Genomic DNA, 212,382 nt, shown 5'->3' on the forward strand with positions numbered 1-212,382 from the left:
ATATTTTCACACTCTTTCATCTGTGAATGTATTTTATACCAAACAAATATTTCAGACAAGAAACGGGACATCGAACGGCAACAACTAATTAAATCGGGTGGACCGAAAACCAAACCTCCAATGGATTCAAGAGTGGGTCGGGTTATGAAAAACATTAGTAATTATAGTTGCAAAGTCTGCCTCAAAAAAGTTGACAACAGACCTGAATTGCCTTCAAAACGAAGCAACATGTCTGCTAAATTGCCAAAAGACGACGGTGTGGTGTTATTGCCTAAGGCCCATGCCTAGCCTTGCACGGATACATAACAAAGCAGTTTTTTCGATTTTGGATTGACTGCCTGACTTCTTCCTTGCAACTGGAATCACTGGCAACACCAAATTAACACAGCTACCTTTGCTAGTTGCTCCCCTTGTCCCTTGCTGGATATGGATGGAATTGCCTTTTTCTTCTTTTTTTTTTTTTTTAAATGAATTTGTTGCTCATTTTCTTTCTCTTGAGAATGATCATTGGGCCAACCTACCATTCATTCATAAGAACAAATCAGGTTCTGAATTATGCAAAGGTCCGGAAGATTCGGCCTAGAAGAAGTGTCCCAATAAGGCTAAACCTTTAAGAAATGGGCCTCCCTTTCCCTGCCTCCAGTTTCAGTCTCATTTTTTAAAGCCCAATTCCACGTTTATAACTCTCCTATTAAAAAAAAAAAGCACATTTATAATTCATATTTCTTGAATTTTTTTTGTTTAAATAAAAATGTTCATAAACAAGAACCATAACATGTTTAAATTTCATTATATACTATTTTTTTCCTCTCAAAATAATGGGTTATATTAAATGATTCGAAATTAGAAGAGAGGAGACAAAAATAAAGATAAGATTTGTAAATAATACAAAATATTTTATACGTCTTGTTCACACTGTTTGGACTAAACTAATTAGTTATGAACTGCATGAAAAGCATTATAATTTGGAGTGATTATAATTCCAACCTAGAGCCTCTAAATAGACAACTTTTGTCTCAAAAAGTATTACCAGGTGTCGTAACATGCGAGTCCAAAAACCCGACCACTAGATGCGATGCGAAAATTCTAAAAATTAAAAAAAAACTAAGAGTCGCCATCAATCTTTTTTACTAGATGCGATTGGCCACCTATTGATTCGATTCTAATCGATGAAGCCTTAAATTAATTTTAAGCCCACCAAAAAGAATCATAAACTGGTCTACGTTTTTCTAGATCTAAGTTCGGGAGTACGGTTACGCTAGGGGAAGGATTAGCACCCCGAAACGCCCGTTTCATAAATAGTACCATTTTAGATTATCCTATTAAGCTTTAATTTTTAATTTCACTATATTTTTTTAGTTATTATTCTCTTATTTTATCTCCTATTCAACCTAAAATGGAATGCAAATATGAGGCAAAATGAAATGCATGGTATGAGATGAAAAATGTCAGACGAATAACCTTTTATTGAGGACGTTCTCTTGGATCCGCCCATCATAGTGGTCGGATCCGGAGCGTTCTCTCACTAAAGGAATTATCCGAGAAATTCACTTTCTCAAATTCGACGAATAAATCTCATCATCGGGGTTATCGTACGTTTTTCTTTAAAAAATAATGTTTTCGTGAATAATGAACCTAATACGAGTGAAAGCCTTTTATTAAAGATGTTTCTCGAGCCCTTCCATCATACTAGTGGGATCCGGGGACACCTTTTCACCTAGGGAACTTTTCGAGGAATACCAGCCTTCGCAAGATTCTCAGAAGATCCCATCATCGGAGCTTAAACTCGAAAACAGAAATATTTATATGCACTGATATGCATGATGCAATATATATATGCTATGCTAATGCAATTATCTATTTTTTCATTTATTATTATGTAATTATTATTTTATTTTACTTTATATATTTTTTATTCTTCTATATTTTTTATTTTATATTTTTTTTATTTTTTCCTAACTCATTTTTTATTCTTATTTTACTTATATAAATTCACTTAATTATGTATTTTATGATTATGTCTAACATTTTAATTCTTCCTACATTTCACATTCTTTCTTAACCATATTCTAAGTCTAACTATATACTCCCTTTTCTATGTGTATATTAAATAAATCCATTCATATCACTAAATGCTTACTTTTCCATGTACAATGTCCCTCTAAACCTATTTACTATATTATTATTTTTTAATTAAATGTTCATTTATTTTCCTACATATTTTTATTCTTGGATCTATTTTTATAACTAAATAATCTTTCTACCTAATTTTGCTATTTTCATACAATTGCACATATATTTTATATATTTTCTTATCTATTCCAATCTCTCTCTTTTCTTCACATTTTTACATTTTTAAACATCTCTATTATTATTATTATTATTATTTTTACTTACATATTTTTTTTAAAAATTTTTTAATGATTTTCTTCCCTAATATATTTTAAAATTCATTCTACAACATTAATATACCTTATTTATATTATTTTACTATCCTAAACATAAAGCTACATTAAAAATTTTCTAACTTAAACAATCAACACAAATACTACAATCATAACCCAATAAAACAATGATCCAAAACTTACCCCAAAGCTTTAGCCCAACCCGGCTCAAGATGGATCGGACTGATCCAAAAAGCTTGTAAGCCTGCTTCAAGAATTTAGCCTCCTAGTGCCCAAAACGATGCCGTTTCACATGCCCCAGCTCTTAACTATTTAAGCTTCATTTTCTTCCTTTCTTCCCATTTTCTCCTTTTTGTCTCTCTCTCTAGAACCCAAACTCTCTCCTTTCTCTCTACCAAGTCGCCGGCCAACCCCAAAACAGGACTCTCCTTGCCGCTCGACGTCGCCGACGTGACTCACCTTCCAAACCCAAGCTCTAACACTCCCCAAAACTGACGGTAGCTAGCCCCAAGCCTGTAGCGTCGTCGGTACCCCCTTTTTCTCTTTCTTGTGCTGGTAGATCCCAGATCGGTTGCCCCAAATGACCGACCTTCTTTCTATGACCGACAGGCAGCAACCCAAGCTCACCCAAGCTCTCAACTCCTCTCAGCTTCATGCCGACGTCGCTCCCCAAAGGTCGGCTTTCCCCAACCGACGGGGTCGCCCAAATCGGCTTCCTCTTCTCCTAATCCGGCAACAAATAACCCACCATCGACGATACAAAGAGGTCCCCCTTACCTCCGATTTGAACCACCCAAAGCTCAAATCCAACTTTCACAGCTAGCGGCACCAAAACAAAGCCTTCATTTTCTTCTTTTCTCTTTGTGAACCTTTTTTAGTACTTTTTTTTTGGTATATTTTTTGATTTATGGATTGTGGTTGTTTTTGGCTGTTAGAAGAGTAGAGAAAAAATTTTGTTGTGGTATTCGGCTGCTAGGGACTAGGGTTTTTTTTTTTATTGCTTATTTTTTGGCTTGCAGGTTGTGACTCCCTGGGGTGAGTGCTACAGTGCCCCTTTTATACTGGGTTGAAGGGCGCACGCTCCCACTACCCTGCCAGACGCGAATTTTTTGCTTCTGGCAGAGTGAGGGTGGTGGCTGGCAGGGTGCGTCCGCACCCTGCTAGTCGCACCTCTCTCTCCTTTTTTCCTCTTTTTTTTTTTTAAAATTAATACAATTTTTTTCTTTTTTTACAGTGTCTACACTAGGTTCAAAAGGTTACCTCAAAAACTTCAAAAGCTAATTAGTAACATGATTATACAGTTCAACCAGATGGAAAATTACAAAAACTCTTCATGACAAGGGTCCTTTACAATACTTTTTCCACACATTAGATGCAATTAATCATCATTGTACGTATAAAAGAATCATAGATGATAGAAAAGTAAAGTACAAAAATGATAAAACTTCATTAAACGTGGATATTAAGTAGTTATCAAGTTAAAAAATAATTATAAAAAACGTAGTATTAATATTTCCTTAATAGTAGTTATACTTCAAATTCAAACATTTTTTTGCATAATTATATAAAGAGGCAACCAAGCAAATTCATTATTTGGCACCAACTACATGCAATAGTTCTCTATGGGGGAACAAATTCATGAGTGGCTAAGAAAAAAAGGAAATAAGGTACGTTAATGGTGAGCCAACAATGAAAGGCCAATGGGACTTGTGCTTTGTAATTTTTTTCTTTTTTTTTCAATCTTTTGAGTGCACATGCAGCCATGTGAGCAGATCCTTTGTGGGCCTATACCAATTCCTTTATTTAATATTCAAATCGATCAATATTTTTTTGCAAGGCATAATCTTGTGGACCTTATGTTAACAGCCAATTATATCCAATATGAACAAGAAGGAAATACTGACATAATTGATTCCATGTATATGTACATATAAAACATACACATGCAGACACGAACATGATTCTTTTTGGCTGTAATTGATTCCATTGCTCGCATGCGTACATGCAGAAAGAGCTTTGAGAGAGAAAGAAATAATCAGATGATTGGGGAATGTCATTATTTTTTTTAGCTTAATTTGTTGTTTTTCTTAGTTTCCTTTTTGTTGTTGGGGAATTCATGGCCATTGACCTGATGATTATATATATAGATTAAGTAAATGGGTTTGATAAGACTGTTGTTTCTATGATTTATTTGATGAGAAAACTTTTGTCCTATGGTATGCCGAATAAAAAAGAGAAACTTATCCAAAATGTTGGGTTGCTGAAAATTTCAGCAAAATTTCCATGATTTCGCACGAACTGTTTGAAGAATTATAATGTGCAGTGTAAACCCTTGAATCTAGGCTCCTCAAGCATGTGCATATGTGTATGAGTATGACACTTTCCTCCGCCTTTTTGGCTAAGATCCAGTTCATTTTTGCACAATGTTGTCCCTAATCAATTTTCCGTGTCATATATTCTTAAGTCTAGTCCTTCATTTCAGTATGTTTGGATTATATTATATGATTATGTGGCTATCAACGAGTGGCTAAATTTTGGAATATATCAACATTTTACGCTAAAAGATTGCGAAAGAGTCTAAGTTGTTGATGAGACATGTTCGTTGATGGACAAAACCATGTAGGGAGGAGGCATCTAGACCATACTTTAAGGACAAGATTACTGCTGAAATACACATAGAAAGGGGCTGATTATTTTCTTACTTCACAGGTAGAGGCAGGTAGAAAATAAAGGACTACAAGGCTAATTAATAATTTGCATATTTTACTACTTTCAAACATAACCTAAAGCTGAAATTCTGTACTGTGTCACTGCAATTTCACAGCAATTTCAGAGAAGGTTCAAAGCAGAAGAACATAAAATGTACAAGGTTGTCTTTGAAGAACACTTCTGATTTCCTATGTACTTACCATAAGAATAAAAAATACACGAGAGAAAACTATATCTACCACATGTTTGCCATGTGCAGTTTTTAACTATTTATTGCAAGAATTTTTGTGAATTGATTTGGAATCTGTTGACTTTGTGGAGAATTTTTGCACTACCGAGATGTCTAGATTTCAAACTAGGAACATTAATTGTAACTATGTTATCTCTTCTGTTATAGATGGTTTAATTAGAGTTGGCAATCATATTATGTAGATGCCAAAGGGCTTAATCAATGACATGAATGTACCAGGGATGTATATCAGGATCCGATCATATGCGTATCAAATTTTCAATGACAGAATAAAGTTATCCAATGCAAGTGGCTGGTAACATGGGGTGTCAGGACTGGCAGAAATCTCTGATCATTTGACCCAATTTTGCGTATCAAAATTTGCAATCCAGTCTTGGCACCTGTTGTTTTGTACTTTTGGTTTCTAATCATAAGCAGATTCCAATAAGATATGCCCTGGAGATGCTACCAGATATGTCTATATAACTAGAATTTTGTTACTAACTGCAAATCTTTATTGCTTTGTTTGGACTTGTTTTTTGGGGGGTGGGGTTCTGTAATTGATGGGATGTGGATCATTTTGTTTATTGACCCATTAAAAAAAAAACTGAGGATATTTGGGTGGAAATTAAAAAAAATGAAGTTGACTCTGAGGTGCATGATGAATTCAATGATTATTACCTGTAAGGAAGTCTTCAAGGTGATAAATATTTGTGTCTTGTTTTTTTTTGTTGACAAATTTAGATTATTATAAAATGACAAAATATTCATAATCCAATGGGAGAATTGTAACTACACTTTCAAGAGAAAGGCTTGATTTTAATTTGCTTCACTTCAACCTCCAATTTTGATCAGGGTTTCCATGCATTGTTTCTTCTCCAATTTACAAGCTTTAATTAGGTTCAATAAACATCAAAAATTGGAAGTCTATACTTAGAAAAGATCTTAAAACTTTTGACATTTGAAAGATAATTTTTCCAAATAGATTGGGAGAACTTGATGAGAATAAATTGTCTAATATCAATTCATACATATCTCAGACTGCAAAATCTGTTTATTTGTTGATGGAAAAACATTGAAATTAAAGAAAGATTATCATCTTAAAATAGCCATTTAAAATTCCAAATTAAGTTTTGGAATGAGTTTTCCATTTAAAAGGTTGGTTTGGTAAATGAAATAAATCAATGATTATTTTGCCATATATAATTAACAAAGCTTTGGTCTGATGGTTGCATCATTAGCTTGAGGGCTTTTTTTTTTCCACCTTGGGTAGAAAGAGCTAGTGGGATTGGATATGGTATAGTACCATATTGTGAAATTTGCGGTTGTAAATTGATTTATATATTTATCTTTGAGCTCCAACCCCAAATATCAAATGCTTTCATTTTCATTGACGTATAACTTTTCTTTTTTTGTTCTCTTTTGCTCACAAAAGTTTCAAGATCCAATCAATAATTTACCTTGATACTGCTTATTTCATCTCATATATATTGGGAATTATTTGCTCAGAGAAATTAGGAAGTACTGGAAAGAAGAAAGAACCAATGTATTAGCCTCCCAATTCAGGCCAAACTTTTGGCTGTCTAGCACTGCTCAATTCAAAATCTTCTCAACAGTAATCAAGGTCCCTAACCATGTAGTCAAGCAAGTACATACCCTTCCCTACAACCACAAATTAAATATAAATAAATGAATTAAAAAAAATAAAAGAAGCCGGACGTTCCTCACAAAAAGTGAGACACAGACAGTGCAAATGGATTTATTACATTGGAAGGCTTTATTACAGTGAAAGTTAAAGGAAGATCAGAGGCTTTATTTGGGTTAAAACCAAATAATGACATGGTTGACGGTGAACAAAAAGCAAATCCCAGGTGGCCATTTCTTTTTCTTACCTTTTTTTAAGTTTTTTAAATAATCAAATTTTCTAAATCATATATGGAGTACTTAAAGATAACACATTAGACTTTAAATTACAGAAAAGTGCAAAAGTAGAATGTGGCATATCACTACTACTGGATAGTAAGCATATGTTCAATAATTATAACCAATGATTTATAGTTTAGTCACCTGTCTAAGCTTTTGGAGCCCCCTTTCTTTATTTTGTTGATTGATTGATTCTTTACCTGTAATGCTGTCTTGCTGCATTGTGCATCAGGTTACATGATAAGAGATACCTTTATCCACTTTATTTGGATGTCTAAATTTGAATTTGATACTTGAACATTTTTTTCTTATTTTTAAGGAATCACCTTATTACAAAGGCATTGAAAAGTTTTCTTTTTATTTATTTTTTTAATGAGAAGAGGCTGAAATTATTGCTTAAATCTAAAACTGTTATCCAAATCAGAATGGGATTTAGAGTAAGCCATGATCCCCTCTTTCTTTTCTTTTGATTATATATGGTTGGTGGAAACAAAAGATGAAGTATTACCAGAATCTTGGGTTGATAGAGAAAGGGGATTTAGACCCATGTGAGTGTGGGGTTAATTACAATGGAATTATATTAGGGCGGACAAATCACCAGTTGGATAGCAAAATCAATCAATCTTGAAATATATATATGCATGTCAAATTCAGTCCAGCTGGTTTGGGGAATAATTGCGGCTTTTGGCATATCAAAACTGGTTAGGAAGATATTAAGCTGCAGAGCTGGACCTATGATCCTCTCTGCTTAGCCTTTAATTCTTTGTAACAATTTGGGTCACATTCAACCTCATCATCACCAGTTTTCTTTCCTTTTTTTATTACTATTCTTCTCAATTTCCAAGCTAGGTAATAAGAAGGGCTTGAGTTAGAAGGTTGTAATCATAATCTCGCTTGCATAAAAGTCCATGACATAAAGCAATTGAACTGGATCCAGACCATGAGTCTTAAATTTCACATTTTCTTTTCCTTTTTTCCAATTCCCCCCAAGGCTTTTGCAAATAAATAAATATATAAATATATAAGGGGACAAATTATGAAAATTTTGTTGAGGTTTTATTACTTGAATAATGAAAAGCGATTGATGGTGTTAGTTTGTATGAAGCAACCCCAACTATCAAATCGGCCAATATATCTTTAACAAAAAGAGATAAGACCATTCCAACTATTTCTTTCCATTTTCTAAGCAAACAATCAAACTGTTTGATCAGCCAATAAAATGTTTGAAACAAAAGCTGACTATTGGGTCTCTTCATTCTTCTTCAAGGTACCAATGAATAACAACCAACTAAATAGGATTAACGCCAGAAGCTGGGAACTAGTTAATGAATTTGGAGTTCATACAAAGACATCTATATTAGTTCAATGTCCTTTTTTAAAGGACAAGAAATCGTTAATGGGTAAAAACTTAGCCTCCAAAGTTTAAGATGCCATTACCACACTACAGTCCATTATTTGGTATTGCTATGAAAGAAGCGTTTGATCACAAATCACAAAAAAAAATTGACACCTAATGAGTCTTAATTGCGATGATTTTGATCTTAATAGCAAACACAAGTTTCTTATAAGATCATAATATCTTATCGCAGTTGTAACTAAGTTGTTTACTTGCTCATTGCTCCAAATAGGTGCAATAGTTTTAAAATAAAATCAAATAGACAACTTATTGAATGATGATGTGATATGTTGATAAAATTTGATAATATGATTATGTAATATTTTCACTAAGCACATTAACGTCATGTCGTAGTATATAATTATAAAATGATAAGTGATATTTTGATTAATGACAATTGATTAATGCTGATCATAAAAACCTATTTAACCTAAACTAAAAATATATAGACATAATTGAACGTAATAAAAAAATAAAAATTTAATTATTTTTTTTAATAATTCAAAATTTTTTTAAATATTGTAATGCCAATACTATTTGAATCTAAACTGCCTGTAACTGTAACTGAACTGCTTATACCTTTAAAACAAATACATTATATTCTGATATATTCTTTTATGCAAAATGCTTTGTTGATTAATTTAATGGGTGGGGTACTCTTAATGCCTTAATGTGTGCCTGTAAATCACACAAAAGATTGGTCCTCCCCCTTTACCTCCTTAATCATAGACATTAAAAGGAATCCTCAACCCCCACCTTCTAACAAAAAATAATAATAATTATTTGTAAAAAGAATGACATAAACAAAACCCTTTTTTGCTCTCTTGTTTTTGTGGATAAGACATGACATCTTTTGTTCTAGAGAGACAAGATTCTTCCGTTAGATTGTTGCAACAACCTGGCCGTACAGCTACTTTGGGCATGCAATGTCACATGCTCTACCCCTTTATCCAACATTTTCAAACAAAATATATATATATGTTATTAATTCTTAAACAATAAATAATTCTTTTAAAAAAATAAGGGGTGTGCCTCCGCCAATCACTCCGCAAGCAAAGATTAAAAAATAAAAGAAGATGAGAAGTTAAAAAAATATAATATAAAATAAGAATAAGAATAAAGAGGAAAAGGAGAAGGTAGAAGAATCATAGAAAAAGATGGGGAAAGTTGTAAACCAATGGAAATTGGAAAAGTGAGAACATTTGTTGTTTCTACGCGTAGTTGTTGGTGAGTTCCTTGATGAGCGGGGAGTGGAAGGAAGAGCATGTTAGCTAAGCTAGCCCTGTTGCACGGCCAGGGGTGGGTGGTCGGTGATTGTGGTTGGTGACGGATGATTGGTCCATATATACATATACGGGTCCCATGTTTGAGCTGGCTTTATTTACTCCTGCCCTTCTCTTTGGTTGCGGGCTTAGTTGGTCCATTTTGGACCACCTTTAACATGCAGATTTTGTGAGAATAGGATTGTGGATTAATTTGTGGGAGTATGTGAATGATAGGAAGCTACAAATATATTTATTTGAAACGTTGAATTTAGATCATCAATATGCTTTGATTCATTAGTTCTTTTTTTTTTTTTTCAAAATATTTGTACTTGGTACATACATTCATTCGATGTATACTAATTTAGATGTCCAACTATTTAAATATAACGAAAAACTTGAAAAATAATTAAGCACATTCATGTTGAACATATTATCATATAAGCACTTATTTTGAATCTGAATAATATAGTGATATAATCAGATAAGATTATATGATTTGAAGTCTCACTCTAATTTAACTCTTTAATTACTATTAAACAAAAAAAAATTCATGTAGGGTGAGGGTTTATAAGCTTTTATCTGGTGCTATATGTAGGGTTATATGTAGGTAGAAATCTTTGTTTTCTAGGTAATGTTTCCACGTTATCCTTGATCTGTGAGTTCTTGCACCCATAAACACGCATTAATATTGTTAGAATGGGTAGATTAAAAGAAAATCTTGTGTTGGGAAGACAAAATGCAAGCTTCAATAATAATACACTAAAGTTCTTATTTGGAAAAAAAAATTCAGCTTGAGTACTTTGGAAACCAACAATTAATGGATTCATAAAGAGCTAAACCCATCTCTATTTAGATACATGCATGCATCTCACTGTTACAAATTAGATTAGAAGAGTTTCTCTAGAGTTTTGTTGACAATTAACGCATGCAGCTTAGAATTCAAGAACTGATGGTTTGTATGTTGGTTAGGTCAAGAGTGTAACAAGGTGAATAATTCAGTCTAACTAAGCAAGCATTACTTAATGAAGATGACGATGTCTTAACTAATGAAACTACTCTTAGCATAAACGTGGCTTCAACTCTTTTCAAGTCAAAGAAAACTTCATCCATATTCCATCAAATAACCTCAGAATTCATGACAGGCATTTCCAATCAATTAGGTCGTCAGGTTAACTGATTTCTAACTTCTTATCCATATGAAGTAAATTGTCAATGCAACCATCTCGATGGAGTTGGTGAATTGAATTCATAGCCAATCCTTCATTTTTTTTTTCTTTTCTTCTTTCAATATCTAAATAATTCTTAGCACTTACTAGTTGTTATAAAAAGAATGATTTCATATCCGATCAAAAACTCCAACAGTTAATATCTGATATTACAATTTTGAGATTTTAAGCGCAATCCAAAGTCATTTGTACCAAAAAAGAAAAGGATTGATGTCAATCAATAAAAACATTACAATAAATTGAAACTCTAAACCCTAAATTAAGAATTCAGAGGGAATTTGAAAGAGGGTTTACTTTTATGATGATAAATTTTTTATAGACAAATTTTGGATGCATGCACCCTCTAGAAAAACCCAAATACTACTAAAGGTTAAGGGGGAGAGACTTTTTTTTTTTTTTAATATTAGTGATCAAACATTCTGTTCATTCTTTTTATTAATTGATAAAACAAAGAACATAAAACGAATGACAACCATATATAGTTGACTTTCATTCCAAATTCTATGAATAATTGCATTATAAATAAAATATAGAGAAGTTTATGCACCCTTAGCCATGTGTAAAAGTTGCTACATTCCTATAAGTTATCCACATTGTTGAGACAGGTTCAAAGGCTGCAGATTTGATGTGATTAACAACCAAAACTCTAATCATTTTGGTATGCAATTAGTTGAAATACATCAATTTCAGTCCTTTGAAAATTTTGGCGTCATGACAAGTGTACTCATTTAGGTCATGGAAAATGTTGATCAATCTACCGTTTACCCACAAATATAAATTAATAGGATGGGTTAATTAAGTTAAACTTTGAAATTATTCTTGTTAAACAATGTTGTATGGGTCCAATCTAGTTGTCTAGTCATTCATTGAATTCATATTTAACTTATCCATTTATGTAAAGAAAATTTTATTATTTGAATAAAAATGGTGGAATTTATGACAAAAATAACAAAAAATAGGTTAAATTAAAATGGGTACATGAAATTAATTTGTTAAAAAAATTATATAAAAAGACAAAAGTTTTAAATCATGTCAAATTGATTTGGTTTTAAAGGAAAATTTAAATTAACTCACGTCATATCGTTTTATTTAATAGTTATATAGAAATAAATTTTGAATAAAACAAATCCATTAATAGTATATTTTTTTCATATGCTTTTGATTTACTTATTAGGTTGATGTATGTAATAAAATAAAATAAACATTTATTTGGAATACACATTAAAAAGAATCTTTGCCATAATGTTACTACCGTGACATAAAGTTTTCATGTGTATCATCTTTCGGGTGACTATGACCTTTGTGTAACTTTGAGGAAACACTGCTTAAACTTGAAAGAAAAAGAACCCCATTCTCTTTGAACGACTTCATCTACTACCAGCGGTAAGGTGGGGGGTCCAAAATTGACAACTTGCACGTATCACACATGTTGGAAATGTCTGAGTAAAAGAAAATGCTACCTCATTTCTGTCCATTTCTTATCATAAAAATAATAATCCAAAATGGACCTAACAATTTCTTATTAAGTAAAGATTTAATGTTCCATCTCTTCTCCATTCTTATATATTATATGCACAAAAATATTCTTTTATGATAAATATGTTTAAGATTTCCGATTCGAGTTTCGACATTAAATCAAACTATTATTATAAAAAAGATAGAGATCATGAACGATCTGTTTTTGCTTTCTCTAATTAAATGTTCATTACTTGAAACACTTTAAGTTCCAATTCAGGAGGAATCTATGAATGACCATATGTATGAAAAAAAAAAGTAATCTTTGCCTTATGTTACTATCATAACATAAACTTTTCACATATTTTCCACATCGTGACTATGACATTTTCTCTAACTATGAGGAAATACTTTTTGACTACCACACCATTTAGCAATCCAAAAAAAGTCTTTGGATGAATTCATGAACTAGTAGCAATTTGTGGTCCATTCAAAATCATTCATGTGGCAAAATTTTTACAATGTTGTTGTAAACAAAAATACTGCTACAATGACATATATAGTACCTTTTACCATCATAAGTATATAGGCATTAATGTATAGAATGGATTTACACGCATTTACTATAATATAAAATAAGTCTCGTCTGGAATTTTGATTGGCTAACCAAATACAAAATATCTATAGCTTGATAAATTGATTAATTCATAATCACACATTTGATGGTCTAAATTATTGAAGTGTAAGTACTAGAAAGAAAAAAAAAATATAGAAGAAGGTTATAATTCAGAAATTAATTGTAATTAATTTAGAAAATCCAATATAAGTTAAGTAATTTAATTTTATAAATAATTCAAATTAGTAAAGTATAGAATGATGAATAATTAATGAAACACCGCCATATATTAATTACACTTCTTCAGTATTAATTTGATTTAAGTATAGAAATACACACATGCATGTATATTAATTATTAATTGTTTGTATTGATTTGAGGTACTTGTTATAGGGTTCAGCTGTAGTTTGTGCTCCCTTTTGCATTTATTTCCTTTACTTATCTGCATTTATTATATGTGCATTGCACATGACTGTGCCTTTAAAAAAAAAAAAAGAAATTTTTATTAGCCTCAAAAGTCAGCCATTAATTATATTAAAAATGCAGATGTTTCTAAAATGTAAAGTTAATTGTCTATAACTTAAAAATAATTATAATTGAAAGCCAACTTATATATAAAAATAAAAAAATAATGTTTTAAATATACAATAAAACTTTTTTTTGGTCTTACAAAAGAAAGATTTGCACCTACTCTTTAAGTAAAAAAATCATATATCAACCAATGAGCTAAATGCTCATATACAATTTTATATTATCTTACAAATAAAATAAATAAATAAAATAAAAAAGAACTGTTATAGAGAAAAGAAAAATCAAACAATTTAACTCCGTTTGGTTTGATTTTTCTAATTTTCTTCATTGTATTAAACACCCAAATCTTTGCCTTTTTGTTACTATCGAAACATAAAGCTTTCATTTTTTTTTTTTTTGCATCATCTGATGATTATGACCTTTTGTGTGACTGTGTGGAAACATGGGTGAGACTATTGGGCACCTTCTTGCAAGCTCTCATTTTCGAATTTTAAGCAACAATCCAAAATCTCTTTGGATGAATTGTCAAATTAACTACTAGCAATTAGTGGGGTCCACTTGACAACAAACATATGACGTCTCATTGTCTTGCAATGTCTTTGGTAAACAAAATTGCTTCCTTGATGTAGCACTGTTACTATCATATCACAACATTAGGATAATGGAGTTATTCCTTGACCTTTCAATGGTTCATAAGAGGAAATACGTGTACATATGGCTATAGCTAATACGAAAATGGATACCTCTTTTTATAAAAAATGTTTAAGTTTTGAACAAATTTAAATATTGTAACGGAATCGTAAGATCTATTAAAGAAAATTTTAAATTTTAAATTTGAACTTTGACATTGTATCGAAATAGATAAGTAGGTTGAAGAAAATGATTGTTATATCTTACGGAGAAACTGTAGCTTAGAAGAGTAGAGTGTATAAACAAGAGGAATTTTTCAAGGGTTGTATAAAGGAGAGATGATGTTGATAAGTGGTACCCGATGGTTCCACCATGCACATGGAGCCACACATGCTTGGTCTATGTCACTATCCAACCAAATGAACTTTTGAGGACGATCTGATCCTAATCTACATGCATCAACCAATAAGAAACACAGAGATATGGGACTCGAACAGTGTGAGCTTGAGGCAATTTGTAGTAGGGGAGAGGTTATGCTCAAAATTTCATGGCTCAAATTGATGCTCATGGCCAAATGAGTATGGTTGGGGAACATTATGGGTCAAGTGATAGTTTCCCATGTTCATAATTTATCAAGCACATGCCTAATTGAATTAATACAGATACCGACTTGGTTCATCTTTCAGCTTTGTATATACATCATTGATCTTTTTTTTCCCCTTTTTTGGCTGCTTAATCCTACTTGCCCTATGACTATTGATATGCTTTATCTAGCTGTTGATACGGTGAAAAGAACCCAAAAAAATTGAATCAATGAAGGTGTAGGACAACTCCTTCACTAGATAGTTGGGCGAATCTAACTATGGATTCATGGGCTCATATTCCCCATCAATTTTGGCCAAGATTCGTAAATTAGTCGGCACTTCCCATGGAAGAGTTTGAGCATTCAATTTGATTCAATTCAATACCTTTCTTTTGCACTTCATTGGCTTTAATCTTTCCTAGTATATTAGAATTTAAACTCACAACCAATGTATAGGATAATAATTTAAAAAGAAAAAAGAAACATAATGCTACACGAGAAAGACTTCAGCTCTACTCCATCCAAATATTATTTAGCCGTGGCTCAAAGACTCCCTGCTATCAAATTAAAACCTCCTACTTCTCAACCTTTCATTTTATATCCCTCCTTGATTGAACTCTCTTTCATCCAACCTGGCAAACCCTAACTCAGTACACATTAATTTACTTTCTTTAAAAGAGGGGAAGATTTATATATGCATATAAATATATATATATATATATATATATAAGAAAATTGTAAAAACCAAAAATAAGTTGAGAAATTTTCAGTTCATGCAAAAGTAAATTGATGATTAATTTTCATCCCACCAAGCCTTCTCTATTAATTTTCTTAATTAGTTTAGAAGACTAATTAATTAATAATCCCCACAAGCTTTGTGTGAAACTAAGAAGTAATTAAGACCTTGGGTTTGAATAAAAATTCAGTGCTTTGCATGCTGTACCCAACCTTGTCTATGGAGGCAGCCACCCTATAAGTAAAGTTCGGTGCAAATTTCAGCAAGTGGCATCAATATTAAGATTACTTTGTTCTATTTTTTACATAATTAGCAGGCTGATAGCAACTTACTATTAAATCAAAACAACTTAAAAAGTCAAATTGATCATGAGCCAAAACCAAATGACTTTTGCCTCAGTTAGAGCCCGGGAGTTTTGGTCAATCCAAATGGGAAGAAGGGGAAAGTTGGTCAAGACTCTCTCCCCCTGACTCTCGGCTGCAACCTACTTTGGTTAAAGTTAGAAAGAAAGAAAGAAAGAAAAATAAAGCAAATGAAGTTAGACCCTGGGGGCCATATTTCTGGTTAACAAACCTTGGCCTACAAAATCTAGCTTTTCCTTTTCAATTATGGAAAAGGTTTCAATTCAATTAAATAAAAAGAGTGACAAAAACTCATTGACACAATCCTTTCTCTTCCTTTCTTGCGTGTGTGTTAAGGGTGGAAATTGGTTTGTATTTGATGAGTTTTTTGTGGGCCTCCTTCTATAATTTTACCCATCAATCAAAACATTTTAAATGGATTTCAATTAGTGCTAGGTTTTTTTTTCCCAAAGAACAATCTTATAATATTTTTCCGTATTCAAAAATTATATAATTTCATATTAAATTTTAACTGTTCGATTATTTAGTACGAAGATCAGTAATCAAACTGAACTATTTGTTTCATGGTTCTCTTAGTCATATAATCTGATGCATAGATCAAGGGTTTATTAGGACCCTTGGTATACAATGGATGGCTCTGTTGATCATCATTTTGTTCCTGAACTTTCATAATTATTTTAACTTCCGAACTCACGAAAGTCAAGACCAAAATAACAAACCCATGAGAGATTGGTTGGTCCACGCAATCAATGGTGCAAATTCTAGCAATTTCATCATGATGAAGTGTTTTCACCTTTTTGGGCATATGACAAATAAAGGGTAAAGCTGCAAATAGAAGAAGGGGGGGATCACAAAGCGTGGAGGAGTTGCCATGATGGGAGCCACTTGGCTGTTGCATGGGAACATAATCGTGCCCCCAAAAAGGCGATAGTGAAAATTTGGCTCGAAATTTTAAGCAAATAGTTAATTTCCGGTTTACACTTTGTTTTTTTGGTAAGAAATTATATTACAAAACACTTAATCTTCTTGGGTTTAACATTGCCATGGCAAAGATTTAAAAGTTCCTTTTGTTCCCGCCTTGTTCTTCAATTGGACAGCAAATGGCATGGAAGGGTAGGGAAGATTTTTGGGTCTAACTCTTTCACATTACTTTGGAATAATCTAATATTTATTTACTAGTTTTATCTCTTAAAAAATATATGTCGTTTAACTTCAAAGGAAAAAGAAAGATGGAATTTTGAAATAATCCAACAAGTTTTAATTTTCAAGAATCATGTGGTGTCTCTTAATTTATTTATTTATTTATTGACTAAATGCTCATTTGTAGAATTCAACATTCACTAAATTCTTCATTTTAAGATATAACATTTTATTTCTTTTAAATTAAGATACAATTTTTTTGATCTTATATATTAAAAAAATTGATGAAAATAAGTCGTAATTATTATTAATGAGATTAACAGTTGTCGTGTGAAAGCCACTAACTCTTAACAAATAAAAATTTGCATACGTTCATTATTAACGTTGATTACTAATTATTTCAAAATTAATGAAAATGTTGCAGTCAATTTTGAAAAAAATGATAAAAGATTGAATTGTTAAAATGAAAATTTTGATAAACGTTATTCTTTTTATTAGATGAGTTTTCAAGACCCAAAATTTAAAATGGTTGTTACTTTTCACAAAATAATAATTTAGCAATTGGATTGTGTGTGAGTGGGTATATTTTCTTTTTGAATTTTCTTTTCATTATAAAAATGGTAGAACAAGAGTGAATTGGAAAAAAAAATTATTTTCGTTATGAAAAATGTTTTACTTGAAGAAGACATATCCCATAAATCAATATTATGAAACAGTTTTTTGCTATTTGATTGATCCACAAAATTTGGCCAGAGTTTGAAATATTTCACGAGATTGGATTATCCATTTGACTCAATTTTTGGATATAATTAAACCAATAAAAGGATTAATATTAAAAATAATCACATGATTCTATAGAAAAAGAAAAATTACATCAAATTAGACAATTAATATTATGTCTTCATCGTATACAAAAAAGATTGGCTTAAATAACTGACTAATTTCACGCATTAGTATTGAGTACTTGTGATAGATTCATATTGTTTTTGATGAATTTTGTACTTGTCAACATATTTAATTAATTAATTTATTTATTGTTAATATTTAGTTATACCATCAAAATCAGTTAGTCCGGTGGACTTGACTAGCTAGTTGATCGAATTTGGACCAAAATTAAACCTGGATTTATCACTTAATTCAAACCCGATATCAAATCAAATGATGAAATTAAGTAATGACCATTTAATCAATAATTAATAACTTCTAGCCTCAGACGCACGTATTTATAGCAGAAATTCAGGTCAAGAAATCCACTCCCAGCTCAACATTGTCGAACCTTCTCCCTTGACACACAAGCACCTAAGACATTAAAATCTTTACTCTCATTTGACCAAAATCTACTCTATTTTCAAGTTCATATTCATCGATTTCGATAATGGTGGTTAAATTGTTTCAGATGATAATTAACAATTCTATTAGAAATGCTCAATTGCTATGAGTTTCCTTTCCTTGAATCATGCATATTCTTGGCATTATCAGGCTTTCATGCTCATGATTTCCTCAAGTTCACATGTGCATTAGCTCTCTCTCTCTATATATATATAGCTAATGTATACAGTCTTTTTTTTTTCTTCCTTATTATACAGTCAAATGTAGTTCAGACAATTCGAAGTCTCCATTTCTGTTCCAGTCCAAAAGTTGACTGCCCTGACTTTTTGACTCGAACAAAACCAGATACTTCCTTTGCATATAGGGCAATTCAAATTTAACAAATAAAGGAAGAGGAAGAAGGAATTATTTCCTGGGAAACACATGACGCTGTGAACAACAATTTGGACTCTTGTAATTGAATACCAAAACGGAAATCCCCTCCGAGATTTTGGTTTTTTTTTTTTGGAATATATATTTCTGTACACAATTTTCTCGAGGAAATAGACATGTCAATAAGACATCCATGTGTTTATTGTGTTCTCCATGGACTATCAAATATAATTTTCATGGTTAATAAACTTTACCATAAAATTCTATTGTTCCAATTGCATTACTAATTTTAGTTATTGATTTGGGTTCCTATTTCAACGCTAACCGAACACAGTCATAAATATGACTTAAAAAACAAACATAACTCATTATTATATCTAACAACAGCATGTGAGAGAGAAAAGGAATGAATTCCATTTCGTACCCCTTTTCGTTGAACCTTGTTTGGTGTCAAATTTTCTCTCTTTGCTAAGGCCGTGATTGGCGCACACGTAATATTCATACCACCAATATTCCAATTGATTTCTTTATTAAAAGAAATAAAAAAATAAATAAAATTCACCATATTTATTATGCTTAAAAACACTTTATTCAATACCGCTAATTCAGCAGGAAACTGTGACATCTGCTCCCCCGTACGCCCGTAATATCTGACGTGGCATAATCCTCGGTTAAAATAATAAAATTGAACTTTTTAAAACCGGGGTAAAATGGCACGTGAGAACCGACGATGTGCTCGTGAGAGAGGGAGGCAGAGCCGAGAGGGGACGGTTAGTGGCGGTTAGGTAACTTAGGTTTATTGGTTAAAGTAAACCTAACCAAGAAACGCTACCGTTGGGTTGGGTAACTCACGGCGTCGTCTTTGTCTTTTCTTTTTTTCTAATTTTCATTTTTTTTTTGGGTTTTTGCTCGTGGCTCTATAAAAAGGCCGTTTCCTTGGAGCTTGTACTCTGACTCTCCCTGCTTCTTCTTCTTCTTCTCCTCCTTTTTCTTTTCTTGGCTCTCTCTTGGTCTCTTTCCTCTCTCTTAGCTTTTCCTGTTTATTTTTTTTGGGCTGTCTGTTTGGATAGAGAGAAAACGAGAGAAAAGCTTTTAACTACCGAAGAAGCAGAGAAAGTTGCAATGGCGGTTTCCAAGAAATGGGTTTTCGCTTGTTCAGCTGTTCTCTTTCTGTTTCTTGTTGGAGCAATGGCCGCTGTACGGACCGACAACACTTCGAGGTTTCTCTCTCTCTAGCTCTCTCTTCAGCTTCAGTTTTCAAGTTTTCTCTTCCTACATTTTCTCTGTTTTAGTTTAGTGAAAGAAACAGAGAATCCTCTGCTATGTTTGTTTTTCTTTTGGGGGGTTTTTCGCTTGCAAAATTTTAATCTGCATTATCATTTTCTTTTTTTAAAGAGAATTATTATCCAAATTATGTAGAATTTTCATCGTGCTAGATCTTGAAAATATTCTTGGAAAATTAAGCTACATTATTCTTTGCTCATTGCCTTTAAGTCATAGAAACAAAGTGGAGTTCTGTATAAAAGGCCTCCGTTATTATCCACCTTCAGAACCTTCATTTAACACGTAGAAAATGAAATTTCACTGCCGTTTCTTAATGCAAACTGAAAAGTGAAATGACCCCTTACTCACTACAAAAATATTATAAAATATCATCCTTCATTTATTACTATGTATTTTCTCAATTTATTTTTTTTCTATGTTTTTTTACAGCAATGTTGAGACAGAGAAGTTGCAGAGCTCAAACAATTCAACAATGGCAGCAAGGTAATGCAGAGCTCAAAACAATGGCGTTTTGCCCTTCTTTTTTTTTTTTTCTCTTTTGGAGCATTTACATTTTTGTTAAAAAGTGATCTTAGCCGTTAGTTTTGTCTCCTTCCGTTCATGCTTGGACCGTTGGATGTTGGGAACAGGTACTATTTTATCCAGTCTAACCATAAAATAACGATCCCAGCCGTTGAGATCCAGATCCTTAGATCTCAACCGTTTATTCCGTTATTCAGATTCCTCCTTTCTTTCGTTAGTTAACCAGAATTACCATCGTACTACAAATGCCGCCCCTTCAATTTTCCATAAAGTAAAAAGGCTGTGTAATGTAGAAGGGCATTTTAGTCCTTTTAGTAATTCCCGCCGACGAGTCGCCTCGCGGTTTCTCTCTCTCTCTCTCTCTCTCCCTCTCCTCCCTCGCTACGCTTTTGTTAACGGTTTTGGGAGTTTTAGTGGACAGTGCCCTTTGAGCAGTGCACTTGCTGTCGTCTACATCTATTTTTGCACTCGCTTTGGCAAACGGACACGTGTCCTTACATTGAGAAAATTGATATTATTTTGGGTGGTTTTTTTAAAGTAGCGAGTTTGGTTGGGTTTTTCAGGTCAGAAGAGGCTGAGCCATTGAATGAGCATGCGGTGCCTGACCCAGGGGCTGTGGCAGCCGAGGTTGAGACCATGATTGACATGTGGGTCTCTCTGTTTCACTCTTTTGCTTTTCCTTGCATGCATTGCTTTTATCTATTACTGTCATTTAAGTAGGAGTTAGGGGAGAGAAGTTGGTGCGAAGGAGGAGAGTAGTTCACGAAAATTAATGATGGTAGTAGGCATACTTTTACTATTAGTTTGTTGGATGTTACCAAACGACCCCATTTTCATTAAAAGACCCATGCTTGGCCAAATTTTGATATAGTAACGAATTTATTTAAAAAAAAAAAACACAATTTTGATGAAAAGCGCATCCGAGGGAATCAAAATCTTCACGTTACAAATATCTGTTGCATTCTTGATGATGACATATTTTTCTCCTGCTGTGTTTTTAACTGCATATCCTCCCACCACCATTATGCTCAGATCCGTGTCTCACGGCCTTTCTATTTCTTTACTGTCTTTTTCTTTCTATCAATTTTACACGTACTCGAGGGTACACATATATATTTTTTCAAATAAATTGTCCAAATCAACCGTTTTAACTAAGAGTAATAAAGTTTCATTACATCATATGACTGTAGATGCACGTTTGATTGTCTAGTCATGCAAATTTTGGCAACATCATTCTCCCCAATAATCATGACATAATTGACACCCCACCCTTTTACCCTTTTTTTTTTATTATTGTAAATGGAAATGGAAATGGAAACAAAACAAAGCCAAGTCATTTTCTCAATTTATGGTTGGAGGAAAACAACAATTTGGTAAGGGACTGTCTGTGTTAGTAATTAAAACTGCAGATTTTTTGTTTCTTCCTTTCCTTCCCTTTTTTATACTGTTCTGCATATAACAGCTTTTACGGTTTTGGTGCCAAAGGACAAGCTACGAACGTACAAACACCCTCTTTTCCTTCTTTTCGTTAAAATGAAACCAAACGGCATTCCTAGCCGTTACATCTGCAAAGACCCATTTGTCCTCATGAATTGACAAAACATCCACTATGCCCTTTGTCAGTTTATGGCTTTATGCACTTTCCTGTTCGGATCTCATTACGGTCCTTAGGAGGAGCAACCATGGACAGTGTGGTTAAGTATAGCCCTCCACCGACAATAATTTACTAACCCTTTTCATAGTAAAATCAGAAATGTTAATAATTTTGTAGTACCCTGAAATCCTTAGACCTTGAAAAATTAATATTTTAACGCATATGTTGCTGTTAATAGTAACACTAATAGTAATGCTAATGTTTGAATGTACATTTGATATGGCAGGAATATTCGCAATGTGACCGAAAGGAGGAAGTTGGGGTTCTTCTCATGTGGAACTGGCAACCCCATTGATGATTGCTGGCGCTGTGACCCCAACTGGCAAAAGAACAGGAAGAGACTTGCTGACTGTGGCATTGGTTTTGGAAGGAATGCAATTGGTGGCCGTGATGGACGCTTCTACGTTGTCACTGACCCTGGTGATGATGACCCTGTTAACCCCAGACCTGGGACCCTGCGTCATGCTGTGATCCAGGACCAGCCCCTTTGGATTGTGTTCAAGAGGGACATGGTTATTCAATTGAAGCAGGAGTTGATCATGAACAGCTTCAAGACCATTGATGGTCGTGGAGTGAATGTCCATATTGCTAACGGGGCATGTATCACGATCCAGTTTGTTACCAATGTGATTATTCATGGTCTTCATATTCATGACTGTAAGCCTACTGGCAATGCCATGGTGAGAAGCTCACCTTCTCACTTTGGGTGGAGGACAATGGCTGATGGTGATGGAATTTCCATCTTTGGTTCAAGCCACATCTGGGTTGATCACAATTCTCTCTCTAACTGTGCTGATGGTCTTGTTGATGCTGTCATGGGCTCAACTGCCATTACCATCTCCAACAACCACCTCACCCATCACAATGAGGTAATTTTTCTGCATACTTCTCTTGTAGCTCAATAGCTTACTGTAGCATCCTTGTTAATGGTAAAGCTAACTGTATTGCAACTGTGATTAAATGTAGGTAATGTTGCTGGGACACAGTGACTCTTACACAAGGGACAAGCAGATGCAAGTGACCATTGCCTACAACCACTTTGGAGAGGGACTTATCCAGAGAATGCCAAGGTAGTGCAATCTATTCAACCTTTCACATTTAAAGCCTTTTGTTATCCTTTTTCTCCTGTTAATTTCAATGGAAGTAAAAAAGTTTGATCTGAGAATTGATCTAGAATTTGAACAATTAATGTGCAGGTGTAGGCATGGGTACTTCCATGTGGTGAACAATGACTACACTCACTGGGAAATGTATGCTATTGGTGGAAGTGCAAATCCTACCATCAACAGCCAGGGTAACAGATATGCAGCTCCAACAAACCCATTTGCAAAGGAGGTATTGTCTCAATCTCTCATTCTTTTAGTCTCCAGGTGAGATTCACATCCTGAATATGTTGATCATTTTATGATTGATTGGCTCGAGCAGGTCACCAAGAGAGTGGACACCGGTGAAAGCCAGTGGAAGAGCTGGAACTGGCGTTCAGAAGGAGACCTGCTGCTTAATGGTGCCTACTTCACTCCATCTGGTGCTGGAGCCTCAGCAAGCTATGCAAGGGCCTCAAGCTTGGGAGCCAAGTCCTCTTCCATGGTTGGAGCCATGACTTCCAATGCTGGTGCTCTTCCCTGCCGCAGAGGCAGGCAATGCTAGTATACCCCCTCAATCAAATTATTAAATTGGCTGAACAAACGGCCATTTACGATCTGTTTGATTTTTCCTTCTGCCATTATTCTAAAAATCTAAATCACTACCTACCAAATATCCATATTCTATCCATTGTTTCGTTACCCATCTACCTGCATCATCACATATTTTGACAAGTGTACATTTTTTACACATTGTCATTATATTGTCCTACCCACTCCACTCATTCTGGTTGTCAATCTGTTAATTTTCTCAACCTCGGCCTGTTTCAACTCAAGTAAAAAAATCTGTCTAGGAGCAGGTGCGGAAGCGTTGTCCATTTTTCTTATCTCCTTCTAAAGTTTTCCGGTCTTCCTCAGCTTCACCCAATTTCCCTCTTTAACCACCATTTGGTCCATCCTTCTGTTCCCCCAGCGTCGATCTTGGTCTCTACATACTCCTTTGTCTTTTGGGTTTATAGGTCTGAATGATTTGGTGATTTTTTTCTTCTTTCTTTTTTTATTTTTATCTTTATTTTCAATTGTCTAGTCATACAAGCAACAGTATGAATGTCAAACTTCCGAGTTATTGAAAGACTTTGTTACAGATGATGCATAGTCAACAGCAGTGATGTTTCTTTTTACCTTTTACTTTTCTCTGCTTTTTCTTTCTCAATGGAAACAAACTTTCTTCTTTTTTTTTTTTTGTCACTTTTTGGTTCTGCAATTGTGGCTATCACCGATATCGGAATGCTCCTCTGTTCATGTTCTTACCTCTGCCAGCATTAGTGATTCTTTCATGTGCGCACCCGGCATCCCCACATGACCCAAAAAAGTCAATAATTACTTGTATCATGACTTTCTTTAGCTTTTGGTCTTACCCAAATGATGCATCACCCATTTGCTTTAAGTGGGAATTAGTTTAAAGGCTTCAACCGCCTTCTTGTTGCTGATGACCGAATAATCTACCAGCATCTCTTCCTCCGTATGAAAAGCTTCAAAATGATACCACCGGTAATTCTAGGGCAGATATACCAATCAGGCAATGCAATGTAATCCATATTGTGCAATTAATGGTTAAATGGAAATCCCAAATACTCGATTGTTATACAGGCACGTAAGCTTAAACACAACTTTGATAATGGAACTGAAGAGGATTGATTGGGAAAGTAGTAGACGGGCCGGCAACCAAATTCCAAGAAGTTTGCAATACCCACAAGAGGGTTCACTCAATTTCCATGTGAAATGCTAATGCACTGCCACTTGGTTTAAGGGCAAGGAGTAAATGAGGATCATGCCTTGTCCCAAACAATTCGATTGAGCTTGAACAACGAAGTGGCTAAAACATACTAAACGGATGCCTGTGAGGCAGATAGGGGAAAGGGTGAACCCCCAAACTCACGTGGACCATGAAGGACTCACCAAATGCTCTGCATGTGGTGTTAGGGGCCCATTCGGCATGTGACAAGTTCTTTGGCTGCTGCAAAAGGCATTGGATGGGGATGGGACCATTCTCTCTTTCTATCCCCCTACTTGCACATGTATATGCATGCTACAACACGTGAAAAATCCACTGCTACTGTCATTTCAACTACGCCCCTCCACCCTCATGCATTAACCCAAACGTCTCTATTGTTTTCTTCACTAAATGCTCAAAGCTGAACCTTAAATTCTTATCTCGTGTAGTCTGCCAATATGCCAGTATGGTGTGGTCACGAAATGTTAATAAATTGTTCAAAGAAGGGATGCTGCAGCACCTGCACAGTAGAGACAATAGTTCGCTGTGCACTGTGAGTGACATAATCCAGAAAATCAGGACCACGATTACTTATCGCGGGGCTGTGTTTGGCATGATCTCATTCAGAATCCTAGCTTCTTCCAAATGCACAATCTATAAGGGTGACAGGATAAAACCAAATTAGCTGACCAGCAGCATCTCTTACCTCAATAAAGTTTAACATCGTGAGCTCAGTTTTTAACATGCAAATGGAGTGGGTGAACTGATGGGAGACCAGCTATGTAAAATTGTATAGCCATCTAATACCTTCTGTTGGAGGGGGGGAAATCGACATATTTGACATATTTAAAGCATTTTTGACAAGAGTTATAGTGGATTGAGCTAGAATACTACTTGAATGATAGATAAATATCTCGAATAATTGAACTCCAAGTTGTTGAGCTTCAAAATATCAACATCGGCAATGCCCTGAAAAGAGAGATTTTCTTCCTCTACATTCTCCTAATATCTTTTGCAAATTGCCAAAAAAGATAAATGCTCGAGAATATGTGCTTTCTATGAAAGTCGGTGAAATATAGAAGCCTACGAAAATAGTGCCCCAACAGGCCTAGATGTATGCCCAATCCAGAGTAATAAACAAGGAGAGCTTGTCAGAAATATCATGCTCATCTCCCCTTCAACCATAGTAAGCTGCTTGTATAGTTATGACACATTTCTTATGGACCACTTTTCTCCTTGCTGGTCACATGAAACATCCATTCAATCCCATTTCCCACTGACCTTAATTCATTAAGCAGTCCTAAAAATAAATTAAAGGCTATACTCTCTCTGGTTGGCCTGCAACAAATTTTTGACACCAACCTTTTTGAAGGCTACTTTTAGGAGGCTGCATGGATTTGAACCCAATATCTGGTGTCTACCACCAATGGAAGATGTGGTTGGCTTTAAAAACCAATCTTCATCTGTCCGTCTCGAAGCTCACAAAAACTGAAGATCCTAACATAAAGCAGTCACTTGTCTGCAAATTAAGACTCATCAAATATTAAAATGTACTTATGAGACAAATTAAATAGGTAGTGTCCACATATCTAGTTCAGTAATTGCTGTGTAATCATATAGCATGCCTTACATTACAGGACACCGATTGATATATATCAAATAAGAAACATCCTTTAAGTTGAAAGCACGGTTCTCAATGATTTTTAGTAAGGGAGATTTTTCCCCACTAAGCACTAGGCAAACATATTTGTATAAAATTGCAACATTTATTGTTGTCCCTGTTAAAACAAAGTAAGTACCATACAAGCCTTGTTCCACGCTCTGCTGCTTTTTACCACAGACCGTTTACAGGAATCAGGAGAAGTGAAAACGCTGGAGAAAGCTTGCAACTGTCTGACAATCTACCATGCAATGGCAACAATGAAGATCTTTAGCTCACTCTTTAGATGGAGTACTAAAACTGTATCCAGCTTCAGCAAAGTGGGATTTCACCATAGCAAGAGCCCTATAACGGTGAGAAATCTTGTTCTTCTCTTCCTTCGGCATCTCTGCATATCTATAGGAATCAAGACATAATTCTATCAACAAAAGGCCTACTGTTATTTAGTTTAATTGACTGGATTATAATGGATCATAATACAGAATGCAGAAGTTAAAAATGAAAGCCTTACGTTTGGTCATAGCCATCAGGTTGAAAAATAGGATCCCATCCAAAGTCATTGGGTCCCCTAGCAGGAACTATTTTTCCCTAACATGTCAGCCAAAAAATAAAAACAAAGATATGTCAGCAAGTATATTTCATTTCATTCTGCAATCACAGTCATATTTTAAATCAGTGATAATTCTTGGACATAATATGAATGTACTGTCAAGAATTATTTAGTGTTCCTAGTCACTCTCAAATTTATCTCACAAATCCCTCCGCCTACTCCTTTTTAATTAATTGTTAATTTACAGACAAATCCAGGCAACTTCTTCCTGGAAAACTTGGCCAAATGCTAGTGATATTACTGAAGAAAATCCTCAAAGATGTTAGGTCTTTAACCTTATCAATGATATACAAATCTTTCTGCACATGAGAGCGTAGAACCAAACACTCTTAGTCATTGTTCGATCTTTTCTCTTTCATTTTCCAAAAAAATATGTTTCTCTGCTAGGAAATGCTTAACTTCAAAAGTACTTGCAGCTTACAGTATTACTGTGTAAGATTCTAATTCATCTCGTTCTTGGCAGAAATATAGCACATACTAAACAAAAGTCATTGCGTCTAACAGGCTGAACATTTGAACCCAGAAGCAACCCAGACAGAAGTGTTCTTAATAAATGATTTCTTGCAAGATCTGTGCAAATTTTAGAGTTAAATATTAATAGGACCATATTACATGAAAATTATCATCTTAGATCATCTTCTGTGGCTTCGATGCTCTTTTCATGCATAACACATTTTTCTTTATTGTTTGTGTGACCTCCCAACTCAATTTCTTCCATATGGGTGGTCAAGCAGCTGAACTAGGCGTCTGGTATGAGGCTCAGTATATAATAAACTTTTTTGAGGGAAAGAGAAGTGGAACTAACAATTCAGTTACTTGAACATCTCATCAACTGCCCAGTAAATTAGGGCAGGAAATCATGGTCCAGGTTTAAAATCTCTTTGCCAAAAATACAGACATGCAGACGCAGTTTAAACTCAGAAACATAACAATGAAAATAATAAGTTGATGATAGAGCAGGATACTCCTCATGTGGTTTTTAGCTTTTCATGGACCAAGAAACCATCAACATAAATCCAGCACTATGATCAGATCATTAAGAACAATACATTGCTTTAATATTAGAAATGAGAAAATTCATAGTAACTAATATCAATTCATGCCTTGAAGTTTCAGGAACACCTTCTCCCCGCCCCCACAACCATTTTCTCTCTCCTTGTCTTCTTTCTTTTCCATTCTTGTCAAAAACATATTTAAATTAAATAACATCATACACAAACAAGCACATTCGGATTAGTATAACACTTTTGGTCTTATTCACTAAACAAGGTAAATTTGTACAGTCCAAAACCAAATTGCTTTGTCCTTTGTTATGGTCATATTTGACACCATTTCTTGGCCATAATTAAAGTTGAGATGATAAGAGAGTAAAGGGAAGAAAGCAGAATAACAATTTATGGAAACATACCGGAGTTTTCCCTAGAAAGGTAATAGGTTCAACATCAGGTCCAAGGGCAAAAGAAAATGCACATAATGCGTAAGCTGACTTATCCTCATATGCCATCAACAAGTTGTTTAAACCTAGAAAGAGTCACAGATCAGAGGAAAGTATTGGAAGCAGCCTAAAATTTTGATGAATGTAAACAAAATAAAAGGATATGAAAGAGCGCATGATGAGAATAAAACCTTCATGGCCAATCTTCTGCAGAAACCACTTGCTGCAGAACACATTAGATAAGACAAGAATGTGAACATACCATTGAAAAAGAATGATGATTATGAGAGACATATATTATTTGCAATATCATCTAATTTAATATTGTTCATATCATAACATAACAAAGATTAGGCATCAAATTTGAGAAAATGAAGAGGGAATGGGAACAACAGGAACAGAAGATATCAAAAAATCCTTCTAAAATAGATGGACTATTGCAAGTGAGAGCAGTTACCATTCCCTCCTTTCAGCAGGGAATTATACTAACACAATGAACCTCCACTGTGGAAACAATGATCTTTTGTGTGCTAGTATATAACACATAATGCATAAAGGGCATTTGAGAATTTAAATGGACTTGATTAGAATCAAACCCTCAAAAACAATAACTCAAAGGAATCAATAGATGGTTTGAAAGCTGGTAGCAGAAGCTGGCTGAAACGTGGCCTAACTATTCTTCGTAGAATAATCATAAATTGACCAGGTTCAGTTCTCCAATATCAAAACAACAGCAGCACAAATATAAAACTGTTATGCATTTCAATTCTGTCCATTTTAATCAATTCTCTCCAATTACAATTCATCAAACTGAAGTGAGAATAAAGCTTATACCTTTTGAATTTAGCAAGAATGAATTAGAACTTACATGTATGGCCCTGCAAATAGTTTAACAATAAAAATGATTAACTAAACCCCAAAAAGAAAAGAAACAAATAAAAATATAGAAGATGATAAACACCTGGAAGACCCTTTAGAGCATTGAAACAAAGACATGTATCTTCCACCAACACCGGTCCATTCACCTTCCCATCCAATAGAAATATAACTTCTTAAACATAATATTCATGCCTTTTGGAAAAAAATATCTGGGTATTTTACAAATGATAAAGCATATGAATATGGGTATATAAACCTGGACAGCAGCCAAACGAGCCTTTTCTTTGGATATTTCTTCCGGTTCGCCTTGCAGTTCAGGCACTAAAGAATTAAAATGTAAAAATATATATATATTTAAATAGTTGAAAACTAAAAAAGAGTGAAAATTTTGGGGGGGAGAAAAAGGGAGTACGGTCAAGCTTGAGGGACTGAAAGGGAATCGATTGGCCCAAGATGGCCTTGACTTCCTCCAACTTCTTGGCATTTCCAGTTACGAACGTCACCGGCCGTGACACCAACACTGCTCTCCCCGCCGCCTCCATTTTCCCGCCCTTTTCCTTCCTTTTTCTCGCTCACGCAGAGAAAGCGGAACGGAGACCTTACACTAGCCAGCGCTCAGCAGAGCAGACACTTGAAATCCAAGAAGGACGAGCTCTTTTTTTCACTCCCATAATTGCTTCATGACAGAGCTTCCAAAATCGGGCCACATTTGACGACTGGTCGAGCTAGGCTTCAAAGACCCAACAACAAATTGGACTTGCTGTCTGTCTGGTCTGAGGGGCCAAAGGCCTACCCAAAATTGGGTAAGGTTGGACCAGAGTGAAGCCCATTAAAATTTCATTGGGTTTCCAAGCCCATGTTGATTAGAGATTGAAAGGCTATGCAAAAATTGGAAATATATAGAGATAGAAATTATCAAATTCATATTTTAATAATACAGTAGCCCCTTAGTCCCTTCAAGCATGGGCCCAAAGATTAATCTTTTTTTTTTCGGTTCTTGCCCAAGTAATACATTTGAAAAATGAGATAGATTTCAAATCACATTGACCAGTCATTGTTTAATTATAATTTAAATTATACTAATTGGTAGAGTCCAGACAGCATGGGCCTAGGAGCTGTTAAAACAAAAACAACTAGTCACTAAACTCCACCATTTACAGGCGTATAAAAACATGAACTGCATATTGTCCTTAACCAAGATGAGAGTCAAAAGAGCTTATTATGCTTTTCTCTTTGTTTTCTTACTCTAGTGAAAAAGTCATGTCTATTTGCACATGACAATTCATTAATTTGTCATTCTTGTCACCCCATTAGGTCACTTTCACCTTCATGTTCTCATAAATTATGTATTTATGTTATGTACACGCAATAGATAAATGAAACGATGTACCTTGAGCTCTCGAAACTGACCCTTGGATTGAATTATGAAGATTCCTCTCGGATCGGTATTCAAACCCTAAATCATAAAATTCTGACTTTAATATTATACTTTTTTTTTACATATGATTTTTAAGTTATATAATAAGATATATGTAATCATTTTTCTTTCATATTCGAGCTCGAAACTTTTAAAATAAAATCTCTAATTCCAAGTATAGTGATCTTTCTTTAGAGACAATTGTAAAACTTTATATATACTTGCATTAATGGTATTAGGTTTAGATAATAGACCTAATATAGTGTGAGGTTGCCCTCCTCAAAAGTCTTTCCCTCCTAAGAATATTTATTTGTATGTTGCATTACCTCCTTTGTTAAAAGGCAAAAGGTGGGGTGTGAGTGAATAGGGTTTGTTTTGAATAAACTTGTGAGATTGTGACAGAAACAAAACGTGTATAGATTCCAGTGGGGAAACTCCCAAGGCCACGACCCTTAAAATAGGGGGGGCAGAGAGGCAGCAGCGCCGTTTGGCTCCATATGGTCCTAAAGTAGTAGTTTAAGGGGAAAGCTTAGGTCTTACATGATAATTTAAATAATAAAACCTTACTTTATTCAAGATTATATTATTACAATAACGTTTTGCTCATAATATTTTATATTAGGTTTTTTCGGTTTGGTTAGGTGTATGAGTGGAGGCAAAAATTTGGATTCCCATCCTCACGTGATATGGCCTCAAAATCAGGGATGTGTTGGTGCTTTGCTAAAGCTACTCTTCCATTTCCACTTCCTTCCAAAAGTCCATAATCTTAATTATTTTTTCTCATGCCTTGTTTTGTTTTCTCTTTTCTCTTTTCATTCTTTTGATGATTATGGAATGTTAGATTGACCCACTTGGGAGAGTTTCCTCTGCCACATGATTGGTCACCCTTTGTTAGCTTAGTTATGATCATAGGCAATGTTAAATACTACCCATCAACACTCTAAGTTGTTGGGTTAGTACCTAGTAGGATGCTTTAAACTTTTAACATAGTTTGTTTCTACTATGCTATTCTTGACTCATTGACTTCTTTCACATTTATGGCTCAATCTGCTTTAGGAGGTGCTTGTGAGTTGTGAACCTTTGTTTTTTTTTCCTTGTGAAATATGTGCTCATAATCAATTTTATTGAGTTAAATTATGGTTACCCCAAGTGCTAACTATCTTATACATTTTTTTTCTTTTTATTAATGGAAGAAATTCATAATCTCAATTTATGAGTATTTTGCTAGTTTGCTTCTTAATATTAATAGACATTGAGATTCAAATATATCAATTATTCTGAATTTTTTGCTAGAATGACATTTATATATGTTGATCATTTGATCAAAATTCTGAGTGGACCAAATTAAATTGAATGTTGTTGGTGAATCCCATAACATATAATATATACTTTTGCTCTACATTACTGTATTGAAAATGCCAGTGCAGGCCTTACTCTTAGGTCAAGTATTAAATTAAGTGATTCCCCCCCTAAAGTCTTAATTCTTCTGACTAATATTAATAAAATTATACCTATGGTTGAGAAATTTGAAGCTTGCTTTGCTATGTATTAAATTAAAAACACACACAAATGCCATTGGATCTACCGGTGATCTGCTGTAATCCCATTTTTCGAAGGATGCTCATCTATATGTTTGTCAGCCCAAAATTATCTAAGCAACTTAAATTGCTAATCATACCGGCTTAATAAGCGCGTGTTAAGTACAATATTAGATTAAATTAAACTGAATTTGCTTAATTTAATTAAGATTAAGGAACCATGCTTAGGGCGCATGTTGATACCTTGTGCAAGCTTGCGGAATTAGCAATCTATCATCATCTTGAACACAAACTTTGTTTCTTTGAATACAAGTATCTCAATGCTATCTCAATTAGTGATCCTAGTAATGAAGGTTATTTCAATTAATGATTTTAATTTACCGTGATTGATATAATGAAGACCATTTCAATTGATATGATTTGGTTGACTTGACTATTTTAATTGACTTAGTGATTTTAGTTGTAATTTTCCTTAATTATAAGCTTGGTCATATAACGTTAGCTTGATGTAGAAAATTTCTCTTTATTGCATAGATTATTTTTCCTTTTGTATTGACAATGAAACTTGTATATAAACACCTAATGGCTTCTTAATAAAATCATCCAAAGAGTATTCAAAATCTTCAAAAAGATAAGGTGATAATTTGATTTTTGTGAAAAAAGGTCAGGAGATGTCACAAATCCTCCCAGCAGGCTTCTAATTGTTTGCAATAACTTGACGTTATGCTTATTTGTGAAGAAATAAAAGTCGATGGAGATGATAAATTATTCAATGTTATAGGGCTGCAACAAGTCAGAAATGGTCTTATAACTAGTAGACCGTTGGTATTTTATGTGGCTGGCATGCATAATTAGAGCAGGGCATGGTATTTCATTTCTAAGTTAAATGATAATATAATTAAATTAGTCTTCCCCCATGCTTGCTCTTGGATTCATCGGATTTTGGGTTAGGGTTCATTTTCTATTTCCAAAAGGGAAATCAAACAAAACATTGGAACCCACATTTTACCAAATTAATTTGAGTTTTAAGACCATTTTATTTGGATGAAATAATGATTAGTCCATTTAGCACGAGTGACCTTTTTCATTAAGGCTATCTATCCTAAAATTGCAATGTATCTTGGCAAGGGGCCAGAACTTATCTGGCTTTGGAATTTTATTCAAAAAAGGGAGGAAAAAAGTCTTTCATCCTGAATTCCTGATTATCTTCAGAATATATTTATGCTTTAATGTAAAGAGCTTGGTCAGATATATTGAGGATACACTTTTCATTAGAGGTTTTAATATATTTAGACAACCTTTTTGGCTTTGGACTGTGACCTTCAATAATTGTTTGAAATTTATTTCAAGGGAAGAGATCAAATTCAAGTGGCAATATATGCAATTCTGCTGAAATGGCATTGGGAAACAAAGGTTTTCATTATGCTGCTTCTTGAGCCCACTGTGTCTCCCAAACTTTGCACACACAAAACAAAAAACCAACATCAAAGGAGGGTCAGGACCATATCCAATTGTGACATTCTGTGCTGAACTTTTAGAATTATGGTATACTTTCTTGGCTTTAAGAACAATGTATATTGAGGTGGCCTTATATATAATATTTGTTAAATATCAATTATTTGAGTGATTTCAAAAGCAGTGATTATCATGAACTGGATGTTCCTAAGACTTAATTGGAATAAAAATAAAAGAGAAACCATCTTCTATTACCCAATGAAAACATAGGCCATAAACAATTGGTAATGATCACAACTAGTGAGCGCCAATCTGATATAAACAATTGAAAATCTTTGTTTTTTAGTTTTATGAAAAATTGGAAAACAATATGAAAGTATATAGTTCTCCGATTTGTTTTAACAAAATTAGAAAGCAAATGTCTTCAAACTTAACTAGTTAGTTACACCCAAATATTTAACTCATTAATTGGTGCATAACTCTCTGCCTAAAGAGTAAGGTCCAAATCTCTCTTCCCCCAATTAAAAAAAAAAACTTAATTATTTAGTTTCCTTATCACTAGAGGTAGAGCATAATGGAAATATTACTCCCTCAAAATTTTTAAAATTTTTTTATTTTTTATATTTTTTCTTTTAATAGTTTCTATAGATTTTCTTTTTTAAATTTCTACGAATCAATTATGTTTTTTTTCTTTCTTTTTTGTTATGTAGATTCTATCTTTTACTTGTCATATTTTTTTATTATGTGAATTTTATTTCTTATGATTTTAATCTTTAAAAATTAAAAAAATTATTATATAATTTTCAAATATAAGTTATAGTGTTGCATTGCTTAAAATTTCATCAATGTATTATTTTTTTATTAATCTTAATTGATAGATTAATTCATCTTATTCTGACTTTTCCGATTTCTATCACAACTATAGGGAGAATCATTTCAACAATGAAAATTATAAAAATAAGATTTCTAAATAAAATAGATAATAAGTTTTTTGTAGATAATTTAGTTGTTTATATTGAAAAATACTGTTAACCTTTTCAATATAATTTTTTTTAATATAGTATTGAGTTAATAGTTGATGAATTAGAATTTAGGAAATATAGTCGAATACAACTTTTCCTAAAAGATTATTATAAATCTTTTCTTTTTTATTTCTTTTGATTTACTTATTGTATAAAATTATTATTTATTATAAATCTTTTAATGGTTAATTAAGTTTAAAATATTAGTTTTAAAAATTTTTAACTTTTTTTTTCCTTTGACCATCTCAACAAAATTTGGCTAGTTTCGCCCCAGCTTATTACTATTTCTTTTAACACATAAAAAGCAAAAATGGTTTTATGACCAAAAATAAATTTTGTAATGCAAATAATATGTGTATTTTTAACCCATAAAGGTTTATTTGTCTGATTGTCTCTCCTTGTATAGTTATAGAAGATAACTTCATTGCTTAATAAAGTATAATGTTTGAATTAGATCAAATAAAGTAAAAAAGGAATTTTTTTTTTCTTTTGGGCAAAAGAGAATGCTGATATAATTAGTAGGAAAACATACCATTTATAATAACTTCCAAACGTCTGCTCTTATTTAAGGCAAAAAGTTGACTTGCCAAAACTAATTCAACAACAATATTAATCTTTAAATAACCATTACCAATCTGAAGTCTGAGACCAAAGTTTCCTACCCAAAATTTGGTAGTAATAATTACTAATAAGAAAAGTCATAACTCTTTCAAGAACATATGAATTCCCACTTAATTTAACCCAAATATTGCAAAAAATTAGATAACATGCCATGTTGGAATGGTGAATGCACCAGAAGGCTCAAGGGGGTTCAGGGGTCAGGGAGGTGGCACCAGGTAAATGGGTGCTTGAGATGAGCCGACACAGTTTTGTAACTGAACCCAGAAAAGCTTCCAGGGACCAGAATGGGAAAGAGTGAGCCCAATGTCCTTTTCTGGTTTAATAAAAGTAATAATAAAAAGCAACAGCGAATGGGGAAGACAGAAACACTAGTGGGTACTTGAAGTTGGAGCTAACTGCCACACTTTTCTCTCATATATAGTGTAGTGTAATAGAGTCAAAAACTGATGCAGTACTATAACTATATATGAAACAAAATCTTCAATACATATAATATAGTATAACTTCTTTTCCTTGCTCTTTTTTCTTTTTTTTTCAATTTTTTCTCCCTGGGGAGAAACCAGATTAAACTATTGAGAGATACAGAAAGATATGAAGTCATGGGCACAGGTGCTGTCTCTCTCCTTGCTGCGCGTGAGACCAGCTAGCACCTCCCCTCCCTTATTAAAATCTCGTGTTTATATGTCGTTTATAGGGAGAGAGAGAGAAGCATCCTAGGAGTAGGAGAGTGGGGTGGTGAAGGAGGTGGTTGTGCTTGCGCAGTTTGTTGATCTCTAGGCTTTGCTTTTGTTCATTTCTTTATCTTTTTTAGTATTTGTTTAGTTTTAAGTGTTGTAATATAGAAAATTAAGCCAGTCCCAAATAGAGCTTGTTCTTTTGAGTTTGAGTTCAAAGCAAGAAAGAAATATAGTGTGTGTGTGTGTGTGTGTGTGTGTGAGAGAGAGAGAGAGAGAGAGAGAGAGAGAGATAGAGAGAGAAAGAAGCAAGCACAGAGAAAGAGAAGAAGCAAAACCCAATGATGCAAACCCGAGAAGAAAGGTTTGGAAATTGAGGCAAATGTCGATGCCCAGCTCGAGGCAATCCTCCTCCTCCTTCTTCTTCTTCTACAACCTCTCTTTTTCATCATTCTTCATTTCATTTCTCTTCTTCTTCCTCACTACTGCAACTTTTGCAGCTCCAAACAAAGAAGCTTCCATTCTATTCTCATGGATACAGTCTTCTCCAACTCCACATTCCTCTTTTTCTAACTGGAATAATCTTGACCCCAACCCATGCAACTGGACCTACATAACATGCTCTCCTCAAGGTTTTGTCACTGACATCAATATACAGTCCGTCCCTCTTGAGCTTCCTTCACCAACCAATCTCTCTTCTTTTCACTCTCTCAAAAGACTAGTCATCTATGATGCAAATCTCACTGGCACTATCCCGGTTGACATTGGTTATTGTACAGAACTTACTATCATTAAACTTAGCTCAAACAGTCTGGTTGGCTCCATTCCTGCAGGCATTGGTAGGCTCCAAAATCTTGAGGACTTGATTCTGAACTCTAATCAGCTAACCGGGAAAATCCCAGTTGAGTTAGGTAACTGCAAAAGCCTCAAGAATATTTGGCTTTATGATAACCTTCTTGGCGGAGCTATCCCAGCTGAGCTAGGAAAATTGTCCAGTCTTGAAGTTCTTCGAGCTGGAGGGAACAAAGATATTGTTGGGAGAATTCCTGATGAGATAGGAGACTGCAGCAACTTGACTGTTTTGGGGCTAGCTGATACAAGAGTTTCAGGTTCATTACCACCCTCACTTGGGAAGCTAAGCAAGCTTCAAACATTGTCTATATATACTACAATGCTCTCCGGTGAGATCCCTCCTGAAATAGGTAACTGCTCTGAGCTTGTAGACTTATATCTTTATGAAAATAGTCTATCAGGATCGATCCCGCCACAGATTGGTAAACTTAAAAAGCTTGAACAACTGTTCTTGTGGCAAAATAGTCTTGTTGGGAGTATCCCAGAAGAGATTGGCAATTGTAGTAAATTGATAAATATTGATCTTTCTTTGAATTCTTTATCTGGAACCATACCTTTGTCTTTGGGGGGTCTTTTGGAGCTTCAAGAGTTTATGATTAGCAATAACAATGTGTCTGGTTCAATACCTTCAAATCTCTCCAATGCTAGTAATCTTCTGCAGTTGCAACTTGATACAAACCAGATTTCAGGTTTGATCCCACCAGAGCTTGGAATGTTGTCAAAGCTTACTGTTTTCTTTGCCTGGCAAAACCAGCTTGAAGGAAGCATTCCTTCAAGTTTGTCTAGCTGTACTGATCTCCAAGCATTAGATTTGTCACATAATTCTCTCACTGGTAGCATTCCTCCTGGCCTGTTTCAACTTCGGAACCTGACAAAGCTTCTGCTGATTTCGAATGATATTTCTGGTTCTATACCCCCAGAGATTGGAAATTGCAGCTCTCTTGTGCGTTTAAGGCTTGGTAACAACAGGATCACTGGTGTCATTCCTAGCGAAATTGGGAGTCTTAAGCGCTTAAATTTTCTTGATTTGTCTAGCAACCGACTTTCTGGCCCAATTCCATATGAGATTGGGGGTTGCACAGAGTTGCAAATGATAGACCTCAGCAACAACATTCTACAGGGTCCCCTGCCTAACTCATTGTCATCTCTATCTGACCTCCAGGTGTTGGATGTCTCCATCAATCGATTTGATGGTCAAATACCAGCAAGCTTGGGCCGTCTTGTGTCATTGAACAAGCTAATTTTAAGCAAGAATTCATTGTCTGGATCAATACCTTCTGCTCTTGGCCTCTGTTCAAGTCTCCAGTTGCTTGACCTTAGCAGCAATGAGCTCACTGGAGGCATCCCAACAGAACTTGGTCGAATAGAAGCCCTTGAGATTGCTCTTAACTTGAGTTGCAATGGACTCACAGGGCCAATCCCTTCTCAAATGTCAGCACTTAGCAAGCTTTCCATACTGGACCTTTCCCACAACAAGCTTGAGGGGGACCTGGCTCCACTTGCAGCGCTTGATAATCTCGTTTCTCTGAACATCTCCTACAATAACTTCGAAGGTTATCTGCCTGACAACAAGCTTTTTAGGCAGTTACCACCAGCAGACCTGGCTGGAAATCAAGGCCTATGTCCTACAAACCGGGACTCGTGCTTCTTGGGCAGTGATGGCAGGGCAGGATTATCAAGAACTGAAAATGAGATAAGGCGATCGCGGAGGCTTAAACTAGCAATTGCATTGTTGATCACCCTAACAGTGGCAATGGTTATTATGGGGACAATTGCAATGATTAGGGCTCGAAAAACCATTAGAGATGATGACGATTCTGAGTTGGGTGACTCATGGCCATGGCAATTCACTCCCTTCCAGAAGCTAAATTTCTCAGTAGAGCAAGTTTTGAAATGCCTGGTGGATGCTAATGTGATTGGAAAAGGGTGTTCGGGGGTTGTTTATCGTGCTGATATGGACAATGGTGAAGTCATTGCAGTGAAGAAGCTTTGGCCAACAACAATGGCGGCATCTGATGGATGTAATGATGACAAATGCGGGGTTCGTGATTCTTTCTCAGCGGAGGTGAAAACGCTTGGTTCAATCCGTCACAAGAACATTGTTAGGTTTTTGGGCTGTTGCTGGAATCGAAATACAAGATTACTCATGTATGATTATATGCCTAATGGGAGCTTGGGGAGTCTCCTCCATGAGAGAACAGGGAATGCTTTGGAATGGGAGCTCAGGTACCAAATTTTGTTGGGGGCAGCACAAGGCGTTGCTTACTTGCACCATGATTGTGTCCCTCCAATTGTTCATAGGGACATCAAGGCAAATAATATCCTAATTGGCCTTGAGTTTGAACCTTACATTGCTGATTTTGGCCTTGCCAAGCTTGTAGATGATGGTGATTTTGCTCGTTCCTCCAACACTGTTGCAGGCTCTTATGGATATATTGCTCCTGGTAAGATTTCTTCCATTTAACTAAATGCAATGTTTTCCAAGTCTGTTATAGTAAAGTATTTATTTAATTTTCATGTGTGCTGCTTTGTTATGTTAATTGCTATGTTTTCCTTGACAAAATTCATGCTTAAGCATTTACTCTTAAACATTTACAATGTGGCTTCTTTATCTAGAAAAGTCAAATTCATTGTTGCAGTGCTTGGCTAATTAATGATTCAAGGTCATTTTATAGCAATCTTGAGCTAATTATTTACCGTTTCTTGGCAGAATATGGTTACATGATGAAGATTACAGAGAAGAGTGATGTTTATAGCTATGGTGTAGTTGTGTTGGAAGTCTTGACAGGGAAGCAACCAATTGATCCAACAATACCAGATGGATTACATGTCGTTGATTGGGTTAGACAAAAGAGGGGAGGAATCGAAGTACTTGATCCTAGCCTACTGTCTCGACCAGAGTCAGAAATTGAGGAAATGATGCAAGCATTAGGTATAGCTTTATTGTGTGTAAATTCATGCCCTGATGAAAGACCAAACATGAAAGATGTGGCAGCAATGCTCAAGGAGATTAAACATGAAAGAGAGGAGTATGCAAAGGTTGATGTGCTACTCAAGGGATCACCAGCAATTGATACAAAGGAAAGTAAGAATTCAAGCACAGTTCCAGCAACATCATCATCAAAACCAGCAATGCAAAGCTTGTATCCAAAAAGCAATAACTCCAGCTTCTCTGCATCCTCTCTACTTTACTCATCTTCGCCGAATCCCAGAGTGGGGTTAAAGTGATAAAGCCAAAAATGGTTATAGGTAAGCAGAAGGAAGTTTGTTTTCTTGTCTGTTTCTTCAGTTTCAAAACTTTTTTGTTTTGTATGTAAAGAAGAAAAGCTTGATATTTGTTATAACTAAATTCTGGAAAAAAAAAAAAAAAAAGAGGGCCAAGAGTTGCAGGTTTGGCTCTTGGAGCACTGTGTTAACAGCTAAATACAAGCAAAACAACTATTATCTCACAGTTTTCCACCAGGCCATGCCATTGTTACTATTACTATTTAGGTCGCAGGGGTTCCTTTTCCTTTCCAGGGAAAAAGGAGTGCTTGACTGGCTTTAAGTCACAGAGCATATGAAAAGAATCTAAGAATCTAGTAAAAAGTTCATAAAAAGTTTCTCACCAGGTGATTTCAGACTGAAAGATCAAGTCATTGATTTGACCTCTAAATTCTGTTGGATGGGAACCATGATAAGTTGGGGGCCTTACCTTTGAGTCCTTGCATGTGTGACTGTATAACGTAGCTTGGTGTGTCAGTTTTCTCATTCCCTAGTTAGTAATCAGTAGGAAAGAATTGATTCCTAATATTGCCTTCCAAGGATCTTAGATTGCTGTGCTGCTTTAACCAGGGCAAAGCTTTCTGTGGAAAAGGACTACTGCACTTTCGGCTCTAAAGTTCACATTGGCTGTCTGTACAGCTGTGTCAAAATATATTGTCCCAGTGACACTGCTGTTACCTTATGAAGCAGTAAATTTTATTTACGTTATCTTTACTAGATTTTTACGGCAATTGACTTTCTTGTTGATCAAGTAAAAAGGAAGTAGGAAGTATGATTTATTACTAAGAAATGTGGTAGAGAGCCATAGATGGTTTAATGAAGAGAGAGGTATTGATTTAAGTCTTACAATAGTCATTAAGGTATAAGAATTTACAGGCCAAGTCGAACTTAAGAATCTTGTGATTTTCCCTTTCCACTGCTACGCAAGGGACATCGCCTAAAGAAGTGAATCATCCATATCAATCTTCCCTTGTTCATGAAGGATTTTTCTATGGTACTCATTGCAAAGGACATTTTCCAGCTTTGATTGTGCCTATCGGAGTGTGATAATGCAAGCACAAGTACCCAAAGTACCATATTTCCATATTCAGGTGCCGCAGTTTTGCATGAAAATCAAGGAAAGAATAAGGGAAAAACAGTGGCTGCTATGATACATCTAAGCCAGAAGCAAAAACAGCTTGCCAAGAGTATAGACTAAGCAAAAGCTGCTTAAATAATTCATATTTATTACTCAAACGATTGCATAATTGTTTCAAGTGTTGTACACAGAAATTAGTGCACATAGCTTGACTTCTATATAGCAGTGAATTCTGTTGCAATCTTAAAATTTATATGTTTACTGAATTTATATGTTTTATTGCAAAGTTTATCTGGAGCTTAGCTCAATGCAAATCATGTCCCACACTCAAGAAAGGAAATCTTAAATGTCTTTATTATTAAAGGGCATTTTTATTTATTTTGTGGGGTGATACTGGTTTCACTGATGTCTTTCCAGTATGTTTGGCATGTTAGTATTTTTTTTTTCTTGAAAAGCTAGTACACTTCACTTCAAACCAAGCATATATCATGTAATACCCCACATCTCATATCAAATGTAAATGTGATTGTTAAGGTTTATATAACAATACAAGTCTATCACTACTAGTAAATGTGATTGTTAAGACTTATATAACAATACAAGCCTATCATTAGTAGCAACTTAACTTTTAATAAAAATACCTAATTGTTAGGTACAACAAAGGTTTATTCTATTACTATGCTAATAAACAAATTTTCTATAAATGAAACTGATCCTTCCTAACCCTAACTAGGAATTGAGAATGTAAGGAAGCCTTCATCTGAAATTTACCAAGCGTGGACTCTCCTTGACCATAAGAAGCCAGAGGCTTTATGCTGGTAAACCTCCAAATGTGAGTATTGGAGATTTTGGTGATTGGAACCCAACTCTTTTAAGTAATGAGCTGGAAGATGTGCCCAACTGCCCAAGAAGTAACATTTGGAGTCCAACATACTACCCTACTCTTTAAATAAGGAAAACAATTTAATAAAAAAAAAACTCTACATGCCTCAAATTATTGGAGTCAAGCATTCATCTGATAAATCCCTGGGTTATTGGCAGTTAGCTTTTCCTGATGTTTTCAATTGCTTCCCAAAAGAGTAAGAATTATTCTATCTCAGTATATTCTTTTTTTCCTGGTTTGCCCGAGGGCATCTCCAAATTGTTGAAGCTTCAGATTTCACACTTTGTAGACCTTAAAATATGATTACTAATTGTTGCCTGATATTTATGCCATCTTCAACGTCAAAATTATGGAAAGAACAAATGATTATTGGTGAGAATTTTGCTGTCCTCAGCTATGTAGAGAATATGGACAAATGAAAACAGTATAAAGAACTTGGCATGTTATCCATAGAGCATGAGCAAGGGGAAAGAAGCATTCCTGCCCTAATTTACTGTATTTCTAGAGTTGATTTATCTGATCAGTTCGACACAATTTAAGTAATTCAATATTTACCATGTGCATAGTCTGACTCTAAGTAATGTCATGATCTTTTCAACATGACATTTCTATGTCAGGTCCAAAAAGGCCACAACCATCTGCTCCGCAGTCTGCTCAGCGGCCAATAGAGCAGCCACAATGATGCCAACATTAAATTGCTTTTCTGAAGAATCGAAAAAAGGAAAAAAGATTAGTAAACTTTTTTTCTGGGACAGCTTATAGGTCTGCACAAATCTCTTGAGAGTGTCACATATAGTTTCTGATTCTTTGCTGTTCATCCAGGCCAAGCCAGTCATTCTGAGGCCAGAACTGAGATAAAGTAGTAAAGGGAAATTCATGAAACTGGTACTTTCATGTATTTGACTCTTTGGGAACTCAGAACTCTCAAGAGCATGGGCAAAAATAGTAGCTGGCAACGGCACTAATTCAACTTGACCTTCTTTGTTGGTCTGGAGCAGTTTGACATACTATATTCACGAGGCATCGAACTATTGGTAATAGGAGTGAATCATCATGATGTTTGCTCTATCTCGGTGTGCTTCCCTTTCTCTGTTGTCAAAACTCAAAATGCTAATCATAAAACAGAATGAGGAAATTGTGCTGTGAGACTATATCCTTAGAGAAAACTAGTTTGTGCTAGAGGAGCAAGTCCATATTCTTCATGTTACAGTTGCTTTTAGAACACCTAGAAATCCAAATTCCTTCCAAGTTAGAATTTTCATTTTGTTGTATTCTCTGCAACATTGTCTCAAATAGAAAACCACAGCTTCTCCCGAATGCATGCTTTCTGAGGTGTTGAAGTCAAATCGATAATTAACAAATTATTGTGGATATAAATTCTCTGCTCTTCTCATTTCTCAGTTTCACTTGCGTTTATGCATCAATAATTAGCATTTGACAGATATTTCCAAGCGCCAAATACTTGAGACCCAAAGCATCAATTTTGTTTTCTTGGCCCACTGCAAATTAAACTCTTTTGTAAATAAGATTGAAGGATAACCCACAGGCTCCTCTAGGAAATGTCAAAACAAAATATCGACTAGTAAAGTAATACCACTTGGACTAATTAATGGGAAAAAAATCGAAAGTGAACTATATATAGAAACTCTTCAAATTTTGGTCTTGAAAATCGGAAGAGACCACCGTGCTTCTGGTTCTGCTTCTGCTATTTCAGCTCTCCATATACTGGGGAAGTTGGAAGCAGACACTATATACTTCTTTCTCCTAGACAAGCAGCATTATAGATCGAGGACAAAAGTGAAGAAGCAGCAGTAAAAAGCTCAGTGACCAAAATTATGGCTACTATGAAGCGTAAGTGAAGGTCAGAGAGTAGGATTGCCATGGAAGAGAAGTTGTTCTTTCTGGGGATGGGTATTATAGGAGTAAGAAGTTACGTATTTGATAAATCAATAAGAAATTTGTTGGAGCATATATTTGAATATTTAATTTTAAAATTAATTGACAGTAGATGAAGACTTCTTTCTTATATTTATATACTTTTGATACTCTCAATTAAATAAACAAGATATTTCTTTATCATCACTTTAATACTCTTCCTCACGTGTAGAGATAACAAATTTAATACTCTTTTTCACATGTAAAAATAACGGATTTATCATGTGTTATGAATCATGAAAAAACCAACTAATGGAGATAGCACGTGTTTTGTTATCATGTTAAACTTTTAAGACAAGCATCCAATCAAAACCAATTGACAATAAATCAAAAGACAATTATTTTATTTATATGTACTATTACGATTTTTCACAAAATTTCCAATTTAAAAATTAGAGGTATACTATAATGAATCTTCATAAATTTCTGATATAAAAATTAAAGGCTCACATTGTTTGACCTGATCCCAAGTTATTAGGGTTTGATTACCTTTTAAATTGTTTGAATATTGAAGCTTTTTTAAAAATAAATTGTTTGAATAATGAAATTGTTACTCTTGGTATGGGTGGCAATCAAAGACGTTGAAGGCAAATCATGAGATTATATTGATTTAACTAGAACGTAGTAGTTGTCCACATCTCAACAAAAGTGTACTAAGAGAAGCATACAAAGAACAGTAAAGCCATTACAAACATATACATTGTTCTCAATATTTCATATATTGACGTGTCACTAACAACTTTAGGCTTAACTTAGTCTTGTTATTTCTTGCAATTAAAATGGTCAAAATCTGAGGAAATTAAGGAAATGCAGCAATTCTAGGTTGGCTTCATTTTTTGTTCTTGTTGCCTTCTTTTTTCATCTCATTTTTTTTCTTGACAAACTCTGTGGCAATTTTGGCTGCTCCCAATGAGAACAATTCTGCTGCTTTCTCTTTGACGACATCAGCTGTTTCACTCACTTTATCAGACATTGTTTTCACCTGGAATTCCCATAAAATGTGTCAATATAAACCACTCAACAAGATCTAATTTAGGCTGTCCTGTTCATGTTTATGACGAATTAAAAGGTTAAATGGGTCGAAAGGATTGTTAAGGTGGAATTAGTTGCACTTGCCTTGTACAGGCTATTTGCCACCTTTGAAGAAGAGGAACTTAGACCCTTACTCTTTGAATAAAGAGATACATACACTTATATCATTGAATCAAATGCTTAGGTACATTAATTATTATAGATTGCATCTTACACTTTTAGAAATAGATTCAGCCGCATCTTTAACTGACTCTGCAGCTTCTTTCACGCTGTCAGCACTCTCTTCGGACTTCTTGCACTGTGATTCTCATGAAAACCTTGTTAGAACTTAATTTGCAAACTACACTAGTATATACCACATTATTCAAACCAATTACAATTATTACAAAGTTTTATCCAAGCTGCTATATATATATTGCAGCAATCAGGGGTAAAACAAACACGCATATTAGTGAATAGAATGAATCAGAACCAACATTTTTATTGTAATTGGAGGAAACCCAAACTAAATTAGTTCATATTTCTGCAACAATGGTGTTGCATATCCTAAATAACCGATTAATTAACCTTTTCTTTCTCTAAAGCGACGAACTCCACTTGCATGGTAAAGGTTATACTTAAATTACCAAATGTCAAACTTGGGAAAAATATCTATTTATGTATTTAACAGGTACATGCAAGTAACACGTGAAAGAAATTACAAATTTCCGAAAAGAGAAAACAAAAAATTAACTTGCCTGAAGGGGTCTTGCAGCCGTGACAAACGCTCTAGTGCTCGAACCACCCATTGCACCGGCAGGGAGGAATTTAGACAACTTTGCAGCGAGTTTCCGGGTTGACATTTTTTTCTTCAGTCTGTAATTTCTTGAGATGGGAACTCTTGTACTTTTCTGGCCAAATTGCAGTCAATTTTTTTATTTTTGTTTTCAGGGATCTTTCTTGATCTTGGTTTGGTTATATAGAGATGGAAGTGGAGGAGGAAACAAACAAAACTGCCATATGTCACTTGTTGAACATTTTTCTGCTTAGTGTGGCTCTGTTAACTGCCTTATGCAGGTGCATGTATTCCGGATCTATTCCTAGTTTTTCATGTTTTTTATTTTAATTTTCACAATATGCTTGGTTCATTAGAAAAAATAGAATGAAAATACAATAGTCATTACAAGATAATAAAATAGAAAAAAAATAACTATTATGTAGATTGGTTCATGAGAATGTAATAGGATAAAAACTATGATTATTATTATTATTTATTTTATTGTTTGATTGGTAAGAATAATTTTAAGAATAGTTAAAGAATAATAGATAAATGATAAAAATATATTTTATTAAAATTTAATAATTTTTTAATTAAAAAACAAAAATCTTATGATGAGAAAAAAATACTCTTAATTAAAATTTAAGAATTTATTTTGTTAAAAGATAAAAATATTCTAAGTAATAAAATCAAAATAACTTTTATTATAATTAAATAATATTTTTACCAAAATACAAATATATTTTTATTATAATTTAATAATATTTTATATCAGAAGATAATTAAAACTTTTATTATAATAAAATAATATTTAATATTAAAAGACAAAATATATTCTTCATTAAATTTAAATAATTCTAAATAATATTACTTATTATATTTATTATATTCAAATAATAATATTAAATAATATTCTTCATAATATTTATTATAGTTAAATAATATTAATATATTAAATAATATTTAAATATATTCATTTCGTTTTTTTAAAAAAATGAAGTAAAACATTTTATACCTTCTGTGCTTTAAAGAGAGAAGGAGTGAGGAAGAGAGAGAAAAAAATAGGTTTATTATCTTTTTATAAGTTAATTTTTTAAATTGTAAAAGGATATATTTGTCTAATCAATTTTTTTTCTTATTCTCAATAATTTGGAATAGCTATTACCAAGAGATTTTAGTAACGGCTATTCAAGCTTCTCTTGAAATGGTTATTCCGAAGAATAGCCACTTTATTTAATCAAATGCAATTTTATCTAAAAATGAGAATAAAAGAAAAATGACTATTCCATTTCTCCAACCAAACATGCCCTTAATGTTTTTATCTTTGGAAATTAATTCAAGAGAAAGAGAGCAGTGACATTGGACAAAGCAATATGCAGTCTACTCGGAACTTCTGATGATCAGAAACATCAGGATAAACCATGCAATTATTTTTATTGATCATAATTCATAAGGGGAATATATATGTATATCACTGGTTGCAACAACAAAATTGATAAAACGGAGGCTGACATGCGCCCCCTTTGAAGCCTATTCTACGGCAGAAGCCATCACAATCAGGAATATCTTCACATTTTCCTTGGCAAATTGGCGCTGCCTCCGCTGCATTTTTCAAACCACAACCACACCAATAGTCATCAATTTGTAAGTAGAAAATTGTAAGAAAATCTTAAAGATTACTAGAGATATGGAAACTGAAGTGAATTAAACTTTTTCCCTTTTTTTAAATCCTACATACCAATAAGTGAAAAGAAGAGAATGATAGCTGTTAGCATAATCAAAACTCTGGCAAGGCATGAGAGGCGGCGAGGACCCATTTTCCTTTTAAGTCTTGAATATTGAATGCTTTTTTTTTCTATGAAATTGTTGCAAAGGGTTTAGCCTAAAGTAGATGAATTTATAGCAATCTGTAAAGTGAAAAAGTAAAAACAACAAAATGAACGTTTATTGCTTTGAATTTAATATCAGGGTACTTTATTGCCATTTAGCTTAGAAAATCTTTAATTACTTCCTGTTGTAAACGTTTCTTTTTGGGGTATAATGTTTATTTATTTGGAAAATTAATAAATACGATAATCTTTCCATATATGGAATATTGGAATATTGTCCAGCTTATTTTTTGAAGGCAATTATATATTTTTATCTTCTCAAAATAATAGTGTTGCTTTCGATTGTCTTTAAAGGGTTGTAAATGTTTTGATTAATTGGTAAAATTTATAATGAAGCATATGATCAAATTCTTATGTTTAGAAATTAATATGATGACATTAATATTGTAGTTCACGAGCAAATGACGTAAGTATTAAATACAAATCCAAAGCAAAATCTCTCAATTACTATGTAAACAGATTAGTTATTTTATGATTAAATATTAATATTCTTTATCATTGGACTTCATCAATTGGCATTTAGAGTGAATTAGAGGGTAAATAGAAAACATTACCATCATGTTGCTAATGCTAATTAATTGGATAATTAAATTAATTTTTTTTTTTACATTTGAAAAAAAAGATTCAAATTTTATTTCTTTTAAAAAGAGATATAATATATTAATCAATAAATTAAATGCTCGAATGTTAATTAAATTGATCTTGCTTCTAGTAATGTAATTATTCTCAGTTCATCAAACAGCACCTAAACTCCAAAGAAAATGTAATTTTTTTTTTCAAGAACCTTAAACTAGTAGTAAGACTCTTGGAGTCACTTGTTTTTTTTTTTTTTTTTTAAGTGATTTTATGGAGCATTAAGCTTCTATGCCATCTAAAGTCTTCAACAATTGTTAGAGATTTTTACTGGCACAGCGTTGAAAGCAATTCTTTTTCACACTAGATAAAAAACAAAAATAAGTAACTCTCTACCAATACAATCAAACTCAAATGCCCAAAAGGAAGCTGGGCATATCCACAAGAATTCACAAAAGCCCTTTTCAGAAAGGGAGCAGAACCCAAAATGATAAAGAGCTATCCACCACAGAATCACATCAGGAAACCGTCTCAACGCAATGCTCCAGAGGAACAAACCCGAACTCAAGAGAGGGTGCAAAGAGAGCGATGCTGCAGAAAAACGAAAACAGAACCGCATCAAGCCCATCACGATCCAGGAGGAAACGGAAGGCTTGAATTCATGGAAAAGGCGTCTCCTTCCAGCCTAGGTTGACAGATCAGCAAACACTTCAAGGAGAAAGATCACTCAGCATCTAGAAAAACTCCCATGATCCAAGGCAGAGATCCTTTGACAATAGTGTCCTACAATAATATTGGATATTAAAATAATTAGCACTAACTCAGATTATTAATTAGAAAAATTAAAAGGTTAATGATTATAATTTATCAGTTTAGATTTTCATTGAATAACCAGTTCTTCAAACAACAAAAGGGGTAAATTACCTCCAAGTATTTGCATCATCAGTTTCCTGGGAGTCTGCCGACAGTTCCAGAAAAGCAACCTGCAAGGAAAGCAGGTTAAGTTAGCTTTCAGAAGAGTACTGCCCAAAAAAAACATTGGCCATCAAAAAATGTTGTTGTGTGTGCACGTCTAAGCATTTAAGCCTTCGCCTATGAGATGGTTTCAAGATGTCAACATTTTGAAGGAAAATTAAAACAGCATCGATAACCCAAAACCCTCCCTGCAACAAGTCAGATCATCGATCAGCAGTCAAGCCCCAAGTTCGCAGCAGGAGTACTGATATACTAGTTAAAATAAAAGAGGTGATTAGCCCAGCTCTCAGCAAAGCTAGTCAAAAGTAAATGGAATAATCAATGGATGGAGCCAGCACAGTTCTCACAATTAAAGATGAGAGATCAATTCAAACCAATTGCTGGGAAAAAAGAAAATCAAGGACTGTTATATTTTGGACATTTTGCCGATTACCACAATTGCCATAGAATTTCCACTGTCTTCTGGTGCATGTTTAGGAATTGTTGGTTTGATTAATTATATAATTGATGATTGGTGAAATATATACTTTATCAATAATTTTTCCGGATTCTGTTATCCGTGCCGATCAATGGCTCACCAAAAATTTCATGCAAAGAGAGTTTGTGTTTACGTAAGTTATACTCTGGTCATAACGCAAACGAATCTGGGAACTCTCCCGTATGACACAACACATGACTTTCTTAAATTTTCTCTTCTTTTCATCCACCTAACTCTCTGATGCCTAATTCAAAAAATTTCCCTTCTCGAGATTGTGAGAGCAAAGTCTCAATTTCATTTACTACATCCCCTTTATTACCCTCAACTGTCCCTTACCTTTCAATTCTCTATATAAAGGTAAATTCCATGCAAAGCTAGCTAACTCGAGGTGGAGGCCAGTTGACCAGGAAAGAGAGAGATGGGTAAGTTGTGGGCATTTTTCGTGCTTCTTATGGTAGCTGTGCATGCAAGTCAGGCACGTAATGTGCCTGGCGATGTAGGCCTCAATAGCCAACAAACAACGATGCCTGACAGCTCAAAGGAGCAAACATTGCAAGCCAACGCACCAAAGGCAGACTCACCAAAGGGTAAGGGCATTGATGACAAGAAGAATTTTATTTACGGTGGAGTTGGTGGCTTCGCTGGGTTGGGCGGCTATGCTGGCGTGGTTGGTGGTCTGCCTTTGGTTGGTGGCCTTGGTGGGATTGGGAAATTCGGTGGAATTGGTGGTGCCGCTGGAATAGGTGGTTACCATGGCATTGGTGGCCTAGGCGGTCTAGGTGAGGCTGGAGGTTTAGGCGGTGGAGCTGGTGGAGTTGGAGGTCTCGGAGGTGGTGCAGGTGGTGCTGCTGGAGGTGGACTTGGTGGTGCAACTGGCAGTAGCGTTTTACCACATCCTTAATTAATGTTGTAGTGATTGGGTTCTGTAACTTAACTAGCTTGGTAGAATGTTTTTCTGATGTCTAAATTTCTCAAATGTTTCTTATTGCTTTATGTTCCTTAATTAGGCATTTGGATGGTCTTGTTGTTAGATGTTAATGTGCCTTTGGAAATAAATGGTTGTTACTCGTACCAGTTGCTGTGTTTGTTTTTCCTAGTTTCTAATGTTGTTTCGTCAATCCATTGAGGTACTTGTATTTCTCTCATTCTCGTCAATTTTGGAATTGCTGATGACCTCCAGCCTGTACATTTTCTGCTTGGATTCTGCTATTTCTAAGTTTTTTCTTAACCTTTCTTAGCAACCAATATCTTCATTTGTTTTAACGTAAAATATTTTTTAAAAAATATTTTTAAGATTTATACTTATTTATAAAATAAAAAAAATTATTTTAAATGTAAAACATTTTACTGATCCATAAGAAAAACAACCATTAATCATAGAAAATGTCTTATCCCTCTAAGGGCGTAAAACATTTTTCAAAAAAAACTATTATATTAAATTTTAAAATATAGATTTAATAAATATTAATATTTAATTTAAAATATTAAAAAAATAAAAGTATATTAATATTTAATTTAAAAGTTTTTAATTTAAAATATTAATATTTAAATTATTCAATACTATTAAAATTAAAAAACATATTTTAATTAAATCATTCAATGCAATTAAATTTTTTTTATAAATTGAATAAATCTTGCTACTAATTATAATAAAAAATATTTTAGTTATTGTCATTTGATAAATACATAAAATTATAGGTTTTGGATATATTATATAATTAATAAATATTAATATTTTTATAGTGAATACATTTAAATATAGGTTTTGAATGTCTTATATAATTGATAAACATTAATATTTTTATAGTGAATACACATAAATAAAAGTTTTGAATTTTTTACGCAATTGATAAATATTTATATTTTTATAGTGTTATGATAAAAAAAGATAAGATAGAATTTTTTTTAAAAATTACAACCTACTTTAATTATAAACTAGCACAGTAAGTATCATATGAATGATTATGTTGCATTAATTATTAAATAAAATATTTGGATACGAGCATGCTTAACTAGTATCTATAAATACCCATTAATTGGATCCAAACCTGTTAACTGAATCCAAACAACTTAATTGCTATACACTATTTTTCATCCAAAGTAAGTTAATTTACTCTAGGAAAGTATTAGGGTTCTAAACAGAGCAGATGATCAAAGTACTACCGGCAATAGGGGAGAGTGTGATGTAGTTAGCAGGATTTACTACCAAGTTGACAGGCCGTGCATCCATCCAGCTTTCACTATTTCAATCTTATGGGTTAATAACAATGGATAACGCATACCTCAAAGTTTATAACCTAACAAATATTGATTCATAAGTTAGAAAAGTTGGGCTATAGTATCGTTTAAAACTTTATGGCTGAAGATATGGTCACGAAATTGATAGAGAAATTCCTAAATCTAAGTGGCATAGAAGAACTAATAAAGGGTGATCATATTAAGAAATAGAAGAATTCAAAAATGAAAAAAAAAAAGCTTTGGAGATCTCAAGTCCACACATTTAGGGCAGAAGTCCAAAAAGACCAAACCTACGCCTAGAAGCTTCCAAACTCAACTAACCCACATGTCAATCAACTAGAGTTCCACATGGCATAAAACTATCAGTCATAGTTGAAAATATTTCGACAAGATAATCCAAATGATAGAAAATATTTTCCATAGTTTGTCAAAACAAAAGAAAACATTAAATTTTCCTATAACATATTTTATATTGAATTTTTTTTATTTTTCAGTTACCAAACGAATCCTATTTATAGTAATTTGAAACATTTCCTTTATTTTTTTTAAAAATGTAATTTGAAGCTTTGTAGCTGCAATATATATGTATTTTTATAACATAATACTTGAAAAAGTTTATAAATTATTTAAAAAAATTCAAATAAGATTTTATTCTTTTATGTATAGTCAATTAAGTTTTTATATTTTTATTTTGAATTAAATAAGTTTTTATAATTAATAGTTTACTAATTTTTATTAACTAAAATATCACTTATCATTTTATACTCACATGACTTTGACATGTAATATAAAAATGTCATATGACTAAGTCATTATATTATATTAACTTACTACATCATCTTTCATTTTTTTTAAAAGGCAAAATGAAAATTCATTGATCATGGGAATGAAAATCTCCCTAAATCAGAATAGTATTAGGACCGGGACCCAAGCACAGAATATTGATAAGCATACCCCTCTTAGCTCGGTATACCCTCCAATTACCTTCGAAGGACCGAGCACAAAAATCAGCCATCCAAGAGGGAAATCAAAAAAACCTATCAAGCAAAATAGATGGCCTTGCTTGTGCTAAAATTTTGCACGATAGGAAACAGACCTGTATACCAAAATTATAAAACAGCTTATACAAAAAGGATCTAAATATCAAATAAACATATCAACATTTTTAAATTAGATGTTATCATTCATTATAACATGTTAATATATCATATTTAAATAAATATAAAATAATAAGTAATATTTTAAATAATAATAATTAATTAATTATTAATTATAAAAATTTATTCAATTTAAAATAAAAATATAAAAAAATAATTTTTTTAAATAATTAAAAAATTTTATAAGAATTATACCTATTTTTGCTTGAAGCCCTGTATTGTAAGTTATAGTACTTAAAGCAGATCAAGTCTTACTGTTCTAAACCGAACCCCTGCAGACCTGCAAGAATTTCAGACATGTGATCGCAAGTTTTCTGACGTGCCCGTTGATAAACCAGACTGGCGAAACTGAACTGCCGCTTTGCATGTGTTCCAGCTGTACGGCCTTTGGCTGCCACGAAATTACTGCTACTATTAAACTTGGTTTTGATGCCTGACAACTATGTAACTCAACCTTAATGAGACACAGAAAAACATGACGGAAATAAATCCAGAACAGAGAACTGCGTTCGTTATTTAACATGTTGTCTAATCAATGATATGCCTGCTAAAGCTTTTGTGTACTTATTATTCTTTTCTCTCTTTATTTTTTTAATTTAAAATATTGAAACATGTATCATCTTTGTTGAACTCTCAAAACTCAGAAGTCAAATCCTATTTTTAAAGAAAATCATGACAAGAGGTTGTTGAGCTTATTAAAACATTGGCTAGCAAAATCAACAACAATTTTATTGTAAAATTGCATTTATATTCAACAACAATGCACTTAGGACAAGTTAAATTACATTGCCCATCACTCTAAACTGGTTCTATTAACGCCCATGATCACCTCCCCAACCGAATCCTCCTCCACCACCGCCGCCACCTCCTCCTCCATTGTCCCTCCCACCTCCATAGCCAAAACCTCCACCATATCCACCTCCGCTGCCGCCACCACCACCGCCGCCTCCTCCTCCACCTCTGCTTCCTACCCCTTTTGAACCACGCCTAAAACCATTCCTTGCTCCACTATCCCCACCATCATCACAATTGTCATCACCTCCATCACCAGGTTCGCCTCGATAATCATTATCCTTTCCTCCAGATCCCGCAGCACCTCCTCTTGAGCCAGTACCAAAATTTGACCCACCACCTCCACCCATATCTCCACCATTACCCTCTCCCTGCTCACAACAATCTTTTTTCTCGTTCAAACTATTAGGATTGACAGACATTGAGCCAATAATTTTTGAAAGCAATAAAATGTTGAAGAGGACAAAAACCATGCTATTGAATAGCTTCATTTTTGCTGCTATAGAATTAATGCTTGTAAACTGACTTGTAGATGAAATATGTTTATATAGAAGAGAAATAAACTAAGGAGGACGTTGGGATCATTGTTTTTTGAATCAAAATGCATGCATGCATGGACATGTGAATCTGAAAAGAAATATCTGTAACATCTCGTGAAAAAACAGAGGTCTCTGTTTGCGTTTATAGCTGTAAGAATCTGAAACAGGTACAGTAATCTATGAAAAACATAATATAAAGACTTTGTTATGGTTCCAAGGTAAGTCATGAATCCACATTTTTACCTCGTTTTCAACTTCAACTTGAAAGGGCGGGTCCAGTTTTCAAGGCCAATAGGGGTGAATGAAACAAGCCAGAGTGGTTCTGTCTCCAGTGAATAAATGGTCAAAATGATTAATCTCAAAAGAGAAAAACACCTTGGAAATTTTGTTATTAATATTTCCCATATGGGTATGGCTATGGAGATGGGATTTTTTTTTTAAATTGAAGAAAGGGAAATTCGAATTCTATTTTTAAGTAATGGATCATACACTAACCAATGAGTCATAGAAATAAAATTAATAAAACAGTTTTTATATTAATACAACAACCAGGAAAACATCAAAATTGCAATAAGATAACTAATTTAGAATTAGCTGCAATTCTTTTATTCCAAAACACAGAAAGATACTTAAACAGTTGAAAATGGTGGATTTGACTCCCGTAATTGAATAAGGTGAAGAAGGGACAGAGTTTAAATCTTTGACGGATCTTGACCCTCTTTTTGGATAACCGTAAAATAATTGAACTTTCTAATATATCCCAGTAATTTGACCTACACGATTCTTTTCTGTTTTTAACTAATTGGCCTAAATGATCTTTAGTTGATAAACCTGAAGTGAAAATACTACAGCAACTACACCCAATTAAAAGTTATGGTCGTTCGGGTTTCAGTGGCAATTAACTTATTTCATGATTCCTATTTACTTTTATTCTATTGTCAATGCCTGTCCTGTCTCCTTTGAAGATGATGAAGATTGAAGAGGAGATCCCAACAATCTACTAAAGAGAAACTCAATGCCGATGCTAAAACTTTTTAATCCTGGCTCATAGAAAACATAATCTGGTAGGATTTGGACCCATCTTGAATCATTTAGATTTTGTTATTTCATTCGTGTTAGACAGGGCACACGTATAGGAGCAAATAAAGGGATACAAAAAGGATGAAAGACAATCAGATCTTGCAAGGCTCTGAAGATTCTTTTCTGAATTTGGTCAACATTCAAAACCTTAAAGCTCTCCTTAGGAACGTTCTTTATCAAGAAAAAAGCAAGTATCAGTTCGGTGTAACTTATGGCTGGCGACCCTGAAGCCTGATATTTGTGGACTGGTAATGCAGCTGAGCTGCAGCAGCTGTACAAGGAAACATACATGTGTTACGTAAATCATGGCTCCCCATCTTTCTCGCCTGTATAAATAGCTAGCTCAGTTCTTGATGAGTACTGCATTCCGAATTTTTCTGTGGGGTAGTCTTGAGATGACTCGTTTGCTTCTTGCACGCCTTTTCTTACTTTCCCTATGCTTCGCTCTTTGCGTCCAGTCAGCAAGTCTTCAACCATTGTAGGTGGGGTCCCCCTCTCCTTCAGCTTCCACTGGTGGTGGAGGTAGTGGTTGTACTGGCGGTGGCGGAGAAGGTGGTGAGAGTGGTTCATCAGGTGGCTCTGGGTATGGATCAGGAAGTGGCTCTGGTGGGACTAGTGGTGGTGGAGGAGGTGGAGGCGGTGGAGGTAGCAGCGGTACTGAGAGTGGTAGCAGTGGCAGTGGCTTTGGCTTTGGAAGTGGAAGTGGTGGTGGTGGTGGTGGTGGTGGTGGTAGTGATAACAGCAGCTTGCCTAGGAAAGTTGGGAAAAGCAATTAACCAGGCTCTTCCTAATTCCTATTATGTGATCAAAAGTCCATGTGGCACTCGTGTCTGCAATTTAGCTGTTTATGTTTAAATGTGTTATGTGTTGGTAGTAACTCGTGAAGTGTTGCTGCAGTTGTTGTAGCTTGTCTATGCACAAGCATGTCCTGTTTTAGCAATAGATCAATACGGGATTAGTTTAAGTATAAATATAGTAAATAGTATAATATTTTTTACTAAGTAATTAAATATTGAAATTCCTTGCTTTTAATTTAATAAAAACCAAAATAATATATGAAATAAATTATTTTTTCTAGAAAAATTGGTGGATTTTTCTCCTTAAATTTTAGTAGTTTGATAATACAAAAAAGAGATTACAACTTTACAACAATTGCAATCTCACCTTCTTTCTTTACATTTTTAATCTTTTAATTATTTCAAATGATAAAATTGTAAAGATACATAAACTATGAGCCAATTATGCAAATGCAAAAATTTTGAAGGAGTGAAATCTAAATTCCTAATTGCCCCTCCAAGGGCGGGAAACTGGAAAAAGCAAACACGCAAAAATAGAAGAGGGAAAAATCGAAAATCCAAACAGTCCTCAACGAAATTAAAAAAAAAAAAAAAAAGACAGAAAGAGAGATAGAGATGGAGAAATCGAGCTCGAGCAGCGAGCTGCAGAAGCTTGTAGAAGCCATAAAAATTTCAGAGGTAAGCCTTTTCTTTTTCCCTAAATCTACCATCCATTTCATTACCTTTCTTTTTAAGTAAAAAGTTTTTGATTACTAATTCATGAAATTAACTAAGGTTAAATAGGTGAGAGAAAACACTTGCTACCCTTCGGATCGTTCTCCATCTCTCTTGCACTCACGGAAATAGTAATGTTCTGTTTGGTTGTCGAGAAAATGTTGGATGAATTTTTTTTTCTCATAATGTACATTGCAGGTGGTTGAAGGTCGAGCTGAGCTGATTGCTAAATTGGCAGATTTACATTTATCAGAGCAATCTGATCTGAATTGTCTTGTTGAATCCCTAATTGTATCCACTCTTTGTTGCTTTTTTGTTTTTATGAAATATTCTTCCTTTTTCCAAAATTTTTGGTATATAATTTTGTTTTTCTATTTTAATTATGCAAAAATTTCCCCTAATATTTGCTTCTAGAAATGAAGAATGCTGCGAAAGATTTTAAGTTTACACGATTTAGGTAGAGTTGTTCTTGAATAAGATTTGACTGTCCCCTTTGCTTGGCATGTTAATTTAATTTCCTTGACAAGAGAATGGGCATTTTGGGAAGATTATACTTGCTTGGATGTGTCACAGTGCATGTTAAACAAGACTATTTTACATGTGGCTGCAAAATATCTTGATTCAGATATTTCTGGGTGTTTATTACAGTTTCTTCTACTTGGAACAAAGGTATGTTTATTTCTATTGGCCTTATATGTTAGAATTCTGTTGGTCCTTGCTTGAATGCGAAGCAGTAGCAGCTTCTTAAGCATGTTGACTTATGTGTGTTTTAGGCAAGCACATGGTGTGGGAAGCATCTTAAAATGACTGTCATGTCAACTCAGGAATCTCCAGAAGAAGAACATCACGACTTGTTTTACCAGGTAGATGTGCTTGACAGTTTGAAGCATCATTCTTTTCTGAAGTAAAGTTGTTAGTTGTCACTGCATTTTTTCTTTTGTTCTAGATCAAATGATGAAGTAACATCTTTGCAAACTATAGCCAAGTATGAATGCTGTTATTTTTTTTTATCCCCTATCTTCTACCTAGAACTTATAATTTTTAGTTTGGTTAGTCTTAAAAGATTCCTTGCATGGGGTGTCCTGGATTTCTATGATTGTTGCCAACTTCCTAAATTCAAATCAATCATGCTACATTGTTATTATTTTATGTTGAAGGCAGACTTGGTAATTTATTAGTATCCAACATGAAATTCAGCATAGGTTCTGCAGCTATTGTACAATTAACTGTGCATTGCATGCCTGAATCTGATGGCCTAATAATGTCAAACCACAGTGAAGGTAGCCCTTCTATTTGTTTGCTTGCTACAAGGCAGTCAACCCGAGGTAGAGTGTGAACATAATATTTATGCATTAAACACTACTTTGAGGTATGTAAGGGTTACTCCTGATTGAGCATGCATATCATATTAAGCTACTTCATTTACATTTCTTGATCAATTTCTCCATTGCTTGAGAGCTAAAGATTTCTCTCTATCCACAACAAATATCATCTCCTTTCAGAGGAAAAATTTAAGAGCTTTTCCTTTGGTGTTGACTGTTGAAAAACTTGTGTTGGTCTTCTAATATGAAATGCTTTCATTTTCATAGATTCTACAACTCCATAGACATCTGTCCTGGGTATGATAGTCTCTTTGCTTCAATGATGCCTCATATTATCTTAGAGATATTCTTAATTTTGCAGTTCCTGCTAGATTTTTTGAGCTTCTCTGCCGCTAGCTTTACAACTACGACAAGGTACTCTGTTTTGGTTGATGAAGCATCAATGGTGGTTGTTGAAAAATTCATTCTAGAACAGTTGAATCTAGCAAAAGATGCAATATCTGAAATTAAGGTACCTAATTCTTGCATTTTCTTTGTCAAAATCTTCATGCAATATCATCTTAAACCTTTGTTTTATCCATATTTTCTTTTTTGGATTTCTCATGGAGATAAATTATCGTGAAGAAACAATAATTGTGAATTTTTCCCTTCTTGGAAGGTAGTTTCAACGTGATATTGTTTTGGTGTAATGTTAGTACTGCAGGAGATTAGCATTGCAGAATATAGGGCAAACTGGGTGTCAATTGCACAACCTTCAGTTTAGAGTAAAAAAATTGTGGAATGCAAAATGTCAGGCTTTTTGAAAAGAATCACAATCAATTATCAGACGAGTCAACTTTGAGATTCAACTTTATGCTTTAGCATTCCTGTTCTCAATCAGTGAAGTCTAACTGTGGTTGATGTGGATCACTTGGTGAATGTAGGGAGATTTATAGAAATAAAACTAGTGGCTTGTTTAACTGCATGTCATCTTTTTCTAATTTGCTTATAAATTTTACAAAGAATAGTCCAATCTTATCTATGATTTCTATTTTTTTTCTTTAATAAAGGTTCTAACATACAGTTAGTGAATCATGCTCAAGATGAGGTGGAATTGTTGTTTAAGATGTCTTTTACATTTTCAACTTAACCTGAACTTTGATCTCTTTACTAGTCAATTAGTTAAGCATTAACACTTCCTCACTTTGTCGTTACCCTTTATTCACTTTGGGATGGCAACTTCAACAATTGTAGTTTCTCCTTTCGATATTGTTGTCTCTCAATATGGATCATATGTTTTTTGTCTAAATTTGTGAGTCATAATTCATACAATTAAAATGTCATAACACCTAGCATTGAACTATTTCATGTCTGAAAGTGTTTTTTTATCAAGAAATTGAATTTGCTTCCTGTCGGTGCTTTCTGTTATAAATCTGAAGAATCTAGTTGGCATCACCTGCTGATGAAGTTTGGACATTTTCTCAAACAGAATATGGATTCAATCAGTGCAGAGGTTTTAAAGGCTGCCCAAGCGGTCATTGATGCTGTCATAAGACTCTGCAAGGAGTATTTACAAGTAATATATTGGGAGTTTTCTGCTGCAGAACCTGAAAATGATGAGCATGATATGAACTGTGAACAGGCATGTGTTACGAATCATATTATGAACATAACAACAGTTACAATAGAAAAGCTATTTGAATTAGGCATTTTGGCTGCAAATGGTGGTGGAAGTCTTGTAACCATTCTTAATGTGTCATGGAAAGGTGTGGTTACCTTACTTCAGCTAGCCAAGGGCAAATTGACAGTAAATGTGAAGGTAGCAGATATCATTGTGACTTTAATTTCACTTGTCAATGATTCCCTGAAATGTGCAGCTGAGGCTTGGTCTTCTCCTCTGAAGGATACTGTTTCTGTAACTGAAGCTAGAAGGATATTTGTTCCAATAAAGTTTTACCTGATCAATGCAGTAAAAATATCTTCCTTATATCCATGCCAGGCATATATGGTATATAGAGACTTAACACTCTGTGTCTTGATACTCTCAACCTTTAAATTATCATTGAGCCATGAAAAACTTATGAAAAATGTCAGTGAAGTGATGGCTGAACTTTTGGAGAAAACATCCTTGGATTTGCTTATTTCTTTGCTTAATTCAGCTGATGTGAAGCAGGAACTCAAATATGAACTTCTAGACTGGTTATTCTATGACGACTGCTGGTCAAATGATGTTAATGAAGATCCTGTTAGTAAATGTAGGACGACTTCAATGGATGAGATCTTTTCAGTGAGTTGTGAAGCTATGCCTAGGTCAAGAGTATTGTTGCTTGGTCGAATAGCACTTTATTCCAGTTTTCTGAGATACTCCTTTGATCTTGAGGAAGATGTAAAACTTGTGATTGCCAGAAAGCTTGGTTGGTTTATGAACATAATAATTGATGAAGAGGTTTACTCTTTCATTCTTGTTTCACAGATTCCGGTCTTGTATGTTTCTGGAAAAACTGTGGAATTAACTTGGGAACTCACATATTCAGCTCTCTTGCATGCCTTAAAAACCTTCGTGGTAGTGGTATCTTCAACTTTAGCCTGGGAGGAGTTGGGGTCTTTCATGGTTAAAAATTTCTTGCACCCTCATTTTCTTTGCTCAGAAATCATAATGGAACTTTGGTGCTTTTTGGTTCGGCATGCTGCAATAGAGTTGGTGAATGATATCATTGATGAACTATGTGCATTAATGAAATTAGTAGCATCTCCTGAATCAGTTTTTGTTCCAGATTCCAGTCTCAGAAAGATGGCCCGATCAGTCTGCATGCTTCTCACATTTAGCACCCCATCAGTGGTGGATCGTGTTTACAGTTCTGTGGCAGGTGATGATAGATCGCAGTTATCACCAGTTTTATATGCAGTCTTGCTTTTGGAAGGCTTTCCACTAACCTTGCTATCACAGAACATGAGAAGTATCACTAAAGACAAAATCATTACTGATTATTTTGGTTTCATCGATAGTCTTGATGACAAATCGTTGACTGTCTCCAGTTCTGAATTTGGGATTCCAGTTTTTGCTCTATCTGCTTTCTTGCAGTCACTGTAAGTGCTTGCAATGTGTTTATTCATTAATGAACCGGTATCTGTTTTAGTCAATTGGAAACAGAAGTAGCAATGTCTTTGTAGAAGTTCCTAATTCTTTTCCTGCAAATCAAATGAAAACTAACATATTTCACTGTAGACAAATCATCCCCTAGGTTGACATAATTTGCTTGCATGCTAATGTAGCCGAAGATCTGTGCAAAAATTTTCTTCTAAGAACTTTTTGATTCTATTTCTGACATATGAAATTGATTTTAGAGTCTCAATATTAAATGAAATTATTATTTCATGCAGCCAGGTCACTGTATCTGACACTGACATGAAGACCTTGAAGTTCCTAGTTGCTATTGCTTGTGGTTGTAGGAATTCTGTGGACAAATTAAACAAGGAAGTCTATTGTTTGCTTTTGAGTCAAACATTAGTGATTATCTCAAATTTGAGTCACCTGTATGCATCTGATGAAATGGAGGAGGTCATCTTGGAGCTTCACAATCTGTTTGTTTCAGGGCCAGGAGCTTCAGATACTCTGCTGTATCAATGCAAACCGGGACTGGCACTTTTCATGGCTGGACTTAGTAACATGGGAATGTCGGAAAGTGATAATTGTGCTAAAAGCTCTGCTGTCTGGGAGTTGTATCACATGCTTTTGAGAGAGCGACACTGGGCAATTATTCATCTTAGCATTGCAGCATTTGGATATTTTGCTGCTCGTACTAATTGCAATCAGCTATGGAAATTTGTGCCACAAGATGCAGCTCTTTCGTATGACCTAGTGTCAGGAAATGATGCGAATGAAGAAAGATTTATGTCTGAGTTTAAGGCTTTTCTTGAAAAAGAAATGGCTCTTCCTGCAGTTACACCCAGCTCTGAGCAACAGGGGCTACTTCTTGAGGAAGGTCTAGTTCTAAAAGAAAAGGTTCGCAAGATCTCAAATATCAAAGCAGAAGCTTCAGGATGTGATAGCATGGAGATTGATGATGAAAACCAATCAAACAAGAGAAGGAAACTTCCTGATGGAATTAACAAGGGAGTGGAATTGCTGCAAAATGGCTTGAAGGTTATTAGTGACTGTCTTACCCAGTGGCAACCGAGTCATGTGGAGTCTGCTGAACTTCATGACAAGTTCTTGACTCACTTTTCTAGCCTTGAAAATGTGATTGCTCGCTTGGTGGGTCTTACGAGTTAAGTGATCATAGAAACCCTCTGCATGGAAATTTCTCAAGGTGCTTGACAAGTTGCTTGGGTTGCTGAATTCAAATTGTATAGGAAGTATAGAAGGGATTGGATATGACTCAAATAGTTCTAAGCAGGTAAAAGTGTTACATTCATTCTTGTCATTGGCTTTGGCAATTTTAATCTTGCCAGGACATGGTTCCATTTCTCACATGTTATAGGACATGTATGTACAGAGTTTGTTCTCTAACCTAATTTTAAACATAATTGTTTTAGTACCAATGTAAATTTGTGGTCAAATGATATAATATTTCCATTTCTTTATGCTGAGTTTTGCAGTCTTCTGCAGGAGTTCATTTTCATTTACTTATTTATATTTTCATGCTGGTGCTTGAGTTGTGTATTGTGTTTCTCAAATTCAATAATTGTTGGTAGCTTAACTCATAAAGTATTTTGGTGGTGGGTAGTATTAAGGGTTTGAGGATGTTTATCCCCGCAAAGAAAAGATTTGAGAATGAATTTTGCCTTTTGAAAAGTTTATGGGAATGGACAGATACGTTTAGTCCAGCTTATGGGGGAAAACCTGATTCTCGTATCATTGTATTGGTTAGAAGCAAGACCTTGAAAGTTGAAAACCTTTGGTTTGTTTTTTCTTTCTTTTTAATGTTCAACATAATGGACTTGCCATCAGTGTAACCTTGAAACAAAGTTCTTAGTGGGACAGTCTTGATTGAACTTATTGTTGAGTGGTAATTTTCCCTCTCCAAATTAACTGTTGAACAACATGATCTGAACTGTACTTGCGTCTAAATCATCAATCTCTGGTCTATGATTTCATCTGCATAGCATTATCCGCTCTTGTAATTCTGTCCTTAAATATGGTAACATAGACATGTAGCAGAGAGGCTGATTTCAGGCGCCTGTGTTCCCCTGTTTTATCTCTCCCTGATTGAGAGTCTGTCCAGATTCAATGGTCAGTATTTCTCTGTGGGCTTGAATGTGTTTAATGTTGGAGTCGATACATAACAGTGTGATTAAGTTCAACATTTTTCGTGGTAATCTCACATAATCAACTGCGGGTCCAATGTTTATTACGCTGAAAGGCAATTACTAACAAGGTGGTTAATCCGACAATTCATTCCTAATCTTAAAGTTAAGCCCTTCACTGGCACATTATCTTACTGTGTTTCACAGGGACAAACCAAGTTGAGGTTGGAAGTTGGAACAATAGAAAACGATAGAAAGTTGATGTTTTGCTTTTTTCTTTTTTTTTTGTGGAGCAAAGATATCTAGAAAGTTTATGTTGCTGCGTCGTTGGCAATGCTAATGATGATAACTTAAAAGTTCCATAGAAGAGTTAATATTAAAAGATCAAGCATAAGATACGCGGATTATTTCTCAATGTTGTTTGTCTTCTAAGTTCTCTTACATCCCAGTTGGAATGCACCCACGACAAGCACATGTATCTGTATTAAGAATTGCAAATTGCAAGAGTGGTAAGCTTGATTTGGCATGTCCATTCTGAGAACCACTTGCCATAATTTAATACAACCTTTTTGGGCCCCAGTTATTACCCTTAATTTGCTGTCATGTGATCATGGAAGAATGTTACTTAATTAGCATAATATACTTCTATAAATGTCTTTCAATTATGATTTTGTCATTCTTGCAAATGCATCGCGTTTTATGAATCATTACAATGGCTTCTGTGATTTTTGGAAGCGACCCTTACTTATGCTCCAGAAAGTGGAGAAAATAGTACTGTTATAGACCAGATGCAGAATGGACATAAGGACAAGAATAGAAGGGAAAAAGAATAAAGGAAATTTCTTTTGTGCAAAGCTTTCGGAGACAGTACCAAAAGAAAATCTAGAACATTAATAAAGGTCATGTAATATGGTGTGGTCCTCCTCGGTGATATTCTGATATGACAACTGCTCACTTGGCTTTTTGTGTTGACAATTTTTTGTTGTGTTTTGCCTTTTTTTCCCCTGCCAGGGTTGTAGTAAAAAGCGATAAATCCAAGATTACCTGATTCTGTGCTGGCATAACTTATACGTTATATATATATCTTTATGACTTGCCATAGAAAGGCCATATTAGTTTGGTGAAGGACTAAAAGTGCCTATATTAGCTTGCTATATAGTTATGAGGATTCCTACTACTGCTCTTATTGTTTTAGAATTTAGGTTGTGGTGGAAGAAGAGGCTGCATCATTATCTGCCAAACATGAAGATTGCCACAAGAGTTCTGATAATGTTTTGTGTGGCTGTAGGCATCATCTTCATGTCTGTGTATCAACCAGAACACTTTTTCGGCATGGAGTATGAAGTTCGTGTGATCAATGGCTTCTCCAACAACTCATCGCTGCCTCTAGTCATCTGGTGCATATCGCAGCAGGACGGGGATATGGGAGGGCGTGCCCTCCAGGAGGGTGACGATTTCGGATGGAGGCTCAAGACCAATATCTGGGGCAATTCCCATTACTTGTGTACCCTGAAATGGGATGCCAAGAGGAGGAGTTTCGATGCGTTTAAGGTTCCTAGAGACAGTCAGCGGTGTGCTCCTCTGAAGAAATGTTCATGGCTGGTGAAAGAGGATGGGTTCTACTTCAGCAGTGATGAAGTCAACTGGAAGAAAGACTTCTCCTGGTACTGATTTGCATGGCACCCTATCCTTTCTGTGCAGCCAGAGGTTCAAACGTTTATCGGGTAACCATAAACCACATGTTTTCTGTCAATGTAATTGCTTTTGCTTTTGCTATATGAGCAGAACAGTTTTGTCCATTGAAATCTTAATGGTAAGCTTGGCCTTGAAAGCAAAAAAAAAAAAAAAAAATTCCATCCTCAGGCATACATATACCTAATGAAATTATACTCCATGTACATATTTTTTATTTTTGGTTATTTAAAGTCATTGAAAGCCCAAAACACAAGATCATCTCCTCGGAATCTTTGTAGTGATATATTGTACTTTAGTTGTACTAACTTTATAATTGGTTTTCGTTTGGGGAATGGAACTCCACAGCACATTAAAATAAAAGTGTGGAACAAAAGGTTAAGGAAGAAAAAAAAAAGAATATAGACTTGGTCCGTCCATGGTGAATAGCAACTTGCCTTAGCAGCTGTTAAGTGGAAAGAAAGTAGTATTATAAGGCAAAATCATGGCCATAAGAATGATTATGAATCTTATCTTTGAATACATGCCAGTGTATCAATCATAAGTGGGATGCAATAAAATAATACACGAGTAATGAAGATTAGGGGCAAAAGATAAAGTGTCAGAATTAAACTGCCTTGATGACCAATGAGATGTTTGCTGAAGCAGGTTTGAGCGCTTCGACAAAGCACCTAGTTTATTGAGGGGAATCATGAAAGAGAAATCCTGGAAGTGCCCAAGATCATAAAGGAAGGGATTACATATTATATTGCAAAGCAACTTTTTTTTGATAGCAGAAACTTTTTATCTCCAACTTTTGGTTTTGGTTTAACATGCTTTTTATCGCTTCACTGTCTCACCAGTACTTCTCGTGGGTCTCTACACTCTACTCCCCTGATTCGATAAAGATTCTGGTTCCACTCATTGAACAAATGCACTAAATCATTGCATCAACAGTTTACAGCAACGATGGTTTCTTCTCACAGTTTAAAATGCAAAGTTTTCTTTTCTTGATTGAGCAGAGCATCAAATTGGAGTGTTGAGTTAGTTCTGGCAATGAATTGTGGATGTAGCAGGACAATTCTTAACAAGAACGCAACCACAGAGCATATGGAATAGAGTGTAGATATGACATTATTCTTATCAAAAACCTACATATAGACATATCAGACAAGCCGAAAAGGCAGCCAAAGTGACCGCTTACACTTCATAGTTGCACTAATGTTTGGTAGTTGGTGCAATAGCCTGCCTAAATATGGGGATGGAACTAAAGAAAATGCGAGATTCGAATCAATGAATAAGCAATTGATAAAATTATATTATTATTTTAAGGACAGACAACGTTACACGCAGCCGCAAAGTTGATACTTCATGTTTAGCCTGGCATTGTTGGTTGCCACTCCAAAACCTGTAACAGTGAATTATGAGTCTTTTGATAATACCCTAAAAAGAAAAATATGCGGCAACTTGTCCAAAATGAAGTTGTCTTTTCCACTTGATTCATCACGCGGAATTGTTTCATTTCGAAGTATCAACTTTCTCTTTTTTCTCCTAAATAGGAAATGAATGTTTCTTGTCTTAAGTTTATGACTAAGTAAACCTTGTTTTTCATTGCTTTTATGTCTAGCATGCCCTGGTCCTTCTATAATTCATGAGTGGTTATGATCTCAACCCTCGAAAAAACTTAGGTTAGTAACTCTTTTTATAGATAAGGAAAGCTATTGACTTGAAACGATTATATTGAAAATTTGATTTTTTATCTTGCGGATATATAATGTTGGTAGAGTTTTTGACTTTACAAATAAATTTATGTTAAGTCATTTAATAAGTATGTTAATTTATTAATTTTTTAATTATAATCTTATGACTATGTGACGATTTTATATACTTTCTTGTAAAATTTAAAAAGACTTGAAGTTATTTCATTTTGTAGTTCAAACTTAAAAATTTTAGGATATATACAGAAAAAACTCATTAAATGCATTAAAACTTGAGAATTGAGTTTGAGATGACTTCCTAACGATAGAGGCAGAGAAAGCTCAAGTTGAGTAGTGGCAGTCAATTGATTTAAGTCACCATATCAAGTAGCATGATGATGATTGATCATACAATGTCACCCATTTCTTGCTTTTCTGGATTGCATCCATTTCTTGCTTTTCTGGATTGCATCCAATCTTTAAAGAAGCAAAAGCAATATCCAAAAGGGAAATCTCTTCACACCCTCATCTCATCAACTCAATTCACATCAAAGAAAAAGCAAGTCAATGAGGAAACAATGTAGAAAGATAGATAAATAGATAGAAAGATATACCCTTCAAAAGATAGAGACAAACCAAACACAGCACGATGGCAGCAGTCTCTTTCTGTTTCCATAAACCAAAATGGCGTATAATAATATTTCCTTGTCTTTTTTCCCCCTGCTGTTCTCTATAATTTTAGGGGCAAAGAAATCTTTTTTTTTTTTTTAATTTTTGCTGAATGAATATGCGAACACTTTTTCAGTTACAGGGTTTTTCCAACTTACATGGATCTTCTTTCTCTAGTAAGTATAGAGTGTCTCTCTTTGTGCTTTCAATCAACAAAACACTAATAGAAAAAACCCTATATTTTTTATTTGCAAATTCTGTACTACCTTTCATAAGCTAATGTCGATGCAGGTACGTTGAGAAGATGTCATCATATATCTAGTAGTTGTTTCGTCACTTGCATAATTTTCTAGTGTTTTCTGACACTTGATATGGTATTCAAGGTGCTAGCTAGAAGGCGCACAATGTGTTGCACATGAAACTTTTGATGACCTCTGAATCAAGTACTCTCCAGTGTTCATATAATATTTTCCCATAGATTCAAGGTACTCAAAATCTTCTCGAAAAGGATGTTTCCTCTGCAAATATCCTCTTCAATCAAAATTCCGTACGCTCAACAGTTCCACAAATTTGCAGTTGCAGGGCAATCTGGCTTCCAGATAAAGCAACAAATTCCATGGCGGATATATAGTGCATGAATATTACCCAAAAAATACCAAGAATTTAAAAATTAAAGACCCCTTCTCATTGCCATTGACCAAAAAAATAAAAACCATTCCAATATAATTGAATAAGCTTGAAAAAGAAAAAAATATTGAATCTTCAATCTTAATTGTTCATTGCAAAATGTAAAACTTTTAACTTAAATCTAATGGGCGATTGATTAAAAATCATGAGTCTTTCTGATTTGCTTTCTTTTACTATATTTTTAATTAAATAATATAACTTTTTATTCCTTAATGCTAAAATTAAGTTGTGAAAACAATAAAAAGTAGTAGCAAGTTGAAGTGGTGCATCAAAGGGAAATGGTGCCCAAAAAACCATCTCCTTCAACTTCAAGAGTGATGCCTTAATTAATTGTGGAAGCAGTCTTTCTCTGTTTTGTGTAGTGAAGCAGGTGGTTCTTGCTGCTTATAATGAATGGAAATTTTCATATTTAACACCAAAAAACAGTAGCACCAAAAAGGGAGTTTCCAAGTGCTGGGTGACATGGTAGCAAAGCGTGGGGGCGCTTGTCAAACTACTATTGCGCCTTCCAACTTGTTATACATTCACAATCATGCACGCTTGCTTGGCCCAGCCTCCAAATTTTGTCGACCCATATATTATTGTTTTGTATGACTTAATCTTTACCTATTGCTCACATATACAATAAGGTATCAACTTGATTCCAAGTAAACATTGACTCAGTAAAGATTCCATTAATTTTATTTTAAAATTATTTATTCATTTTTGGGCCAATAGCAGGGTAAATTTCGAGGCCCCAAGAAAGCCCTCCCACCAAAGAAGTGTAGCTTACCCGTTAGGTCGTTGACTAGAAGGAAATTACTTCTTCTTATATGATCCAGCCTATAAATTAAATGGAATAAAAAAAAAAAAAACCTCCAATTCATTAAAATTATAAATAACAGTCTAATAAAAGTGTAACCTGCTTAGCTATTAATGTTTATCTAGTCAAAAGCTTTAAAACTCGAAAATTCAAGTGCCACCAAACTCAGTTTTTTTTTTCTTTTACTCTCCATGTAAGGTTTAAAAGTGCGAACAGTATATACTATATTCCCTCTCCATATTATATGTGTCTTTTTATTTTTGGGAAAATGTGTTTAAATTTACCTATATGCATTCATCTATGTAAGGGTGCTGAAGACTAGTTTTTGAATAAAACCTAAAATATGATACGCCCAAGAAAAAGGCAAAAGGGCCACGACCCATGATGACACCGAAAATGGAAATGGGATGTTACTACAAATTGGCAAATTCAATTTAGAGAACTTATTCTCTGGGTTTAAGTTTTAAGGTTCTTCGTTAAAATTAATTGAATAAAAATTAAAATTTTAAATGAAATTGATAAATTGAAAAAATTTAATGAAAATAATATCTATGTGTGAAATGTGAGTGATATTTATTGGACGGTAAAAATTTTGTCAGAATTTTCAATAAAAATATCAAAATATATACACAGGATCATAGCTTTTACATAGCTTTAGCAGTATAAAATTTTTACATAGCTTTAGCAGTATAAAACCCTAATAGCCTAAAGATCAGGGTCATTATTCACAGGATTAAACATCAATCTTCTCTTAAGAAAAGAAAATGGCTGGTTCTGTCAAGATTTTGCCTCTCTTTTTCCTTGCATTTTGTTGCATCTACCCATAGCAGTAGCCAAAGAGGCCATAACGGTTACTATTCACATTATAATTGAGTTGCCTCCAAGTTCTGGAATTACCACAGCTGATTGCATTGGGAGGAGTGCAAGCTGAATTGAATCACACGGTGGCCAAATAAGCAGTACATATGCAAAGCTGCGAATGGTAGCAAGAAGGGCTCTTGGCTTGCTTTTGCCCTCTTAGAAATGTGCTTCATAGGGATTTCTTCTGGTCAGTGAGAAAGGATGCGTTGTGTTTTAGCTATGATCAGTCTAATTGGATTGAAATCAATGACGGGGAACATTAGTGTGTCTTATGGCTATCTTCCTCTATTGAGCATGACTAATGCAAACAATAAAAAAAAAAGTGAACATGAAATGCCGCAAAGAATAAAAAAATAATAATAAAATGGTTTAGTATACTTATAATTCATTTTTAATTTAGAGTAATTAATTTTTTTGTTCCGAATCGAATTATTAACCTGATCCATTGATCTGATTCATAACATTATATGATTATTTTTTGTCCATTCTCATACAAAATTCTGAATTCATCATTGAATATAAGTGAGTTTTTTAATAGTGTTGTCACAGTAGGGATAACATCATCTCTCTCCATAGGATCATATTCCTCAATCTGTGAATATTCCAGGGATTAGAGTTGTTCAACCTCAATTGGTTCTTAAACTTTTGGTTCACCGTTCGTTTTTTTGATGGATGTTTCTTTTTTTTTTTTTTTTCATATTTCGTTAATGTATTGGTGAAATGGAAAGAGAGAAAAAGCAGGAGTTAATTTTTAAAATTTTTTTTCCTCTATTTTCTCCTTATTCTTTCCATTTCTCTCGTTCTCTACTTGTGGTATTGAAAAGCATAATAGTTATTTTTTTTTATGTATAATTTCTTAAAAGCTTTTTTAGGTTTTTCAATTGCAATTTGTGCGAGATGAGATGAACTGAAACCTCATAGGTGAAAAATGTGTGACATAACAACCCAACTTCTATAAAGAAAAATAAATTAGAAGGATATGATATTTTTGTGAGTAAAGGTACTTATATGGTTGGATGAATCACCAACGTGGAGTAAAAGGAAAGGCGGCTGGATTAGAGAGACATGCGGAGAAAAGGAAATAGTCTATGGTTCCAAAGGGTGGCTTTTATTAACTTTGTAAAACGACACCGTGTGGCAGGAGAAAGAAGCATTAAGAAGGAGACGATGTCATTTCAATCATTACAGGGGTTAAATAACAAACGATGTGATTTGGTGTGTTGGGATTATTTACAAATTAAAATAATAATAAATTAATAGTTTAAAATATGATGGAATAATAAATAAAAAATATATTGAATATAAAAATTCATATTTATTTAAAAATAAATCTTTTTAAAAAAATTTTAAAAGAATGTTACAAGCAGTGATTTCTTTAAATTTTTTAGAGTGAGAATGCATTTTATCTTTATTACTTTAACCAAAATTCAATTGAGTGTTGCAATTATAATTGACGCTTGTAATAAGAAATTATGATTGAAAATAATTATAATCAAAGGTATTTATTGATTTTACTATTAAGAACGAATTCATTATAATTAAAATTGTATTTTTTTTGACATTGTATTTACTATTAAAATTAATGATTACGATCAAATACAAATCAATTGTAATACTAATCGAACTTAAAACACCAAGTATAATGTCATAACAAATGATGCTGATTCAAACCTAACCCATTTTTGATTGTAAGAATTAGCTTATTAATAGATAGTAAAAAAACAAATATAAAAATTAAAAATGAATTAACAAGGGTGACGACAAATACAAGTATTGCCAGGAATAGTGATGGCGTAGCAAAATCCATGAGCGTCTTGCCCATATTTCATCCTGCAACCGTTGAAGCATTCGTCTATTGCGCAACCTCCCCCATGGCCGAGTATATCACAACTGCCAATAGCATTTGCCATCATTGACTCATTTCTTTTGCCAAATATTTTATCTATATATATTTTTGGTGAAATTTATATATAAATTTAAAATTTTCAAAAACCTATTTTTCATTGTTGAGAGAAGACATTGTCTAGAAAAGATACAAATATGCTTTAAAAGTTAAGCACATTATAGGGTTTTTCTGTAATTTTCATAGTGTATGCATTTTCTGATATAAAGAAGAGATATATTGTCAATCATCGATAACCATAAAATATCAATATCAATGTCCAAAGAGCATGGGAAAGATAAGAAAAATGGGACAAACAGACAGATCATTACATACCTCACCCTAATTAGATCTTAAATTCTCTAGGCACTGGCGGTGAGAATTAATATGTTCTAGATCACTTGGGCACAAATAAATATCCCATTTCAAGTGAATAACCGCATAAAGCAGATAAATAATAACAACAATAAATCACTGTTAGAGGGATCTTCACATATGCTCTTGACGGATGGTAATAGTAATTAGCGGCGAAACAACAAGACCAAAGACATAACCTACCGGAGCAATGTAGCCATATGATCCAGCGACTGCTGACATGGACTTAGATTGGGGCATGTCATTCACTCTCGCCAAACTAAAATCACCAAAATGGGCTTCAAAATTTTCATCAAGTAAGATATTACTGGACGGTGAACGATCCTAGGTTTGCAGCCATGATCTAAATAATAAGCAAGACCTTCAGCGAGTAGGCCATTCTAAGCTACAGGAGGCCCCATGAAGTACTTCACCAAGCTATCTTTTGACCCTGTATTCATAAAGAAGCAGATTGGAACCTTGGTGATAGCAAAAACCATAGCGCTTTACAATGTTTGGATGCCTAATATTTCCTAGTGTTAGAATTTCAGCCCGAAAACTATCCTCAATGTTGATTCCCTCTGCATTTGATGCGCGCCTTTTAACTTCGTAACCACCCATATATTTTTATTTTCTGTTATTTAATCTTTACATATTACTCACATATATAATATATAATGCATCAACTTGATTCCAAGTAGCATTGACTCAGTAATTTTTTTTATATTTTTATTATGTATTCCTTCATAATTTCATTAATTTTCAAAAGCTCTCTCAAAATTTTAAGGTTTTTTTTTTCATTTTTGGGCCAATATCCCCACCAAAGAAATGTACCCTACCCATTAGGTAGTTGACATAGGCCTAAAGTTTCATTCTTATACTATAAGGAAATTACTTCATCTTCCAGCCTATAAATTAAATGGACTAAAAAAAAGTCTTCACTTCATTAAAATATAAATAACAGTCTAATAAAGGTGTAACCTGCTTAGCTATTAACGTTAATCAAGTCAACTTGAAAATTCAAGTGTCACCAAACTCAGCTAATTTTTTTTTTTTTTAACTCTCCATGCATGTAAGGTTACACTATATTCCCTCTCCATATTATGTCTTTTTTTTTTTTGGAAAATATGTTTATATTTACCTATATGCATTCATGTATGTAAGAGTGCTCAAGACTAGTTTTAGAACAAACCCAAAAATATGACAGGCCCAAGAAAAGGCAAAAGGGCCACAACCCATGATGAATCTGAAATTGGAAATGGGGTGTAGTACAAATTTGCAAATTTTAATGGAAAGAACTTATTTTTTGGATTTAAGTTTTAAAGTCTTCGTTAAAATTGATTGAATAAAAAAATTAAAATGTTAAATGAGATTAATAGATTGATAAAATTTAATGAAAAAATTAATAATATAAAATTTTTTATTTAATATAACATCTACGCAAAAATTTGAGTGATGTTTATTGGATAGTAAAAATTTTGTCGGAATTTTTAATAAAATGTCTATTTCAATAAAATATCAAAATATATAGAAATTATTTGAGATTTTGTTTACTCCATCTTCAATTTAATTTTTAATAATAGACTTCAGGAAATTGATTATTGAAACATTATTTAAGTCTTGCTAATTCGGTAATTCCAGTGCCCCGACTCCAAATTAAAGGACAATTAAAGCATTGCAGTAACTGAAGAATCAATGCACAATTTTTGAGAAATATTAATTGGCACAGTCTGGATGCCTGACTTATAACGCCTAAACAGCAAAGCACTGCGCAATATGAAAATTATTCTATTAATTGTTAATTTACTTTTTCACCCTCATTTCATTGCTTTAGGCGTATATTAATACAGCCATGAAGATCAGTGTCCTTATTCACAGAATTAAACATTGATCTTCTCACCAAAAAGAAAAAAATGGCTGATTCGGTTAAGATTTTGCCTCTCCTTTTACTTGCATTTTGTTGCATCTACCCCATAGCAGTAGCCATAGAGGCCATAACTGTTACTATTCACATTATAATTGAGTTGCCTCCAAGTTCAGGAATTACCAGGACTGATTGCATTGGGGAGGAGTGGAAGCTAAAGCCAGGGGAAAACTTTCGATTTACGCGGTGGCCAGATAGGCAGTACATATGCAAAGCTGAGAACGGTAGCAAGAAGGGCTCTTGGCTTGCCTTTGACCCTTTTAGAGACTTGCTTCGTAGAGATGTCTACTGGTCAGTGAGAGAGGATGGGTTCTATTTTACGTATGATCAGTATAATTGGATAAAAATCAATGGCTGGGAAGATTAGCAATAATAGCATTGTTACTTGTTATTTTCTTAGTTCACCATGAATAAATGATTAGAACATCGATATTGACTTTCTCATGAGCTATCTTTCTCTATTGACCATTGATATATGGTATGGTAGATCCAATTGTTAATTTATCTCTTCTATGTAAAGCTTAGAAAACTCTTAAAAACCCATTAAAGCACTTAAGTTTCTTCAAAAAGTACTTTAAAATCGACAAAATCATGCATCAAAAGGATCAAAGCATGAGTTAGGAGCTGATATCATTTGTAGATTGTGCAAAGTAGAATGGGAATAAAGTAAGAATCACAAGGGCTTGCCCAGCTACCGACTGACGCTGTAGAATCCACTATCTAAATGCACAATCTAAAATCTTATCCATTCATTTGAGGGGTAAGCGATGAAACAACAGATAAGAGAGACATTTACAAATTGTATGATTGACAGTTTTGGATATCTTGCAGACATGATGCTGATGGATCTTTCTGGTGGTAGATGCCAGATCCCATGCATCTGCGTCCCCTTTCATTTTTGTTGACTGATTTAATTGCTACTTGGATTTGTCGTAACGTGTCGGGTATGAGAACCCGACTGCTAGACGTTGACGAAAATAAAATACTTAAAAGTCGTCATTAATTTTTTTTATCTAGATGCGATTGATCACTTATTAATCAAATTATAATCTACTAAGTCCTAAATTAATTTTAAATTCGTCGAAAGAACGAGAACTGATTTACGTTTTTTAAAAATGGATTCAGAAGTGTGATTACGCACGAAGAAGGGATAGCACTTCCGAGGCGCCCGTTTCACTAACGACACCATTTAATCTTAAGTTATCCTATTGTAATCTACCCTTGATTTTATTCCTATATTTCCTTAATCCTTGTTTATTAACTAATTCTTTATTAAATTAGCTGATTGAGTCTTTTTTTTTAGTTTCACGAATGCACATGATACAATTGTAAAATGATGTTATGATTTGTTCAATTTTAAGTGATGAGGTCGACAATTTTTTATTGAAAAATCGTTCTTAGACCATCTTAATGCTTTGGTGAAGTATCAAAATTTTCTTCATTTAGAGATATCTCGGAAAATCTCGAGAAGGACTCGTCTCTACGAGCTCTTCGAGGAAAGCCCATCATCGAAATTCTCGCCCCATTAACAAGATAAATGTAGCATGTTATGACAAAAATAAAATGATGATATTTATATGAACACATTTATTAATTTAGTTTGTTCGTTATTCATTTAATAATATAAGGTGCTTTATTACCTTGTTCATATACTTATTATTATTTGTTATTATTTTTTTATAGTTTTCTATTTAAACCTATATTCTTTAATTAACATTGTTGATTAATATTTTACTTAATTATATAGTTTATCAAACAAACAATTAATTTATTTTTTATGGTTAAATTAATTTTATTTAGTGATGTTTATTTAAGTTAATTAACTAACTATATTAATTTAAATTTAAATGCAACATTACGTAAAATTATTTTTCTTCTAATGTATATTTTAAACAACGATTATTGAGTTAATAAATATTAGAGTATGGAGTTCGGATTTATCTCGATGCTTCAATGAAAATTCATCTCAAACTCCGTACCTAAGAAATCCATTCGAAAAAAGCAATTCTTTACCTCTTTTTAGGTGAAATTCTATCCTCAAATCACTCAAAATAATCATTTTATTTTTTTATAATTTTTATATTTATAATCATGTATTTAGTTATTTATTATATATATTCTTTTCTTAACTAAATATATCCTCACAAGATATTTTGTTTATAGATTTACTTTTTATTTATATATACTCTATTTAGCAAAAACTATCCTATTTATAATTTTTTTCAACTTTCAATATTTCTCAACTCAATATTGGGCCAGTCGATATTTCCATGTAAACAATAAGGGAAAGGATTTTACCTTGTTTGGGGTTGGACAGTAACCCAAAATAATTGATTTGTTTGGAAGCACCCAAACCCGTGTCCTCAACCCACCATGCTTCGCAAAACACTCCAATCTGGAGCTTCGGCAACAGCCTTTCCCAGGTACTCAAGAACGGCATCGTTTAGAGGCCCTCCCAAGCTGACTTTTTATTTTCTTTTTTCTCTTCTTCCTCTTTCTCTTCTACCGCTTACCTCTTTCTCTCTAACTCTTTTTCTCTGCACTTTCACCGGCTCTCTTTCCTCACTCTAAACCTCCCTCCTTTACCTTTCTAACCAACCGACGGTAACCCCCTCTGTCCTTTCCTACCGGCGACGCACCCAAGCCCAAAAACTCTCCTTATCCAACGCCCAAATCTTCCTCCCTCTTTCCCTTCTATCGATGTCGCACAACTCTCTCTCTTTTTCTCCCCTACACCGGAGGCGCACAACCCAAAATCGAGCCTCCCTTTTTTTGTTGTCGGTTGTCCCAAAAAAAAAGACCTCTCCCTCCTTTGATTCGCTGGCCACCCAAGCCAAAATCCCTCCCTAAAATCAAAGTTTACCCTCCAAACAAGAAAACCAAATAAAAAAAAACTCTCTTAAAAAAAAAGCCTTGCTTCACTCATTATTCAATGGCATATTTTTTTATTTTTTTTTTCTGATTTTTTATTTTTTTTGAATTTTTTTATTGTGGCTAGGGTAGAGGTTTGCTAGAAAACTAGGGATTTCTCTCTCTGGGGTTTTTCTCTGGTTTTTTGGTTTTGGAAAGATTGGGTTTTTTTGAATTGTTTCTTGTCCTTCCAAAATCTCCCTTTGAACCAGAGTTTTAGGGTTCTTATAGAATCCAGTTGTCCAAGGCAATCATGCCCTTTTCAGCATGAATTCCGGATGGGCTACCTTCAAGTCAAAAACAAATCCACCGGAAATAACTCCAAATCCCAGCTGTCTAAGGAGCATTCAATGTTCTGTATTTTGTTGACAATGGAGGCCAAGCACGCTTCTAGCCTCTTTTTCTTTTTTTTTTTTTTAAAATTTTGGTTTAATTAATTAATTTTATTTTATTTATTAAGAAAGTGTTTACAGGATTGTTCTGGAATGTACTAAAAACAAAACAATATATGCATGCACATGATTACAAAAGATGCTAATAAAGTGATAAAAAAAAATTCAAGGTTATATATAAAGTGATAAGAGAAACCTTTAGATCCGTTAAGCAAGACCTTCACAAAATTGAAATTAAGTCTTTGTTATGCTTGGCTTATAAGATCACTAGCTAGTCATACGTCCCCAAATTTTATCTTTTCATTGATCTTAAACGTCAAGAAATAACTCGTGGTCCTGAAAATCGGTGATATTGTCTAAATATATAGCTATTAATTAAGTTTGGTCAAAATTACTAATTCAAGCTACCCCCTTCCTTTTACAAGTGATTGCTGGTAGTCTGCAGTGATTGTAGGCGATGGTCTGCTCAATCATGGATCATGCAATTAAGAAATTATTCCCAACTTTAAAAGGACTATTTGATTTTCATCAAGGATAATACAAAATTTAAAAAGCTAATCCATGAACTGGGGACAGTTCTAAAATGATTGTTTTAAGGAAAAGCAGTACCAATAATTTTGAGGTTTTGTGCTAATTCGCAAAGTCATTGACCACCTACTTTTAGTTGCTCTATTTTGACTTCCATAGCTATATCTCTCCACTATAATCGAAAAGCTGTCCATCCCATCCTCGTGCATGTATTTTCTGTCACTTATAAAAGGGAGAGAAGAAGGGAAAAGAAATCGTTGACAACAAACATTTCTAGCTGACATGGGTGTTCGGACCCATTTTGTTCTGTTTCTTGTTTCGGTATTCATTTTGAGTGTAGCAGGGCTTGGACAACATGACAAGGATCTGGCAACGGTTCATGTAATCAATGCCATGCCAAGGGACTCAGAGCCGATGCAAATCCGCTGCAGTTCCAAGTCTACAGATCATGGGATGCAGGAGCTTCATGTAGGGGATGATTATCAATGTGGTGTCAGAGAAAAAGCCTTGTATTACTGTGAAGCCATTTCGGGAAGGCAAATAGCATCCTGGCATGCGTTTCAGCCTCGCAGAGATAAGAATCACAAGGCAGTTTTCTGGCTGGTGAAGGAGGACGGGTTCTATCTTAGTTGGGATAACTCTAGCTGGGTCAGAAAATCTGGATGGTACACTGAGTGAAATTTAGCATGTATTTCATTTCTTTTCTGCTCTTTGTTTGTTCAGAATTATTGTAACTCTGAGCCAAATAAGAATTGTTTCAGTTATTGCTTCTGATGAATTCTGGATTAAAATAAATCTTCCATGTAAAAAGGATTTCTTAAAATCTTCTATTAATGGTCACATGTTTACATCAAAATGATTCTTTAAATTTGCAGATATCTGAGCAGATTTTTTATTTTTGAAAGTCATCTGAGCCGATTTGATGGCCATGAAAGTGATTCCCGTGCACATTAATTCTTTCTTTATTATGTTTAACAAGATTGACATATATATATATATATGGGTTTTGTTAAGGTGTGAGTTTAGAATACTCTATTTATAATAATATTTTTGTATGAAATAGAATAGTTAGCCGTTAATGTAATGATTTTCAATGTATTGGAAAAAAATTTATATAGTAATTATAGTGTGCCTAGTCATTAAGAAAACCTCAAATTTATCTAAAACCATTGACTTCAATTAACTATAGTTGCACGAGGCATGTGAAGTTCTCACCCAATTCCAGTTGGGCGGCATGTCATGCATGTGAAGCTTGTAAATTCCCTTTGATAAACTGATATCCTTTCTTGGAAAACATTTAAATTCTTCCCACCATGGCTTTATTAGGTGACAAAAGAACGTGGAAATAAAGAATAGATCTGGCAAAGTTCTTCAGAAAGTTTTGGTAATGCGGGGAAGTGGTTTGGCAAAACAAACATGATGGTTTTCCAGGCCTTAACAGTGAAGGGAAGGCCCTTTCTGGGGGCTGAATGGTCTGTCTTTCTTGAGCAGCAGGCCTTCGATTCAAAAGAACCTTTTTCTCATAATTAAGCAGCATTAATTGTGCATTTGTGTTAAATGCTCATAATTTTAATAATATTTATTTTAATTTTTTTAAAAATTTGACCTTTATATACATTTTATGGTTCATTGATGTATAAATAGTATACGCTTACAATATATTAAATATAAATTCATTTTAATTAATTCTGTTTCCTTCTTCGAATTTGAACATTTTAGTGCAACCCATTTGGGAATAAATTTTTAATTGAATTTAGATCTTTTAAAATTTCCATTATTTGTACACATAATAGCATTGTTTCTTTTTTTTTTCTTTTTGTGTAATATTCCAGTCATTTTGCATATCCTATTTGGAAAGAATGTTTTATTTAAATTACGTACCTTATAAAGACCTTCCTAAATAGAGAAAATATTAATAAGAATTAATCTTAATTAAATTTGACAACTGTCATATACATAATTTTTCCTGACTTAGATAAACAGGAAAATTAATGAATTTATTGCATAAGTACTTTTATATAGAAAGTCTCAGTGTTTTAACTATAAATGCAAAAGTGGATTATTATGTACCAAAAAAAGAGTGGCCTTAGTTATATAAGCTTCAAAATCATATAAAAATCAACAATCACATTGTCACACCATGGCTAACCTCAAAGAATTGCTCTTGCCTATGCTGGCGCTTTGCATTTTGTACCCATTGGCATTTGCAGTCAATGAAGATCTATTGTTTATCAAATACCATATTCACATAACCAACGATATGCCTCCGGATTTCCCTCCCTATATACCTGCTTTATCCCTCCATTGCAAGTCCAAAGACGAGGACCTTGGTGAGAAGGAACTGTCGGAGCATCAGGATTATACTTGGAATTCCAGTATAAACGATTTCAGAACCACCCTTTATTTCTGCAATGCTAGATGGGAAAAGAAGCAGAGGTATTTTGTGGCTTTCAAGGCCACGAGAGATGAACACCGCTGCCGAGTGTATCATAACTCTTGCTTGTGGTCAGTGAGGGGTGACGGAATTTATTTTAGCAACAATAATTCTACCTGGACTAATGAGTATCCATGGTAGTGAAAGAGATTGTAAAATGATTTTCAGCTTTTCCCTGTGAGGATAATTTGGAATTAATAAATGCTAATCCTTTTTTAATTGAATCACTTTTGTTTTCTATGCGTAGCTTCATGTCATCATTATGCCTATTTATTTCGAGTGATGTTTGATCATTATTATAATCAGATGATAGGATAAGTTCATATGAGTGTGGTGTTTTTTGGTAAATTGGTTTGAAAAAAATGCTCCTCCCCTTCTGGTGTTTTGTTTTTTAAGTTGAAGGTTTTTATAATCAGATGACGAAGCTTGAAAAAATTTTTCAGATTGACTTTGAACTTTTGGGAAGCTTGTTGCAGATGACAACATTGTTTGCAAATCAATCATGGGAAATTAATCAAATTTAAAGGGTAATTTTATTTGGAGATAAATAAGAGAAAAAAAATAAGATAAAATTTTCAATCGGGTTTTGAATTCCATAATAAGATCATCAAAATTGACCTTACCATAAGGTTAATAAATTAAGATCATTAGATATTTAATTATAAATATTAACCATTGTTTAAATTTAAATTTGTAATTTGTAAACTTAAATATTCAATAATTACTTTATAAATTGATTAAAAAATTAATTTTGACTTTATAGCAAGATCTATTCTGATAATCTTATTATAGAATTCAGAAATCAATTGAATATTTTATCTTAGTTTTTTTCCTTATTTATCTCTAAATAAAAATTATGTTTTAATTTCATAGTTCATTTTTATTAGAAGTTTGTACATTTTGAAACAAGAGGAGTTAAAATATACTTTAAAAGTGAATTGAGCAGTTTTGTATTTATATTTTTTAATAAATACAATTGTCTGTTTTCAATAAACATAACACAACTGTTTGTTGGAACATGTGCATGTTAGAAATAATATTTGCTTAAATTACCTTATAAAGGCTTTCCTAAGAAGAGAAATATTAAGAAGAATTAATGTTAAAAAAATTTGACAACTCTCATATACATAATTTTTCCCAGCATAGACAAACAAGAAAAGTAATATCATTACTGCAAAGGACAAATCCTGGTACTTTCATATAGAAAGTCTCACTGTTCAATCCATTAATGGAAAAGTGGCTTAGTTTGTACGAAAAAAAAGTGGCTTTAGTTATATAAGCGTCAAACTTATATAGAAATCAACAACGACCCACATTTTCAGACCAACATCATGGCTAACCTCAAGGAATTGTTCTTGCCTATTCTGGCACTTTGCATTATGTACCCATTTGCATTTGCAATCGATGAAGATCTTTTGGTTATCGAATACCATATTCACATAATCAACGATTTGCCTCCCAATATCCCTGCGCTATCTCTCCATTGCAAGTCCAAAGACAAGGACCTTGGTGAGAAGAACATGTTGGAGCATCAGGATTACACTTGGGATTCCAGAATAAACCTTTTCAGAACCACCCTTTATTTCTGCAATGCTAGATGGGAAGGGAAGCAGAGGTATTTTGAGGCTTTTAAGGCTACGAGAGACGAACACCGCTGCCGAGTGCATCATAACTCTTGCTTGTGGTCAGTGAGGGATGATGGGATTTATTTTAGCAACGATAATTCTACTTGGACTAATGAGTATCCATGGTAGCAAAAGAGATTGTAAAATGAATTTCAGCTTTTCCCTGTGAGGATAAGTTGGAATTAATAAATGCTAATCCTTTTTTAATTGAATCCTTTTGCTTTCTATGCATTGCTTCATGGCTTTTAGCTTTTGAGATCATTATGCCTATTTATTTCAAGTGATGGTTGATCAGAGTGAGGTGTTTTTTGGTAAATTGTTTTCAAAAAAATGCTCCTCCCCTTCTCGTGTTTTGTTTTTTTGGTCGAAGGTTTTTATAACCAGAGGATGAAGCTTGAAAAAAATTTTCAGATTGACTTTGAAATTTTGGGAAGCTTGCTGTAGATGACTATTTTTTGGGTTTGGTAGCTTGCTGCCAATCCTAGAGGTTTTCAATTTTACGGAATTTAGGCTGAAGGTGAAAAGAGTCAGATTTTGAAGAAAAAATTAAGTCTTAGTTGAAAATGGTGAAATCACTTAAAAAATTAAATAAAATATTCTATTTAAATTATGTATAATTTTTAAAATGTGTTTTTTTATTTTCTCTTTATTCTTTCCATTTTTCTTGTTCTTTTCTCGACGGTATTGAAAAGCATAATAGTTTTTTTTTTCTTCTCCTTCTTTTTCTATCTCTCTCCTTCGATTTCCACACACCACCATTTCTATAATAAAAGATCATTATCACCAAGACACCAATGGCACATAGTGAATTTTCAATGACTACAAAATTTTAATAAATTTAAGAGGGATGATGGTATTTATTTTAGCAACGATAATTCTACCAGGACTAATGAGTATCCATGGTAGTAAAAGAGATTGTAAATATATTTTCAGTTTTTCGTGGGAAGATAATTTGGAATTAGTAAATGCTAATCCTATTTTAATTGAATCCCTTTGTTTTCTATGCGTAATTTCATGTCTTACAGCTTTTGGTCAAGCTTTCACTACTAGTATTAGTATTTGGAGTTGCTTTTATATACGTTTTATCCTTTTTGTAGGAACCATTTTAATTTGTTGCAGCGCGGTGCAATATATCAAAGAGTTGAGAGAGGAAGTATGAGTATTTTTCAAATGTTCCCTATTTTAAGTTTAGATAAAAGGGGATTCAAATTTAAGTTTTTAAATATGAGATACATATACTTAAAACATATATCAATTTTTCTTTTTCCTTTTTTTTCCTTACATGATTAAGAAATGTAAAATATTGAGTTTGGGCACAAATGCAAATTTTGTCAAGGTACGTACATGGTATAGAGTATGATAAGGAAACTTTTAGAGAACTATTTTAAAAAATTTTTGCCATCAGACGTATTGTTGATTAAAGATGGTAAAATTTTCAAGATATTTCAGGGAACTAAGTTAATAGGGGTGTTTCTAATGCTTGGGTTCTTGATAAGGGGATATTTGTTTGAACTCCTTTTTGTTTAGCCTGTATTGTTGTTAATTTCTCTTTGTTATCTTGGAATGAATAAATTTTTTTATTAAAAAAATAGTATTTTAAAAAATTTAAAATTATTTAAGAAAATTCAAATAAATCTTTATTTTTTTATTACATTCAAATAAGCTCATGTATTTTTATTTTGAATCAAATATATTATTATGATTACCAATTGATTAATTACTATTAGTCAAAATGTCACTTTATCATTTTATAATTTTTTTGGAAAGATAGTTTAGTTGTATTAATTTTCAAGATATGTACTTATCATTTGATACTTACATATAAAGTGAAAAATAACATACCACGTGGCATAAAAAATAATAAATGATGTATTGACTAATAATAATTAACTAACCATTAATTATAAAAGTTTAGAAACTAAATTAAATGTAATAAAAGAATAAAAATGTATTTGAATTTTTTAAAATAATTTAAAATTTTTTTTAAGTATTATAAAAAAAATTTCATACACAAGATTCTTGAATAAAACATTTTTGGACCACGTTAGATGTTTCATTGATTTGATTTATTTACCCTTTCCTGAATTTCTCTTCTCTCTCTCTCTCCATTTCTCCCTTCCCCTCATGGTTTCAAATTTCATGTTAAACATAGTTTATTCGTCACCAAAGTTTGGCCATCCTCTAAAATTGAACTAAAATGTGCAAATGCGAAATGGTAGTACTGATAATTAACACATCCGTCAATGTGATAATGTCGATATCAGTGAGACTCGTAGATCATTGTTGATTCCATGGATTAACTTTTCCTTCATCCATAGATTAATAGTTCTAGCCGTGACCCACCATTGCTAAGATCATGATATACGTAATCTAGCTGTGACCTACCATTGCCAAGCTCATGATATACATAAGCTAGCTGTGACCCATCATTGCCAAGATCATGATATACATGACCAGCTGTGACTTAAGTTAACCCTACGATTTAAGCAATTCCATTTTTTTTCCTTATTTGTATAAGTGAAGCTCCTATATATGCTTCTCTCTTAACTTATACAGACATATATAGATTGAATAGCACAACTTTTGACATATAATTATAGGAGGAATAATTCATTGCCCTACCAAACTTAAGCAAATGCTAATTTCAATTTTTTCTTTTACAAGAACATGACAGCTTATGTTATAAAGACATTCTCTCAAAATGGCAAGTCTAACTGATACTAAGATCAATCTGTTCATTCCAAATGATCCATCCTCTATAAAGCAAGAAAGGTATCATACAAACTCTCCACCCATAAAAAAAAAGAAGAAAGAAACTAGATTATTAGGTCATGGATTGTTTTATCAGACTTTTCTCGTCGCTGATCTTGCTTCTGCTCCTACTGACATGGTGTGACGCAGGTCTTCTTCAACACAAAGTCCATGTCCAAATCACTAACGATATAGCCAAAAGCTCGGACCTTACGGTACATTGCAAATCGAAAAACGACGATCTCGGAAATCAGGTTATTTCCTATCAAGGCACCTGGGAATTTCATTTCCGACCCAATGTTTGGGGCACGACGCAGTTCTACTGCAGCATGGCGTGGGAAGATCAATTCCATTGGTTCGACATATTCGTGGCCAACAGAGATTATTCGTATTGCCATGTTTGTCAATGGAGTATAAACCCAGATGGTCCATGTAGGTTCAATTATGGTACTAATAAGTTTGATAATTGTTTTAAGTGGAACGATAATTAATGTTGCTGCACTTAATAATAGCCACATGTTTTTCATTGCAAGAAGTAAAGTCATATTTTTGTGCTGTTTTGATTTGGTTATATGCGTGTCGACCAGGCTCAGTACCCGTGCATCGAACTGTTGATTCGTATTACTTTTCAATAATTCATTAAAAAGAAATAATTATATATTTTTTATTGCATGTGATAGCCAGAACATTCTTTGCTTGCTTGAAGCAAGAAAAGTTTAGTCATTTTTTTTCTATGGAAAAATCTAATAATTTTAGAAAACACGATAACATTACACTTAAATTCAGATATGAATAACACGGATAAAATGATAGAAGAGAATACATATTAACATTCAATCATAATAAATTAAAATAAAATGAAAGTTTTTTAATTTAATTTGGGAAAGGGGATATATGTACCAATAACCTAATCTCACTAAATAAATTTTTTCTTTTTTAAAAAGCAAAATTAAAGAGTTTAGATCTTGTGTTGTTGAGCAATCAACCTCTGACGGGCTTCATGTCCCGTAGATAAGAAGAAGCCGATCCACAAATGTTTCATTTACTATAGCATTTAGTCAGGAACAGTAGATGCTACAGAGCATTATAAAAGTCCTAGCAGTTTCAGTCATAATAGCTGAGCCAAAACAAAAAAAAAAATTCAGTCATAATAGAAATTTAGAGTTCTGTTCTCAAAATTCCAAGCAAGGAAAGGGAAGTTTGAAATTATTGTAGCAGAGCTACACTTACAAGTTGATAACATACACTAAAATAAAGTTGCTAGCTAGGAGAGATTGTCTACCAAAAAGTAGTAGCAAGGGTTTATTATGCTTTTTTCTATGTAATAAAACCAAGTGTGTCTCCAATAAGGATTTATGTATAAAACTAGAGCAAAACTCAGCAGAATGATTATGTAAGTCACAACGAAACTCGCTCTGAAGCTCTTCATGTCAATTGAAGTTTCTGGTTTCAACACTAATGGTCCTCGAACAACTGAGCAAGTTTTTGGCAACGGCATTTCATAAAGAAAAGGATTACCCTTATAGGATGGATTTCCAATAAAGCTGCAGGAATTCATTTTCTTAAACAGAGGTATGGCAGGTAAAGGTCCGGTTAAGTTATTGTATGAGAAGTTTAATTCCACCAAGCTTAACAGGCCTTCAAATGTCGTCGGGATCTTACCACTCAAATGGTTGTTATTCAGTATGAGGACTTCAAGCAAAGCAAGTTTCCCAAGCTCCGATGGTATACTGCCAGTGAGATTGTTAAAACTGAGGTTCATTGCAATCTGCAAGCTCGAAAGAAAACCCAACTCTGGAGGTATCTCGCCAGAAAATACATTGCCACCCATCTGCAGCTCAATCAAACGAGAAAGGCTTCCTAAAGATGCAGGTATATTTCCAGAGAATTTATTGTCTGATAGTGTTAAAAGCTCAAGCTGGGAAAGGGTTCCAAGCTCATTTGGCAAGGAATCTACAAAACTGTTGTGGCTGAGATCAAGTCGTTCAAGCATCTTGCAGTTAACAATCTCTGATGGAATCTGTCCTGTCAGCAAATTAGACGAGACATTTAAAAGCATGAGTTGAGATAGTTTACCAATTTCCTTTGGCAACTTAGAAGTGAAGTGATTGCCAGCAATTTGAAGCCTTTGAAGCTCTCTGCAATTTCCAATCTCTGGAGGAATTGACCCAGTGAAATTGTTGTCGTCCAATCTGATAGAGTAAAGATTCACCAGATTGCCTACTTCTGAAGGTAAAGTACCTGAGAGCCTGTTCCCATTTAGATTAAATCTTTTTAATCTCTCGCAGTTCTTGATCCCATTTGGGATATTTCCGTGCAGCTTATTAGCCCCAAGGCTTAAAAAAACAAGGTTAGCATGCCGACAAAGGAAAGGAGGTATTTTTCCTGTCAGATGGTTGTTTGTAAAATCAACCTCCATAAATGGGCTGTATACTCCAAGCTGCTGAGGAATGGTACCGCTCAGAGAATTGTCAAAAAGCAGCAACTGATGCATTTCAGTCAAATATTGGAAACCATAAGGAATGGGACCTGTGAGATAATTGGTTGCAAGGTCAAGCATTGTCAAGTTCCTCAAGCTACTAAGCTCGTTTGGTATGACTCCTGTAAGCTGGTTGTGGAATAGGTTCAATAAGTATAGACCCTTAATCTTGCTGAACTCAGTTGGGATCTCACCAGTCAAATAATTCTCTGAGAAATCAATTTCTGTTGCAAGAGATAGATTCCCTATCTCCCTTGGAATGCTTCCATTCAATTCATTCGTGTAGAGGTACAACACCCTAAGAAACTTGCTGAACTCAGTTGGGATCTCACCTGTCAAATAATTCTCTGAGAAATCAATTTCTGTTGCAAGAGATAGATTCCCTATCTCCCTTGGAATGCTTCCATTCAATTCATTCGCGCAGAGGTACAACGTCCTAAGAAACTTGAGGTCTCCTATTTCCACGGGTATCGGCCCCGTAAGAGCATTTCCACCCAAGTCAAGGCTCTCAAGGTTTGAACAATTTCCAAGCTCTTTTGGAATAAACCCTGATAACTGATTCTCCCATATCCATAAAGCTGTCAAGTTTCCAAGCATTCCAATCTCTTCTGGAATTTCCCCTCCAATGCGGTTGTGGGCGAGACCAAGAAATTGCAAGCTCTGACATCTACATATCTCTGCAGGAATGTTGCCAGACATTGCGTTCTCCCCGACTCGAAATATCCTCAACTTTTGGAGATTGCCAATAGAACGAGGCAATGTGCCAGTCAAATCGTTGGTGTATGCCACAAACTCTTCAAGTGAAGACAAATTTCCAAGCTCCTCTGGAATTGGACCGCTGAACTGATTTGCTCTCAAATAAAGGATGGTCAGAAGCGAACAATTTCCAATCTCCTTGGGTATGTCTCCCTTGAACTCATTGTAAGATAGATCAAGAAAAGTCAAGTGGATCAGACCACCAATACTAGGACTCAATATTCCGGAGAGATTCATTGAATTCAAATCAAGAGACCAGACAAATGGGTCGTGATCCGAAGTGCAATTGACTCCTATCCATCCGCATGGTGTCTGATCAGTGGACTTCCAGTTTCCAAGAAAATTGAATTCATCTTGGAGCCCATTCTTGATTTCCATCAGGTATTGGCCTTCAGAATTTAGCCCCTCTGAATCACTGACCAGTAGTACTGTGGCAACAGCAAGTAACAACTCCACCAACCTCCCTTCGAAGAGTCTGCTCTGTTCGAACTTTCTCAACATTTTGGTACTACTGAAGAACAAAGTCTATGCAGATTTTGTGATTCAGTGAATCTATACTTAAAAAGGAAAAGAAAAATGTTGGCTGCAAAACCGTTGATTTATAAAACAATATTGTATCATATAATTGCTGTTAATAATTGAAAAGATTCATGCATTCACATTTGGCTCCTAAAGGACGCATTAGCAATTTTTAATGAATCAATGATGAGAAATTCAAATTCATTCTTAAAGATAATCCAACGCAATCATTTTTTCCACACGGCATTGTGGAATCATTTTAACATGAATTTTTAATGTAAAGTGTGGTGAAAGAATAAAGAAATAAATTTCAGGAGGTAAGTCTAAAAGTTAGTGTCTGTATGACTGGTTAAGTGGTTTAATTATCAACAAAGAAGAAATGTATATATATTCCTCCTTTATCAAGTTGGAATGCACTTTATTGACCGAAACAAACAAAAATGCAATAAACATCAAAAAGATGAAAAATGGTAGTTTTAATTGCCTTTGGTAGGAGGGAAAGCGATCGTGGAAAGAAATTTCTTCTTTCATTAGGAGGAAAATACGAGGACAAAAGAAAATTAGGGTGGATTTGCACCTTTTCTTTCCCTACAAATTCTTATTTTTAAGCCAATCTTTTTTGCAAATTCTTTCTTTCCCCACTCTCCTTTTGTTCCTCCTTTATGTACCAAAAATATCAACAAAGACGCTGCACTGGTTATTACGCTACAATAGTCTCCCATTTTTGTTGCTAGAATTTTTTTTTTTTACGTGATCGTGTGATTGAAGGTATATATATGGCTACTCTTATTTTCCCCAAACCAAATCCTTAGATTAAAGATATAAAGAAAGAAGTTAACTGGACAAATGTTTGTTTATTTTGATGAACGTCCCAAGTTTGAATATTGAGATAGATGGAATGAGATTCATGCTGCTTTTCAATTATTTATCACAAACAAATTAATAGGGTATAGTTTTGATTGAATATTATACCTATAGGCTTAGGAATATTTATTTCTTGCTGCGGATTAGTTTTGTAGTTGTTGGTAAAAATTTATTTTCTTGTATCATGTTAGGAATCATCTTTTTTCTAATCAAAATAAAAAAATATATAATAATTTCAATAAAAAAACTTCTATGCATAAAAAACATCATAATAATTTTAACAAAGCCATAATTTACACTACAGTTTTCACATTTATAGGAGTAGCGCAAATTTAGAGACAAGACAAAATTACATCTTAATTTTAATATTAAGGTAAAATATCTTAACACCTTTTTAGCTTTACTCATAATTTCATATGAGTTCATTAGTTTTCGAAATGTACAATTCACCCAAAAAAATATCTTCCATTCTGCATGAGTTCATAGTCTCTGAAATATAAAATTCACTCTAAAAAAAATCATTCGTAAGACAATTAATGTTTCTACTAGTTTAATAACGTGGTAATATTTTTTGAATAATTTTACTTTTTATTAATTTTGAAAATTAACACACTATATAAACTATAATTTTTTATTTTTAAGTTTTTTCTCCTATTCAAAAAAAAAAATTCTCTCTCCTACCTCTTCCCAGAGCACCAGATTCGGTTTTGAATAGGTAGCACCAAATCTGGCTCCAACTTGATCTCCTTCCCCCCGCGCTCCACAGGGGACTTGAACCCCTTACCCCGCACAACCCGAGGGAGCACAAATCGCCCAAAGAGGGGGGGGGGGGGCTCCCCTTGGGAGTGTCGATCCCTCGAGAATGTGCTAGATCTAGCCAGATCTGGCCATAGATGGTGAGATCCAGTCATTGTTTGAGAGAAAAAAAATAAAAGTATTTTAGTCTTTTCATATTTTTCGTTAATAGTGTTTGCACTTTTGGATTTCGTTGTTCATTTCGAAAATTAATGGATTTATATGAAATTGTGCTAAAAAATTAGGAGATATGGATATTTTACCCTTAATGTTAATAATTAACTAGATTTTTTTTTTAAAAAAAAGAGTTTTAATTTTTAAAATTATTTTGAGTTATACGTAAAAGGGGGAACTGAATTGAGATAAGTTCAAAATTAAATGAACATTATACTGACTAAAGAATCACCTCCTGCCAGCCAAAATAATAGCTGCTTTAAATTGCCAATCAGATTCCCCCATATGATTCCAAGAACAGACTGCTTTCTTCAAAGCATTTCATCTCTATTTTCTACCACATTAAATGACTACTTTAATTGGATACTCTATATGGCTAACACCCCTGAATATGACTCTGTCAAGGTTCTCATATATCAGATGAAAGCCCATTTTACTGCCATATAATTTTGCCATTCTGCTAACCAACAGAAAGCAGTTCACCAGCAAACATAAATCCTTCAACTACAAACTCCTTGCTGATCATGAGGTTGCTACACTTACATGTTGATAACATAAACTACAATAAAGTTGCTAGCTAGGAGAGATGTAGAGTTTTATAACACTTGAGAGTTATACAGAGAGAGTTGTTAGACAAGAGAGAGAAACGAAACAGAGGTGAACACCGCCAGTTTTCATTGTCCATTTTCATATAGATTACAATTTGGGTCTTACATACATAGAACAAAAGATGTAACAACACTTATTTTCAGTCAATCACAGCTCCTAAACTTGAAAAGATTCATGCATTCACATTTGATTCCTAAAGGACGCATTAGCAATTTTTAATGAATTAATGATGAGAAATTCAAGTTCACTCTTAAAGATAATCCAAAGCAATCATTTTTTCCACACGGCATTGTGGAATCATTTTGACATGAAATTTTTAATGCAAAGGTTGGTGAAAGAATAAAGAAATAAATTTCAGGAGGTAAGTCTAAAAGTTAGTGTCTGCATGACTGGTTAAGTGATTTAATTATCAACAAAGAAGAAATGTATATATATTCCTCCTTTATCAAGTTGGAATGCTTTATTGACCGAAACAAACAAAAATGAAATAAACATCAAAAACATGAAAAAAGGTAGTTTTAATTGCGTTTGGTAGGCGGGAAAGCGATCATGGAAAGAAATTTCTTCTTTCATTAGGAGGAAAATACGAGGACGAAAGAAACATAGGGTGAAATTGCACTTTTTCTTTCCTTACAAATTCCCTTCTCTTAGCCAATCCTTAGATTAAAGATATAAAGAAAGAAGTTAACTTGACAAATGTTTGTTTATTTTGATGGACGTCCCAAGTTTGAATACTGAGATAGATGGAATGAGATTCATGCTGCTTTTCAATTATTTATCAAAAACAAATTAATAAGGTATAGTTTTGATTGAATATTATACCTATAGGCTTAGGAATATTTATTTCTTGCTGAGGTTTAATTTTGTAGTTGTTGGTAAAAATTTATTTTCTTGTATCATGTTTTGGTACATGACCATTTGAAAAAATGATAAATGTATGTATTTTCCTACTTAAAACAGTCAAGGTTGAATCAGCTTCTTTCTAAATAAAAAAATACAATAATTTAAATAAAAAACTTTTATGCATAAAAAAACATCATAATAAATTTAGCAAAACAATAATTTACACTACAGTTTTCACATTTATAGGAGTAGTGCAAATTCAGAGACTTAAGAGAATTACACCTTAATTTTATTATTAGGATAAAATATCTTAACACCTTTTAATTTTATTCATAATTTCACACTGGTTCATTAGTTTCAAAATGTACTGAAAAGAATATCTTTCGTTCCACATGACTCCATTAGTTTCCGAAATATACAATCTACCTTAAAACAATATCTTTCATTTGTTTTTGAAATATACAATCTATCCTAAAAGAATATTTTTCGTTGGACAATTAATGTTTATATTAATTTGATGACGTGATAATATTTTTTAAATAATTTTATCTTTCATTAATTTTAAAAATTATTATACTATATAAATTATAATTTTTTATTTTTTATTTTTTTCTCCTATTCAAAAAAAATTCTCTCTCTTACCTCTTCCTACGACCGGAGCACCAGATCCGGCTTTAAACAGGTAGGCCAAATCCAGCTCCGGCTACATCTCCTTCCCCTGCGCTCCATAGAGGAGCTGAACCCCGCACACTGCGCTTCCTAGGGGAGCACAAATCGCCCAAGGGGGGGCTCCCTTAAGGAGTGTCTATCCTTGGGAGCGTGCTAGAATCTAGTCAGATATGGCCATGGATGGTGAGATCCAGTCGTGGGGTGGTCAGCCAACCACATTGTTTGAGAAGAAAAATATAAGAGAAAAAATAAAAAGTATTTTAGTCTTTTCATATTTATTTGTTAGTGGTGTATAAACTTTTGAGTCTCATTGTTTATTTTGAAAATTAATGGACTTACTTGAAATTATATTTGAAAGTTATGAGATTTAGATATTTTACCCTTAATATTAATATTGAACCAGATTTTTTTTAAAAAAATTATTTTTTAAAATTACTTTGAGTTATACGTAAAAGAGGGAACTGAATTGAGATAAGTTCCAAATTAAATGAATATTATATTGACTCAAGAATCACCTCATGTCAGCCAAAATAATAGCTGCTTCAACTTGCCAATCAGATTCCCTCATATGATTCCAAGAACAGACTGCTTTCTTCAAAGCATTTCATCTTTATTTTCTACCACATTAATGGCTACTTTAATTGGATACTCTATTTGGCTAACACCCCTGAATATGACTCTGTCAAGGTTCTCATATATCAGATGAAAGCCCATTTTACTGCCATATAATTTTGCCATTCTGCTAACCAACAGAAAGCAGTTCGCCAGCAAACATGAATCCTTCAACTACAAACTTCTTGCTGATCATGAGGTTGCTGCACTTACATGTTGATAACATAAACTAAAACAAAGTTGCTAGCTAGGAGAGATTGTCTACCAAAAAGTAGTAGCAAGGGTTGATTATACTTATTTCTATGTAATAAAACCAAACCTGTCTCCAATAAGGATTTATGTATAAAACTAGAGCAAAACAGCAGAATGATTATGTGAGTCACAACGAAACTCGCTTTGAAGCTCTTCATATTAATTGAACTTTCTGGTTTCAACACTAATGGTCCTTGAGCAACTGAGCAAGTTTTTGGCAACGGTATTTCTTAAAGAAAAGGATTACCCTTTTTTTTTTTGAAAGGCAAGAAAAGGATTACCCTTATAGGATGGATTTCCAATAAAGCTGCAGGAATTCATTTTCTTAAACAGAGGTATGGCAGGAATTCATAATCTCACCCCTTTCCCCTACTAACTATTTTTTTTTGCACGTCTCAAACAATTTTTTTAAATTGGTGGGAAAAGGCGATAGAATTCAATTTTGGATTGAAGAATGGATTGAAGGAATCATCCTGCAACATGAGTTCTTGAGAATATACGCTTTAGCTCTTAACAAAGTAGGGAGAATCAATGAGTACGGGAACTGGCAAAACAAAGAATGGAAATGGGAGGTCCAATTGAGAAGAAGAATTTTTGGGTGGGAGGTGGACCAATGGAGTAATTTCAATAATCTATTGGAAGAAATACAACTCAGTGCTGATATGCCAGACATCATAGTATGGAAAGGCACCCCTTCAGGAGAGTGTTCTGTCAAAAATTTCTGCTATCAATATCTGAAAGATGACAACAACAAAAATAACTTGTGGAAGAATGTGTGGGTCAATTTAGCTCCCTTCAAAACAGAGATCTTTGTGTGGCAGGTTCTTCAAGGGAGGGTGGCTGTCAAAGAAGAGCTTGTGAGACGTGGTTTGATGAATAGGAGTGCTGCTTTCTGCCCTTTGTGTAATGAGGCTAACGAGACTGTTTCACACCTTTTTATTCATTGTAAAAAATCCTGGATGATTTGGTCAAGCTGGTGCAACAAATGGGATATTGCTTGGGTCATGCCGAATGACACCGCTACTCTTTTTAATTCGTGGAACGCGGTTGCTATTAAAGAATGTGAAATCTCGATATGGAAAATGGCTTTCTACGCTGTGGTCTGGTCGTTGTGGCTATTTAGGAACGATCGTTTTTAACGGGAAACATTGGGATCAGGACCAAGTTTTTGAGCTTATCAAACTCCGAGTAGCTACATGGGCCAAGGCTAAATGGCCATTTTTGCAAAATAGTGTTCTGGACATCTATAGAACACCAAAGGCAGGAGTAGATATCAAAAAGATTAAAAAAGAGAGACCCGAGGTGCGATGGAAAGTGCCAAAGGAGGGGAAAATGAAGTTTAATGTTGACGGCGCTGCGAATGGGTGTCCGGAAGAGGCAGGAATAGGCGGGATTTTAAGGGATGATAATGGGACTACAAAAATGATCTTTTCTAAATCCATAGGAAGAGGTGATTCAAATTTAGTTGAAGTGTTGGCAATAAGAGAAGCTTTTTTACTTTTTTCAGCATCAAGATGGAGAAACACACATATAATGGTGGTTGAAAGTGACTCCAAGAATGCTGTTCAGTGGATTAACGAACCTGAAAAAGCCCCATGGAGGATGAGAAGGTGGATCCTTCACATTGAAATGTTAAAAAGAAAAGTGGTTCAATGGGAAGTTCAGCATGTCTTCAGGGAAGCCAACCAGCAAGCTGACAACTTAGCAAAAACAGGGATAGGAAGAGTTCAAGATCTGCTTAACGTTTGGGGGGAGGCTTCTAATATCAACGATTGAGTCTGTTGAGAGTCTACTTTTGTCTCATCTTCTCTTGCAGGTGTTGAGGCAGAGGATTTACCTTTAAGGGTGGTGAACTTTTTCTTTTTTGGTTGAAAGCATTAAATAGATTTGTTGGCTTAACAGGGGAACGTCTCCTTATTCTTACAAGCCTTTGAACCCTGTGTTGATGATTGGGTTTTGCTGTGTTTTTCTTTTTGTTCATTTAAGGTTGGTGTACAGGGTCTTTTTGCAGGTGTGGTTTTTGATCACCTGGGTGTTGGAAATGATTTTGTAGGAGTACACCACCTTTATTTTGTACGGGGCATAATAGGTAAAATTTCTGTAAAGAGATGAACTTTTGTTCCCATTTCTTTTGAATACTATGGAAATTTCAAAAAAAAAAAAGGTAAAGGTCCGGTTAAGTTATTGTATGAGAAGTTTAATTCCACCAAACTTAACAGGCTTTCAAATGTTGTCGGGATCTTACCACTCAAATGATTGTTATTCAGTAGGACTTCAAGCAAAGCAAGTTTCCCAAGCTCCGATGGTATACTGCCTGTGAGATTGTTAAAACTGAGGTTCATTGCAATCTGCAAGCTCGAAAGAAAACCCAACTCTGTAGGTATCTCACCAGAAAATACATTGCCACCCATCTGCCGCTCAATCAAACGAGAAAGGCTTCCTAAAGATGCAGATATATTTCCAGAGAATTTATTTTCTGATAGTTTTAAAAGCTCAAGCTGGGAAAGGGTTCCAAGCTCATTTGGCAGGGAATCTACAAAACCATTGTGGCTGAGATCAAGTCGTTCAAGCATCTTGCAGTTAACAATCTCTGATGGAATCTGTCCTATCAGCAAATTAGACGAGACACTTAAAAGCACGAGTTGAGATAGTTACCGATTTCCTTTGGCAACTTAGAAGTGAAGTGATTGCCAGCAATTTGAAGCCTTTGAAGCTTTCTGCAATTTCCAATCTCTGCAGGAATTGGCCCAGTGAAATTGTTGTCATCCAATCTGATAGAGTAAAGATTCACCAGATTGCCTACTTCTGAAGGTAAGGTACCTGAGAGCCTGTTTCCAATTAGATTAAGTCTTTCTAATCTCTCGCAGTTCTTGATCCCAGTTGGGATATTTTCATACAGCTTATTAGCCCCAAGGTTTAAGAAAACAAGGTTAGCATACCGAGAAAGATGAGGAGGTATTTTTCCTGTCAGATGGTTGTCTGAAATTTCAAGCAGCGAAAGAGGACTGTATACTCCAAGCTGCTGAGGAATGCTACCACTCAGAGAATTTTCAAAAAGCCGCAACACAAGCATTTCAGTCAAATATTGAAAACCATAAGGAATGGGACCTGTGAGATAATTGGTTGCAAGGTCAAGCATTGTCAAGTTCCTCAAGCTACTAAGCTCGTTTGGTATGACTCCTCTAAGCTGGTTGTGGAATAGGTTCAATGAGTATAGACCCTTAATCTTGCTGAACTCAGTTGGGATCTCACCAGTCAAATAATTCTCTGAGAAATCAATTTCTGTTGCAAGAGATAGATTCCCTATCTCCCTTGGAATGCTTCCATTTAATTCATTCATGTAGATGTACAACTTCTTCAGCAACTTGAGTTTTCCAATCTCCATGGGTATCTGCCCCACAAGGCCATTTGCTATCAAAACAAGGGTCTGCAGGTTCGAACAATTTCCAAGTTCCTTTGGAATAAGCCCTGTTAGCTGATTATTCCATAACCATATATCAGTCTAGTTTTCCAGCATTCCGATTTCCTTGGGCAGTTCCCCTCCAATATGGTTTAGGGCACGGCCAAGAAATTGTAAGCTCTGACATCCCCTTATTTCTGCAGGAATTTTACCAGAAATTGCGTTGTCACCTGCTCTGACAATTCTCAATTTCCGGAGATTCCCAATAGAACGAGGCAATTGTCCAGTCAAATTATTGGTGTATGCCACAAACTCATCAAGTGAAAACAAATCCCCAAGCTCCACCGGAAGAGAACCAGAGAGTTTGTTATTGCATATATTCAAACTTCTCAAATAAGAAAGCGTACCTAATTCACCAGGGATTGGACCACTGAACTGATTATTTTTCAAATGAAGGAACTCAAGAAGTGAACAATTTCCAATTTCCTTTGGAATATGTCCCAGGAGCTCATTATAAGACAGATCAAGATATGATTGGTGGGTCAGGCCACCAATAGTAGGACTCAGGGTTCCAGAAAGATTCATTGAATTCAAATCAACAGAGCATACCCGTGGCTCGTAGGCTGAAGTGCAATTGACGCCTATCCACCTGCATGGGGTCTCATCAGTGGGCTTCCAGTTTCCAAGATGGTTGAATTCATCGAGAATACTATTCTTCAACTCTAACAGGTATGTGCCCTCAGAATTCAGCGTCTCTGAAACACTAAAGACTAGTGTCGCAACGAGTAACAACTGCACCAACCTACTCCAAAGAGACTCCTTGGTTCGAAATTGCTCAACATTTTGATGTACGTACTAAAGAAGAAAACAAATGCAGATTTTGTGATTCTTGATTCAATGATCTATACGTAAAAGGAAAAGAAAAACGTTTGTTCAAAATCCATTGATCATTTGAATATATATTTTCTTTAATTTATTGACTTGACAGAATCTATTCTGTCAACCTCCCTTATTAGATAGAATCGTATGGTAGAGGACCCCAATTCTACTAAGACCATCGTATTTCATCAGTGCTGTTAATCATCGAAGCTCTGCATTGGAATTTCGCACCAACCAGGCGCATTAGTAATTAATCAATGAATTAATGATGAGGAATTAAAGTTCATTCATAATGATAAATCAAAGTATTCACATGTTCCACACGGTGTTGCAGAATATAACCAAAATATTCATCATTTTAACATGGAATTATTTTGAAAAGAATGCACCCACAGAGCATTCTCTAAAAGAAGAAAAAGACACTCATGAGTCTCCAAGAATATTGATGTTGAAAGGTTCCCTGGTCCAAAAGATATGATTTTAATAATTAGAACACGATTAACGACTAAGGATATTCAAGATTATTTTAACGAGACCTTGTTCTTGGTCCAGTGTTTGAGATTAAAATCTTCTTCTTTTGCTAGATTTACATTTCTTTGCTAGATTTTCCTGTCGGGAACTAAATAGCGTGTGACTGAAGGCTATTACTATTATTTGTCCCAAACCAAATTCACAACTCCTAGTAGCACCACCATGTAAGGACAAAAGAAAAAGCACAACGATAAAGAAAGATGTTGACTGGGCGACCATAAAAGTCAGGGCTTCCAAGGTCTCGAGGAGTTTTCAGAGTTAATGTGGAAGATTTAATTGGTGGGATATTGAATATATACTTAAGAGGCCCTGGGCATTGCTGCTGTGAGATGGTTAGCTTCTTGCCAAATATTATGGTTATGACACAAATGTGGAGATTGAAGTTGATGCGAAAGCTGTAATAAAATGTGATAAAGAATTAGTAGTACCCAATTCACCAGGAATTGGACCACTGAACTGATAATCATTCCAAAATTAAAATAGAGAAAAAAATTTAACATAACAATAAATTACACTACGATTTTCACATTTATGAGTAGCACAAATTTGGAGACGGGGGAGAATTACGTCTCATAATTATAGATTAACATGGAACCAGAAAATTGGAGGCAAAAAGAGTTTTATTGTTAAAAAATGACTTTGAGTTTTTTTTTTTTGGAAAATAAAATTACTTTGAGTTATACATTAGAGAGGGAACCGGGCTTCTCATATTGTCTTTGATTTACCCACATGTTTTATGACTGTTTCTCATATTCTCTTGCATTAAAATGGGTTTCTCGGCTAAGCCATATTTGTACTAGGATTGTGTTTCTCTTTGCTATATTTTATGTAGTGGCATTTTAGTTTCAGGTGTTTGAATCATGGTGGGTAACACTCAGCTCTACTCTTACACTGTAAATTTCAGTGAAATATATATATTAAATAAATCTTACTTTCGGCAGAGGAAAAATATAAAATAAAAGAGGGAACTGAATAGATAGAAGTTCAAAATTAAATGAACATTATACTGACTAAAGAATCACTAAATGTGACACCGAACATTTGGTTCATTGGTTGATATATTATTTTTTTGCCAAAAGAGCAGGGTTTGAGTCTTCCCTCCCCTAATTATAAAAAAAAAAAAATTTAAAATCACCAAATGTGAGTCAAAATAATAGCCGCATTAAATTGCCAATCAGATTCCCTCGTATGATTCCAAGAACAGACTGCTTCCTTTAAAGCATTTTCATCTTTATTTGCTACCACATTAAATGACTAGTTTAATTGGATGCTATATATGGCTAATAACCCTGAATCTGACTCTGTCAAGGTCTCATATATCAAATGAAAGCCCATTTTACTGCCATATAATTTAGCCATTTCTGCTAGCCAACATAAAGCCGTTTACTCGCAAACATGAATTCTTCAACTACAAACTTCTTCCTGATCATGAGGTTGCTGCCTCTAACATTGATTTTCATCGCGAGCGAAGCGCGTTTCAAGGTACCTAAAGCAGATGTAATAATCTCTAATGATTTGAACGCAGGCTTAGACCTCACCATCTATTGCAAATCCAAGAACTCTGACCTCGGCGTGCTACTTCTTCCTTACCACAACGACTTCAAGTTCAAGTTCCAGCCGAATTTCTGGGGCACGATGCAGTATGACTGCAGCATGCAATGGAAAGGAGCCTTCCGTTGGGTCGATATTTACATACAAAACAGGGATAGCCCCCTTTGTGATCGTTGCTTGTGGAATGTAAGGGCCAAATGGTGCCTGTATGTTTAATTATAAAACATCCAAATACGATATCTGCTACCCGTGGAACATAGATCCTTAATCACATCAATATTCGCAATAAAGATTTACCTCATGAAATAAAGGCGCAAATCATGTTGATTGTGTGATCTGAAATTTCTTGCTGATCATGTTTATAATAATTTATTGATTTTTTTTTTTTGAAAATCGTAGGGCTAATGTCAATTATCTGTCTATATGCCTTATAGAAAATTTAAGTTATCGAGTTTGCTTGGTACAGATGTGCAGAAAAAATTAACTATTATAAGCAAAAATGCATGGATTTTTCAACCGATGACCTTCCAATATAAGTAGTAGCATCCTGCTTTAAAGGCAGGTGTTATCGATTTGCTACTTCCTATAAGTTATTACCTGAAACAGAAGTTAGCCTAAAAGGTTCTACAAAATGTTTCCTGTCCCTTAATATGCATTGCACCACTTGTGAAGCTATTGATTTGATTTTCAAGCCCCTTTGTATGGAAAAAGCATATAATTCTACTCCAAAAAAAGGTTTAAAAAAAGTATAAATTGGGGAAGAAGAAGAAGAAGAAATTTGCTCTGTATTATGGAAAATTTCTCAAGAAAAAATCTAGATTCTAACATAATACAACGTTTAAGTGAATCATAATCTTAGTAGATCAGGCCTCCTCTAAATTCCAAACAACAAAGGAAACTCTGAATTTATTCAATAAGGGCAGCATAATATGATCGTTACGTATTTTTTTTTTAAAAGTAATATTTTTTTTGAAAGATAATTTTATTTGTTTCCACAATTGATAAATTTCATTAAAAATCTAAAATTGTAATGATTGTTACATATTATAAACCAAAGTTGTTAGGATACAAATGATTCAAGAAAAATATGTACTTTTAGATGGTGGGTTATGCTTTATGATAACTCTCATCAGTTATAAAATTCTTTTGCCTCTTAAAAAAAAAAAATTGTCTACCAGGAAATAGTAGCAATAGTTGATACCTATTTCTCTGTAATAAAACCAAGCCTGTCTCCAGTAAGGATTTATGTACAAAACTGCAGGAAAAGCCAAAAGAATGATTATGTAAGGGACAACGAAACTCACTTCGAAGGTCTTCATGTCAATTGAAGTTTCTGGAGCCAACACCCAGGGGCGGAGCCTCTTTATGGCCCTCTCCAAAACTTTTAAAATTTTTTTCATAAAATATAAGAAGTTTTTAAATTTTTTTATATATTCTATTACTAGCTCTCTTAAAATAATGTTTTATTTAATAATTATTATAAATAAAAAATAATAAAATAATTTCACTTATCTCATTCAATTATAATTTTTTTAATTTATATTGTTATTTTTATTTGTTCATATGTTATAAGTTTCTATAAATATTCTTTCTTAAATTTCTACAAACTATTAATCATATTCTTTTTTTTTTCTTTTTTTGTTATGTAATATATGGTATCTACCTTCTACTTGTTATATTCTTTTTTTTTATGTTACACAAATTTTATTTTCTATGACTTTAATCTTTAAAAATTAATAAATTATTATATAGTTCTCAAATATAAATTGTAGTATTACATTGTTACTTAAAATTTCATCAACGTATCATTTTTTTATTAATCCTAATTATGTAAAAAGAAATTAACTTGAGTATATTTTCTTTATATGCTTTACATTATATGTTTAGTTAAAATGAAACTCTCTTGAATATATAGTATTTAAATAATTCTGATTATATAAGAAAATATTATTAATTTTATATATCGTTTTTAACTATTTTTATTTTACAAATTATAGTTTTGTATTTAGTTTCATATTTTTATTATTGATTGAATTTAACATATTAATTTTTTAAAATTTTTAACTCTTACTCAATTATGTTTGACCCCCAATAAAATTTGGCTAGCTCCGCTCTTGCCAAAACCGGTTGTCCTCCAACAGCAGAGCAAGCTTTTGTCGGTGGCATTGGATAAAGAAAGAGGATTTCCCTTATATGGTGGATTTGCGAAAATGCTGCAGGAATTCATGTTCTTAAACATCGGTATGGCGGGTAAAGGCCCGCTTAAGTTCTTGTATGAGAAGTTGAGTTCCTCTAAACTCAATAGGTCTTGAAATGTTGTAGGAATCTCACCACTCAAATGGTTGTTATTGAGCAGGAGGACTTCAAGCGAAGAAAGTTTCCCGAGCTCCGATGGTATATTGTCGGTGAGATTGTTGTAGCTGAGGTTCATCGCAATTTGCAAGCTTGAAAGAAAACCCAACTCTCGATCTATCTCTCCAGAAAATAGATTACCGCCCATCTGCAGCTCAATTAAATGAGAAAGGCTTCCTAAAGATGCAGGAATATGTCCCGAATATTTATTTTTTGAAAGTTTCAGAAGCTCAAGCTGCGAAAGGTGTTGAGTTTTAGGTTGACTAGAATTCTAGATCTTATTTGATTAGGATTTTTATTTGTATACAATATTAAGTAGTTGTATGGTTTTAAACTTCTTATTCCACATCGAATCCTAATCACATTCTACTTTAGACTTTTATACTATAAAAGTGAATTTTTAGGCTTTAGAATTGAAAGTAGTGCTTTGAGAGCTCTAGAGAGGGAACATCTTGTAACTCTATCTTTTGCTCTAGGTGGAGCTAGAGTGGTTTGAGTGAATGTTCTTGGGAGGTTATTGAGGAAGAATGTGCAAGAGATCTTGGGTTGTTTTGGAAAACCATAAAGGTCAATTTATTGTACTTTAAATTCTCAATAATAGAAGAACAGTTTCACTCCGTGGACGTAGGCAAGAGGCCGAACTACGTAAATTCTTGTGTTTTTTTGTTTGCTTATTTTCTCTGGATTTTATCTTTGTTGATTCTTGGGCAATTTTCACAACAAACTGGTATCAGAGCTTCAGGTTCGGTAAATTCAAAATTCAACAAGGATGTCGAAAGTTACTAGTTCTACGAATTTTTCAATTGAGAAGTTTGATGGGAAGAATAGTTTCACGCAGTAGTAGAGAAGAATGAAAGATCTCCTTGTACAGCAAGGTTTAATGCGTCCCTTGCTAGGAAAGGAGGAAGGGCAACCAGATGACATGAAGGATGTTGAATGGGTAGAGTTGGAGCAAAGGTATGTGAGCACTATTCAGCTTTGCATTGGAGATAATGTGTTTAATCATGTTATTGATGAGGATTCTGCTTTAAGATTATGGGCAAAGTTAGAGAAAATTTACTTGGCGAAAAGTCTTTCTAACAAGTTGCAGCTTAGGCGAAAGTTGTATCGCTTAAAAATGGAAGAAAATGGAGACCTCATGAAGCATATGAATGAATTCGATGGAATCATTGATCAGTTGAAAAAGGTTGATGTCAAGGTGGAGGAAGAAGAAAAGGCACTATTGTTCTTGGCTTCGCTTCCAGACTCCTATGAGGTATTTGTGGAATCTCTTATATGTGGGATGGATACAATAACGTTAGAACAAGCATAAGCAACGTTAATGTCTCGTGAAGCCCGAAAGAAAAGTAAAGAAGGGGATAGAGATCCAAATGGCTTGGCATTAGTAATTGAGGCTAATAGGAGAAAGTCAACTAGTAAGGGATCTAAGGGTGGCAAGTCTAGATCCAACAATGTTCAATGCTTTAAATACAAAGGGTATGGGCATATTAAAAGGGATTGTCCTACAAAAGGAGATGAAAGTAACGAGAACAAAGGTGAGTGTGCTTTCGTTGCTGAAGGTGATGATTGTGATGTCCTTACAATTTCAGAAAATATGGATGCAAATTCTGATTGGTATTTAGATTCTGCTTCTGCTACTCACATATGTTATCAAAAGGATTGTTTTGATTTACTTCAAGAAGGGGTGGCTGGGAATTTGACTTTGGGTAACAAGTCAATAGTGAAGGTCATGGGTATTGGAGTGGTGAAAATCAAAATGTTTGATAGGGTTGTGCGCTCTTTGGGTGGTGTGGCCTATGTCCCAAAGATGCGTAAGAATCTAATATCATTGAGCCTGTTAGACTCCAAAGAGTATGGATATTCTGCTTGTGATGGAGTAGTAAAAGTCACACAAGGCGACGTGGTCCTGATGAGGGGGAATTTGCATAATGGCTTGTATCGTCTAGAATGTGAGGCCTCGAAAGGATGGGAACAGTGCACAAGGGATGGTAGCTACCAAAGTGAGATTTCGTTTGTCGATGAGGTGATGAAAGGTTCCCATGGTGTAGACGATGGTGAAAGGACGAAAAATCTTGCCAGTAGTGAATTGGAAGGGTCGTCGAGGTCCCTTTCCGAAGTCAATTAGTGCCATTGACTTGACGGCTACACAGGTGCATTGGCCGTTTTGTGGAATCAAGTGTTGGACCATGCTTGATTCGGTATGTGTAGTCATAGTAATTATAAAGGCTAATGATTTAGAAAGTCTTGTGCTTGGAGAGTTGTTCAAGGTGTTGGAAAGTAGGTGGAGTTAGGAAGTTGCAATTAGGTGTGACTAGTGGAAGAGGTTTAAAGAGTTTGAATTCAAGTCAAAGGTGGAGATTTGTTGAGTTTTAGGTTGACTAGAATTCTAGATCTTATTTGATTAGGATTTTTGTTTGTATACAATATTAAGTAGTTGTATGGTTTTAAACTTCTTATTCCACATCGAATCCTAATCACATTCTACTTTTGACTTTTATACTATAAAAGTAGATTTTTAGGCTTTAGAATTGAAAGTAGTGCTTTGAGAGCTCTATAGTGGGAACATCTTGTAACTCTATCTTTTGCTTTAGGTGGAGCTAGAGTGGTTTGAGTGAATGTTCTTGAGAGGTTATTGAGGAAGAATGTGCAAGGGATCTTGGGTTGTTTTGGAGAACCATAAAGGTTAATTTATTGTACTTTAAATTCTCAATAATAGAAGAACGGTTTCACTCCGTGGACGTAGGCAAGAGGGCGAACCACGTAAATTTTTGTGTTTTTCTGTTTACTTATTTTCTCTGAATTTTATCTTTGTTGATTTTTGGACAATTTCCACAACAAAAGGGTTCCAAGCTCATTTGTCAAAGTACCTGAAAATCCGTTATGACTGAGATCCAGTCGTTGAAGCGTATTGCAATGAACAATCCCGAGTGGAATCTGTCCTTTGAGCGAATTGGACGAGACATTAAAAATTACCAGTTGAGACAATTTGCCTATTTCCTTAGGCAGCTCGGATGTGAAGCGATTGTCTGCAATTTGGAGCCGTTGAAGCGTTGTACAATTGCCTATCTCTACAGGAACTGGTCCTGTAAAATTGTTCCGGTCCAAATCAATAGTAGAAAGCTGCACCAGATTGCACAAGTCCGAGGGAAAGCTACCGGTAAGCTTGTTCCCAGCCAGACGAAGTGCCCATAAATTTGCACAGTTCTTGACCCCAACGGGGATATTTCCGTAGAGCTTATTAGACTCAAGGTTTAACCAATAAAGTTTAGTATGACGACTACGATGAGGAGGTATTTTTCCTGTCAAATGGTTCTCTGAAAGTTCAACAAACTCAAGTGAGCTGTAGAGTCCTAGCTGTTGAGGAATGGTACCTCTTAAAAAATTGTTAGAAAGATACAAAGCAGACATTGCAGGAAAATATTGAAATCCATAAGGAATTGGACCTGTGAGATAATTGAATGAAAGATGAAGCACTGTCAAGTCCTCAAGCTACAAAGCTCATTTGGTATGACACCAGTAAGTTGGTTCTCGAAGAGGCTCAACATGCGTAGACCATTTATCCTGCTGAACTCAGTTGGGATCTCACCTGTCAGATAATTTCTTGAGAAAGCGATTTCTGTTGCAAGAGGTAGATTCCCTATCTCCCTTGGAATGCTTCCATTCAATTTATTGGCAAAGAGATGAAAATTCTCCGAAAACTTGAGGTTCTGGCACAACTCAGTTGGAATGCCACCCGTCAAATAATCGTTAGAGAAATCAATCTCTGTTGCAAGAGATAAATTCCCAATTTCCTCTGGAATGTTTCCTTTCAATTCATTATTGTAGAGAAACAAGCTCTTCAGCAGCTTTAGTTTGCCGATCTCCATTGGTATCTGCCCCACAAGACCATTTGCACACAAAGCAAGGGTCAGAAGTTTCGAACAATTTCCAACTTCCTTTGGAATAAACCCTGTTAACTGATTATTGCATAACCATACATCGGTCAAGTTTTTCAGCATTCCTATTTCCTTGGGCAGTTCCCCTCCAATATGGTTTAGGGAAAGGGCAAGCATTTGTAAGCTCTGACATCCACTTATTTCTGCAGGAATTTTATCAGAAATTGCGTTGTCACCTGCTCTGACTATTCTCAATTTCCGGAGGTTCCCAATAGAACGAGGCAATGGTCCAGTCAAATTATTGGTGTCTATCACAAACTCATCAAGTGAAGACAAATTTCCAAGCTCCTCCGGAAGAGGTCCAGAGAGTTTGTTATTGCATATATTCAAACTTCTCAAATAAGAGAGCTTACCCAATTCATTAGGGATTGGACCACTGAACTGATTATTTTTCAAATGAAGGAACTCAAGAAGTGAACAATTTCCAATTTCCTTTGGAATAGGTCCCAGGAGCTCATTATAAGACAGATCCAGATATGATAAGTGGGTCAGGCCGCCGATACTAGGACTCAGGGTTCCAGAAAGATTCATTGAAATCAAATCGACACACCACACCCGTGGCTCGTAGTCGGAAGTGCAATTGAAGCCTATCCACCTGCATGGGGTCTCGTCAGTGGGTTTCCAGTTTCCAAGTTGGTTGAATTCATCGTGAATACTCTTCTTCAACTCTAACAGATATTTTCCCTTAGAATTCAGCGCCTCTGAAACACTAAGCACTAATGTCGCAACAAGTAACAACTCCATCAACCTACCTCCAAAGAGTCTCCTTGGTTCGAAATTGCTCAACATTTTCATGTACGTACTAAAGAAGAAAACATATGCAGATTTTGTGATTCTTGATTTAATGATCTATATGTAGACCGTTTGCTCCAAATCCATTGATCATTTGAATATATTTTTTCTTTAATTTATTGACTTGACAGAATCTATTTTGTCAACCTTCCTTAGATACAGCAGTAGATGGTAGAGGACCCAAATTCACTATCATATTTCATCAGTGCTGTTAATCATGGAATCTCTGCATTAGCATTTCGCACCCACAGGCGCATTAGTAATTAACCAATGAATTAATGATGAGGAATTCAAGGTCATTCATAATGATAATCCACAGAATTCACGTATTCCACACGGTATTGCAGAATGAAACCAAAATATTCATCATTTTAACATGGAATTATTTTGAAATGAATGCACGAACATAACTTTTTCAAAAAGAAGAAAAAGGCATTCATGAACCTCCAGGAATACTGATGTTGAAAAGTTCCCTGGAATAAAAGATGTGATTTTAATATTTAGAACACGATTAACGACGTCCAAGGATATTCAAGATTATTTTGACAAAGATGGTTTGCTTCTTCCCAAATATAAGGGTTATAACGCAATGTGCAGTTTGAAGTTGATACTAAAGTTTTAATACATATGATAAAGAATTAGTAGTACCCAATTCCCCAGGAATTGGACCACTTAACTGATTATCATTCAATTCAAATAAAGAAAGACCAGAAACCATCTAATTCCAATTTCAAATCTCGAGAGCAATGGACACCTACCCACCCACATGGTGTCTGATCAGTTGATTTCCAGTTAATTTCCAGGATTCTTCACTTCGTCGTGAAAACTGTTCTTGAGCTCAACCAGGATTGGATTGGCCATCCCCGGCCCTCCAAACTACATTTTATATGTTCTAAGAACATGCCAACAGTCTGACCAAAGGAGGGCAGTACAATTTATTATTCAAATTTATTGTGGTGCATTACAAGAAACAAAAAAAGCTAACTATACGTGTCAATTTAAGGAAGAAGAAGAAAAACTCAAAATGCCCTTAAACATTTAAGGGTAAGGTTAATTTAAAGGATAACCTTTGGAAAGTGAATCTCCAATAGCAAAATGTACTATCATATAGAAGATTATTTTATAAGGTTACATATTACGAGTAGAAATTACAATTTCAATCAAGTAATTTTTAATATACATATCAAATAGTATATCCGTTGAAAAAATCAATAGACAATTAAACAAACGACTAAATCAAATAAAATTAACATAAAATTAGATTCAATCCACATATGATGAGATTTGAATTTGAAATGTAAAAATAAAGATACAATTAAAGTCATCTAAATTAAAAGAGAAGGAAAAAATCCGGTAAACTTGTGAATGAGTTATCTCCCTCATTTAAGAAATTTAATAGTAATAGACTAATAGGTAGGGTTTGGATTAAAGGACTCAGGTTTTATTTTTTTCGAAATATAACTCAGGCTATTAAATTCTAAGCCCAAGAACATGTATAAGAATGTAGGACGCGGTGGAACGGTAACTAAGTCCAAAAGCTTCAATTCGTCGGCTTTGTTTCCAAGCTTTGAGCTTAGCTTGGACCAAGTTGTCTATAACCACTTCTCGTCATGTACAAATCGATGGGCTTTTCAAATAGATCCTAGCTATCTACTGCCTTCAAGAATATCAATCACTATTGGGCTGACAACCCAGACGTTTACATTTCTGGTTAGTTCCTCCCCATTGATCCACTGAACCCAATAAAAGCAGAATGATAAGTTAATTGGAATTAATAAAACTACGACTTTGAAGCATTTGTCTTTGTAAAGTATTCTAAATACAATCTGATACTTCAAAAGTATGAAAATCAACGTCCAACTTTAAAGTTGTACTGTGTTTTATAATTTCACAACATAAATAAGAAAAGAAACTCTGAATTTATTCAAAAAAAGATACATAATATATTGATTACATATTTTAAAACAAAGTTACTAGAAGAGTTTATTTTATTTAAAATAAAAATATAAAAAATTTGATTGAATATAATAGAAACATCAAAACTTATTTAAATGATTTAAAATTTTTTTAAAATATTATTTTTTATTAAAATATATATATATATATTGCTCTTTTGGACAAAGCCAGGCTGTCCCAAGTCTCTGGTTGAGCTGGCGGGTTGTTACGTGATGCTTCTCTTGCCCTTTGTCGTTGGTGCGTATCTTCGGCTGATGCTCGGAGTATTGCTCTCACTTAACTCTGCTGGCCAGTCTGTTACGATTTGAGAAACTTCATCTTCGAGTCTTGATTCTGAGGATGCTTGTGTTTACCGCTTTTCGAGGGAGTAGCTTGCTGCCTTGGTCTTTTCTGCGTGCTTTTTGGGTGTCCTTTTCCTTCTGGCCGGCTCGCTTTGGTTGCTTCCCTCTTGAAGTCTTTTGTTTCTGATTAGTGGCAGAGCTGTTTTTGTGTAGGCTGCCAATTGCTTTTGATTATGAGCAAAATGCTCTGTATTGAGTAACTTTTAGAGTGTTTAGGTTCTTTATCTTGTAATGCTACCATTCCTCTCAAGTATAATGGCACAGCTTGAGGAGTCTTTTGCGGTTAAGTTTAAGACTCAAAATGGCATGTTGATGTTGTGACTTGTGATCAATAAAAATCACTTTTCAAAAAAAAAAAAAACAGTTTATTAATATTGGAAAATCTATTATCCATAATAGAATTTCTTTACCCTTAAATATATGTCATATTTTAGAGGTTGTTGGTTTTGCAATGTAAAATAAAAAAGCTAATAATATATTTGATGACAAAGTAAAAGAAAAATGAATTCTAGAATTTGAAGGCCCTTGATATAGACCTCCGATTGCCGATTATGTTGATATGATATGTACAAATGGGTCTTGTTTTCAAAGGATGGATGACAAATGGATCATTTAATCATATGAAGGCTACATAATGCGGAACAATATGTGTACACGAGAAAAGTAGGAAGAAATAACTTGGACACTCTACATTTGTTTCGTTCAAATCGACAACAGTGAGAAATGAGCGTGAGCGTCCAGGATGAAGAAAAATTTATATCAAATTTCCATGAGGGTACCTTTGATGCTACTGATTTCTTCTTGTGAACAGTGTCCTGCTGTAGCAGCCGGTTGCTCTTATTACTGGGGAGATATCAAGGGCACTGGAATCTTCTCCTTATAACTCTACTCGAGAAAATTTTACCTATATTAAGAAATGTTAGATGAATTTCAATAAACGATAATAAAGGGTGACACATGTCATGGCAACTTGTACATAAAGAATATGTTACGGTTACATGTAGACAAGAAAGTTTGAATTAATTTGAATGGTAAATCATAGCAAAGAAATTTTTATATTTTCTTTTCATCATAGCAAACATTATAATTTGAATTTAGAATTTATACTCAAAATGCATTTTATCTTTTATTACTTGAATCAAAATTCAATTTGGTGTTAAGATTCTAATTGGCACTTGCAATAAGAAATTATGATTGAAAATAATTATAATCAAAGTATTTATTATTTTTACTATTAAGAACCAATTCATTATAATCAAAATTGTATTTTTTTTTTTGACATATATAGGTCAATGGTAATACTAATCAACTCTAAACACCAATTATGTTGATTCAAATCCAAAGCATTTTGGATTGTAAACATCAGTTTATTTATAAATAATAAAAAGATGCAGATAATAATACTAACAGAAGCGATGACAGATGTAAGTATCATCGGGAGTGGTAATGGTATAGCAAAATCCAGGAGCATCTTGCCCGTATTTAATGCTGCAACCATTGAAGCATTCGTCTATTGCGCAACCTCCGTGGGCGACTACATCACAACTGCCAATAGCATTTGCCATCATTGACTCAGTTTGCCTGTGCCCAAATAATTTATATATTTATATATTATATATGTGGTGAAATTTATATATAAATTTAAAAACCCTATTTTTCACTATTGAGAGAAGATACAAATATACTTTAAAATATACTCTAAACATCTAAGATGAAAGGCTTTTCATGACTATGTGCTAGGAATATTATGAATGAGGATGGTTTGATGGTATGCTGGAGTGGAGAATTTACAGGCAATATCTCGAGAGAAGGAATTTCTGTGTAACCTTCTTCGGTATTGGATATTTTTACCTATTTTTAATTCTTGTGAAACTATTTCCGCAAGGGATGGAAATTAAGGAAAGAATTTCCTCGAGATTTTCTTGACCAATGTAAAATCTGCTCAAGTTGCTAACAATATATATAGTCAATTGAGGCTTTGGCAAGTAATATTGCAAGTGACAAGATGCCTTTAACCAAAAGCTTCAATTCGTTGGCTTGGACCAAGTTGGTCACGTGCAAATTGATCCTGTCTACAAGGAAAATCAATCACTAGGCAACTCCCAGGGGTTCAATTGCACAAACAGATAAGTGGCCTAAAACTGTTGTATAATTGAAAGAGCTGCACCATTTTCAGAAAATCTAATTTCATATCAGAATGTTTGAGATACACTTGTATCTGTACACTGGTGTTACTACATTGTATTGACTGGTGAATCAACTAGAGAATTTTGGGGACATCAGTTACTCCCATTAGCTATCAACAGATGCTTTCAGTCTAACATTTTCTTTAATGCTATTATAATCTTGCGGGGTAAAATGATTGCGGAAGAATCAGCAGAAAAAACCATCTCTGTCAATGGAAACTGGGAGTAGTCACGCACTTTCATGAGCATTATCCATCAGAGGAAGCTCATAAGTTGGAGACATTACCAAGTTGTGTTCTTGCTCTTTAGATTCTATAAGCATCATCACAACTTCCCGCATGGATGGCCGATCAAAAGGAGACATGCTAGTGCATATTAAAGCAATTTTTAAGACAGTAATCATGTGATTGACAATACTTTTATTTTCAAGATTTAAGCGATCATCCAATATGCCAGCAGTCAATGAGTGGTCACGAACATAATGTCTCACATGTGTGACAAGATCACCTCCTTGATCCAATGGCTGTACAGGAGTCTTTCCAGTTAACAACTCCAGCAGAACAACCCCATAGCTATAGATGTCACATTTTTCTGTAACCTTCATAGTGTATGCATATTCTGTCATAAAGAAGAGATACAATGTCAATCATCTAAAACAATAAAATATCAATATAAATGTCCACAGAGCATGGGAAAGATAAGAAAAATGGGACAAACAGACCGATCATTACATGCCTCACCCTAATTAGATCTTAAATTCTCTATTCACTAGCACTGAAAATTAATATGTTCTAGATCACTTGGACACAACTAAATATCCCATTTCAAGTGAATGACCGCATAAAGCAGATAAATAATAAAAATCTATAGAGAAAGACAAAGACAAAGAAAGAAATTCTTTAATGCATTAGATAGCAACAATATCACTGTTAGTGGTATCTTTACATATGGTCTTGACTGATGGTAATAATAATTAGTCATAAAACTACAAAACCAAAGACATAACTTACCGGGGGCAATGTAGCCATATGAACCAGCGACTGCTGACATGGACTTAGATTGGGGCATGTCAATCACCTTCGCCAAACCAAAATCACCAACATGGGCTTCAAAATTTTCATCAAGTAAGATATTATTGGACTTGATATCACGGTGAACGATCCTTGGTTTGCAGTCATGATGTAAATAAACAAGACCTTCAGCAGCTCCTAGGGCAATCAAGAACCGAGTGGGCCATTCTAAGCTACAAGAGGCCCCATGAAGCACTTCGCCCAAGCTACCTTTCTCCATGTATTCATAAAGAAGCAGATTGGAACCTTGGTGATAGCAAAAACCATAAAGCTTCACAATATTTCGATGCCTAATATTCCCTAGTGTTAGAATTTCGGCCCGAAAACTATTCTCAATGTTGTTTCCCTCTGCATTTGATGCAAGCCTTTTAACAGCAATGATTTGTCCAGAATGCATAACTGCTTTATAAACTGTTCCACATGCTCCCCTTCCAACAATATAACTCTCATGAAAATTATTTGTAGCCTCAATTAGATCTTGAAAAGTAAAGCCGTCCTTTGGATGAAAGTAAATATCTGAAGCTGGAGATGATATTTCCTTTTCTTGCAAGGATGCAACAATTTCAGGTGGACGTCTCATTTGATATATAAGAATTACAATGAGGATTATAGAGACCCCACCTACAACACCTGCAACTACCGTTACAATTTTTCCTCGAGTACCCTTCTTCACAGGTAGCATAGAAGGAGAAGATGGATCTCCAATGCAACCTTCAAGAGGCCTACCACAAAGCCCTTCATTTTCAATAAAGCTACTTGCAGGCATGTTCTGAAACAATGGGATGGCAGGTAAAGGTCCAGTCAAGTTATTGTATGAGAAGTTGCATCCCAATAAACTTGACAGGTTCTCCAATGTGCTGGGAATTACACCACTCAAATGATTATTATTGAGCAGGAGAAATTCCAGCATTTTAAGATGCCCAAGCTCTGGTGGTATACTTCCAGTGAGGTTGTTATTGCTGAGGTTCATTGCAATCTGCAAGCTTAAAAGAGAACCCAACTCTTGGGGTATCTGACCAGAAAACAGGTTGCCACCCATCTGCAGCTCAGTCAAACGTGAGAGGTTTCCTAAAGCTGCAGGTATGTTTCCAGAGAACTTATTTTCTGAAAGTTTCAGAATCTCAAGCTGTGAAAGGGTTCCAATCTCATTTGGTAAAGTATCAACAAAGCTGTTATGGCTGATATCAAGTCGCTGAAGCATCTTGCAGTTAACTATCTCATGTGGAATCCGTCCAGAAAGTAAATTAGATGAGACATTAAAAGTCACAAGTTGAGATAGATTACCTATTTCCTTAGGCAGCTCAAAAGTAAACTGATTGTCTGCAATATGAAGCCTTTGAAGCTTTCGGCAATTTCCAATCTCTGAAGGAACAGGTCCAGTAAAGTTGTTCTGGTCTAATTCAATAGCAGAAAGATTCACCAGTTTGCATAATTCTGAAGGAAAGCTCCCCGAAAGCTTGTTTCCAACCAGACGAAGTTGCACTAATGTCTCGCAGCTCTTGATCCCAGTTGGGATATTTCCATACAGCTTATTAGCCCCAAGGTTTAACAAAATAAGGTTAGCATGCTGACAAAGATAAGGAGGTATTTTTCCTGCCAGATGGTTGTTTGAAAAATCAACCACCCAAAGTGGGCTGTATACTCCAAGCTGCTCAGGAATGGTACCGCTCAGAGAATTGTCAAAAAGCTGCAACTGAAGCATTTCAGTCAAATATTGGAAACCATAAGGGATGGGACCTGTGAGATAATTGATTGAAAGATCAAGCTTTGTCAAGTTCCTCAAGCTACTAAGCTCATTTGGTATGACACCTGTAAGCTGGTTCTGGAATAGGTACAATAAGTGTAGACCCTTTATCTTGCTGAACTCAGTTGGGATCTCACCTATCAAATAATTCTCTGAGAAATCAATTTCTGTTGCAAGAGATAGATTCCCTATCTCCCTAGGAATGCTTCCATTTAATTGATTCCTGTAGAGATACAACTTCTTCAAAAACTTAAGGTTCCCAATCTCCATGGGTATCTGCCCCACAAGACCATTTGCATACAATGCAAGGGTCTCAAGGCTTGTACAGTTTTCAAGCTCCTTTGGAATAAGCCCTGATAACTGATTCTCCCATAAAATCAGATCAGTCATGCTTCCGAGCATTCCAATTTCCTTCGGCAGTTCACCTCCAATACGGTTCTGGGCAAGACCAAGCATTTGTAAGCTTTGACATCCACTTATTTCGGCAGGAATGTTACCAGAAATTGCATTCTGCCCTGCTCGAAATATTCTTAACTTCTGGAGTTTCCCAATAGAACGGGGCAATGGGCCAGTCAAGTTATTGGTGTATGCCACAAACTCATCAAGTGAGGACAAATTTCCAAGCTCCTCTGGAAGAGAACCAGAGATTTTGTTATTGCATATATTCAATTTTCTCAAATAAGAGAGCTTACCCAATTCGCCAGGAATTGGACTGCTCAAGAGATTGTTATTCAAATAAAGGAAGACCAGAAGCGAACAATTTCCAATCTCCTTGGGTATATTTCCACTGAACCCATTATAAGACAGATCAAGAAATGTCAAGTGGGTCAGACCACCAATACTAGGGCTCAGGGTTCCAGAAAGATTCATTGAACTCAAATCAACAGACCAGACCACTGGCTCATAATCTGAAGTACAATTGACACCTATCCACCCACATGGTGTCTCATCACTGGGCTTCCAGTTCCCAAGGTAGTTGTATTCATCATGAAGGCTATTTTTAAGCTCTAGCAGCAATTGGCCCTCAGAATTTAGTCCGTCTGCTATGGTAATTAGAAGAGCTGCAAGCAGCAAAAACCTCCAAAATCCTACTTCCAAAAGTATTCTTGATTCAAAATTCCTCAACATTTTACTAAATGCAATAATCTGTATCCTGCACAAGAACAATTGCTGCTATTACAACCCCACAGAACCACATACACACCATAGTATACATCAAAACACATAAAATTTCGTAATTATAGTGAATGTAGTATTTTTATAATTTTGATCACATTCACAAGGACCTCAGGACCAGTCATCAACACATCATTTCCGCTTCCCAGAACACAAGATGCAAGAACCAACATAATATTAAGTAACAACCCAAATATAGTATTCAATTATTCAACACCCCCAATGAAAACTGCATAAAAGATTCCATAATTCATCATTTTAACAGAGAAATATTTTAGAAGAATACATTGAGACACATTAAGCGAGAAGAGAAAAGAAACAATTCAAAATCCAGACATTCATTTGTAACATTTCATTAAAAGGGGCCAACAACTATAAATTTAGAAACCCAATTACTCTAATATAACATGAATTCACAAATTCAACCATCTATTCAAAATATCAATTTAACAGACAACAGTGAAAAACCAATCATAAACAACTCAACACTTTCAAACACAATTGAAAAGGGGGACAAATAAAAAATCAAACATAAAAAACATACCTTTTCAGCCAATCCCACGGTCACCGGTTCATCAAACCAAGAGACAATAGAAGCAACAACTCCACCATTTCACTGCAACTCCCTGACAACCACAAAGAGAAGACTACTGAGTTTAGGAATAAATCAGAAAAAACCAATGCAACGTTGTTTCACAAATGATGAGGATCTTCAAATCTACCACCTTATATATCAATCTTAAAGCGCAATGAACAAAAGAGAGAAATCGATGTTAATGTTGACAGAATTAAAAATACTAAGCTCTAAGTAAAAGGCAAGAAACTGTTTTACATAAACCAATCAATTCCTCATCCTTACCTATTTTCTTCCAAATCTGATTGACTTGCAATCTTCAAGCACGCGTTCCAGGCATGTAACCTATCATAAGCACATAAAAAACACCACACAGGTAACCTTATAGAGTGACAGAGCCAAAAGATATAAATAAGTAGAAAAACAATGAATTATACTGTAGAGAGATGACTCTGGGGTAATATGTTTTTTACCATCCTATTGAGATTCATGACCCAGCAAAAACACCAAACATGCAAGATTAAACAGAGCACTGCAATTACTGACAATTAATTTTTTGGCACATAAAACTTTAAAATTCAATTCTCTAACTTTCTTCATCAGTCAGAAGGAGAATTTTGCTTGGAGTAGTATAGCGTGTAGGATAAAAATGTACAAAATCCATCCAAAGGCGGGATAGTATATTCCCCGCCTCCAATACATGAAAACCGTTTAAACTAAACCCCACATACACCTTTTCTCCGTCAAAGAATATACAAGAAGACCAAGCAAACTTTGAAAGAAAAGAGAAAAACTTTTAACTGAAATCTGAGTTTTCCTTAGACAACAACAACCAATCTCAAAATATTATTCTAGTACCAAAAAACGATAAAAATAGAATACTGTGCAAAGCAGGCAGCAAAAGAGAAAACATTTTTTGGATTGGATTTGTTTTCTGAAGAACATCAACTCCAAGCTTTAACACCCACCAAAATGCCAACAAACAAAAAACCCATAAATCAAAACCAAAAGTTAGTGACTGCAAAACTATTGGTGAGATTGAGACCCATTAAAGGTTTTAACAAAAGAAAGAAAAATGTTAAAGTTTTTAGAACTTACCTTATCTCTATAGAAGAACAAAGCTAACCCTTTTCCTTCCACTTCTATGGCATCCAAATTTGGCAGCAATGTTTGATCCATAAAGGAACAAAAAGAAGATTTAAAAAAAAAAAAAAGACTTGGGAGTTAACAAAGCATTAAAAAAGAAAACTGGGAGTAGCGAAAATAGGTGGGAACTTTGGACAATAAGGATCAGCTCAGTTCTTCTTCTTTTTTGTTGAACTGGGGAAGGTTCTTCCAGCAAGCACCAAAAACCAGGCTACTGTGTCAACCTTTTTTCTGTAGGGAAAGGAAGCAAACTTTCTCAAGAAATTGGGGATTCTTATAGGATTTGATTGTGACAGCTTTGGTGTTTCAAGGTAGGCACTGCAAAAACAAAAACAAAAAAAAAATGGCAGCTTATTCACAGGCAGATCAAAAAATATTCAGTCCAAGGTAGAAAATTTTCTGTGGTAATTTGATCAGCTTGGTAAGTCAATATTTGGGAGTTTATATTAATGTCTAAATTATTATTATTATTATTATTATTATTATTACTACTACTGTTTTGTAAATTTTTGGGTTATTAAATGAATTTTATTTCCTCCTCTTTTAACTCCATAAATTGAGTCATGTGGATTTGTGAAAAGAATCTAATTGATTATTATCTACCTTTAGGTTAGTGGGCTTTTAATTGAACTTTTTAGATGATGACGTGGTATTATACTTAAACCTCCATCAATCAACTTAATTGCAACGTGCAGTTAACGGTGTCGTTTCGCTTTTTATTGCTTGACACTTTTTTTTTTTTTGCTTTATTATAATTTTAAAACAGAATTGGTTATCCAATTCATCCGTACGTCTGAATTAAATAAATTATATTACTGAACTCATACAAAAACTAATTAATATTTATAAAAAAATAAATTCTTTTAATAAATAAAAATAAATTGAAAAGGGGAGCATAAGATGATGGGATTAAGAAGTGGGACCTACACATTTAGGCTTTGGAAAAGAAGAAGACAAAAGGGACCTACCAATCTCAAGATTTGGACCCACAAAATGGGAGTGGGATAGCTACTTAAGCTGTCTAACCACTTGCTTTATGTCCACATCTTTGTTTCCCGACTCTAGTCTCGGGGCTAATCATGCAATCTTGAAAGGTGAATTTGGCTTTGTCCCCTTCTCTCCTAATTCTTTAAAGCAGTTCATGTTTTAATTATGAAATTTATTTTATTTTTCTTATTATTTTTCATTTTGGGGTTGGCTCATCTCCACTAAATAATCTCTATTCAATCTTAGTACGTAATATTTGACCTTACTTGTCCTTTTGCTGCATTAGAGGGAAAACTCTCATTCTTGGGATTTACACGTTTTACTTATAAATTTATATATTTTAAATTTTATAAATATATTAATAAAAAAAATTAAAAATTAAAATACGTTAATCACTACCTTCACTTCACCATTGATTCAGTCGATTGCTGTAATTAAGAAATTATACTTTTTCTTTTCTATAAGAACTGATTGTAAAGTCGACAAATTGCAAAAGCATCTATGCATTGTAAATTGAGAAAACCATCATTTCAAACTAAAGTCAATTCCATAAAATAGCATAGTTTTTCACTAATAATATATGTATGCAATGAACTTTTTCGCACATTAGATATTCCGTAACCTTTTTGCATATAGTATGAAGAACATGTTATCACACTAATAGAGGTCATAAGGTCCTAGATGTAGATGGGTCCAGATTCCTTTCTTTCAGAGGTAGATTTTTTAGGGATTACTTGTCTCTAAAATGGGACCATGTCCTACAATTTTATTATACTACTCGACTTTGAGCTTTAAGGGGAAAAAAAAAGGGGAAATCTTATGAGCTTTTGCATGCCAACTTTCCAATTTATAAAATAAAAAAAGTAAATATAATATATAGTTTAAGATTAAACTCATCTTAGTTACTATTTTGTAAATTTATATATAACATGTAAATATAATATATTTTGTTAAACTATTTACTATTTTTTTTTAATCTCCTTTCTCTTCTTTGGTGCAAGAAAATTTATTTATAGTAGGATCGGATCTGTCGACCTTGACCTCTAGTCAACACGCCTAAATTTTCTTAAATCTTTACAAACATTTTTTTTATTTCCCACCTCAGTCTCTCAATTCAGAGTTGGCACAGGGTAATGCATTATTCCCTTTGGTGTCAACTACACTCCACGAAGACGAGTGGAGAAGCTGACAAGTCCAAAATAGTTAAATAGCTTAAATTCATAGGTAGGTTATATGATGGAAAATGTTCACGAGTTTGTGGTGTGTCTAAGTTGTGAACATGGGCAACCTTCAGCTCTCTTTAATGGCAAAGAAAAACGAAAGTATTGACCTTTTCATCAGCCCCCATAGCGAAAGTCAGCAATGGCCCATACAGCTAGATATTTGGATGGCTGCCATCAACCCTATGCTCCAAATTACTACCTACTACTGTACACTTTTTCGTTGGTATATGGGATTAGCTTACATGTGCACTTGCATCCCAGATGGTACATATGGAAGATGGTAGGCAAGAAGTTTGAAGTGAAGATGAAGAAGATAAGAGATGATGGAGTTTGAAAAGTAATGAGAGATGATTGAAGAGGTGAGCAAGGTGCATGCTGGTTGACAAACCATGCATGATCAGCAAATCTTATGGCAACATTGACTAAAATTAGGCAGAGTTGGACTTACCCAATTCCGGTACAACTCTTCCATTAATTAATTAAACCAGCAAACTAATATTGACTATTGACTCCCCAGGTAATGTTAACGAGGCATTGCTACATTTTAAGTTGAATCTTGGGGTTTTTACACTGGCTAGTTCTAATACAAAAGTTGCATTATTATTTCCTATCAATATAAAAAAAGTTTTGATTTCTTATGGAATAATTGATCATCCAGTTATTTCTTTACGCATGAAACTAAAACCCTGACTATATTTCACCCTAATTTCATGAATTTTGTGGTCCAATATTATATATATATATATCTTACTACTAAAGTCTTTGCTCTTTAATTATATCTTTCATGCGCTTTCTCCTACATTTAACACTAATCACCTAATTTTAGGAGAGAAAGTTGATTTTCCTTTTTTTTCTTTTATGAATTTCAAACTTTTGGGACAATTAGCCACTCAAAACAACCCTAGATCATTTTGTCATTGGTATCTAGTCAAATTAATTATTTGGCCCACTTATTGTAGTAATGTGACATTTGCAAACTTAGTCATAAAATCATAATAATGGAACATCAAAGAAAATGTAATTTTGAATGATTTGAATTTACATGAGCTTTGAATATATCTTCCCCCAAAAAGTTTACCACTATTTGGAGTACAACTTGATCAGTGGGTTTAGAAGAATTTTGGTTTCATTCAATTTGAATGAAAATAAAGATGAGTTAAGAGTGAGATTTGAGTTGTATCCCTTTTGCACATTATTAAAAAGGCATGCCATGCCGCCAATAATGAAGGCCCAAAAAAGAGAAGGTGTGATTACAGCTGCAAAAGTAGCCTCTTCCACTCCTCCACCCATACATCAAATTGGGGCTTGTAAGTGGCAGGAAAGTGCTTGTGAAAAACACTTCCATCACAAGCAATCTGCCTCGACTGTACTCTAGCTCTAGTCATAATCTCTCTACAGTATGTCCAGCAAATGCATGAAACCAACTCTTGTCAAAAGTATGATAGCTATTCAACCAAATTTATAAAGGTAGTGTTTTTGTATTTTAAATGGAAACAAATTCAGAGGGAGGAAATATCTATCTACTTGAGAATGGAAAGACCTCAAAGACACAACCCAAGTTGTATGGTTGGATGGTAATACCTTACTGGGTAACATTTGCTGTGCCTAGAACCTGTCCCCGGTGCTTTCTTTGTGGGTAGGGGCCTGGGGCTGCTTTCTTCCCGTAATGCATACAGGGAAAAGTGGGAGCATCTACTGTTTTGATTGCATACACCCACTCCATCCAAAAGGCAATTCACTTTTTATTTTTTCATTTTATCTGTCCCAGTTGGAAGGAAAGGAGGGGAGCGTGAGTCACCTTACAGAATCAGCCAAACAAATTTGCTGTTTTCTAGGATTAGGTTGATGACCTGATTGGCTTGTTGGATGCAAAAGATTCCCCTTGCTGCCAATGTATGCCAAGATAAGGTGGCTTGGCTATGCCTATGATATGCTAATCTGTAAAGAGGAGAGAGCATTTAAGCCCAATCAATGAAAATTTCTCTCTGCTTTTACTCACCCACACAAATGCTTGGCAAGTTGTCTATTTGGGACTATCTCTTCATGGGAAATCTGTGAAAGAAGTAAACGATCTTCAAGTTTGGTTTGATCAGATTACTTTGCTTCTTTTGTCAAGTTCATTCCATTAAGATTTTATTTTTCAATTTTCATTCTGAAATTTGAGTGGAAAAAGAAAGACCGACACCCTTACCTTCCTTCTTGCATGGACCATGGTGAGCTGGGACTGAGCCCACTCTCCACCTAATGGCAAAGGCCACAGGCGCGAGCTGACTCTCAACTGTGGCCCTAACCATCTCATCCGAGTCCGCTTCTTGAAAACAATGCAAACCCAGAACCCACTAACAAGGTCACCAATAATCCATTATTGGTATTTCCCTGCAAAAATAGATGAGGGCACACACTTCGTTTTTCCTCTCATTAATCTAGATATCTATTTAGATGCCAAACATATCATTATGGTTCGCCTTTAATCTTAGATTCCTTTCATTAATTTGGTATTCAATTCAATAATCCCTTCTTGAATTCAATAAATAAACAATTGGGTTTCCAAAACTTAGTACTTAAATTGTTTATCCAATTAACAACACTTCATGATGAAAGGTTCAGGAAATCTGTACTCTTGGATTCTTTTTGGGTCTCATTTCGGTTGGGAGCTTTGTGATTTTTATGGTTCCTCGTTTCTACTTTCTTCCTTTGGGGGTTCCTTTCGTGTTCTGTTTTCTAAGCAGATCTCCTGTGTATGTTTCTGCAGATTTTATGGTTTTTAGGTTGTTCTTTGAAAGATCATTTTCCCATGTCCTGGCTTTGTGATGATTCCTTGCTGGTGGTTTTTTGTGCTGTGAATTTGTATTTGTACAGTGATATTTCTCACACCAGGATTTCTAGGCCACTAAAGTCTTCTGTCAATCAGACTAAAGACTTGTCATGACATGAATTGGTGATGAAGGAATAAAATATGCTTTAAAAAAAAAACACTTCAGGATGAAATACTTGAAATTCCATACTTCTAATACTTAAGGTAAATTTTGGAACTTTAAATATCCTAGGTGTATATCATCACTAGCAATAATCTAAACGAATATTCTTGAATGCTTCTGCTAGGACTGATCCTAAATATAATAGCAACAGTCCTTCAGCAAAGCTATATCAGATAAAACATGGGCTGCCTTACATGGTTTCGACCTTAATTAAGTAAAGAATTCTTAATCTCATGCAACTTTGCTAATGTTTCTCTCATTGATAAACGATCTTTTGCTGATGGAGCTGCACATGACAATCCAACTCTAATTATAGCTGATAAACACTCTTCATATTTGCCAGGCCAATAACTGTCATTCTTGGTGCTGCTGCTTCTGTCAATAGAATAAGTATTGAATGAGCTCTTCTTTGAACTTCAAAAATCCTTGAAAAGCCTCGGATCAGCAATCTCAAAAGCTTGATCACTATCCACCGCTGATTCAAATTGATTGAGGCTCAATCCTTCTTTGAACATTCCATCAGTTGGCCTCTTTGCTATGAACATTTCTAGCAGAGGGATTCCAAAACTGTAGACATCTCCACTGGTTGAAGATTTGCCACCTAGACCATACTCTACAGAAAAGTACAGCAGAACATAAGACTTTAAGAATTATCAGAATGCATAACACTAGTGTTTGACTTCAGTAAGCAAACGCATTCACAGTTGTGCCCTTTTTTGATCAATAAAAGCTAAGTAAAAAAAAAAAAAAAACAGCTATAGTTAAAAGAGTGGTTCACTGACCTGGAGCAATGTAACCAATTGAGCCCTTGACTCCTATTGTGCTGCTCTCCTCTTGTGAAGGGTGTTGAGGAAGGAATCTTGCCAATCCAAAATCCCCTACATGAGCCGCCATATTTTCATCCAAAAGTACATTCGCAGGTTTCAAATCGCAGTGCACAATTGGCGGTTCGCAGTCATTGTGCAAGTACTCCATAGCAGAAGCTACATCGATGGCGATATTGAGTCTTTGCAACGAGGATAATGATAACCCAGATTCCATATCCTCAGGATATAACCACCTATCTAGGTTGCCACTGGGCATGAACTCCATAAGCAAGGCCTTGAATTGATCTCCTTTATGATCAATACTAAAGCATGAGGTGATGATCTTCATGAGATTTCGATGCCTAATATTCCTCAAGGTCTCACATTCAGCAAAAAAACTTTGAAGGGCTTTGCTTTGTTGCAAGTCAAGAGCCTTCACAGCAAGGGTAATGTTACTGGTGTTGGCTCCATTGTCACTAGTGATGAATGAACCTTTATAAACAGAGCCAAAACCACCCTTTCCAATCAGATTTTCAGCTGCAAAATTGCTTGTAGCAAGCCGGATATCTGAGTAAGATATCATTGGAAGCAACCCCTTCAATGAAGGTGAAGGTTCACCGTCTTTGTCCACCTTGTTTTTCTTCTTTCCAGGTCTCAAAGCCCATAAAAAGCAGAAAATTAAACATAAGAATAAAGTGACTCCCGCTGCTGAAACTAGAATCTTAAGCAGATGATACCTTTTTATTGCTCTTGTTTTACACTGAGGGAGTTCCAAATACCTTGCAATTTCTTGATCACCACTGCAGAGCCCATTGTTTCCCTGAACAGAGGTCAGGCTAAGATTCAAGAAGACTTTTCCTTTTGGAACTTCTCCTTCCAAATGATTGAAAGACAAATTTAACTTCTTCAGATACTGAAGATTTTCCAAGTCTCGGGGAATTGGTCCAGAAAATTTATTAAAGGAGAGATCCAAAACCTCCAGGGAGGTTAGCTTTCCTACTGAACCAGGAATTCCACCGCTGATATTATTTTTGGACAAGTTGAGCAATTGCAAAGTAACACAGCCACCAATTGATGCAGCCAAATTCCCAGACAACTGATTATCAGAAACATCCACCACTTGAAGCTGCTTTAAGTTACCAACTTCACTGGGGAGAGGACCCCAAAGTTTGTTGTGTGACAGATTCAAGTTGGTTAAACTTGAAACTCTGAAAATCTCATTTGGAATGCTTCCATTGAGCCTATTCGAAGTCAGGTTCAATGTCTCTATTTGCTGGCAGAATCCCAAGCTATTGGGAATTTTTCCGGATAACTTGTTATTGTCCATTTGATCGTCGGAAGGTTGTGTAAGATTACCAAAGATATCTGGAATTTCTCCTGATAACATGTTCTGGAACACACTAAAACTCTGTAACTTTTTAAGTTTTGCTATGTTCTTTGGTATCTCACCTGTAAAAGCATTTTGCTCTATTGAAAGAGAAATGAGGTTGTGAAACTTATCAAACCCCTGGGGGAAGCTGCCAGTCAACAAATTGTTAGCAATGCAAAAGTGTTGGAGATTGCTTGACAGATTGGCAACTGAGGAGGGAAATTCACCAACAAGCTGGTTGGAAAAAAAGCATGAAAATTTCTAGCTGCTTACAGCTTGTGAGATAATCAATCAGCTGAAAATTCAGGGCTGTAGTTGAAGAGAGAAAATTTGAACCAAGATTCAACCAGATAAGTTTCTTCATGTTGCCAAACAGAGGAACCGGCCCATGAAATCTGTTCATTGAGAGGTCAAGATATTCAATGCCTGAAGCATTAGAGATAGAACCAGGTACAATTCCTTCAAAACTGTTCTGCGCCAAATAGAGTTGCCTGAGATTTGGAGGAGCTTGAACAATATCATTTGGTAATTTTCCTCCAAGGTTATTTTGGGTCACAGATAAGAAGAATAGAGATGAAACGTTGTAAACAGAAGAAGGGATTTCGCCAGTGAGATGGTTCCCAGAGAGCTGAAAATATTGAAGGTTGCGAAGGCAACCCAACTCACTTGGAATTTCCGCAAGACTCTGGTTTCTTGCAAGATTAAGTGACGTTAAAGAGGAAAGATTTCCAAATGTACGAGGGATTGAACCAGTGAGATTATTGATAGAGACAGAGAGAGTTTTGAGTTTTTGCAGACTGCCCAACTCAGGTGGAAGCTTACCACTAAATCTGTTTTCTTCTAGTCGAAGTGTTTCAAGGTTATGGCAAGTAGAAAGAATAGCTGGAATAGTTCCATTAATGAAATTATTCTTCAGGTCAATTTGCTGCAGAAGTTGAAGCCTACTAAACTCCAACTGAATTTGGCCGTGAAATAGGTTGTGGGAAAGGTTAAGTGTGTGGAGGAAAGTGAAGTTTGAGAGCTGAGGGCCTAAGGTGCCGCCAAGGCCAAGCCAACTAAGGTGGAGGGATTGTACTCGGGATCCTTTACTGCTGCAAGAAACACCATACCAAGTACAGTGAGAGGAATTTCTCGTCCACCCTGAGAGTGCATTTTGAGGGACAGTGACTTGGAATTTGAAAGATAGCAAGGCTTCTTTGTCTGCTCTGGCGCCTTCCAGACATCCCATCTTGCTCATACCCAAGTAAAGACGAGTCTGGAATATGGTAAAAACCAGTAGCAGGAAGTGCAGATGTTCCATGGTAATATGGCTACACTCTTTGCCTTGCTAGAGATAGATAAGATTTGAACTTGTGGGTAACTACATAAATTCCTCTAGTCTAGTATTTATAGGCCTTCGATGGAGCTGTAGAATCCTTGTAGGCTTTAGTATAGGCTTTTGCCTATGCGAACTTTTTTGTCAATCAAGTGTTTAATTATCTTCTTACCAAATCTTTTGTTAGCATTGTGTTCGTTTGGGGTTAATTTGAGTGTAAATTACGCTATGTTCGATTGATACTCTAGAGTGACACTGACAGAGTGACAGGGAAATGATCATCTTTTGGAGAAAATTCTGTGTTGACTCCTTCTTGCTGAGAAAATTCGTTGCCTTCAATACTAAGTCTGATACTTTTTTCAGTACTTTTGGGAAGATACTATACGTACTATCTCAATATCAGTAACAGTGAGACTTAGCTGCTTCCTTAAAGATTGCAAGCACTTCCCAAGTACTTGTGTCCATCTTTTAAAGCACGTGTTCCTTAATCTATGCACGTATTCTAGGTACTAGGTTACTTACTGGGAGTTATTTTAATTATAATTCTGTTATGCTATAAAAAAATGCCCAAAAAAATATTCCAAAGATTTTAACACAACTGAATAATAAAAGTCAGGTGATGACCTTTTCAACTTTGGAGTCTGATGCTGGTTAGCTCGATTCACCCCCAAATTTGTGCAGCCATACCAATTAACACGTCTTAGCACGTAAGCTTAGTACTGGTTTAATTAGTGATCTATCACTTGGAACTTGGAAGTAATGCTTCTTGTTCGTCTATAAATACCAAGCTTCAACCAGCATTCTGCCTCATCCCTCTAGGCTCTAGCTAGCTTTAATTAATTATTTCTCTCTTTCTCTTGTCACTTATTGCTCGCATATCTAAGTTATTATCAATTAAGGTGGCAAATGGCTTTCATACCTAAGTCCTCCCAAGCAAAGATGATGATGGTTTTCGTAGCCATCATTTTTCTCATTTCTTTTGCAGCTGCTGTTGTCCCTCAGGCTGCCATTCCCAATCCTAATATCGGGCAGTATCAATGCACTATGCTCATTTAGTCTTTTATTAATTAACTAACTAGAAAATCACTCAAAATAATAATAATAACATAGAAATATGAAGCTATATATATATATATATACATTTATATGTTTTTAAAGAGATATTTCTGTTATTAGAATTTGAGATTCCGTATTGAAAAATATTGAGTTGGGTAAAATGACATTTATGAAATAGAAAAAAAATTATTTTTCATCATGTATGAAATAATATATAATACTATTATATTTTTCTTTATATTTTAAAGACATTTTATTTTCTTATTGCTGCAGCTCCGAAGCTTGTTGACAAGCATCAAGGCAGAAAATATGAAGGGTATGGGGTAGGATTCTCAGGGGGATCCTCCACATGCTGTCCTCCTTAGGAAGCCGCAAGCACCTAATTATGCATGAAAAAAGGGCCCAAAGAAAAACATGCATGTTTCTATCACTTTTTTCTTCTTCTTAATTTCTCAATAGTATCCAATATGCATACTTTCTTATCATTAATATATGGTTACAGTAAACCATATCTTTTCTTATTACTTAATTTTACGAACGTCATCTGTATCAAGTAGGTTGAAGCCGAGTATGTAAACGAAGATGATGGGAATGCGAATATATAGAGTTGCAGTATCTGAAATTTTAATGCATGTTTTCCTTTGCACTTTATGTAGTAGCTAAAATTATAAATGAACACTGATATATATTATTAATCTTATTCTATACCTTTGTCTTTATAGTACAAGGAAGATCTTGATAAGACAAGTTTACATGTTTATATACAAACGAATTAATATAAATAAAATTTAACATTTGAATTCAATTTTGCTCAGAAAATTGTTCAAGAAAAAACAGAGATAAAATTTTAAAAAAATCAAACAAATAAAAAGACTCAAAAATTTATGTAATTCTATTATTTGCGTTTACATAATGAAATAAATTAATTAATTATTTTTTAAATTGGAACTTTGTTACTCAATAATTCCTCATAGTTTACATGATAATATTTACAAACGAAAGCATTTATCTGCTCCCATATATCAAAACACTAAAAAATATTAGCACACTCATGGGGTAAGAGGCTGATGGGCTGACTCATGATAACTTCAGTAAAATTTTCTTAATGTCATGCAACTTTGTCAAGGTTTCTCTCATGGATAAACGATCTTTGGCTGATTGAGCTGCACAACATAATGCGATTCTTATCACTGCTGCTAAACATTCTTCATATTTGCGAGGCCAATCACTTTCACTGTTGCTGCTGCTGCTACTTTCACTAGAATAAGTCTTGAATGCGCTTTGCAGTAAACTTCCTTGATACTTAAAAAGCCTCGGATCGGCAGTCTCAAAAATTTGATTGCGTTCCATTGCTAATGCAAATTTATTGAGGCTTAATCCTTCTATCAACATTCCATCAGTTGGCTTCTTTGCTATGAACATTTCAAGCAGAAGAATTCCAAAACTATACACATCTCCACTGATAGAAGCTTTGCCACCTAGACCATACTCTACAGAAAAATTCAGCAAAATTAGACTAACAACTACGATCATCACATAAAATTTGCCTTTTTAAGTTAAATTTTTGCTCAAAAAAAAAAAGTTAATAAGAGTAGTTTACTGACCTGGCGCAATGTAACCAATTGAGCCTTTCACTGCCATTGTGCTACTCTCCCCTTGTGATGGATTTTGAGACAGAAACCTTGCCAATCCAAAATCCCCTACATGAGCAGCCATATCTTCATCCAAAAGGACATTTGCAGGCTTCAGATCACAGTGCACAACGGTTGGTTCACAGTCATTGTGCAAATAATCTATGGCAGAAGCTACATCGATGGCAATATTAAGTCTTTGCAGAAAGGTCAAACATAATCCAGATTCCTCATCTTCTGGATACAACCACTTCTCCAGGTTGCCATTGGGCATGAACTCCATAACCAAGGCCTTGAATTCATCTCCTTTATGATCAACGCTTGAGCATGAGGTGATAATCTTCACAAGGTTTCGATGCCTAACATTCCTCAAGGCCTCACATTCAGCAAGAAAACTTTGAATGGCTTTGCTTTGTTGCAAGTCAAGAACCTTCACAGCAAGGGTAGTATTGTTGGTGTTCGCTCCGTTTTCATTAGTGCTGAATGAACCTTTATAAACCGATCCGAAACCCCCCTTTCCAATCAGATTTTCAGTTGCGAAATTGCTTGTAGCAAGCCGGATACCAGAGTAAGATATCATGGGAGGCAGCCCCTTCAATGAAAGTGAAGATTTACTGCCTTTCTCCCTCTTTTTCTTCTTTCTGGACATCAATGCCCATACAAAGCAGAAAATCAAACATATAAATGAAGCAGCTCCAGCAGCTGAAACTAAAATTTTGAGCAGGTGATTTCTCTTACTTTTCCTTGTATTACATTGAGGGAGCTCCAAATTTTTGGCAATTTCTTGATCACTGCTGCATAGCGCGTCGTTTCCCTCGATAGAAAACGTGCTGACGTTCAAGAAGACTTTTCCTGTTGGAACTTCTCCTTCCAAATGATTGAAAGACAAATTTAACATCTTGAGAAACTGAAGATTTTCCAAGTCTTGTGGAATTGGTCCAGAAAGATTGTTTGAAGAGAGATCCAAAACCTCTAGTGATACTAACTTTCCTAACGAATCCGGAATTTCACCACTGATATTATTTCTCGACATGTTGAGATATAGTAAACTTGAACAGCCACTAATTGACGAAGTTAAATTTCCAAACAGCTTGTTTTCAGAAACATCCAACACTTGAAGTTGCTTTAAGTTACCAACTTCACTAGGGAGAGGACCCCCAAGCACGTTATGTACCAGAATCAAGTAGTTTAAACCCGAAAGCATGAAAACCTCTTCCGGTATGCTTCCATTGAGCCTATTCCAAGACAGGTCTAATGTCTGTAGTTGCTGGCAGTTTCCAAGGCTGGTAGGAATTTTACCAGAGAACTGGTTATTGCCCATTAGGATTTCAGAAACTTGAGTAAAATTAGCGAAGCTTTCTGGAATTTCTCCAGAGAACATATTCTGGAACACCAAAAAGCTCTGTAAATTTTTAAGTGTAGCTATACTCCTTGGAATCTCACCTGTAAAAGAGTTCTGCTCAATAGAAAGGGATATGAGATCTTGAAACTTCTCAATCCCCTGAGGGAAGCTACCAGTCAACAAATTGTCAGAAATGCAAAAATGCTGGATATTGCTTGACAGATTTGCGACTGAGGGAAATTCACCAGAAAGTCTGTTGGAATTAATCATCAGATATTCCAGCTGCGTACAGTTTGTAAGAGAATCAATAAACTGAAAATTCTGAGCTGTAGTAGAAGAGAGAGAATTTGCACCAAGGTCCAGCTTGATAAGTTTCTTCATGTTGCCAAGCAGAGGAATTGGCCCACGAAATCTATTTCTAGACAGGTCAAGGAATTCAATGTTTGAAGCATTAGTTAGAGAACCAGGTATAATTCCTTCAAACCTGTTTAGTGCCAAAAACAGTCGCTTGAGATTTGGAAGAACTTGACCTATATCAGTTGGTAGATTTCCTGAAAGGTTATTTTGCGTTACAGATAAGAAAACTAAAGAAGTGATGTTGAAAATAGAATAAGGGATTTGGCCGGTCAGATGATTTTCAGAAAGCTGTATCTGTTGAAGGTTTCTAAGCCGACCAAGCTCACTTGGAATCTCACCAACTAACTTGTTTCTTGCAAAAGCAAGAAAAGTTAAAGAGGAAAGGTTTCCAAATGTAGGAGGAAGTGAACCAGTGAGGTTATTGACAGAGATATCCAGGATTCTGAGTCTTTGGAGATTGCCTAGTTCAGGTGGAAGGTTACCACTAAAACTGTTCCCTTGTAATCTAAGTGTTTCAAGATTATGGCAATCAGAAAGAATAGCAGGAACAGTTCCATTAATGGAATTGTTTCTAAGGTCAATGTGCTGAAGAAGTGAGAGCCTACTAAACTCCAGCTGAAATTGGCCATGAAATAAGTTGTGGGAAAGGTTAAGTGTGTGGAGGAAAGTAAGATTTGAGAGGGAAGGGACTAAAGTGCCTGCAAGGCCAAGACTACCAAGTTGGAGGGATTCTACTCGGGATCCATTGCTGCTGCAAGAAACACCATACCAGTTGCAATGAGAAGAATTCTGTGTCCACTCTGAGAGTGCATTTTGAGGATCACTGACATGGAGTTTGAAAGATAGCAAGGCTTCTTTGTCAGTTCTGGAATCCAAATCTCCCATCTGGCACATAACCGAGTAAAATTGGGTCTGGAATAAGGAGAAAAGCAGCAGCAGAAACTGCAGGTATTCCATGGTTTAGAAATATGGTTGAACTTGCCCTCCTTACCGTATGGTTTTAGAATTTGAATCTCTGTACATATAATTACCCATGGATATTGAGTTGTGGACTTTTTGGAGAAGATTCAACCCCGAAGACCAAAAGGCTGCTTGAAAAAGTCTTAACACTGTAGTCTGTCCCAATCTTCAGGTAAGTCATCCTAAATTAGTTTTAGTGGGGTTACCTAATTTATATTATAAAAATTATCGAAAAGATCCTCTAGAACTCCATGCCAAATTTATTCCGTTGCAATCATTATGGAAGTCAAAGAAGAACAGAAGGCTACTAGAAGGATTAAGGAGAATGGCGGGTGGGGAAGCAGTCAAAGGGCATCTTAATAGACTAGCAACACTGCCCTGCCAAAACATGTTTTGCAACATGTAGCTTTTTAAGCCTTGGGTAGAAGATTCTTCCGATTATCTTCCGAGAATGTACATTACAAGATGGCCTGATTCATGGTTAAAACATTGTTTTTACCGTTTCAATAATAAGATAAAACCCAGTATTTTATTCAATTGTCCTTTTGAAATTGATCTTGAGCAATATTTTTTAGTTATCATATGGACAAATCAATTTAAAATTACCATAATTTTCTTGTCACTATTTCCTATCATAAATCCCTTTTTTTTTTTTTTCTCACTTTTAACTGCTTAGTCAAATATACTCTGTCCTTATGCTCCTCTGGTATAGTCCAAGAAGTCGGTGACAGTTATACAAAACTAAAGAAATCAATGAACAGAGAAATCATGTGCTATCAGACTATTTAGGCGTTGAAAGGGTCGAATGAGTTTGCAAATCTTGGACTGATGCTCCCCTTATAAAGTCAACATTATTTTGTTTGTATTTTTAGCTACCTCTTGCAAATTCAAGCTCGTGTCTGAGAAAATTTGTTTATCTTCTTTTTTGAAAGAGTCGGATGAAACTTTTCATTACTCGCCTTTCTGTCCTACTCAATCTTTCCAACTATAGCTTTTGATTGGTACCATGCTATATTTAACTCCAATCTTTGCTTTGTCGGTCAAATGCAATTTCTTGACAGTTAATTGGTAGGTGCATGCATGACACTTTGTATCTCTCTGTCTCAAAAGCAAAACAAATAACAATGTTTCAACGTCAAAAATGACTTTTCAGTTGTTTGTCGCAAGGAAGACTTCATTAGTCAATACCTATTCATCATTCATTTAAATGCAGAGAGTCTTGTATTGAATATTCATGCAAGTTGTATGTCCTTCCAATTTTCTTCGACTTCTTTCCAATTCAAAGATATACCTATCTTTCCCAATGTCCTTACCCAACAAACTAATTCACCATTAAAAAAAAATATCATTTAAGTGAACATGTTGAATTCAAAATTCAATAATTACATTGATAATGATTGTTAAAATATAAATTTTCTTGTTAAGTATGCATATTGAATGCATATAAATGCAAGCTTTAACCTCTTCCAATTCAAACATGTACTGATTTTTTCGTGATATCCTGAGTGAATTAACCAATTTACCATGACTTGGATTTCATGAATCAATATTATCATCATTTGTATTGATTGTTTTAGTTTAAAGTTACCTCTCAAATACGGTATAGTATTAAATATATAGAAATGGCAGTTATCTGCCCTTCAGATTTTTCAACCTTTTTCCCAATTCAAACATGTACCAATCTTCAATTCAATGCCTAACCAACCAACCATGAGACCTAGTCGTTCATTGAATATTCTTTACTCTTGAGATCAGTGTAGACTGACTTAAAATTTCAGATTGTGGAATACAGTAATCTGATGATTAGTCATGATTTTCTGTCTATAAATACTAAGCTTCAACTGACATTGTCCATCACCCCTTGCCTTCTCCTGCTCTATTTCCAAGCTAAGTCCCCTAACTTCTTTGCAGATTCAATTACGTTGGCAAATGGCTTTAACTCAGTCCTCTCAAGTGAAGATGTTGGTGGTTGTCTTAGCCATCATAGTTCTCATGTCATCTGCTAGTGCCGCTGTTATCCCCCAGGATTTGATCCTGAAACCTATTAATCTGGGTAAGTTGTTTCTCTGCTACAGCACAGGTTCCAAATTATAGACTAAGTGTAGGCTTTTAATTAACCACATTTGATGATGCTGGTGCAGGACGGAAGCTTCTTGCTAATTATTATAACCCTCCCAACGCATATCCTGGTATACCAAGTGGATCAGGAGGCTATCCATGCTGCAAATAAGAAGCTATAAACTCTGCAAAAGAGTTGAGAAGAAAAAGAATGACAAGAACAAGGGCAAAGACATTACTGTATTTGTTTTTAAGTGAATTGAGTGTATGGTTAGGAAAAATATATAAGAGAATAAAATGAATGGCACAAACCGTATTAGTATCTGTGACTCCATATTCGTTCAGTCTAGATTGCTGTCAAAGTGTTAAACCAGATAGCTCCTTCTTCTTTGCTCTGTTTTTTTTTTTTTTTGACCATATTGTATTGATTAAATGCTTTCATTAGTAAATGTCTCAAGGCTTAATTGTTTTGAGAAACTTTAAATTGTTGAGTTTGATAGTAATATGCTAAATGCTATATGCAATTGAGATGATAAATGTTGGATGGATTAATTCCAATTAGGCAATGCCACTTAAAAATTAAGACAAAGGATAATCCCTCCTCCTAAATGACCTCAAGTTTTTATTGTCAAAATACCTGTTGTAACAGTTGTTGACTTTAGCCAATCTCACTTAAGTTAAATCCAGAGAAATTGAACTATAAAATAAACCAAATTAAAAAAAAAAGGGAATAATGTCATTTTATTCCATCCAATAATTCGATTATTCTTTGAACATAATATATATATATATATATATAATATCATTGATTGAGACGTTGGAGTGCATAAATAATAGGAACATAATATATATTAAGAAATTTATGAATATATGTATATTTTATGAGTACTTTAGGACATTTTACTTATTTTTAATTAAAAATTAACCATAGCCTTAATCATTACTTTCAGTTTTTACTGCATGAGAAGATGCAAAGTCAGGGCACTAAAAGGTGCTAAGCAGAAGACCGCCGTTTGAAAGTTTCACTACAAAGCTTCCAAAATTTTATCTAACACATAACACACGTGGCAGCCAACGAAAGCTTACAGAATCAAAGTGCCACGCCCGAACACTTTTGAGCTGTCTTTTCAATTCAATCTCAAACTTTAACTCCTCGTCTCTTCAGATTCTTCAAACCACACAAAAAAAAAAAAAAAAAAAAACGCATAAACACAAGTTTGTCTCATTCTGTTCTTGGAATTGAAGCAAAGAAGTGAACCTGTAAAAACGGGAAGTTTTTCTATTGAATTTGTAGCTGTTGAAAATGCCGAAACTGATTCTACATAATGATAAAGCATTCTTGTAACAGGGAGAGAGACAGTATTCTAAATAAGTAAAAGATGTGTTGGAGATGGTGTAGAGGAAGATTGAAACAATATCTTAAATGCTAAATGTTGTGATAGGTGAAAGAGAATGGATAAGCTGTAGAGTAAGGTTAAAGAATAAGTAAAAATTTAAGTGAATGGTGGAGTAAGGGTAAGTATAGGTAGCGAACAAGTGAGTAACGGAGTGAGGTTGAGCATAGGGCAGACAAGGACTCAAAAAAGAGAATTTGACAGAGAATATTTCTAGAGAGGGAGATAAGATTGAAAACGTGTCTGCCCTAGCTTCATAAATTTTATTATGTCCAAAATGAATTATCAAAACTCTATATAAACAATTAATCGAGAACAAGTTTTAATGCACATATTAAGTAACAACTTTTTAAAGTAATTTTATTGACACTAAACCATTATGTCATGAGAAGTCTCTAACTTTTAGCTAAAGACTACTATTGACATAAGATTTCTAACTTGTGCTAAAACGATACATACAGTTACGGAAAGCTTGCCTCACGAAATCCAAATCGCATTCCTTCCCTGTCCTAAACTAAAAGAGCGGAAGATGGCTCTCACTCTTTTCCTAGAAACCTGCTCTAAACAAGAGAAACTCGAAAGAGAAGCAAGCTCATCACTCCACCTCTAAATCCAGAATAAACGTTTCTGTCAACCGCTAGAAGCCGCCCAAAATAAAAAAAAGTCAGACCACGAGCAAAGATGACACCCTAATGGACGTCCTACAGAGTCCTAGAACGACCATTGCATCCATCTAGGCTCCACCATTCGTAAGAGCAAGACCAACAAACAGGGGAAGTCCTCTGTTCCTCCTGACAGACATAACAAGTCAGCGAACATCCATAAGTCAGACCGAATCCTAGCAGGTCAGCCACTCAAGCACCGGCATCGCGAGCATTTCCACAAGAGAGACCATCGTCCGCAACCAGAAAGCAATTTCCACGACGAAAAGTTTTAATATACACAATGAATAATAGTTACTGAAACTCATCATAACATTGAAGTAGTAATGAATAATAATTAGAAACTCATTATGTCACTATTAAAGTAATTGGTGTTTTATAGTTATTAATAATGTAATATGAATGCTCTTAAGTACAGGGTAAGAGGGAAAATGTATAAGATAACAAGTTAAGAGAGAAAATATGATAGGAGAAAGTAGTTAAAGAAAAGATTAAGAGGAAGATCTCTTAACTATTATCATATTTGAGTCTCCAAGTTAAATTCTTTAAAACATCTCAAGTTGAAAACAACTTATGAAACCAGTCACTTGTTCCAATTACTTTCGCGATCATTCACGTAATGTAGCTCTTTTCCTCATTTTATATGTTTTCATCACTTTTTGTGTAATATTAATTATAATATAATTTTTTAAAAAATAATAAATTAGTAACCAACATAAAAATATTTACAAGTACACATAATTAGAAAGAAAAAGAGTAAAAAAAATGAATTTGCTAATCATGAATGATAATGACGAAGTTTTGTCTTAATTAAGGTCACCTCTCTGTCAAAGTTCAACTGATATCTTGAGTTTTGCTCAAGCTTAAGCATTAAATATCTGGTACTATTAGTAAATTGTACCCCTCAAATTTATTTTATTTTTTTTTAGAAGGTAGTAAGTTATTCGGTATATAAAAGTATAAAGCAACGATGGATCAAATATTAATTTAATATTGGTTATAAGTTGAACCTTTATTACTTAAAAATTGATCATAATTTACGCAATAGTAATGCAATTAAAAACATTCATCGGCTTCAATACATTAGAACCAACTCCAATTAAAACTATTAGCACACTCATGGAGTAAGAGGGTGATGGGTGCCTCATAACTTGAGTAAAATTTTCTTAATATCATGCAACTTTGTCAAGGTTTCTCTGGTGGATAAACGATCTTTGGCTGATTGAGCTGCACAACATAATGCAACTCTTATCACTGCTGCTGAACATTCTTCATATTTGCTGGGCCAATTACTGCCACTGTTGTTGCTGCTATTGCTGCTGCTGCTGCTTTCACTAGAGTAAGTATTGATTGAGCTTTGCAATAAACCTCCTTGATTCTTAAAAAGCCTCGGGTCGGCAGTCTCAAAAATTTGCTTACGATCCACTGCTGATGCAAATTTGTTAAGGCTTAAACCTTCTTTGAACATTTCATCAGTTGGCTTCTTTGCTGTGAACATTTCAAGCAGAAGAATACCAAAACTGTACACATCTCCACAGGTAGAAGCTTTGCTACCTAGACCATACTCTACAGAAAAATTCAGCAGAAATTAGACTAACAATTATGACCATCACATAAAAATTTACCTTTAAAGAAAACTTTTTACTCGGAAAAAAAAAAGTTAACAAGAGTAATTTACTGACCTGGAGCAATGTAACCAATTGAGCCTTTCACCGCCGTTGTGCTACTCTCCCCTTGTGGGGGATTTTGAGACAGAAACCTTGCCAATCCAAAATCCCCTACATGAGCAGCCATATCTTCATCCAAAAGCACATTTGCAGGTTTCAGATCACAGTGCACAACGGTTGGTTCACAGTCATTGTGCAAATAATCTATGGCAGAAGCTACATCGATGGCAATATTAAGTCTTTGCAGAAAGGTCAACCATAACCCAGATTCCTCATCTTCTGGATACAACCACTTCTCTAGGTTGCCATTAGGCATGAACTCCATAACCAAGGCCTTGAATTCATCTCCTTTATGATCAACGCTTGAGCATGAGGTGATAATCTTCACAAGGTTTCGATGCCTAACATTCCTCAAGGCCTCACATTCAGCAAGAAAACTTTGAATGGCTTTGCTTTGTTGCAAGTCAAGAACTTTCACAGCAAGGGTAGTATTGTTGGTGTTCGCTCCGTTTTCATTAGTGCTGAATGCACCTTTATAAACAGATCCGAAACCTCCCTTTCCAATCAGATTTTCAGTTGCGAAATTGCCGGTAGCAAGCCGGATATCAGAGTAAGATATCATGGGAGGCAACCCCTTCAATGAAAGTGAAGATTTACTGCCTTTCTCCCTCTTTTTCTTCTTTCTGGATATCAATGCCCATACAAAGCACAAAATCAAGCATATAAATGAAGCAGCTCCAGCTGCTGAAACTAAAATTTTGAGCAGGTGATTTTTCTTTCTTTTCCTTGCATTACATTGAGGGAGCTCCAAATTTCTGGCAATTTCTTGATCACTGCTGCATAGCGCGTCGTTTCCCTGGATAGAAAACGTGCTAACGTTCAAGAAGACTTTTCCTGTTGGAACTTCTCCTTCCAAATGATTGAAAGACAAATTTAACATCTTAAACTGAACATTTTCCAAGTCTTGTGAAATTGGTCCAGAAAGATAGTTAGAAGAGAGGTCCAAAAATTCTAGTGCTACTAACTTTCCTAATGAATCCGGGATTTCACCACTGATATTATTTCTTGACATGTTGAGATATAGTAAACTTGAACAGCCACGAATTGATGAAGGTAAATTTCCAAACAACTTATTTTCAGAAACATCCAACTCTTGAAGTTGCTTTAAGTTACCAACTTCACCGGGGAGAGGACCCCAAAGCACGTTATGTACCAGAATCAAATAGTTTAAACCAGAAAGCAGGAAAACCTCTTCTGGTATGCTTCCATTGAGCCAATTCCAAGAAAGGTCCAATGTTTGTAGTTGCTGGCAGTATACAAGGCTGGTAGGAAATTTACCAGTGAATTGGTTGTTGCCTAATTGGATTACAGAAACTTGTGTAAAATTGGCAAAGATTTCTGGAATTTCTCCGGATGACATATTTTGGAACCCCAGAAAGCTCTGTAAATTTCCAAGTTTGGCTATACTCTTTGGAATCTCACCTGTAAAAGAGTTCTGCTCGATAGAAAGGGATATGAGATTTTGAAACTTCTCAATCCCCTGAGGGAAGCTACCAGCCAACAAATTGTCAGAAATGCAAAAATGCTGGATATTGCTTGACAGATTTGCGACTGAGGGAAATTCACCAGAAAGTCTGTTGGAATTAATCATCAGATATTCCAGCTGCGTACAGTTTGTAAGAGAATCAATAAACTGAAAATTCTGAGCTGTAGTAGAAGAGAGAGAATTTGAACCAAGTTCCAGCTTGATAAGTTTCTTCATGTTGCCAAGCAGAGGAATTGGCCCATGAAATCTATTTCTAGACAGGTCAAGAAATTCAATGTTTGAAGCATTAGATAGAGAAGCAGGTATAATTCCTTGAAACCTGTTTAGTGCCAAAAACAGTTGATTGAGATTTGGAAGAGCTTGACCTATATCATTTGGTAGATTTCCTGAAAGGTTATTTTTTGTTACGGATAAGAAAACTAAAGAAGTAATGTTGAAAATAGAATAAGGGATTTGGCCTGTTAGATGATTTTCAGAAAGCTGAATCTGTTGAAGGTTTCTAAGCTGACCAAGCTCACTTGGAATTTCACCAACTAACTTGTTTCTTGCAATAGCAAGAGAAGTTATAGAGGAAAGGTTTCCAAATGTAGCAGGAAGTGATCCAGTGAGGTTATTGACAGAGATATCCAGGACTCTGAGTCTTTGGAGATTGCCTAGTTCAGGTGGAAGGATACCACTAAAATTGTTCCCTTGTAATCTAAGTGTTTCAAGATTATGGAAATCAGAAAGAAAGGGGGGAACAGTTCCATTAATGGAATTGTTTCTTAGGTCAATGTGCTGAAGAAGTGAGAGCCTACTAAACTCCAGCTGTAATTGGCCATGAAATAAGTTATGGGAAAGGTTAAGTGTGTGGAGGAAGGTAAGATTTGAGAGGGAAGGGGCTAAGGTGCCTACAAGGCCAAGTCTACCAAGTTGGAGGGATTCTACTAGGAATCCATTGCTGCTGCAAGAAACACCATACCAGTTGCAATGAGAAGAATTCTGTGTCCACCCTGAGAGTGCATTTTGAGGATCACTGACATGGAGTTTGAAAGATAGCAAGGCTTCTTTTTCAGTTCTGGAATCCAAATCTCCCATCTGGCACATAACCGAGTAAAATCGGGTCTGCAATAAGGAAAAAAGCAGCAGCGGAAACTGCAGGTATTCCATGTTTTAGAAATATGGTTGAACTTGCCCTCCTTACCATATAGTTTTAGAATTTGAATCTCCATATATATAACAGATAAAAAAAAATTAAATACCGATATATTTATTAAGTTCTGGAAGGCGTTTTGGAGAAGATTCAGCGCCGAAGACCAAAGGGCTGGTTGAGAAGTCTCAACTCTGTCCTTGTCTTCACGAAATTTTTGATTAAATTATATAATTAGCCCGTGTGTTCTATAAAAAATGTAGATTTAATTTTTGTATAATAATTTATATAAATTAAATTTTTGTAATTTTTTAATTTAAATTGAAAACTAACTTTATTAAAGTAATAAATTGAAAAAATACAAAAGCTTAATTGTGTAAATACACAATTAATAAATTGTGTATTTTTAGCCACCGCTTGCAAATTCAAGCTCGTGTCTTAGAAAATTTGTTTATGTTCTTTTTGAAGGAGTCCGATGAAACTATATTTTTCAACGTGACATATAACAATTAAATTTTCAACATAGCATATAACAACTAAATCTTTAATATGGTATGTAACAATTACATTTTTCAATATGACGTGTAATAACTAAATTTCAATATGCTGTGTAATAACTACATTTTTCAATATGACGTATAATAACTAAGTTTTCAACATAACATGTAACAATTAAATTTTTAACATGACGTATAACAATTATATTTTTCAATATAACATGTAATAACGAAATTATCAGCGTGATGTGTAATAATTACATTCTTCAATATAACATGGAACAACTAAATTTTTAACATAACATGTAATAATTACATTTCTCAACATGACGTGTAACAATTAAATTTTCAACATAACATGTAACAATAAAATCTTTAACATGGTAGATAATAATTATATTTTTTAACATGACATGTAACGACTAAATTTTCAACATGAAATGTAACAACTACATTTTTCAAAATGACATATAATAACTAAATTTCTATCATGACGTGTAATAACTAAATTTTTCAACATGACATGTAACAACTAAATTTTCAATATAGCATGTAACAAACTAAATTTTCAACATGACATATAACAATTATATTTTTCAACATGACATGTAACAACTAAATTTTTCACATGACATGTAATAATTATATTTTTTAACATGACTTGTAACAACTGAATTTCAATATAGCATGTAATAACTACATTTACAATGCGATTTTTTGTCGCGTGTGATATACGCTCTATTTACTTATCAACATAACCCTTAATTATAAAAAATAGAAAACGTTTAGTTCTTAATTGTTACAACTGAAACGTTTAGCCCTTAATTGAAAAAGTACCCAAACATTTAGCCTCCATTTGAGCGTTTAATTTTTTTAAAAAAAAATCATTTAAGTGAACATGTTGAATTCAAAATTCAATAATTACATTGATAATGATTGTTAAAATATAAAATTTCTTGTAAAGTAAGCATATATATATATGTATATATAAGTTTTAACCTTCTTCCAATTTAAACATGTTCTCATTTTTTCATGATTTTCAATTTGTTTTTAAAGAAAGTGTTTTTATCCAATCTTAATATATTTTGGAATGTCATTTCAAATCTCTCACTTAATAGGTCAAAAACGATATTAGAAACCTGGCATGGGAAAGAAAATATGTACAATTACATGGAAAGCACCATCCAAGGTAAAAAACCAAAATCACGAAAAGCCCCGAAGTAGAAAAAAGGCGATACGAAAGCCACTAAACAAAAATAATAATAATAAAACTAGATCTTAATCGATGTGCATTTGTCATCAGCTTTGAATTGTAAATAAATAAAAAGATAAAATACCCTACACTTTTAAATTTTAATCGAAATTTTTAAATGAGTCCATTAATTTTCGAAATAGACATTTCACCTTAAAAGTTTAAACACCGTTACTAAAGATTATGAAAAAGCTAAAATATGTTTTTTTTTTCTTTATGAATTTAAAAAATTATTATTATATTTTTTAAAAAAAGGAAGCGTCGATCTCCCTAAGAAAGGGGAGCACCAACCGATGCTCCTTAAGGGAAGGAGCACCAAATCTTGGTGCTCCCCTATTTTTTTTAAATAAATTAAAAAATTAATAAAAATTATATAACATTAATTTTTAAAATTAATAAAAGGTAAAATTATTATTTCAATATTAACATATCATCAAACTAACAAAAACACTAATGATTAGCTAACGGCTAGATCTATGTGTCTAGTCGAAGATATTTTTTTAGATAGATTGTTTATTTTAAAAATTAATGAACCCCGTTTAAAATTTCAATTAAAACTTAAGAATATGAAGTATTTTACTGTAAATGAAAAGATAAAACTTCACCACAAAGTTTGAAATTCCTTTGCAACATTAAGTCAGATGGGAGACACCAGCCGCATGCTACTCACTTGTTGACACCAACTTCAAAGATGATGAAGGCATAAACAGCTCAAACCCCAACCTTACACTGCTCCCAGAACCTTACGAGTTCACTGAAGCAAAGGCACTCCTTCCCTAACAAACCTCAAAAGACAAAACCAGAGCGACAAAGTGGAATTGCTCAGCAAAAACAAAAGTTGAGAAGATCATGATTACCCAATCCTAGCAAAAACCGAACACCGTCGTTTGAAAGTTTTGACTGTCAAAGGATATTGGTTCCGTCACATGTTATCGTAACAGTTGTTGACTTTAGCCAATGTCACTTAAGTTAAATTCAAAGAAATTGAATAAAAAATAAACCAAATTAATAAATCGAATAGTGTCATTTTATGTCATCAAATAATTTGATTATTTTCTTAACATAATATATATGATATTTATTAAGACATTCACGTGTGTAAGAACGAGACTCGTAATAGAATATCAGATAATTTTTTTAAAAATTTATTAATCACTCTTATTGAAAAAGAAATCATTCAAAGCTTTGACTTTTTTTTTAAAAAAAATAAAATTTTATTGCTGCATTTTGTCTCAAAAAGAGACTTACAGAAGTAGAGTCAATCAAAAGTGTCCCTTTGAGGTGGACAGGCAAGCATCAGATTAAAGGAATTTGATGTGCCATTGCCAAAAAATGAAAAGACAAGCATTTCAATTCAAGCCTATAGCTAAAAGCTACTCTTGTCTCTAATGCATTACATAAGAAATACAAACTGAATTCGAAATCGTAGAGACTAGCTAGGAGTAATTGAGTCTTGGAGTGTTCCCCATGTCGAAGTAAGCTTTGAAGTTACAAGCTCGCAAAACCCCAATTTTTGTCAAACCATCTGCTACTAAATTGGCTTGCCACAAAATATGAATAAAGGAAATCCCCACATTGTTGCGCAAATAAGACTCAATAGCGTTTGAAATAAATTTCATACGCCATGGTACCTTGTTATGGTCTCTAGTCCAATTGATGGCATTGAAAGAATCGCATTCAACTTCAAAATGGTGTGTTGCAGCCTAAGGGGAGGAGAGAAAAAAATTGATGCCCTCCTGAACAAATTTAAATTTAGCATAATTAGATTCCTCCATTCCAATGTGCATAGAGATGATGCCTTTTATATATCATAGATGGTCCTTTTGAATTCCTATGCCTATAGGGTCAGGTTTGCCTTTTGCTGCTCCATCGATATTTAGTTTGAGAGACCCTGGCAATGGGGGTGACCAGCTTCCACTTACCCTTGTTTTGGCCTATTGGCGCTATTAGAAAGAAGTGTGAGGTTAGGTATACATAAGTTGGTAGGAAGATGTCCCATTTGCCACTTTTCTTTGCACAACAATGAGAGTCGAAGGAGGGTAATGTCAACAATTTGTTCGACTTCAAACTTCTTACCTCTAAATATAGTCTCATTTCTACATAACTATAATGTCCATAAGTTGGCAAAAAACAACATTTTCCAAACATGCTTGACTTTGGGAGAAATGGGATGGATTTGGCACATTGCTTCTTCAGCAGTCATAAGCCCTCTTTCCATTATGATGGATTTGGCACCCATCTTACCTTTCAAGACTTGCCAATAGAATGTTTTCACTTTTGGTGGTGCATTTCCAGTCCAAACATTGCTCCAGAAACTATCAAAGGATTGAGGAACGTCGTGAAAAGCCTTGCAGAAGGAGGATGAGGAGTAAGAACCGCTTGTGGTTGTTTTCCAAATCACTGCATCATAATCAGTTGGGTGAGGTTAAATGTTGCTTATAAGAGCTCTAAATTCTTCCCACTGATCTATCTCGTAATTGAATGGTTGTCTTCTCATGTTAATACCCCAAGTCCATTTGTGATTGACCCATTTCCTAATTTGACAATGGTGGCCTTTTTGTCGATTGCTAAAGCATAGATGCGAAGAAAAGTCGATGAGAGAAGGGCACCACTTAGCCAAAAATCATTCCAAAATGAGATAGTGTTCCCTTTTCCAAGAAGATGACCAAATTTGGAAGTGACCAATTCATGGTATCTATTGGAGGGTCGAAGAGGTTTAGAAATGTGCTTCCGAAGGAAAGACGGTTTGTGGGAGAGTAGCATACAGCTTGGATCAAGTCTGTTTTTAGCTGAGATGACTTTGTGCCATAAACTATCGAGTTCATTTACGTATATCCACAACCACTTGTTTAAGAGAGCTCGATTTTTAAGCTCGAGGTTCATAATCCCTAAACCCCCTTGGCTTTTAAACTTGCAAATAAAAGGCCAATAAATGTAGTGTAACCTTTTCTTATCAAAATTTCCTGACCATGAAAAATCCTTCTAGATGGCATCAAGTTTTTGCTTAACTGAAGCAAGCATCTGGAAAAAAGAGAGGAAATAAAAAGGAAGGTCGAAGAGAACTGAATTGATAAATGTTAGCCGTCCTCCCATTGGGAGAAATTTACCCTTCCACCCTGCAAGCTTAAATTGAAATTTTTCAACAATTGGCTGCCAGGTGAGCAAGGAGCAAGGGTTAATTTCCAATGGCATGCCGAGATAGCTAGTAGGGAAAGTTTTCACTTTGCAACTAATCTTGTTTGCCCAGAACTAAATAAGATTAGTATCAGTGATAGATATTTTTAATTTTATAAAAGACTGTCGAATTTAATTAAAAATACCTAATCTTAGCATGCAATAATTGTTAAAAATATTTCTATTTTGTACTTAACAAGTAGTTGGAGTTATTTGTGTAATTTTTAATTAATTTTTTTCATTTAAATTATTTTATGTTTTTATCAAACATTCAACTTCTAGTATGAGTTTTTATAAACATTGTTTTCGTCCCAAATGCAAAACTCTAGCTCTCAACTGATTATATCTATTTTGTATTCATCATTTTTATTGATTGTTCTAGTTTAAAATTACCTCTCAAATACGGTAAAGTATTAAATATATAGAAATGACAGTCATCTGCCCTTCAGATTTTTCAACCCTTTTCCCAATTCAAACATGTACCAATCTTTAATGCTTAGCCAACTAACCATAAGACCTAGTCGTTCATTGAATATTCTCGTCAGCAATTCTGTGGAGATCAGTGTAGACTGACTTAAAATTTCAGATTGTGGAATACAGTGATCCGACAATTAGTCTTTGATTAATCTTCATTTACGGAAAAGGTCATGATTTTCTGTCTACAAATAGTAAGCTTCAATTGACATTGCCGATCACACCTTGCCTTCTCCTGCTCTATTTCCAAGCTAAGTCCACTAACTTCTTTGCCGATTTAATTAGGTTGCAAATGGCTTTAACTCAGTCCTCTCAAGTGAAGATGTTGGTGGTTTTCCTAGCCATCATAGTTCTCATGTCCTCTGCTGCTGCTGCTGCAGCTGTTATCCCCCAGAATTTGATCCTGAAACCTATTGAATATCTAGGTAAGTTCTTTCTCTGTCATAGCACAGCTCCCAAGTTATAGAGTAATCGCAGTGTTTTAATTAATCACATTTGATTTTGATCACGATGTTGGTGCAGGACGGAAGCTTCTTTCTGCTCCTAACCCTCCCCCTCTCCCATCCTATGCTACAGTAGCAAGTGGATCAGGAGGCTATGTATGCTGTCCTTAAAAAGCTATAACTCTGCGAAAGAGTTGAGAAGAAAAAGAATGACAAGAACGAGGACAAACAGACATTACTGTATTTGTTTTTAAGTGAAGAGTATATGGTTTGGAAAAATATATAAGAGAATAAAATGAATGGCAGAGACCATATTAGTGTTTGTAACTCCATATTCATTCAGTCTAGAACTCTAGATTGGTGCCAGAGTGTTAAACCAGATAGCTTCTTATCCTTTTCTTTTCTTTTTTTTGTGTGACCATGTTGTATTGATTAAATGCTTTCATTAGTAAAAATTAATGTAGTATATACTTCAATGCTTAATTGATTTGTTGTGTTTAATAGTAATATGTTCTATGCATTTAAGATGACAAATGTTTACATTTGAGTATTTGGTTCATTGATTAATGTATAATCTCTTTGTCTAAAAAGTAAGATTCAAATCTCTCTTCCCTAATTATAGAAAAAAAATGATAAATGTTTGTTGAAAAAAGGAAATTTGGGAATTAATGCAAATTAGGAAATACCAATTTAAAATTTCTTCTTATAAGTGAAAAAATAAATCAAATTAAATTCAAATTACAGCAAAATCTTTATAAATTAATAATCTCGATTAAATAATTTTTGATCAATCTCGACTTGAGATCAACGTGGTAAGTTAATAATTTTCTAAATTTATAAGATAATACATTTACAAAAAAACACATCAATCCTCCTTCTTATGTAAATTAAAAATTTTTTTATGCATCAAAATTATATATGTATATATATACATTACTCAACTAAGAAGTCTTTACAAAATACGACTCAAATATTACTTGTTTCTTCTTGAAATTGATATCTCATTAGATCTCATTTTTAACTTTTCTTAGTACATTAAAAAGCTCAGTATAGTGTTTTCGTATTGTAAAAGAAAATTATGCAATGTGATTATTACTTAACTCACTTGCAAGTTAAACTTTTCTGATACTCACTATTGCAATTACTTTTAAGTGCAATTTAGATTTTCTATGTTCTAATCACACATTACTTTACGCATTTCATCCATCATTATTGATTTCTTTATTCTTTGAAAATAAGAAGTCGTTGTGTTTAATTTAACTGTTTATTATATTATATATTCTTTTTATAAATATTTTTACTTGACTTAATATTCATGAAATATATTAATTAAGTATATATCGAATGTAATTTTAATTTGTTATAAAAATAAATAGATTCGTGACTTATATTTAATAAGATTAATTACATTCATAGATTTATTTTGGTTAAATAAATATATAAAATAATAATAATTTGTAATTCAATAATTAGGTAATATGTGTATAATCATAATAATTTTTTATTAAATAATATATAAATTAATAAATTATTAATTTATGAAGTAAATAATATCTTAATTAATTAATAAATTTTCATAATACAAGAGTATTTATTTATAAAGATTATATTATATAATGTGATTTTGTCTCGTCAAGTAATTGGGTTAGTCTTTGAACCTTAAATATATAAAGTTATCATTAATTGAGATGTTTAGGTGTACCAACATAATAAATACTTTCGGACATTTTATTATTATTTTAATTAAAAAATTGACTTTTAACCTTAATCGTAACTTTCAGTTTTCTGTATGTCGCGCACTAAAAGATGCTCAGGTAAAGCGTCGCCGTTTTCAAAGTTGCATTACAAAGCTGCCCATTTTATCCAACACATAACACACGTGGCGGCTAACGAAAGGTTACAGAACCAAAGTGCCATGGCTGAACACTTTTAACTGTTTTTTCCAATTCAATCTCAAACTTCAACTCTTCTTCTCTTCATATTCTTAAAACCACAAAGAAAAAAAAAAATAAAGAGGCCCGTAAAGGCAAGTTTGCCTCATTCTGTTTCCGGAATTGAAACAGAGAAATGAAGTTGTAAAAACAGGTTTTTTTTTTTGAATTTTTAACTATCGAAAATGCAGAAATTGATTCTTCATAGACCACCAGTCATTTCAAGAGGGAAACTTCCCTTGTTAGTTCTTGCGGATTCAATGCCATCTGCTGGTAGCATTTCACGAATACCCAATTCTCCTTCATGTAAGTTTTCCTCTCTTATCTTCTTTGTTTTTATTCTCTCCTCTCTCTTTTTTTTTTTTAGTGGGGTTCATGGAAGGACTTAATTTCTTTCAGTAAGAGCATTGCGTGTGGCTTTTATAAATTGACTCTATATGAATTAAGTTGAATTTTGTCCATTTGTGTCGGAATGGATTAAATTGAGCAAGAATGATGTTATAACCGTCAGAATAAAGCAGCGTATGAGCTGATGTTTTAAAAGTTTTGTTTACTTAATTTGGATGAATTTTGGAGGTAACTGAGGGTAAGTAAAAATCAGGTTTTAAGTTACGCATAATTAGAGTTTGAAGTTTGCGTGGTTTGTGACCTGTTTTTTGGGGATAGAGATGAATTGAGGTCATGTGCAAAGGTGTCATAAAAAGGAAACGAGTTTCAAACAATGTTAATTTTCTAGTATTTTATGAATTGATGTAAAGGAATTCGGCATTACTTTTGCTTTGTAGTCACAGTGAATTGCATTGCATGTGCTAATCAGGAGTCTGAAGACTGTTCCCCTACCGTATAGGCTGTTGCTTGGTTAAATTGAATTCGTCATGCCCTTGTTTGAGGATGATATAAACTGAGTTTAAATTTTGAGGATAACAGATTTTAGGGCTCTTAACAATTGCATGTGTTTTAGATGTCTGCTCATAAAGTCAAATAAACTGAATAGCCAGAAGCGGTTGGAGTTCAAAGGGCTTCCACTCTTTCCTTATTCTTCTTAATATTACTTCAGCTGAACCTTATCCTGTTTATTCAGCTTGCTTTGTATGGTTTGAATTGCTGTTCAGTATAATTACACAGCTTAAAAATGTTTCTTTGCTACTTTTTATGACGTGTTGAATGGCTGTACTCATGGTAAACTGTTCGAATTTATGGTCATACACATTATTGATTTTATTCCTTTTTTTGTTAGACACAGCATCATAATTAACTTGTCACTTAACCTTTTTATAGTACGATGTAGACAAATATCAAGGTTGAGTTCAACGTGCAGCACATTCAGAGCACAAGCATCCAATGTAGGTATTGGATCTGGGGGCTATGAGGGCAGGGAGGAAAAGGAAGACCATAAAAGTTTTGTGAAGGCTCCATCCAGTGACGGTTCATCAGAAGCGTAAGTGATGTCAAATTAACAAAATCTTTGATGCTAGTTTTTATAATTAGCATTCAGTTATTTGAACAATTTTAACTGTTAAAGGTAATATTGTCATGTAGAGTTTTTTGCCTTCATATACATTCATTGAGTTTAAGTCATCATGTGGTTAAAACAAGAACTAGCTAAAACTTGATGATTGCAAGCAATAAAAGGATTTGGTAGTCTTCTCTTAAAGATCAACTGTATAACAGCTTGTTTCCCGGTCAGGAGACTACTGGAGCCATAGAAAAAGTGAAATAGAGACTACTAATCCTTCTAGTATTGGATTTCTTATCTACTTAATTGCAATAGTAGTTAAATTGATCAAATTTTTTATAGCTTTCTAGTATGGTGGATGTTCTTCCTTCCATGGATGTAAATAGATGCACGTCATTGATGAAAATATAAATTAGATAAGCTCAGGCTTCTACTTTTCACTCTTATGCTAGAATTACTTTGTTTTGAAAAGAACATACTTCATAGTGGTTGTAAGTTTATTCAGATGAAGTCAACATCTAGTTTGATGGTCTTTTGTATAATCTAATTCTATGCTTTTCGATTTTGATATGAAATGCCACTGTGTTTCGGTCTTTGTCGATGTACATAATTTTTATTTTTGCAGTGTGCAGCCTCCCAGTCAAATTCCTTACCCTCTCTCCATTGCTATTGTGCTATTGGGATGTGCTTTAGTGTTTTCACTGATTGCCTTTGCAAAAGGTGGACCTTCATCACTCTTAGCACCATTCGCAAAGTCAGGCTTGACTGCTGCTTTCACATTAATATTTGTTTCTGAAATTGGAGATAAGGTAACTAATTTATCATTAAAAACTTCATGGATTCTTGATCTTTTCTCTCCGTAATTTAAGCTATTAAACTATAGTTCAAATTGTGATTTGCCAAGTACGCATGTTTCTTCATCTACTTCTTTTAATAAATTCTTACCTTTTTTTTTTTTTTTTGTGTAATTGATAAGTTCTTCTTTTGGTAAGCTTCAACCAATAACATCTGTCTCACTTGGAATTAGTTTGGTTCTAATTTAAGGCTTGGATAACCCGACTAAGAGGAAAGGGATTAGCTGTCAATATCTAGATAGAGCATTTACCGACAGAAAGATTTATAATTTCTGGCAGTCCGTCATATATCATGCACTTTGGCATCCACATTAAATTAGATCCATTAAATTCCTTATTAGCTAAGCTCACCAGTTAATTATCCAAAATATTTTGTCATTTAAAGCATTAATTAATCACAACTCACTAGTGCTATGTTTAGGGCCCATTTTTTTGAAACTGGGAACAAAAGAAGCTCCTATCATTAATCCTTTTAAACTAAACATCTGACCCAAATTGAGTACAATGATGACCTTAACCAATGATGGATTGATGAGGAAAGTTCATGTTGCAGAAGCCAAGAAGGTTGAATAAGGCTTATAATTATTTTAAGAATCAATATTAGTTGTCTAGTCTATCTCTTTTTTATTTTCAGGGCCTATTGCTCCATTTAATTGCTATGTTTGATTGAATGGATCTGACTCTTCTAGAACTGATACTATTGAATATAGGAATTTTTCATTAATTTCTTAAGTTCATTATATATAGTGCAAACCTTACCAGAGATTAAGTTATATTTTTCATCTCTTGACCAGACATTTTTTATTGCTGCACTCTTGGCCATGCAATACAAGAAAGGACTGGTATGTTCTCTCCTAATTACTCCTCTGTGTGTGGGTCTTTTGCATTAGGTTCTCACTCTATTCTAGATTTTGTTGTTTTGGATTAATTTTTTTAATGAATATAAATTGGGTATTTAATTTTTGACTTTCTCTTTTGGAAATAAAAAAAAATAGTCATTTGTGTTGTACAAAAACTTGAAGGTGAGCTTCCACTTCTGTAACATTTTGTTATATTTTTTGTCACATTTAATCATTTTGATACATATAGAAAGAATCTATTGATGATATGAGAAATTACAGCACAGTCACCATCATATTAAAATGCTATAGCTTCTTGCCTACCTGGGCAATGTGGATTGCAATGGTAAAACACTCCTAATCAGTGTTATGACGAACGTTCATCCTTAAAACAACTTAATTAATTAATGTTCATATTATCATGCTTCAACTTCTAACCTATTTTAATGGGGTTGCTTCCATGAAACACATTTGTGTTAAGGATCTTCACGGACCCATTAATGTACCATAATACTGTATTATCCTTGAAAAAGGTTTTTTCCTTTGTTATTTGGAGTATAAATTGCAGATTTTATTGCATTTTGTCTGGTTCTTTGATGATAAATGTTTATTAAATCATTGGGAAGGTACTGTTGGGGTCAATGGGTGCACTTTCTCTTATGACAATCTTGTCCGTGATAATCGGACGTGTCTTCCAATCTGTTCCTGCTCAATTCCAGACAAGTAAGTTCTTACTCCTGGCATCTACCATCTGTTACAATTCTTTGATGATTTAAACATTGCAATAATACAGGCACCCTGGCTACTACATAGTAACACTAACACTGCAATCATATGCTGATTTGCTGTGTAATCTTTTGACATATATAAACATGCCATTGAATTTGATTTAATTCAACCAACAGCTTCAACATGTGCATATAGCTATATACATTTCCCATTTTGCTATGCTAAATACTCCATGCAGCCTTAACCAATATTAGTTCCACCGGTCTGAGATATTCATGATATATAATCCCTTAAGCTGAGATATTCATGATATATAATCCCTCAAGCTAAGTATATTGACAAGTTCATTAACTCTGGAATCTTATATTTTTCAAAATGAATTACAGATTATCAGTTATTATTATTTTTTTTTCAATTTTAACATTTCTGATGATTCCATTGTTCTTTGATTTATTCTGCAGCCTTGCCAATTGGAGAATATGCAGCAATAGCTCTTCTTGTGTTCTTTGGCCTGAAATCTATAAAAGATGCATGGGACCTTCCACCAACTGTACCAAAGAAAAGTGGTGAGAGAGGTCCTGAACTAGATGAATTTGTCGAAGCCGAGGAACTTGTGAAAGAAAAGGTAATCATCTTTCTTCTGTGAAAGGAAATGAGTGGGCTGTTTCACATGCCTACTATTATTAAAAGAAAAGCAAAATTAATAGAGAATTCTATTTTTTAATGTATTCAGGTCTCAAAACCGCTCTCTAATCCACTTGAAGTTGTCTGGAAGTCATTCAGCCTTGTATTCTTTGCTGTAAGCGTCTCTGAAATCCTTTTTTAAAACAACATTTTATCTCCCAAAGAAAAGTCTTCTCTTTTGGTTAATTTGGATAACTCTCCATGAATTTGCACATTGCTCATAGATGTCAACTGAAACAAGAAAAATAAAAAGAAAAAGAAAATGGCTTGTCTGTCAGCAGACTAGATATATTGCCAGAGCACTTTGTGTTTGTATAATGATGTGGAACTAAAACTGTAGAATAAATATATATGGAGAATTTAGCTTTGTATGCCTCCATGTGCCATCGGCAATTATTTTTTGAAATTATATTTTCATATGTTGTTTATTTCTTCCAATAAGTGTTATTTAGACATAAAATATTCCAATTGCTCCCAGGAATGGGGAGACCGTTCAATGCTTGCAACAATTGCACTCAGTGCTGCACAGGTGCAACTTTGCTAATTTTAGTTCTCATGGTTTCTTTTTATTTTTCTATCCTGTAATTCACAATTGTTCAATGAATGCCTCTACAGTCAGCATGGGGTGTGGCAAGTGGAGCCATTGCTGGACACCTACTTGCAACGTCAATTGCAATTGTGGGAGGAGCATTTCTTGCCAACTATATTTCTGAGAAGCTGGTAAGACCGGAAATTTTTCCTTTGCTAGTATGATATTCAAAGACTTGCCGTTTGACCTCCATGCAATTGTCTTATCTTCAATCAGGTTGGTTATTTGGGTGGAGCACTTTTTCTAATTTTTGCTGCAGCCACATTTTTTGGAGTTTTCTGATAGAGTATATGGAGCCTAGAGAGAAAACAGAGGCTAGTTTCCGGTGCAATTGTTGTGATACAATGCCATCTGTGGGCAGAGAATTTGTTGTTAGAGAAAATGATGAGAGAAAAAGGAGCCCTAGATCTTCCTATGGGGCTCTTAAGAGAAGTGTTAGTTCTTAGAAGCCTCATTGGAAAATTTGCCCATTAAATGTTATTCCGTACTGCAATCTGGAACAATTGGAAAAAGGGATTAATGTTAGAAATATTAGCCTACTTTGATGAATTTTGTGTACTTTAGCTCTTTGGGCCATAATTGATATATTTTTAAGGATTGTTGATGCAACTTTCTCATTTATGTATCTCTGCTTTGACATGAAAGACTTGGAAAGTTTTGATGAATGTTTGGGAGTCCTGTAGTTGCTTGGTTCTGGGTGACTGAGACTGGAAAACAGACAACTATAGATTGGGTTCAAATACTTCTGTTCCTTTTCATCTTTTCTACAAAAGCAGAGGATATATGGTTATTGGTGTTTCAATATGGCTCAAATTCGATCTATTTGGTCTGTCATTCACATAGCCGTTCTTCTAATGATTAGCAACCTCTTCCAGATTTAACAATATGTTTCCTCACCTTATTGCTTTATTTCGTTTTATTTATGTCATGTGCATCCTGCACGCTACTCAATTTAGTTAACAAGGAACACTAGTCTAAGAGGCAATTAAATGTTAATCATATGCTACATTGCTAATGCTTTTGTCTGCCTTTTTATCAAAAGCAAAGTAATGGCAATAACAAACAAGCAAAACCTAAGGTTCTACTTAGATTTTTTTTTTTTTTGTTTTAATTTTGGAATTTAGAAAATAAATATTAAAAAAAGGAGAGAGAGAGAAGGGGGAAAAAAAGTACTTGTCAATTCTTGCTAAGTGAACGGTCCAGAAATGGCCACGGTACCAAATCCTCATTCCATTTTCCGACGAGGAAGTTCACCAAAAACACCGGAGAAACCAAGGGCTCTCAAACAGAAACAAGAAAAAAAGCTCATGTCAATGAATCTGCTGGTTTGCCACTATTACATACCCAAAACAATGATAGCATCATCATCACCAACAGTGGCTGTCACTTCTCCTGGTGGCCGAATCTCCAGTAGGGTATACAGACCAAGAACCAGGCCAGCAAAGGTGATGTTACAGCAACAAAAAAAAAGACCAGCAGCGAGAATTATACACATTGTTGGTTGGAGATCACCGTCAGAATCATTTTGGGCAGTAAAAGCAGCAGCATCAGGGGGAGTCCCACTTCCACCATTGGACTTGACTGAGGAAAACATTGAACTTGTCTTAGCTGATGCTCGCGTTGAGGCAAGTATCTTTTGCCATCAATCTCTCTTGTATATATTTTATTCATCTCAATTACTAATCTTGTTAAATTTATCTTACCTTTGCAATATTTTATGTATGAAATCGGTGTCTGTTTTGGCAGCTTGCTCAGCTTTTCGACACTTCGGTTGGCATAACAGGTGACTCCTCTTAAGGTACATTATGACTTTTATTTTCTACAGCTATAAACTCGTTTAATACATTTTTTAAAGTTTGGAACTGGAAATACGTTTAGGACAAGTTGAACTAGCAGAATTGGATGGACCCTTTGTGAAGATTAGTCTCAAAGGTCGATTTTGGCATAAACGTTCCACAGTTGTATCCAGGGTTGGAAATTATTTGAAGCAGAGAATCCCGGTAAGTCAAAAATTTGTTCATTACTGTTAGCGTAAGCTTCAAAGCCTGTATGATCATGCCAATTTATGTTGAGAAAGTGTTTATCCTTCGCTCAGGAAATCTTGGAGGTTGATATAGAAGATGAGAAACAATTGGATGACAGCCCTGAAAACTTTTGAGATGCTCAATGCCCAGGCTGTTATAGAAGATGAGAAACAATTAGATAACAGCCCGTAAAAAGTTTTACGATGCTCAATGCCCTAGCAGTAGGGTGTTCAGTTTAAGTGTTGTGTTTTTACAGTTCAGTGGATGCAAATCTGAATTACGAAGTGAAAGAATGGCTGCAATTTGTTCAGAAATTAGAAGGGTAGAGATTTGATGAAACTTCTGTCTTATGATTAATAAATTCTGTGACCGCCTTTTCATTTTAAAAAGTTTTTCTTCCTTGCATTTTAGCTGCTTTAGCCTTTCTTAAGGTAAAGGGAACATGCCTGGCCTTAAAATAATTACTTGCAAAATTTCTAATCCTGGCTGAATTTTCTTTAGATTAATTAGTTGATTTCCACATGAAAACTTTCTGAAGGAATATCAGTACTTACAAGGGACCCTTCATACATATTAACATAAACATCCAATACAAGTTACAAGGGAACCTTCTCTATGTTTCAGTCAAAGGAAAAACAAAAGTAAAAAAGGCTCGAAAGCTTTTAGTAATACTCGGAGAAGAGCGATATACATTGAAAGTTTTAATAATTCCAAGAATGGGCATAGCACACAGCGTCACACCATATAATAGGATGGAAATTGCATTTCTTCTGCTACTAAACAAATGTCGAGTACAATAACAAATGAATCGTTGCTATTCAAAAATTTATAGCAAAACTGGGTGCTTGATCAATATTTGGTGCTCCTAAAAAATTGACAAGGCCGCGGTTAACTCTGTAGGAAGTATTGGATTGAGGGAAAGAGAACTCTATCACTAGTTGCTTCTTTCTTCTCCCATTTCATATGATCCCCTTTCATGGTAATTGATTCAGATCATTCTTCTTGACATTGCTGGGATTGAAACCTACCGTCTGAAAGTGATTCAACAATACGTTTTTCAAGTCTTCTTGCCCCTGGACCAGGTCTCAAGATATCAGCATCCCCCCAAACTGAACATGTGCCATTGTCAGGCTCACCTAAGCACCATCCACCTGGTACAGCTTTGCCAGGGCTGCGTTTCAAAATTTCTTGGTCGATACGGTCAAGTACTGGATCATCAAACCGGAACTGTGTCGCAAAGGCAGCTCCGCTCTGAATCATCGCATCAAAATCTGCAGAATTCATTTGGGGAGGCTTCTTCGTAGAGGATTTGTTGAAGGCTATATACTGTAGGTTATGGTTTATCACAGTTCTCTTGAATTGATCAGAGTTACAAAGGACAGTAGGGAAATAATTCGTGAATGAATATGGCGTGTTTGCAAAATACATCAGCAAAGTCCTTGGAAGATTGTCTGTACCCAGGATGCAGAACTCCATAAAACTACGAGTTAACATTGTAAAAGATGAACCTGCAAAAGACCAGATCTTTAGTTTTACTCTCACAAGTTTCTTTTGCATTGTTTGGCCATGCCGGCAGAAAAACTTCTCCGCCAACAAAATGGCTAATATTATTTTGTATGACTAGAACAGTTACGTATAAACAACAAAGGAAGTGATCAAGTGAGAGCTTATTGGTTGTTTCAAAGGCCATAAAAAAGTAATAGATTGGACATCTAAACTTGGTAGAGGATGGAAACAAAATAGCTCTTGTTGTCTACAATAATGATCCTTGCAGATATGTTCTACATGGGCATTTCACCCATATTAACACTTTCCCAAGGGAAGGGAGGATCCTTAACCTACTTATCATACCTTTAATGCCGTACAAATATGCATGAAACCACATGTAATCTCCTACAACAGTCACATAACATTTTTCAATATACTGCAATGGATAGTTTTATCAGTTGTGTTACATGGCAAGATGGTATCAAGGGTTTCTTTTAGAGCTGAAAAGATTGCTCACATGTGTACATAAGCCTAATAAATGCATGGAAAGTTTCTTTCTTCTTCTTTTTTTTCCTCCCCCTTTTTTCTTTTTCAGCCAAGGAAATTGCAGTTGAGTATTGAAATTAACAAACCTGAAAATGTATGATGGAATTAGTAGGTAAATAGCACATTGAGCCATTTACCAGTGGATCCATCCTCACAGTTTTGCCAACAAAACTGCCTTACTTTATGCACCTAGCTCAGGCCCTGCTACATAAATGTAAAGAGGCCTATGATTTAAGTGCAATTTACATGCATAGAAGAATCTTTTCAATTTATAAACAAGAATGTTGCTAGCGATGTACTTGAGCAGTCCATAATACATTCAACAGCTTCACCAAGCAAATAATGAAATTTAAAAAATGGCAAGGAGGATGTCTCTGAGCTCATAATTATTCACATTCCCTTTATTATTGCTTTGCCTTCTCGCCCCCTCACACTTTAATTCTACAAAATTTCCTGTCCCTATAAAATAGGCTGTAGAACACAAGCATTCTTCAGTGGACTAAACTTGCTTCCTGCTGTAGCTCTTCCTATTCCTTCCCCCCTTTTCTCCAAACTGTATCCCTTTATGAACCTGGATTGAAATTGATGCATTCTGTATGGAGACTCTAGCTCCTGCAAGCATCCTCAACACCACAAGGAAACCACCATTAACTACCAGGTGGGATCCATAGTCTAACTTGATTTTCTGAATTCAAACCCTCTCTCTAGTTCACCAGATTGCTCTTCACTCAAAAACTGCAGTCCCAAATGCAGCTAATATTTGATTTAGTTGATGTTCTTTACATCTCCTCCAAGACAGTAATTAGATCAACAATTATAAGACCAGGTGAGGATTAAAAGTTGGTTTCAAGCTGATAGGTCCTTGAGGATTACACTCCAGAAATGACATCCTTCTAGCAACTATAGTAGGTGATCTAAAGATTATGAACCAATGTAGTATCATGTGCTTAGTGTATGAACCAATATAATATCATGTGCTTAGAGCCTCTAAGTTCATCAAGAAATAGCAAGATGATTACCGCATTCACCATATCTATGCAATTTTATGATCTCACACAAATGTATAAAACTATATATTCAAATCACATTCTTAATCACCTCTGTATTTGCAGGTCCACCCACTCTAAATCAAAGCTATCTTTGTTCATTATCTATTAACATCAGCTACTCCACTAATTACGAATGTACACAATACACATGCATTTCACATTTGCTCCAATATTTACCAAATCAGTTTTTCTTGGTCACCATTAAAAATGAAGAGCAGGAAGTGCCCAAAAACAAAACAAAAAGAAGTCAGATGTAAACACATACCTGAAAACAACCTGAAAGCATTAGGCAATTCCCGCTTCTGAGAAGCATAAAATATCTCATGCTTTTCCAAAAGATAAAGCCCTGTATCAACAATTATCGGTTTCAATCTCTTGGACCTACAATAAGAAACACCCCAACACATAAGACTAATATTAATCAACATTCATCAACTTAGCACCTGTTCTAACAAATATACTACTTCGTTTTTGTATCCGAATGTGCATGTTGCAAAAGTAGCATAAGTTGAAATGAAGTTAACATACTCTTTCCAGCCAATATAACCGGTGTGATTCACAAAGTTGAGATCTTTTGGCAAGTATGACAAAATGTGAAGAAGATCTGCACATTCCACAAATACCCAGAAAAGAAAATCCATCAAAAAAACAAAACCAAACACTTAATCCCAAAAAAAAATCCCAAAAGAAATTTTTTCGCTTACCATCTTGAGTAACAAGCGGGTAATCGCCGGCATTGAGAGAGATAAACCAATCCCAATTCGAAGCCAACCGTAGCAAAACGGAGGCACCATGAAGAGTAGAAGAGATTGTGGAGGACCCTCTGGGGTAAGCATAATCAGCTTTCCCTATAACATCGACATTCTGGGCAGCTTTAAAAATGGGCACTGATTGGACTGTAACGGCCAATCGGTCACGTTCAGTCTGCGGAGCAGACAGGTCAAGGTGAAGTAGGTAATGGTTTCTCGGGTGATAGGAAGCGAAAAGGAGGCGGAGGATCCGAGCCGAGTCGCCGGCAGATCCGGATATGAGGTAAGCAATGGAGGGAGGGGCGGGTCCGGAGGGGAGCTCGGTTGGGGAGATGGGTCGATCGGGGAAAAGGACCGGGTCGGGTCGGATTTTGATAAACGATTGGGAGGAGGTGGATGATGAGGGGGAAGGGATGGAGATAATGAAGAGAAGGGAAAAGAAAGAGGTGGCTAGAATTATGTAAAGAGTGATTCTTGTGTGGTCTTTCGGGAGGTTAGTTGTTGCGGAGGCGTTAGGGGCAAATGGTGGTGGCAGCGTCGGTTGTTGGTGGTGGTGCATTATGGTGGTGAAGGTTTTGGGCCTGGCTTTGGCAGTTGTGTTGTGCCGGAGCTGTTGATTTGAGGCAGTTGGCTGGATGGCTCAGTATGTTTTTCACATTTAGTAACAAGGCCCTGTTTGGCAGGCCAATATGGTGGTTAATTAAAGGAGTCCTAGTCGAATTTAAGTGTTAAAATAAATATTAATATTATTTTATATCCATATAGTGTACATCATTAAAATTATTAGAAATTATTTAATTATTCATCAAAGAGAGTTGGAATAGATGGTCACTAATTTTAAATTATTATGTATGCGTAAATAAAAGCAATTGTGAATCAGTGGGTGAAAGTGAGGGTACTAACAAACAGGGAATATTGTGTATTGATTGGTTTCACTATTTTTGTGCTTGGTTAATAAATAAATAAATAAAAGGCTCCTTTGGCGAATGAATCTTGTTTACGTGTTGGTTATGGCTTTTTCTCTTTTTGGTGCCTTGTCATCGGTGCTACAAAGTGCCCGATATGACTTCTTTGAATACATGGAACATAATCTTTTATTCCACATTCCTAACCAGAAAGAAATTCAAAGAATATATTCAGTGCAGAGGACTGTCAAGGTCTTTGCTTTAATAAATAAATCAATCTCAAATTAAAATATGTCCACGTATGAAAATGATGCTAATTTTACGTAAATTGGTCAATGTTCACATTTGTTACTATAAAATGACACAAAACCTTATTGGCTCTCTTTTTAATTTTTTTTCAAACAAATTCTTAGAAATTATTTTATCAACCTTATACAATGATAACTTATTTTTTTCTTTTTTTTTTAAAATTACTGAGTAGAATATAGATTGAAATCACCTTTTTATATTTATTTTACAAGACATTAAAGTAGAATAGTATAAGAACAAAAAAAAAAGAATAATCAATCATAAATGTTGTTCATTGATTGAACGGTAGGAAAAAATTAACAAAAAGGGAATCAGGGAAGCCACTCTTTATCAGAGCCAGGTTTCGATCCTGGGACCTGTGGGTTATGGGCCCACCACGCTTCCGCTGCGCCACTCTGATTGTTGATATAATAGCTCAAACTATATTTACTAGTCTTTGAATCCGAGAGTTTAAAAAATTTCAAAAATAGACTTAAGAGTCAGAGTTAGGAGTCATTACAACAAGAAAATGCCCGGAAGAGCTCGAGAGAGAAGACAGAAATGGAAGCCGAAAAGCAAAGGGAGTGGGGTCCAAAAGCATGGGCTCACCTCAGCTCGGTCCGCAACCAATCACCGTTAATCCAGTGCATCACCAACTTCGTCTCCATGGATCTGACGGCCAACACTCTCTTATCCGCGGGTGCATCACCCGCCATGCTGCACTCTCCTAACGAAACCCCAGACTTCACCCCTCAAGTCCACGCGCTTTACATCAACGTAGGAACACTCTCCGACAACTGGCTACCGGCCATGAAGCTTGCCGCTGAGATAGCTTCCAAGTTTAAAAAACCCTGGGTCCTAGACCCTGTCGCCACCGGTGCTTCCGGTTTTCGGTTACAGGCGTGTTTGGATCTTATCTCCCTTAAACCCACCGTTATCAGAGGCAACGCCTCCGAAATCATCGCCTTGGCTAACGCTTCCGTGGGGTTCACCAAAGGCGTAGATAGCTCTCACGACTCAACTGACGCCGTCGAAGCGGCGAAATCCTTGGCTAATTCCAGTGGTGCCGTCGTGGCGGTATCAGGGGCCGTCGATTTCGTCACCGACGGGAATCGAGTCGTCGGAGCTCGAAACGGCGTGCCGATGATGCAGAAAATCACGGCCACGGGATGCGCTGTCACCGCGTTGATCGCCGCTTTCGTTGCGATTGATCCGTTGCAGGCTTTGGAAGCAACGGCTTCCGCGTTGGCCGTGTTCGGCGTCGCCGGTGAGATAGGGATGGAGATGGCGAGAGGTCCGGCCTCGTTGCGGATGCACTTGATTGATTCTCTCCACGGACTTGATCAAACGACCGTGATTTCTAGGGTTAAAATCACCACCTCGTAAAAAAAAACACATTTTTACTTGTATCTCCTCTTTTTCTAGTTCAAGAGTTAACAAGAGCAAATTTCAGATATTATAATGTAATTACAATATATGTTTTTGTTTATTAAAAACATTTAAAGTTAAATAATCCACGTTTAAAATGTGATATATGATTTTTCATTTTAGTATATTAAGAATAATATAAATATTTAACAATTGGGCATTTGTATATTGAAATGGAAGGAGAAATATTTTGAACATTGTAATTGTTACATTGAAAGATTGAAGCTGGAAAGGCAGACCATGTTCCATGTTTTCACACCATCAAACTCATAATTTTCAACACAGCAGGGACAATATTTAGTATTTGAGATGGACAGTGATCCTCAGCAATGTCTCAGCACCATCGGTGACATGTTGGCCTGGTGGGATAAGTGGTCGAACCTCGGCAAGTCCGCAAGCATTCTTGAACTTGCCTGTTCCACCAGTCACCGATACATGCGACATGGTGCTTCCGATCTTGTACACTCCGTAGAAGTTGAGGTTGTCGTTGTATTCACCTCCTTCGATCATGGCTGTGAATGCCATCATTTGGGTTGTTCCATCCGCAGAGCTAGCAACGTAAACTCCTTGAGCCTTCCCTATTGCCTGTGACCCCAAATCAGGGCTGGCGGTGAGTATGTCATCGATGACGGTGATGGTTCCGAAGCCTAGTCCCAAGCCATCTGGTCCTAGAGGAATTTGGGGGTTACCGTTTTGGTTTTGATCGCCGGCGAATGCTGTACCAGCTAACCCAGTTCCTAATGGCAGGCCGTTGACGCCATTAACAGTTGGAATAGCACCATTGGCATTGGGGATTGCAACTCCACCTTGTGGAGGGAGGAATCCCACCGGTTTAGCAAAAGGTACTTGGCCACTGTAGATGTTTCCTAGTAATCCAGTTATTGGCCTAGCCGTGGGACTACTTCCCCCGAGGATATCATGCATGTAGAACTCAAGAATGGGTTCTTCTGCTGTAGCTGCTGCCGGGTTGACAGCTGCCAAACACGTCACCATGTACACTGTAGCAATTAGCAATGCAATGCAAAGTGAAGATTGTAGCTTGAACATTGTTGTAATGTTTGCCTGAGGGTCTTTGGTTCTCTAATGAACTGCTGGAGTAAGGCTTTTGAAATTGTATGCCAGACATTATGAAGCTTGCTCCTTAAATAGAGAGGATAACAGCGGATTATGGAGTTGTTTGAAGTGGTGAAGTGGTTGGTGTTACAATAGTTATCAGGAGCTAGTCAGTCTGCTCTTCTGTTCTTGGTGTATTAGTTAACATTTCCATTACAAAAAGTTTGGCAGTACCAATTTTAGAATGGGATGCAACTATTCCTGATTGTTTATACTGATACTGAAAGTTGAATTTTAGAAGTTTAGATGGGTGCAAATCTTTTATTAGTAGTACTTCCAGTTAAGCATCAGTATGGCCTTTATTCTTGGCCACTTCTCCTTTATTTTTCTGGCACACGAGCTTCATGCTAGTTCCTTTCTTGTTAAATGCACATAACAATATCATTCTAACTATGATTTTGCATCTATTATGGTTATCTGAACAGATTATGACTCGACCCTTTTAACCAGTGCCAATTTTTCTTGTTCACAGAAAAATGCAGCATCATGCTTGACATGGATTTTTTTCAACGTACTGTTTTTCAGTTGAAAGAAACTTTTTGGTGTTTTATCAGCACTGCTCATTGGTAAAACTTATTGTGGTGGCTATCAGCAGCAATCTCTTCGAGTTTTTGACATCTGAACTTCAAATTTTGGTATTAGTGTCAATCATGTATGTCGTTCAATCTTGAAGCTTTGCTACTAGGATAAGTTAGCTAATTTGTGATCATGTTTTGGCCAAAGGCACCTTGACCTTGAGTCATGCCAACTTTCTGGTTGTTTCCTTCTGGCAATTCCTAGCCTTTTACAGTCAACTCAGGAACAATGCACGCATGAAGAATCATGGTAACAGGTTGTCTGAAATCCAACTGCATATAATTTAATTGTGGATTGCAGGTTTTTAGCCTGCATCATCTTTCATCTCATGGATTGGGTGGAAAAAGGTCCTACAATACTGTGGAGTGGTTGGCTGTAGCTGATCAAGTGCAGAAGAGGATAAGTACACCAGACTTCTTAAGTTGGACCCTGTCTGACTTGGTTGTTGCAGGATGTGCTTAGACTTAAGCTGGTCGTAAACTCTTATTTATCATAATTAGTGCACTAAGAAGTAAACTTTCAACCTTTGGCAGTTAAGAAGAAGCCAACTCGTACTTGTCTGAAGTTTGTAATTGCGGGTATGGCGGATGCATCGGATTTTTGTATTCCTTTTAGTGGTCATCTGATTCCTCATATTCCATAGATGAAGCAGTGGGTAACGAACAGCAAAAATATTATATCCATTGTAGTTTTCCAGCAACATGTATTATATTTTGGGTGAAAAAGGTTGTAGATTTTGTGACTGGAAATATCTTCTTAGATAAAAGAAACTACAGACTATATATGCCAGCAAGCATTTGACAGAAAGAATATTAACTCTTTAGTCCGGAAACACTCTCTGTAGCTTATATGGACTAGAGTTCTCAGCAATGTCTCTGCACCGTCAATGACATGCTGACCGGGTGCGATAAGTGCCCTTACTTCAGCTAAGCCACGTACATTCTTGAACTTACCAGTTCCACCAGTCACTGACAAACGCGACATGGTGCCACCGATCTTGTATATACCATAGAAGTTAAGACTATCCCCGTATTCCCCTCCTTCAATCAATGCTGTAAATGCCATCATTTGTGTTGTTCCATCTGCTGAGCTTGCTGCATATACTCCTCGAGCTTTGCCTACAGCCTGTGATCCCAACTCAGTACTGGAGGTCAGTATATCATCAATAACAGTTATTGTTCCAAATCCTAGTCCTAAGCCATCTGGTCCTAACAGATGAGGATTTACGTTTTGATTATTTAGTTTTCCAGCAAAAGCTGTACCTCCCTGGCCTGTCCTTAATGGAATACCATTTATGCCATTAACAGGTGGAAGGGCACCATTAGCTTTGGGGATTGCTACCCCGCCTGCTGGGGGGAGGAATCCTAATTGCTTAGCAAAAGGTACTTGGCCACACCCTATACGTTCCTTAGCAAGGCTGTAACAGGCCTGGGTGTTGGGCTGCTCCCGCCAAGAATGTCATGCATATATAACTCAAGAATCGATTCTTTCCCAGTTGCTGTTGCAGGGCCAATTGCAGCCGTGATTTTTGCTGCTTGCATAAGAGAAATTAGCATTGCAAAGGAAACAGAAGTCAATAATCCATTGAACATCTTTACAACCAAGGATGAAATTCTGGAATTAGTCTGCTAATAGACTGCAGGCTTGGATCCTAATATAGAACTAGTAGATTGGGTGGAGTTGTTATATTTTGAAATGCAGTGAAGCTGTTGAGTTACACTGATCATGGAAATGCAGACCATTCTGCTCTAACCATTGCTCTTCTGCATTAATATCTTTATTTTTGATCACAAAGTACAAAACGTATGCATTGAAGAGTGGGTGGGATGCATGTATCTGATGGTTTCATCAAATAGCCCAATCTCCAAATTTGGCAAATTGTCATTATTATGTCAAATTGTGGTTACAACTCAACCGATTTCATTTGACAAGCAATAAAAAGGGCCCACTGGGTTACGAACATAGACCAAGGATACATACTAGAGAGCAATTCTATCATTCACAGTTGAGGTGAGAAGGCTAGTAATCATTAATCAATTCAAAGAATTCATTCATTATAAAACCATGATAGATTTCTGAATTCTTGCTTGTTTTATACATAAGCTTGAAGCTCAAATTGGACAAGTAGAACCAGCCAAAAAACAAATGAGGGAAAGAATGAAGAAATACAACAATGGAGAAGTACAATCTTAGTTGCCAAACAAAATCACGGCAAGGTTGAATCATTTATCTGCTGCACAGACTCCTCATGGTTGATGACCCTGGGTTGCTTCACAACGGGGGCTATCAACTTCCACACTGTATAAAAGAAAAGAAAGAAAGGATAAGTATTAGTCTTTTTCTCCATAGTCGTGGCTCACAACCTGGCTCAGGTTCATATCTTTAACTTGATATGCTTTCACTCCGAAAATTTCATGTGAAAAACTTTTAAAAGTAAATTTTTATTACAATATTGGCTGTAGGTCAGACTTAGTTGGCCTAAAATGATTCCATCAAAGTGCTTGTTTATTAGCCAAATTTTGCACTAGAAATAATCTATAGAATTGGCAAAGAATGTAATTAAAATAGGGGATGAAGGGAGTATCTTTGATGCTGCTATAGTTTTGTTTGGTTACTTCCAGTTGACTCTATAATCACATAATCTCAGGCAGATAACTTTTAAAAAAACTGAAGGCAACTAGGGAAGTAAACATCATCTAGTTGCAAAAAGGCAGAAGTGATCTGAAGGGGAAGTAAACCTCATCTAGTTCACTTACTGTATATCGTGGCTGCAAACCACTCATTGATGATTTTCACCCATGTACTTGTCCAGCCAACATCAATGCTCCATCTGATTGTTGTAAAGTGAGTATATGCATATAAACTTGAAAAGTATTCTCAGAAAATTTTTGTAAGTAATATACTACTTACTTCCTTGCTGAATTTTCCAGGTTCCAACTGATGAATAACATTGCAAAATACATGGCCCCCAAGGAGAATATCATGTGGAAAAATCCATAGTTATAACGGATATCATCCTCTAGTTTTACCTCATCTTTGCGAAACTGGAAAAGCATAAGAGCTGCTCACTATTTCTTATCAAAACTGATAACTACCAAAAATAATGGTTAAACTTTAGCTCTATATGGTTGCCTTTTGTAGATCATCTCAACTAAGACACACTAAATAGCTGTGTAGCATACATCAGTAGATGCTCTTCAAATCAATGCAATTGTAAACACCGATGTTCTGAAATTAAATTTTGCAACCTTCACTCTCAGCATGCAGCAGAAGTTTGCATGAACAGTTTATTTTTCCTTCTGAACTGCCTGAGAAATTTGTCTTCATTTACAACGTCTAAATCTATGCTACCAACAAAAATGCAATTAAGCCTGGACAGAGGAGTATTTTACCTGAAATGATTTTGAATCAATCCCTGTTGAAAAGGTTGCCATGACAATGGCACCTATTGCAATCAGGAACCCCTGAAAATGAGGAAAAAACAGAAGACAACACTCAGAGAAATATACAGCGGAAAGGAGGCTGAGAGATGAATTCAAAATTTTCATCAATTCTGGGAGACAAAGTTTGCTTGCAACTGTGCTATGGTTTGAGATAACAAGTAGAATATACAAGCTTATAATTGCAGAAAATATCTAACAGTCAAAACTGGGAAAAAGAATTTCCAACTCTTACAAGTATGGCGGTCCAATCACCATGTCCATCCTTTGGCTTTTCTAGTTTGCATTTTTCATCAGCTGGTTCACTGGAAAGCCATGTGGTCAAACCAGATGTCAGTTTTTTCTTTTGTTAATTTCTTAATGCAACTCTTAAAAATTACAAAATATGAGGCTAATAATAGAAATGCAGGAAATCACATCAATTAAAAGCATGCATGAATTAGAGTCGTTTGACCAGAGAAACAATCAAGAATCAATGAAGAAAACGTTTGACCAGAGAAACAATCAAGAATCAATGAAGAAAACAACATTAACTTTAGACCCTGGAATGTCTTCCAACATATTGCAAGTTGGGAATTGATTTGAATTTGATATTGTTAGAAATTAACCTAAATTTTGTTTAATAAAAAAACTAGAGATGGATATTATAGTAGTTCAAACCTAAAATGTCAGCATTTGGAAAGAAAAACTAGAAGCAACATTGGCAAATCTGAACGAGATAATGCTGCTAAGGTACTAAAGTGACAGTTGAAATTGAGCCATTATGACACCAGTAGTGACCCTCAAACAATGAAAGTGAGTGACTCACTCCTTTAATCTTCAACAATAACATTAATTGGACTGTAAGTATGAAAAAAGGATCATAACATATATAGTAGAAGATGAGGAGAAAACTTAGACTTCCTTTAAAGTGACATTTTCAGGAGAAGCACTACATTTATAATATACTCTACTGGCTGAGATATATGCAGTTAAACCAAATTTCAAATATTGCAGTTAAGTTTAGCCTTCATAGTGGCATTATGATCAAGCACATACTAAGCAATTACTCTTCTTCCTGCTACCTTTCAAGCCCTTGATCTTAAAGGCAAACACTTATCTATCTAACTATTAAAACACAAGGAGGGCAATATTAGAGCATTGCTATGTTGATCCACAATAGGCACTGAAATAACGTCATCGATATATCAATAGATTGTTTTTATTTAGCACTATTAATGGCACAATAATAAATTTTGAAGCAAGAAATACAAGGTGGCTCATATTGGGTGACCTTCAACTCGAACTATTGCAGCAGGTTAGAATATGGGATGAAGTCCTAACCTTCTAATAGCAGACCAACAGAGGAAAACAACATAAGAAGCCATAATTCCTGAAGACAAAAGACCTCTATTAACCTGCATCAAGTATAAAATGGTAATACTCTTTATATCAAATCATTTAGATGAAGAGAATTTTTAGCATAGAAAAGTCAGTTATTAATTGAAGTTATGACACAACATCACAGCAGAAAAAAAAAATAACACATAAAAGTTCCATAGAAATCATATTTTAGTAGAGTTGCATGTTTCATATTGTCACAGGTAGTAGATGATGTTCCACACTGTAAAATGCAAAAAGTTCATCATAGTGATAACATAACCACATCCTGAAAATGCATATATATGCCTGCAAATCTTTAATGCTAGCCCCTTCCCAAAGTTATATTATCTGCATCATTGGAAAAAGTGCTGAAAAGTCCTCAGAGTTGGCAATAAATGATATTCCAAAGAAACTGATTCCTTGAAAAGCATACCTTTGAATGCAAGGACATAGCCATCATCACTATGAGCAGAATGGAAGTCCATGTAATAAAGAATATGTTGAGAGAACATGCTGGTCTTGGGGCATAAAAATAGTACATAGACACAATTCCACAGATTGAAGCAACATAAAAAACTGTTGAGGTAAATAATGCAAAGAAGCAGCTGCAGACGGACAAGAAGATGGTTATACATTAGCAACTACTTATTCAATTTCAAGAAAATGAAAAAGGCCTAAAATGTTATCTTATCCATAAATTATATTGCAATCATTTTAATTACTTGATAAGATTATGCTTTTAATGCCGCATGACCTCAATCCGTGGTTGACTCCAATTCTATAATTTTAATGATATAAAGCCTTTGTTAGAAGGTAAAAAATACCTTTGTTTCCTTTGCTCATCAGGTGCCCAGTTGTTATTCCACCATCCAATAAACTCAATCACGCTTATAAGTTGCAGAAGGAGAAAAACCCTATATCACATGAGCAAAAAACTACATATTTACTCTTACACTCAAAAGCTAATATACAAGTAAAAACAAAATTCATTTTCATTGTTGTCAATTTCTTTCAGGAGTTTGAAAATGAGACAATAAATTCTTTTGAGTGCTGATTGAAGCCCTCTCCATGTCCTAATAGTTTATTTTGTTATTCTGCTCCAATATAGTGAATCAAAACTTTCTATTTCTTCATGCAAGTAATAAGTCCATTCTGGTTTGCCTTGAAACTTACTTTGATTCTGATTCATATATCATTTTGCTGCTGAAAATGAATGATTCAGTATCTATGTGACATGTGAGGCATGCTTTAAGTAATTAGGAGAAGAAAGCATGAAATTATACCAAGTATAGCAGATAGATAGCTTTATATTGTCTTTTCAGATTAATATCGAATCAGAAAGGCAGGTTGCTTTAGGACACTTTAAATGGTCGTAATATTAGATTACAATTTGCACCATGATGTCAATAAGATTATAGTTGATCATGATTTCATAAAATGAAGAGCTGTTAATTAAAGGTTGGAAGTATAAAGAATACCCTGCACCAATGCGAGCAACTTCTCCTGCAAGAAGAGAAAATAAGCTCCTTAGTTCATGGTAGAAAGCCCTTTTCTGTAGTTTGTAGATGATAGCTCCTCATGATCTAAATGTTTAAGTTAAGGTTAAATTTTCAAGTTCATAGATTTGGCTTTCAAAGCAAACATACCATATATGTGAATAAAATCTGGAGGGAGGAAGAATGGAACCACAATTGATACAACCAATAGGACAAACTTCAACGCCCACCATCCTGAGTGCCATTTACTGCAAGTTTCAAATAATTTTCTTGTACTAAATGTGGTAAGAAACATGAGAAAGAAAAATATCTGAACTCTATGTCAAGGAACCTGATTTTCAATGATCGGAAAGTAAGAATCTAATTATATGAGTAACAGAACAAGGATAAAACAGTTTCCTAAAACTAAACAGCGTTGGTAAGCTCTGGCATTTTGTAAGAAGACTAAGACTCCGGCAGGACTTTTTCGGATGTTACGACTGTTTATTGGGTTCGGACATTTTCTGGACACAGGAAAGTAGCATTATATCCCAAAACCCAGTATAATACTTCAAGGAAGAAAGAACAGGAAAGATTGGATTTTTTCCTTTTTCCTAAAGGAGAAAGCAGCATATTATAGGAGTATAATAATTATGGACAGATGATAAATAAAAGGTCCACAGAGTGAGATTCCAGCTTCCAGTTTCTCAATCCTGAATATAATCACAGAAAGTTGAGAATTTCTTGTGGAAGGATGGAGAAAACTTGAAACAATGTTGAATGAAAGATACAAAACATCCTAAGCTCACACGGAGAACTCCCATTGTGTGAAAACAATCACTTCCACTGACTCCACAAGCTTTTCTATCTGTAAAAAAAATATTTTCCATATATAAATATGCAAGCAAAAATAAATAAAGCATGTAAATAATATTTTGTAACCATGTTCATAAGAGGTGTCTTCAACAACTGCACATGTCAGTAGCAGATTATGACATTCTAAGGGTACAACAAGGAGTATATGCCCAATAGGACCCACAATTTGAGATTAAAATATATGAATCCTCAAATTGAGGTTGATCTTGGTGAAGAGAGTCATGGCTCTAGAGGTTGTGCTTGTTTGTGCAATTTCTTTACAAAGGGTAGAAACCAAATGCTAATTTATGAGAACATTCTAATAAACTTTTTGGAGTTCAGAAAGGAAAATTGACTTACAGTACAGTCGGGGTAAGACACTTTGTCCATAATCGCGAATGAACCAGGCAGTAAGATTAATTATGAAGAAGATCAAGCCATAAAAGTATCTGGCTCGGAGTGACTTCTTCCTTTCTGCAGAACAATCCACATTCGTTGCCTCCATTGATGCCTTTACCCGCTGAACAAGCTGAGAGTTGCTTGAACTTATATGTAACACGCTAGCTTCAACTGCTGCAGCAGACCCACTCATTCTGCCATTTCAAGCATTAAAATGTTGTTAACTGAATAGCTCAGTACTTCAATTCTAGACTGTGGTCTGTAATATTTCATACACTATAGTAGAATACTACAAGAATTTTTTCTATGAGGAAAAAAAGAAAGGAGGAGCTACTGAATTGGGTAAACCAGAATGCATATATCTTGTGATGTTGAAAGCTTTCTAAATTGATTTCAAACAACAAAAATATGTACTTTTGGAGTTTGGTAGAGAATTGCATTATCCAGAAGTGTATACAGCAGATTTGCAGCTTCTTCCGAGATTCAAGAATGTATTGAATCAGATAAATATTTAGGAAATGTTGAAATCTCTTAAAGTAAATTTCATTTTTCCATATCACCACTGTAAATAATGCTTTTCTCTGAAAAACAATGTGAGGCTTAACTTTACATTGGCAATGGTTAGAAAACCAGCATTTTCTCACAAAGAACAAAATTCTGAAAGCCATTGTTCTAGCATCTAACTGTGGACATAGAAGAACACTCAAAACCATGAAAGAAGCTCTCTTGGACGGCCATGATAACAAGGGAATCCAGATGATAATAAATGTAATACAAAAGAAAGAAAATATACAGTAAGAAAACGAAAAAGGTTGAAACTTCAAACCTTTTGCTTCTGGGGCCTGATCCCTGGACTGCAAATCGAGGCTTGACAGTCCCCAAGGAGATAAATATAAATGAATCTCCTAGAGCACGCGTTAAAGTAACTAATAAGAAGAGCACCAAACAACCATGAAGAAGCAGTTTAAAAAAAAAAAAAAGCATTAAATAGCAGCCTACTGAGTACTGAGTACATACTGCATAGCCGTTGCTTCTTTTCTGCCCTTTTTGCATGTTCACTTTTTTTATAATGTAATGATGATATTCTAATCAAACAATATTAACCCAAAGTTTGAAACATAAGCTTCATTGCTTTTCTTTACTGTCATGCTTTGCTTTTTCTTTGTCCATTTTTTACTATTATATGCAATCTACCATTGTACATACAGCTCATTATCTTGAAGCCTGTAAGTTTCTTTCATTTTCTAACACCTTCTACACAGCAAACATAATAAGATTAGTCATGACAACAAGAAATAGTAGTAAACGTGTAAGGGAACAATTGAGGAAGCATCTTCACTAACATATTTGCCCCATAAAAAACCTTTTTTATTATTTTCACACATGATAGATATGTTTTTGGTTTTCACATTATGAACTAGCTAAGTAACTTCCATATTTATCCGAAAAGGGAAGAAGGATTCATTTGGCATATAAATTTCTCTTCTCACTGTTAGTAAACATAAACTTATTTTCATCCTTACCTTAGGATACTATTATTAATTAACTTATTGATATATGCATTCGAATATTTAACCTTAATGAGTAGGGTTAAAATTTTTCTACTCTCAAATATATATAAAAAAAGCTTATTTATATAGGATTGACATTACCCAAAAATGTTACAAAATCCTTTCTTATTAGGTTAGGAATGGCTTTAAAAATTAAAACAAATTGAAAAAGGTGTAAATAAAGTAAGAATGAAAACATTCTTAAATAAATGTGGGAAAGGGACAGGAGAAATTAAGCTGGTGGGGCAGGAGTCTTCTGACTAATTAAACACCCAAGTATAGCATGGATTATATATTATATTATAACATATTAATAATGATAAAGGGGAGGTGTGGATGATTATGATTAAGATTAATGATTGTTTGATTATGAAGAGAGAAAAAAGTAAGTATTATGGTTAAGGACTAAAAATGTCGTGACAAAACTCATCATGTCCTTAATTTTCCTCCTCCTGATTTTGAGAGAGCGTGTGGGGACCACCCGCACAGCACCATCACGCGGCGCTCCCATCACCACCATTCACTCCTTTCTAATTTGTAAACCAAAGGGCTTTGGCGCGTTACTCAATTCCTATTTAAATTTCTGTACTTGTCGACATGACTTCTCTTCTGCTACTATCTATTCTAGTTTCTATTGCACCCAAATGTTTTGTTGGATTTGGGCAGGAAAGAATTCAATCCAAAACCAGCAAGTTAACTAATAACAGCAGTTTCTGGTCAGACCTAAACTTGACTTAATCATGTTATCAAGTTTAACTCTCATCACTGTTGTACATTACCCTTTTCCTGTTTTAGCTTTTATCTTGGTAATCATCTTTTCCTTGTGACAATTTTATGGAGAGTTGGCCATTCACTAAGAGACACTGTTTCCTAGAACCCATGAAGTCTTTCTAGGCGTTAATAATAATTGGGTTTAGGTTTGTCTTTGGTAATAGTTGAGTGGGGAATACATATGATCAAGTCCTAAAAAGGGATAGGATTAGGAATGACATTGGGTTTGGTATAGATTGGCAAGAATGCTAAGGGAGGGTATTAATTATGTTATATTAACTTAAGATGTTGAGTAAGAGTGAGTATGTTATGCTTTTATAATTTTTTACATTAATTTTTATTTACAATAAATAAAACAACTGGAAAAAAAAAATATATATATATATATAAACTTATTCTGTAAGGAAAATATATTTATTATTTCAATTCTACATTAATTTTATTTTTTAAAAATACATAAAACGAAATTTCAAGGCTCAATTCAAACATTTTCAACTTCAACCATTGTGGAACGCCGACGTTTCGACTCGCATCAAAGAGGTTGGTCCCATCTTCGTAATTATCTGAAGACGGTAAGGCTAAATATGTCATTCGGTGGATGGAAAAATAACCCGATTTCAGCTTCTAGGGCTTCAAGTTCGTTACGCCGGTGGCGGGACGAAAATCTGGGACATTTCCCATCGAAATTCAACTGCCAAATTCTAAAACCCTAAATCCCTAAAATGTCCTTCATCGATGAATTTCAAGCCGGTAACTTCTCCCTTTTCCAATTCTCTCCCTTTTTTTCTAATTTAATTTCTTTTGGTTCTTTTTTTTACCTCCTATGTTCTAAAATTTTTTTCAAAAAAACCTAATTTAAAATTCCTGCTATGAGATGCTAATTAATTTAATTTTAAAATTATTTTTATTGAAATTTTACAGATTTGGAAGCATTGCCCAATATTCTTCAGAAAAAGTATGCGTTGATGCGTGATCTTGACAAAAGTTTACAAGGTATTCCTTTACTAGTTAATTTTTAACTCTTTTGGAATTCATTTGAAATTTGTAATTTTTCTTTGTTAACAATCCAACAAAAAGAAATAACTTCAAACATATTAAATTCAAAATCAATCTTTGATATGAAATCCCATATTAATTCAGTTCGAAATACTACCTTTTGTTGTTTTTGTGAACAGAAATTGTGAGGCAAAATGAACAACGCTGTGAACAAGAAATAGAGGATATAAGACGAGGCGTCAGGGCTGGAAACATTACACCAGATACTTCACTTCTTAGATTTTCAGACGAGGCACTTGACGAACAAAAGCATAGCATTAGGATTGCGGATGAAAAGGTTGCCTTGGCAATTCAGGCATATGATTTAGTGTGTGGTTTTTCCTCAGAACTCCGATATTTGATTCAGTGCATGTATTTATCTGATGCATATGCCATAACTATGATTCAGAATTCCGATTGCTTTTTGATTCTTGGCTTGCATTTTTGCTGTTCTATGGCAGTGCTCTAGTGGAGAAAAGTGTAAGTATTCAATGCTGTTAGATTCTTTTCGCATTGGCTACCTTAGGAGATAGAGGTGGGGTTTCTACCATCATTTAATTGGGTGCATGTTTTTGAGGTTAACACTTCAAAAGTCTGTAGGATATGGTGTTTTCTGTGTGGTCTTACTCTGTCACATGGATCAGTGACCAAAGAGTTACAAATAAAAAGTCATATCAATAACATCGTTGATGGTTCTCTTTCTCATGAAGTAAATATTTGTATTATTCCGTTGTGGAAAGAATTCAAAGTTGATTGGTTTCGTTTTTAATATGATTGCCAAATTGATATTAGCTTTAAGGTGACTATATTTGTATGAAATCCTCCCTCTTGTAACAGAAAGCATATTAAGATTTCAATGCTGGATGGAACTAGCTTTGCATCCTTATCACTTAAACCTGTTTATGATGTAATCATGTTTTAGGTTGATTCACATATACAGCAACTTGATCAATATTTGAAAAAGTCTGATGAAGAGCTACGGCGTGGTATGTTGCTTAATTTCCACTTCCACTGTTATTTAGTGTATCCTTTGTTTGCTTTTAAGCCCCTCCACCTGCATTGCAATTTTTAATTTGCACCTGTAATATGTTTTTCTGACAGAAAGAGAGAATGCTGCTGCTACTGCATCCTCTGGTCCAAGTCCTGATAGTACCACTAAATCTGGAAGGCCTAGTGAAAGTGGAAGAGGAGGGCGTAAAAAGTACGCACTTATCATGCATAAGCTCATTTATGCATCCAGTTTTGATTCCTACTTCTGAGGAGGCTCTTTTTTGAATATTAATTTATCAATATAATATGACTGGAATTTGCTAAAATTACTTATTAACAGTATGAAATGGATTCTAGTGTAAAGGATTGTATTTTTTCTATTTCAGAAGGAGCAGAATTTTGAGTTTGGAAAAAATCATACCGAGAAAAAAAAAAAATCTCATATTCCTTCCATTACATGCAACATATGTTTCACTGGTATATATGATGTCATTTGAACCACATATTTCCCACAGAACACGTCTGGCAACAGCAGCAGCAGCCGCGGCAGCTGCTGCGGCAACTGAAGTGGCGGCAGCAGCAGCAAATCCAACTGGTATGGAACTAGATTTGCCAGTGGATCCTAATGAGCCCACTTACTGTTTGTGCAACCAAGTTAGCTATGGAGAGATGGTTGCATGTGATAACCCTGATGTATGTAACTAAGTTCTTTATATATTTTCTCTGAAACTATTTTTGTTTGCACTCCCTGTTTTTGATCTGATGAAACTCTTTGCTCCTTTTCACAGTGCAAGATAGAATGGTTCCACTTTGGCTGTGTTGGTCTGAAAGAACAGCCAAAAGGGAAATGGTATTGTTCAGATTGTGCAGCACTGAGAAATCGTCGTAAAGGCAGGGGATGATAAATGTTTTCTTGTCTGGAAAGTGTGCTACTGCATTTGGACAGCCGTCATGTGAAAGCTAACGTTTTACAGCCACATAATCAGGCTGTTAACATTTTCAATTTCATGCTTCTTTGATTGTATCTCTCTCATGTTCTAGTAAGCTTTGTCTTTTAACTATTTTAGCTTTGCTATATAGCTATTTGGATGCTTGTACGATTTTGTTCAAGAGCATTTTGCTTGAGATCCATGCTGTAAATAAATTCTTCTAATTGTTTAGAGTGTTGATTTGCATTGAAGATGATGCTTTGGTAATTTTCTGTTGGCTGGTTAAAGTCGTTAATAAACATTGTTGTATTTAGGTAAGTTTTAACACAAACCATCTCTCTTCGGTTTCACGCTGCCGATAAAAAACGTTGAGGGTTCAGTATGAAGTTGAGTGTTAAGACCTAGGTCTAGAGTGCGACTGTTGGTGCATTAACCGACTTGGTAACTTTTTCTTTTTGTCCCCTTTGATAAGATAGACACTGGCCGTCTAAAGTTTAAAGCAGAAGTTTATCTGATTCCAAGACTTCTGCTGAACCCAGTCCCTGAGTTTTCCGGCTTTCAGTTGTAACAGTAGCATTAAGGTGTGCTTCACCAGGTTGAAGTAAACAAGTATAGCTGGGACAACTGCAGTAGCATCAAGGATTGAGTAAACTACAACGACATGGATCCCAGTGAAACCAGGAAGAAGAGGGCCAAGCACTTCATGGTTTGATGGTAATCAGCCACTCGCAGCAGTCACTTAAAATCTCATGCGTTTGAATTGCTGATGAATGCTTGAGTCACTGATAAGCACCCTAAATAGTTTTCGAGAGGCAACTAGGGCTGCAAGCTCCTGATGTTAGCTTTCTGTGCAGGGTATATAATCTGTTAACTTGTCTATTTTCATCCTGAACATCAAGTCACTGATTAACTTGCTTTCTTGCTCAAGCTAAGCAGCAAAGGAAAAGGGAAACTGAAAAATGAGCATCAAGGTCGGACCACTTAGCACTAGCTGCTGGAGGAGTTCTTGACTTCTCTGTCAGCTAATTTTATTGAAGTGAGCTCTGTCATGCAATGTTCCGTCGAAGTTCATGTTGTTTTGATCTTTTGACAGTCTTTCCCACATGATACCCAGAAAGAGGGAGATAAGAACAGTAACCGAAATTCATTGCAAGTGCTTACATCAATCACAGTCAACAGCTTAAGGAAGATTGTCTTTTTTTTTTTTTTTCATATTCCAAAAAGATATGCTCCATACAAACCAATTCTTGCTATAACCAGAGATGGCTTTGTCCTTGATCACCAAAACTACCTACAACTTGCTTTTTCATTATGCTAGCACGTAGGCCTTTCAATTGAAACAATTAAAGACTTAAAATCAACGAGCTAATACATGCAGAAAGTATGTATAATCATAACTGACAATCAAAAGACTTGACAAAAATAAATCCTCTAAAACAGAATTAAAGACTTAAAATATCCCTCTTAGACTTATGAAAGGGATTGTAGACAAATTTTCATCACTGCCAATACAGGAAACCATTTCTTCCTTTCATGTATACCTATCCAGAAATTTTTTATATGCAAAACAACTCAATTCCTTGATAATTTCCCAAGTGATCACAACTCGCATACCTGTCCAGGTTTAGAACAAAATCAAACCATTGTGCATGACATAAACAAAAAAATTCGAGAAACTTGTAGGGCTTGATAGTTTGTGGCTGCAATCAACTATTTACAAACGGCCAGATCTTGCAAGGCAAAATTTCAAGTCAGTATTCCTTCTGTGCTTTCCATAGATATAATAGCTGTGGTCTATAGCCTCTGTACAACAAAATCCACGGAATCATCCCAATTTGAACAAGAAGGCTGCTCCACATGACCAGAGTTCCAGTCCCACAATCTCGCAAACAAAGTAAAACACATTTGACTTCTTGTTCTTTTCATGCCAGCACTCATTATCTACATACTCTACTGAGTTAGGAATGTTCATCCTCATCTTACCATTTCAAATCAATCACACAGATGAATCTTAGTCATGAGTTCTCCTGTAATCTCCGAAATTGATGATTTATGCACCGAAAATCCAAGGCTATGTACAAAATTTTACCAGCCTTCCCAGAAGAAGAATCAATCCATGAAGAAAACTTATGAAGAAGCTACGAGGAAAAACAATTCTGTGGATAGCAGCCATAAGATACTCCAGAGTACAGTTTATAATGCTTTTAGTGTACTTGATACATTCAAGAAAACGAACCGAGGCTAGAGCTCACCAACGGCAGCTCTCTCACTATCCATAACAAATAAGTTAGCTCAAAATATTCAAACCTGAGTGTATTACAACCCAAATACAAAAATCAACCAAAACCCTCGTTCTTGCAATCCACATTTTGACCAAAACCAAAAACCAAAATGGTTCAAGAATTGGACAAAAACCAATTAAACACTATTCCTTTTTTCATTTGGAAAAACATCATCCAACCAACCAAAACACACTAAAGTCAAAATTTCCGTAAAGGATTTTCAACTTCATCAAAAACAAAAATCAAAATAAAAATAGTAACTTTCACTAATCCAATCTAGCCCCATTACAACCAAACTCCTAATTCACTCCTACAGTAACTAAACTAACTTAAAAATAAAAATAAAAAACAAAATTTAAAAAAAATATATAGAAAGAAAGAAAGGAAAAAAAAATGCAGTGCTCAGCTCACCAGAACACTACCCTTTATCCATAGGCTTCATTGCAGAAAACCCAAACTGCTTCTGCCTCCTCATCTCTAATATCTTCCGGTGGGAATTCGAGTGCAACTCAATCGAAAACGTAGGACTACTTGCTGGACGATACTCAGGTACCAACCGCCCGGACTTATACCTCACTCCACAAGCATTGCAAAGTGTTTTAGGTCCAAGTGGCCCTGCCCTCCATTGCGGTGTCTTTTCCGCCCCACAATGCTGGCATTTCCTTCCAATAGTCCTCGAACCCGCCCCCTTCACATGGGCACTGGCATTCTTCACATTCTCCTGAACCCACCAGCTGTTTTCCTGGTTTCTCAAGTCCCGACATTTGCGCAGACGCTTAGAACGCGCTTTAACGGGCACTTTAAGATTGCCACAACAATACATTACAATGTTTCCATTGGTTAAGGTTGAGCTACCGGAACTGTTGCTGCTGCTATTGCTGTTATCCAGTACTGACACCGGGCTCTGGTGCTTCGCCGCGGTCCCTAAAATATCGACGAATGTTTCCACGGATGGAAATGCATCCTTGTTTGATATCCATTCCAGTTCTTCCTCTGCAAATTCCTGCAAATTTAAAAAAAAAAAAAAAACCTCCTTAACTCAGCTGATTGACTCAGTTAACTCGAACGAGTCATAAAACTAATGAACAAGTGGTTTCTTTTTTTTTATTATTATGGGGCACTTGCGGGGACAAAGACAAAAGTAGGTCTTGTGTAGGATTCACGTGCGACAAGTAGAAGAGAATGTTTGAAAGTTGGACAAAATTGACTTTTCATACAAGTGAGTGGAATTATGATAAAGATTTATAATGGAGTGCTCGTATCAATTATTTTTATTTCTTGGGAGAGCGAAAATGGAAACCTCGCTGGACATTTATTAGTACAGCGCTAAGCCTGGCAAGCAACAGCTCACATCAATAATGACCCCTCGCCCTTTTGAAATATCAGTACACCGAAACCACCCTTCAACATGATGTCCATAATACGGGGTCTTATCCAAAAATGTGAATGAATATCATGGGTATATTTGTCCTGATCGGAAAAAATCATGGGGCCAATCAATAATAGGCCCGCAAGAATCGGTTTCCACCAAGCCATCCGTTTCCCGAAAAAAAAAATTAATAAAAATATCATGTGACAAAGTGCCTGTTCAATTTAATGCCGTGCTCTCTGACCCGACCCGGGCCATTCTCAGTGTTGACTCGGAACAAATAGCCCGAGTCTACTCAAGCCAAACGCGACTACCCCAACCGAGTCGGGGCCGAGTCAGCTCTCCTCCCCAGTTCCCCCAGCATCCAAAACCCTACCAACAGCAAATACTCGGCCGAGTTAGCACCAAACTCGGCCTCTTTCAGCCCTCTCCAAAAAAAAAATAAAGCATAAACCCATGAAAAAAAAGACTTACAGGAAAAGAACGGTTAGCGTTAAGAGAAGAAGAAGTGTTAAGCTTTGAAGACTTGTTGTTTTCTTCATCTTCATCTTCCTCTCCGACGTCGGAGCCAAAGTCCAATAAGTTTTCGTCAAAAGAAGCCGCCATGTCAAAAGCTTCCATTTCTGGACCAAACCCTACCTTCTCAACAAAAGGATTTTTTTTTTAATCTGCTTATCTTTTCAGACAACGCAAAAAGAAAAGAACCAGAACAAGATGAAGAAGAAGCCCTTTTTTTTTTGTTTTAGTGGGAAAACGAGGGGAGGTCGATTTTTTAGGGTTCTTTTATTATTTATTTTCCTTTTTCAGTTTTTTTTAACTCTTTTGATTTTTCCTTTTTCTATAACGTACATTGATGAGTAATGCTCGTCTGTAAATCTGGTCCCCATTCTTTTCACCTTTTCTTGAATTAAGGACCGTTCGATGAATCTTTTAAAAGATTGTTTTTTTTTTTGGTACCTGACAGTGGGACCCCGTTAACGGTAATCAAGGAGTGGATGGAGGGGAAGAGGTTCACTGTAATTATGGTGAACGTGATTAAATATATTTTCCCAGCAGTTTTCAGTTAATTATGTCACGTGAACTTTCCATAATTGATTCATGAGGGGTGTGAGTGTAAATATGGAGAAAGATTGAGGTATTATTGGAATATTCGAAGTCTAGAATTTTTCCCATTTATTTTTCCTTTTCTTACCCTTTTTTCAGTCGAAGAGTTAAATTAAAGAAGGGATGGGGAGGGCCGCTTACGCAACGGCCTGCCCTAACAAGGGACGACTTTAACAATGATTCTTCGCCAATTAGCTCCAGAATCCCACGTAATTGCACAAATGGGATTAGGCCACGTAGGTTAGGTGGGGATTGTTTCGAAATAATGTTTGAAATCTTTGACTTGCCCCCGACACCGCACGTGGCGGCGATGATCTTTGTGAAATGCAATGCACAAAAATAAAAGAAGGACAAATGGCGAGAGAGATTGTCAGCTTCGTTTGGGAGTTGCTAATAGATTTTAAGGAATGGGGCCCAATTTGCATGGTGTATTTGCAATTTTGCATGTGAGTGGGTTGGGCGGGGTGGTGTCCACCACCAACCTCGTCCACTCTACCCGTGGGGAGTAGGTGGAACGGCGTTCATAATTCTCATAATTAATCACGGAGGTGTCGGGTCGTGTAGGGGCCGAACTGGTAGGGTTCGACCCTGGTCTAATTGGGCTGACACCCTGAAAACTTGATTTTTAATTCGATCCAGTCCACCAATTTATTCATTATTTCGATATTTTAAAATTAAAATTAATTAAGTAAGATATTGGATTCAATTTGGGACGCGCACAGTGAAAAGGAGCCACATTTGCGTGCGTGGCCTGGGAGCCTCGTCGATAGATAGATGATAGATCATTTTATTTTATTATTATTGTTAGGCTACAATACATTATCTCATCCTTGGTAGGTCATGGAAGCTTCCAAAGAACAAAATGCATGCTATATCGGGCAGTTGGCAAATTATACTTGTTAACAAACTCAGTTGAGATTAAGCAAAAGTTAGCACAAAGCAGTCCTGTTGCGTTTTCATGCATCTTATAATTCTATTATAATCGACAACTTGTAGCAGATGATGGTTCAACACTCGACCACTTACGTTGGGAAGGAGTGGAGGAGAAGCGGGGGCAATTCAGACCCTGGGATGGATGGAAATTTTGCATGATGCTTCCACCACCAATACCCTTGATATCTTTATTTCAAGCACAATTTAGATCTTGATGGTGCCATTCTTTTGCTAACTTGCATTTTGGAATATAAAATATAAAATTTAGCATCTTGTTAACTTCTCTGTTGATATATCTTATTGGAGTGGCTTTGTGACTTTGTAGTACAACAGTCTTCCCCCCTTCCCCTCCCACATTATACCAAGAACACCAGATATAAGAATAATCAAAAGACTCTTAGCAAGAATCAAAAAAAGTGTGCAAGGATGATAGTGTTTCTTTTTTTCGTTATTTCCAAAAACGATGGTTCCATGCAATCCAATTCTTCCTACCAACAACAATCAAACAGTTTTGACCTTGATCACCAAAACTACCTACAAGTTGCTCTCTCCTTACGATTACATCGATTGCCTTCCAACTGAAACAAGACTAAAACAACTAAAAAAAGCTGATATTCTTTTCTTCATGAGATATTGGGAAGGAGGAAAAACAGTTACTAGATCAAGGCAATTTCAATCAGTGTGTTGTTAGGAATAACCTCAATAATCCATGCCACCCATACCGCCAGGCATTGCTGAAACATCCTTCTCATCCTTGGGAAGTTCAACTACAATAGCTTCGGTTGTTGTCATCAATGATGACACACTGCACCAGAAAGGTAACATAATCAGCTTGTTCCTTCTAGAAATTAAGGACAAGGTCGACCATGATGCATAACCTAAACACAGCAGCTTACCTTGCCGCATCAACCAAAGCAGTTCTAATTACTTTCAATGGGTCAACAATACCAGCCTTTACCATATCGACATATTCACCTGGTTATTCAACAAAATGAAGTATAAGCTGTGTTAAGTTCCATTAGAATGGTAAATATATGCAAGGAAAAAAACTTTAAGTCATTCACTGACCTTTGGCGGCATCATACCCAAGATCCGGGTTATCCTGCTCCAACAGCTTACCAACAACAACAGCTCCCTCCACTCCTGCATTCGAAGCAATTGTGTACACAGGTGTCTGCAACAGAGAAATCCATTTATGAGGGAAGTGTGAAACTTCACACATCAAAATCACCGGCATTTTGAAACTTTACAGTGCAAGAGCTGTAAACTTTTCAACAATTTATCTAGAATGAATTTTCCTGAAGTTGATCCCTCTGAGATGTGCAGAAAAGATTTTACAAACCTTTAGAGCATTCTGTATAATTTGAACACCAATCTTCTGGTCAAAGTTCGCTGTAGGTAGCTTATCCAACTCTTTGGATGCATACAGAAGAGCAACACCACCACCTAGATGGGAAAACTCCTTATGTAATGTTTCCACTGATTCCAAGTTTAATTGAAACCTCATGAGAAAGACCACTAAGACTTAAAAGTCTTTACCTGGCACAATACCCTCTTCTACAGCTGCCTTTGTGGCATTTAATGCATCCGTAACTCTATCCTTCTTCTCACCAACTTCAGCTTCACTAGCTCCTCCGATCTGCAATGTTCAGCAAATTCTAAGCTTCGTTAACTCCACTCAAGCAGCAACAAATAGGACAGAAACCAGCTGTTGCATTTCTAAGTTGACAAGTTAAATGCCAGTAACTATAAGTTGACAAGAAAGCAGACCTTCAGGACAGCAACACCACCAGAAAGCTTTGCCAATCTTTCTTGCAACTTCTCCTTATCATAATCAGAGGTGCTCAATTCAATTGCTGATCTAATCTGTTATTACAAAGGATATATGTTATAATCTGAATTATAAAGGAAATTACGTATAGTTCAAGAATCAAAAGATGGCCAAACAATTGTTCATAAGAAGCAACAAGACCTGTTCGCATCTTTCTTCAATGGCTTTCTTGTCACCATCCCCATCAAGAAAAACAGTGTCATCCTTTGAGACAGTAGCCTATAACAGCCAAAAGAAAAAGAATCATGCATCAAAATAGATGTCTATACATATAAAAAGGGCTTAAATAGTTCCGTTTTACCAAACTCAAGAACCTCCTTGTTAAAGGAAAACAATACAAAATCACCTCAGGCAGATCCTGTCCAAATAATAGATATCATACCTTTTTGCAAGTGCCAAGCATGTCAAGATCCACCTTTTCAAGGTTCATTCCAAGTTCTTCAGTTATAACCTACAGTACAGAAGTAACGGATATCATTCCTCAAGAGGTCATGCAATTTCATGTCAATGGAACTATCTGCTATATCAACAAGACAATCTCATATAGCAGAATGTTGCCTCACCTCTCCTCCTGTGAGGACAGCAAGATCTTGCAGACTCGCCTTCCTATTTTCTCCAAAACCAGGGGCTTTTATGGCACAGACCTGCATCATGCACAATCCATATAGGATAAGGATAAGGAAGCATTCCTAAAATAGAGGAAGACAATACACAGAAAGAGGAGGGGGGATTTATATCATACTGAAAAAATCAAACCTTGATTCCAGCACGAAGCTTGTTAAGAATGAGGGTCGCAAGTGCTTCACTCTCTACATCTTCAGCTACAATCAACAATGGCCTTTGTCTCTGGAAAATAAAACATAGAACTTATTAATGTTACAATCAAAAACAAAATAAGAAGTTTAGGGCAGTTTTAGTGAGATAAACAAGTGGATCTTTATGAATGATGATTAACCAACATATAGTCAGGTAGAGTGGTCTGAATGCAAGCATTGATCAAAATTTGTGTACCTTCAAAGCTAACTCTAGTACTTTCACCACAGCATTTAAGCTAGATATTTTCTTCTCATGGATCAAAATAAGAGGATCATCTAATTCCTGCCATAAAACAGTGAATTGAATCAGTATTATCTCATGGTCAAGAGATATGCCAAAAGAGAAACAAGATACTTACACATTTTTGGTTTTTCGTGTTGGTGATGAAATATGGGGATATGTAGCCCCTGTCAAGCTTCATGCCCTCAACAACTTCCAACTCATTAAATAATGTTTTCCCATCCTGTACAAGGTATAACCAAGGTAAGACATCATACCATGTGTGAAAAAATGCAAGAGATTTAATATATGACAAGTATGAGCAGTAAAACATTAAAACTAGAAAAAAAAAGAATATGAACAAGCAAAAATACCATGAAGGCATCAAAACTTACTTGAATTGTGATCACCCCCTCTTTGCCAACCTTCTCCATGGCTTTTGCAATTAACTCACCAATTTCCCTCTCTCCATTAGCTGATATTGTTCCAACCTATTACAAAATACTTCCATTATAGCCGTAGTAGGTTAAAAGTTCACTACCTTTGCAGTTTTGATTCTAAAGTACTACATCCATCTGACTGCAATAAGCTTTTGACAGAAAAAGTTTGAACAAGCAAACCAACCTGAGCTATTTCTTCAGATGTGCTAATCATCCGTGCCCGGCTTTTCAAGTTTGTTACAACATCATCAACTGCCATTGTTATGCCACGTCTTAGATCCATTGCATTCATTCCAGCAGCAACTGACTTGCATCCTTCTGTAAATATTGCTCGTGTAAGCAATGTTGCACAAGTAGTCCCTGCAAACATGTCAAAGCATTCTCATGACTCAGCTCTCTACATAATTAAAAAATGCATACATTCTGTGAACGTGAAGTTAGTTGGCTGAAAAAGTTAATACATGCAAAAAGGATGTACCTAAAATAGAGTTAAAGACCAATACTAAATAGAAACTATCTAAAACAAAGTTAAGGACTTAAAATAAAGCTATTAGATTTATGAAAGTGTTTGTGCCTCACCATCACCAGCTACATCGTTGGTGGCATTCGCAACTTGTTTCACAAGGCTAGCACCAACATTCTTGATTTTATCCTTGAAATCAATGCTCTTTGCAACAGTCACACCATCTTTAGTCACTTTTGGAGCACCATAGCTTTGTTCAATAACCACATTTCGTCCCTTTCAATCAAAAAAGAAAATGATGAAAAGCTTAATCACTACAAATGTAAGCATCATTTCTTCCTTACACCGGAGCATTTGGCTCATTGGTTGGTGCATTATCCCTTTACTTAAAGAGCGGGCTTTGTATTCCCCTCCCCCAATTATAAAAAAGAAAAACGTCATTTCTTACTTTCATCAATATTCCTATCCATAAATTTTAAGTCCTAGTTATTATCCTATAGAGAAGAAAAGGCATAAACTGTTTCAATCAAGGATTAAATTTGAATAAGAGAATCCAAGACATAAAGAAAAGAATCATAGAAATAAAAATAGGGATATGGGATTTACCTTAGGACCCATGGTAACTTTAACAGCATCAGCAAGTTCTTCAACGCCTTTAAGCATCAAAGCTCGAGCTTCTACCCCAAATTTTATATCTTTTGCGGCATAGTTCCTATTCCAACTCAATCTACTGCCAATCTAGCACACACCAAAACATAAAATTCAATAAGAAAACCAAATCTCATTGAAGGATCAAATCAACATTAACCAAAACAAAATAAATAAAAAAGGTAGTAACAACTGCTAATTAACTACCTGATGTGTAGTATTCCTAGCAATCCTGAAACCCAAACATTAAAAAAGAACAAAAAAGAAACGAGAGAAAATTAGTTTCTTTAAAGGAACAAAAAAAACACTTAAAAATGATTAATGAACTAGTGTCTTTAAAGTACTACCTAGCTTTGGAAGCGAGGCTTGAAGCGAAACGATACATGGTTTCTTTGGGGAAAGAAAACAAAGGAATAGAAGAAAGCTCTAGAAAGTAACAAAGAGAGTGTTGGGATGTCAAGACAATGGGAGAGCTTGGGGGTTGCGTTTTTAAAGGGAGAAAAACCCAGAAAGAGAAGGGAAACGAGAAGGGTCTAGAAGCAGCAGCCAGCCAGCAATTTGTAGTTGTTTAACCTTGTTTTCTCTTTTCTTTTCCCTTCTCGTGTAGGGTTTAGGGTTTTACGCCTTTGATTTCTACCTTTTTACTTTTCAACTTGACTGGGTTTATGGGGTTTTGAAAATTTCTTGTGTTCCTACCAGGCAGTCCACTGTCATTCACGAACTCTTTGTATGATCTGACCCACATTTTTTGCTGGATTCAGATTGAACCCGACTCGCTTCTTTGAGTTGGGCCTAAAATGGATTGATCGCAAGGGCTTTAAAAGGTTCGGGGTACAATCCAACTGATCCAAACTAATACAATGTCCAACTCAAGCTCAACTCAAATTCAAAAAAGGATCTTTGCTCTGCTAAATTTGTTACTTTTTTAACTTCTTTTCATTTGCATGGATAGTATTGGTTCATCATGGGTTTAGCTGTTTCTGTTTCTTTATGGAATAAATATAGGGACTTGTATTAACTTATGAAGCTCAATTTTGATAGGCAAAGGCATGTCATTAAGTTGCAAGTTCTATTGCACTCCACAACAAACTACAAAAGCAATGCTAGAGTCAAGCCAGAGAACACTTTCTTGTGTTAGAAGGAAAAGAGGTCAACCCCAGTCCTGTTCCAATTCACAAAAATTACACACTATTTCTAGATTTTCACCTTTCTATTGCAACTGGAAAGCACAAGCAGACCAATACACATGTACAAAAATGCAAATAAAATTAATTGAATGAAGAGTACAAAACCCTAGTTCACAGATTCCAACTGCTGGCCATTGATTGCTTCAACAGAAGTTCCTTTCCTGGCCTGTGCAATTCTGTTGGCATAAATAGTCACTAGACGCAACTGGGCACCGTTGAGATCCTGCAAGTATGGCAGGAACGCCTTCCCGAGCATGACATAAATGTCGACCAGGCAGAAAACAACAGTCTGCAGCCAGCATGGCCAAACAGATATTTGAAAATACTGAGCATGATTGATCAATTAATACCAGTCAAGGTGAAACTTAAACAAGCAGTGATCAAGTACTAATATAACAGATTATTCACACAATCAAAATTGGTAATTAGGCACTTGGATAAACATTCAACTGCAGCCTTTCTGCGTTCTTTTGTTGTCTGCAACTCAAATTTTTTCAGCATTTAGGTCCCTAAGTCTTAATGTCATTTCAGGTATGTAACTCTTAGCATGTTTACCCTGAACTGAAAGTAAAATAAGATAAAACTTTCGATGAGCAACTTTGACAAATCAGTTCCAAATGTCAGTGGCGCACAAATGCGTTGCAACAAGATGGCTTAAAGAAACTTATGGCTAAGGTGAAACCTAATTGGCTATATCACTACATATAAATGAGGGTTCTAAGTTCAAATCCAACTCCTAGAGCTATCCAAAACAAAGAACATATCTACAGCACATGTCCCTACACCAAAAAGCGTTCCAAGTTTAAATCACACTTCTACAGCTATCCCAAAACAGAACACCTCTGCACCACATGTACCAACAAGCACAAAGTTTTACCTTGCGAACTTCAGCACTCTGATTGCTGAATGCATCAAAAAGAATTGGTAAAAACGAAGGAAGCTGAGCCAGTAGTTCCTCTTGAGAAAGCCGGCGAACGAGCTTGCGAAAGGCAAAAAATTTGAGTCCATTATGTGACATTGAAAACAGGGCAACAAACTACTTGGGCTTTAATATCATGTTATCCATCCAACTTAAAATTATTGGCCATAGGTGAAGACATCTAACTTGAATACAAGGTCACAACTAGATCATTTTTCCTATTTATTTTTGAATTTTCATTTTATGTCATTCTTATTTGAACAAACTGCCTATAGTCTGCAAACACTGTTGATCTGCACCTATAAGTTTCAGTGAACCACATTTTTATGTTGCATAATTTTTGGTCATCCCCATCAAACTGCAGCACCTCAAGACATCAGAAGGATATAGTCAGCTATGGATACCTTTGTTAATGTCTTGATGCAAATAATAAGAGTTTTCTCATCTCCAGCGATTAACAGGGGTACAGTTATCTGCAACTCAGCATATGAGACAAAATTATGTCAGGAAAATTCAACATTAATCCAAGAAACGTCATGAAAGTTAAGTAAACATACACTCAGACATCGGAAAGGATCATATTCTGATAAAATAATAGATAAGCATTTCTCTGCTTCAATAGAAACCTGAACACAGAATCTGAATGCTATTAGGCTCAAGGGAAGGGGTAACATTAGGTCTCAGTCTGTAATAAACAACTGATGAAAATAATGGCACCTTGGAAACTGCATCCTTAGCAATATGAAGTAACTTTTCTATTACAATTTCAATAGAATCTTCCATTGCATCTTTCTGGATTCACAAAAACATAGATTAAAAACACATTAAAAATAATAAAAACATAGGCAAAAAGAAAAGGTTGGAGAGGATAATACTACTCAGAACTTCATTTGTTGGATAGAATGTTAGTTTTAGTTCCACAGACCTGTTTGTTCACCATTACAGTTACTAACTGCAAGGTGACTTCCCTGGTTGAAGAGTTAGGATCATCCAACACCTCAAGAACAGCTTTCAAAATCTGATTGAAATACTGCAAATAAATAATCATCCACCAGCATCAGCAAATTGCTGCTAAAACTTTATAACACTCCTTGGACATGTCACTAATTAAGATTCCATCCATCATAAATAATTGCTCTCTCCCGCATGTGTACCATTAAAACTATATCAACTCTTAGCATAGATGTTCATGCCAGTTATGCTAGAAGATTTGAAAAGTGATTCTTGCTCAATGTGTTGGAAAATCAAATTCCTCATGAACATAAATGGCAATTAACATACTATGGATGCTCACGCATGTGTATATGTGTTGGACAAGCACATCTCTAACAGTGGAGATCTCAAACATAGTAGCTTACAAAATGTTTAAGTAATAGGCTTGTGCTTGCTTCTGGAAGAGAAGGAAAGGGTCATGAATTTCAATTATGTTATACCTTTGTCCATATGGAATAGTTAGTATCTGTGGAAGCCTCTATGAGTTGCTGAAGTGCCTGCTTTCTAATGGCTGCACTCTCATTATTGTTAGAAATCTAGTAAAAGCCACGAGTAGGAAGGCAGTGAGATATTGGTTTCCAGATGATAACAGGACAACAAAAAATTACTCTGATAAAAGGATGTTTTTCAGAGTGTGAGGCAAGAAGGGGGTGGGGGGGTGGTTGGTAAGGAAGGGGAAATTTTAACATTCATAGTTCACCTGGTGAAGAATTTGAGGAACGCTGATACGCAATTTTAGAGAAGAGCCAAACTTAGTATTCATGGAGTTCTCACTGCTATGATTGACATCAACCAAAGTGTCACCATCAACATTGGAACTGCTTACTCCAGGATGATTAGAACTTGTCACCATATTTGTGTCAAAACATGATGAAGGCAAGTAATTATCCATAATATTTTCATAATCAACATTGTCAGGGTGGCTCAGAGGGGATTCTGCCTTTTCACCAGCACCAGTGGCACTGCAAATAATTACATTATTGGAGCTGCCTTCAAGATTCCAATGTAAATGTTCATCAGCTTCGTTGGATACTTTTTGAGCAATAGGTTCTAAAATTTGCACTGGTTCTTGCATGGTGAACAACTTCTTGCTATTATCGGTATCACTAGAACCAGAAGAATACCTTCCAAAATAGTTAGCTTTCTTCAATGCACCTGTATATTCAGCATCAGGAGAAAGCCCAACATCAGATAGCTCATAAATGTTTTTGGGACGTGGCCTCTCTCTCTTGTTCTGCAAGAAGTTCATAAGATCCATTTCGATTCGAGGAGTTTGCAGCCTAAGAACTCGCCTTAGAGAATTTTGCTCTTCAACTGACATGCACATGATGTAGTTTATAACACCGATTGAATCGTAGTGAGTATGTACAGATATAATGCAAGAAATGGCTGCTTCCTTCAGTTTTGTGTTCTTATCATAGACCAAAGGTATCAATTTAGCAAGCCACAGCTTTAGAATGCCACTATTAGCAGCACCTTCAGAATTCATAGCATTTTTCTTGAAGGAACCAATAGCATATTCTATAACAGCCAGTTTTGCCTTTGGTGATCTCTGTTCATCCAATGCACGAAGCAAAGCAGGTAAAAGAGAATCTATGCCATAGGCCTTGCTCACAACTTCCAAATTCATTACAGAAAGCTGCCGAACTAACTGCTTGGGATCAATTAATCTTGAAAACACATGGTGTAAGATTCTGTCCAAGTAACTTTCAAAAGGTTTTCTACAAGTTGGAATTATATCTGCAAGGGCTGAGAGAGCAGCGTGTCCAACTTTATGGTGGGGATCATCTAAGTGTTGGAAAAACAGCTTCATGACTTTCTCGAAATTCTGTATAACTTCTTGGATACCTTTTTGGTCCTGCTGCAACAGACTTCTAATATAATTAAAAGCAGCAACCCTAGCAGACCAATTAGAACTAGGACTTAGACCCTCTGCCAGAGCCTCCTGGAGTGATGCTGGACCATCCAAATAGTTTGACATTTCACCAGGTAATATCTGATTATCATCGAGACAGCTTCTGCTGTTTCCAGAAACTCGACCAGAAATATTCTTTCTTAAAAGAGGCCTTTGGAAGTTAGGAATAGTATTGCCCTGAGAGTTCCTAAAGTTGGAATCCTTGGAAGATGTGTCTACATACTGTCTGTCAATATGATTATTTACTGATTTTCTGGCAAACCTGTCATCAGTGTGCTCTTCCATAGAACCACCTCCCAGTCTCTCAGAAGCTTGCTTCCCTGCATTCAAAGATGAAACAGCTAAAAAAGATTCAACGGTTAGATTAGAGCGTTGAGAAAATGGACATATCAAAATCTCTTCAAGCTTGAATGTGGTGAGAAGAAATGCAAAATAAAAATGACAACAGCGCTTCTACCTTTAATGGTTGATGCAGTTGAATCAGTGAAAATAGCATTTGTAGCAAGAGCTGAAGCAGTAACAACTGGGGGAAATGGGAGGCCACGAGCTGAAGGAGGGTCAACTCCTGCACTAGGGACCAGAAAGAAATTTTCATCCACGTTAAGGAATGTATTAGTCACAAGGAAACAATTGTTCCATGACTGACAATCTCAATGGATTTGCTGAGCTACTTAGCATATACCTAAATCCAAGCTAGCTAATCGCTTCTTTTGAAAATTGAGTTCCTCAGATATATCTAAACCAGCAAGCATGTTTTGAATGGCAGGCACCCTCTGTTTGTTTGCACGTGGCATGTTCTCAAAACTTCTTTCTGTACCATTTCCGAGTGACTTTACCTCTGAGGAAAATGGGCCAGAGGATAGAGGAACACCTACAGGTACAGCCCTACTCCTATCTGTTGTGGTAAGCAGAGAAGTTCCAGGTTCAGATAAATTTGTAGAAGTAGCTACATGAAAAGCCTTATGGCATTTACGCAAGTCCCTTCCTCGAACTGAAGGAGAAGGATGGCGTCTTTGCGTGCCCCCATCTTCATCATTTATAATCTGTTTGATAACTAAATTCCATTATTTACCAAATCCATCAATCAAAGAGTGGAAATGCAAAACGAAAAAAAGAAGTTTATACCCTTTGGATGACAGGATCAAAGGACTGAAATAGTTGCAGAGAACGTTCTGGCCAAGTTTTCTTGAACATTCTGTAGCAATGTCGAGCATTTGACCGTACCTGTCATTTTGCAAGATTATTGAAGACAAACCATATTGTTGAGCATAATTTCTATAGAATATATATAACACAGAACCAACAAATAGATGGTAAATGCTCTGTGTAAAAGGACCTGAAATCGAACAACCACACAAGATTGACAGTATTTTAGCACTTCCACCCATAAAAAAGTCGTTAAAATAAAAAAAATGAAGAAGAGTGACAGTTAAATCAACCAAAAGCTCATTATAACAAGGAAAAGAAAGATTAAGAAGTAAAACTTCAAAAAAAAAAAATAACGAAATCTATTTCTCACCTAGTCCTTACAGTGTAAAAAACTCTTTATAGCACACATACATAAACTCTTAGCCTAATTCTAAAAGTAAATTACAATTAAATTACCAATTTCCTGATATATTCTAACTGCCACAAACTTGTGCAATAATCCACAGCAACAGAAAATAGCTGCTTCTTGTAGTTGGTACCTGCATCAACTACCTTTCTCTATTCTTAACCACTTTACTGTCTCTTTCAATCTAAAACTAACTACAAAAGTTATGATTGCCAACAGGAATTGCAGGATGAGACTTCTGGGAACTGTTCTTAAAGACAAGGTAGTTGTACCCTAATTTAAAGAGAATGCATGACCAAATAATGAAGATAAAAGTTCTCAGCAAAAAAAGTTAAAAAAACAAAAATGACCATAGTTGCTACTTTTTCCAGCTGCAGTGACACTCCTTGATTAAATACAAAATCTATGTCAATCTATCATCATCATAAAAGATTTACGCTCAACTTTCTGGACATAATAGTCAACTGGAACTGTGAGAGGTAGCTTCAATTGTTCATACTATTTGACCACCCAAATTAAGGGCAAAGTGGTTTATGAGATATCACAAATAAGGATCAAAAGTGAAAAGTATAGTACATGCAATAACCAAATTGAAAAGAGGTTGATCTACTTGAATGAGATACATAATTAAATATTCAAAGCTAATATATCAAAGTGTAGATGCCTCCTTGACAAGAAAAGAATTATCAAAGCAATACCTCACTCATTGCATCTGCTATACAGCATTGTATGAGATCCTCGTAAAGATCAGCTGATCTCTGTATCTCCGGAGCATCAGCCCAGTATTCTAGCATCAGAAGCGAGTACTCACAGCATCTGTACTTGGGAATGAGAGTTGTGAGAGGATTTATAGTAATAAATATGTAATCAAGGAATGAATAAATTACCTAGCACGGAGTACTGCATTACGGTCATGCTTTGCATGATCAACTATTTGAGGAAGCACACGTGAAACTTTGCAACTACACAGCATCTGGACAGTGTAAATATGAATCAATGCAAGCATTCATGTAAAAACAGAAAAAGTACAGGAATTTTCACATTGTCTGCACATACTGTTTTTATGCAGGTGTCCGCAGATTCAGCAATTACAAGAACAGTTATAACAACCAGTTTGAAAAGGACCTAAGAAAGGCATCAAATTATAATGTCAGAACTTAGAAGCAACCGTAAGGTTAGAACAAAAATATCTAAGCATAGTATTGAGGATGTTATGACAATCTAATGCTACTATATTTACTACTATTTTTATCAGACAAGAAAACATTCTTACCGGCACAAACATTTCTGCACAAGCCTCAAAATCTCCCAATAGCTCTTTCGATAAGAAGCTTAAGAGATGACAGGCCTGAGGGCAACAAGAGGGAGTTGAGAACAACAGTGGTTTTGAAGAATAAAAATCTATTATAAGAGTAAAATCTGTTGCATTAAACAAGTTGTTTGATGTGCTCCAACATACATAATTTCCTTTTTGTATTTTATTTATCTTAAACCCCAATATACATAGTTTGAATTTATTGATTTTTAATTTGCTATCTCTATTCCTATTTTCTAATATTTTCTGATTTGCTAAATGAATGTCCAATACTTTGTGCATCGAACAAATTAACGATCTGTTAGCATAAAACAGTTGTATATTTGGCTCAAACATAACATCATTTTTTATGTAAAATTTGTCTTCTATCTCAATCTGTGCCATAAGATTTATTGACTATTTGTAGTAGTATTTCTTCTGTAATCAACATTAACTGAATGCCTTTTGTGTTCTGTAGGCTATCCAAATATAGGTAAAGGCACTATACACTTGTGATATACAGGGCAAGCAGCAGGAAAATATAAAAGTAAAAACTCAGACATTTGAAAAAGCATGTAAGCCTGGCATCCTTCAGGATATAACATCAATTTAACTGATTGAAGAATACTGGTAAAATACAATTATAAAAGACCAATCTTCAACATGAAGAAATTGCTAAGGCATGATGCAAATTATCATTAAATGCAGAGAAGTTTTTCCGGCCAATGCAGGATTTATGACTTTCAATGACAACCAGCACAGGAGAGCCAATCAGTGGCTGTACTATTGCTAATCTCTGAGTCATCAGTTCATTAAGGCAAGTGCAACAAACCTGCTTTACAATGCTCAACCTTCGATCAGATAACTGCGTGCAAAGAGGTGCAACTAGTTGCTTCAAGAGAGCATGGAAGCACAGATAATCAACAGCACCTAACAGAAAAAATTGAGAATTAAATACTTAACATTCATTTTAATCCCCACACCATTGTGATTACAGAAGGTTTTTAGCATGTGAATGCATCTGCATTTCACATAAATTTCACAACTTAAGAAAAACCAATTTCCATATTTCAAGTTCAAAGACATGCACGCTACCAAACACAAGGCTCTAATCAATTTCTAAGTTATTGTGCAGTACAAAGCTCCTCTTCAAAATTTAGCTCTTGGGCACTAAGCCTGGTGAAACATGAACATGGCTGCAAACTATCAAAAGGGATCTTTCATTTGCTTCCAGAGGACATGTTTCCTATGAAGCATAATGGCATAATAGGATCCACATAGCCAAACCCCATAGAATCAAGAAACGCTTAATTCATTCTTATTTAGGATATTTTTGTTTTTAGTTGGGACTTTTAATTTAATCTTCAAAAAAAAAAAACAAGATTTTTTTTTAGTATTAAGCAAATTACTTGAAGTTCATTATACATAACCTGAAGATCTGAGTCAGTAAACAAGCCTGAAATCAACTTGTGGAAGTATACAAGTCAAGCACTAGGTCAACAATGTACTAAAAAATGAGCTCAAAACTTGCAATTTGAGCATGAGCTGAGCAGCTCAAACAAGCTTAGCTTGCGTAAAGTTGCAGAGAAGATGAACAAAGTGATAAATAACACAAACCTCCAATGACAAGAGCTTGAACTTGCTGCATGGCAGCTATTCGAACAGACCAATCATTTTCCGCCATAAGCATACATGCAATCTTCTCCATTTCTCTTATCAGCTCCTTTTCAGAGTATAAAGTAACTGGAACTACTGGTTTATCTATCAAGTCAATCTCTCCTATATAACACATAAAATAAGTAAATTAGTGAGTCATGCCACTATAGCTTAATCATCTGAGAGCAAGACAACACAGAAGCACTCAAAACTAAAGTAAACAATAATTATAACAAAAAGAACCACAGGATAACCTGAACTATGTGCAACACCATCAATATTTCATGAATCAATTTTGAAGTGGAACTGTAGCCTAAACCACTAATAGTATAATCATAACACGCCCCCCAGCACTTTGTTTTATTTATTTATTTACTTTTGGTTGCAATGCTGTTCAGAACCATTAAATTAAAGCAAAAGGAAAAAAATATGAAAAGCTTTATTTCTAATGACATAATCACAATATTTAGGGAAATGTTGGACAACTTCCAGATGAAATCATATGAAGACATTAGACATCCCTAAAAAAAAATTAGCAGAAAATTTAACACTGCATCATATTGTAGCATTGTGTTTGAGCTAAGCTATATGCATGCTGACCTCCAGAAACAGATATCTCTTTAACAGAACTCTTTGTCATAGAACTGCTCTCTGCTTGGTTCACCTTGACCAAGTCAACACCATCAGGAGAAGTATGGCACACAAGTCCATCAGAACTGCAAACCTTCGGCTCTATCTGCTCCAGTCTGATATTAACATCTCCTAACTGCAGCGAAGGATTGCGCTTTATGAGAGTGATAATCACAGGAACTGGCAGATAGTTAGCAGAATATTTTTTGACATCAGCTATAAACTGTGATGTGGTTATAAACAGGAGGGAAATAGAAAATGTATCAAATTCAACCAAAACCTTCAAATAAAAAGTTAATGACGTTAGAGATCCAAAAGCCATAGTCAACTTCAAAAAAACACCCAACTGGAGATCAGTATCAAACTTAAAGTGACCACAAATTTATTACTATCACCACATAACTGTGCTTAGAAGAAACCATGAAATATGAGCCAAAAGCAATAATGCAGAACATTACCACTGATGAAGGAAGATTGTGTTGCTGGAGTTCAGCACGAAATTGAGGCCCAAACTGCATATACATTTCCTGAAAACAAACAATAAATTAATTAATTACAGTAACCTGCCTTATGCTTTACATTTTATGGTCCTAGAGGATTAGGGAGCTTGAATGTATTATCTATCTACCTCAAAGAAGAAAAGGTAGACAGCACAAAGTAAAAGGAGTTATATGGAACATGTGACTTGGAAGTTTTGTAGCATAATGGAGAAATGCCTTATTCGTCCTACTCATTCCCAGCAACAATAAAAAGCATTCCAACTAGGCCCTTCTCATCTCTCATATTTATAGAAAAAATAAAATCCAAAGAAAATAAAAGAGGGAAAGAGAATTCGCATTAAGCTAATGACTTGAACTGGAGAAGTGCAATGGAGCCATAGTAGGGTGACTGGTGGGCAATTAACCAAACCTTGAATTGAAAAGCTAACAGGTCTAGAAAAGAATCATAAAGCGCTGACACAAATATAGATGTATATATTGAGTATATAGGCACATTCAAGCACATAACCAGACACAAAGGAATAATAAGTAGAGCTTTTTTTTTATGTGTAGCCGGAGTTTCAGTGAAAGAAAAAGGAAAAAGAATGCGACTACACCTAATAAAGAGAAAAAAGGTGTTTATTTTGCATCTGTAGTAACAAAAACTATTTGGCCAATTAAAAGAGAGTTGCCTAAACTCATAATGGCACATACCTCAATGCACAACATAGCAGCTTCTCTAATGCTCTGAGTTGAGTCATTCAACACCTGTAAAATCTGACAGAACAAACCTTCATGAGTATAAAAAGAACACATGTTCTGAAAAGAACAGTACCGAAAAGTTATTTGGTCCTCAGCTACCAGTCACTATGGACATACAGGAGGAAGAATAGCCTTCATAAACTCCGTAGATGCAAAAACAGTGACAGCAGAAGTGACAATCCTCACAAACTCTTCACGAACTCTCCAGTTGTTATGCACCCAAGTGACAGGCCCAGCTTTGTCAACAATGATAGTTGGAGAAGAAACCTAAAGGATTAATAATTACGAGCAATCAGGTCCACCTACTCCATTTCTAACTCTCCCAATTTTAATGAAGCTTTATCAAAGAAGAGAAAGAGAGAGGAGGTGGGTTCTTTAAAATGTATAATAAACCCAGGGTTCAATCAGAGTGGAATCCAACCCTTTATAAAAATGGCCAGATATATTATCAAAAACAAGGTACAAAACTTATAAGAATGTAACAAAAGCTGCTTAAGTGAAATTCAGCCCTTATCAACAACTATGTTTGTTAACATCATACACATGCAAAGCAGCATTTTTGAACAAATTAATGCACAAAATAAAAAGTAATGGACTAGACCTAATTGAAGCCTAACTATGCTAAAATCAGAACAAATCAACCTATTGCAATCAGCAACTGCACAAGCATAAAAAAGAATGCCCCAATGGAAAATCATAAAGTCAAATGAAAATAATAAAGGAGAGATAAACTGAATTGATAAAATTGAAGACTTGAAATTCGCTTTGAGAAAATTAACAACACAACATAAATTCTGAGCGTCAAACCAAAACCAGACACTCATAAGACAGGGGACTAGTTGAAAAAGAAAAGAGTAAATGACAAAGACAAATAAAAGTGACAAAAATAATGTAACTAAAATTGATCAAATTAGATATTCATCAACCATAGGAAAACAAAAAATAACAAAAAAAAAAGGGTAATTCAGAACCATAAGGAAGCCCCACAAATATGCGGAGAAATATTCATAACAAAAACCTACTAAACTGGCCAAAAATAAAAAACTTTCTAAGCCAATGAGTCTTTGTTCTAGAAAATGACAGTTCAACACTTCCAGCACCCCACCCCCCCCCCCCCCCCCCCCCCCCCCAAAAAAAAAATCCAACATTGGTATATACTATAAAAAAAGGAAAAAGAAGAGTGAAAGCTTTACAGAAGAACTACACTTAGACGAATCACCACAAACCTCAGAAAACTCCATGGTATTAAAAAGCTAACTGGATTTTAAATCACTACAAAAACAACAAAAGAAAAGAAAAGAAAGAAAGGGCCGTTCAAAACCAACAAACCTCCATGAAAGTCAGCAACAACCCTCTAGCTGCATCACGTAAAGGCTGATTGTCATCCCCTAAGCACTCCACAACAGCAGGCACAACCCCATCAAAATGTAGCTTCAAATGGTCAGCTGAGAGCACGGCTGCAGATGCTAAACACTGTAGAGCTCCCAAAGAGGCCTTTAAGTTATATGGGTCGTCGAGAAGGTCAAGGCAAGTTGACACCAGAGATGCCACGTCAGAGGAAGACAACGGTTTGGTCGAAGACTGGAGAAGGGAATGAAGAAGCTCTGCTTTTGCTGCTCGGCCCTTTGGGTCCTTGGAACGTGCTAGTTCAAGAGGTTTCTCCATCGAGTTGAAGCTGAAAATGGAAGATCTAAGAACAAGGAGAAGAAGTGGGAGTTAAAGTGAGGCTAAACTAAAGAAGAAGATTGACCTGACCGTTGGGAGTTTAGGCAATGTGGGCATTTGGAGTTGAGTGAGGAGTGTGGAGTGAGGTTGAGTACAAAGCAAAAACATAAAGTACACTACTTGACTGTCCAAGAAGCTAAAGATGCAAGCTTTTTCAGCCTTTACAACGTGAAAATGAAGAAAAGAACAACAAATACTACTATAGTACTTGGTATTTCTTACTATATTGTGCTTGATTTGATTGATTATTGCTCTAACTCTAACTCTAATTTTCCATATATTGGATCATAGAAAGTGTAATTTAATTGTCTATACATAATTTAGATGATACTTAAATGGTACTTAATAGTATAATGTTCAATAATTTTTGTTGAAATTTAACTTTACATGGAAATTAAATAAAAAATATTAATTTTAATTTATTTTATATGAAAATTTAAATTTTTTTTAATATTGAATCTAATACAAGTAGTTATTAATTTAGAATATAAAAAGATTAAATTTAATTTAAAATATAAAAAAATTATAATTCCAGAATAAATGAAGAATAATAAGGAGAATTAACTTAAGTCTACCAAACCAAAACCAAGATTTTATTCCCTAAAAATATGAAAAAAAAAAAAAAACCATTTTTCCTCCTTGCTTGTTTGAAATTTTAGGAGAGCAATGATAACCTTACGGGCAGGTACCAAAAGCCATCTCTCCCACTAAACCACCACGTGGCATAGCTCAAAGCGGACCCCGAAGCACAAACAAACACCCCCCTCTATAACGCCACCACCACCGTAATCCCCTCACTTTCTGCACTCTCCATCTTTCTCCGATCGACAACTAAAGAAGAAGAAGATAAAATGACGGAGGCGGTGATAAGGAATAAGCCGGGAATGGCAAGCGTGAAAGACATGCCGATCCTCCAAGATGGGCCTCCACCTGGTGGTTTCGCCCCGGTCCGATATGCCCGCCGGATACCCAACAAGGGCCCCAGTGCTATGGCTATCTTTCTAGCTGCTTTTGGTGCCTTCTCTTATGGGATGTACCAGGTTGGCCAAGGCAACAAGATCCGCAGGTTTTCCCCTTTTTTTCTCTCTCAATAAACCCTTAAATTTCTCATCTTTTCTTGATTTTCTAATCTGGTGTTTTATTTATTTTCAAATTACACTGATTTTTTTGTTAAATATTTAAGCTGTTTTTTTATTGGGTTTTGATGGAATTGAAACCTTTTTTAGTTCATAAAAGGTAGGAAATTGGATTATATCTTGTTCTGTTGTTTAACTTATGTCTGGGTCTTTCTTTTTAGTTGTTTTTTGGAAGTTAAAGGTGGAAATTTTATTGTTAGCATTTGGATTTTGATTATCCTTTCAAATACAGCTGAAAACGTGGAGTATTATAGTGATTATTAGTTACACATTTGTGCCCGTGAGGGTCTGTTTTTTTTCAACCTAGTATCAAGTAATGGATCAGAGGATTGTAGGGGCGCTTATTATTTGATTGTTTCAGTATACGATTTTCTTTTGCATTTATTTACAATGGTGATGGGGGAATAGGATGCAGTTGTTTTGGGGATTAAAACTGATAACTTGGAGGCAATTCGTTTGGGCTATCACTCTTTTAATTTGGTGTCCTTATCATGTATGATCTCAAGTAGCATCATATCGGTTTTTGTTTAATAAATGGCTTTGTTGGGTCTGGATTCTTATGATTGGTATTTGTTGGTTTTGACTTCTGATTATCCTATGTACAATAATTTGCTGATCAGGTTTAGGTGGTTATTTCAAATGGCTTTTTGAATGCAAACTATGAAAAAGATGTGAATTACATGAATTGAAGTTGATATGAGGGGAAAAGCAAAGACAAACTTGAGATACAACAGTTTGTTGACAATGCTATAATTTGGTCCTGACATATGGACAATGTATAACAATTTCAAGAGCCAGCGTATGTGCTGAGTTTAGTTATTCCTTGCCTTTCACAGGGCAAAACAAGTAGTTAGTGAGTGAAGTAGGTGTTCTTTCATATATCCAAATCTTACATTTTGGTGTATCAAGACTGGCAATTGTCACAAGGATTGTAGAGATAAAACTAGTGTGTGCTTTTAGACGGAGGAGATTACCTTTGAACACGAGTCATTCAACATGATCTTGTTTTTGTGGGTTGATGATGATTTATTAATTCTAATGGTTTTTATTGGCCAAGCATTTCTTCTAATGCTTAGTCTCCTGGGAATTGGTGTAAAATCATGAATGGTTCTGCAAAGGATTCATTTGCGGATTTATTGATTCTTAAAACCTTTTAATTCATGTTATTATTGTATCGAATATAGAAACTTTTAAGGTGATTTTCCCACTGCATTATGCTACAGGTATAAATAGTGATGATATCAGCTATAAATTAAATCGTATAATTGGTCTCAAAGCTGTAGATTTGGTGGGGGTTCTGTATATCCTTTCTTGGCTTCTATTTATCTTAGACTGACAAGGAAATAAGGCTTCTAGATTGAAGCATGAACTATCTTTCTTTTCCTTTTCATGTTAAAGGGTCACAAACATGAAATTAATGCAATTATCCATTAGGTGCAAAATCTTATCTGGCTTTATCTTTTCTATGTTGGGATTTTTAGATTCTTTCTGAATTATTAATTTGTAATAAAGTGACGTAATCAAAGTTGCATGCAAAAAAAAGTTGAAAAATTTCAGGTCCTTTTTGTTTTGAGGACATGCTTCTGATTTACTGGTCTGATTTATTTGATTAAGATAAATAGTTTAACTATCAGAGCGTGGGATAATAAAGGCAGAGATAAAACTTGATACTTCAAGCTGCATTCCATCTTTGTACACCTTTCTTTGATCATAGGTTGGTTGCATCTTTTGCGCTAACTAAGCAATCCCTGTTGTCAGAGGGAAGATGTAATGCAAAAGGTGGCAAATTTTATGTACTTGGTGCAAGATTTTGGCTGATAGGACAGTCTTCTATCATGCTCCCCTAAAGAAATTGATTGCTTTTCTCTTCATTTAAAGTATGCTTTTCTGAAATGGATGTTTCAAATTAAATAAATAGATTGAAAGTTGTGTTGTTTATTGATTTTGATTTTTGATATCCCATAGATTGGTCCTGCTTTATTTCCATTATTTTTGGTCATGCTTTAGTTTCTCTTATGGGAAAACTAAATTTAATACATAGGCCAAATTCCAAATACCACTTTTTTGGTTTCTCTTGTTCCATTTTCATTATTGAAAATGTTTACATTTTGTAGAGCACTGAAGGAAGAAAAGTATGCTGCACGGCGAGCAATATTGCCAGTGCTTCAAGCTGAAGAAGATGAAAGGTATTTTAACTATTCATACTACTTTATTAATTTCCCAGGTAAAATGTGTGAATAACTCCTTGTTTGCTTGCTTTCTTTCTTTAGATTTGTTAAAGAGTGGAAGAAGTATCTTGAGTATGAGGCTGAAGTGATGAAGGACGTGCCAGGTTGGAAAGTAGGCGAAAGTGTATACAATTCTGGGAGATGGATGCCCCCTGCAACTGGAGAGCTGCGTCCTGAAGTTTGGTGATACCTTTCTGTCAACCATGCTAGCTTTTTATGTTGCTTGGTGTTTTTCACATTAAGAGAAATAAAAGATTTGAACAGAAACTTATTTCTGTATGGAGAGTATTACCAGATATGATCATTATTTGTTTGCCCCCTACCTCTTCTTCCCATAACCTGAAAATGTGCAAGGAAGACTCTTCTTAGCTAACTAATTTTCATGAAATTACTGCCATTGCCAGCAAAGTATAGTAGGAAAGACATTTTATTTGGTGGGTAAGGTTTCAGTTCTTAATGTTTACCTACCTAATAAAAGATTAACCTCTCAGAAGATCTTGACAATTCTTTTTACTGTTATAAATACTATTTATGCTTTTATTACTATTACTGCTTTATCATGCAGATAGCAATAAGTTCAATAAGTATGTGATTCAAGTGGCTCATTATTGGTCAATTGCATTCATGTGCTAATTCACTTGTTCAAAATTGTAATTATAAGAAATTGACTCCACTTTTGTAAAATCCAAAAATCTTGAGGTCAAATTCAAAAATTTTCCCTGATCACTGATGTTTTTGGTTTTAACCATTAGCACGGTTTGTCAATCATTAAAAAAATAATAATAATAGTACATAAACATGTTAAACACAAATTATCTCTTTAAAAAAAAATTTACTCATCTTTTTTCTATTCCAAAAATTTTAATAAAAATCTATTGATATGCATTTTTTTTAAATCTCCATCTTGATGATTTTTCTCCTTTTCTCTTTTGATTTTTTTTTTCTTTTTCCTTAGCTCTTCTAACTAAAAGAATTTTGATTTGAAAAGAAAAAAAGAAATGCAAAGAAATTGATTATATCTCTTAACCACTTCCATCAAATTTGAAATATCCATCATTAAACAAAAAATTTACCTTTAATTCATTCTATTCAATAAAAAAATCCCCAAACCGTTGGAAAATTAAAAAATGTGATGAAAATAGATTTTACTTCAAATGGCATTCAAATCTAATTTCTTTTTAAGAGTTTTCTTTTCTGATAAAGATTTTGAGAAGAGAGATGAGTAGATATTTTGAAATAATAATCTAAAGAGTATTTGTATTTTAAAATATTTTTGTAGTAATGAATCCTAGTTTTTTGAACTATTGATTAATACTGTTAACTGTCAAAGAGTAAAATATATCATTTTAAAAGCATATTTGTTTTGACTTTTTTCTAACTTAAAAGCTATTATGAAGCTTTTATGAAAAATAATAGCTTTTAAAATTAAGCTAAAATTATTTAGTAAATTTCTTTTTATAAGTTCTTTTTTATAAATTATAATTATTCTTAACAGATAAGGATATTTTTAGAATACAAATAAAAATTCTTTTGTATTTTTAAAAGAAGAGAAGAGAAAGTTCCTCATAGGAGCTTTTCTTGAAGCTCTTTTTTTAAAAATGTTATTTAAAAAAAACTACTTTTTTAGAGCTTTTCAAAATTTATATTTGGTCTGATTTTTGCTTTTAAGAAATAGATAAACTGAAAAAAATCAAACCAAATAAGCACCAAAACAAGATTTTAAAATAAGAGAGACGATTTTGATATTTATTTTAAGTAGAACAAACACAAAACAATTATTTATAAAGTAAGTCAAAACAAGTGGTAAAGTTCATGAGTTACATTCACTTTTGAAATTAAAATGATATTTTTTTAACATGTGCTTTACCCTTTTTTTCTTTCTTTCTTCTTTAAGAATACACGTGTTATACTATGAAGTGTCATTACTCTATTACCTAACACTTACGCCTATTACCCAATTATATAATCATTCTCTTAATATCCCATAAACCGTTATTTAACTACTCTTTTATAACAAGCACATTTTCTCATAATTGAATATATTCTTCCAGCTACTTTTAAAAAAGTGACTTTTATTTAGTATAAATATGATAACGTTCGAGGTTAGGAGGTAATAAAAAATTATTGGAAACCCAACAAAGATTATTCTGAAAATTCTCTCGACATTTCTCTAAACATTTTTTTTATTCAGCCCTTCCTATTCGCTGTAATCCGTTGCTTCCTCCACCTTTTCTCATCCCTCATCACCTGCCATCAAAACACTTATGTTTCAAAAACTGTTCCAGTCTTCTTCTATGCTGCCTCTAGCACATTCCTATTCACTTATTACAACATGTCCTCTCTCCTTATCAAAAGAACCCTTTACCGAAATATATATATATATATATATATATATATATGCAATCTCTTAAGATCCCTAGTTCCATTTGTTATTTATTACTTGTCTTTTGATACAAGCTTTTGTCTATAAGTTTTTTAGTTCCTTTAAGTTTCATTCAATTCCTCTTGTCTCATTAAGTATGGCTCTTATTGCTTACCTATTTATAAAGTTACAGTTGCATTAAAAGACTTAAAAGAGTGACTAAACTTTTGTAGGTAAGATTACATGAAACTATTAACGACTCCTTTTATCTGTGAAAAATAATAGACGATTCTTAGATTATCATACAACCTAAATAGAAATTTTCCTATTTTTAATGTCTATTATCCTGTCCTATAACATATTTATAGGCACTTTTCATCTCCAATTATGTCTTTCTGCAACAACAATTAGATCAAATGCACTGTTAGCCCTTATATGTGTGTGTGCGTGCATTCTTGGCTTTTATTGCAACTTTCTTTACCATTGAGTTTACATCTTTGGAACGAGTTTGAATAGTCAGACTGAAAGTGACTATCTTATTACACTTTCCACTCTTTTAAGAGTCATATATTTATGATTATATATGAGAAAATTGTAAGAAATAATCATAAATCCATTTTAGAAATAACATTTAATATAAAATTAATTATTTTTATCCAATTTTAACATGAGATGACAAAAATACCGTTAAAATCATTTCAAACAAATTAAATGTTCTCAATTTTTCTCTCCCATCATTTGTTTGTTGTGCTTCAACCCTCTCTAATTTTGTCACCATCATCATCTTTTTGTTTATTTCTTATCATCTCGTCATATTATCATCCATCTGCAGACCAAAGAGTATGGAAGGTAACAATATATTCTTAAGTTTATTAGTTTATTTTTTAAAAAAAAACAAATGCTACAACTTTTACTAAATAAATTGAAAAAAAAATTGATAGTGAAAATCCTACAAAAACTGAAAAGGAACACAAGAGAAGAAAATAAAGACATAAAAAATCTCCCCATTAGATTGGCTGGCCAAAAACCATAGCACATAAAAACATTGATAAAGGTTGAACAAAAATTTCAATCTTTTGGAAAAACCCTATTCCAACTGCTACAATATCCTTTATCCATGTCCTAGTAATTCCGGAGATTGAACCTCAAATTTACATTTACAAAACCCTCTATTGTTGATCTACAAATCAAAAAGTATGGTATGATGAATAACAATAGGTTTTTGAGTTTATTGTTGTTGAGTTTTTTAATAATTCAAGTCTGGTAGAACATGCTTTGGTGTGTAACAAATTGATTCATATTTTGACGTGTAATATTAGTAGGGAGAAGGAAGTTTTGGCGTGTAATATCTGATGCTAAAGTTTTTACCTTGGCATGTAACATCTGGTGCTGAAACATTAGTCTTGATGTGTAACATCTGGTGCTTTGACCTTGGTGTGTTGAAGCTTAAATATAATGTGCAATAATTTTTTTTTTAACATGACATATAATAATTTTTTTTAACATAGCGTGTAACTTGATTTCTATTTTTGTATTTCACTAAGACATAAATTATTGAAGTTAAACAGTTTAAACATGGTGTGTAATAACTTTGTTTTTCAATGTAACAATTTTTTTTTACAGCATGACATGTAATTTGATATCTATCTTTGTATTTCATTAAGATATAAACTCTTAAAATTAAACACTTTAAACATGACTGTGTAACAACAATTTTTTGAATATGACGTGTGACAATATTTTTTTCTAAGTTTTTTGATTGGTCCCTCCGTCGGAGCTTTTGCAACAAGTGCATAACACCAGTACATCCTTAAGCTTGGAATTATCAAGACTTTGAGAATTCTTTGCAGCAACCCCACTAAGTAAAAAAAAAAAAGAAAACAAAATACTCATCGAAAACCAAAATAACTTTGTCTCCACTTCTCTTTTTTTTTTTTATTTGTTCGTTTGTGTATATGAGAAGATGATTATGATGAAGGCCCTTCTTTCCTTTTTTCATTTTTTTTATACTTCAAATATTTTGCTGTTATCTTTTGCATTTCTGTATCATTATTCTAGAGTAGTAGTGATGTTAATTTTTTCTTTTTGAAAAAAACAACGTTCCTTTCGCACTTGAATATAAGGAGTTTTCATTAAAGATAATTTTATTCAAAATTTTTTTCTTTTGACTAAAAAGAGTTAGAATTAAAAAGATGGTTATTTTTTAAAACACCCTATCTTTGAAGATTAAAAAAAACCATCCCATTATATATATGTGTTTATCATCCATATAATTACTTTCATCATAATGTGCCGTGTGTGTGTTGAAACTTGCTTAACGGAGTATTCCAAATTACATTATGCAAAAAACACAATTTACAGTTCTAAACTTGTCACAGGAATTAAAGGACATTTATTTTATAATTACAATGTTATTGGAGCATAGTTTATGAACTTGTTTCACAACTTCTAGACTGTAATGAGCACTGTCAAACTTCAGGTTGGTGCTTGTCTTCTTCGGATGCAAACCTTGTGACTCCGCATAAGAGCACAGGGAATGCAGGCATTCGTCTAGAAAGAAAGCCTCTGTGATGGTAGGCTCAAATGCATGACTTGAATTTATTAGATTAACAGGCCAGCAATTGTCATGTTGCTGTATCTGAGTGAGTGGGTATGCTACGCGATCATCGAGTGAGGGTGTTATGTTGCTATTACATTGGAAATGTTGTGAAATGTACGTGATCTTTTGTTGTTAAAGTAATGCTTGACGGGGCATACTTCCATTGCTCCATGAGTTATACTTTTCGTTCGGCCCCCGCCTCAAAATCTGTTTTCCGAAAAGGCCCTCAAACCTCCCAGAAGCCGAAACGGATAAAATCAAAGAGCTCCAAGCATCAGTCCTCGACTCCAATAATTGCACCACCAGTGCCAGAGGAGAAGAGATGCAAGAATCACCCCTCGACTCTAATAATTGCACCACCAATACCGGAGAAGAAAACCCCCAAGAACCACCCAAGGTTTACTCCGATAATTGCATCACCAGTGACGTGACCAGTAACATCACTGCTGGCGCCTCCTGCGGCGGCACTGGTTATATTTGTACTACTTCTAATCCCATGAAATGCCCCTCGACAGAGCTCCTCAACGAGGCAAAAACCAAGAAAGCCATCTTGCTCCCTAACAATCCTAACTCGGGCTTCTCCAAGATTCATCTCCCTCCACCGCTAACTACTTCTTGCATTTGTAATCACTTCAACCCTCCACAAACCCCCATGCAGTCACCGCCTGGGAATGCCAACATAGTGGCAGAGCCAGTGCAGAGGACTTCCGACTCCTATCCTTCGCCAGGCAGGACAGAGAAAAGTTTTAATGATACGGTTCGCATTTTTTTCTTTAGGTTTATTGCTTTTTGAAGGTCGTGGTTAGTTTAGACAAAGGTTCTTTGGTTTAAAGTTAAATCTTTTTACTGTGGTTTCAATTTTCTTGGATTCTTTACTTCTGAGATTGATTTGATTATGGTGATGGGACTTATGGCAGATTGTGAGGGTATCGCGTCGCACCAAAGGGGCGAACCCATCTAATGATGCAAAACGTGAAATTAATGTAGTATGCAATCAAACTGTTTGATTTTGTCTGAAAACTATACCTCTTTATCTGTTTGATTTCTAAGAAGAGGTCAAAAGGGAAATATCTTGTTTTGTTGTAGCATGACGATGTGTCAGTGGCAAAAGACATGAATTTGAGGGAAACGAAGTTGTAATCGAAATCAAGTGTTTGTGCGAGAAAGACTACGGAATTCTTTACTCAAAAGGAGGAGGCTCATATAGCCTCAAATGTTGAGTTTCATCATTTTTAGCCCAACATTTTTACATGAGATTGTGTCAGATCCGTTTTAGGCTTTTGATCTTTACTTTGTTCATCATTTAGATGATGATACCTTCATCATCGGTCCCAAGTTTACGCCAATTGTCCTCTAGAACTAATCCCTTATTAGGCCAAAATGTGATGCTGTGGTGTGCTTTAAGGAATAAAATGAATAAACCTTTTTGTGTAATACTTCTTGTGTTTTCCTAGCTCCAGTTTATTCTTTATAATAATTCCTTGAAATTTTTCTTCGTTTCTATGTAGGATTTCAGGTTTGTATAGCTCAAGATTACAAATTCTTTTAGAATAAGGAATAGGGGTATTACGAAAAAAAACAGTTGAGTACTTGTTTAACAAATAATAGGTCATTGTATCTGAACATTTAATTTATTAATTGATGTATGATTTTTTGTATAAAAAGCAAGTTCGAATTCTTTCTTCTAATTATAAAAAAAAAATATCACTGCACGTTAAAGAAAGAAAAAAAAAATTAGATTTTAAATCTCCATTATATTAAAAAATAAAAACAAAAACTGAATTTATCCAAATTAACCAAATTCGATGATTCAACTTGCCGTGGAAGGAAAACTTCAGCTTGGGTGGAGAGAATATAATTTTGCCCACTGTATATTTATAGTATCTTTAGCATTGAATCACTCGTGCTTGCGAGTATTTGTAGCGTGGTCACCTGCGTTATAGGCAAATATCTATTTTTATTATATATTTTTAAATAATAAATTTGTATATATTGTTACTAATATTTAAAATATATAAAATCTAGAATAAAAATAATTGAAATTTTATATTTTTTAATTTATAATTAATATGATATTATTAACATTGAAAATTTTGTCAATTATAGTACCTCAATATCACAATAACACTCTTATGTCTCAAAAAGTGATGATTTATTATTCACTATTTATATTAAAAGTGAACCTTTTTTTTTTTTTGTAATAATAACAATAACTAAAAGATCCAATTTGGCATAAAAAATCCATGAAACAGTTTCAATCCTCCACAGTCCTCTTTGAAACTATTTTTAAGGACTCCCAATTTTTATGTATCTTAGGTGTTGAAACTTATATTTGGAAAGAGCTCTAGACATAATATAAACAATCCGAGAATTTCAACTGCAATGTATCACATGTGCGCTAAGGCAAGAAGCCTTGTTACCTTTGAATATTTTCGAGCTTTGTTTCAGGGTAATTAGACACACTTAATTGGGTGAAAAAAAATTCTTAATAAAAAAAAAAAAACAGTATAAGAAATTTTGATGTGCATTTTCTCAAATCTCCGTTTTGATGATTTTTCCTTTTCTTTCTTTGGATTTTGTTTTCTTTTTCTCATAACTTTAACTCTTTTATGTAAAAGAATTTTGATTTGAAAAAAAAAAAGCAATACAAAGAAATTTATAATATTTCTTAGTCACTTCCATCAAATTTGATATATACATCATTAAATAAAAAATTTACATTTAATTCATTCTTTTTAATGAATTTTTTTTTCAAATTGTTGGAGAAATAAAGGTGTGATGAGAATAGATTTTACAACAAATCAAAACTCCTTTTTAAGATTGTTTTATCAATATTTTTGAAAGAGAGATGGGCATATATTTTGGAAAAAATAATATAAGGGGCATTTGTACTTTAAAATATTTATGTAGTATTGAATTCTAGTTTTTTTAACTGTTGACTAACATTTTTAACGATAAAAAAGTCAAAAGTATTATTTTAAAATAAAAGAGATAGTTTTGAAATTTACTTTAAATTTGAGGATATAATTATTGTATAATTTATAACTAGGAATTCAAGTTGTTTCTAATTTTCCATTTTTTGAAGGAATAAAAGTGTGCGGCAGAAGTTGACATTGATGTGTGTCCCAAAAAAGAAAAAGATATCTTCTCCTTAATATTTAGGATCTCCCCTTTAATGAATTTGATATTTGGACTTTCTTCTCATTAATATTTAGGGTCACCCCTTAAATGAATTTAAGTTAGGATTAAAAAAAGAAAAAGAAAAGACTATGGCCTATTATTACTTGCTAATAATTCGCATTTAAGAGATTTAGAGCCATTTTTGCAGCATAAACCTTTAAACCACTGATTGAGGAAATGCTGTGATTTTGGTGGAGTTGACCGGTTCCACACATTGCAAGAAACTCTTGTCCTGTTGTCCTCTTTTCTCATGTATTCTTTCTCTTTCCAAAGATGTAAACATACAGAGACCTTTCCATACATGGCTCCTTCAAATTCTTCATATAAATTCTGTCATATGTTACTTTCATCTTTATCCAAAAAAACCCAAAACCAAAAAGGCCACCATTAACCATAGTCACAGTCATGTCACATCAAGTCCGAGGAGCAGGCTTCATTCTGATTTTCATCCTGGTGATATCCATGGCTGAACCAGGATTATGTTTCTACTGGAATTGGAAATTCCATGTTCACTTGCTGAACCGGTTGAGCAGCAATGCTCACCCGCTAATGGTTCATGTCAGGTCGGGAGACAATGACCTCGGGGAGCATGCTGTTTGGAGAAACGGTGATTTTCAGTTCCACTTCAAGCTCAACTTCTGGGAAACCACTCTTTTCTATTGTGACTTCACGTATGGTAACAAACACAAGAGGTTGATGTATTTGTAGATGGTGATTATAAATCTGAAAGCTGTGTATGCAATAAGCCCCACAAAACTGTTTATTGGAGAGTAGCTGTGATGATCAACAGTATGTGAAGATGCATGACTGGTATAACGGGTAAATGATGACCGTCATGCACCATGCAAACAATGTTTAGCCTTTTATATTTGGCCATGCAAAGTCTAACATATTTATACAAGTTCTCCTTTGGAATGACTGTCTTTCGGCTATCAATTGGGCTCATATTGGTACAGTTTACTTCAAACCATGGGGATTGAGCTCTTGATTTCCAGCAAAATTAAAGCAATTTGTTAGACAAGGAATTCCATTTTGCTTCTTAATTAGTTCCATTATTTACAAGCTATAATTAAGTAAAATCTTGTGTTTTCCATGACACCAAAAATTTCAAAGAACAATGCTCAAATGTCTAAAATTTGCAATCAGAAAAATCTATATATATATATATATATATATATATATAATATGGAAAGTTTAAGCAAAGAAAAATTTTACATTGTTGGTGTATACATGTTAGGCTAATTAATGCTCTTTGTGTTTTTCTAGGTATTATGCCATTAGAATTTGATTTCATGCTACGCTATTGTTTATAGTTTTATACAATTAATTTCATATAATATAGGGAAATGTTAACGGTGCCTACATATAATTTACCATGAAATCAAATCCATGTAAGTTTATTGTTATAGCTTTTTTATAATTTGCTAGTTACGATTAGTATATGTAATGTCAAAATAGACTAATTAAAAACCAAGAGTTTATATTTTGATATATCATCAGTGTATAGAATATCAATATTTAAAAAAAAAAAACCGTAAAATATCATACCTGCAAAACTATAAGGAAATTGTTTCTGGAAAGACAATGAGGATGGGATTTAATTTAGCAACAATAATCGAAATCGAGAGGAGAGGTTTAGCTGGTAATTTATGTATATCAACGATTAATAAAATTATGTTATAGCCATGATCTTCAAATTTCATTTCATTTGTTTTTTTAAAGTTTATATTTGATGTTCTATTGGTGTATAAATATTATATATTATCAATGAATCAA

General features: G+C 34.8%; 25 protein-coding genes, 1 long non-coding RNA gene, 2 other non-coding genes and 4 pseudogenes across 37 annotated transcripts; 15 read left to right on the forward strand and 17 right to left on the reverse strand.

Annotated features, from left to right (window-relative positions):
- Positions 1–19,856: 19,856 nt before the first annotated feature.
- Positions 19,857–24,630, forward strand: LOC18602793 (putative pectate lyase 1). The gene is made up of 7 exons (XM_007034401.3): positions 19,857–20,127; positions 20,621–20,674; positions 21,277–21,360; positions 22,594–23,236; positions 23,334–23,437; positions 23,564–23,702; positions 23,793–24,630. Exons 1-7 carry the CDS (start codon positions 20,030–20,032, stop codon positions 24,012–24,014), a joined length of 1,344 nt encoding a protein of 447 aa, XP_007034463.3. The 5' UTR covers positions 19,857–20,029; the 3' UTR covers positions 24,015–24,630.
- Positions 24,631–26,816: 2,186 nt separating this feature from the next.
- Positions 26,817–30,466, reverse strand: LOC18602796 (Inosine triphosphate pyrophosphatase family protein). Of its 3 annotated transcripts, none has more exons than XM_007034405.3 (8): positions 30,220–30,466; positions 30,064–30,128; positions 29,890–29,953; positions 29,797–29,806; positions 29,120–29,151; positions 28,902–29,014; positions 27,395–27,471; positions 26,817–27,271 (listed from the first exon to the last, which is right to left on the reverse strand). In XM_007034405.3, the coding sequence occupies exons 1-8, from the start codon at positions 30,347–30,349 to the stop codon at positions 27,229–27,231; spliced, it is 534 nt and encodes a 177-aa protein (XP_007034467.3). In that variant the 5' UTR covers positions 30,350–30,466; the 3' UTR covers positions 26,817–27,228. The 3 variants fall into 3 exon arrangements, with proteins under 3 accessions (XP_007034467.3, XP_017975043.2, XP_007034466.3); XM_018119554.2 differs by having other exon boundaries at positions 26,817–27,279; positions 30,064–30,113; positions 30,220–30,465; XM_007034404.3 differs by having other exon boundaries at positions 26,817–27,279; positions 30,220–30,463.
- A 6,337-nt stretch (positions 30,467–36,803) lies between these two features.
- On the forward strand, positions 36,804–40,835 carry LOC18602797 (Leucine-rich repeat receptor-like protein kinase family protein). Its single transcript, XM_007034407.3, has 2 exons — positions 36,804–39,830; positions 40,097–40,835. Exons 1-2 carry the CDS (start codon positions 36,917–36,919, stop codon positions 40,612–40,614), a joined length of 3,432 nt encoding a protein of 1,143 aa, XP_007034469.3. The 5' UTR covers positions 36,804–36,916; the 3' UTR covers positions 40,615–40,835.
- Positions 40,836–45,375: 4,540 nt separating this feature from the next.
- LOC18602798 (uncharacterized) lies at positions 45,376–46,420 on the reverse strand. Its single transcript, XM_007034408.3, has 3 exons — positions 46,316–46,420; positions 45,793–45,876; positions 45,376–45,528 (listed from the first exon to the last, which is right to left on the reverse strand). Exons 1-3 carry the CDS (start codon positions 46,418–46,420, stop codon positions 45,376–45,378), a joined length of 342 nt encoding a protein of 113 aa, XP_007034470.3.
- A 4,216-nt stretch (positions 46,421–50,636) lies between these two features.
- LOC18602800 (glycine-rich protein) lies at positions 50,637–51,324 on the forward strand. Its single transcript, XM_007034410.3, has one exon. The coding sequence runs from the start codon at positions 50,669–50,671 to the stop codon at positions 51,149–51,151; it is 483 nt and encodes a 160-aa protein (XP_007034472.3). The 5' UTR covers positions 50,637–50,668; the 3' UTR covers positions 51,152–51,324.
- A 6,113-nt stretch (positions 51,325–57,437) lies between these two features.
- On the forward strand, positions 57,438–63,458 carry LOC18602803 (holliday junction resolvase). The gene is made up of 7 exons (XM_088805787.1): positions 57,438–57,531; positions 57,766–57,895; positions 58,046–58,236; positions 58,341–58,430; positions 59,251–59,400; positions 60,358–61,955; positions 62,250–63,458. The coding sequence occupies exons 1-7, from the start codon at positions 57,469–57,471 to the stop codon at positions 63,139–63,141; spliced, it is 3,114 nt and encodes a 1,037-aa protein (XP_088661913.1). The 5' UTR covers positions 57,438–57,468; the 3' UTR covers positions 63,142–63,458.
- Positions 63,459–65,242: 1,784 nt separating this feature from the next.
- On the forward strand, positions 65,243–65,912 carry LOC18602804 (S-protein homolog 6-like). The gene has a single exon (XM_007034416.3). The coding sequence runs from the start codon at positions 65,277–65,279 to the stop codon at positions 65,784–65,786; it is 510 nt and encodes a 169-aa protein (XP_007034478.1). The 5' UTR covers positions 65,243–65,276; the 3' UTR covers positions 65,787–65,912.
- Positions 65,913–78,774: 12,862 nt separating this feature from the next.
- Positions 78,775–79,170, forward strand: LOC18602807 (uncharacterized). Its single transcript, XM_007034419.3, has one exon. It carries the CDS (start codon positions 78,775–78,777, stop codon positions 79,168–79,170), a length of 396 nt encoding a protein of 131 aa, XP_007034481.1.
- A 1,462-nt stretch (positions 79,171–80,632) lies between these two features.
- LOC18602808 (S-protein homolog 18-like) lies at positions 80,633–81,067 on the forward strand. The gene has a single exon (XM_007034420.2). It carries the CDS (start codon positions 80,633–80,635, stop codon positions 81,065–81,067), a length of 435 nt encoding a protein of 144 aa, XP_007034482.1.
- A 1,190-nt stretch (positions 81,068–82,257) lies between these two features.
- On the forward strand, positions 82,258–82,680 carry LOC18602809 (S-protein homolog 18-like). Its single transcript, XM_007034421.3, has one exon. The coding sequence runs from the start codon at positions 82,258–82,260 to the stop codon at positions 82,678–82,680; it is 423 nt and encodes a 140-aa protein (XP_007034483.2).
- Positions 82,681–95,646: 12,966 nt separating this feature from the next.
- Positions 95,647–98,332, reverse strand: LOC18602811 (uncharacterized; annotated as a pseudogene).
- Positions 98,333–100,079: 1,747 nt separating this feature from the next.
- On the forward strand, positions 100,080–100,503 carry LOC148763356 (Plant self-incompatibility protein S1 family). The gene is given in 2 exon segments (XM_088805788.1): positions 100,080–100,427; positions 100,429–100,503. Coding segments are annotated over 2 exon segments (423 nt in total).
- A 1,803-nt stretch (positions 100,504–102,306) lies between these two features.
- On the reverse strand, positions 102,307–107,311 carry LOC18602812 (uncharacterized; annotated as a pseudogene).
- Positions 107,312–111,780: 4,469 nt separating this feature from the next.
- Positions 111,781–117,840, reverse strand: LOC18602813 (uncharacterized). 2 transcript variants are annotated; one of them, XM_018119955.2, is made up of 5 exons: positions 117,460–117,840; positions 116,647–116,706; positions 116,332–116,413; positions 112,808–115,757; positions 111,781–112,415 (listed from the first exon to the last, which is right to left on the reverse strand). In XM_018119955.2, the coding sequence occupies exons 4-5, from the start codon at positions 115,737–115,739 to the stop codon at positions 112,027–112,029; spliced, it is 3,321 nt and encodes a 1,106-aa protein (XP_017975444.2). In that variant the 5' UTR covers positions 115,740–115,757; positions 116,332–116,413; positions 116,647–116,706; positions 117,460–117,840; the 3' UTR covers positions 111,781–112,026. The 2 variants fall into 2 exon arrangements, with proteins under 2 accessions (XP_017975444.2, XP_007034487.3); XM_007034425.3 differs by having other exon boundaries at positions 112,808–115,764.
- Positions 117,841–122,751: 4,911 nt separating this feature from the next.
- Positions 122,752–126,307, reverse strand: LOC18602814 (uncharacterized; annotated as a pseudogene). The gene is made up of 2 exons (XR_016025924.1): positions 123,478–126,307; positions 122,752–123,308 (listed from the first exon to the last, which is right to left on the reverse strand). The product of XR_016025924.1 is annotated as an uncharacterized LOC18602814 (transcript).
- A 1,799-nt stretch (positions 126,308–128,106) lies between these two features.
- Positions 128,107–131,568, reverse strand: LOC18602815 (uncharacterized). The gene is made up of 2 exons (XM_007034427.3): positions 128,846–131,568; positions 128,107–128,731 (listed from the first exon to the last, which is right to left on the reverse strand). The coding sequence occupies exons 1-2, from the start codon at positions 131,526–131,528 to the stop codon at positions 128,319–128,321; spliced, it is 3,096 nt and encodes a 1,031-aa protein (XP_007034489.3). The 5' UTR covers positions 131,529–131,568; the 3' UTR covers positions 128,107–128,318.
- A 1,816-nt stretch (positions 131,569–133,384) lies between these two features.
- Positions 133,385–133,911, forward strand: LOC108661651 (uncharacterized). The gene is made up of 2 exons (XR_001927405.2): positions 133,385–133,584; positions 133,673–133,911. It is a non-coding gene; the product is annotated as an uncharacterized LOC108661651 (long non-coding RNA).
- Positions 133,912–136,789: 2,878 nt separating this feature from the next.
- On the reverse strand, positions 136,790–140,007 carry LOC18602816 (uncharacterized). The gene is made up of 2 exons (XM_088805714.1): positions 137,328–140,007; positions 136,790–137,211 (listed from the first exon to the last, which is right to left on the reverse strand). Exons 1-2 carry the CDS (start codon positions 140,005–140,007, stop codon positions 136,790–136,792), a joined length of 3,102 nt encoding a protein of 1,033 aa, XP_088661840.1.
- Positions 140,008–147,762: 7,755 nt separating this feature from the next.
- On the forward strand, positions 147,763–153,553 carry LOC18602818 (protein PAM71-homolog, chloroplastic). The gene is made up of 10 exons (XM_018120203.2): positions 147,763–148,064; positions 149,037–149,196; positions 149,840–150,023; positions 150,863–150,910; positions 151,534–151,630; positions 152,098–152,261; positions 152,370–152,435; positions 152,799–152,849; positions 152,936–153,040; positions 153,126–153,553. Exons 1-10 carry the CDS (start codon positions 147,944–147,946, stop codon positions 153,189–153,191), a joined length of 1,062 nt encoding a protein of 353 aa, XP_017975692.2. The 5' UTR covers positions 147,763–147,943; the 3' UTR covers positions 153,192–153,553.
- A 494-nt stretch (positions 153,554–154,047) lies between these two features.
- Positions 154,048–155,322, forward strand: LOC18602819 (uncharacterized). Its single transcript, XM_007034431.3, has 4 exons — positions 154,048–154,534; positions 154,656–154,692; positions 154,788–154,909; positions 155,005–155,322. Exons 1-4 carry the CDS (start codon positions 154,115–154,117, stop codon positions 155,065–155,067), a joined length of 642 nt encoding a protein of 213 aa, XP_007034493.3. The 5' UTR covers positions 154,048–154,114; the 3' UTR covers positions 155,068–155,322.
- Positions 155,323–155,593: 271 nt separating this feature from the next.
- LOC18602820 (Core-2/I-branching beta-1,6-N-acetylglucosaminyltransferase family protein) lies at positions 155,594–159,432 on the reverse strand. Its single transcript, XM_007034432.3, has 4 exons — positions 158,721–159,432; positions 158,545–158,620; positions 158,282–158,397; positions 155,594–156,441 (listed from the first exon to the last, which is right to left on the reverse strand). Exons 1-4 carry the CDS (start codon positions 159,322–159,324, stop codon positions 155,927–155,929), a joined length of 1,311 nt encoding a protein of 436 aa, XP_007034494.3. The 5' UTR covers positions 159,325–159,432; the 3' UTR covers positions 155,594–155,926.
- On the reverse strand, positions 157,058–157,208 carry LOC148763357 (small nucleolar RNA snoR143). The gene has a single exon (XR_016026081.1). It is a non-coding gene; the product is annotated as a small nucleolar RNA snoR143 (small nucleolar RNA).
- Positions 159,433–160,307: 875 nt separating the features above from the next.
- Positions 160,308–160,379, reverse strand: TRNAM-CAU (transfer RNA methionine (anticodon CAU)). The gene has a single exon. It is a non-coding gene; the product is annotated as a tRNA-Met (tRNA).
- Positions 160,380–160,440: 61 nt separating this feature from the next.
- Positions 160,441–161,572, forward strand: LOC18602821 (hydroxyethylthiazole kinase family protein). The gene has a single exon (XM_007034433.3). The coding sequence runs from the start codon at positions 160,520–160,522 to the stop codon at positions 161,342–161,344; it is 825 nt and encodes a 274-aa protein (XP_007034495.3). The 5' UTR covers positions 160,441–160,519; the 3' UTR covers positions 161,345–161,572.
- Positions 161,573–161,625: 53 nt separating this feature from the next.
- LOC18602822 (dirigent protein 16-like) lies at positions 161,626–162,433 on the reverse strand. The gene has a single exon (XM_007034434.3). It carries the CDS (start codon positions 162,431–162,433, stop codon positions 161,684–161,686), a length of 750 nt encoding a protein of 249 aa, XP_007034496.1. The 3' UTR covers positions 161,626–161,683.
- A 1,110-nt stretch (positions 162,434–163,543) lies between these two features.
- On the reverse strand, positions 163,544–164,667 carry LOC108661632 (dirigent protein 18 pseudogene; annotated as a pseudogene).
- Positions 164,668–165,125: 458 nt separating this feature from the next.
- LOC18602823 (Serinc-domain containing serine and sphingolipid biosynthesis protein) lies at positions 165,126–171,764 on the reverse strand. 3 transcript variants are annotated; one of them, XM_088805147.1, is made up of 14 exons: positions 171,624–171,764; positions 171,433–171,532; positions 170,568–170,800; positions 170,144–170,220; positions 169,524–169,683; positions 169,356–169,380; positions 168,702–168,791; positions 168,311–168,482; positions 167,839–167,912; positions 166,751–166,820; positions 166,468–166,539; positions 165,986–166,119; positions 165,832–165,905; positions 165,126–165,373 (listed from the first exon to the last, which is right to left on the reverse strand). In XM_088805147.1, exons 3-14 carry the CDS (start codon positions 170,797–170,799, stop codon positions 165,282–165,284), a joined length of 1,272 nt encoding a protein of 423 aa, XP_088661273.1. In that variant the 5' UTR covers position 170,800; positions 171,433–171,532; positions 171,624–171,764; the 3' UTR covers positions 165,126–165,281. The 3 variants fall into 3 exon arrangements, with proteins under 3 accessions (XP_088661273.1, XP_088661274.1, XP_017974250.2); XM_088805148.1 differs by having other exon boundaries at positions 171,433–171,511; positions 171,624–171,744; XM_018118761.2 differs by lacking the exon at positions 171,624–171,764 and having other exon boundaries at positions 171,433–171,587.
- A 1,754-nt stretch (positions 171,765–173,518) lies between these two features.
- Positions 173,519–176,132, forward strand: ING1 (RING/FYVE/PHD zinc finger superfamily protein). Of its 3 annotated transcripts, none has more exons than XM_088805420.1 (7): positions 173,519–173,677; positions 173,849–173,920; positions 174,103–174,290; positions 174,885–174,948; positions 175,064–175,163; positions 175,339–175,645; positions 175,741–176,132. In XM_088805420.1, exons 1-7 carry the CDS (start codon positions 173,650–173,652, stop codon positions 175,852–175,854), a joined length of 873 nt encoding a protein of 290 aa, XP_088661546.1. In that variant the 5' UTR covers positions 173,519–173,649; the 3' UTR covers positions 175,855–176,132. The 3 variants fall into 3 exon arrangements, with proteins under 3 accessions (XP_088661546.1, XP_088661547.1, XP_007034499.1); XM_088805421.1 differs by having other exon boundaries at positions 174,103–174,260; XM_007034437.3 differs by having other exon boundaries at positions 173,520–173,677; positions 175,468–175,645.
- A 1,912-nt stretch (positions 176,133–178,044) lies between these two features.
- Positions 178,045–180,321, reverse strand: GATA1 (GATA transcription factor 1). The gene is made up of 2 exons (XM_007034441.3): positions 180,007–180,321; positions 178,045–179,166 (listed from the first exon to the last, which is right to left on the reverse strand). Exons 1-2 carry the CDS (start codon positions 180,151–180,153, stop codon positions 178,582–178,584), a joined length of 732 nt encoding a protein of 243 aa, XP_007034503.1. The 5' UTR covers positions 180,154–180,321; the 3' UTR covers positions 178,045–178,581.
- A 1,665-nt stretch (positions 180,322–181,986) lies between these two features.
- On the reverse strand, positions 181,987–186,547 carry HSP60 (heat shock protein 60). Of its 2 annotated transcripts, XM_088805581.1 has the most exons (19): positions 186,334–186,505; positions 186,194–186,218; positions 185,945–186,076; positions 185,455–185,614; positions 185,060–185,235; positions 184,831–184,926; positions 184,575–184,679; positions 184,412–184,498; positions 184,157–184,246; positions 183,964–184,044; positions 183,783–183,851; positions 183,542–183,619; positions 183,340–183,435; positions 183,109–183,208; positions 182,912–183,015; positions 182,638–182,743; positions 182,466–182,544; positions 182,268–182,374; positions 181,987–182,147 (listed from the first exon to the last, which is right to left on the reverse strand). In XM_088805581.1, exons 1-18 carry the CDS (start codon positions 186,369–186,371, stop codon positions 182,269–182,271), a joined length of 1,728 nt encoding a protein of 575 aa, XP_088661707.1. In that variant the 5' UTR covers positions 186,372–186,505; the 3' UTR covers positions 181,987–182,147; position 182,268. The 2 variants fall into 2 exon arrangements, with proteins under 2 accessions (XP_088661707.1, XP_017975733.2); XM_018120244.2 differs by having other exon boundaries at positions 181,987–182,374; positions 186,334–186,547.
- A 540-nt stretch (positions 186,548–187,087) lies between these two features.
- Positions 187,088–199,150, reverse strand: LOC18602828 (CLIP-associated protein-like). Its single transcript, XM_007034449.3, has 22 exons — positions 198,706–199,150; positions 197,494–197,643; positions 197,329–197,391; positions 196,594–196,662; positions 196,106–196,271; positions 195,467–195,628; positions 194,682–194,779; positions 193,829–193,903; positions 193,612–193,680; positions 193,443–193,528; positions 193,254–193,371; positions 192,126–192,224; positions 191,683–192,043; positions 191,458–191,565; positions 189,786–191,341; positions 189,526–189,621; positions 189,018–189,122; positions 188,810–188,884; positions 188,650–188,718; positions 188,497–188,565; positions 188,051–188,152; positions 187,088–187,462 (listed from the first exon to the last, which is right to left on the reverse strand). Exons 1-22 carry the CDS (start codon positions 199,039–199,041, stop codon positions 187,280–187,282), a joined length of 4,215 nt encoding a protein of 1,404 aa, XP_007034511.3. The 5' UTR covers positions 199,042–199,150; the 3' UTR covers positions 187,088–187,279.
- Positions 199,151–199,789: 639 nt separating this feature from the next.
- LOC18602829 (NADH dehydrogenase [ubiquinone] 1 alpha subcomplex subunit 13-A) lies at positions 199,790–202,838 on the forward strand. Its single transcript, XM_007034455.3, has 3 exons — positions 199,790–200,167; positions 202,352–202,423; positions 202,508–202,838. The coding sequence occupies exons 1-3, from the start codon at positions 199,953–199,955 to the stop codon at positions 202,650–202,652; spliced, it is 432 nt and encodes a 143-aa protein (XP_007034517.1). The 5' UTR covers positions 199,790–199,952; the 3' UTR covers positions 202,653–202,838.
- Positions 202,839–212,382: the final 9,544 nt, after the last annotated feature.

Source organism: Theobroma cacao, chromosome 4, assembly GCF_053813885.1.
Source record: "Theobroma cacao isolate CCN51 chromosome 4, ASM5381388v1, whole genome shotgun sequence".
NCBI lineage: Eukaryota > Viridiplantae > Streptophyta > Magnoliopsida > Malvales > Malvaceae > Theobroma > Theobroma cacao.

What these genes read in the sequence shown, in the direction of transcription:
- LOC18602793 (XM_007034401.3), top strand. Translation starts at nt 20,030, where the DNA reads ATGGCGGTTTCCAAGAAATGGGTTTTCGCTTGTTCAGCTGTTCTCTTT. An exon ending in AATTCAACAATGGCAGCAAG is followed by an intron (nt 20,675 to 21,276) that starts GTAATGCAGAGC and finishes TGGGTTTTTCAG; the next exon opens with GTCAGAAGAGGCTGAGCCAT. An exon ending in ACCTCACCCATCACAATGAG is followed by an intron (nt 23,237 to 23,333) that starts GTAATTTTTCTG and finishes GATTAAATGTAG; the next exon opens with GTAATGTTGCTGGGACACAG.
- LOC18602818 (XM_018120203.2), top strand. Translation starts at nt 147,944, where the DNA reads ATGCAGAAATTGATTCTTCATAGACCACCAGTCATTTCAAGAGGGAAA. An exon ending in TGCAATACAAGAAAGGACTG is followed by an intron (nt 150,911 to 151,533) that starts GTATGTTCTCTC and finishes ATCATTGGGAAG; the next exon opens with GTACTGTTGGGGTCAATGGG. An exon ending in ACTATATTTCTGAGAAGCTG is followed by an intron (nt 153,041 to 153,125) that starts GTAAGACCGGAA and finishes ATCTTCAATCAG; the next exon opens with GTTGGTTATTTGGGTGGAGC.
- LOC18602808 (XM_007034420.2), top strand. Translation starts at nt 80,633, where the DNA reads ATGGCTAACCTCAAAGAATTGCTCTTGCCTATGCTGGCGCTTTGCATT.
- LOC18602820 (XM_007034432.3), bottom strand. Translation starts at nt 159,324, where the DNA reads ATGCACCACCACCAACAACCGACGCTGCCACCACCATTTGCCCCTAAC. An exon ending in CCCGCTTGTTACTCAAGATG is followed by an intron (nt 158,621 to 158,720) that starts GTAAGCGAAAAA and finishes TGGAATGTGCAG; the next exon opens with ATCTTCTTCACATTTTGTCA. An exon ending in GGTTATATTGGCTGGAAAGA is followed by an intron (nt 158,398 to 158,544) that starts GTATGTTAACTT and finishes TTCTTATTGTAG; the next exon opens with GTCCAAGAGATTGAAACCGA.
- LOC18602813 (XM_018119955.2), bottom strand. Translation starts at nt 115,739, where the DNA reads ATGTTGAGGAATTTTGAATCAAGAATACTTTTGGAAGTAGGATTTTGG. An exon ending in ATATGGCTACATTGCCCCCG is followed by an intron (nt 112,416 to 112,807) that starts GTAAGTTATGTC and finishes TCTTTATGACAG; the next exon opens with AATATGCATACACTATGAAG.
- LOC18602796 (XM_007034404.3), bottom strand. Translation starts at nt 30,349, where the DNA reads ATGGAGGCGGCGGGGAGAGCAGTGTTGGTGTCACGGCCGGTGACGTTC. An exon ending in GCAGAAGATTGGCCATGAAG is followed by an intron (nt 29,015 to 29,119) that starts GTTTTATTCTCA and finishes GACTCTTTCTAG; the next exon opens with GTTTAAACAACTTGTTGATG. An exon ending in CCTTTCTAGGGAAAACTCCG is followed by an intron (nt 27,472 to 28,901) that starts GTATGTTTCCAT and finishes CTGACATGTTAG; the next exon opens with GGAAAAATAGTTCCTGCTAG.
- LOC18602804 (XM_007034416.3), top strand. Translation starts at nt 65,277, where the DNA reads ATGAGGATTCCTACTACTGCTCTTATTGTTTTAGAATTTAGGTTGTGG.
- LOC18602800 (XM_007034410.3), top strand. Translation starts at nt 50,669, where the DNA reads ATGGGTAAGTTGTGGGCATTTTTCGTGCTTCTTATGGTAGCTGTGCAT.
- LOC18602822 (XM_007034434.3), bottom strand. Translation starts at nt 162,433, where the DNA reads ATGTTCAAGCTACAATCTTCACTTTGCATTGCATTGCTAATTGCTACA.
- LOC18602798 (XM_007034408.3), bottom strand. Translation starts at nt 46,420, where the DNA reads ATGTCAACCCGGAAACTCGCTGCAAAGTTGTCTAAATTCCTCCCTGCC. An exon ending in CGGCTGCAAGACCCCTTCAG is followed by an intron (nt 45,877 to 46,315) that starts GCAAGTTAATTT and finishes TGAGAATCACAG; the next exon opens with TGCAAGAAGTCCGAAGAGAG. An exon ending in CTGAATCTATTTCTAAAAGT is followed by an intron (nt 45,529 to 45,792) that starts GTAAGATGCAAT and finishes TGGGAATTCCAG; the next exon opens with GTGAAAACAATGTCTGATAA.
- LOC18602828 (XM_007034449.3), bottom strand. Translation starts at nt 199,041, where the DNA reads ATGGAGAAACCTCTTGAACTAGCACGTTCCAAGGACCCAAAGGGCCGA. An exon ending in TTGATCCTGTCATCCAAAGG is followed by an intron (nt 192,044 to 192,125) that starts GTATAAACTTCT and finishes GTTATCAAACAG; the next exon opens with ATTATAAATGATGAAGATGG. An exon ending in ACTATTCCATATGGACAAAG is followed by an intron (nt 189,123 to 189,525) that starts GTATAACATAAT and finishes ATTTATTTGCAG; the next exon opens with TATTTCAATCAGATTTTGAA.
- ING1 (XM_088805420.1), top strand. Translation starts at nt 173,650, where the DNA reads ATGTCCTTCATCGATGAATTTCAAGCCG. An exon ending in CATCGATGAATTTCAAGCCG is followed by an intron (nt 173,678 to 173,848) that starts GTAACTTCTCCC and finishes GAAATTTTACAG; the next exon opens with ATTTGGAAGCATTGCCCAAT. An exon ending in TTGCATGTGATAACCCTGAT is followed by an intron (nt 175,646 to 175,740) that starts GTATGTAACTAA and finishes TCCTTTTCACAG; the next exon opens with TGCAAGATAGAATGGTTCCA.
- LOC18602821 (XM_007034433.3), top strand. Translation starts at nt 160,520, where the DNA reads ATGGAAGCCGAAAAGCAAAGGGAGTGGGGTCCAAAAGCATGGGCTCAC.
- LOC18602803 (XM_088805787.1), top strand. Translation starts at nt 57,469, where the DNA reads ATGGAGAAATCGAGCTCGAGCAGCGAGCTGCAGAAGCTTGTAGAAGCC. An exon ending in ATCACGACTTGTTTTACCAG is followed by an intron (nt 58,431 to 59,250) that starts GTAGATGTGCTT and finishes TTAATTTTGCAG; the next exon opens with TTCCTGCTAGATTTTTTGAG. An exon ending in ATGCAATATCTGAAATTAAG is followed by an intron (nt 59,401 to 60,357) that starts GTACCTAATTCT and finishes TTTCTCAAACAG; the next exon opens with AATATGGATTCAATCAGTGC.
- LOC18602809 (XM_007034421.3), top strand. Translation starts at nt 82,258, where the DNA reads ATGGCTAACCTCAAGGAATTGTTCTTGCCTATTCTGGCACTTTGCATT.
- HSP60 (XM_018120244.2), bottom strand. Translation starts at nt 186,371, where the DNA reads ATGTATCGTTTCGCTTCAAGCCTCGCTTCCAAAGCTAG. An exon ending in AGCTTCGTGCTGGAATCAAG is followed by an intron (nt 184,045 to 184,156) that starts GTTTGATTTTTT and finishes TGCATGATGCAG; the next exon opens with GTCTGTGCCATAAAAGCCCC. An exon ending in TTGAAGAAAGATGCGAACAG is followed by an intron (nt 183,436 to 183,541) that starts GTCTTGTTGCTT and finishes TTGTAATAACAG; the next exon opens with ATTAGATCAGCAATTGAATT.
- LOC18602815 (XM_007034427.3), bottom strand. Translation starts at nt 131,528, where the DNA reads ATGGAATACCTGCAGTTTCTGCTGCTGCTTTTCTCCTTATTCCAGACC. An exon ending in AATTGGTTACATTGCGCCAG is followed by an intron (nt 128,732 to 128,845) that starts GTCAGTAAACTA and finishes ATTTTTCTGTAG; the next exon opens with AGTATGGTCTAGGTGGCAAA.
- GATA1 (XM_007034441.3), bottom strand. Translation starts at nt 180,153, where the DNA reads ATGGAAGCTTTTGACATGGCGGCTTCTTTTGACGAAAACTTATTGGAC. An exon ending in ACGCTAACCGTTCTTTTCCT is followed by an intron (nt 179,167 to 180,006) that starts GTAAGTCTTTTT and finishes TTAAATTTGCAG; the next exon opens with GAATTTGCAGAGGAAGAACT.
- LOC18602816 (XM_088805714.1), bottom strand. Translation starts at nt 140,007, where the DNA reads ATGGAATACCTGCAGTTTCCGCTGCTGCTTTTTTCCTTATTGCAGACC. An exon ending in AATTGGTTACATTGCTCCAG is followed by an intron (nt 137,212 to 137,327) that starts GTCAGTAAATTA and finishes ATTTTTCTGTAG; the next exon opens with AGTATGGTCTAGGTAGCAAA.
- LOC18602797 (XM_007034407.3), top strand. Translation starts at nt 36,917, where the DNA reads ATGTCGATGCCCAGCTCGAGGCAATCCTCCTCCTCCTTCTTCTTCTTC. An exon ending in TTATGGATATATTGCTCCTG is followed by an intron (nt 39,831 to 40,096) that starts GTAAGATTTCTT and finishes GTTTCTTGGCAG; the next exon opens with AATATGGTTACATGATGAAG.
- LOC18602823 (XM_088805147.1), bottom strand. Translation starts at nt 170,799, where the DNA reads ATGAGTGGGTCTGCTGCAGCAGTTGAAGCTAGCGTGTTACATATAAGT. An exon ending in GATGAGCAAAGGAAACAAAG is followed by an intron (nt 168,483 to 168,701) that starts GTATTTTTTACC and finishes GTCCGTCTGCAG; the next exon opens with CTGCTTCTTTGCATTATTTA. An exon ending in GTGATTGGACCGCCATACTT is followed by an intron (nt 166,540 to 166,750) that starts GTAAGAGTTGGA and finishes CCTCATTTTCAG; the next exon opens with GGGTTCCTGATTGCAATAGG.
- LOC18602829 (XM_007034455.3), top strand. Translation starts at nt 199,953, where the DNA reads ATGACGGAGGCGGTGATAAGGAATAAGCCGGGAATGGCAAGCGTGAAA. An exon ending in CAAGGCAACAAGATCCGCAG is followed by an intron (nt 200,168 to 202,351) that starts GTTTTCCCCTTT and finishes TACATTTTGTAG; the next exon opens with AGCACTGAAGGAAGAAAAGT. An exon ending in CAAGCTGAAGAAGATGAAAG is followed by an intron (nt 202,424 to 202,507) that starts GTATTTTAACTA and finishes TTCTTTCTTTAG; the next exon opens with ATTTGTTAAAGAGTGGAAGA.
- LOC18602819 (XM_007034431.3), top strand. Translation starts at nt 154,115, where the DNA reads ATGGCCACGGTACCAAATCCTCATTCCATTTTCCGACGAGGAAGTTCA. An exon ending in TAGCTGATGCTCGCGTTGAG is followed by an intron (nt 154,535 to 154,655) that starts GCAAGTATCTTT and finishes CTGTTTTGGCAG; the next exon opens with CTTGCTCAGCTTTTCGACAC. An exon ending in ATTTGAAGCAGAGAATCCCG is followed by an intron (nt 154,910 to 155,004) that starts GTAAGTCAAAAA and finishes TCCTTCGCTCAG; the next exon opens with GAAATCTTGGAGGTTGATAT.
- LOC18602807 (XM_007034419.3), top strand. Translation starts at nt 78,775, where the DNA reads ATGGGTGTTCGGACCCATTTTGTTCTGTTTCTTGTTTCGGTATTCATT.